Source organism: Crotalus tigris, unplaced genomic scaffold (genome assembly GCF_016545835.1).
Source record: "Crotalus tigris isolate CLP2741 ecotype Arizona unplaced genomic scaffold, ASM1654583v1 scf7180000018122.1127207, whole genome shotgun sequence".
Taxonomy (NCBI): domain Eukaryota; kingdom Metazoa; phylum Chordata; class Lepidosauria; order Squamata; family Viperidae; genus Crotalus; species Crotalus tigris.
Window position 1 is genome coordinate 489363 of NW_024096835.1, and position 245725 is coordinate 735087.

General features: G+C 37.3%; 6 protein-coding genes and 1 long non-coding RNA gene across 13 annotated transcripts; 4 read left to right on the forward strand and 3 right to left on the reverse strand.

Moving 5' to 3' along the window:
* Positions 1-12018: 12018 nt before the first annotated feature.
* On the forward strand, positions 12019-23825 carry ARF4 (ADP ribosylation factor 4). Its single transcript, XM_039348126.1, has 6 exons — positions 12019-12387; positions 17750-17830; positions 18427-18536; positions 19825-19896; positions 21416-21541; positions 22923-23825. Exons 1-6 carry the CDS (start codon positions 12321-12323, stop codon positions 23007-23009), a joined length of 543 nt encoding a protein of 180 aa, XP_039204060.1. The 5' UTR covers positions 12019-12320; the 3' UTR covers positions 23010-23825.
* PDE12 (phosphodiesterase 12) lies at positions 23645-37089 on the reverse strand. Its single transcript, XM_039348124.1, has 3 exons — positions 34756-37089; positions 33244-33322; positions 23645-27463 (listed from the first exon to the last, which is right to left on the reverse strand). The coding sequence occupies exons 1-3, from the start codon at positions 36052-36054 to the stop codon at positions 27021-27023; spliced, it is 1821 nt and encodes a 606-aa protein (XP_039204058.1). The 5' UTR covers positions 36055-37089; the 3' UTR covers positions 23645-27020.
* A 2291-nt stretch (positions 37090-39380) lies between these two features.
* On the forward strand, positions 39381-172259 carry DNAH12 (dynein axonemal heavy chain 12). Of its 4 annotated transcripts, none has more exons than XM_039348127.1 (75): positions 39381-39517; positions 41412-41584; positions 43279-43369; positions 50211-50237; positions 51616-51805; positions 59531-59606; positions 59813-59971; positions 60617-60812; positions 61277-61465; positions 63395-63551; positions 63799-63890; positions 66714-66892; positions 67579-67714; positions 68162-68287; positions 68517-68651; positions 69358-69551; positions 81886-82126; positions 84699-84884; positions 84972-85172; positions 86571-86765; positions 88002-88123; positions 88230-88512; positions 89000-89119; positions 89918-90074; positions 90302-90474; positions 91047-91199; positions 93614-93853; positions 95660-95905; positions 96021-96140; positions 97454-97563; positions 100522-100705; positions 102168-102308; positions 103063-103146; positions 103236-103424; positions 104820-104939; positions 105203-105391; positions 106238-106389; positions 108427-108565; positions 111445-111611; positions 113279-113534; positions 114577-114876; positions 116776-116954; positions 117604-117796; positions 124222-124383; positions 125340-125534; positions 126483-126616; positions 127760-127922; positions 129004-129084; positions 130856-131032; positions 131259-131390; positions 132343-132432; positions 133363-133503; positions 135192-135433; positions 145633-145780; positions 146309-146454; positions 147175-147389; positions 147503-147514; positions 149031-149223; positions 149853-150045; positions 151794-151966; positions 152386-152526; positions 153850-154008; positions 157230-157374; positions 158320-158470; positions 160876-161129; positions 161637-161777; positions 162387-162524; positions 162938-163171; positions 163495-163683; positions 165353-165456; positions 165701-165905; positions 166038-166175; positions 168444-168535; positions 169234-169301; positions 170139-172259. In XM_039348127.1, exons 2-75 carry the CDS (start codon positions 41412-41414, stop codon positions 170327-170329), a joined length of 11907 nt encoding a protein of 3968 aa, XP_039204061.1. In that variant the 5' UTR covers positions 39381-39517; the 3' UTR covers positions 170330-172259. The 4 variants fall into 4 exon arrangements, 3 of the variants coding, with proteins under 3 accessions (XP_039204061.1, XP_039204062.1, XP_039204063.1); XM_039348128.1 differs by having other exon boundaries at positions 147509-147514; XR_005557266.1 differs by lacking the exon at positions 168444-168535 and having other exon boundaries at positions 170139-170274.
* Positions 147731-163588, reverse strand: LOC120310102. Its single transcript, XR_005557267.1, has 3 exons — positions 163491-163588; positions 161628-161789; positions 147731-148623 (listed from the first exon to the last, which is right to left on the reverse strand). It is a non-coding gene; the product is annotated as an uncharacterized LOC120310102 (long non-coding RNA).
* Positions 172260-172407: 148 nt separating the features above from the next.
* On the forward strand, positions 172408-187378 carry ASB14 (ankyrin repeat and SOCS box containing 14). 3 transcript variants are annotated; one of them, XM_039348132.1, is made up of 10 exons: positions 172408-172851; positions 174070-174178; positions 174822-174877; positions 175095-175226; positions 175300-175458; positions 178576-178821; positions 179752-179923; positions 180753-181296; positions 181626-181779; positions 182979-187378. In XM_039348132.1, exons 1-10 carry the CDS (start codon positions 172839-172841, stop codon positions 183155-183157), a joined length of 1764 nt encoding a protein of 587 aa, XP_039204066.1. In that variant the 5' UTR covers positions 172408-172838; the 3' UTR covers positions 183158-187378. The 3 variants fall into 3 exon arrangements, with proteins under 3 accessions (XP_039204066.1, XP_039204067.1, XP_039204069.1); XM_039348133.1 differs by lacking the exon at positions 172408-172851 and adding an exon at positions 172873-173615; XM_039348135.1 differs by lacking the exons at positions 172408-172851; positions 174070-174178 and having other exon boundaries at positions 174858-174876.
* APPL1 (adaptor protein, phosphotyrosine interacting with PH domain and leucine zipper 1) lies at positions 184460-224997 on the reverse strand. 2 transcript variants are annotated; one of them, XM_039348130.1, is made up of 22 exons: positions 224944-224997; positions 220624-220722; positions 219135-219194; positions 218092-218163; positions 214000-214087; positions 212307-212348; positions 211810-211868; positions 211168-211314; positions 210703-210785; positions 210445-210603; positions 209126-209314; positions 208276-208318; positions 206599-206655; positions 204280-204371; positions 202847-203029; positions 198810-198859; positions 196174-196348; positions 196032-196068; positions 195435-195581; positions 194692-194742; positions 193189-193278; positions 184460-187657 (listed from the first exon to the last, which is right to left on the reverse strand). In XM_039348130.1, exons 1-22 carry the CDS (start codon positions 224995-224997, stop codon positions 187508-187510), a joined length of 2127 nt encoding a protein of 708 aa, XP_039204064.1. In that variant the 3' UTR covers positions 184460-187507. The 2 variants fall into 2 exon arrangements, with proteins under 2 accessions (XP_039204064.1, XP_039204065.1); XM_039348131.1 differs by lacking the exon at positions 184460-187657 and adding an exon at positions 191701-192775.
* Positions 224998-231535: 6538 nt separating this feature from the next.
* Positions 231536-233874, forward strand: HESX1 (HESX homeobox 1). Its single transcript, XM_039348079.1, has 4 exons — positions 231536-231861; positions 232064-232263; positions 232595-232696; positions 233611-233874. The coding sequence occupies exons 1-4, from the start codon at positions 231675-231677 to the stop codon at positions 233707-233709; spliced, it is 588 nt and encodes a 195-aa protein (XP_039204013.1). The 5' UTR covers positions 231536-231674; the 3' UTR covers positions 233710-233874.
* Positions 233875-245725: the final 11851 nt, after the last annotated feature.

The following is a 245725-nucleotide window of genomic DNA, read 5'->3' on the forward strand; positions in this document are numbered from 1 at the left end:
AAATCTTGTCCTTAAATCTCCATATAATTGTTGGTGAAACTTTTTTTTTGGTTATGGCTTCCAAACTGCCTCAGTAAATATATACAGTATTCTCAATTATTTGATTTTCCTTTTGAATTTCTAAAGGATTTCTAATCCTCTCTGGGAGGGAAAGCCTGATAATTGTAGGTTTTTATCATCTACAACAGTGGTTCTTAACCTTTTTGAACGAATCGCCCCCTTGAGCCAATGAGGAAGTTGTCATCACCCCCCTCCCCCAACATAACCTCTCAATCATAACATAGGAAATAATTCTTCAATTTATGCAAACACTTTTTTTGTTTTCTTTAAAATTGTCATCAGGACACATCGATGCAAATAATTTATTTCCAGTCTTTTTCCCATATCTCCCATATTCTGGCCAATAGCGCGCCACTGTATGGGTAGAGGCTGCTGCACAACGCGCATGAAGATGCGTATTCACATATGTATGGCATTCTGTACTGAAGCTAGCTGGAGGAACATTTGAAAACACAATTCAATCCGTTAATAGCGAGTGATCTGATGTTTTTGTACGACAGATATGCAGCGATTCACTGTACGAAAAGTCTCAAAAGTGTCCCCAAAACTTCTCGCTCCATCGCCCCATATTGCCCCCTTTTCGTTCCTTCACCCCCGCATCGCCCCTTTTTGTTCCATCGCCCCCCTGAAAAATGAAATCGCCCCCTGAGGGGCAATATCACCCAGGTTAAGAACCACTGATCTACAATAATCAGGTTAATAAGTTCCAAAATGAAAGCTGTTTTAAGATTTCATCACTGGCTTGGTAAAGTCAGCAGGCAGCAAGTCATGATACAAAAACTTATGGTACATGTGGCAACATGATACAAATCCTTGCCTTGGGCATCTAGTGCAAGTACATTTGTCCTGGATTTTGTGTAATTTTACATCTTTCATCACTTCTTCCCTTCCTCTGTAGATGCCCATATTGGTTGTGTTTGTGCTACATTTTAAAGTATTTAACCACAGCATGAGGTAGCTAATAAATTGGAAACTTAAAAGAGCCATGTGAGGGAATGGGGCCACATGTTCTCTCGCTAAGGTGTCTTGCTAACATGTATGATGGATATGGCAACTTGGTTAGGATCCTTCACCCATTATTGATAATCCTGCCACAAGGATATTATATATACTGGATATTGTGTTAATATGTGTGTGTGTGTGCGTGCACTCACCTTTGAGTTCTGTTGCCTCCTTCTGTAGTAGCCCCCACAGCTTTCTTTGCAAGATTTTGTAGAAGTGATTTGCCATTGCCTCTTTCCTAGGGCTGAGATAGAGAGACTGGCACAAGGTCACACTGCTAGCTTCATGCCCAAAATGGGACTAGCCTGATGCTTAACCTCTACACCAAGCTGGCTCTCAAATTTCAGTCAAAAAATATAACCCATACTCAATAGTAATATGGAGTAGCTGAGGTTTAAAAGCTTTTTTTTTCAAATTTAGTCTCATGTTAACATTTATCAAATACAGTAAAAGTATTAGCTGGGCTCCATAACCTGCCAAACCAAAAATGGCCGCAGATGAAGCCTTTGGATTGCCTGGGCAAAGAAGTAAAGGATAAAATCTGTTTGTCTTTTGTGCTGATAGCATTACATCTGCTTTCCACCATCCCCACCCCAAATTTGATAACGTATGAATGTGAATATTTTTATTTTTTATGTATATAAATTGAGTGTGAATGTGTATTGAGTGTTTGGGGTATGAGAATGGTGGAGTCGGGGGTGGAGCCTGGTACCCCCTCTGCTGAGTGCAATAGCAAAAGTAGGGGTGGGCAGGACTTACCCTTGGGCTTGGTCTGTATGGAAAGCAAGTCCGGTCAGGAAGGGAGAAGGCTGGTGAGGGTGGGGGTACTCCGGGGAGGGGAGAAGGTCGGAGCATCCCGGTCATGACTGGGATGGGCAGATATGGCGGGAGCCGAGGGGCAGGCCATCTTTGGGGAACGAGGACTCGCTATGTTAGAGCGATTCCTTGTTCCGGCCCCTCAAAAGGCTCATCCTGTAGTACTGGTGACAGGGGAGTACAGGGCCCTAATTGTAGGCTGCTGTTGCTTAATGCCAGGTCCGTTGTCAGCAAAGCCCCCCTTGTCCGTGATTTAATATTGGACAGCGGGGCGGACCTGGCATGTATAACCGAAACCTGGCTGGGCCCTGAGGGGGGTGTTTCCCTCTCGGAGATGTGCCCGGATCGGTTTGTGGTGCTTCATCAGCCTCGACATCAGGGCAGGGGTAGGGGAGTGGCAGTCATCGCTCGGAAGTCCTTGAGCCCTCGTGGGATTCCTGCCCCGGAGGTTGTTGGGTGTGAGTCCCTCCTATTGAAGTTGGGTTCACGGGTTCAGTTGGGCTTGCTGCTGACGTACCTACCTCCCAGCTGTGTTGCAACAGCCCTGCCTGCGTTGCTGGAGTCAGTAGCCGGGTTGGCGGTGGAGTTCCCCAGACTTATAGTACTGGGGGACTTTAATCTACCATCACTCAGCGATCGCTCAGAGGCGGCGCAGGAGTTCATGGCTTCCATGGCAACCATGGACCTGACCCAGGTAATTCAGGATCCAACTCATAGGGGTGGTCACACACTCGACCTTGTGTTTCTCTCGGGGCAATGGAGACATGATCTGGAATTAAGGGGAATAGAGATCTCGCCCTTGTCATGGACAAATCATTTCCTATTGAGGCTGGACTTCAGAGAGCCACTCCCCCATCGCAGGGAGAGGGAGCCGACTAGGTGGTTCCGCCCCAGGCGCCTAATGGACCCAGATCGGTTCCAGGAGGAGCTTGGGGAAATACCTGACTCCCTTGTCCACAACTCGTCCGGGTCCCTGGTTGCGGCCTGGAATGAGGCGGCGTCCGGGGCCCTGGATCGAATTGCGCCTTTGCGACCTCTCTGTGGTGGTGGTCCCCGGAGGGTGCCTTGGTTTACTGAGGAGCTACGGGAAATGAAGCGCCACAAGAGATGTCTAGAGCGACGTTGGAGGGCCAGTAACTCTGAATCTGACCGATCACTAATAAGAGCCTATCTTAGGACTTATTTAGTGGCGATAAGGGCGGCAAAGCGTGTTCACTTTTCCGCACTTATTGCATCTGCAGAATCTCGCCCGGCCGCCTTGTTTAGGGTGACCCGCTCCCTTCTTAAGGTGGAGGAGGTGGAGGAACTCTTGCAGGGGAGAGCTGAGGAGTTTGTTCAGTTTCTTTCGGACAAAATCGCTCAGATTCAGAGAGACCTGGACTCCGACTGGGCAGTGCCAGCCGAGTTGCCAGAGGCTGGTCTTAGTCATGTTATCTGGAGCGAGTTTGAGCCTGTGACCCCTGATGAAGTGGACAAGGCCATGAGGGCAATGAATGCCGCCACCTGTTTATTGGACCCGTGCCCCTCCTGGCTGGTTTCTGCCAGTAGGGAGGTGACACGAGGCTGGCTCCAGGCGATAATCAATGCCTCCTTGATGGAGGGGTCTTTCCCGCAACCTTTAAAGGAAGCGGTGGTGAGGCCCCTCCTCAAGAAGCCTTCCCTGGACCCAGCTGTTTTGAAGAACTTTCGTCCTGTCTACAACCTCCCCTTTGTGGGGAAGGTTGTAGAGAAGGTGGTGGCGTTTCAACTCTTGCCATCCTTGGATGAAACCAATTATCTGGACCCTTTTCAATCTGGTTTCAGACCCGGCTACAGCACTGAGACTGCTTTGGTCGCACTGACCGATGACCTCTGGCGAGCCCGGGATAGGGGTTATTCCTCTATCCTGGTGCTTCTTGACTTCTCAGCAGCTTTCGATACCATCGACCATGGTATCCTTCTGCGTCATCTCGGAGAGGTGGGGGTGGGCGGCACCGTATTGCGGTGGTTCTCCTCCTACCTCTCTGACAGGTCCCAGTTGGTGTTGGCGGGCGGACAGAGATCGACCCCTAGGCGCCTCGATCATGGGGTGCCTCAGGGCTCGGTCCTGTCCCCCCTCCTTTTTAACATCTACATGAAACCGCTGGGTGAGATCATTCGGCGACACGGGGTGAGGTATCATCAGTACGCGGATGATACCCAATTATACATCTCCACCCCGTGTCCTTTCAGTGAAGCGGTCGACGTGATGTGCCGGTGCCTGGAAGATGTGAGGGTCTGGATTGGGGTGAACAGGCTTAGACTCAACCCTGACAAGACCGAGTGGCTCTGGGTCTTGCCTCCCAAAGGCCAACTGGATGGTCCATCTTTAGTCCTGGGGGGGGGCAAATTTACCTCCCTCAGTGCAGGCACGCAACTTGGGTGTCCTCCTGGACTCACAGCTAAATCTGGAACAACATCTATCGGCTGTGGCCAGGGGGACCTTTGCACAGGTTTGCCTAGTGCACCAGTTGCGGCCTTATTTGGACCGGGAGGCTTTACTCACAGTCACTCATGCCCTTGTCACCTCAAGACTGGATTACTGTAACGCGCTCTACATGGGGCTACCCTTGAAGGGCGTTCGGAGGCTGCAGTTGGTTCAGAACGCAGCCGCGAGAGCGATTGTGGGCGCGCCAAGGTACGCCCACGTGTCAGCTATCCTCCGCGAGCTGCACTGGCTTCCTGTGGGTCTCCGGATGCAATTCAAGGTGTTGGTTATCACCTTCAAAGCCCTTCATGGCATAGGGCCAGGTTACTTACAGGACCGCATTCTGCCGCACAGCTCCCAGAGACCGGTGAGGTCCCATAGATTGGGCCTCCTTCAGGTCCCGTCGGCCAGACAATGTTGGCCGGCGGGCCCTCGGGGAAGGGCCTTTTCTGTGGCTCCGACCTGGTGGAATCAACTTCCCACCGAGGTTCGAACTACTCCCACCCTGTCGGCCTTAAGAAAGCCGTTAAAACTCTCCTGTTCCGGCAGGCCTGGGGCTGATGTCCCCGGGGGGCCGGGATATGATCGGACTCGCGGTGTGACTGTATTATTTTATTGTTTTATGATTGTTTTAACTTTGTACGCCGCCCTGAGTCCTTTGGGATTGGGCGGCATATAAATATTTGAAAAATAAATAAATAAATAAATAGACAGGTTCAAGATCTGGCAGAGCTATTGTGGATCTATTCAGTAATCCCAATTGCCTTTTTTCTTTGACTGTAATACAAGCAAAGTAATGAGAGCTCTGGCTTCAGTTCAACTTGCGTATTCATTTCAGCTAGATGTTTTCAATTTAAACACAAAGCAAGAAACTATTGGCAGGAAATTCCTGATGTTTGGAAGTATGGTTTGTTTTTATTGCTGCAACATTTCCAAAGAATGGAAATTTAATTTTGTTCACGCTTCACACATTGGGCTGAGCCATGCTCTGCTAACCACAATATATTTGATTTTGGCTTAAAATGTGTGAACTGATACATCCCACATCATGGCTTATTGCAAAGCATAAATTCAACCACTGACTGGGTTCACATTACAGGCAAAGCATGATGTGTTAACATGGACAAGGATATTGATTGAATAAAAGTGAGGCAAACAGCTGGTCACAGTAGTAAAAACAAAGTTATAGCAGTGGAGGGAGGCTACTGCCAAAGCAGTAGGGGCAGCATTGTAGGCAACATAGCCATCTGGTATAAGCCATATCATGTGCTTTGTGACAGCATCAGGTAAATTAAGTATTAGAGTCATAAGGCAATGTCCATCCTCACGAGTGAGAAATATCGGTTTGCCATGTTCAGAATCAAATTACCCCCTCTCTTTAGGTTATTTTAAAGGAAAGGTAGAAGACTGTGCAGAGAGGCTAAGTAAAGATTACAGATCCCATCTTCCCCAGCAGCCTTCATTTAACATTTGAAATCTTCAAGGAGATAGACAAGACAAGAATTTGAAGAAGACGGTTGTTTGCTTCAGGACTACAGAAATGGGTATAATGTATAGTCAGAAATTTGCATTAGGTTTTGCATTTTTGTTTTCTTTATTGTGCTAAGTCTCATTTTTACTTTGTTTTAGTCCCTCTGTTCATAAAGTTCATTTATTTTATACCATCTTACAATCTGCTTGGAAGACCGCATTTTCTTTCTTTTTTTCTTAACTAATTTGGAAACTGCTGAATTACTACTGTCTGGAAAGCTCTGTAATGATCTTCTTTCACACTGCATGTCTAACTGTTAATAATGTTTTAAAGAGGGTTATTTTTAAATTTGATTTTGTTTATCTCCTTTGAGATTGGTTTTTCTCCCAATGAAAGAAGGAAGGGATGGATCCTCTAGACCCCCCAATCCGTGGATCAGTACCGGACTGCAGCATGCTAGCAAAGCCCCATCCGTGAGATGGAGGCAGCAAACAAAATCACGCACCCTCTGGTCCCCGGAAAAAACTGTCTCTATGGAACCAGTCCCTGGTGCCCCAAAGGTTGGAGATCTCTGCTCTAGACACTATGTTAAATGGTTCAGAGGAGGCACTATTTGATTGATTTCAATTATTTGAATGTTATTTACTTGAACAACTTTAGGAAGCTTGCAATAATACTTTAAAAACTTCCATTAAATCTGAAATTCCAAAATAATGTTCAGTCTTATTCTGAAGCTGTCTTTCCAACTCATTCCTCAAAGCCCTGCAGAAGTACAAAGTCTTTGCTTGGTTCTTGACAGATAACATCACAGGGCTCTGTGTAATCAACTATTTCACTCTGAGAGTTCAGATCCCCACCTCCCTGATTTCTCTAAGAGTGGGCATTTAGAAGGGGTCTAGGTCAACTCACCACGGCCATCTTGCCATGGACAATTCCACGGGGGGTTAACAAAATAAATGTTACCTGCCACTGTTTCTTCATTATTTCCATTTTTGTCAATGGAAACAATGTGAAAGAAACAATGGCAGATAACATTTATTGTGTTGAGCTATCCTGCATGGAACTGTCTGCGGCGAGTTGTCCCACAGCGGGAGGGCCATAACAAGATAGCCGTGGTAAGTTGGTCATGGCGAACTGTGCCATTCAGCATTCAGAGAACCTTCTTTCTGCCAGATGATGCAGGGCAAGAAGATAGTCCTGAAGACAACAAGGATCCAAGCCATATACAGCTTCATAGGTAGCATCCAATACACTGAATTGGGCCCAGGAGCTTGTCCACAATTTGTGTTGTTTTTGCAAAAGAGGCATTACTCTGCTGAACTAGATAGATTTTTTTTCAGCTTTCAAATGTTGATCAGAAAGGCAACACAGGGCATGAGAACCCAATCTCTTTTGCGTGCTAAGTTTAGGCAGGAGACAAGTGGTAGATGCCGGAATGTACCAATAGCTACTATAAACAGGATGCAGCTTATTGTAGTATGAAGCCTCAAGGGCTTGTGGGAGAGATATTAATTGAATTAACTGAAAACTACACATTTTAAAAATCTCATCATTTTAACAAACTCTAATAGATAGTCTTTGAGTGTACAAATATATTCTGGGTACATCCCAAATTTTAATTATTTTTTCCTTTGTACTTAATGGCCTTTTTGTTTCTTCAGTAAAAAACAAGCTTTTTGGCTTAGCAAAGCTGTATAGATAGGGCCATAACATAATTCATTTCACTTTGGTTAGCACAGTTTATGACTCAAGTCACACATGGCAAGTGTGAACGTCCTCTTGGTAGCAAGAGTCACACTTAACACTTTAAAAGTGATGAAAACTCTAAAGCTACATTTCACATAAATGCTGGTTGCATGGGTAGCCAGAGATTTAGATGATTTGGCATTATTATCCATTATCGAGTCCTTCCCTAGGACCTGAGATAGGCAGATGGTGTTTGATGGTGTTAAAGGTACCATTGCAAGATATAAGCTTTTCCAGATAAAACTGCCTTTTGTAGTTGACTGATAAGGATTTTGTTATTGCTGATGGTGATTCAAGTAGTGCTTCAGATATTTTAGAACTGCACCCAAAGTGTATTATTATTATCACCATCATTATCATTATCATTATTATTTACACAAAAATGTGAAATTATAACTGCTAGTTTGTTAGCTGGTTTTGGCCTTTGTATGCCAAAATGTACATTCTTTCCAAGATCCTAGGATGTCATAATTAATTGGCATAGTATATGTGTGGCCTTTTGTAACTGTAAGGTGACTAACCGTCCTCCTTTAGGGAGGACAGTCCTCCTTTTGTGAGTTCTGTCCTCCCTCGAAAAGTGTCCACCTACATATCCTCCTTTTCGATATTTGAAGACTAATCTGCAGGGCTTTTTTTTCTCATAGAACGCTCAGAACGGCGTTCCCGCACCTTTTTTTGATGTTTTTTTTTCAACTTTTGCATGAGCTGTGCTACTCCCCCTATTGGCTTTCGAAAGCCAATAGGAATTGCTGCTGAGTGTGCCAAAACACCCAGCTGGCAAACTTTGCACATGTAAGTTGTCTGCAGCGAAGGCAAATTGGCAGGAACTTTGTACCCCTCCCTGCTTCCCAACTACACCATCTCCTAGTTAGTCCTGAAGATACCTGGAGGAGACTGGAGCAGCGACGCCACGGTAACTTTCTCTTGATCTTCGGCCCTGCTAGGGAAATAATGGCTGCAGGCGCAAGAGGCAGGGGCAATGGGGCTGCTGCGGGCGGGGGGTGCGAGGGGCAGCAGTGGCCGGCTGCCCCCCATGCTGTGGGAACCGCGGGGCCTGCTCTACATGGGACTGCGCAGGGTGGGCGGTGGTGCTGGTGGGGCAGCTGCAGGCAGGGTGTGTTGACGGCGGGCTGCCCCCTGGGGCCGGAGCCAGTGCAGCTGGTGCTTTGGGAGCCGCGGGGCCCGCTCTACACAGCGGGGCAGCAGTGCCGGTGGGGCGGCTGTGGGCGGGGGTGCGGCATGTAAGCATAATTACAATATAAAATGTTATTGTTACAAATGTTTTTATTATGCATTTATCATATTATAGTGTATTCTGTATTATTGTTGCAATGAATAAAATGTTTCTTTTATTTACGATATTTTTTTCTTCAATTTATTTGTGTCCTCTTTTTCATTGTAAAAATGTTGGTCACCTTAGTAACTGAGCAGGGTTGAACCTAGTTAATTCTTACATGAGAGATCATCAAGAATTTCAGGACTATATACTAACCTAGGACATTGAAAAATTGCCTAGAGGGCAAAATGTACAATTTCCATATCTATAATCAATAGCCAAGCTTAACCTAAACATATTTTATCATTTTATAACAGAGGATGGCCCATAGTATTTGTTGAAAATACCATGATTAAATTCAACATGTTAAACCTGATGCCTGAACCAGTAGGAGTGTGAAGTAATTCCTAAGTCATTTTTTGAGAGTACAAGTCATTCATGAACTCAAGTCAAGGTATACCAACAGAGCATAAACACAAGCTTCCAGTTATCTATCTGCTTAGATCTACTGAGAAATATTTTTAAAATGTCTATAGGGAAAAAGGAAATGAATAAAACATATGATTTCAAAAATTGGACTGACAACAGGTAGACCTTGATTTACAACAGTTCATTTAATCATCATTCGAAGTTACAACGGCACTAAAAAAATAACTAATGACTGTTACTATTTTTGAGAGCTGAATGCAATGAAATTTAATTTTAATGTATGCTGATTAGTGTACATTTAAAGTGACAATAAAGTTTTTATTCTACTCTATTCTACAGCATCCCCATGGTCATATGATCAAAATTCAGACACTTGGCAACTGACACATATTTTGATAGTCACAGTATCCCAGGTTCATGTGATCATTTTGTGATCTTCTGACAAGTAAAGTCAATGGGAATACCAGTTGTTAGTAATTTAACAACTGCAGTGATTCACTTGACAACTGTGGTAATAAAGTTATTTAATCAGGCAAAGTTCACTTAACAAATGTCTCACTTAGCAACAGAAATTTTGGGCTCAGTTGTGGTTGTAAGTCGAGGATTACCAGTATTGAGAGAGAGAGAGAAAATAGTAACCGGAGGACAGATAAATGAAAAACCCATCATGCAAGCTTCATTATAATTTGAGGTAATGTTGAAGTAGAACTGATTTGCTCTTTTCTTTCCTGCTACAACAGCAATACAACTTGAACATCCATTATAGGAGGAAACAGATTTGCATTCTCAGCCACCACTAAAAGGAGAACTATTTGCCTCTGATGAGTTTACTGTTTAAAGCAGAAAGCAGATTTTGCTAATTTGTTCAGCTGTTTTCCAGATCACATACTGTTTATTCTGTCCTTCACATTGAATTAACATTCAAAGATACCTATTGAGAAATCTGCCACTGCATGAATTTGTCTCCTTCTTAAAACTAGGGCTGGTTTAAGTCAATTGAACTGCAGGGATGAAGTAACCTCAGGTAAGTGTGAATATTTGTATATATTTTATTGTTATAGTTGATATACAGTAATTTTTAGAGAGATAATGAAAACTTTGTAATTATGAACAATCACTGCAATTCAAAGACACATATGAATGCTTGTATTTGATCAGTTAGATGATGAATTATTTTGATTAACACCTTAGACTGGGTTTGTGGACTTTGGTAGTTTATATGTCTTATATTGCAACTCTAAATACATGTGCTAGGTATTCTGCAAAACTCATCAGGACTTGCAATAAGTTCAATATGTTTGTTTTTGGCTGAAGTTTTCTTTTTAGAGTAAAGAATCATTATTAAACAAATAGACTTCTCAAAAAATAATTCTCAATAAACTTTATATCAGTACAAATCATGTTGCATAATAGTGTCGAGTAATGATTTTTTGGGAAAGATTGACAATATTTCAGAGACATCATAGCCCTTTAAGAATTGGTTTGCTTCCAGCATCTGTGGAAGAAGAGTACACATATTAGACTAGCTCTGGATATTATTATTGAAGAAAACAAAGGACAATACAGCATTCTCTTATGTATATTGATCATCAAAGCATCTATCACCAGATGGGGGTAACAGTGTGGGGTGAACAGCTCTGAATCACCTGAAGCAGTTGGTTCATTCTGTCCTAATGGTAGTTTACCCTTGTGGTCTAATTTCTTCCCTAGTGAATCTCAATTACTAGTGAATAGCTGAATAATTAATGTATATAAAGGTAAGGAAAGCCAGTTTGACATAGTTGTTAACAGGGCTTTTTTTTTGTCATAGAACGCCCAGAACAGAGTTCCGGCACCTTTTTGGGTTGGAACCTTGTAGGGTAGGCAAGGCGGGTTGTATAACGTGTGAGTTCTGGCACTTTTTTTTTTTTAATAAAAAAAGCACTGGTTAACATGCCAAGATAGAAACCAGGAGACATTTGAGTTCTAGTTCTGCCTTAGGTACAGCCTTGGCCCACTCACTCTCAGTCCTGGGAAGGAGGCAATGGCAAACTGCTTCCAAAAAAACTTGACAAGAAAATTGGAGAGACTAGTCCAAACAGTTGTCAGAAGTTGTCAGATTCAAAAGCAAAGAACAACAGCAACAAAAAAACCCGAATATAAAAGTAAAGGGACCATAGGGGACAAGTTCACTCCAGGAATTTCAGTATCAGAACTGTGTGCACCCATTCTTTGATAGATAGGCTTCTATTTTTTTCTCAAAGTTTTCTTGATTTAAAGCATTTTTGTTACTGTTGTTGTTAGTCCAATGGAGGTGAGAACCTTTGCTGGTCTACAATGAATCACTCTCAGATAACTTCCCTCCATCATATGAGACTCGGACTAGCTGGAATCTAGAGCGTCGTCATCCAGTTTCCTCACTTGCAGGAATTAAATCTGTGACAACTGAAACTACACTATTTTTGTTCAAGCCTCTACCAACCGGAAGTAGGCCTCGAGCTTGACTAGGAAGACTATGCCTCCCAGTACACATTGCAGCAGAAAAAAACGGAAGAGCAGTTCAGAAAGAGTTTTAAGAAAGGAACTACTACAGTCCCCAGCATGCTCCGCGCCACATTCCATTTAGAAAGGCTAAACCTCCGGGTTTCTCGAGAACTATTTTTCCCGTCGTGCCGCATAAGCACAAGACTAAAGCTTTCAAGGCTGCTGCGAGCCAGGGGCACCCCGGGAGTCGTAGTCTTCTTGCCCTTCGTGAGCCTGGTTCCAAGGTTCGTGGGGGCGGTGCCGCGGTGAGGATGTGGCGGGCGTGACGCCATTCTGTCCGCGTTGGAGCCGGGGCGGTCGTGACGTGGCAGAGAGCGAGCGAAGAAGAGCGAACTAGGCTCCCCGGACGCAGACAGAGCAGCCTCGGTGAGCGGACGCCGCCAGCTCCTTTCAGCGCCCTGCGGCAGCTCAGCGCCATCCGGAGAGGAAGCGAAGCGAAATAAAGCGAGCAGCAGGGACCGGCGTTCGGCTCGCTGCTCCTGTTTTCCCCTTCGACGCGGCCAGCACCATCCCGCTCGCTCTTTGCGCCGCAGCCCCAGCCGGGAGCCGCCATGGGCCTCACCATCTCCTCGCTCTTCTCGCGCCTCTTCGGCAAGAAGCAGATGCGCATCCTCATGGGTGAGAGGCCGCGTCACCGATTCCGCTCCCCGCGCAGCCTTTCCTCCTGGGCGCAGATCCGGGCAGCCTGCGGTGACCCCACCCCGGTTGTAACCGGCGGCCCAGCACGTTGCTCGGGAGACTGGGCTGCTCTTCACCGCTCTCGAGTCCCCCACGTAGCGGGGGTTGTCTGCTGCCTGGCGGGGCTTCGAACGCCTTGTCTAGGCGGCAGGGGCGCAACTGAGGCCGGAGGCAGAGGAAGCGGCCGCCGTGTCTTTCGGGGAGGCCTGAGCCGCCAAAAGAGAAAGGAAAAAGGGACAGAGAAGCGGGGCGGGGTGGAGGTTCGAGGTGGTGAGAGCCGGGATCTCAAGGATCTCATCAGGATCTTCCCGAGGAATCCACCTTGGAAGAAGGTTTAGGTCAAGGCGATTTCTCTCCAGCCCCCCCGGAGGCCCTGGCCAGGATGTGGTTTGTTTTCCGTGCGATGGAGCTTCCTGTGTTTCAAAATAAGTCTTAGGTCCGGTCCTTTGCAAAGCCCTCGTGGTTGCTAGGGTTCCTTTTAAAAACATTATTTTTTGTTTTATTTTTGTTCAATCCAAATGTTCTTCCGCACCAGGAAGAGGGTTGGAATAAAAGTAAGAGAAGAGAGGTACCCTAATGCTTATTAATAGGCATTCGAATCAAGATCGCCTACAGGTTTCTTCTTTTTTTTCTGACCTCTTCTCACATCGTTTCTAATTGCAAAGGCTTAAGTTGAAATGTTAACTGTACAAATGAATCTGTGTATGAGGCTGGACCTTTAGCACATATATTTTTAGTATTTTCTGTTGGGAGATAGGCTTTAAATTGAGATACTAAAAATACTTTTAGGTATTGACCTGAATAACAAGGAAAAAAAAACAGATGTTCGCAGAAAAGATGTATAAAAGCATTGGGTATATGTGCTGATAGCCTACAATATTAGTTTGAAAATTTGTCCTAAATATATAGTTGCTGTTCTAAAATAGCCATGGTTTTGAAGTCAGGTTAAATGAGTAAGTATGTGTATTTGAAATTGTGCAACTGATAAGATTTTATTTTGAATTATAGAGTTGTGCTTTCTCTTAGCATTTTTTGTTTTGTAGCTAAGGATAATATTTTGATAGTTTCTTCATCTAAGCTTAATTTTTTTTTAAAAAAATATTTCAGCTGCCTGAAGATGTTCTATTTATTCAGAAACCCCAGCATATGTTCTGAATCTTGTTTAATATATATCTTGAATTCTAATTTGAAAAATGAAAAACATGGTCTAGTTTGACTTATGTGTCTTCTCACACTACTAAAAGCCAGAAGAGAATATTGGAAACTTCAAGTTTTAGATTTAAACTAGTTTCAGTTTATAACTGAAACAGCAGTATTATAGGACAAATTTAAATAAGACGTTTCTGGCTACATATCTTTCAGTACTAAAAGTGCTGTCTTCCTTGGCTAGTTGTTATGCCAACTAGAGTTGAAAACATAGTTTAAAGTATGGCTTGTTGTACCAAATTAAACTATGCAGATCCAATGTTGGACACAGTAACAGATTTCTATTTATTCATTCAATGAAGAATGTATCAGACTTGTGCATACAGTACAGAAAAATAAGAGAGTACTGAGAGCATGCTCTTTCATGGATATTGTAGGTGTATCAGTTTGACTTTCATTTGCTGATGAAACAATATCCCAGTTTTTTACATTTCATATTAATTCTGCATGATTTCAAAACTTGTATTCACCAGGGAAATACTCTGAAAGCATAAAAAAAATATATGCAGTAGTTATAAAGAGAGTTAAAAGCATTTTAGGGTTGGGTTCTCTCCCCCCCCCCAAAAAAAAATTCTCTTCCACCAAAGTTTGGAATGCTATACACAAAACTCAAGAAAACTATTTCTTCTGTCAATAAAGAATGGGATATTTTAAAAATTGGGTTAAGCATTTTAGTGCCTATCTGAATTTTGCAGTACAATTGGGTATGTTGGAATTGTCTCACAGGGCTCTCCAGTACACGTGCAAACCCCCCACCCCCCACCCCCCCAAAAAACCCCAGAGCTCATGCAACCAAACTTTCTTTTCTCTGTCTCCCCTCAGGTAGCTTCAGAGGGTTGAGTGGTCCCTTTGAACAGAGCAAGCTGTATTATATAGAGAGGCATAGTTGGAAAAACTCTTCTATACTGCAATCATTGGATATTACCAATGCTTGGCTTCATTATAGCACATTATTATTACAGCTATTATAATCATTGACTTTATTACTAAACTAGGTGCCAGTCTTTAGGAAATAATATTGATCTGTTTTAATATTTTTTAAAAATCATGTAAAAATGCTCAGCCGTAATTTTTCTTATACAGCTTCAGCTTAACTGTTCAAGATATTCTCAATAATGACAAAGTTGTTCCTGTTAATCATCTGTTTTAAATATATTTTAAAGTATTTCAGTCAGTGACAGTACCCTAGATAAGAACCTTCATTTTAGTCCAAAGTATATTTTTCACTTTGGTAAGAAAGAACGCTACTTAAGGTGTAGTTTCAGAAGCTTAGGTGCCATGAAAAAAAACATACATAGTTTTTTTATTTATGGTGACATCTCTAAAGGCCTTTTCCCTTTTTTTTTCTTGAGAATGCTGTATATCTGATTTCTGGATGTGGGATAGTGTTATCACACCATTTTCAATTTTCCTGCAGAGCTGTTCACTTCTCTACCAAATTCTAACCTCCCCCCCCCTTTATATATTATTTGCTTATTCCAGCCCTACCTTATTTTTCACTCTGAAATATATTCTTCCAAATTAAAAACCCCATGCATTACATTTTTATAAACGAGGAAGGCTTGCTTTAAATATTCTTAACTCATCAAAAAGTAGAGTGTAACATCCCATTTCTATTCCCATGTACCTCTCTCTAGTCCTCTTGTAAGAGCATCTCTCAGTTTACACATCAAAAATGGTACTGTGAGAGGGGGGAAAATAATGAACTTTATTTTGTGAGACTAAATGCATCAAATAATAGAAGACTTCTGTGTGAAGAGTTGCCACTGTAAGGAAGAAAGAAAAATCTGGGAAAGATTTCTTTGAAGGAAAGATGGGCATTTTTGCAAGATATGCTGAGCCATAAAAGTTAAGTTTGCTTCAGCTCAGTTCTGCGATTCTTCCTTATTTTAATAACAAGCTATAGTTTCAGACTTTGATTCTGTACTTCAGCCATGGCTCAATTTGAAAGTTAAGTAAACTATATGAGAATTAACTAGATGATTGGATTGCATGCAAATCAAAAACATACCTTCATGGGCATATGGTTGATGTTATAAAGTAAAAAGGGCTGTGGCAAGAATTTGACTGCCTAGTGCCTATGTAGAACAATAATAGTTTTTCAATTGTTGTTTTTCTTTGTATAGGGAAGTCCTAAAATTAATGCAGTATTCTGGACATTTTTATTTTTGACCATGCTACATCATTGTCTTGAAAATCAGGAAAGTCCATCAAATGCCATATTTAGATTTTTATAAATTTTATACATTTTGTTCATATGCAAGAACTGCTTTTCACATGTTTTCACAAACTATATATGAAATTCTAAGAAACATTTCTTTAAAAAAAAAAGCATAAGAAAATGTGAAGGCCCAGCATCTAATTTTGTTTGGTGAGAAAGATTGAGAAGGCTTTCTGTTGAGCATAATATAGCCTTATTTTTTTCTTATTTCCAGTTGAAATTCACATTCCTTCATCAAATAGAAAGAAGGGAATAAAAATATTCTGATTTCTGGTGTCAGCCTACCTTAGCATATGCAAGTATTTTATCCGAGTTAGGAATGATTAAGCCTGACGTTTGTATCCCCAAAATATAAAATTTCATATGAAACCTTGGTTTAGATCTTAAAACTTGTAACTTTCACCTTGCAATTGCATGTAGCGTTCACATTTGGGAGGTTAATACAGAATCTGCTTGAATTGTTTATGACAATCCTGTGCTTTATACTACGTACTTCTCATACTAAGCATTTGTGGATGCATAAGTCTGCAGGGGAAAGGGGACAATATACACCAGGGGTGTCAAACTGCTGGCCTGCATGCCGGATGCGTCATGCCAAAACCGCGCCCATCCCATTGCAATGGAAAAAAAGTTGCAATACGCCGCAACACGACATGTGACGTTGCGCGTTTGACCCCCCTGGTATACAGCCTTTTTTAATTACAGTTATCAGGATCCCCAGCATGCTTACTAAATAATTATTAAAAGCTATGTGTAAAAGAAACATAATTTCCAAGCTAATTCTTAGCATTCTGTTGTATTACAAAATATCTCACATCTCTCAAGGATAGCAACATGTAATGCAAAATTTTGTGAGTTCTTGGAGCTTAATTTCTTTATGCAAAATTGTCATGTTTTATGTATTTTAATATCTAATATAATTCAGCCTCGGGCTGAAACTGCATTATTACAGTATTTATTGTATTTATAAGTATTTATAAGATATTTGTTTAGCATTACTGCATTTTTCTAAATAAGGCTCAGAATGCAAATTTGCTTTTATCTAGACAACCTATGTAAAAATATAGTATGTCTTTATTTTTTTAAAAAGGTTAATTGAAAAACTCTTAAGGCTAACATATTATGGTTACTCAGCATGGAATGCAACTCATATGAATTTGAACTTTATAATAACATGCATTTCAATAATACATATTTGTTTTTAGGGGGGAAACACAATTTTAGTATACTTCTGCAAATCTTGCATTTTTCTACAAGTATGCTAATATTTCGTCCCTCCTCTTCCCCCATGACCCTATTTCAAAGATGTTAGCAATTTTTTTAATACTGATGTTGCAGGGAGAGCTATGGAGAGGTTTTTTTTCCTATAATAAATCAAATTTTATCAGTGTTGACTGGCACATATTGTTGTCCATTTTTATTCAGACTTGCCAATTGCCAGTTCATAGTTAATTCAGTCTTGTGTTGAAGAAACTGGCAATCTTCTATTTGGGAACTAAAAGGATACAAAGCTGTATCAGATGACCTAGAGACAAAAAATAATATTGTAAGCTATATTGAATACCAGATCTAGTGAACCAGAATTAATGTTCAGAATTCTTGCTTTTGATATTTAAGTCTTTCGGTTAAGCAGCAGGTCCAGAAGTGAGACCAGTTACAAATCTCAAAATAAGAAAAGAAATTGCAAAATGAAGAGGGAAAATAAATTGTATTTTCATCATATGATTTAGAGTACAATTATGATATAATCCACCCTAGGAGATGGACAAGGAACATTTACAGGATACAAAATCTATTTTGAAAAAACACATGGCTGAACTTGTTGTAAAAAGTGTGAAGAGTGAAAATTGGCTTTATTGTTTTTTTCCCCCCTAGTTGGCTTGGATGCAGCTGGAAAAACCACAATTCTCTATAAACTCAAGTTAGGAGAGATTGTCACTACAATTCCAACAATTGGTAAGAATTTAGGAATATATTAATTTGTTAATATTATTGATAATAATGTTAATTAAGTTTAGGTTTTTAGGGGAATTTCAGTTTGTCACAGTATATGCTTGAATGAAATTTCTAGAATATTACACTCTTTATGGTACATTATTATTGAGCTCATAAATTTTATGACTAAAGATAATCCCAACAAAGAGAAATTCTAGAGCCAGAGATGAAAATGTCAATGGCCAGAATACCATTTTTCCTGCTACTCGTTTGCTTCCAAGATCAACTTTATTCATAATAATTCAATAAAAGAAGCCCAAAGAAACAACATTGAAAAATGTTCTACAAGCCAAGATAAAAAGAAGAAATCTTTGTTGTATTTCTTTTGTGTTCTAGCACAATAATTTTTAAAAAACAGTTAAACAAATTATGTTGGGTTTTTTTAGCTCTTTGTGAATATATTTTGTTTTTGTCAGGTTTATATAATACCATCCCCACCCCTACATCAATCAGCTCTTTAAGCATTGAAATGCCCTTAAAATTAGCTAGTTTGTATAATACTGCAGTTTGATATCATTGATATTTCTGATAATTATAACTTTCTTATTTTTGTTTAGGCTTTAATGTGGAAACAGTAGAATATAAAAATATTTGTTTCACTGTTTGGGATGTTGGTGGTCAAGATAAAATTAGACCACTCTGGAGGCATTATTTTCAGAATACACAGGTAAGTCCTAGCAAGTTATTTATTTTTAAACACTCATTGAATTAACTCAATAACTCTCAGTTATTTAGGATTCAAATAATATCCTTAATTTTGCTTTATTTCATGGTGCTATGTAAGTCAGTGTTTCCCAAACTTGACAATTTTAAGGCATGAGGACTTCAACTCCCAGAATTCCACTGCCAGCGTTGCTGGCTGTGGAATTCTGGGAGTTGAAGTCCACATGCCTTAAAATTGTCAAGTTTGGGAAACACTGATGTAAGTTAACGCATTTAATTAACTGAATTATTTTATGTTTGTTTTTATTATTTCATTTACCTGTACTTGTTTATTGTTCGGGACGGGATCCTATAGTTAAAACCAGTACAAAAAGTGTCTTGAAGATTATGATGTTTCTCCAGATGCCAGCAAGATAGGTCAAGGTTTAAGGATTTTATCTGTGATGTCCTCATCGCAAACATAGGTTCCTTGGGCTTATGATTCTGCAAGGCTGAAGAATTAACTACAACAATGTGGACGTATAGATATTTGGTTCCCAGCATTTCTCAAATGATTGGGAAGGGAAACTGCAGGATATAGTAGCTGTCTCATGTCACTTACATAGTTGTTCTCGTGAGCTGTGCTCCTCTTCCAGTCTTGTGAGCTGAGGCATTGGACATTGTTTCCATTCTTTTCCATCAGAGGGCAGACTATTAGATATAGTCCTCTATGCTACTATCCCCTCAGAATAGAATTGTTTTGCTATATACCTTAATGAAGAACTTCAGTCATGATGGGCAAAACTATATTTGGAGCAAAAATGGCTGAAAGCATAAGTGAAACTTCACAAAAGACAGCAAGGGCCATTTGGTCCAGCGCTCAGTGCAGGAATGGAAACTAATTAGTCCAAAAATGTAACCGTTTGAAAGCTTAAACTAAAAAAGAAACCTTATGGTATCATTTAGTAGGATTGTTTGATAGAAATAGTAGTCTGGAGATGCATTCTTTATAGTCGGCTAGAGCAAGTTGCATCATTTTGCAAATACTGTTAATTCATTTGTAGCTGAAGAGATGGTTTTTCATTGAAAGCTATAATATATTGCTAAAGTTTGGATATACTTCATTTGCTTTCCTGGCTCTTTTGAGGTATTGGCACCTAGGAACAGATGGCATGTTAAGAAAAAAGCTTGATACTTTGCATGGTTTCATATTTGAAACTGTTTTGGTGGTAAAGATATATGAAATCAAGACAGAATTGACTTGTGTCTTTTTATTTATTATCGTCTCACTATATTAATATTTTTCCCCCCAGGGTCTCATTTTTGTGGTAGATAGCAATGACAGAGAGAGAATTCAAGAAGCAGCAGAAGAACTGCAGAAAATGGTAACTTTTAATCAGAATGTAAACATCTTGCATTCCTTTTGTCAATTGCATCCAGCCAGGTTGGATGGCCATGTTCTTGCTCCTCATATTCAGTTCATTCCTCCATCCATAGTTCATTTATTTTGACATTTAGTTGTAATCATTCACAATAAGGACCAAACTACTATTTTTTTTACTATTGGCTATATTTTATTATATTCAGTCACAATCATTCAGCGGTGATTCATTCTTGACTCTTTTTCTCTTGTTTTATTGCACACATTTCTTAAGTGATCCAGTCCCACAGCATTCGGCCTACTTTTATGCTTCTCCTGGTGTAAAAAATAGATGCAAACATGCATTTATATAAAGCAGTTTTCACTTTTAGAGAAACATTTTGTGCAGTAGTGCACATATAGCCCCATTATGTTTCTACCAGCATTTGTACATCTTGAGATTTCTTCATCCATTTTTCCATTTTTAGTAGACATTCTACCAAGGTACCCAAACTCATTTAGTTGCTCCTACTTGTCACCATTTATGTATAACTTGGATTTATTCATACCGCTTTCTGTTGTTTTTTGATGTTGCATTTATTCATCAAATGTAAAGCTGCTTGACTTCCTAAAAATTCTAGGAGGCGTACAACATTAAAAATAGCAATATTAGTTTTCAGATTCATTCTCTTTGTTATATATTACTTATCTAATACTTTCTGCAAATCATTTAGATTTTTCAGCCAGCAACATGGCATCTGAATACAAAAGTACATGCTCATTCATATTCCTACATGCCATGCATCTAACAGCTCTATCATTACTCTTTAGAAATGTATCCATAAATGCCTAAAACAGTCAAGAGAGCTTCAGGGTTGAGCATTTGAAATATGGTTCATTTAATACTCATACTTTATTTCTATGATATATAGGTCTTACAACATTCAATAACTTAACTTCCCAATCAGACATTCACATAACATGCTCTCTATGAATGTCCAATAAACTTTCATTCTCACCTGAGTACCTTTTTCAGTGAATGCATTTCCTAATGTAGAAAACTAGTCTGCATGTCTGCATTTGGCTCACTGTCACCTTTGGCACCATTTCAGTCAGAATTCTGCCAAGCATCTTCCCAGGGACACTTAACCAACTAATTCTCCCTGTAGTTTTTGCATTCATGCTTGCTCCCTTTTCCTTTTGCAAAGAGAAACAATAATAGATTCTCCCAAATTTGAGATAGAGATGAAGCCTTTATACATATGGAAAATTAGTTCCGCAGTCATTCTACATCAATATTTCAACATTTATCTAGTTATACTACTTATACCTGCAACTGCTATTTTTTCAAGCTGGTTGTTGTATTTTGTTACTTTTCATCAATTTTTTCTTGGACAATGCGGTAATTTGGTGATATTTGTGACTGAACACCATTTGGCGAAATAAAGGAAAAATACAGCCTCTGCTGTTGTCTTCTTCCTTTGCAGGTTTGTTTGTAAGAAACTTAAAAGAGGGAAGTTATAATGTTTTTTTTCCCCTTTCAGCTTCAAGAAGACGAGTTGAGAGATGCGGTGCTCCTTATCTTTGCAAACAAACAAGACTTGCCAAATGCCATGGCAATCAGTGAAATGACAGATAAACTAGGCCTTCAGTCCCTGCGTAATAGAACTGTAAGTACTGAAATTTTGTACATTCAGTGAAACTTCTGAATAAAAACCTGGCATTTGGTATAAGTTTTTGGGTTATTGAGTGGGGCAGTGTTTTCCTATTTTCTTCAGAAAACAATACCCAAATGTCTGTAAGTGGCACTTAATACTGCAAAGGGAGATTGGCATAGTGTTTTAGTCAACCCATTTTCCTGCTAATGCGTATATGTCTATCCACTCAGATTCAGACCTTTGGTTGCAGCCCATCAGAGGTTTCTGAATTTCAGTTTCAGCTATCAGCACTAGCTGTTCTAAGAGGAGTTGATACTTTAACGAGTGAAATATAACAATAAACTGCTGAGCTGAATTATAATTCTATTTTTAGAGAAAGATTGTATTTTTTATGTTAAGAAATAAATCATTGATACGATCATAATTAAGATAATTCTGATAGCATAATTGTAATTACATTTAGCAGTATTTGAATTGGTGTTTGTTTTAGGACTGTTTTTGTTGATATTTCCATGTTTCCATGAAAATAAGACCCGGTCTTTTTTTTTTTCCCTCCAAAAGAGGCACCAGGTCTTATTTTGGAAGGGGGGATCTTTTCCACTTACCTTGCGGCAGTGCCACCGACAGCCCCGCCCAGCCAGCCCACTTCTGCAGCCGAAGGAGCAGCTTTATTCTGCAGCTGAGAATGGAGCTCAGGCTGCATTTCACTGTCAGAAGCCTTTCCGGAAGGCCTGTGCAGCTGAGACCCGAGCTATGGATTGAATCTGTAGCTCGGTTATCGGCTGCCCAGGCCTTCCAGAAAGGCCTGTGACTGCGAAGTGCAGGCCTGAGCATCATTCTCAGCTGCAGAATGAAGCTGCTCCTTCGGCTGCAGAAGAAGTGGGCCGGCAAGGCAAGTGTTGATCCGTGGGAGGCCTGGCTGCAATGGTATGCTCCACCCCCTTCCCCCCCAGCTTGATTTTTAAGCATGCGCCTCGCCTCAAAACTAGGGCTTATTTTCAGGGTAAGTCTTTTGGGGAAGCACAGTATAATAATTTTAACAAGGGCTATGTTTATATTCATCTATAATCATTTTGGCCTACTGTGGAAAGAAGAGTACTATGAAAATGAAGTAAGTCATTTGATTCATTCAAGTTAAAACTCATGCTATCTTTGACTATAATTCTACATAAAATATTTCTTTAGAAATTAGTAATTGCTGGAGATGATAGCAGTACAGAGGCTGATTGCATTTGCCTTCTTCCAGGATGTTTTTTGACATTCCTGCCTGTGTTCTGGTTTATTATTGCTTACTATAGTGAGAGACATGGGAATTTGCCCTTTATTTCAGAACTGAAATGTATTCTCAAGAACAGTACCGAATATTAAAATATCACTTCTTTCTGTTCTACAGTGGTATGTTCAGGCTACCTGTGCTACACAAGGTACTGGTTTATACGAGGGACTTGATTGGCTGTCAAACGAGCTATCAAAGCGTTAACTGCAACTGGATGACTTTCGCACCAAGGACACGTTTGATATAAGTGGTCTAGGCTTGTTACATCAAAATTAGCTGCATCTTGGTTAATATACAGTATCTGGAACTGATTTGGGCAGGATATTACAGCATTTTTACTTATTTTGTTGCCAATTATTGTTCTCCAAGCTATATGTTGCCAAGGTAACAATAGGCTTGGATTAAAAAGAGAAACTCCTTAATTTGGAAAAAGTGTATCTTCTGATTTTTCCTTTTCTTGTTAGCCTAAATGCCTGACTATAGTTGTGACTTTGAAATCTATTGAATGCTTATTGAGCCCCAATTCAATTTAAGTATATTTAAGACCCCCTCTTATCTCTTAAGTTACCAATACCTTGTTTCATTCCATAAGACAGTCTGCTGACTTAATCTACCATTCCATTTATATTTATTTCTCTCCCTTATAAAAACACTTCCTGATGTTGCCAAGAATTCTCTAAAACACTATTCAAATCTTCTGCACTGAGGAACATTTTATTAACTTCCCTCCCAATTGACCCACTTTTGCCTTTGTGTGAACTCAGCCTAATACTTACTATGCTGGTTGCAACAAGCTCATTGGAGTTTTTAAATATTCAGCAGATTGTCTCTTTTTTTTCTTTTTGCATGTTGCTTTCAGTATCAGCCTGTTTTGCCCAGTGTATAATAGTTCTGCTAAAGTTTTACTGTTTATTGGTGAACATATCTTCATGAAGAGATTTTGAAAATTCTTCAGACTTGATGGATTAATTTCTTTATAACCTATTCAGAATTATTCCTAATTAAAATGATACAAATGTATAGCTTTGTGTATGCTCCTTGAATTTTACGTTTGTGGAACTGATAATATGAATGTGTGACAGATTCTTTTTCAATAAACGGAGTTTTTTCTGTACCTTGAACACAAACAGATCTGAATAGATTTTGAATTGTTTTCAATTTGGCAAAAAAATTAAGATGGGCAGTTAAAGTTGTGTACAACATAACTGATTAATTATCAAAGGTAAATCCTGTAAAAGTGTTTTGAAGCTGTAAATCTAAATCCTTTTAAGATGTCCAGATATGAGAGTACTTAGAGTTCAGAATGGTAATAAAGTTCAAACTGCCCAAAGAGTCTGTTTCATTAATGATTGACAGAACACTTTGGTTTGCTAGTAATTGTCCTGCGAGTTCCTTCCACGTGGTCAATTATCTGATGCTTAGATAGCGCTTAATTTGGAAACCTTTGTATATCTCTGCTCAAAAATCTGAATTTTTAAATTTCTTTTAATCTCAGTTATAACTGGCACCACAAAAATGATGCATTTAAAACTGAAATTTTAATTTATTGAATTACTTTATATCATTCAAATAATTCTCAAAACTGCTAAATTGACATAATAATACATTAGCTGCATACTTCATATTAAGCTATATCTTCTCAGGCTTGTTATACTTTTGACAAAATATGGTATTTAAGAAATTAGCACAATTGGGGAACTGCCATCAGTACTTCGCAAAAATGTTGAGATGTAATAGCGGTATGTAGTGTCGACAGAATCCATATTTCCATCTACCTCTTCATCCTAGTCATTAATAAAAATGTTAAGGAACATTGGTCTCCTGACTGCATGTTTGGCAATCCATTTGATGCCTTTTCCAGTTTTTTTTACTTTTGATTATAAATGTCCAGACATGTATGTATACATTTAATAATCATTCTATCTACCCAAAGGTTGTAAGATATTTTGGCAAATACTTTACTTTTACAACATTCCTCTATCTACTCAGAAAATTATTGGTTCAAAAAAATAAGACGTATTATTTAATAGGGCTTGCACAGATCAGCATTATTTCTTTGGCTCATGTTCTCATTCCAATCTTAATCAAGCAGGAACACTGATTATTGCTACACTATTCAAATGAGGAAAAACTAAATCTGGTGCTCAAACCCCAAAATAATTTTTTAAAAAACAAATAGCTCATACTGCATTCTTTCCAGTTTGTATATCTGAGAATATCAGTATGCTTGAATATCCTTACAAGAAACAAAAGAGATTTAATTTTTTTTAAAAGATGCTGTTCTGAAGGGATAAATTTGCATTTATATCATGGCTTATGGCTGAAATACTACTTCTTGCCACTCAAAATGATCAATGTTGATTATTGCAGCTTATTATATCATTATGTTAAATTGTTTTATCTTCTAAGCACAAAATGTAGGGGGTTCAGGATAGTGTTTTTTTTTTTAAATTGCTATATGCTTCCAAGCTGCATCTCATGATTTTCCAAAGGATTCTTGGATTCAACCATTTTAAAGATGCAGTTGATAACGGCAGAGCTTTGGATGTACTGCCTTAACTCGAAAAGCTGAGATACATGCAGAAATGTATCATCCTTGAAAATACTCCATGTTGAACTCTATAGCAGAGCCAACATCAGACTAGGAAATAGGTTTTGACGTTTGTATTATGTCATAAATTTGTTTTATGATGTTTATATCATAAAACATTTATAGAATTTGCCGAATTACAATTTCGCAAGAGTCATGGGTCCCAGTTTTTGGACGCATTCTGTAAATTAGCCCATTTGAGCTACCTTGATTCAAAATATTTAGCACTTTGTTGCATTGTTTTGCCCAGTTAAATGTTATAGGAATCAGAGCTTTAGTAGTATATAACACGACAAAATGAATATACTGTAGTAATCTGGTTAGGCAAATAAAGGATCTAGAAACTACATAAATTAACAGGTCTGACAAACAAAAATGAGCTACACTGTATTCATATGGGATACTAAAACATGGTTAATCAGATATTCATTAAATTTATCTAGTTTAACGATCTATGCAAACTGATATAAAAAAAGCCGTAACTATGGTTGCATGACCTTTTGCCATAATGCAGCTCGCGATAACATAGTCTATCTTACACAAATTAGGGCAATGAAATGGGGTGCCCCATTATTAGTCACAGTTAACATAAGTTGCGAGAAGTAGACCTAGCACTCATATGATCAGGGACACATATCAAACAGTTAAATAATCATTTTAGCTAGTTTATGTATTTATTTGTTTTATATGGCCACCTATCTCAAATTCGTAACTTTGGGCAGCTAACAAAGATTCAGGATTTAATGGTTCAGGATGCAAAACATGTTTAACCAGGTTACTAGCAATACCAGTATCTTGATCACATCTTTAGATAATAAAGGAGACAGTTTACCCTTGTACACAGGATTAACAGTTGAGTATCTTCTTAACTAGGTCTTGTGAACTGGTCTGGAAGAGAGTTAACTGGAGCTTAATTACTTTTTCTAGCCTCCATCAGACACAAGACACTAGAGAGGCTTCTCAAAGATGAGGCTGCTGCAGCTACAGCATCTCTTTTATTACTTCCCTTTGCTTAAAATGAAATACAGAAGTGGGAGAGGAGGCAGTTGTCTTCCACCCAGTCTTTGTTGCTTAGACGTTGCTCAAACCATGAAAATTCTTTTTTAAAAAGCTTTCCAACACAGAAGGAAGCAATAGTCCTTAAGCTCCCCTAAAGGTGGATTACAATTAACCAAAATCACCACTCCCTAACAAAGTCAGTCTCTGCCCAAGCATACCACAATATTACCACTATTATTTAAACCCAAATTATTTTGGTTTCTTTGAATAAGATCTTTCCCAATAGTGGGAATTGCCAGAATATTTTTTGAATCTTTAATACAGTCTTATAAAGACAAGAGTGGATATTCCCTCAACATGTCAGTAGTGACTGATAGATAAATATTAGTTTAAACAAACCAGTCTTACTCCTTATTTTAAAAGTCATCTAAAAATGAAGTAGGACAATGATAGTTTCAAAATGTATTGATTCTGTTCATTAACAGAAGAATAATACAGCACTAGTACATAAGAACGCTGTTATAAAAAGTATGACCACTTACAAAGAATTAAAAATGAGATATAATTGTGATCAAAGAAGCATTTCAACTGAACTTTTCACAAGTAGCAGACATTTCAGAAAATAATTATTTCCACTTTATATCACATATTAGTGCTATATGATCTGATGGGTGTGAAACACTTGGTAAGGCCTGGTGGGTAGTTACTTCTTCGTGGCTTGGCAGTGGAATTACCTGTTCAACCTCCAAAACATTTGCATCAATGAAAACATAGTCCAAACATCCATGAAAGCCTCCAACGTAATTAGTGTAGGCTGGTTCTCCACAAGCACTTTTAAGACTGAACTGGTGGGCTAGAGACATAGCAAACCGTTGCTCTTTAACTTCTGAATCCCAGCTCTCATGATCTTCGGTAATACTACCGCTATTGACAAAAGTATATGTTCCAGTTGATGGCGTGGCATTAAAATCCCCACAGAGTATGAGAGGTGTAGCAGGATACATGTCATTGATCACATGCTTAATATGGGATAATGCTATTGCAACTTGAATTAGACGGATATTTTCACCTAAAAACAAAAGAAAGCAAGGACCGTTATGTTTAGTCAATGGCTCTTAAGGTTTCAAATCATTTCATACCCAGTCTTAAGATTTTTTTTTTTTTTTAAAGTAAAGCCCCCAATTTGAGTTTGACTCCCGACTATAACATGGAAATGGTTTGCCATTGCCTTCTGTTAGGACAGGGCTTTCAAATTTGTAACTTTCCATGTCATATTGGTTAAAGCATGCCATGCTGATGTACAGTTGCATGGTGGAAGCCAAAATAGGTCAGCAGCTTGCAAGTCTTAGTCGGGCATTATGTTTTCTCCTCTGGATAGAGGATGGCTCTGCACCTAGGATGGAGAGGCTGACACATATACGGAGATATTGTCACAGCTCAGCCTGGAGCTTGTCACCTTGCCAGCAATAGCAAGAAGCTGCAGGGATGACAGGAGCAGGGGGTGCTGACCCTTGCTGTTGTCCATGAGAAATGGCACAGGTCCATTTTGGGAGACGGTGACAGAACCAGGCGAGAGGCCAAACAATTCCCTTCAGAAGAGATTTCTCTATAAATAATTTTGACTAATGATTTTGCTTTTAGTGATTTTTTGGTTATTTTGTTTTTAACTTTGTATGCAGTTCAGAGTCATATATGTAAGACAACAGCTATACAAATTTACCAAACAAATAAAAATCTCATTCCTGGAAATTATTCTTTGTTCTGTTGTATCCTAGTCTCATTCCAATTCTACAATCAATCACCTGGCACTTTACTATTCCAAATTCTAAGACCTTTTAATTTTATTTACATACACACATGCAGTCTTAAAACCCTGATCCTCTTTGGGCTGAATCAAATCTGGATTGAATTCTTTCTAAATCTTTAGACTTCCTTCACTCCTTCATAACCCACGATGCTGCAGTCACTTGTGCTGTGTCCATCAACAGGATGCTGGGTAGAAGACATCGGCTGTCTATTTTCCTTTTGGGAAGGCTGCAGCTCAAAGGCACTTAGCCTCTACCAATGGTTGGGTAGTACAACTGTCACTCAGTACAGCTTACCGGCACCCAGATTTTCCGGCTTCTTGGACTTTTCTATTCTGCCATCATCTAACACAGTGGTTCTCAACCTTTTTAATGCCACGACCCCCAACCGGTCGTAAGTCGAGGACTACTCAACCGGTCGTAAGTCGAGGACTACTCAACTGGTGCAGCACCGTTTGCAGAATGGGACTTTTGGCGGGCTCAGCAGGGCAGAGACAGCCTGGACAATTCCTATTGGCTTTTGAAAGCCAATAGAATTAGACTCTATTCAAGAGAGTCTATTCTATTGGCTTTCAAAAGCCAATAGAATAAAAGGGAGTAGCACAGCTAAGGAAAAGGGGGAAAAAATGGCGGACTGCGTTGTTTGGCGACCCCCGTGAAATGGTCGTTCGACCCCAAATGGGGTCCCGACCCACAGGTTGAGAACCACTGAATTCTAACACCTTCCTGCAGGGTTATCAGAGCTAGTTTCAGTGCTAATGATGTTCTTGCAGCCATTGCTGGTCCCTGCATCTGCTGATGATCTGGCTGACATTCTACTCTGCTTCCCCTGGCAGCTGGCACTTGTCAACTGCTTCCACTGCTATTGCTTTGCTGATTTTGCCGGTTTTGCAAATTGTGGCCCACAATTAGTTATTCCTCTTGGCTCAGCTCCCGTGCTCCCAATTCTTTCTTTACAGTACTCTTTTCCTGTACTTTCTTCAACTTTTTGCTATCTTTCTCTTTGTTTCTTCCAACTTCCTTCTTCAATGTTCCTTTTCTCTGACTCCTTCAGTTTTCCATGCTTTCTCTTCCTTTCTTCGCAGCAATTTCCTTTTCAAATAAGTATAGTCAAGGAGAAGGAGGAAGTGTCAGCGTTCTTTTGCTTTACATCCCTCCTCATACTACAGAATGTATTTAATAAATTTTAGCCTGCCTAATAATACTCTAAAATTGAGCTACATTTGCAGAATTATATATAATACTTAAGAGGAAGTGAAACATGCAAAACTAAAGACAAATATGTTTTTTTTTCTTATAAAGAGAATTACCGGGATACATTGTAGCAATTGCCTCTGTTAAGCAGATAAATCATCCTAAATTTCAGATGTCCAAACACAAGGGTTATATGTTGTGATTCAACAATTACCAAACTAGATATTCATGTTCTAGTTAATGAAAAATATGCCAGGCTGTGGCAAAAATGAAATGGTGAGAAAAATAGCTGTTTTGCAATAACATTTCTGATTTAATAAACTTATGAAAAGCTCACTTGCACTCATTAGAGCAGACATGTCAAACACAAGGCCCACAGGACAAATCCAGCCTGCCATGTGGTTGCGTCTGCCCCGCGGAGCTGCACTGGAAACAGTGAAGGACTGGCCTGCGACACCTCGGCCCAGCCCAAGCCAATCGCTCGCTGATCTACAACCTAGTGCCAGCCATCAAAGCCAGAACGCTCTCAGACTTAGATCCATGAGGCAGCCCTGGAACCAGTGACGGGTATCTCTGCCCCGCGCCCTGGGCACGTGTCCAGGAGGTGGCGAGCACGCAGAGTCCGGTGTCCCTGCTGGCTGACTTCACCCAGGATGCCTCCTGTGCGCACACCCAAGGGGCGGGGCAGCCCCTCACTGGTTCCAGGGCTGCCCGGTGGATCTAAGGCTGAGCACAAGAGAGCAAGGAAGGAAAAAGAAGGAAAGAGGGACAGGAACAAGGAAAGGAGAATGAAGAGGGAAGGAAAAAGAAGAAAAAGGAGGAAGGAAGGAAGGAAGGAAGGAAGGAAGGAAGGAAGGAAAGGAAGGAAGGAAGGAAGGAAGGAAGGAAGGAAGGAAGGAAGGAAGGAAGGAAGGAAGGAAGGAAGGTTATAATGAGAGGGAGGGAGGGTCTGAGGGAAGTCCTGCCTTAGCACATGGCCACAAGCAGCCCAGCTGCCCTTTCACCATCCCTTGTCCCCTCCTCCTGATCTCTCCTGGTGGTCTCCCATCCTATCGATGAGGATGCTTTGGTTACAAAGCCAGGTTTCCTCGCAGGGAGAGGGAGTGGGCCTCCCTCTGATCCACACATTTTGTCCTCCAGCACACACCATGAGCAACTTGGCCAAGGAGAGTGAGCCAATCAGCATCAGCCTTCAGGAGGTAAGTGCAGCCGGCTGTCCCCTTGGGAAAGGCTGGACTGGGTGCTTGCCCTCCACTGCCCAGGGCTCCAGGCAGCCTGCATCACTGGGGATCCTCCGCATGGCCTGAGAGGGACAGCAAGGCTCCTCTGGTGGCGAAGGATATGGTGCTCGCCCTGGTCTCACCTTCCTCCTGGGATCCCCCCCCCCGTCTCATCTGGACCACCACAGGTGCCCCCTTACACAAGCAATGTTGAGCTGATCTCCCCCACCCCGAGGTCAAACACAACTCTGATGCGCCCCTCAATGAAATTGAGGTTGAATCCCTGCATTAGAGACCTTTTTTATTCCTCTCTGAGAACACTTGCAGCCTCTAGTTAACACTTCTCAAGGATTCTTGTGATAATTTCAGTTTGAGACCCCATTCTAGACAGTTCTTTGAATTTCTACTCTACCTGGAATTTCCTGATGGTTTCTTTCCCAACTAATCTGGTCTTAGTCTTTTTTTTTTTTTTTAACAAATTTCACTGGTTTTCCAGTTTTACATTTAAGTATTCGGAAAGCAGCATGGTGACTGGGTAATCAGTGACTGTGCTTAGTCTTTCAATGTCAGGCGAGTGCTGCCCCCGGCTTGAAGTTGACATTAAACATTCCCTGAATTAATCCAAGCATTTATTCTTTCCTACTGCAATACACATCCCAAAGGAGTCAAGTAATTATTCTACAGGTAATCCCTGAGTTACGAGTGTTCACTTAGTACAGGGGTCTACAACCTTAAGCCACTTGGACCCATTTCCCAGAGAAAAGAAAACACTGGGAGCTGCAAAACTTGCATGCGCATGTGCGCACGAGGGGGAGAAGCTTGATTGAAGAGTTTAATTAAAAATAGAGGCTGCTGTGCATGAGTTCGTTCTCTCTCTCTCTCTCACTCTCACTCTCTCTCCCCTCTCCCTCTTTCTCCCCCCCCTCCCTCTATCCGATCTTCTGCTCACCTGACAAGCTGGCTTCAAGCTGTTCTCCAACAGACTGGCTCTCTCCTGCCCTTCCTGTTTCCTGCAGAGACGCAGCCTAGGCAGAGCCCGCCCAATAAGCTTGTCAGCTCGTCAGAGAACAGGGTGAAGCCACTCTCTTTTTTATACACACACAGAGAGAGAGAGAGAGAGAGAGAGGTAGAGGAAAGAGAGAGAGAGAAAGCAAGCGCAAGTGTTTCTCTCTGTCTCTGCAAATGGCAGAGGAGGCTAGGAGCTGCAGGAGAAGGCTCAAAGGGCCGCATGCGGCTCCGGAGCCACAGGTTGCCAATGCGTGACTTAGTACCTGTTCAAAGTTACGCAATAAGTGCCCCCTAGTGTTTATGAGCAAGTCCCGAAATTAAGAATGTTGCAGCACCACGGCACCTTACAAATGACTGCAGAGGCTCTGTAACATTCACCCTATTCCCCCCACTCCCCACAACTGCTTCTCCCTCCCTTCCTGCTATGCCAGACTCACTTATATTGCAAAGATCTGCCTCCTCTCTGCCACAGTTTCTTTGCCTTTGAAGGAGAGGAGTCGATGGAAGCTCCTGGGTGCTGTAATATCGCACGAGTTCAGGCACCCATCCTCTTGCAGAGAACGGGTCCCTGAAGTCTTGTGAGATCCCGGACTCCAGAAACTTTCATTCTCCCCACTCCAATGTTTAACCAGTCTCCCTCTGGGTGAAAAGTGTTTGGGCATCTATGAGGCACTTGGAAACAGAGTGATTCGCTCCATTTCCAAGTGCCCCATAGATGCTCAAACACTTTTTGCCTGGCCAGAGAACTGACAGAGACTGGAAGCTTCGTCTGCTTTCAAATGGGGCGCTTGGAAATGGAGCAATTCACTCTGTTTCCAAGTGCTCCATCTGCATGCAGATGAAGCTTCCAGTCTCCAGCAGGTCTCCATCCAGGAAAAAAGTGTTCCAGTGGTGGTGGAAAGGAGTTGGGGGGGGGGGGAGCAGGAGACAGGCATCACACTTTTCACACCCAGGAACTTTCATCGACTCTCCCTCAAAGGCAAAGAAACAGCGGCAGAGAGCAGACAGATCTTTGCAAGATAAATGAGTCTGGCACGGCAGGAAGGGAGGGGGAAGCATGAGGTATCTTACTTAGTGGGTCAGCGAGGCCTTGGGGGCCTGTTCCATCACCAGGCCCTCCCATGATCCTCCCCACCCTGAGATACTTCATATGCACTTAATGAATCCCACATTCAATTACTGAATGCGTGGGTGAAAGCAGGAAGTGATCTCATTCAAGGTACAAGATTCATTCCTATGAATCCTCGAGTTACAAATGGAATGGGCAGGCTACATTACATTCGTAACTCGAGGACTACCTGTATTTGCTGTTCAGTGGTGACATCATTTTAAAACACTTTATTCCATAGTATTCAAGTATGCTCCTATTAGCAATAGATCTTGTGCATCATCCACCTATGAACAATACAAGAATAGACTTCCTTGGAAACCACTGCTGTTCTTGCTTTAGTTTAATAAGAATGTTTCTGCACATGGAAAGAACCTCATCTTATCCCTGTGGCAAAAACCAGCACCACAGAGGCTTCCATTCTGCAGTTTACCAATTCTCAATTTATATCCAACTCCAGAATCCAAAATACAAGATAATAACCTGCTTAAAAAATATCAGAAACAGAAATTACCTTTTGGGTGCCAAAACAAGTGAGTGTTGGCTACACAAATCTTTCTCGAAGAATCATTTTGAGACTGAAGGACAGAAACCTGTAAGAAAAATGTTCATGAATTCTGATACCTCACAATACTGTATATAGTATCTAAGTTAGGGAAATGATAAAGAGCATAGTGGTTGGAATTCTTTCCAACCTCTCAAAAATAGTTTTGTCGTAAGACACAAGTCTGGTAATAAAGATGAAAGGGGTGTCTTTAAGTGAGATGTCATGTTTGCTTTGTTCAATAATCACATTCTTGGCACTCCTGATTGTGAATAGAACGGTTATCTGCCAGAGGGTTTCCACAATATGTGAAGCTGAATATTTTTAAGAGCAAAAAGAGTTGTTTATTGGAGGGATTCAGTTTGGTGCAGGGCTTAAAGTCTCAGGCAGGCAGCCCCTATGTTCTCCAAAAGACTCAATTCCATATAGAGCTGAAATCCTCCAGCAGTCAGCCTTTTTGCTCTCAGAACTACTTCCCTGAGGGGTTCAGCTCTATGTGGACACTGACAGCACGTTCTTTCAGCCAGTTCCAGAGACCAAAAGGAGTCCTCTCTGTAGGGGACAGCAGCTTGCAATCTTCTCTACTGCCTTCTTGATTTTCTGAGAAAGTTGACAGAGAAGACTGCAAATGGCCATCATTGTGGGGCGTTTGGCAACCAGTCCTAAGTGTGAACAGGTTGTCAAGCACCCAAATAATAATCACATGATTAGAGTGTGTGTGCATGTGTATGAGTATGTGACATTTTGTAATGGCCATAAGTGCCACCCTTTTTAAACAGTCATTGAACAAATAGTTGTAAGTCAAAAACTATCTGTAGAGAACTCTGCAACATTCCAAACTACTGCCCACCTTTTTCTTCCATAGTAATATATTAGGATATTTTTTCTCCATAAACCCGGTTGGCTCCAATTCATTTCATACACAAAATCTTTTCTTCACACACCAAATTTGGGCCCATTCTATTTTATTTTTAGGGAATTATCCTGCTGATGGACAAAATCCAGGCCCCTTTACATAATTGATTTCCAACATTTGATTGGGTTGAAAAGAATAACATGATATCTGAAGGCACGCAGCATATGGCTTTTGAAGTTGCTTGCAATCCTTACTTGCATCATCCCCATTGCATGACCATGAAGGGGGTAGATTTACAAATGGAGCAGTCAGCAACATTTCAAGCCACAGTACAGCTGCCCCTCTGGGAAAGGCACCTCAGATGAATGCTGTCTGGATCTGTTTTTCTCTGCATCTCCCAGCCAGATTTTTGCACTCAATATAATCTTTTCCAACTTCTGTCCCATTTTTTTTTTCTGTTTTCAGAGAGTTAAACTGCTTTAAGATACCAAAAGATGGGGAATTGAGATAGTTTTGGCTTTGAATGTCTTAATGAAAGTCCATTTAACTTAACTGGCCATGCATTTTCTTATCTTCCTCTAGTTATCCCACCATTCCCCTTAGACAAAGGAACTAATAAGGCATACCTGGAGAGCTGATGATCGCTTAAGCAGGCTTTCCTCAACCTGCGGGCAGGTAGCTACCTTGTCCCGCAATTCTCTGTGCAAGGGATCTTCAAGCAGAGCCTGATTGAAGGCAATGTCGTGCTGACTAAGGAGACTGAATTTGTCCCTTCGGTAGAAAGTGGCCAGGCCCTCGTGCTGTCTCTCTTTGATCCGAAATAGCCCCTCCAGGCCGAAGGCATCAAGCGCAGGCCCCAGGCTATCCACAAAGACCGACTTGTCTACCTCCTGTAGGCAAATAATGTCGGCGTTGTAGCCGGCCAGTTCTTTTTTGAGCAGGTTTTGCCGGTAGTCGAGCTCCAGCGAGTAAGGAGCACAATACGGATAAAGCACGGTCCGCGAGAGCTCAGTCCTGGCGTAGATGTCGGCCAGGATATTATAGGAAACCATGCGGATAAGTCCGGGCACCGTGACTTTCTTGGTGTAGAGATGCCGCGCCTCGAAAGTGCAGGCACCCGGGCCAGCCTCCACGGGGCCTACACTTTCCAACTCGCGGGGCAGCCCGTAGCGCCGCTCGCCGTTGCCCGGGATGCACACGAGCTTCAGGCGGCGCCCAATATGCTCGTTGGTCGGCATGAAGACGCGCTCGGAGCCGGCTGGGGCTTCCACCCAGCTGTTGCTCGCGGCGGTCGACGCAGTCTCAACCGGGTCGATCTTCTCCTCGTGATACCAACGGAAGAGGCAGTCCTGGGCAGAGCCGAACTCGACTCGGAGCTTGGGGCACACAGGGAAGCCAGCCATGAGCGAGCGCGGAAGCTGCAGCTCGGTCAGAGTGGGCGGATTGCGCTCCACGCGGTAGCTGGTCTCGCCAATTTGCAGCACCGCCCCGTCCTTCCAGGCCTCCTCGTTGGGCACATCCTCGGCCACGGCTTCCCCATCCTGGGAGAAAAGACGAACCGGGAGGAGCTCAGAAGACGGCACCGGCGTCCCCGGGTCTGCCTCGGCCTGCGTCTTTTTGCTCTTCTTGGCCTTCTTGGCCTGGCCTTTGCTGACGTTGTTGGCGATGCGAGCCAGCGCCTGGCCGAGAGGCTCCGTTTGGTCTCGGCGCAGATGCCGGGTCTTACCGTCTTGCAGCACGATAGAAACGCTGAGCTTAGGCTCCGCCGGGACGCAACGCACCACAGCCCGCTCCATGGCGGGAAACGTCCCGGTGATGGTGGGCAACCACCAGTTCAGCCGCTGTTTTTTCTGACGCCTGAACAGGGGAAGGACCTTCAAAGTGCCGAGCAGACGCCGCAAGAACCCGTGGCTGACACCATTCATTTGCTCGTCTCCTCGTTCGCCCCGCAGCACAGAACCACTTGGACTACCCTGCCCAGCTCCGCGAGGGCCAATGAGAAAACTCGCAGGCAGGGAATAGGAAGGAGGAAGCGCGACCCGGGAAAGGAAACGAGCGATTGCCGGAAATTGCGCCCCGCCCCTAAGGGCTGATTCAAACTAGGTAGAGTGACAAAAGTCAGGGGAGGAGAATGAAGGACCCGGAAGATGGCGAAGGTGAAGATTCTCTTTAGGCGTAGCCCTGAAAGTATGAAAGACCACTGACCGGAAATAGTCTTTCTTCGTCAGCGGTTTGCCGTGTGCTAGCAAATGAGCCTTGTGGATTTGTTCTTTTCTCTATCCCAGAACTGGATGAGTGTTTGGCGCTTGGGAATTTGGTGTTTTAATAGAGGATAAAACTATTAAGTAAGGCCAGGTGCAAAAACAATGGATAGATACAAAAACTCTGCTGTCTTGACTGAAGCTTAGAAGCAACATGCCTACTCTACTGTTATCTATTTATGCAATAAAATCTGAATCTGTTATGCCTGTCAGGAGCTCTAAAGAACTAATATAAAGAGGCAATGGAAATGCTCTTTATTGTTAATGTTAAACAGTGGCAAAACACTTAAGCATATGTTTTTAACAATTTACTGCAAATTAAAAAATTAGGGGCAAAGAAACTGAAGAGGGACTACTTTTTTAATTATTTGGTAGAAGTAGAAATTATTAACTCTATTTTACTTGGAAAGTTAGTTTACTTTAGATATTGCTGCAAATTAATTAAGTCTAGTAATAGTTTTAAATTAACTTGAGTCCTAGTAACCAGGTTAGAAAACAGGAGACTGGGAATTCTAGTCTCACTTTAGGCATGAAAGCCGCAGCTGGATGTCTTTGGGCCAGTCTCAGCCCAATCCACCTCACAGAGTTGTTGGGAAAATAGGATGGAGTATTATGTATGTTTGCTGCCTTCAGTTATCTATAAAAATGAGGGATAAAAATTAAAAATAACTTTAAAGACCTGTCTATGAAAGTTTTCTTAATGCTGCAATTTTCTGAATCTGCACACATATGTAAATTAGATACACATTTTATACAATGTGCACCTTTAATCTGCATAAATAATGGTGGACAAATTTTTTTGACCCAAAGGGTACAAAGGGCACTGAATAGTTGTCAGATATGATGGAATAGAGCAACTATGATAAATTAATACTAATTGATCATTTATTCAGTCTGTATTCGCCAAGAGTCAGATTTATCCATTATATTTGTTATGCTCAACTTCTACATCTGAAACAAATTCAGAATGCCAGTCATTGAAGTTCAACTATAGATGACAGCTGTTGTCTTCCTATTCAGCTTCTGAGCTTTCCAGAGATTCATTGTAGGTAATAATGGACATACCTCTGACCTGTGCTGATAGAGCTCTTACATTCATGTCAAGGCATTTCACAAAAAAAATCCTTATGTACTGTATACAAAGATGCCAATGTAATTAGTTGAGATTCAGATGGATAAATTTAAATTTCAAAAATAGAGATGAGGTAGCTTTCATTCCAACCAGTTGTTTCATTTGTTTCAGTATTTGTATCTAATATTTCTATACTTGGGTCATGAACAATAAACATTAGGAAATGTATAATAAAACAAAACAAAGTAAAATACAAATAAAAAACACATCAACAGCATTTTATGAATATATTCTAGGAAACAAGTCATAGAAAAAATATTTGCACTGATAAAGTAATTTTATTTGCATATTTAGAGAGCAAAGAAATAGTTAACATTCTTAGAAGACTGATAAAAAAATTCTCATTTATTCAAGTTATATTTCTATTGGCAATAAAATATCTATATTTGGTTTAATCACATAATAGTTTCTATATTGTAATATGTATTTGCACAATATAGCTTAACCATGATTACTCAATCCAATTTGGGGGTTTGCACAATATTGTTGTTACAAATACAAAAACCATTTTGTGATTTAGTATATTAGATGAACATTGTCAGACTTAAACCAGAAGGTACAAACAGCACACATTAAGAAAAAAGTTAATCAAACCAAAATAGAATAGAGATGGAAGGGACCTTGGAGGTCTTCTAGTCCAGCCCCCCCACTCAATACCATCTCAGACAAGTGATTGTCCAGTTTCTTCTTAAAAACCTCCAGTGATGGAACACCCACGATTTCTGGAGGCAAGCTGTTTCACTGGTTAATTGTCCTCACTGTTAGGAACTTTCTCCTTAATTCCATGTTGCTTCTCTCTTTGATCAGTTTCCAACCTGCTTCTTGTCCTGCTCTGTGGTGCTTTGAAGAATAACTTGACCCCCTCTTCTTTGTGGCAGCCTCTCAAATACTGGAACACTGCTATCATGTCTCCCCTATTTTTTCTTTTCTTTAGATTAGCCAAACCCAAGTCATGCAGCTGTTCTTTGTATGTTTTAGTCTCCAGGCCTTGGATCATCTTAGTTGCTCTTCTCTGAACTTTTTCCAAGGTCTCAACATCTTTTTTGTAGTATGGTGACCAACATTGGTTGCAGTGAAGCTCCCTTCCAGATTCTATTCTATTCTATTCTATTCTATTCTATTCTATTCTATTCTATTCTATTCTATTCTATTCTATTCTATTCTATTCTATTCTATCCCATCCCAATCCCATTCTATTCTACTGTACTCTACTCTACTCTACTCTACTCTACTCTACTCTACTCTCTACTCTACTCTACTCTACTCTATTCTGCTGAATTTGAGTTGCCCTAGTCTTAATACATCTGAACCACCACAGCACACTGGCTTTTACATATTCTTAATACACAGGGATCATCTGAATAGCACTATTTTATGGGTTCAATATTTTAAAAAGAAACCCGAGTCATCTCGTTGAAGTGATATTTCGTGTCACCCATATTTTTAACGACAATATAATTGACATTTTCCACGGTGGTCAAAATGCTCATAGCACTCCTCTTTAGAGTTCAGCTGCTAACTTAAGTGGCAGCCAAGTGTCTCTGAGCCGAGGTTAGGACACCTTTTCCTCACGGCGTTCGTCTTTAAGATGCTACAACCACCCTCCGGAAAGGCAGGAATTCAAAGATAAAGAGGCGCATTTGGCACTGGCCCAACGATGCGTCCCTTTTGGAGAAATTAAGCAAAGTCAACGCCCGTAAGAGTGCCTCCACCTCCCCGTTTAGCAAGGAAACCTCCTTCCCCCAGCTAAGCCTCGGGCATCGCGAGCCCTCCTCGCGCGGCGAGTGAATTTAAAGCGGAGGGCGGGACCGTCCGCCAAACAGACTGGGGGGTGGGTGGGGCTCTACCTCGTGCCCATAGCAACCAACGCCTTGTTGATGATCCAGTGCAGGAGCTGGTGGAGTTGGACGCCGGGCCTTCTTGCCGTCGTCGGTCCCCTTTTCTCGGCCAACCCTAACAGATCCCACCTAACTTGGAGTACCATCACTGAGAGAGGTGAGGGGCCCAGAAGGTAGCAGACGACTGGCCTCGGCCGGATGCCTCCCAAACGTGGCTGCAGACCGAGAGAGAGCGAGATATATTTCAAACAAGGGAGCGTTTTATGGCTCCAGGAGTTTAGCTAGCATTCCTTTTGCTGCCTGCTTGAAGATTTACTGTATTTTCCGAGATAGGGCAAGGCAGCTGTTGCTGCAAATGAAGTTACCTTGCTTTTTCTGCAAAACCAACCCGCTGTTGAATTCACGGCAACTTTTCCTTCCTGTGCAGATGCTGCTGTTCTCGGGGAGGTGCTTGAAAAATTAACTGAACTTACCTATATTCGCCTTGCAAATTTGGAGGGATAAGAATAAAAACACCTGTTTTGCTCTGTGAACTCATGGTGATTTTTTTTCCTTGGGGAGCCTTTTCTCTGGAATGAGAAGAGCTTGTATTCCGTTTGTGACGGGATATAAATGTGTATAAATAGATTGTGTATCTCAGTGTTTCTTAAGCCCTTTCCTTTGAGGACCCCGTTCTATTTTTTAAATGGAGGTCCTCAAATGAGATTTAGCTTGTATGTGATTTACGTTGACCATATTAAAAAAAACCACTAATGCTTCTCACAATTGCTTGATGGGATTTCATTACTGAATTATTTTTTTCAACATAAGCCGGCAAATGATTTTGAGTTTGTGGAATCTGAGAGGGTCTTCAGGGACCTCAAGGGTTCACACTTTGAGAAACACTGTATATCTCAATTGCTGGAAATGGAAATGGACGCAAAAATCCTCTCTTATTGTTATTCCCTATTCGTGGTATCGGTACCATAATGACTAGATAGGTATCTGAATGGTTTGTTGCACAGTCAGCCAGATATTCAGACTGGATTTGGCATTTTTATCTACCTATCGAGTCCTTTACAAGGACCTGGAATAGGCGGATGATGCTTAGTTTATGGTGTTAGAGGTATCATTGCAGAATGTATTAGATATTGCTATTATTAGTAACTGCTAGGTTATTTTCTTATATATTTCTCTAATTCTTCCCTTACAAATGTTTTTTAAATGATTGGCCCTGTTCTCGCATAATACTGCAGCTTACAAATATTGAGCATATCAGCAAGCTGCACAAAGTAGATGAAAAATTTCTCCTCTCATCCAATCAAGGGAAAGAACAATCTGTATTGTATTTTTTATTTAATAGATTCCTGATTTGACTTTACATATTTTATCCTAGCTGGTAAAGTTGAACCAGCAAAACAATCCAGCTACTTGGTTTAGATACATCAGTAAGTTTCTTAAAGCGAAGTTCCTGATGCATGTGTTCAAACTGATTTTGCAAAATACTATTTCGGAGCAATAGGAAAGTAAGGAATTTGTCTATGAATCATATTTTATACCACAGCACAATATTTTTATTTTCTGTCCCTTTCTTAGTTCCCCTAAAATGGAGTTCACATTTTTGCATCATTTTTGTGTATTTCAGTCAACAGTTCAGTTTTTCTTATATGGCAATTGTAAGAACTGCAGGGTATATACTTTCAATTTACTAATGGAGCCACTGAAAACTAAGTGTATGTGTCCGTGTAGTTCTACTCTAGGTTCTGTATCTTGATCCATATCAAGAGTGAGGAATATTAGAAACACTTTTTTTATACATGTATATATGCCTTCATACAAAAATAATCACAAGTTCTTTCTTAAAATGAGGGTCATATTCAGGAATCCAAATATGATATATTAAGTTTTGACTTCCAACCATCTCTGCATAATCAGTAAATTAACACCTTTATCTACATTAAAATGATTTTTTCATTGAAAAAAATCATATTGGCGTAATCTAATCTTTATGAAAATTACTTTAATAATCTTACTGTTTTTCTCTCTGTCAAAAATATTTGCTTTTATTTTAGATGTCGGCTCCAAGTAAATCAACAAACTCTCCTGATGAAGATGAAGATGTATGGAACCTTCAGTTACCACCTATAGCTCTTCCTTCCACATCTAAGGAGCCGACTGAAAAACAGAAGAAATTGATGAAATACCGAAGAGTAACAGAACAGCAGAAGTTGCTTAACAAAATCATGTAACATCTCTCTTTCTATACAGCAATTATTATGGAGTGGTAGTAGTTGTGTTTGCCTTATTCTCTGCTCCAGGGCTCAAAAGGCAGTTTGTAGATTCCTACCTGACATACAGGTGTTTTTATTCTTTCAAAGTTATTTATTTGTTAGGATTTTGATGCTTTAATTCTGGAAGCTGCCCAGAGTCAATTTATTATGAGATGGGCAGCAAATAAATTCAACAAATAAATAAATATTATTCAGTTATTAACTACATTGTACTAAGTGATCTTAACTTCATTCTTTAATTGATTTGTCTGTTATGTTCCACCGATAGATGGGCATTTATACAAATTAATTAAGTGTACATGTATAATCTTTGCTACGAGTTTCCTAAATATGAAAATGACATAAATTCTCCTTTGTTGTTTTTTTATTATCTGAGTACTAACTTCTTTTGACTATAAAATCCAATTCCAATCTATATCAGTTACCTGATCCTAAGATGACAATGTCTACTTGATACATTTCATCTTTCACTAAATTCAGATTTTCTACATTCTCATCATCTTTGCAACTTTGGATTTTCTTTTCCTGCATGGCAATATTTGCAATCAGATATTCTGAAGGTATTAAATTAACCTTCATAATGTTAAAATACCATTATTACTTCAAAAATCCTCAGCTTTTTCTCAGTAGTATGTTAAGTACCATCCAACCTGAAGGGCCATCATCTGGTACTATATCACTGATCACTTTGTATTGTCTATCCATGTAGTTTTCTTTTTAAAATACAGGGCTGGTTTACGAATGACTTTTCCCATGCAATATGAAATCATGCCTTTGGTGTTGTCACTAAGGTGATCATCTGTTTCCAGCAACAACTTAAATTGCTACTATCTGTTGTTTTAACTGGGCAGCTGGGTTGACTTCCACCCCTTGGATGACTCTACTGAGAATATATATTTTTGGCATACATTACTGGTCTTCCTTTATCTTTCCCTGGAATATACCACCACTACTGTCATCGTGATGCTATATAAGAGAAGAGGAGCTAAATTTAAAGTAGGAATAAAATAGATGTTGAGACTCTAGAAAGAATGCAGAGAAGAGCAACAAAGATGATTAGAGAACTGGAGGCTAAAACATACAAAGAACAGTTGTGGGAATTGGGTATGTCTAATTTAATGAAAAGTAGGACTAAGGATAACATGATAGCAGTGTTCCAATATCTCAGGGGCTGCCACAAAGAAGAGGGAGTCAAGCTATTCTCCTAAGCACCTGAAGGGAGGACAAGAAGCAATGTATGAAAACTAATCCAGGAGAGAGCCAACCGAGAACTAAGGAGAATTTTCCTGACGGAACTATTAATCAATGCGACAGCTTGCCTCCAGAGGTTGAGGGTACTCTCACACTGGAGGTTTTTAAGAAGAGATTGGACAATCATTTGTCTGAAATGGTATAGGGTTTCTTGCTTAAGCAGGAGGTTGGACTAGAAGATCTCCAAGGTCGCTTTCCATTCTGTTATTCTGCCAATAAATTATAAATAATTAAATGGCTAATCCTTCTCAAATCTATGTGATGTAATTTGATTATGTCTGAATGTTAGCCAGTTTGCTGTTCAGTATCAACTTGGTAAGAAATAGATACAAATCTGAGACACGTACAGAAATATAAAAGAAATTTATATTGCTCACTCTTTTTTGTTGTACTTCAGAATTAATATTGCCACAAAAGATTATGCAATGTCCATGGAGGAATTTGTTAACAGAGAGCCTGAGCCTGTTGCTCCACAACTGCCATATACTGTAAGCTTTTATTTCAATATATATATGGATAATAATAGTTGATTTTTAATTTTTTTTCTTTACAGCATTGTCATTTCAGTCTGTGTTGTATTTAATCATGATGAATTGCTAGTTATTAATCTGAATTCAAACCAGTTTGCATCCATCTTCCTTTACCTTACTGAATATGATTTATTCTTTGAAAAACCTTTGTGAAAAATCCTGGAGACACAGGCCCATGCTTTTTCAAGTAGGTACATATAAACCCTGCAGTAAAGAAAAATTCTGTCATCACGTTTCAACAAAATATTGAACAAACTGAGGAGCAGTTTCAGAGAAATAATAAATATTGTTGTGAGGGAACCAGCAACTCTCTGCTTTTTGGAAGAGAGAAAAAAAATGACACCGGACTCTTGAGCGATTCATAAATAACTACACCATTGTATAATATGTTTGGTTTTCACTTATTATTGTGGTTCATTCAACAAACTATAGGTCAAGAAATCATAGGTTACTAATGTATAAATCCTATTATTGGATCTATTTCAATCCTAACTGTTGAGTCCTCGAGTCAACGGTGAAAGAAGAGCACACATTCTGCTAATTCCAACAGCCTTTTATTCACAGCAGCTCTCTCCGACACAGAGGCTCGCAGGCCTCTCTGTCTCCTTTAATAGAATCCCCGGACAAAAAGGTAACAATCTGGCGCGCTTCTGCGCCTCGCGCATGTGCACAAGGCCAGCGCCACTTAGTCTGGTCCCGGGCAGCTTGCAGCAGCCCGGGACCATTGCAACGTCCCGAGCCTGCCTTTGCAGGCTCAGGACACAACACCCCTTCCCCCCCGGATGAAACTTATTAAACTATATGGGTAGATATACGCGACCTCAACACGAGCGTGGTGTGCTATCTACTGGCACCTGCACATCTGTTGCAGCTACTTACTAGCCACACTATAGTATGGTACCAGGCTATTGTTTTGGAATTAAGTGCCCAACACCCACATTTTCAAGTTCCCTCAACAGCAGGCACCCTCTTCACCTCCCTTGCTTTGACAGCAATGTTACAAAATCTTCAAGGTATTTGGGAGATCTTTTTTCTCTCTGTGACCTCCTCAGATTTTGGGAACTCCCTAAATCATCCTGTGCAGAGATTGTAGTGGAGTTGCCCTCTCTTTTAAACCCTGTGGTCCCCGTGAACTGGGTCCTGTTGCCTGGTCTGCTTGCTTGCCCACCGGGCTCGTCAGACCAGGACTTTGCTCCCCACTGTACCTGGTTGACCTGCTTAACTTCAGGCTCTCAGGCCCCACTATGTGCCCGCCAGTATTTGGCATTTCTGTGGTACTCTCCAAGTCCACAATGGACTTATCAAGGGAACGCATCCCTTCACTCCCAAGTCCCGTAACGGGATTGTCTGGGGCCTGCCTAACTGCAGGCTCTCAGGACCCACTATGTGCCCGCCAGTATTTGGCATTTCTGTGGTACTCTCCAAGTCCATAATGGACCTATCAAGGTAATGCATCCCTTCACTCCCAAGCCCCGTAACGGGATTGTCTGGGGTTTCTGCAGTGCCCCAATACTCAGTTGCCCCCCATTCTATGCCGGAGGTACCAGAATCAGGATTTGCCTCTCTGACTACCTCCCTGTGTGTAGACTTCCTTCTGGAAGCAGTAGCAGCATTGGGCCAGCTTATTTGTTTGTGTCCCAGTTCTCTTGTGTTATTTGGGTTGTTTGGATGCTCCCGGTTATTCTCCCTGCTTGGAGTGCTGAATTGGGGTTGTGAATAATGAGTATGCCCCCTGGGTGACTCCCTGGCTGGAGTAAACACTGGTGCCTGTATTGTTTCTTGTTCCCCTGAATTCCTGTTAGGGACACTTGCGGAACCTTGGAATAGGCCTTCTTCAGCCTCTCCGTTTGTCCCCGGCTGCTGCCAACACCCTTCCCTTTGCCCACAGTGGTCCCGCTCCCCCCCTGGAGAAAACCCAGGAGTTGCAGAGGGTGAGTCCAGTCTCATACGCAGCTGATCGATATGCTGCCGAAGGACATGACCGTCGTCCAGGGAAACCTCGTAGGACAATGGACCATTGACCTTGCATACTACCGCCGGAACCCACAGGTGACCGGGCCCATAGTTCCGGGCCCATACTGGGGCACCCACTTGCAGACACCGCAGTACCCTGGGTTGGGTGACCCTAGGAGCCAGTCTATCCGGATGCAACCTGTCAAGTTTGGTGATCAGTTTGCTCCCCCAGCGAAGTTCAGCCGGGCTTTTCCCAGTGGAAGTGGAAGGTATGGTGGGGTAAGCAAGAAGGAAGTCTGCCAACCTGTGGTGCCAGTCCCCGTAGGTCAGTTTCTTTAAAGCATCCTTGGTGATGCGAACCATCCGTTCAGCCATACCGTTGGTGGAAGGGTGGAATGGGGCCAAAGTTGCATGACAAATCATGTTGGCCTGCAAGAAAGCCTGAAACTCGAAAGAAGTTAATTGAGGACCATTGTCAGAAACCAGAACATCTGGAAGGCCATGTGCAGCAAAAATCCCTCTCAGTATTTGAATGGTCTTGGCAGCAGTAGTGGAAGAGACAGGAACAACCTCAAGCCACTTTGAATGGCTGTCAACAAGGACCAAGAAGAATTGTCCCTGAAAGGGCCCAGCGTAATCTACATGCACCCTAGACCAAGGTGACTGTGTCTCCTCCCATCTATGCACAGGACCCTGAAGCATTTCAGGGCGTGAACGCTGGCACAAGTGGCATCCATGCACTTGGGCCTCTATTTCCCTGTCTAATCCTGGCCACCATAAATGGCTACGCGCAAGCGCTTTCATCCTGACAATGCCAGGATGACCCTCATGGAGGGAAGCTAAGACTCTAGGTCTCAATGAGGTAGGAATAACTACTCTGCTGCCCCACAACAGGCAACCCTGGAAAGTGGATAACTCATGCTTCTTGAGCCAGAAACTCTGGAACTCAGTACCTGGACAACTCTCCGGCCATCCAGACAAAACCCATGACAGCACACGAGTGAGTGTGAGATCCATGGCTGATTCAGCAGCCACATCCCTGGCATTTAGGAGAGACTCAGGCAATACCTGAATGGAAAGAATGTTGATGGCAGGGGCAGGGTCAGCCTCTACCATTTGTAAAGGTAATCTACTTAGGCCATCAGCGTGGCCCATTTCCTTGCCAGGTTTGTGAATCAATGAAAAATCATAGGTTGACAAGAAGATAGACCATCTCAGCATTCTAGGGGAGATGATATGGGGAGTTTGTTTGTTTGTGGTAAACAACCCCAACAGAGGCTTATGGTCAGTATAGACCATGAAATATCTGCCCTATAGAAAATCATGGAATTTTTTAATTCCAGTGACAATGGCCAAGGCTTCTCTATCTATCTGGGCGTAGTTTCGCTCAGCAGAGGACAAGGTTCTGGAATAATATGCAACAGGAACCTGAGTTCCATCAGCTCTTAAGTGGCTAAGAACAGCCCCCACCCCATAAGGGGAAGCATCACAAGTGATGCAAACAGGAAGAGTTTCATTAAAATGTGCAAGCACATCATTTGATGTAAGTAAGGCCTTGACCTCATTGAAACTTTTTTCATGTGCTTGGGACCACTGCCACACTGCCTGCTTGTCTAAAAGTCTATGAAGTGGCTCTGCTACATTAGCTTTGTTAGGTATGAAAGCATTGTAAAAATTCAAGAGGCCTAGGAAAGCTTGTAACTCAGCTTTAGACTTAGGCCTAGGAGCTTGCTGTGTGGCCTTCAATTTAGACTCAGCAGGGTGAATACCCCTGGCATCTATTCTGAATCCCAGGAAATCTGTAGAAGAAACTCCAATTTTGCATTTGTCTTTTTTAAGTTTTAGGCCTGTTTTTCTGAAGCGCAGCAGAACAGCCCTCAATCTCTCAGCTAAACAGGACATCATCAAAATAGGGGCAAACCCCTGGTATACCTCTCAGAGTGTTTTCCATAACACTTTGGAAGATTCCAGGAGCTACATTTACTCCAAATTGTAGTCTCTTGACTTTGAATGCCCCCCTATGAGTTACAATGGTCTGTGCTTCAGCAGTAGCTTCATCAACAGGTAACTGTTGATAAGCCTGTGCCAAATCTAGCTTTGCAAAAACATGCCCCCCTTTGAGGGAAGCCAAAATATGGCTGACTACAGGTACAGGATATGCATGCTGTTGCAATGCCTTATTTAGTGTGCATTTGTAGTCTGCACAGATGCGAATGTCCCCATTAGCCTTGGGAGGTGTGACTATGGGGGTTTCTCATGGACTTGAATCAACAGGTTCTAAAACACCTTGCTGGATCAATTTGTCCAATTCAGCATCAATTTTCCCTTTAAGAGCAAAGGGTACTCTTCTTGCTTTCACCCTAATGGGAGTGACAGTGGGATCCAGTTTCAAAGAAACCGGGGGGCCTTTGTAAGCTCCCAGCTGGGGGCTGAAGACATCTGCAAACTCTTTGCAGACTTCTGCTAGGCCTAGCATTTGCAAATTGTGTAGCCCTGTAACTTGGATTCCCAAGGCCTCAAACCAATCGAGTCCAATGAGACTCGTTTGTTCACCCCCAACTACCAATACATCTAATGGACCTTCAAAATCCTTGTACTGTACTGTAAGGGTGGCCTCCCCCTTTACACACACCTTGGAATTTTAGAAATCTGTTAAGACTATATTGGATGGCCTAAGTTTGGCCTGGAACTCACTGCTAGAGCAAATCTTCCTGAAAGTGTGGATAGAAATGATTGAAAGGGCAGACCCAGTGTCCAGCTCCATGACCAATGGAACTCCTTGCAACCTCACCTTAAGTGACAGTTTCTTTTTAAGTGGCCTGTGTGTGCCTGTTCTATAGATGCTTCTACGTGTTGCACAGAAACCCACCCTATTTTGGTTGGGGACCCTTTCAGGCGCAATTCTTCTCGAGGTTGTGCCTTCTGATGGCCCAGACAAACAGCTGCTATGTGGCCTTGCTTGCCACATGCTCTACAGATTGCAGAACGGAACCTGCAGTCTGTCCTCTTGTGGCGACCTCCACACCCGAAGCACTTGGGCACAGCTGGAGATTTTTCTTTGCCTTCCTTCTGCTTCCTTTCTTTGGATGAGTAGAGATGATCCACCTCATCTTCAGGATCTTCCTCCGAGCTCTCTTGGACTCCCTCATAGTGCACGGAAACTACTTCTGGGTTGTTCCGGATAGGCCTCATATTCTTGACCGCCCCACCTGCTGCCTCTTCTGCAGTGACCTCTCTCAAGGCATCTTGGAAGGAAATGTCTTCTTTTGCAAAGAGTCTCTGTTGCAAGTCTCTGTTCCTAAGCCCGCATACAAATTGGTCTCTCAGCCTTTCTTCTAAATCTTTAAAGTCACAAGGCTTAGCTGCTCCCCTGTCAAGGCTGCAATTCACTAGCTCTTTTGATCCCTCAATTCACCAGCTCTTTGATCCCTCTGTTCAAACGTGTGTCTCCACGCAATAACAGACAACTTGGGCTGGAAATGTTCCTTCAATAACTTCTTTAAATCTGTGTAAGTGACAGATTCAAGAGGAGCAAGGGCTGCCAAATTTTCTGCAATTTCAAATGCATCTTGACCACAGACACACAGCAAAGTAGCGGCCTTCAAGCCATCTTCTCTTACTTGATTCACTCTAAAGTAATTTTCTACTCTAGCAACATAAGACTCCCATGTTTCTGGGTGAGTAACATCGAATTCAGACAATCTCCCTATCTTCGCCATCCTTGCTTCTTACTCTAGGAAGGGGTCTATCAGCCAGCTTACCTCCAGCGATGCTGTACTGGCAGGCCAGATGCTGAGTTTAACGCTGTCTTCCTCTCTCCAGGACTCTTGGGGTAAGCTTACAAGTTTTCTTCCTTGATCTTGCAAGCGATCCCATCCTCGTTGCCAGTGTTGAGTCCTCGAGTCAACAGCGAAAGAAGAGCACACATTCTGCTAATTCCAACAGCCTTTTATTCACAGCAGCTCTCTCCAACACAACTCAGAGGCTCGCAGGTCTCTCTGTCTCCTTTAATAGAATCCCCGGGCAAAAAGGTAACAATCTGGCGCGCTTCCACGTCTTGCGCATGTGCGCAAGGCCGGCGCCACTCAGTCTGGTCCCGGGCAGCTTGCAGCAGCCCGGGACCATTGCAACGTCCCAAGCCTGCCTTTGCAGGCTCAGGACACAACACTAACCAAAGAGATTTGATCCTCATTTATAAAAGTCCCATAGCCTTAGATAGCAGATAATTTCAGTTAAGCTGAAGAGGAACCTATGAAGTTTTTTATTACTATAAGCAATACAATCACTGTTGATGCTATCACTATGAGCACTTTAGCTACTAAGAATTTATGATTCTCTGGGAAGGTATTAACAAAGTTCCTTGTTTTTGAATTTTTCACTTTTACTGCATAAATGGTTACACTGAACTCTGGAAATAACTAAGATCTATTTTGTGGAAATCATATTAACCATTTTGAGGGCCTTATGGATAGAAAGGTGGAATAGATAGAAAATATAATAATTTCTAGGTCAGGAACTAATTGATTACTTTGAAGTCTAGTTCTTTCATCCAAAGTCAGGTTGCAGTAAATATCTGTATGTTTCCTTACCTGCTGGTTTTTTTTTTTCTCAGCATGAATACTCTGCTTAGTTCCCTTTCTTAATGCAGATCTTTACTAGCTGGGTGAGCTGTAATGTTGCAGATATCAGCAATAGTACAAAACAGGAGGAGTTTTCATTTACTGCATAGCTGTTAAAAGTTATAGTTTAGCCTGATTGAATTTTGGACAGAAGTATTTTTTTCATTCACTCTATCAAGAATTTCTCATTCAATTTTGTGATCTTTTCTTACTTTTTTTTTCAACAGATGAACAGTGAACAGAAACAAATTAGGGTAAGTGATTTAAGGATTTTTAAAAGGCTTATGATTGTAACATGTTGCATAAACTTTATAAGTTTATGAGATATGGAAATATAGCTAATATTCATAGGGTTTGTTGTTCCTTATCTGTAGAACTACAAATGATGAAGATGCTCTATACTATTTATTAATGTAATTTGAAGATCATATTTGTTAGGATATCCTAAAGTTGCAAATTATTAATTTAACTTGACAACCATGTTCATGGTTTTGGTAGCCTTGTCAAATCAAAATTATAAAGATTTTGATTAAAATATTGATAACATGAATTTCTGATTTTTAAAATAGTATTCATATTTACACATTAAGAATTCTAATTAAGATATGTAAGATTTTTTTAAAAAGTTTATGTATACATTTAATAGAAATATAGCATATATCCCTCCTTTACCATATGTAATACTTTTTTGTGTTAGATTATGCTTGTAGAGTGTAAAGATAAAAAATACCGAACATCAGTCAGCAAACAATGCTAAACATATTCTCTCCTGCATGGGAACATAAAAATAAGCTAGAGTCTGTTTATTCCTGGGAGACTGGGCAGGGAAAGTTATTGTTCTTCCCAGGCCATCTTTTTTAGGGTTGTAATATTTTATCTCATTGACACAACTTGGAAAACTTTCCCTTAAAACTGAAAGAACTGTAATAAGGCTGGAGGCAACAAAAAAGACACAAAGCCAACACTATTTGTCTTTTAACAACAGCTAGCAAGACATGCTCATACTATAGAGCAGTGGTTCTCAACCTTTTTAATGCCACGACCCCCAACCAGTCGTAAGTCAAGGATTACTCAACCGGTCATAAGTCGAGGACTACTCAACTGGTGCAGCACCGTTTGCAGAATGGGACTTTTGGTGGGTTCAGCAGGGCAGAGACAGCCTGGACAATTCCTATTGGCTTTTGAAAGCCAATAGAATTAGACTCTGTTCAAGAAAGTCTATTCTATTGGCTTTCAAAAACCAATAGAATAAAAGGGAGTAGCACAGCTAAGGAAAAGGGGGGAAAAATGGCGGACTGCATTGTTTGGCGACCCCCGTGAAATGGTCGTTCGACCCCAAATGGGGTCCCAACCCACAGGTTGAGAACCACTGCTGTAGAGTAAGGGTGTCAAAATGCCAGCCCGGGGGCTGGATGTGTCACGCGGAAGCCGCGCCCACCCCATTGCCAGCAATGGCAAAACAGTCCTGATATGTCGCATAACATCACGTGATGTCACGGGTTTGACATGTCTGCTGTAGAGTATGGAACATAAGGATAAGCTCTCAGAGTAATATTACAATTTATACTTTCAAATCACAAACAGTAAAAATCATTAGTTTTATTTCATTACATAATGATGGTTTCATTTCAGAATAATTATCTCTTTATGAAGAAATGTGTTGAAAGTAATCCAGTGGTACCTATTCAGCAGGAATGGTTAATCTCCATGCTCACATTGGTACCTCAATCTCTCATGGAAGGCAAGGATAGAGAGAAACTGGTTGAAGAACTCTTAAATGAGATAACAAATGATTATGAAATGAGTATGAAAAGATATATGGGTAAGTTCCACTAACAGTATCATGTTACAATAATACTCTTTTTCTCATACATTTTTCTATATATTTCTTTGTATAACATAAAACATGTAATTCTTGCCTAGATAGCAAAAACTATATTGATACCTGATTCTATCAGAGATATTATCAGAGATATTTTTCTCAAAACATGCTAATATGTTACTTACCTACAGTATATGTTAACAATAGTTATCATTTATATATAGGACTACTGTAGTTATTTAGTCACCTTTCAGTGTTACAAAGGCACTGACAAAACTGACTTGCAACAATTTTTCGCACTTAATGACCATTGCAGCATCCCCACAGTCATGGAAATTTTGAATGCTTGGCAAATGATTCATATTTATGACGGTTGCAGTGTCCGAGGGTCATGTGATCATCTTTTGTGATCTTCTAACAAGCAACATCAATGGAGAAGCCAGATTCCCTAAACAATCATGTTACTACCTTAACAGTCCAGGAATAAATTTGTAAGGACCCACCCCACTTTGCATCTTAAGAAGACAGAACTCTTGGAATAATTCTTCCAACAGGAATCCTTTATTAAGAGAAGTGGTTGCAGGCATGCTAGACAGGACTTGGGGTTCAAGCTCTTCCATTCAAGGTTTTAAGGGGTTCCCCAGTAGTCCCACCCAATCAACCCCCCTTCCAGTGATAGTTTCAAGTATCACAATTCCACCCCTTTTCTTCTTTCTTCCGTCTGGATGGAGACTTCAGATAACTACATGAAAGGCAAATACTCTCCTTTGGTATGCTAACACTTCGAGGTTACAATAAACACACATTCAACATTCAGCCCTTTGAAGTGTACTGAAGGAAGTGAGGGCCATAAAGCCCCTTTGTTCTCCCCCTTCTCTCCCTCTTATGGCAGAATCCAGAGATGGCAGAATTGGGAGTTTCTATATTTGATAATTAAAGATGAAATATAATTGGATTCTGACATCCGGCCCCTCTTAACAATAAGAGAGATCCACCTGAAAGAAAACACAAGTATAAAATTTAGTCAGGCTTGTTAGGATACTCTGTGTGAAACTTCTTCAATAGCTTCGGGGCTCTGACATGACGTTTATGGACCCACTCATTTTGTGAGGCAGGGAGGTGTTTCCAGGCAACTAGGTACTGAGTTGCCCCATGATATCTCCTAGAATCCAGGACTTCCTTTATTTCGAAGTGTTGTTCACCCTCCACCATGAGTGGAGGTGGTGGTGGGGGGATTTTTGGCCGTAGATGTGACTGATGCTCTCTTTTCAGCAAGCTGCAATGAAAAATTGGGTGTATTTGCCTGAGGTTTTTGGGTAATTCTAATTCTACTGTTACTGGATTTATGATTCTTTTAATTGGAAAAGGTCCTATATATTTTGGTCCAAGTTTTTTACAGGGCTGTAGGGACTTTAGGTATTTTGTAGATAAGTACACCATTTCTCCTATAATGAATGGTGTAGGCTCAACCCTTTTTTTATCGGCTTGTGCTTTGTATGCCCGCCTAGCTTCATCTAGTGATTTTCTGACTATTGGCCAGGTGTTTTGTAGGTTTTCCATCCATTCTTTCAGTGAAGGGATCGTTGGTTCTTTTGGGGTTAACTCTGGCATAGGGTTGAAACTTTGACCGTTGGCTATTTGAAAAGGAGTGTAGCCTGTGCTGGAGTGGACTGCATTATTGTAGGCAACTTCTGCAAAAGGAAGTAAGTCCGTCCAATCACTCTGTTGGAAATTTAAAAAACATCTCAAATATTGCTCAAGTACCGACTGGCAGCGTTCCGCTTGTCCATCTCCTTGAGGGTGGTGGCTAGATGTCAATCCCTGAGTGGTCCCTAAGAGGGATAAAAATTCCTTCCAAAATGCAGACGTAAATTGCACTCCCCTATCAGAGATGATGCGTTGGGGTGCCCCGTGCAATCTGTAAATGTGCTGGATGAAAAGTTTTGCTAAGGCCTTTGCAGTGGGAATTTTTTGGCAAGGGATAAAGTGCACCTGTTTGGAAAATAGGTCCGTGACTGTCCAGATAACAGTATTCCCATTGCTTTCTGGCAATTCCACTATAAAATCCATGGCTATTTCCCTCCAGGGGGCTGAGGGACTTGCCACTGGTTGTAATAGCCCTGGCGATTTCCCTTGCAACCTCTTTGCTGATGCACAGGTTGGGCAGCTGGCAACATAACTTTCTATGTCCTTTTTTATTGATGGCCACCAAAATTGCCGTTTAATTAAGTGTAAAGTTTTTACAAATCCAAAATGCCCTGCTGATTTTGTGTCATGGCAAAGGTGCATGAAAGTTAGTCTTTGAGTTGTTGGTATATATAACTTTTCCCCTACCCAAGGCAACCCGTCTCTCATTGTGCACACATTTTTGTTTTTCTGGAACCAGTCATCTGTTTCCAAACTTTTTCTGAATTCAATCCCAGTTTGGCTGTCCAGTTGTGGTTTTATTTTGGCTTGGGTTCTTGTGGTTACTGGTGCTGCCAGTTGTGACTCTGCCATTATTGGTCTAGAGTCTGTGGTTCGTGCGCTGTTATATTGAGGCATGCGAGATAGTGCATCTGCCAGGAAGTTCTTTCTTCCTGGTAAATGTTTGAGCTTAAATTGGAATTGGTGAAAATGCTGGGACCAGCGGACTTGTTTGGGATTGAGTTTCCTGGAAGTTTTCAGGGCTTCTAAATTTTTGTGATCAGTCCACACCTGGAAGGGGATTTTGTTGCCTTCCAGGAACTGTCGCCACGTGAGTAATGCCCAACGTATCCCATAAGCCTCCTTCTCCCATATGGGCCAGCGCTGTTCTGTTTCCGTGAGTTTCTTGGATGTATATGCACAGGGTTGCAATACTGTATCATCATTTTCTTGTAATAGCACAGCCCCCACTGCCACATCACTTGCATCTGCCTGTATTACGAAGGGCTTGTCCATGTCTGGGTGCCTTAGTACTGGTTCGGCAGAAAAAAGTCTCTTTAGTCTCTCAAACGCTGCTTGGCACTCCATTGTCCATGTTAGTGGCTGGCTAGGTTTTACTGAGGATGTTCCCTTCGTTTTTAGTAAGTTAGTGAGGGGCAAGGCTATCTGTGCAAATGAGGGGATGAATTGGCGGTAAAAATTTGCAAAGCCCAGGAAACTTTGTAGTTGCTTTCTTGTGCGGGGTGGTGCCCAATTTAGTACTGCTTTGACCTTCTCCGGGTCCATTTCAATACCCTGTGGGGATATGCGATAGCCTAGGTAGTCTATCCTTTCCTGGTGGAATTCGCATTTTGAGAGTTTGGCATATAGGTGAGCGGCTCGCAGCTTCTTTAAAACCGCTCTGACAAGTTTGACGTGTTCTTCTTTTGTTTCAGTAAAGATAAGAATGTCGTCCAAGTAAACAAGGACCCCCTTAAATAGGTGCTCCCTTAGAACGTCATTGATTAATTGCATAAAGACTGCAGGGCCCCCTTGTAATCCAAATGGCAAGACTTTGAATTGATAGCACCCCATGGGGCAGTTAAATGCAGTCTTCCATTCGTCCCCTTCCTTGATTCTCATGCGATAGTAAGCTTCCCTTAGGTCTAGTTTAGAAAAATTTTTCCCTTTCGATAGGTGTGACAGCATGTCTTTCATGAGGGGCAGCGGGTATAGGTTGCTTTCACTGATTGTATTCAGGGCCCTATAATCCACGCATAAACGTAAAGAGCCATCCTTCTTCTCTCTAAAAAGGACCGGGGCAGCCACTTTAGGCTTGGCTGGCTCAATGAAACCTCTCTCCAGGTTTTTTTTTATAAATCTTTCCATTTCCTCCTTCTCCTTTGGGCTCATGGAGTATAATCTGGGCTTCGGGAGTTTTGCCCCAGGCTTGAATTCAATGGTACAGTCTGTGGGTCGGTGGGGGGGAAGCTCATTCGCCCTCTCCTCACTGAAGACTTCAGCAAGGTCCCTATATTCCTCTGGTATTTCTGTTAATCTTTTTTCCTCTCCTATGGATGCTTTTTCTATTCTTGATTCTGGTAGCCTCCCTTGGGGTTTTAAGTCCATAGGGTCCCCCTTCGGGAATTTGATTTCTGTCGTCCTCCAATTTACCCAGGGGTTCCATTTTTTCAACCATTCCATCCCTAGAATCATTGGGCATTCCATACCTGGGGTCACCACAAACGTTAAGTCCTCTTCATGGTTGCCCAGGGAGAGGTGTATTGGCAGAGTGGCTAGGGTAGCTGGCATCCCCCCTGCTATGGATCCATCTAGCTGGCCAAATGAGATTGGTTGTTCCAGTCTCCTGGATGGGATGCCCAGATTCCCCACTAGTGTTGGGCTAATAAGGCAGCGGGTGCAGCCAGAGTCTATTAAGGCTTTCACCTTCACAGCTTCGGGCATGGGGGGGATTAATATAGTCACTGTTTTGAAGATGGGTGTGATGCATCCACTTACCAGGGGTTCGCCCTCCGAGCTGTCATCTGAGGCATCCACCGTCCCTGTGGTGTAGGCTGGAGTTCTTTCCCCTTGGTGAGCAGAGGTGGGGGTTTCTGCAATTTCCATCATTCTCATGGCTGTTTCTTTTGGCTTAGCTGAATACTCTCTGGGTTTGTTGATTGGGGATCTGTCTGGGTTGTGCTGGGGGGCCTTTGAGCGGCATTCTACAGCTCGATGCCCTTCTCTTCCGCACTTGAAACACCCCATTTGCTTCTTGGCTGTATCCGATGATTTCACCGGTTGGTGTGTCAGCTCAGGCGGGGGGCGGCTCCATTGTTTTCTTCGGCGGTGCCTCTTCAATATGTCGATCTCTGCTTCCTCTGCCAAGACGTACCATTCCTCAAGTCGATGTGGGTCCCCTCGGGGCAGGCAAGCATCATATAGATCATAGTTTAGTCCGTCTTTGAAATGGCCAAGGAGGATGTCTTCTGGCCAATTCAGTTTGCTGGCAATGGCCCGGAATTCTTGTGTATACTCGGCCACTGGGCGTTTGCCTTGCCTCATCGTTGTTATTCTTTCACGGGCTTTGCGATCAGCCAGGGGGTCTTCAAATCGTCTTCTCAAAGAGGACATGAAACGGTTGAAGTTACTGAGTTCTGGGGCATTGGAGTCATGCAAGTTCACTACCCAATCCGCAGCTGGTCCATCCAGGGCAGATTGCACGATCCGGATGCGGGCTTTGTCGCTGGGAATGTCCTGCCCATATTCCTCCATGTAGCTGAGGACTTGGGTTAGGAAAAACCCCAAGCGTGTTGGCTCCCCTTTGAATTTCACCTCCAACGGTGGACGTCTTGGAATGGATCGGTGCCTCCGTTGTGGGTGGTAGTGTCTTCCGTCCAGATTGCCATCTGTGGTCCGGTAGGGGGTGGGGGCTCCTGGATCAGTAGATGTCCCTGGGGTTGCAGGTTCCACGTCCCCCTCGGTGTCTCTCCCTTTGTGGCTCCAGGAACTGGGGCGGCCGTAGGGCTCAGTATTCTCCTCTCCTAGGGAGCTGAGAGTTCTCTTCATCAGGTCAATAGCTTTCTCTAGGATCCAGTCTGAGTACGGTGCCCAGCTTCCTCCCTCTTCACTTGCGTGCAGGGATTTCTCCATCTCCTGCTTCCATTCTGGTTGCTTGGTCCCCCGTCTCAGGGTCACCTTTCTTGATTCCTTTCCCCACTCACTTTTTTTTCCAACGCCCATCGACCAGCGAGGCTTGTGGTCCTGTGTCTCCACCACTTCTTCTCCTGAGGAATCTGGCCTCTCGGATTCCAACATCTGGCAAGGTTCCAACTGGGTCAGTGGCTCTCTTTCCAGGGAGTTTTCCCCCTCTCTTGCTTCGTTGTCTGACATGGTAAATTTTTGCAAAATCCCCCGGCAAGGGTCTCCCTTCCAGGTGGATTAATTTTGCAAGTCCTGTCTAATGTAAGGACCCACCCCACTTTGCATCTTAAGAAGACAGAACTCTTGGAATAATTCTTCCAACAGGAATCCTTTATTAAGAGAAGTGGTTGCAGGCATGCTAGACAGGACTTGGGGTTCAAGCTCTCCATTCAAGGTTTTAAGGGGTTCCCCAGTAGTCCCACCCAATCAACCCCCCTTCCAGTGATAGTTTCAAGTATCACAATTCCACCCCTTTTCTTCTTTCTTCCGTCTGGATGGAGACTTCAGATAACTACATGAAAGGCAAATACTCTCCTTTGGTATGCTAACACTTCGAGGTTACAATAAACACACATTCAACATTCAGCCCTTTGAAGTGTACTGAAGGAAGTGAGGGCCATAAAGCCCCTTTGTTCTCCCCCTTCTCTCCCTCTTATGGCAGAATCCAGAGATGGCAGAATTGGGAGTTTCTATATTTGATAATTAAAGATGAAATATAATTGGATTCTGACAAAATTTAGAATTTGATATCCCTAAAGTATGCTGTAGCTTCTATGTAGTTTTTACATGTTTTTAAAAGCCAAATCAGTATCAATTATTTTGTTGAAAATAAAACATTTTAAACATTATTTTATGAGTAATATGCTAAAATAGTATGCATAGGCTATTTCTCAAAATATCAGCATATCTCTGTAATATGTCATGGTTCCGACAGACAGAGACAAATAAAGCAGAACTCCGAAGCTTGGAAATTCCTCAAAGAACATGTTTATTAGTTACAAAGTATTTGCATGTCAAATAGTAGTAACTGTGAGAGGGACCTCGGAGTCCTAGTAGACAATCACCTAAATATGAGCCAGCAGTGTGCTGCGGCTGCCAAAAAGGCCAACACAGTGCTAGGCTGCATTAACAGAGGGATAGAATCAAGATCATGTGAAGTGTTAATACCACTTTACAATGCCTTGGTAAGGCCACACTTGGAATACTGCATCCAGTTTTGGTCACCACGATGTAAAAAAGATGTTGAGACTCTAGAAAGAGTACAGAGAAGAGAAACAAAAATGATTAGGGGACTGGAGGCTAAAACATATAAGGAACGGTTGCTAGAACTGGGTATGTCTAGTTTAATGAAGAGAAGGACAAGGGGAGACATGATAGCAGTATTCCAATATCTCAGGGGCTGCCATAAAGAAGAGGGAATCAAGCTATTTTCCAAAGCACCTGAAGGCAGGACAAGAAGTAACGGGTGGAAACTAATCAAGGAAAGAAGCAACCTAGAACTAAGGAGAAACTTCCTGACAGTGAGAACAATTAATCAGTGGAACAGCCTGCCTCCAGAAGTAGTAAATGCTCCAACACTGGAAGTTTTTAAGAAGAGACTGGACAGCCATTTGTCCGAAATGGTGTAGGGTTTCCGGCCTGAGCAGGGGGTTGGACTAGATGACCTCCAAGGTCCCTTCCAACTTTACTACTACTACTACTACTACTACTATTATTATTATTATTATTATTATTATTATTATTATTATTATTATTATGTGAAACCAAGTCTGAAGACGCATGTAACAATTCCCCAATACAAAGTTAAGAAATCCCACCTCTAAAGCTATGCAAGCAACTATGTTCTCCAATATATCTTCTTGGTGGGCTTTGCACAAAACGCCCAGCCAGAAGTCTTGGGAGCAGCCGATGACCTTGGTTCCCACAGGATAAAAGATTATTTTGACTAGCAAAGCACCTGGCAATCCCCCCTCCCCCCTTCAATGTGTCAACCGAAAATGAATAGGGAAAATGGCCATAACCATGCTCATTTTCAAAGCTGACATAATGTTTTGAATAGTCTTTGAAGTTAAATATAATTTGTAAAATATTACTTTTAAATAGCATTTCCTAACACATATTTCCGATATATCACAGTACGAAGCGTTCTTGTCAAGCCTGAAGTAAAATTACTTGAATATGAAAAAGAAGGACCTTTGCCAGTTGAACCTGAGTGAGTAAATTATATTAATAAAGCTATATTCTAGATGTTTTTCTGAAGCCAAAGTGGAAATTTTTTTCTTATTTCTGATAAGTCTGAGTTTGACTTTTAAAGAGATTAAAATTGAAAAATGTTTCCCTGTTGTCTGTTAATCAGAGTAATACTGTTTCTTTTTTTTCTCCCATGTATTTAGTATTGTCGTTTTGTTTATTTTGTAGAGGATTAGACTTTTCTAGACCATGGCATAAAAGTTTCATACAAGCAAGAAAGCAGATTTTTGAAAATTTACATATTCTCCATCCAACTTTAAGAATTCTCCTTGAAATTGGTTACAGAATGTTTTCCAAGTTACTTATAGTAGATGTATCTGGTTTCAGGTAACATTTATAGTTCTGGATTTAATTTTCTAAATACAGAATATATGCATAATTCTAATTAGGCACACTGCTTATTAATTGTTATTTTCTTTTGGTAAAATATATCACTAATAACATAGTTTTTACAATTCACTTTGAATGTTTTAGTATTTGGCAATTAATTTGCAGGATTCTTAAGATGATATAAGATACCCACCACATACTTCTCCACATTAATTATGAATTTATTCTCCAGAGGGATTGTATATAACCAGAGCAATGCATGTATAGACAAGAAGGAATATGAACAAGCTTGGAAAAACATCCTTATTAGCAATCAGGAAAAAATAAATTCCATTTTATGAAAAGAAAATTTAAAAAGAATCCTAATGAAGAGTGAATGTGACTGCATAGCGGAAAATATGAAAAAAACTGAGAAGTGGAAGTGGAATAACATAACTGTAGTTCCCCAGAATTCTGACACTCCACATCATAATACTTTATTGCAGATTTCACTTATTTTTTATGTGAATTTTAAATCAGGACCAAAAATACACAAATAATATAAGGACTCTGGTTTTTTTAAATAACTGTTAACATGTACATTTGTTTTGTATTTGTTGTCCATTGATTTTGCCTAACGTTTCATTTCTTAAATTGATACAGGTCAAGAGGCCCAATAGAATGTGAATCCCTTCAAAATGATGTCTCTATAAAATGCTTAAAAACAGAAGAAAAGATATTAAATACATGGTATCCAAGGGTTATCAATCTCTTTACCAGAAAAGAAGCACTGGAGGGTGTGAAACCTGATCAAATGGATTCTTTCTATAACTGTGTGTCTACACTTATGTCTAATCAGGTCTCTTTTTCATGACTTTTCAGATCTCTGTAGAGCAGGGGTCCTCAACCTTGGCAACTTTAAGACTTGTGGACTTCAACTCCCAGAATTCCTCAGCCAGCTTTGCTGGCTGAGGAATTTTGGGAGTTGAAGTCTACAAGTCTTAAAGTTGCCAAGGTTGAGACCCCCTGCTGTAGAGTATTATGTATGCATCTTAAGAATTTTTGTTTTCCATCACCTTAGCAAAAGAAGATTTCAAATCATTCCTAAAAAATCTTTCTTTCAAAAAACCTTTGTGAAAGGTTTATGAATCTGAATATATGAGAGATTATTGCAAGAGTTATGTGAATGTTCCTGTTTTATTTGAATTTCAAAATATACATATTTATATTATGGAAGTTGTGAATAAACAAGTCAATATAGAGGATCTGCTTAAGATTGCTTTAATTGTGTGTACTGAAATCTTTTTTAAACCTTACTTTTAGCTGAAGGAGTTATTAAAAAGAACTATTGAAGCTTATGTGAAGTTGTTTGACTTAGAAGATCAGAGATGGCTGCCTTTGTTCAGAATGGAATTGACATTTGATGATGAGAAAATGGACTTTTATCCTAGCTTTCCGGATCTGGAAGATACCATCTTATGTATTATTACTTTAATTTCACAAACTTTGCAGGTTCTGTTTTATCTATTTTACAATAATCTCATAAAATATGTAAATTTTATATTGCTTAATATACACGTCAGCTCTAATTTAAATTCCCATATATTTCAGATATTTTCAGGTAATGCACAGATGATTGTAACCCTCACATCCAATGCTAAATGATTTTCTTGCACTTAATAGTTAAAACACAAATATTGTTTGAATTGTGAATCTGCTCCAGAAATTATCTGGTGAAACATAAGCATTACTATCTGCACAGGATTCAGAGCAAAACAGTTTTTTCAGTTTATTGAGAAGCAACTAGGTACAGAATTGATTGGCTAGCTCTTGGGATATCAAAACCTCTCTTCTCTGAAGCAGTCTTGAGCAACATGTTTTTTTTAAGCGAATGAGAAATTAAATGAATTTATATATAGGCACTCATAACAACTCATAGTCTATAGTAACCAGAAGTGAAGAAAACTAAATAAATGTTTCATTTCCTATTAAATGGAATACTAGAGATATTGCCATTGGAAGGAGAAACTAGGCCTGTGTGAGAGAAAAAAAAATGTCAATTTTAAGATACTTTATTCCTCAATGTCAAGTCTAGTTTTAGATGTTACAAATAGAAAATATGTGAATGGATTTATTGTGTTGTTTTATGAATAAGGCTGCTCTAAATATGAAAAGAAGTATACACTATATGCAGTGTCTATGGAGATTCTCAGTCATCCAGATCACAGTTATTCCAAAGATGCTGTTTCACAAGGCAACTGGACTTTCTTGTTTTTCTTTGAAGACATTTCACTTCTCACCCAAGAAGCTTCTTCAGCTCTGACTAGATGGTGGGGAATGAAAAGATTTATACTCCTTGCAGACAGCTGGTCATTTTCATTCTTTTAGTGTGGAACCTTCTTGGAACTGTTAAAAGGACTGGATTGTAGAGGGGGAGGGATGTGACATCATCTATCCCCAGTCTACAACACAGTCCTTTCAACAGTTCCAAGAAGTTCCACACACATTTGCACACACTCAGATAAGCCTCAAGGTAGCACTAATGACTCGCTAAAAGAATGCAAATGACCACTTATCTGCAGTGTATGAATCTTTCCATTCCCCACCATCTAGCCAGAGCTGAAGAAACTTCTTGGGTGAGAAGTGAAATGTCTTCAAAGAAAAACAAGGAAGTCCAGTTGCCTTGTGAAAAAGCATCTTTGGGATACCACATGCAGAGCACCACTAGGAAAAAAAGGGAAATATTTCAGAATAGTATTCCATGAAAACCTGGATGCTACTAGTGGCAGTAGTTAGTATTGCAGGCAATTTCCAGGGCTCAAAGTTGACTCAGTTTCCAACTTCGAGGTGGGTAAAATGAGGACTCAAATTGTTGGGGCAATATTGCAAAATGTTGACATTGTAAATTGCCCAGAGAGTGCTGTAAAGCACTTTGGGGCTATATATAAGTCTAAGTGTTATTGTTACTGCTAGAACAAAAGGTGCATTTCTGAGTGCATATTGATGATACAAAAAAGAATTTAAATTTTTTCTCAGATTCTTGATTTGTAAAGACTAGAGATGTATAAATAGCCCATTTCATACAGTTGGATGTTCCACAGAACTGCTGTGGTGATCTCTTTTTGAAAATATTCACTTGTTTCTGGAATGAAAGTAAAAGGTGATAAGATTAGTGAAGAAGCAGATTGATATGTAATATGTTCATGTGTATGTTTATTCAGAAGTCATTCTCTTTGGTCAAAAGCAATTCAAGTGTGTTCATTCAGTTTTACTCTGAAAGCATATTCAGAAATATTCAGTTACTGTAAAGCTGATAAGTACATTAATGTTTACAGTAATTTTTATGAGTTTGTGTTGAACAAGGTGGTATGTAAATAGTATTACATATTATGAAATGATTTCTTAAAAGCCATAAATAATACTTGAATTTCTTTTGAATAGAATGTCCAGACAATACATTCATGGTTAGGAGGCACAAACATAGTAACAACTATTGACACTGAACTTCCTGACCATGTTATAGCATGGGCTTCGTCTGTACTGAAGAGAGCAATCAATGAGAATTTGAAAGGTGCAAAAGCACATTTTAATTCTTATGGTGAGTGGTTTACAATGATTCTTTTCAAAGTCATTTTCCAAACTTAATAAAATTGCTGTTCATTTGTGGTGACTGTTATTACAGGAGAATTCTAAGACCATTTAGGATTAAAGACCAGCACACAATCCACTGATGCACAAATTGGCTTATTACAGTGCCAGAAGCAATAGACAAGCCAAAAAATAGGGGGGAAAGCACATTTTGCTTGCTTTATTTTTGTCAAATTCTCGTCTTCATTTTCTTACAGTGGAAAAATATGGCTGGCTTGTAGATGGTGCTGCAGATGACCGTATTACAAAATTTATAGCTGAGGAACACAGTTTTGATGAATATGCAGAGGTAATTTGTATAATTGTATAATTTATAAGTACACCTGGCTTTTGTTCTGTAATATACATCAAATAAAATGCCATGACTCTTATTTGAATTATGTCAGCTCAGTTGAAAAACAATGATATTTTTTCTCAACGAATCATGACTTCCATCTGAGTTTTAGGGGATTATCTATGAGACAAAATTTGTGTTTTAATCTTTGCAGAAACGTATGGTTCTAATTTTGTCCTTAAACTTCTAACTTCTAACTGGGAAAATTGGCCTCTTTTTTCCCCCCAAGATTTTTAAGTGTTATGGTGCTTTAAATCTTTGTAAGGCTTAAACTTTTCATTTTTTTCCCCTTAAAATACCTCCTCAATCTCTGATAGCTCTAAGACAGACATGTCAAACTCACGACGTCATGTGACGTCACGCAACGTATTGGAGCTTTTTTGCCATTGCCGGCAATGGGGTGGGCACAGCTCCAGTATGATGAAACTGGACCATGGGCCGGCAGTTTGACACCCCTGCTCTAAGGGAAACAAGTACCATTATGATGCCCACCATAGATGATTGATTGCTTTTCCCTGGTATATTTTTCTCAAATCAACCCTGACAGCCAGATTTCACATTTCTAGCTATTATGAGAGTACCATAGACATTTTGACAAAAAAATTAAGTAACCCAATTTGAAGAAATTGTATTTAGATATCTCCTTTAGTTTGTTTTCGGTTTTGTTTTTACAGCTCTATACTGCTCTAACTTCTTTTGATTCAAGATATTTTGTATTGAAAATAAACATCAGTACATTAAAAAAATTACACAAATTTTACAAAAATTACACCAGCAATCCTGATTCATCTCTGCACCAAACTCCCAATAGAACAGGATAACTTTTCTTAATAGAAGCAAAGTGGGACTCCTATTATCTATTTTATAATGGTGAAATTGTCATTAAGAATGGACCCCCTCTTAATCTCACATGAGATGGGTACCCAGAACAGTATTTCTTGGGAAGAATCCACGTTGTAGGCTAATTCTGGTTGGGAGAGACAGTCCTACAGGTACCTTGGTGTCAATCCATGTGGCATTTTAAAGGTCAAAACTGGGATTTTCAATCAGGTCCAGAAGCCTATTGGTAATCAATGCTGCGATTTTAGGCTATATAGATGTCACATAGTTGAACCTATATGCTGTTTACCACATGATTGTAGTAATTATGATACCTTGAACTATATGTATGCCAAGTTATAGGCATTTAGATGTGAGTTTAATATTACTTTAATGCCTATATACTATGACCAAACAAATTGAACTGCCCAGTCAAACCACAGAACAGCAAGCTTGTATATAATTTACAAAAAAGAAAAAAGAAATGAAGACTGTTCATCATCTATAGCTTGGTAAGCTAGGAATGAATATGCTGTGCTAATAGAGTAATAGTTTGGTTTGTGATTATGTTCCAGGCGCTCAGGTTCAGTTTTTTTCCTCAAACAAAAGACAAAATGTCCCCTCAAAATGCCCACCTTTAATTCCATAACCTGATTGTATAATAGTGCCTGGAATCACAATTGAATTTCCCTTTAATGTTGATGACAGATGTGCATCCTTCACTGTATCACTGCAGCTAGTTCATCTAGTGCAAATGTGGGCAACTGATGGCCCATGAGTTGTGTGGAAACTTCAGCACCCTTTTTATGGTTCCCAGGATCTTTTTGTTGCTTCCAGAGCACTTCCATTATATGTGATATGATTTGAATTTTGGATGTGAATAAAACAATTCTTAAAGAAAAAATATTTTTGAGTTTTGATGATGTATACATAATCAGTAAGAGGCTGGTATTTTAGAATAGTGTTTTTTGCAAGTAATTGTATAATGAAAATAGTACTTTATTTACATAATCTAGACCAGGACTTTTCAACCAGAGGTACGGGTACCACCGGTGGTACATTGGCACCTGGCAGGTGGTACGCGACCATCCCAGAAAAGTGGTAGTGGGGAAGGGGAATGAGCTGAACCAGTGGCAGCAGCACACAAGCCTGAGAGAGAGATGGCTGGAGCTGCAGGGCTCTCAAGTCTCAGCGGAAGTGCCAGGATCAGCATTTCTTCAGGGCTCAGTGAAAGCACCAGGATCAGTGCCAGGCTCCAGCTGGAGCTCGGCGCTGATCCTGGTGCTTCTGCTGAGCCTTGAAGAAGTACCAATTAACTGGAAAGCAGCACTGATTCTGGCGCTTCGTTTGAGCCCAGAAGAAGCGCCGATCAGCTGGAATGTTGCAGCATCTCCAGGGTCTTGTGATTTACATTCAAATGCTTGGCAACTGATTCATATTTATGACGGTCACAATGTCCCAGGGTCACGTGAAGTGACCAAAACCTGCTGCAACCACCCAGCAGACGGGGAGAATAAAAACCAAACACCCCCACCCTACCCCTGCTGCCAATCCTCAACAGAAATGCTCACAACAATGAAAACCTCAGACAGGAGGAAGAGTGCCACTGGATGAGCAGGCAGGTGTCTTGCTCAGCTGTGGCTTGGGGGGCACTTTTTTCAGTGCCACTCTAACTTCGAACAGTCACTAAGCGAACTGTTGTAAGTACTTCATCACTTTTTTCCTTTTTTGGGGGGGTCATCAAGTTTTTGACACCTTGCTAGGCGACTGATGGTACTTGGATATTGCCATATCCTAAAAGTGGTACAACGAGTGAAAAGATTGAAAAGCCCTAATCTAGACTAAACTGATCATAAAAGGTTCTAATAGGTTCAGTGGAACTTTCTTCCAAATATTTGTTTCAACTGTATTCAGTTATGCATCTGTACGTAAAATAACAAATATAATTATGTTTTGAAGCTTATAGATGAATTTTTAAACCTTTCAACGGAAATAATGAGCTTGCCAATGATAGCTCACTTTCCTATGGTGCGTTTAGATTGTGATGACTTGAAGCAAGGGTTATGTGAAAAAGCAAAAAGCTTTGCATATAAATTATTGGATTTATTAGCTTGCAATCATAGAGAAGAAAATAACATGTGAGTAACTTTTTATTACAAATTATCTCTTACTTAGAAAAATATTCCCACATATTGTATATAGCACTGTTAATTTTTCATTTTGTATTTAGGTACCCTTTCACTTCTGATCAGTTGCTTAGCCACCATTTGAAGTTATAACAGATCTCTCCAAGTTCCAATGCCCCCCCACCCTTTCCACCTGCATTTTGGGTGTTTGGCAACCAACTTGCATTTATGGCTGTTTGCAGCAATCCTCAGACATAGGATCATATTTTATAAAAATTTTCTGAAAAGTAGCATTTACTTCCAAATTGCAAGGAAACTGACCCATAGCGAACAATGACTTCACTTAATGACTGTGGCATTCACTTAAGGAATGTGACGTAAAAGTTGTAAAATCTGGTTGGTCACCTGCTTTATGACCATCATGACTTATGACCATAATGGGCAGACGTCATTATTGTTGTAAGTTGAGGATTACCTATATTGTTTCTGACAGATTGATTTTTCATTGTTGCACTTAAAAATTAAGTACTATGTTTAGGTCTGTGTAATATGCATTTCGATGTAATGATCACCAATCGTTATTTTTACATAAAAGTTATATTGTAGCAACTACAGTACTGAAGGTACTAGAGATAGAAATGTACAGAATTGTGTTACAAATCTAAAATGTGTAAAACTCACATCAAAATTATTTTTAGGATATGTAATGAATTTGAAACCATTAAAGAACGTGCATTAAAAGTTCCTGAAACAACAGAGGAAATGATGGAAAGTATAGCCTTTATAGACAAGGCTAAAACCATAGGTATCCAGAAGTTGTATGAAAGGATTAAGGTAACTATTTTACCAGACTTGTTTTTAAGTGGCAGATAAGTGTGTTAATTTAATTTCAGCTAATCTTGATTTTTCTCCTATATTGTAATATATAAGTATTAACATCTAGTCATTGCAGCATAATTTCAAACACGACCATTTTAATATGAACTTTTGGTTTGTTTACACATAATGACTTTTTAATGTTTTAATTAGAGTTGGTGGTTTTGGGGTTGAGCTTGAGTCCATTGTATATGAAGGGTGGGTAGAATTATTTGCTGCTTATAGTCATGTTGAGAAGATTGAAATATATTATTTTGAGCTTTTCTTCCCTAACTGGGAAAAAGTAATAAGTGTTGGAATGATATATCCAATCCAATCCAATCCAATATATCCAATTGAGCCCAATCTCTCTTCAAATTTACATCTTGTTTAAAGCAGAAGTAAACTACTTAATTTATTTTATAGGAATGCCAGCGACGAATGAATTATCTTTTGGATATTTATTTATTTGAACCAGAAGACTTGACACTGAATGCAACTGTTTTGTTGTGGCCTCAAAATATTAACCCTATCTTTGATGAAAACGATGAAGTAAATATACATTTTTTAACCATTTTACATGCTACATTGTCTGAGAAAAAAAATACAGTTTTGTAAGTACCTCAGCTTCCAACTCTTAAGTTTGAAGATTGCTGTTAAACAAATTTAGTATTACAGACCAAATAACTCACAAATGGTACGTTTGAACTGATTCAGTGTGATTTAATGAAGTTAGATAATGCTATCTATAAATGCACTCCAATTCTTCTTTGTCTCATAGATTATAGAAATGTCTAAACGGAAGGGAGAAAATGAATTATTAGCCAAACGTGAGAAATTGATAATGGAAGTAGAAAAGCAGATTCGTCGTATGCATGAATTCACAGAGTACTGTGATTTGGACCGCATGCAACAGGTCTGTGACATTTGGAATAATTTTTGCTTGGACTTAAGATACACAGTGTAAAATAGTAGCAAAAAAGAACTATCTATATTGTCAGAGGACAAAAAATTATACTGATGAATCTTGATGTTCTCTAATGCTTAGTAAATTAAATTCTATTCCTGACAATTCCATTAAAACATTGCTGCTTCTACTATAAACATAAATGTATTTCATTATTGGAATGGTAACATTAAGATGTTAGCCTCAAAGTAGAAAGTCCTGAGGCAGACATAATTGATGAGATAAAAGTTTAATATTCTTTGGATGTATATGTGGGATAGTACCATGTTTGCATCTTGATGATGCTACAAGATGATTTAATGGGCTGATGACATTTGTATACCTACGTTTCATGCAGGAGTTGCAATAGAAATTAATGTTAAGTATTTATAAGAAATTTACTGACAAAATAAAATTTGAACATCAGGAATATGCTGTATATCTCTTCAAAAGAAGTACTGAGGTGGTAATAAATGTAAACCAAAATGATTTCTTGCTTTGTTCTGGTTTTTATACAAGAATCTGAACATGAGTGAACAAATCTGTTTATTTCAGCTTGTTTGATTTTTTTAAAAAAACATTTATATTTATAAGTACTTGTATCCCTTAATCTTAAATATGATCAATTTATTTTTTGGAATTTGAAATTTCTAATGATAGATAAATCTATTTTCAGTACGTGACTGACATGAGAACACTGCAAAAACGCATACAAGATGCTGATGAAGCAGTTACTTTTATTAATAAAGAAGAGAAGCTTTTAAATTGGGAGCTGACTGAATATCCAGAGTTGGAGACCTTAAAGGTTAACACTGAGCCATATCAGAAACTTTTTGTTTTTATTCTGAAGTGGCAGCGGACTGAGAAACGGTAAGTTATACAAATATTTTAAGGGAGTAGCAACTAGTATCTAGATAGTTTTTAAATCTGAATTCCATAGCAGTTGTATGATTTTTGCTAAAAAAATGTCTGTGATTTTCATTGTTTTATAATTTACATGTTGATTTTAATTATCATTTCGGTTAGTGTAAGTATAATTAAGATGAATGTAATTAAGTTGTAGTCATTGAAAGTGATGGCAATGTTTCTGGATTTTTACAGTGCTACATTCACATTGCCTCTAATTTACAAAATAAATTGATACTTAGTGCAAAAACCAGCGATTAGAAGGTGCGCATCCAGAAATTATCAACTGTTGTTCGTTACATGAGAAATAGCTGTGTTTTTCCCATTGCACTCAGTGTTCAATCTGGGGATGAAAAATGGTCTTCTTCATCAATAATATCAAACCCCTTTTTTCTCAGACCCAGACAACAGTACAGAATGATTAGAACATTTACTCTGGCCTTCAATGTAGTCATTATCAGAAAATTGAGGAGAAATATAGTAAATAATTTTTTTAAAGTTCAATTTACCTCCCCTAAAATTACAGTGATTTTGCCAGCTGTGCAGAGAAAGTTAATAATTATTTACAATCATTTTAAAATAGATTTTTTGAGGGCAAAACCTACCAATTTATTCTCACTGTACAACCAATTGCTACTACTCAAGAAAGATGTACAGAACCTCCTAGACAAAAGAATAATAGAACTGCCTTTCAATATTCAGGTCTACATCAGTTTCATCCATAGTGTCTCATTATTTAAGGAGGACATTGAGATAGGCTTTACTCTAGTCTTGGGGACCTCAATGACTTCATAAATTGCAAATTTTTCATACAAACATAAAACATAGGCCTTCCAATTTTTTGAAATTATGCTATTTTTTTCCTTCCAAAGGTTGAGGAAAACAAAAGATCAGCTGTCCTTGTTTTGATATACAGTAATTATGGGAAAGATTTAGTTGAGGAAGTGGAAGTGACAGAAAATTGGGAAAAATAATCAATATAGTACTTGAGATCTTGGTTTTAAAAGAAACTAAAACAATGTAGTCAAATGTGAATTTTTATTAAAATTCTAAATGGGTTTTATTTAAAAGGATTTTAATCAATTCAGAGCATTGATAAGATCCAATGGCAGGAGAAACTAGTTGTAAATATTGCTCCAGGTGAAGACATTAAAGGTATAATTATGAGCAACTGTAATGAGGAAAATGAAAAAGAAGTCAACAGGAAAAGCCAATATGACTACACAAAAAGCAAAGTGATGTTCTAAAAAGAGTTTCTTTAAATATGTTCAAACGGAAAGAAAAGAAGTCAGCTATAACTTCCTCAATGAAGACTGGAAATTACTATCAGCAAAGAAAAGGCAGAGCTATTCAATACTTATTTTGATTGATTTTTTTCTGGCAAAGATGTATATGTTCCATCAGGATACTTTGAAGAGCAAGATGAATGAATCAGGGTGAAGACTGATAACAATATATCATGGAGTACTCCTTCATTTTGAATAATAAATCTCCAAAATCAGATTAATTGTACTTTAGTGAATTAAAGGAACTAACTTGTGGTTTGGCTGAACTTTTATATAGCATCTTTGTGAGTTCCTGGAAAATTAATCAAGTACCAGATGATTGGAAGCAAACAGATATCTTCAAAAAGGTGAAAAAGGAAGATTCATCCAATTTTATAGAAGTCAGTTTGATACTTAGCCAAATTCTTAAACAGATTAAAAAAGAAATGTATCTGTAATCATCATGAAAACAATACATCCATTACCAGATATCATTATGGATTAGTCAAGAAGAAGTCTTCCCAGACAATCAACAACTGACAGTTAGTAGTAGTAGTAGTAGTAGTAGTAGTAGTAGTAGTAGTAGTAGCAGCAGCAATAATAATAATAATAATAATAATAATAATAATAATATCAACTCCTAATAGACAAAATGATCTTGGAAAACTGCAAGAAAAGGAAGACCAACCTGAATGTGGCATGGATTGACTACAAAAAGGCATTTGATTCTCTGCCACATGACTGGATAATCAAGTGCCTAGAAATAACAGGAGTCAGTAGAAACATCACAAAATTTGTGCAAAGATCAATGGCACAATGGAAGACACAGTTGCAGATCAATGATGAGAGACTGGAGAGGTTAATATCAAGAGAAGAATATTTCAAAGAGATTCATTGTCACCATTACTATTTGTTATTGCACTGTTAACAATACTGAATAACTCAGGACATGGCTATCAAACATCAAAAACATCTACCAGACTATCCCATCTCCTTTACATGGATGATCTGAAGCTGTATGGAAAAACATCTTCTGAAATAGAATCGCTGCTCAACACTGTCCGTATATATAGCCAAGATATTGTTATGGAGTTTGGCTTGGACAAATGTGCCACACTTACTATCAAACAAGGAAAAGTAGTGAAAACTGAAGGAATCAAGATGCCCCATGAAAATAACATTAAGAGTCTGGATGAGGAAGAGTACTACAAATACTTGGGTATCCTTCAAGCTGACAACATCAAGCACACTGAAGTCAAGAAAAAGATTAGAGGTGAATACATCAAGAGAGTGAAGAAGATCTTAAAATCCAAACTCAATGGATGAAATACCATAAAGGCAATCAACACTTGGGCAATCCCAGTCATTAGGTACACAGCTGGAATAGTGGACTGGACTCAAGCAGAACTAAAAGCAATGGATAGGCAGACCAGAAAAATAATGACAATGAATCATGCCCTTCATCCACGCAGTGACATTGATATACTTTATCTACCAAGGCAAATAGGTGGGCGTGGAATGCTACAAGTACATCAGATGGTTGAAGAAGAAAAAATGGCTTTGGAAGAATATCTGAAGAACAATGATGAAGATGCACTGAAATTAGTATATCAGGAAGGCTTACTGACTACTGGAGAGACCAAGCTGGCCTACAAGAAAGACCAAATGAAGAACAGAATAGAGGCATGGGAAGACAAAGCACTACATGGCCAATACATAAAAAAATAGCTGGGAAAGCAGATATTAACAAGACCTGGCAATGGCTAAGAGCAGGAAAATTGAAGAAAGAGACCGAGGGACTAATTCTGGCTGCACAAGACCAAGCCTTAAGGACAAATGCATATAAAATCAAAATTGAGAAGACAGCAACAGACAGTAAGTGCCGCCTATGCAAAGAAGCTGAAGAAACAGTGGACCACTTGGTAAGCTGTTGCAAGAAGATTGCACAAACTGATTACAAGCAGCGGCATGACAAAGTAGCAACAATGGTGCATTGGAAGATCTGCAAAAAATATCATTTGCCTGTAAGCAAAAACTGGTGGGATCATAAATAGAGAAAGTCATAGAAAATGATAAAATTAAACTGCTCTGGGACTTCAGAATTCAAACAGACAAGCACCTGCAACATAACACCCCAGACTTAACAATTGTCGATAAGAAAGACAAAAAAGTCTGGATAGTGGACGTGGCAGTGCCTGGAGACAGCAGAATAGACGAGAAAGAACTGGAGAAGATAACAAAATACAAAGACCTACAAATAGAAATAGAAAGACTGTGGCAAAAGCAAGCAAGGGTAGTACCAATAGTCATAGGCTCCTTGGGTGCAATCCCAAAACAACTGGAGCACCACTTGAACACCATTGGCATTGACAAATTCGCTATTAGTCAATTGCAAAAGGCGGCCTTACTAGGAACTGCTTCCATCCTCCGACGATATCTGTAATACCATCAAACATCCACATCTGCCTATCCCAGGTCCTGGGTAAGGACTCGATAGGTAGACAAAATGCCAAATCCAGTCTGAACATCTGGCTGACTGTGCGATGATCCATAATAATAATAATAATAATAATAATAATAATAATAATAATAATAATAATAATAAAGTTGGAATGGACCTTGGAGGTCATCTAGTCCAACCCCCTGCTCAGGCAGGAAACCCTATACCATTTCGGACAAATGGCTGTCCAGTCTCTTCTTAAAACTTCCGGTGTTGGAGCATTCACCACTTCTGGAGGCAGGTTGTTCCACTGGTTAATTGTTCTAAATGTCAGGAAATTTCTCCTTAGTTCTAGGTTGCTTCTCTCCTTGATTAGTTTCCATCTGTTGCTTCTTGTCCTGCCTTCAGGTGCTTTGGAAAATAGCTTGATTCCCTCTTCTTTGTGGCAGCCCCTGAGATATTGGAACACATTTGTCCCCCTCGTCCTTCTCTTCATTAAACTTTGTTGTTGTTAATTGTGAAGTCATGTCCGACTCATTGCGACCCCAGGTCTTCCTGTCCTCTATCATCTTCTGGAGTCCATTTAAGTTCACACCTACTGCTTCAGTGACTCCATCCAGCCATCTCATTCTCTGTCATCCCCTTCTTCTATTGCCCTCAATCTTTCCCAGCATTAGGCCCTTCTCCAGTGAGTCCTTCCTTCTCATTAGGTGGCCAATGTATTTGAGTTTCAACTTCAGGATCTGGCCGTCTAAAGAGCAGTCAGGGTTGATCTCTTCTAGGACTGACCGGTTTGAACGCCTTGCAGTCCAAGGGACTCGCAGGAGTCTTCTCCATCCCCAATTCCAGCAGCCATTCCTTAAATGCTTTAGCTTCCAGTCCCCTAATCATCTTTGTTGCTCTACTCTGTATTCTTTCTAGAGTCTCAACATCTTTTTTACGTCGCGATGACCAAAACTGGATGCAGTATTCCAAGTGTGGCCTTACCAAGGCATTGTAAAGTTGTATTAACACTTCATGTGATCTTGTTTCTATCCCTCTGTTAATGCAGCCTAGCACTGTGTTGGCCTTTTTGGCAGCTGCAGCACACTGTTGGCTCATATTTAAGTGATTGTCCACTAGGACTCCGAGGTCCCTCTAACAGTTACTACTATTGAGAAAGGTACCCCCTATACTCTCTCTGTACATTTGGTTTTTCTTGCCTAAATGTAGAACCTTGCTTTTTTCACCATTGAATTTCATTTTGTTAGATAGTGCCCAGTGTTCAAGTCTGTCCAGATCCTTCTGTATCTAAAACTTTCATAATGAGAATGATGTAGACATCAACATGCTCTTGATTTCAACAAAGCATTTGGCAAAGTCATCCATAACATGCTGATTGACAAAATAATTAAATGTGAGTTGGATTGCATGCCAATTAAATGTATACAAGGCTTATTTGACAACTGTATATAAAGAATTGTCATAAATGCTTCTTCCTCATAATGAGGAGAGGTATGGACCTTGGGAAATCACAAAAATCAGTCTGAGGTTCACTATTTTTTTTATTAAAAGTTTTACAAATTACAATATAAACCCACCCATCCCCTCCCCCCTCCCCCACTTCCCAGAGCTGATTACAGGGTAACAAATAAACAAATATAATCTAGCTAACATAAACCAACTAAACTATCAATGAAAACAATAATACACTTTAACTCCTTTTCAAAACAAATATTAACAAATTAAGACAAAAATAATAATAGAATTAATACTGTTAATAATTATCTAAAATCTATTCAAAAGCAAGGTAATACTTTTCAGTTTCATACTTCTTCTGAATATAATCAATCCATCTTCTCCAAACCATAATATATCTTTCTTGTGAATGATCCTTCAAATAGGCGGAGATTTTCGCCATTTCTGCTAAATTAGACACTTTAAGTATCCATTCTTCCAAAGTAGGCAATAAGTTTTTCTTCCAATATTGCCCCACCAATAATTTTGCAGCAGTTATAAGGTTCAACATCAAATTAGTTTCTTTAACATCCAAATCTACAATAATACCCAACAAAAATAATTGCGGAGTAAACTTTATCTTTTTCTTAAAAATCTTTTGAATATTCCACCAAATCTTAATCCAAAAAGCTTTAATATCTTTACAAGTCCACCAAATATGAAAATAAGTTGCATCTAAATTTCCACATCTCCAACATTTGGGCTGTAAATTCGGATACATGCGGGACAACTTTTGGGAATCCAAATGCCATCTATAAAACATTTTATAAAAATTTTCTCTTAAATTTTGTGCTTGAGTAAATTTTACATTTCTAACCCAGATTGTCTCCCATGTATCCAATAAAATTGGCTCTTGGATATTTTGCGCCCATTTGATCATACAATCTTTAACTAACTCCGTTTCCGAGTCCAATTCTATTAAAGCATTATAAATTCTTTTTATATGAAATCGACTTTGATCTTTAATCTGTTTTATCAAATTCACATCCTCTAAAGTAATACCAACCTTTTTATCTATATTCCACCTCAATAACAATTGATTATAATAAAACCAAGAATATACAATATTTTCTTGCTTCAACTCAGTTAAGTGCTTTAGTTGCCAATGCTGCCCAGCCAAACTAAGTAATTCCTTATAAGAAATCTTATCCAAATTTACTCCCCTAGATACTCCCTCTATCACGTGTCCTGGAACCCCCCAAATTGGAATTTTATAATTTAACCTATAATAACTTTTTCCAGACACGCAACAAGGCACTTCTCAAAATATGGGTTTTAAAAACCTGATCCACTTTTTTATCATAAATTAAATATGCATGCCATCCATATAATAAATCCCATCCCTCAAGAGAAAGGATATTCTTATTTGTTAAGTTGAGCCAATCACTAATCAAGGTTAAAGCCACCGCATCATAATACAATTTTAAATTAGGTGCCTTTAATCCTCCTCTTTCCCGTGTATCCTGCATAATTTTGAATTTAACTCTCGGCTTTTTCCCTGCCCAAATAAATTTATTAATCCCCTTCTGCCATTCTTCCAAATTGGCATCTTTTTTCAAAATAGGTATCATCTGAAATAAAAAAAGAAACTTTAGAAGTATATTCATTTTAACTGCCGAAATTCTCCCCAACAAAGATAATTGTAATTTTTTCCAATCATTTAAATCCTTTTGCACTTTTACCCATAATATCTCATAATTATTTTTATACAATTTAATATTAGAGGACATTAAATAAATTCCTAAATATTTGACCTTTCTCACTATTTCAAAACCTGTTAATTTAACTATAATATCCTTTTCCTTCATAGACATATTTTTCGATAATATTTTAGTCTTATTATTATTTACCTTAAAACCAGAAACCTTCCCATACTGAATTAAAATTTCAACCAAATCCCTAACCAAATCTGTCGGTTGAGATAATGTCACAACCAAGTCATCAGCAAAAGCTCTCAACCTATAATCATTCTTATTTATTTTTATTCCCTTTATTCTAGGTGACTCCCGAATTTTAATAAGTAAAATCTCCATTGTTAAAACAAATAACAATGGGGATAAAGGACATCCCTGTCTTGTATCCTTCTCAATTTTAAATGCTTTTGTTAAATCCCCATTAACTATAATTTGTGCAGATTGCTGTTGATATATTGCCTTAAGGGCAAATAAAAGTTTATCCCCAAAATTCATTTCCTCTACTACTCTGAATAAAAATTGCCAATCTAATTGATCAAAGGCTTTTTCAGCATCTAAAAAAATCAAAGCCGCAGGGATTTGATTGTTCTTGTCCAAATACTCAATTAGATTAACAATTTGTCTAACATTATATTTCATATATCTTCCAGATATAAATCCAGATTGATCACTATGAACCAATTGCTTCAAAACTCGCATTAATCTATTTGCCAATATTTTTGAGAAAATTTTATAATCTGTATTCAAAAGAGATATAGGCCTATAATTTTTGGGCTGGGTCAAATCTTGATCCTCCTTCGGAATCAATGATATAAAAGCCCTTCTCCACGATGGAGGTACCTCTGCTCCCAACAGAATATTATTTAAAAGTTCCTTCAATGGTTCTATCATTTCTTCAGATAACATTTTATAATAAATTGCTGTTAATCCATCTGTACCTGGAGCCTTACCAACTTTCAATTGTTTAATTTCCCAAATAATCTCATCAGAAGTAATTAAACCATTAATCTCATCTCTTTGATCAGAAGTAAGTTTAGGGAAATGTGATTCCTGTAAATACTTTTCTATATCTAAAACTTGTATGTTTTCACTGGCATATAACTTTGAATAAAAATCTAAAAAACTCCTTTTAATCAAATTTTGTTGATAAACTTCTTTACCTTTATAATTATTTATTCTATAATCCTTGATTTCTGTTTCTTTCGTAGTTGGTAAGCCAACCACCTACCAGGTTTATTCGCATTGCAAAATGTATTATGTTTCATATACTTCAAATTAATTGCAATCTGATCAGCTATTAACATATTAAATTGCTCCTTAAGCAAACTAATAGAAGCCTTCAAATTATTATCCAATGGATTTAAGGTAAGAGCCTTTTCCTTAGTTTTAATCTCTAATTCCAACTCTTTACGTTTCTGCATCTGTTTGCGTCTATACGCATTATTCATATGAATCAAGACCCCTCTCATATATGCTTTACTGGCATCCCATACTATTGGCATCGAAGTACCCTTATGCATATTCAAAAGAAAAAAATCCTTTAAATAATCTCTGCATCTCTGTACATTCCCCTCAAATCTAAATAAATTTTCATTCAATCTCCAAGTCCTTCTATTCTCGTCTTCAGTAGATAACTCCATCCATACAGGACTATGATCTGACAATATTCTTGGGAATATGTTAGCATTCTTCATCCTAGAAAAAAGATCATTAATAATTAAAAAAAATCAATTCTGGAATACGACTGATGCCTGTCCGAAAAGAAGGTAAAGTCTTTTTCTTCCATATTCCGTTCACGCCAAATATCTTGAATTTCCAAATCATCCTTCAAGTCAAAAAAAGCTTTAGGTATTTTTGCATGATTAGGAGATTTAAAAGAACCCTTCTTGTCTTTACTTGAATCTAAAACGCCATTCCAATCTCCCATCATAATTACTGATTTGTAATCCAATTGAATTATTTTCTGATGTAACATCTTATAAAAATGTTTTTGTTGCTGATTAGGAGCATATAGTCCAATGACAAGACTTCTCTTGCCATTTAATAATAAGTCAATAATAACATATCTTCCTAGTGGGTCAGAATCAATTAACTTTGGTGATAAATCTTTCCTCACATAAATAACTACACCTGCTTTTTTCTGCTGAGCAGAGACTGTGAAATGTACTCCCAGCCGGGAGTTAATCAAATATTTTTCATCTTTTAAAGCAATATGAGTCTCTTGCATACATATAACATCATTCTTGTGTTGTTTCAAATAGTAAAATACTTTCTTTATTTTCTGTGGTGAATTCAAGCCATTAACATTCCATGTCAGAAACTTTGCCATGTTTCATGGCTTGAAGCCTTTGGAACACTGCATCTAAATCTGCAGTTGAGGACCTCTTCGGTCTTGTTCCTCCCACTGGCTCAGAGGTAGCCACCTGTGTTGTAACTCCAGAATCTATCTTTTGTTGTTGTTTTTCTCTACATTTATGAGCTGCATGAGTCATTCTCTGTTATCTTGGGTCTTCTCTTATCTCCAAGCACTGTTGCATAGATTCAACCAACAACTCTTCTCCTGTTGGTGACCTAGCTCCTGCAGCCAACTGTCCTTCAAACTTACTTTCATTTCTTCTAGATCTTGGAGATGGTGGTGCGCCTGCTTTCAGTACAGAAACATAAAAATCTCTTCTTTTTAAAATTGTATTTAATCTATAACGTGTTCCAACATAATTTACCACTATGCCAACAGGAACATCCCATCTAAATTGAATTTGGCGCTTTTTGAGCTCCTCAGCCAAAAAAGCAAAATCCTTTCTTCTTCTAAGAATTTTTGGAGATATTTCTTTTAAAATTATGACGTCTTGAGCTGCAATTTGAAATCTTTGGTTAGAAAAGGCTTGTATAATTCCATTACGAAGTGATCTTCTAGAACAGTGGTTCTCAACCTGTGGGTCGGGACCCCATTTGGGGTCGAATGAACATTTTATGGGGGTCGCCAAACAACGCAGTCCGCCATTTTTACCCCCTTTTCCTTAGCTGTGCTACTCCCTTTTATTCTATTGGCTTTTGAAAGCCAATAGAATAGACTCTCTTGAATAGAGTCTAATTCTATTGGCTTTCAAAAGCCAATAGGAATTGTCCAGGCTGTCTCTGCCCTGCTGAGCCCGCCAAAAGTCCCATTCTGTAAACGGTGCTTCACCAGTTGAGTAGTCCTCGACTTACAACCAGTTGGGGGGTCGCGGCATTAAAAAGGTTGAGAACTACTGTTCCAGAAAAATAGATAACCATATCTCTTGGTAAATTTCTCTGCTTCGCAATCCACGAATTTACTCTAAAGATTTTTTCAATATCTCTCAACATTTCTTCAATTCCACATCCTAAAATGGATGCCAATTCTGCAGCAATCTCTTCTTTCAAATTCTCTTTCACATTCTCCTTCAACCCTCTTATTCTCAAAGCAAACTCCATGTCTCTATATTGTGACATTACAATTTCATTCTGTGCTGCATCCACATTATTTTCAACTCTTTCAATTCTTCCTTCCAATCTTTCAACATTTCCAATCACTTCATCCACTCTGTCATCCAGCCTTTCTACATGGGCCGCAAGCCCCTTAAGAGCCAACAGAATATCTTCCCTCATCTCATGATTTTTCTCCTCCAAAAGCTCTTCTGTCTCAGATCTAATCTTTTGTATAGCTTTCTCCAAAGAATCCTGAACCACATTCTGTATATCTTTAAGTGTAAATGCTGGAGGTGGGGAGGGTGGTGGAGACTTTGGCTTAGTTTGCTGTGTAGTCTGTGTTACTGGAGAGGAAATTGAAACTTTAGGCAAAGAAGAAATTGCATGACGTTTTGAAGCCATTTAAAAAAAAAGAAAAAAAAGAAATGAAGAATAAAGAAAAGAAAAAAGCCAATTCTTATAACAAGACAAAATAGAGGAATAATAAAAACAATTCCCCCATAAAAAAGGGCAGAGTCAGTTATTTTAGAAACTTTGTTGCCAAGTAAAAGTGAAAGTTCTCAGACAAAGAAGCAAAATTCCTCCACAACAGGATTCCTCCGCCATTTTTTCCTTTCACTCCCTTTGTTAGAATAATTAACTGGAGAAGATATTAATTCTTTCTTGAGTTAAAGTAGAAATTCAAAATCACAATTCAATTCCTCCTGAACAACTCTGTCTGCTTTAAATATTACTCACAATTCTCTTTAAGCAGCAGATGTGGAGGCTGCATCTGGCTGCGTTCTGGAGAACAAAGGCTTCCTGGAATGCGGAGACAATCCAGACTCCGAAATAGCTGTCACCCTTCGTCTCCCCCCCCCCAAAAGCTTTGGGAGACTAGAGGAGCTCAATTTCTATCTGGAAATACTCACCTCCCTCCCTTTGCCCAGGAGGAAGGTTTCAAGCTGCAAAACAGCTGATCAACGCTGTCTTGCCGGCTTTTACACATTTCCAAGACAGGAGGCTAAGAAAAAAGCCTCCATCGGTGCAGCTATCACCACAAGAAGTCTGAGGTTCACTATTAAGGTTGGAATAACTATAACCTTGGAAAACAAATAACTGCACAATGATCTTGAAAGGTTAAAGAAATAGGCTAAAGTAATATGCACAAATGCTAAGTTCTTCGCTTAGGAAAAAAACCCTAAATGTTAATAAAACAAAATTGCAATAGAACTGTCATTATACCTATACTGTACTTGTAAGAAAGTTTTTGGAATACTAAGTGATTAGAAACTGAATATGAGCCACCAGTATGGTGCAAGTGCCAAAAAGGTAAATGCAGTATTGGGCTGCATTAATACAAGGATATTTTGCACATCATAGAAAGTAAAATTCCATTTACTCTGCTTCAGTTGTACCCCACCCTGAAGGGTATGTTCAGTTCTGAGTTATTATTAAGTAAACAACAAAAATAGGATGTACATCTGAAGGTTGGCTGTGAAGAATCTGCTTAGCATCTGACAGAGAAAGCTTTTTGGATTTGTTTGCATTGGACTCTGGCTCAGCCATTCCTATGGAGCCGACAAAAGAGAAGTCTATGAGACGTTTGAGCCTGTGAGAAATTTAAAGCCTGGCTCTTTCAGTAGGATGAGATGATCTATCTGTCTGTCTGTCTGTCTGTCTGTCTGTCTGTCTGTCTATTTATCTATTTATCTATCTATCTATCTATCTATCTATCTATCTATCTATCTATCTATCCCTGATAGTGTATTTTGTTTTTATAACAGAGATGGAGTTTGATTTATCCTTCTTCAGTGTGTTGCACATATTACATTCGTCTTGGTTATTGCTTTTATTTTGCTGTTTTTAAACCATAATAAGTAAGCTTCCTGGAATTAACTCTGGTGATAGGTGTGGCCTGCAAGTAAAGAAATAAATCCCTATCTAAAATACATTTTTATTTTTTTATTTTTTAGATGGATGGATGGTTCTTTTCTAGATCTCAATGGAGAAAAGATGGAAGGTGAAGTAGATGAATTTTTTCGAGACATTTATAAGACATTAAGATTTTTTCAACAACAGCTAAAGAAAGCTGAAATAGAAAGAAAAAAGTCACTGCGAAGAGCAGTAGTTGAAGAGAGAGTAGAGGAAGAAAAGAAGGACAGTCCAACTATTTCAATGTGTAATGCTGTAATGCAGCAGATTAAAGATTTCAAAGTAAGTAATTTAAAGCAAAGTTTTAAAAAGTACATGCTGAGATACACTCAGAATTTTTTAACAATGGTGATATTTCCATGATATGCTGAATTGCATCATGGGCAAAACTAATGTGCTATACCATAGGTCGGCAACCTGCGGCTCCGGAGCCGCATGCGGCTCTTTGAGCCTTCCCCTGTGGCTCCCAGCCTCCTCTGCCTTTGCAGAGAGAGACAGAGACAGAGAGAGGCAATTGCGCTTCTCTCTCTCTCTCTCTCTCTGTGTGTGTGTGTGTGTCTCTCTCTCTCTCTCTCTCTCTCTCTCTCTCTCTCTCTCTCTGTGTGTGTGTGTGTGTGTGTGTGTATAAAAGAGAGTGCAGTCACAGTGTTCTCCGAGGAGCTGAAAAGCTTACTGGGCGGAGCTCCTCCCTTTGCTGCGTCTCTGCAGGAAGCAGGATGGGCAGGAGAGAGCTAGCTAGCCCAGCTAGGCTGACTCAGGAATTCTGGGAGTTGAAGTCCATGAGTCATAAAAGAGACGAGGTTTTCTACCCCTGAGCTTGTTGGACAACAGCTTGAAGCTTGCCAGGTGAGCAGCAGATAGGAGGGGGGGAAGAAAGAGAGAGAGAGAAAGAGAGAGGGAGGGAGAGAGAGAGAAAGAGAGAGGGAGGGAGGGAGGGAGAGAGAGAGAGTGGGAAGAGGAGTGGCAGACCAAGGGCAGATAGAGAGGGAGGGATGGAGAGAGACAGAGAGAGAGAGACCCTTTTGACATCTAAAATGAAGATAACACTGCATATATCCTTTTTTTAACCTTTGTGTGTATGTAATTTTATTCTCTTAAAGCATTCTCTTGGTGATCATTGTTTTAATAGTATGGATATTCCCAAGAGTCATATTTTTACTTTTATTTTTAATGTGTGTGTGTGTGTGTGTGTGTGTATACACATACATACATACACACACACACATGCGCACACACACACACCTATAATAAAGGTAAAAAAGGATATATGCAGTGTTATCTTCATTTTAGATATCAAAAGGGTTTTGCGGCTCCCGGTGTTTTGTTTTTGGTGGGAAACGGGCCCAAGTGGCTCTTTGAGTGTTTTGGGTTGCCTACCCCTGTCCTATACAAACTGTTACATCCAGTGAATGAAGAAGTTATAGAAGAGCAGATTTAATTCAAGTAAGGTTTAGATTTAAACGCTCTTCTCTGATCGGCTGAGCCACGATAATAATATTAACTCAGTCAAAAGTGGAACAACAGCCTAGCCTATGTAGTCAGTCTCAAAGAGGAAGAATTGAGACGATAGAGTGGTTAGAAATGCACAGTGTCTAGTATAAAATATATTACTGGCTACATAAATCAATCAAGCATAATACCCCAAAACTGTGTTCTTTTATCCTTTCCCTTGGGTTAATCTACTAAATCAATGAAAGATAAGTATTGAAATGAGATTTCTCCCCCCCCCCCAAAAAAAAGAAAATAAATTGAAAGTTTATTATTCATAGCAGACTGGTATAAAAATGATAAAAACATGTTATAAAATGGTCCATAAATTCAAAACAGAATAAATGAAGTAGTTGCACTGCAATTGTTTAAAATCATTAAATTGTGGAAATGGTATATTAGGGACCAAAGAAGGCATAACTGATGGAAAAATGTACTAGTTCAAATTAGCAGAAAATATATTAAATTCAAAACCTTTTCCAATGTAAGCATGTATAAATATTTTAAATATTTAATCTTAACATTATTTATATGAAGATTCAAGATTCTTAGGTAGTTTGCAGGTTTGGATGATAGTAGAAAAAGTACATAGAAAGTTAATAAAGGAAAAGAGTTCTGAAGAAGACACATTTTCACCTCATTTCCAAATGGCCTGTTTCTGCATCTTGAGAGGAAGGGTTAAAAGCATAGAATTATACCATAGTACTCAATAAAAAGCTCTTGTTTTGTCTGGGGCATGAGATTCTATGATTTGATTGATCACTGTGCTTTAGATATCACCACAAATTGCATTGGTCACTAGTTTTCATTCTTATTGGTTTCTGCTTATGGCCTAGAACCTATCACCTAAAACCCAAAATATGTCAACAGATAGTTAAGCTAAAACATTATACATTCTTACATTTTACACTTTTTAACATTCTTTCTAACTTACATCTGGATTGTCCTGCTAGTAACCACATTATAGTTTAATCATTCCAAAGGTGTTATTAGCATCTGTCAAGAAGGCACTGGTGATTTCTTCTCAGTACTGTTCTGTGTGAAGGATCATGGGACATCAGGCAATTCCTGAAGAAGGTGTAAGTGGATTCTCCATTGCCAAAATGTTGAGATTTGACCCATTTAAATGAGATGTGAGCTGCCAGGATCACTATTAAGGAGAGATGACTGGCTGGACTGGTATTATGCAATTAGGGCCAATGTCTTCTGAAAATTATAAGCAATTTGCATTAGAAATGTATGTGTGAGAGAGAGTATGTGCACAAGTATGTATGCAGAAATAAATATGTGCTTTCAGTTAACCTGCCAAAATTCCTAAATAAATTTCAGATTTTAGGTAACATTTTAATTTTTTTCTCTTAACTAGGAAAATATCCCCTTAGTGACTATCCTTTGTAATCCAGGCATAAAAGCTCGTCATTGGAACCAAATGTCAGAAATTGTTGGATATGATTTAACTCCAGATTCGGGAACTACCTTAAGAAAAGTGTTAAAGCAGAATCTAACTCCTTACTTAGAGCAATTTGAAGTCATAAGTATGGGAGCAAGTAAGGTATGATAAAACACTAATTATTAAACTCAACATCTCAAGATACAAGGGAATTAAATAATAAAACAATGTATTTCTTCTATGGTATAGGAATTTTCACTAGAAAAAGCAATGCACAATATGATGGAGACCTGGGATTCAATTTTCTTTCAAACTAGCTTATATCGTGAGACTGGAGTTAACATTCTGTCTGCTGTTGATGAAATCCAGACAATTCTAGATGATCAGATTGTAAAAACACAAACAATGAGGGGATCACCGTTCATTAAGCCATTTGAAAAACAAATGAAGGTATTTGCTTTATCTATTCTCTTTTAATTCTGGATGTGTGTATATCTTTAAACTGTTGACCCACATTTCTTGATAAATTTGCTCTGGACTTAATCTTTAATCAAAGGTAATCAAAATATAATTTATAAAACCGTTGTATACATTTATATATATGTGTGTGTGTGTGTGTGTGTGTGTGTGTGTGTAGGTCTTTGGTTGTTCGGGTTTTCTCCCGCGTAAAATTGGAAGTGTCTTGGCGACGTTTCGACGAAGTCCCATTCGTCATCTTCAGGCTGGTGTTTTCAGCTTCGTGCCATTGCTCCTCGAAGCAATGTCGTCGAAACGTCGCCAAGACACTTCCAATTTTACGCGGGAGAAAACCCGAACAACCAAAGACCTACATACAAACACCCGCGAAAACCTCAGAAAACACACACACACACACACACACACACACACATATATATATATATATATATATATATATATATATATATATATGTATTTATACATACATACATACATATACATATTTCATACATTAAAAGGTGCAAATCTTTAAATCTTAAACATTACAATTTTTCTTAAATATTAGGTCAACAGAAAGTTTTGAAGGGGTGCTGATAAAAGTATGAATAAGGAGGCTATTTTCTTTTACTTCTTTTCACTCTAAGCCCTTATTCATCCATCTTATTCTTAGTAATCAAAATAGAAGTCTGCAGAGACATAGTTATACTCACAAAAGTAGTTCCTGGAGCTCCTGCTAAAACTTCAGAGCAAGATGAAGTGACAAAATAGATTTCATTTCCTATGTGGTTGAAAACACTCTGTCAAGATGAAACATTGTTCCCTCATACATTCTGTTTAGTATTTGATTAATTGATTGATTGAGGGTCCTGCCCTTCCACTGGATTGAATGAGAATGGGAAATGATACTCCAAATGATACAAAAGTAAGATAAAGTAGAACAATGAAGACAGAATTAAGATGATCAAGTAATTATTAAAACAATCATAATTTTCAAAATTTGGGTTCAAGAATTACATTTTAATCCTTTTCTAAAACTAGAGAAAGTGAGAATCACACCCAGTTCTTGGGTACATTGTGTCCCATCTTTCAGTTATTTGCAGATAAAACCTCTCTGTGGTAATGCCTGCATTCTAGGAATGCTGTTCTTAAAATATAAGATTTGCCTACTACTGTATCTTTTATTTAGATTTCCCTCGAAGACTATTTCTTTACTCAGAATTGCCCGCTCTCATTTATAGATGAAACATAAGGAATTTCTAAAGTAGCCCAATTTAAATGAATGGAAGAGAGTTTTCAATTTAAGTTGACCATTATTCTGGTTTTGACTTTGTTTTTCATAATATATGATATATTGAGATACTCTGTGCTAAAAGTTTAATGAATTTTTAGGAATGGGAAGAACGCTTAATCAGAATTCAAGATACTATTGATGAATGGTTAAAAGTGCAAGCTCAGTGGCTTTACTTGGAACCAATTTTTTCTTCAGAAGACATTATGCAACAAATGCCAGAGGAAGGGCGTCAGTTCCAGACTGTGGATAGGTATTGGAGAGATATTATGAAATACTGTGTCAAAGATCCGAAGGTAAAGTAGTAGTGAAGAGTCTACTCTGATTAGGTGAAATAAGTATACCACATATTTGTAAGCTGTGCACAAAACCTTTAAGTGACTTTTCTTTTATGATGTAGCCTGGTATTGTAGTTGCAAAAAGCCATTACCGAAAGTCTTATCATACTGTGTGAAACAGCAGAATGGCAGAAATGTATTTTTTTAAAAAAATCTGAATATATTGCAAAAAATATACCAGCTTTCTTTATATGACAGGTGGCTACTTAATAATTGAGAAATCTACATAAATAAAAAAATTCTATTTCCAAATCTAAAAGTCAGATTTCACATGAAACAAAAAATAGTGCGCAATTGATAAAAAATGACTTTGCACAATGGAATGTTTAATTATTTTTATCATTATTTCAAAATTATTAAAGGACGTTTAATGAAATAAGCTTTATAATCTATAATTATGATTCACTCACCAAAATTTCAAAACTAGAAATATTTTAATGTTAAATAATACAATAAAATTGGCACTCTTAATCAATTCCTAAGTTTGATAATAGGCTGGGATGAAAGTTAACAAACCAAAACAGTCATCAGATAATACTGCTGTTAGTAGGAAACAAAGGTCTGACTTTGCGGCTTATTCAGTTCAGAATGGGATCATACTCTGATGTAAGGAGCAACTAACTGATGAATTATCACAGTTGGTTTAGGGTTAGGATGCACAGCTGGTAATTGTGCAAATCTATTCCTTGACTGCTTGACTACTGCAAGGCAATGTCCAGAAACTTACTGTAGCAAAATATGGCAATTAGGTCATGCATGTAGAGAGGTGGCTGTAAATATCAATATAATAATTATCGATTTCCCCTCACAGTCCATTTTTTAATTAATTTTTAAGTACTTGATCCATGTTTAAACATTAATATTTGTCAGATGCCTGGCAAAATTTCTGAATCTAGAATCGTTTATAAATACTGCACGTATAACATTTTTGGTAGACATATGGAAGAACATTACTTTAATCTTCAACTGTGTAGTGCTTTCAGCCACATGAAATTAATGAAAAAAATGTTTAGAAACTTAAACAGGTTGAGGCTCTATGAAGAGCATGTTGGTGTATGTATTTTTGCCACTTTTTAACATATGAAATTACTAATAGGTTTTTCCAAGCCCTTGTTGCAAATGTACTTAGCAATGTAATTGTTGGACAAGAAATTCTAGTCTAGAGTTTAGTTTTGTTTTCTCTTCTTTTTTTAGGTTCTTGCTGCCACTTCATTGACAGGATTGTTGGAAAAACTTCAGAACTGTAATGATCTTCTTGACAAAATCATGAAAGGATTGAATGCATATCTTGAGAAGAAGCGTCTCTTCTTTCCACGGTATGCTTCTGTTCTTTAATAAAGCTGGAATCGATTATATATTAAATTCATGTTTTATGCAAACATACTTAACTGTAGTAATTGATGCATTATTAATTTATTTTAGCTTTTTTTTCTTGTCTAATGATGAGATGCTGGAGATACTATCAGAGACTAAAGACCCTCTCCGTGTCCAGCCTCACTTGAAAAAGTGTTTTGAGGGCATTGCTAAACTTGAATTTCGGCCAAATCTGGATATTAAGGCAATGTATAGCACTGAAGGTGAACGTGTGGAATTTATTTCAACTATTTCAACTTCTGAAGCTCGGGGAGCTGTTGAAAAATGGCTAATACAAGTTGAAGATATTATGTTGAGGAGTATTCATGATGTTATTACAAGATCAAGACTGGTATATTTTCTGTTAAATATTTAGAATCTTATTCAGTTGATATGCACCATTATTAGATCTGACTAAATTGGATGTGTTCCCTCAGTCATTTTGAGGGCAACTAAAGCTGAATAGATGGGAGGGTGAATAGATTTAGATAAGTCAACAGGGAGGAGCTTGAAAGTTTTTTCTTCCACGTAGATTAAACTCAACTAGTAATGTCATCAATATCGAGATAGATTACAGTTAATCTTAGCTAACTGTAGTAAATACTGTAGAACAAATTTCAGTAACCTCACTCAAAACTACTTATTATTTATAGCTAATGTTTATTAAAATGGAAGTGATTTTCACCTATTAGCCATTCCAAAAATGGAGGAAAAACTGGCTTAGCGTTGATATTGTAATGCTAATCTTTGGTTTTGCATTTTGTGAAATTAGTGGCTGGGTTCAATTTAATATATTATTAATCATGATTACTCCTAAGTAACACTGATAATTACCTTAGGCATATCCAGAAAGCCCAAGAAAGGATTGGGTGAGAGAATGGCCTGGGCAGGTAGTTCTATGCGTCTCACAAATGTTCTGGACAAGTGAAGTTCATGAAGCCATAGCTAGTGGCCCAGAGGTACTATTATGACTCATAATTTTTCTGATATTATTTTTGTATTATCTTTTTAGCCATGTTATATTTATTCTACGATGCTTATGATATTAAGTCTCTATTGAATTAATGATGCCAATTATATATGTAAATGAATACAAATATAAAAGTCAACACTCCATGAAGCAGAATTTTACTTTTGGTGACTATATATATATATATATATACAATTTTGTTTTTGTTCTGCCAGATAATTTGCAATTGTTTTCTTCCTGAACTTTTTCTCAACTTTCCAATCTAATTTATCCATATATAGAAAAGTTTATGTCTCAAGGCTTTATTAATACTGGAGAGTCTTACAGTACTAAATTCTCTAGTTATTTATCTCAGTAGTTTTAGAACTGTAACATCAATCCAACATTTGTTTTCTGGATATTGTAGTAGGGTTATACAGCTACTCTGATCCAAAATAGAAAAGGTGCTTTAAAGAGGAAATATATCTGCTTGCATGTCAACTCTAGAGCATCTTTTCTGACACCTTTTCTGTTTAGATTTAAATGCAGATTCCTACAATTTAGTCATTAAGTAATAAGATTCATAAAAATTAATTCCCGGTTAATTTTGGGGGGGTACAGAAAATTATGTGCATAGATGAAAGGAAAGTCAGAAATGTACATGACCAGCATTTGATTATTAAAGTTATCATAGCAAAACTTGATGTTTGATTAAATTGGGAATAAATAACAGAATAACACTGAGAAACTCTTAGCTATTCACAGGAAAGTGTGTGTTATAGTTGAATTTTCCATTTTCATTGTTCAGGGTTTGAAGAATTATTATCAGGCTCTTCAACATCAGTTAAATGATATAGTAGAGCTGGTAAGAGGAAAGTTGTCTAAACAAACAAGGACTACATTGGGTGCTTTGGTCACTATTGATGTGCATGCTAGAGATGTCGTCATGGAAATGATTGAAAGTGGTATGTAACATAATTTTTATTCATCACCATAAAATAATACATACTGTTGTGTGCTTGATTTTTGCCTGCTTATTTAAGAAATTATTTTTTAAATTAATTATCTTTATTAAAATAATAATTCTGTCATTTTAGATATGTCTCAATTATTTTTGGATTTTTTTCCTTTTCTGTTTTCTTACTAAAAAAATATTAAACCTAAAACATATTCCTTCTTTATATTCCACTAGGTGTGTTAAAGGAGACAGATTTTCAATGGCTTGCTCAGTTGCGATATTACTGGGAATATGATAATGTACGTGTGCGCATCATCAATTGCAATGTAAAATATGCTTATGAATATCTTGGCAATTCTCCTCGACTCGTTATTACTCCTCTCACAGACAGATGTTATCGTACTCTGGTAAGGTTTTAAAAATTCAGTTTCTAATAAGGATTCTAAAAAGTCAATTACTTACAATAAATCCTGTATTGTTCTCAGAATTTCTGCTATTAAAGAGTGAGATTGTAATACTCTACACTTGTTCTTAAATTTATTAATTTAATAGTAGTATTGAATTCTCCTTTGCTGGATATTTTCATCTATAGTTGAATGGATGCTTTAATTTGAATTCTTACATTGAGCAGAGAGTTGGAATCAAAGGCCTAATGTTCTGTTTCAGCCCTATGATTCTAAGAAATGAAATTTATGTATAAGTAGTGTTCTCTAGATGTAGAGCAATTCCTTAAGTTATCTAATCCTGATGAAATACAATATCTGATTTGGATTAACTTCAAATAACATTGTGAAAAATGGTAAATATAAATGAGTTTGTTCTGAATTAGGAATTTGTTCTTGGAATAGCAAAAAAGCTACGTACTGTATTATTGATTCGAAGGAAATGACAGGTCTGCTTTGAAGTTAGCTATGCGATTACTTATAGTTTCATTAGTTCTCAACATTTTGAAATATTACCATTAATGTCTTTCTTTTAGATTGGAGCATTTTATTTAAATCTTGGTGGTGCTCCAGAAGGCCCAGCTGGGACAGGTAAAACAGAGACCACCAAAGATTTGGCTAAAGCTGTTGCGGTACAATGTGTGGTCTTCAACTGCTCTGATGGCCTTGATTACCTAGCCATGGGGAAGGTAAATTGAAATTGCATTTTTAAAACTGTGATTTTAATTTTTAAAATATTCCCAGGTTTTATAAAAAGAAGAAATGCTTGTAGGTAATCCAACGTCATAGTTTGTTAGTAATTTTTTCAGTCTCACAGGGCTGAATGCAAAATTTAGTAAATTCTATTTGTTTTTTAATTGGTTATATTAGATGCAACTATTTATTTATCTATTTAAAACTTGTATAACTGCCCATCTTAAAACCAAACTGTGGGAAGCTTACAATCCAAAAATAAAACAAAGTACAACAAAAGAAACAATAAAACCAAAACCAGAAAAACCTGGCACCACAGCCACACTTTTCTAATGCAAGCTGCAATATTCTCATGTCTCTCTAACCTCACAATATCCCAATGCTTGGGGGAATAACCAGGTTTTAAATATTATTTCATGATCCCCGTTCATTTACAAAATTAGACATCCTTTTAACACAACCAACAGATATTGTGGTATCTAAGACATATGGTCCCAACTAAATAACCAATTTCCCCAGTTTAACGCCTTATTGATTTGGAAGGTTTAGCTTGATAGCTATATAGCTTGGTTGTTGTCACAAGGATTATCAACATTCTCTTTTTTGATAATGTCAGGCCTGTGCTTCCCTCATTTTGCACTCTTCCTTATGGATACTTCATTTTGCTATAGTGATTTGGAGCAGTAGCTACACAGTCATATGATGGGTGTGACTTCTGGTCTTAGAATAACCCATATATAGAGTTTGGACAGTATATTGTACTTCTTAAAGAGAGGATGCTGTAGATAGGTTGTGTCACAGTAATGTATCTCTATTTTATTTAAAAAGGAAATAGCCACAAGGATTTTTATTTTTTTTGATAAACAAGCTCCTGAACTAGTAACAAGGTAGTATGAATTATGCCTGGCCTTGATAGGATGGGTTATTCAAGAAGCTTGGATCCAGCCCAAAAGACAAGTTTAATAGTTTTTCACAGTTCTAATATTCGTATACCCAATCATTAAATATAAAAAAGTTTAGCCTGAACTGATTTAATCAGTTTCACAACTGATACAGTATCATAAAGCTTGGTTAGGATAAATAAGTGCAATTAAGGCTTGAAAAACAAGTAAAGGAAGACAATATATTGTATTCACATAATGTGCTATCCCATGGTTAACAGTAACATTATTTACTCACTGAATCATGAATTAATCAAACTGTCTGGTTGTGCTTAATATAATACACATTCTAGATCAGTGGTTCTCAACCTGTGAGTCGGGACCCCATTTGGGGTCGAATGAACATTTCATGGGGGTCGCCAAACAACGCAGTCCGCCATTTTTTTCCCCTTTTCCTTAGCTGTGTTACTCCCTTTTATTCTATTGGCTTTTGAAAGCCAATAGAATAGACTCTCTTGAATAGAGTCTAATTCTATTGGCTTTCAAAAGCCAATAGGAATTGTCCAGGCTGTCTTTGCCCTGCTGAGCCCACCAAAAGTCCCATTCTGCAAACGGTGCTGCACCAGTTGAGTAGTCCTCGACTTACGACCTGTTGAGTAGTCCTCAACTTACAACCGGTTGGGGGTCGCGGCATTAAAAAGGTTGAGAACCACTGTTTTAAATTAATAAGTTGTGGAAATGCTGCCAGCTTCCCATGAGTATCTGTAGCAATGTCCCGTTCAAATGATGAAATATGCATTCTGACATTGCTGCACAAGCTTTCCCTATACACGCTTGTGGTGTGATACCATGATGAAAATACTAAAGGGGCGAAGTTGTTCCCCCTGTTACTTGTTAAGAAAAATGTACAGTGCTGTTTTAATTTTGGGGCCTTTTTCAAGCTGCTACTCTTCACTAAGGATTACTCCTTCATGTTTCTTTATGTAAAATTACAAATAATAATTTTACAGATGCTTTTCAATATCACTTCTTCCCCTAATATAATGTTGTTGTTTCCCTAATGAAACCAAATTTAATTAATATAGAAATGAACATGTGTTAGGGGTTAATAGGGAACATGTCTTGGAATTAATTGTTAATTGAGTTAATAAGTTCATTAACTGACTCCAAGATTAACATCAGACCAACAATCAAGTCGACAATACCTCAATCAAGAACTGCCAAACAAGCCAATGGCAAACAGCCATCCAAAGAACCTCTAAGACCACCCCAGGGCAAGCCTCTGACATATAAACTGAGAGCAAACATCACTCCTTACTAAGACTGATGATGTTATCTAGTTTGGGTAATGAAACATCTACAACAAAACAACCAAGCTTTGAGAGTACCAAGGATCCCTCATTTCAACCCTGAGCTACAAATAGTCTCCTTTATTGGTGTGCTAGTTCTGAGGATCCTGACTCAGAAGGTTAACTTATGTCAGCATGTTAAATTATATATTATTGCTGTGTCTGCTCTTTTGTCTTTAGTTTTTTAAGGGTTTAGCTTCTTCGGGAGCTTGGGCCTGCTTTGATGAATTCAATCGCATTGAACTGGAGGTTCTGTCTGTGGTAGCCCAGCAGATTCTTTGCATCCAGAGAGCTATACAACAGAAGCTGGAAATATTTAATTTTGAAGGAACTGAACTGAGGCTTAATCCCAATTGTTTTGTTGCTATTACTATGAATCCAGGTTATGCAGGTCGCTCTGAACTACCAGATAATCTGAAGGTAAAATAGCAAAATAAATAGATTAATAGGGTAATTCAGATATACTTTTAAATGGCCATGTATTAAGACTGTGAGTGCTTCACCTAGAAAGGCACATATATTTCATATGCATAAAATAGGTAGTCATATAAACATCATGTGCCAATATATTACTTGTATACCACTTAACTTTTCTAATGATAGATATGTATATAAATTAGTGAAAGTGGCAGTTGTCTTGAATGAATTAATAAACTAATAAATTGAAGATGGATATGATTTTCTGAGAATGGAAGAATTAGAGAGCCTAAAAATCTGCGTTTCCCCGAAAGTAAGACCTGGTCTTTCTTTCTTTTGGGCTCTGAAGTAAGCACTAGGACTTACTTTTGGGTAGTGCTTACTTTTTACCGGTACCAGCAGGCTGTGAGCACGCCCTGTCTTGTTTCTCCTTCACGCTCCTCTGCTGCCATGTGCAAGGAAACAAAAAAAGTTTGTGGGGGAAAAAAAGGTCAATCAATTCTAACTTCTCACGAAAAAAAAAAATAGATCTTGCGAAGTTGGAATTCATTGATTGACCTTTTTATTTCCTCAAAAACTTCTTTTGTTTCCTTGCATGCAGCAGCAGAGGAGCGTGAAGGAGAAATGGGACAGGGCTGGAAGTCAGGTAAACAAAGACATGCAATTCCTGGGGGAAGTGAGGGCATCTGGGCAGTGGTGTGCAAGCTCTCCAGCTCCACTGGGAAGGGGCAGCCAGCATGGGCACTGATGGCAGGACACCCGCTCGCTTCAGCACCCTCCCTCCCCAAGCTCTGGTGCTCCCACCTGCCACTTTGGTGGTTCTGTGGCAGAGCTGTGAAGAGGGCCACGTGACCAAAAGTGCCAGCAATCTGGCTTGGAAGTGAAAGGGAACAGGCTGGGCAGGTGAGGGGGAATCTGCCCACTTGCTGTGTGGCTGCTTTCGGCCGAGCCTCATTGCGCTCGCCAATGGCACAGCCATGAGGCCGTGGAACAAGCCGGCCGGCGGTAAGGAACCGGTATACCAGCACATGGGTTAGTGGGACCAAGCCTCATGGCAGTAGCATTGGGCACGACACATGAGGTGGCAAATGGCCGTGGTCGGCGATAAATGGCCATGGCCGGCAGCAAATGGCCACTGCCAATGGCAAACGTCCGTTTGCTGGTTCGTGCGTCACGCCCAATGCCGCTGCCATGAGACTGTGGAACAAACCAGGTGGTGGTAAAGAACCAGTATACCAGCACGTGGGTCAGACGGGGATCCGCCAAGCCTCATGGCAGTGGCAATGGGCGCAACGCGTGAGGTAGCAAATGGCTGCAGCTGGCTGAAATCAGCTGCAGAACAAGCCGGGCAGCAGTAAGCAACTGGCATACCATTGGTCAGATCACCCCTCCCCCACTGGCTTTGCCTTGTCGCAGAAGTCTGCACAGGCTCTTAAATAGGGCTTACTTCTGGGGGGAGGGCTTATATTAGGCCCACCCCCTGAAAATCAGCTGGGGCTTACTTTTGGGGGAGGGCTTACTTTCAGGGAAATACAGTAATATAAATTTTCTTTCTAGGACCAAGCTTGAAAACATTGCTCTATAGGCTTTTGAAATGATTCAATCTGAAGTGAGAACTATTGCTTTAATAAAAGAATACTTACTGGTCACGCACACAGTATCTAAAATAAACCTTACTGCAGAGCAATTTTACTAAATGGCTTTTTATTATGAAAGATTATAGATATTGCTCATACAAGCTACAGTAATTTTGTGATACTAGTTTTCTGAGATAATAGCAATACATAAATTTTTATTCTATTTTTTTAGGTTCTTTTCCGAACAGTTGCCATGATGGTTCCTAATTATGCCCTCATTGCTGAAATCTCTCTGTATTCTTATGGATTTCTGAATGCTAAGCCATTGTCTGTGAAGATAGTGATGACCTATAGATTGTGCTCAGAACAACTTTCATCTCAGTTTCATTATGACTATGGAATGCGTGCAGTCAAAGCAGTACTAATAGCTGCTGGTAACTTAAAACTAAAATTTCCAACAGAGAATGAAGATATACTGGTAAGAACTGTCTTGCAGTGTACAAATTTGAAATCAATGCATTCAGGTTAAGTGGACAGTTTTGCAATTAACCATAAATTAATTTTGTTTAATTAAGTTGTTTTTGTTTTGTCAGCTTCTTCGATCAATCAAAGATGTAAATGAGCCTAAATTTTTGTCTCATGACATACCTCTATTTATGGGAATTACAAGTGATTTATTTCCTGGCATTAAGCTTCCTGAAGCTGACTACAGTGTGAGTATATTTGTAGAATTTTGTTTGCCAGTAATATTTTTATTTTCCCTAATTAATAATTATTTCCTATATATGCAGAATGAAGACAATGTTTTGAGTTGTAATTATGGTAAGAAAGTTTAGACCATTTCTGTGAAACAAAAATTCATTCAAATTCAATGTATTTGTAGAAGTTCTTTAACTTTGAATAATTAATGAAACACATTTCATTCTTTCAAAATGTGGCTTAATTTTGACATTTATGTCTTTGCTTCTAGAATGGTCTTTCTAGACTTTTGATAATCTAGCCCAGCTTTCTTGATAAATATCTTTTTCAATGTCTTCAGAATTTAAAAAGTCCAACTCCATTAGCAAACAACCAGAATAGCTGACCGATAGTATAATTCTATGCATGTCCACTCAAAAGTCACTCAAAAGTCAACTGCAAAGGATTGCAGCTGAACACAATTAAACTCTTGTTTAATATATTTAGGATTATTCAGTACATTATAAAGGATTGTGCAGTATGTTCACAGTCACTCATGCTTTGATCAGTTCCTGATTAGATGATTGCAATACACTCTACATATGGCTCCTTTTGAAGAGGACACTGAAGTCAATGGTGTGGGTAGTTATAAGTACTCCATGGCACACTCAGTTTGTAGCAATACTTCACAAGCTGCACTGGCTTCAAATACACTATTGGATGCAATTCATGATGCTGATTACATTTGTAAAACCCTTCATGGCACAAAGGCAGACTGTTTTCAGGACTGCATATCTCTGAACATTTCTGCCCATTCCACAAGACCCAACAGATTAGAATTACTTTGGGCTTCTATCTGAAACAAGCCATCTGATGTGACGTAGAAACCCTGTTTCTGTCATGGTGCCTACCCTATCAGAGATTCAAAAGGCTCTGACCCTGTGGCCTCCTATAAGATTTTGAAAATTTGTTTCTTGTCCTGGCCAATTGACGATGGTATTAGCTGAGCCATTTTTTTAAGGATTAGATGACTAACTGTGTTCCCTCTCAGATACATTGTGTTTTATTTCTATTTTGGGTTTTGCTTTTAGTTATTCTTTGTTTTTAATCCAATATTAGCTACCTTCTGGAGTTGTAATAAGTAGGATGAGAGGCCATTACAAATTGAATAAATAAATATAATAAATTGATTAAATAAATAAATGTGATTTACCTCAGTGTTAATTTTCTTTCCAGGGCCATTCTTAATATATTCCTGACACTGAGCAATGTTATATTTTGAATTTTATTATTCAGTTATATTCAAGAAAAAGAAATATAGAATTTATTTTTTTAAACTGTATTTCAGGATTTTCTGGAATGCGCAAATGAATGTTGTAAAGAGCATAATGTCCAGCCTGTTAAAGTTTTTCTAGAAAAGATGATACAGACTTATGAAATGATGATAGTTAGACATGGGTAAGTAAATTTATGATAAGTAACCTTCATAACTATTTCTTATGGTTTCACCAATATAATAGTTGGTTTACAGGAGAAAATGTTAACTGCAGTACAACTAAGAATAATGTAAGGTTATCCCATTGAGGAGAAGATAAAAGTGATATGACTGGGATGGATAGGAGAAAGATGATGCCATACCATGTGTATGCTGTGGTTAGATGCAAGGGTCATAGAAAACAAGAGGCCCAAATGTTGGATATGTGGCAATAATGATGTGACATACTTTCATATTTTATGGAATTGTAAAAAAGTAAAGGCTTTTTGGATTATGATTTGGTGGAACATTCAACTATTTTTACTTGGTATTTTTGTTGACTTAAATGAAAAAGAAACTACTTTGATGTTGAATTTATTAACTGCAGCAAGGTTACTAGTAGGTTTATATTGGAAGAAAGATTCTTTGCCTACTTTAGAAGAATGGATATTTAAAGTATCTAGTTTTGCAGAAATGGCAAAAATTTCTGCTTATTTAAAGGATCATACACAAGAAAGATATATTACTGTATGGGGAAGGTGGATAGATTATATTCAGAAAAAGTATGGAATTAAAAAGTTTCATTTATTTTATGAATGAATATCAAATATTATAGAGAATTGTTTTATAGGTTATGGAGTTAAAGGTTAATTATGATATTTTTTTCTCTTTTTTTTCTTTTTTCTTAATTATTATAATTTTCTTTTTTTTAACCCTGTATTCTGCTCTGGGAAGTGAAGGGAGGGGGGTTGGGGGTGGGAGGGAGGGTAAGGGGGGGTTCTCTATTTTAAAATTTTATTGTATTTTTATAAATGATTGTATGTTTTAAAAAATAAAAATTTTCAATTAAAAAAAAAAAAGAAAAGAAAACAAGAGGCTTAACTTTTCCATTATATAATGGCAATAGAAGATTTAACCATGCTAATATAGGTGATGAATGTGTACTCAGGGTTACTTCATAACTTCAATATAATGATGATGATGATGATGATGATGATGATGATAATAATGTTGGAAGGGACCTTGGAGGTCATCTAATCCAACCCCTTGCTCAGGCAGGAAACCCTAGATTTCAGACAAATGGCTGTCCAATCTTTTCTTAAAGACTTCAAGTGTTGGAGCATTCACAGCTTCTGGAGGCAGGTTGTTCCACTGATTAATTGTTCCATTATATAATGGCAATAGAAGATTTAACCATGCTAGTATAGGTGATGAATGTGTACTCAGGGTTACTTCATAACTTCAATATAATAATGATGATGATAATGATAATAATAATAATAATAATGTTGGAAGGGACCTTGGAGGTCATCTAGTCCAACCCCCTGCTCAGGCAGGAAACTCTAGACGATTTCAGACAAATGGCTGTCCAGTCTCTTCTTAAAGACTTCAAGTGTTGGAGCATTCACAGCTTCTGGAGGCAGGTTGTTCCACTGATTAATTGTTCTAACTGTCAGGAAGTTTCTCCTTAGTTCTAGGTTGCTTCTCTCTTTGGTTAGTTCCATCCATTGCTTCTTGTCTTGCCTTCAGGTGTTTTGGAGAATAGCTTGACTCTAATTTCATTTTTTTCTCATTTTCTACTTTCTCACATTCTTTTTTAAATATAAAGCAACCAGACAATCCATTACATTCCATTACATGATCACAGTTGTATGAACTTGCATTATTCTGTTGTAATTCACTCCTGGACATTAGCCAGGTTTTAAGAGTATTCTGTTTAGAGAAATGAGTCAGTCCAGATTTTGGAACAAAGCAGATAGAGGAGTCAATGGTAAGAATAAAACAGTAATACAATACAATTTCTTTTGGTATTAATAACATTTATTACAAAATTATTTGGGTTTTGGTATATTTTTTTATCATCTTCAAGAGACCCAATGGAGTAAACCTAATGAGATTGGTCCATACAGTGAGTTAGCTATCAAAGTGACACTACTATGTGAAAAACTCAGAACTCTGGATTATAATGTATTTGTTTAAGCTAATTCAAGTTTGTATTAAAAGTGAAAAAGACATATTTAACAATTATCTGTGATACTATTTGTCTAAAAGTGATTCTCCTAAACAATCTTGCCATGTTGTCAGAGACAGAGTAAAGAAGATGAATGATTTAAAAGAGGAGCAGTTGGAAACTATGGCTGATTTTATAAATGTATGCTGTTGTAGGGGGCCTCATATTTTATTGATGTAAAGAGTTCAACATAGGGAGTCTATTATTGGATTCACATAGTATTCCAAAGCAATGCAAAATCTGGCACATTATGACTTTAGTGCAATATGTAATAAGTCAGATATAGCTCTATAACTGTACCTAATGTATGATCACCTTGCATTTTTGGAGAAAAAGTGTGAAAGAGATCTTCCAATTGAAAAGTGAATGGATATATGCAGCTTGCATACATGCAAGAGAGTACTGTAAAACACTCTGAGGCTGTATATAAGGCTAAGTGCTATTGCTATTGGTATGACTGAACTGTTGGAATTGGGATTCATTATTTATTTGATTAATTTGATCACCTGGTGATAAACATATGTCCATAAAATACATTAAATGTATATAGTGTAAATATAAAAGAAACAAACAATAAAATAACCACAGTGATACATTAAACAAACTCTTGACAAGCAATAGTATTCCTTCACACCCTAAAAGGCTGTCTGAAATAATTGGGATTTTTAATAAGTTATGGAAAACCAATAGAGGCTGACTGATGTTCTGGAGGAACACTATTCTGCTTGAAAAATTCAGCTGGTTTTCCTTATTGTAACTTCATAAAAACTCAGTGTGCTCCTGCTCTCTCATTCGTTCCTTTTCTATAATTCCATTTTCACTTTTATGGCAATAAATGGGTATAGATATCTTCAGGATTAATTATGTGAATAATCCCTTTGCTTTTCTGGGCTGAAAAAAAAATGCTGAAAAACAACTTTTATTTTATCAGGTTTATGCTTGTAGGAGAGCCTTTTTCTGGCAAGACCAAAGTTCTGCATGTATTAGCAGATACACTTACCCTAATGAACCAGCGTGAGTATGGAGAAGAAGAAAAGGTAATACACAGAACTGTCAATCCAAAAGCTATTACTATGGGACAACTCTTTGGACGATTTGATCCAGTATCTCATGAGGTAAGCATTATACATTCCTTAGATTACAAAAATGTACCTTATAGTTTTGATCAATCTAAATCTTCAGGTAGGGTAGCTCCATTAAATTGCTAATGTGTACTTGTATATTTTTGTGCATGTTTCAGAAAATGTTCCAAATACAAATTAAAGTGAAGAAGATCAGTCCTTTTTTATTTGATTAGTTAAGGCTACCCATCTCCACAAAGACTCTAGAAAGCTTACAAAATATCAATTGTATAATTAAAACATGACATAGCAAAACATAACTGTCCACGCTGTCCATACCCTAACCTACCAGCACAGGCAGATATTAAGGGGCTGCCAGGACACTTGGAGAGTGGGAGTCATACATATCTCCATGGGAATGCTATTCTAGAGCAGGGCTTTTCAACCTTTTCACCCATTGTACCACTTTTAGGATATGGCAATATCTGAGTACCACCAGTTGCCTAGCAAGGTGTCAAAAACTTGATGACCCCCCCAAAAAAGGAAAAAAGTGATAAAGTACAGGTAGTCCTCGACTTACAGCAGCTTGCTTAGTGACTGTTTGAAGTTACAATGGCACTGAAAAAAGTGCCACCCAAGCCACAGCCGAGCAAGACACCTGCCTGCTCATCCAGTGGCAATCTTCCTCCTATCCGAGGTTTTCATTGTTGTAAGCATTTCTGTTGAGGATTGGCAGCAGGGGTGGGGTGGGGGTGTTTGGTTTTTATTCCCCCCGTCTGCTGGGTGGTTGCAGCAGGTTTTGGTCACTTCACATGACCCTGGGACACTGTGACCGTCCTAAATATGAATCAATTGCCATGCATCTGAATGTAAATCACAAGACCCTGGAGATGCTGCAACATTTCAGCTGATCGGCGCTTCTTCTGGGCTCAGCAGAAGTACCAGGATCAGTGCTGCTTTCCAGTTGATTGGTGCTTCTTCAGGGCTCAGCTGGAGCCTGGCACTGATCCTGATGCTTCCACTGCACCCTGACAGCCCCAAAGAAGCACCGATCAGCTGGAAAGCGGCAGTGATCCTGGCACTTCCGCTGAGCCCTGACAGCCCTGCAGCTCCAGCCATCTCTCACTCAGGCTTGTGCAGTGCTACCACCGGTTCAGCTCATTCCCCTCCCCCGCTACCACTTTTCTAGCATGGTCGCATACCACCTGCCAGGTGCCAATGTACCACAGGTGGTACCGGTACCACTGGTTGTAAAGCCCTATTCTAGAGGCTAGAAGTGTTTTAATGAAATTTATCAAGTCACTGCACAATTGTCAGCAATCATGGAGAAAAATTCTTAATCTTAGTTTGATCATTCAGTAGTATATGTAGTTTGCTAACTGTCAATTTAATATGGCATGTGTTTGAAACACGACTAGTTGCGTGTATATACATATGTATATACATATATTCACACATCAGTACACATGTTAGGTCAATATAAGCAGTTTCCTTGTGTCTCTCTTCTTCATTCCAGTGGACAGATGGCATAGTTGCCAATACTTTTCGAGAATTTGCTTTAACTGAAACACCTGACCGCAAATGGGTTGTTTTTGATGGTCCTATTGATACTCTTTGGATAGAAAGTATGAACACTGTGTTGGATGACAACAAAAAGGTAATGCTGTTAATTACCTTGGATTGCTGGGTGGGAGCGGGGATTGCATTAGCTTCCAAATTACCTGCTTCTTCCAATTATTGCATACATGTATTGTACTTAATTTTCAGTTAAACAGAATTTAGGGAGTTTATTTATTTTTTCTATTATTCATGTTTTAATTAGTTACATAATATATCATAAAAAGAAAAGTTCAATTATATTTCAACAACAATTGAAATAAGGCTTAGCAGTACAATATGTATTATAACTCACATTTTAAAAATATGTTAAAGAAAAGGGGATGCATGATTAAAAAAATAAGAAAGGATTGAATGCGAACAACTGCAGAAAAGGAAATGAAAACAATTAGTTCATGTGTTGAGCAAGAATGTAACAACCAAATGTTTTGTAAAAGCTTTCTAATATAAACCCTATCTTTTAAAAATATTTATAAAGCTTGTCCTTAAATAATATATTAAGATTTACCGTTTCTACTAGTAAAAGCAACAGAATTGCTGTCATGGGCTGCAATAAACAGCAAACCTGTTTATTCTCTGTACATTATTGTATTCTTCCTCGGGACAACTTTCAAGGCCTGAAAAATCTTATAGAAACTATGGTGATTTTTATGTTCAGCTATGCTGAATGCATCTACTAGGTTGGCCTTAGCTTGAGACACTTTCTTTCTCAACCCAAGGTTGGTAGAATCCTTTATAAAAGGATTGCATACATATAATTTAGATATTTTTTTGGTATCTGTTTTTGTTTGCAGCTATGTTTGATGAGTGGAGAAATTATTCAAATGTCACCTCAGATGAGCCTCATCTTTGAGGCTATGGATCTATCTCAGGCTTCAGTAAGTTAAAATCAAGTTAAAATAGTTTTCTGAATCTGAAATTGGAACCAGAATGAGATTCTAAAAACACATTTATTACTCTGCTGTAGCCAGCTACAGTCAGTCGATGTGGAATGATTTATTTAGAGCCTTCGCAGTTGGGATGGAAGCCACTTGTTACTTCATGGTTGAGCACACTTCCCGAACCTCTGGATGAAAAGGAATTCCAAGACCTGTTTGAAGAACTTTTTGATTGGTTAGTACCTCCTGCTTTGCGAGTTCGTCGGAAACAGTGCAAGGTAATTTGGCATTCTCTCAGGAAAATGATTTAATCAGCCTATTTTTGTTGACAGAATCATATGTCGGTGAAGGCAGGTTTCTATTTGGAATTGTAGATATTTTTAAGTTTGTATAGTTCAAAGATATGAATAAACTGCTTGAGCATTTAGCAACCACAATAAGGACCAGTACCTTAGTATGTTGTTAAGCAAAGCAGTCGTTATGTGCTCAATGATCTCAGTTTAGCTTTCCTTTGCTTTACAGACCTGTGAAGATAATAAATGCAAGGACTGGTCATAAAGTTACTTTTTCATTACTATCATAACTTCAGTTACTAAACAAGGCAACTGCTAAATGAGGACTACTTATACTAAGACTGTTTTTTTGAATCTTGCTCCTAGTTCCGCTAGAACTCTCAAAGTTTGTTTGCTATTATCTATAATAACTGTTGTAGATTATTTCTTGGGTTGGAAGGTTCTGGCTTTACTTACCTGGAAGAATGAGTTCAAATGACGGTGACTTCTGTTTCACCCTATGTCTGCTAGGCTCTATCCATGCCCTCAACCCTCATTTTTTTAAACATCTGCATGAAATTGCTGGAGGAAGTACAGTAATCTAAAAATTGGAACTATCCAATGATATGGATAGTTCAACCTCTGTTCCATTATCTCTTATGCAAATGTAACCTACATCGTCAAATTAAGCTGGGAAGGGATAATGTGTTGATATGAATGAACCTTGGAAATGAATGGATAGAAAACTCGCAAAGAATTAGTTACTCTCGCATCAATTTGCATGCTACCCATCTCAACAAGTGAGTCTACATGGAGAACACAATTAAAATAAAAATCACAATCAGCCATATAAAAATTAAAATTAACAGCTGATGAAGGTATAAAAACTAAGAGACACCAACCCAGACAGGAGACTTGTCTCTTCACACACTTGGGGCCTCAGGCCTTGGACACATAACCAGTTCTTTTGTGCCTGGTTACAAAGACCATCAAGATTGGGGCCATTCTAATCTCCCCAGGCAAAATATTTCATAGGACAGGTGTTACATCAGAAAAGGCATGTCTCCTGGTCTGACCAACCAGCATTTCTTAGCTGTGCATAATTTTAATTTGTATGACTTAAGGTTTTCCGTACATTCACTATGATGCTCCGTTACAAAATATAATAAAAGTTATTTGTTGAGTAAGTTTTACGAATAATTAAGGAAGAAACATGAAACAAAAACAATTATAAACTTTTAATAAAATATTACAATAATATCACTTGACTCATATCTGTAGCTGTTCAAATTTGCACTCTTAAAACATAAAATATGGTCAAACCTAATAGTACAATAATTATGATAGAAATCTCTATATCTGTTCTGCATAAGTACTCTTCTTACTCTTCTTCTCTTACAGGAGTTAGTTCCCACCAGCAATATCAATAATGTGGTATCTCTCACACGGCTGTTGGAAATACTGTTGTGTCACAAAGCGAAAAAAGATCCAAGCAATAAAAATATCCATAAATGGGTTACGGTTGGTCTTATAATTTAATATATATTTTAACCTTAAAAATTGGTTATAATTTTTTTGTTAAATTTCACCCTTTGAGTTAATATAAGGGAAAGTATAAAACATTGTGTTACTATAGATAAATAATGCGCACTTCAAATCTTCTATCTGAAAATGTGCTATAACTGTAGCAAATGTATTGAAGTTAGAATAATTATACTTAGCTACTAATTTCTCCATGATCGTATTTTATGAAAATACAAATTATTTATTTATTCTTTTGGAAGGGTTGTTTTGCTTTTGCTATGATTTGGTCTATTGGAGCAACCTGTGATAGTGATGGTCGGATTATATTTGATAACTTTATGAGAGATATTGTCATAGGAAAGTTGGATGAACATCCAATACCAGCAACCATAGGAAAATGGGAACATCCATTTGAAGAAAAAGGATTGGTGTATGATTATATGTTTGAGGTATGGAATCTGCTCTAGACTAATTGATAGTTGTTTTAATTTGTTACATTTGTTCTCATATTTGCTATATGAGAAAGAAACAAATCGTCACTAATATTAACTTTCATTAAACATTAGTATATGTCTCAGGATAATCTGTGCATATGGTCAGGTGTTGGAAAACTCATGAAAGATGTAATATACGTTTTTTAAGTAATTGTCTTTAGGATAAGCCTCTTTAATATTATCCCTTTCTGTACTAATAGAAGAGAAAATGGGTAAAATCTTCCTTTCCATCTAGCTTTTATATGAAGTAGTAGTGAGAAGCTATTGATATGGGGGACATGGGGTGGAGGAATGTTTGCAAAAGTTTAGTTTGAAGTCAATAAAATACGTTTCTTCATTTTTTCTAGAGCAGGTTTTCCCAAACTATGAGGCATACCTACCTCTCTTGAGGAGGTACAGAGTCCAGGGAAAGTGTGAAGAATTTCTTTATTGTACATTGTTACAATAAATTTACCTTTCCCAAAGTTACATTGTATTGCTTTTATTGTTGTGTTGATTTATATTTGTATTTTTAAGGGAACTATTATATTAAAATGAGTTGTGATGGCGAAAAGTTTAGGAATCCTTGTTCTAGAGAGTAGAGTTTACAGAAAATAAATGCTTTATTATTAGTATGACTTCTAATGGAAACACATAAGTGCCTACCATGTATGGAAGGGCCTCCATTATTGGTATAGAAGGAGAAAATGTGCTTAAGTTACATAGTGTTTTATCTTTTACATGTTTCATTGTTTTAACTTAATTGCTTTGATACCTATAAAGTTCTAATGAAGCAAAAATTATTTCTGCATTTTTTCGTAGTTAAAAGGGAAAGGCCGTTGGGCACATTGGAATGAAGCTGTTAAAAACATCAATTATAGTGATAAAAGTATTAAAGTTCAAGACGTTATAGTTCCAACAATGGACACAGTCAGATATACCTATTTGATGGAATTATGCATTAAATATGGAAAGTAAGAAAGCGTGTTTCTTTTAATTATACAAATGTTTCATTTTCCACATGAACTCTTTATGTAAAGCATCCAGAAATTGTTTTACATTCTAATTAACAAAAAATAATCTAGTATTACTGTGTTTCTAATATTAAGCTCCCCAAAATATTCTTTAAAACAATATGTTCTTGTATGCATCTGATTTAATGAGTATTAACTTTTATCTTAAATTTTTGCATAATGGCTCATGGTGTATTATTATTGTATCATAAAATATTTAGAATTGTAGAACTTTCTCTAAGAAAGTAGAATGCTCACTTTCTTTAAAATTCATTTAATTTCATTGCCCTTTCTAGCACCATTTCACCGCATACATATTTCAAGCCAATATGCAATAGGATGTATCTGCAAAGCAGGCCACCATAAAATAGAAGGAGAGGAAATTATGTGGAGAGGAGTTCCATTTTCATATTAGAGCTTACTATGTTCTCAGAAAAATGCTGAAGTGAATTCAGTGTTAAATAGCTGTATAAACAGAAACTCCACTGGACTTAAATGCATGGATTCATCTCAATAAACCCTGATAAGCTATAAAAGATTGGTTTCTATTAATTTACATAGGCTAACATATTGGACTGTTGATCCAATATATTGATCCACTGCTCTATGCAGAAGGTATTCAATTTCTATTTCCATTCCAATTGGACTTCACCTTGTTTCTAATAACAGTAATAAAATAATTGACTAAGTTTGAATGCTGTAATAGTAAAATACTTTAGTACAATAAGACAGCTCACTTAGGAGCTGTATAAATAGCTGTGTAAATATTAAAAGGTATAATAGTAGTGCCCTGGGCCATGAATAATATTAAAAAGTTCCTCATGACCAGGGGTTTTAAATCCAGTTCAGTTGTAGTTTTTGTCAAGGTTTTGACTAATAAAATCAAATCAGAACTCTGAGGCTTGAAGTTTCCTCAAAGAATATATTTATTGGATACATAATGTCAGCACGATCAAAAGTGAAACCAACTCTAAAATTCCCCTTAGGGATTCAATGTAATTAAATGTAACAATTCCCTCCCCTTTGCTATGCGATTGATTGTCTAACCAATGAAAGCAATTGGCGAACTCCATGAAATTTCTTCTGGCACCTTCCAGCTCCTTTGGGAATGACCTTGGTTCCCATGGACTGCTCCGTGTTTAGTCTAGCAATGCTGTTGTTTTCTTCCCTCCCCCCCCCAGCCTTGGCAACTCAGAACAACAAAGATGGCTTCAGCCAGGTTTGTTTCAGAAGTTGACAGTTTTATTTATTTATTTCATGTATTAATTTTTAAACTGCCTGATAGCCAAAACTCTCTGTGCAGTGCACAATATAACTCACTAAAATATATTCTCAGTTAAAACTCCATATGATAACATAAAATACATTGCAAAATAAAAACATTATATAAACCAGGCAATAACATAGCAGCCATTTAAAACTAAGAATTACAATAAAGTTAAAATAGAATTAAAAGTCAACCAAATGCTTGGGAAAACAGAAAGGTCTTCACAAATGCTAATGATGCTGATGTTGTTGTCAGTTGTGCTACTCAGAAGAGATGATTTTAAATCCACAACAGACAGATGATGTTTGAAAGTAGCTCAGATGGACACCTTCCAAGTTCAGTGAAATATAGGAAGGGGGAGATATAGCACAATTAAACTTGCAAGTCTGTTATTATAGCCAGTCTCAATAAATATAGTTTAAATTTTCCTGTGGAATTGACTCCTTGTGATCTAGTCCATTCAGTGGGACTAACATCAATCTTGCACATATGATTGCCTGAATTTTCTAGTTAACATATTGGCCTTCTACATACATTTCAATTGTATTTATTTTTTTATTTCTCTATGATTCCATTAATAGGTAACTAAAATTATAAAGCAGTCATATGATTCTCAAGCAATAAAAAAAATGTCAGAATCAATTGCTGTTGTTTAATAGTACTAACTATCTAGTTTAGCCTAGATAGTTAGTACTATGAAAACCTAATGTCTGTCTGAATTTCTTACCAAGGCCTCTGCTTTTTGTGGGACCTACTGGTACTGGGAAGTCTGTATACGTAAAAGACAAGCTAATGCACCACTTACAAAAGGATCTCTACTTCCCATTCTTCCTTAACTTTTCAGCTCGAACCAGTGCCAATCAAACCCAGGTTAGTGAGATAGTTCTCTTTGGGGAATTTGGAATCTTTTATTAAAATTTGAATTTTTAAAATTTATTTTTGCTGGAACCCTACTTTGTTTTAGGCCTGCAGTTTACATTTAGATTCATTTGACATGAATGTTCATTTACTTCAATAATAATAATAATAATAATAGTAGTAGTAGTAGTAGTAGTAGTAGTAGTAGTAGTAGTAGTAGTAGTAGTAGTAAAGTTGGAAAGGACCTTGGAGGTCATCTAGTCCAACCCCCTGCTCAGGCAGGAAATCCTATACCATCTCGGACAAATGGCTGTCCAGTCTCTTTTTAAAAACTTCCAGTGTTGGAGCATTCACCGCTTCTGGAGGCAGGTTGTTCCACTGGTTAATTGTTCTAACTGTCAAGAAGTTTCTCCTTAGTTCTAGGTTGCTTCTCTCTTTGGCTAGTTTCCATCTGTTGTTTCTTGTCCTGCCTTCAGGCGCCTTGGAAAATAGCTTGACTCCCTCTTCTTTGTGGCAGCCCCTGAGATATTGGGACACTGCTATCATGTCCCCCCTCGTCCTTCTCTTCATTAAACTAGACATACCCAATTCCAGCAGCCGTTCCTTATATGCTTTAGCCTCCAGTCCCCTAATCATCTTTGTTGCTCTTCTCTGTACTCTGTCTAGAGTCTCAACATCTTTTTTACATTGTGGTGACCAAAACTGGATGCAATATTCCAAGTGTGGCCTTACCAAGGCATTGAAGAGTGGTATTAATACTTCACGTGATCTTGATTCTATCCCTCTGTTAATGCAGCCTAGCACTGTGTTGGCCTTTTTGGCAGCTGCAGCACACTGCTGGCTCATATTTAGGTGATTTTCTACTAGGACTCCGAGGTCCCTCTCACAGTTACTACTATTGAGCATGGTACCCCTATGCTATACTGTGCATTTGGTTTTTCTTGCCTAAATGTAGAACCTTGCTTTTTTCACCATTGAATTTCATTTTGTTAGTTAGTGCCCAGTGTTCAAGTCTGTCCAGATCCTTCTGTATCTTAAGCCTGTCTTCTGGAGTGTTGGCTATTCCTGCCAGCTTCGTGTCGTCTGCAAATTTGATGAGTTCCCCATCTATCCCCTCGTCCAAATCGTTGATGAAGATGTTGAAGAGCACTGGGCCCAGAACAGAGCCCTGGGGCACCCCACTATCATTTACTTAGATAAATGATATAATTAACAATAAAACCAGTAGTGGGATTCAGCCAGTTCGACCACTTCGGCAGAACCGGTAGCTAATTTTTTGTTGCCCAGGCCCAGAATGGACTTCTGGAACCAGTATCTACACAGAGAACCGGTTGTTCACATATTTGAATCCCACCATTGAATAAAACATATTATATTTAAGCATAGGCAATCTTGTAGGGACATTGATGTGACCTCTCTCACATCAATGTTATTGTGGGCAAAAGTAGGAGAATGGTTCAAGAACTCCTATGTAAAAATATGTGTCTATATATCTATATCTATATATCTATATCTCTATAAAAATACATATTTTTGTTCAAAAATTAAGTGGATTTTATTTAAGATTCACGATCAGCTGTTTTACTTACTCAAAAACCTTTTATAAACCATTTATAAATCATTTTTAAATTACAAGTTAGATTAACATTTGTTTGCATCTGCTTTATTTGCATTTTGTGTGCTAGAAATATGTCATACTGCAATATACTCTGCAGCACAATGTGGCTTGCATCTCTGTTTAGTTTTACATACTTTCAATCATCTGGGTCAATATCTGATTAAATCAGGAAGGATATTGCCACAGAGGCATCCCTGTTAGAGATGAATTGATATGTTCGTCAGCATATGTTTGCCGTAAGTGGCAATCTGCATTTATTATGGATGCATGTGGAGAAAGCTATTTGAGACTTATTATGTGGATGAGTTCTTTTAATTTTCTTCATAATAATTATACAAGATAGCCCTTTTATCTTTAGAGTAGAAAAATTGAAACTTCTCTTAGGTTCAGAGGATGGTGAAACAAATGATTGATTCAAAAGAGCTTCAAAAATAACAATAATGCATATGTTTGAGTTTTATAATGTTCCTACTAGTACCACAAGTTTTTTTTATTTCATCCATCTCATAAATAGTTACTTTTAGGAGTATACAGAGTAATAGAGCTGCCCGTATATCACCTTTCAGCCCCATTTGTTGATATGCATGTATATGACCTGCTTTGCTTGTTCACATTTCTGCTTTTTTCAGCTCCACTAGCTAGACCAAACCAGGAAATCAACTCTATAATAAGACTAAAACTACTTTATTGAGATTGATTATCATAATAGAATCTTGCAAAACTGATTTTACTTAGTTCTTCTTATACTTCGGTAAATTAGAGAGGTTTCCACCTAAGTCACTTCTGAATATTATCTTATTGTTCTGGACGTACAAAATATTTCAGCTCCTTTTGCCCCTAGTAATGGTTCCTGCATATTTCTATCAAGGACATGTTCCTTACTTTCTACAGTTTTTGTGCTACTGTGATGACGGTTTTGAAATTGGTTCTGCTACAAATTTCTGATTTAGGATTCTTTGAACAAGATCTTTAGTAATAAACTCTTTATTATTTGTTCTATTTCTTGAAGCTTCTGTTTCCAGTTTGCTTAGGTTCCACATTTTGCAGCTGTAGTTCATCAGCATGGTGATAAATGTGATCTCTCTTGCATTGGTGTTGTTGTTGAGGGTTGGTTTTATGCAGTTAAAGTTGAACCATGTCACTCACTGTTCTTTTTGTGCATTGTATGTGAGGCACATATTAACCTTTATTTTAAAAAAGAATGCAATAATTTGATGTGTTATTTCTCATAAGTTATTTTTAGTGAATGGAAACATGTTCTTTTTTATTGTAGAATATTATCATGGCCAGGTTGGACAAAAGGCGGAAAGGAATATATGGGCCACCTTTGGGAAAGAAGTGTGTAATCTTTGTAGATGATATGAATATGCCTGCACTGGAGCAATATGGAGCTCAGCCTCCAGTTGAACTTTTAAGACAGTTTTTTGATCATGGAATCTGGTAACTTTTTTATTTTGTATAATAAGTAAATCTTTGAATGTTATCAAACTATCAGTGATTCAAAATATCTGTCTGTTTCAGATGTAAGAATATACCACTGTGTGTGTGTGGGGGGGGTGTTTCTGCCTTTTTGGGGAGGGACTGCTTCATTATTAGTAGCAGTAATATAAACTAGTTTCCCCTTCATACTCAACCTGAGGGGTCCTTCTTCAGAGCAAGATATTTTGAAGCAGGTAGACCTGAATATTTTTGTGCCATAGCAGCACATACCCTCCAGGATTACATCCATAATTTTTCACTTTTTTAAAAAAGACATATCATTTAATCATTTGATGGCTCTGGAGAGCAACACTAGACATTTTCCTGAAGCAAACACTGGCCCAGTAATGAGCTCCTTAGAACATTGATCCTCCATGTAATGCAAGTTATTCTAGAGCAGTGATGGCGAGCTTTTTAGACACCGAATGCCCAAAAATCACCCCACCCACCCCTGGCCTGTCCCAACTCCTCCCCCCACTCTGCCTGCCCACAGGGCCACCTACTGCCTTCATGGCCTGCCGCAGATCGCCTAGGCAGCCCTGCAGCACCATGGCGGCCATGCCCTCCACCCGTGCCCCGTATCATCATCTGCGCATGATGTGGCGCGAGGGCAGAGTCTTATCCCTGCTGCCCAGCTCCCATGTCCTTGGCTGTGCTGCTCCGCGTGGGCTGTGCCCGGGAGCAACTCTCCTCCGGGGGGGCTGCTGGGGAGGCGAGGCTGGGGGCGACGGCACACATGCCCACAGAGGAGGCTCTGCATGCTGCCTCTGGCACACATGCCATAGGTTCGCCACTACTGCTCTAGAGAGTTATAACATTATTTTTTGTCACAGTGAGTTGTTGGGTTGCCAACTACTCTAGAGAAGTAGATGTTCCCCCCCCCCATGGCTATTCTGAAGATGCAACCAATAACCAGTACAATTCTCCTGAGCAACCAACATGCTCAGTGTCTTGTTTCTTCCTCATTAAAAGGCATGACCATAACTGGTAGATTCAGCAGTTTAAACCTGAGAGCCAGCAATCACTGCTGTAGCTAGCCAGAGAAGCATCCTGTTAGTCTTCCTGGTTGGGGATAAAAAGAAAAACCATAAAACTCTGCCCTGTCCAGTCCATAATCTGAAAAAGTCAGTTATCTATCCCACATATTTAATTCTAAGGTGGATTTTTTTAGGAGATAATTTTAGATATGTATATATTATTAAAAGGAAGCTGCATTTCTCATAAAAGTTTTAATGAATAATGAGGATTAAGTGTACATTTATAAACATATACCCTTCTTAAACATCCATATACAATAACGCTTTATTTTCTTAGTGAGTGTTTCATTACTCATAATAGTATATAACAATGCAAGTGTGACTTCATATGGAATCCCCTTTCATGTGATCATTTCTGCAGTACTAAAAAATTGTGATATTGTACCAAATTTTGTCCTGTTGCCAGTGGAATTCTTTTCCACTGGAACAGATTTGGAGGTTTGCAGGATGATGTAAAGATGAGGATTGGAAAGGGAAAAACTATAAAATGACTATATATTAGCTAGTGGAATATTAAGGTATTTTTATACTATTGCACTAAACTTTCATATATCACCGTGATTGTCTGAATATCACATATTTCTTTTAAAGGTATGATTTAAAAGACACAAATAAAATAACACTAGTTGATATTCAGTTGATGGCTGCCATGGGTCCACCAGGTGGTGGAAGAAATCCTGTAACACCTCGTTTCCTGAGACATTTCAATATTTGCACCATTAATTCCTTCAGTGATGAAACAATGGTCCGGATTTTTTCTACTGTTGTTTCTTTTTATCTCAGAGTAAATGAATTTATTCCAGAATATTTCACAATTGGAAACCAGATTGTCAGTGGCACTATGGAGGTAGGTCATATTCTCTGCTTAGTTATTTGTGTTAAAACGTAAACTAAGAGATTTTCAAGATGACTCAGATAGCCTCATGAGTGTATCATTTGGGGGAAAAGTGCAACTAATTTTTCTAACGGACAAATACTTTTATGAAATAGTATTGAGGAAAGTGTGTGCAGGGGATTGATGAGAGAAATTATGAAATGAGCATTGCATTATTGCAGTGTAATCACTGCCTCTTTTACATGCCCAGGACTGGTTCAAAATACAGTGGCACGAGCAGTAATGGGCATGTCTTGCTATGCCCATGTATCTTTGCTGCTTCACTAGCAGAACAGATTCTGGCTTCTGGTTGCAATTAAAAGTGCTGCTTATCACCTTTAATGGCATAAGGTTCAGATATTTGAGAGCGCATCCATCACCAAATCTTCTGGCCATCTAGTACAATGATGCAGAGTTGGTATGCTCTGGTCCCTTCTGTTAAAAGTCATCTTGCAGGAATGAGGAAGCATGCCTTCTCTACTTCCCATGGCATCTGTCCTCTGGAACAGCATCCCCCAGAGATACATACAACTCCCATCCAAACAGAACCAGTTTCTTGTTTAATGAAAAGAAGGATTAGGGGTGACATGATAGCAGTGTTCCAATATCTCAGTAGTTGCCACAAAGAAGAGGGAGTCAAGCTATTCTCCAAAGCACCTGAAGGCACGATAAGAAGCAGTGGATGGAAACTAATCAAGGAGAGAAGCAACCTAGAACTAAGGAGAAATTTTCTGACAGTTAGAACAGTTAGCCAGTGGAACAACCTGCCTCCAGAAGTTGTGAATGCTCCAACACTGGAAGTTTTTAAGAAGAGATTGGACAACCATTTGTCTGAAATGGTGTAGTGTTTCTTGCCTGAGCAGGGGGTTGAAGACCTCCAAGGTCCCTTCCAACTCTGTTATGGATTTGGGCAACCTTGAAATCCAATACAGATGTAAATACATGTTTGGTGATCTAAGTTAATGAAGTTCGTAATTCTAAAAGTCTATGCTTTTTTTTCTTTCCAATAATTAAGGTATACAAGAAAGCCATGGCAAACCTATTACCAACACCAGCCAAATCCCATTATACATTCAATTTGCGTGATTTTTCACGAGTTATCCTAGGCTGCTTGCTTATTAAGAAGGATTCAGTTGTCAACAAGCATACAATGATTCGTCTCTTTGTACATGAAGTATTTCGAGTGTTTTATGACCGGCTTGTGGATGATGCTGATAGGGCTTGGCTGTTCAAACTCATGAAAGAAATTGTAAAAGAACATTTCAAAGAAGCATTTGATGCAGTATTTTCACACCTGAGACAAGGAAATGCACCTGTAAGTACTCACAGTATTTATTACAAAAGTATCTCTTATTCATTACTGCCTGACCAGCTTTACTAGAACTAGAACAAAATCTTACAATTGTATGTCATTGCATATGGCAAAGCAAGATGTTTCTTTGCTGGATGTTGATTTCAGAGTAGCCATATTTTCTTTACTTGTCTTTTTTAAAACAAAAAACCAAAAACCAAGGATATATGAAGACATTGTAGCCCATGACTCCTCATACATCTTTTGGCTCTTTTGAGAGGTTACAGAATATGACTGTTGGGATATATTGCAGTGGCTATGCAATTTGAGTGAGTTGTGGTTGGGAAGATACCTAATTGAGGTATCTGGGTGGCGATATTCTCTGAAATAGAAAGGAAGTACAAGAGAGACCCAGTTGATTTCTTGCTGCGTGACAGTTTCAAAAGCTCTCATTTTTCTTTACAGCAAAAGTATGAAACGGTAACAGTATCTATTTCAAAGAGAGGGAAAAATCTCCCATTTTTAAAAAAAACACTCTGTCTATGGTTTGCTGCCTTTGGAGGAATATTTTCACTTCATTTTTTTTCTCTTCATGGTTTTTTTTAAGCATCTCCAAAGCTAAACATGCACATAAAAATAGAAAAAGATATCAGGGACAGAAGGGAAAGAGTGACTTCTGTCTCTTTCCCCACATTATTTTTGGCACTAAAAATAGAACCTCACTCTTTGGGAAGATAGAGGGAAGCAACAGCTCATGAACCTGCTTTAGCAGGACCCCTCAAATATATATACTGTAGCCATTAGCCTCAACTGCCCTGAAGGAAAGATCCTTGGAGGAACGCTCACAATGATCATCCTAGAGACCAGCTTCTGTTGCAGTCTTGTTGCCACAGTACTACCAAGTGTATGAAGCTGGATCCTAGGCATTCCTATTCTATTGTTGAAATATTATTTATTTTATCTTATTCATAATTGTTAATATTGCCAATTAGGTATGATTTGTATTTTGGAAGTAAGAAATTGTAAATTAGACAGTTTATAGGATTGCACGATCTCTGCTGAACTGATTAATAATCTGGGTGTCTACCTAGACTCATAAGTTCCTGTTTAAAGAGCAGATGATAACTGTGGCTAGAAGGACCTTCATACAGCTCCATCTTGTATGCTAAGTTACAACCATTTCTGGATTAGGAGGTACTTTTCATAGTAATTCATGCCTTCATCATGTCTTGATTCAACAATTGCAATACATGGAGCTGCCCTTGAAGATCATTCAAAATATATATGTGATCTAAAATGCTATATATCAATTTAAGATATTGGTGCTACTTATTTTGATGAAGTAGTACACTAGTGCAACACCTGAAATAGTTATCAGTTGGCTTCTGGGTGCAATTCAAGTTGATGCTTGTCAACTTTAAAATTCTGTCTGGTTCAGGACCAGTTTATCTGTCAAACCATGTATTCCCATTAGAATATGACAATCTGATAAGATATGGAAGCTCTGAGAAATCCACTAAACCAGAGGTCCCCAACCTTTTGGGCACCAGGAACTGGTTCTGTGGAGAGAGGTTTTTCCGCAGATCGGAGAGGCGTGGTTTTGTGTGCTGCCTGCATCCTGCAGATGGGGCTTTGCTTGTTTGTGCGGACTGGTTGTGGCATGCCACGGACCGGTACTGGTCCACAGACTGGGGGTTGGGGACCCCTGCATTAAATTGTTGTAATCTGAATATTTCTTGCATTGCCTTCCATGATTTTTGATAATGTATTTGAGGCGTTGAGGCTTAAAATGGCACATTCAAATCTTTATCACTAACCTTTTATTACAATTGTCAGTACAAGTATCATAACCTAATTTCTGTGTTCTTAATTGCATGTAATGGTGTTAAAATAGACTGAATGTCATTTCTTTTCCACCAATAGATAAGTGAAGAAGATATGAGAAATCTCCTGTTTGGAGACTACATGAATCCTGACCTTGAAGGAGATGAAAGAATTTATTATGAAATTCCAAGTATACAAATGTTCAATGATGTTGTGGATCTATGTTTGGATGAATATAATCAAACTCATAAAACAAGAATGAATCTAGTAATTTTTAGGTGCAATAGCTTTGTATATTACTTTTGCCGACAATTATTCACAGAATACTTTTAGTCTTATGTAGTTTATTTCTATTTAGAAAAATACAAAGTATAATTTAACTTAGGAGCTTGCCAGGCCAAGTCTGGTAGCAGTAGTTACCTTATATAGAACTCCTGAATCATACTGACTTTTTTTCCCCAAAGTCAACAGATTGTATTTTTTATATACTGTATGGATTTTGGAAATAAATTAGACAAATTTTACAAGTCACAATCAAAACATATTTTAAATAGTGTTATTCCCTTAACATGAGCATCAGGTTTTCCCCCCAAGTCCTCATTGTTTCTTTAATTTTCCAGAATTTTCAATTTAAGTAAAAGATAAGGAATGATGTGTTTCAGTATATAGAATGAGAAATAATTCTTTATAAATATTTAGTTAATTAACATTCAGCCAAACTATTTTTTCTTCATGTTGGGGGGCAGGCAGAATCTGACATTTCCCTTTTGTAAAATTATGTTAAATTTATATTACAGCTTATTCCACTGTTTTTAAGTTTTCCACTTCAAAATGATGGAAAATATTGTTAATTTCCATCTTTATATAAAAATGATTTGATTTTAATTGTAATGTTGTTTGCTGAAATTGATATTTTTTGAATCAAAGGTATGTACTGGAACATTTATCTCGTATATGCCGTGTGCTCAAGCAATCTGGGGGTAATGCTTTACTTGTTGGAATGGGAGGAAGTGGACGACAATCCCTGACCCGATTGGCTACATCCATGGCAAAAATGAATATTTTCCAACCTGAAATTTCCAAGAGCTATGGAATGAATGAGTGGAGGGAAGACCTAAAGGTAAAAACATATACAGTTAAATTTATATTGCTCAAAGTCTTCTTAATAGTTTTAGAAAGATCTGAAGGACCAGGCTTGGGACCAGTGATTCTGGAAAAAATCTATTTTGTGGTGGCTAAGAGTTGATATCTCCTTGGTAGAACATAATTAACTAACTGGTTTTTTAGAATTGTGCTCTTCAAACCACTCTGGAATAATTTATACAACCAGATGCCATGCAGGATTTTACCTATTAAACTTATATAGTTTAAAAGGTCAGTCAGAAATGAAATTTTCTGGACTTCCGGTTCTGGTTCGCGGCATCTCTAGGCGTACGCGGAGACTACCTCCTCATCGGCTAGCTTTCCCTCCGCCTGCAGACCCTTATGCGGGTCCAAAGTCGCCCTGGAGAGTGCAACTTCTGTTGAGGAGGCTCTGCTCAGCTGCTGAGGAGCGGTGGCTCCTTTAGTAGTCCAAGCTGTCTCTGAGGGCTGATGGAGAAGAAGATCGGCCAGTAAAATAGCCAATCACTCTGCTGCTTCAAACTGCAAGTCAAAGAACATCTAAGCTGTAAGAACCCCCGTGGTGAATCTGGGTGAGAGCTTTCTTTGCTATTCTCTCTATTCTATTTTGTATTTGGTATGTCAATGCTGCAAATATTGTATATTCTTGCTTTTGACAATATGCAGAATTGTCTGGTAAATATGGGGTTAATAAAGAGCAGAAGGGGTGTTGGGGGTAAAGCCCGGGAAAGAAAAAGGAAGAAAACATTTGACCTTCACACTAATTGGCTAATGTGAGATATGATGGCTAATTTAGGGAGGGAACATGCTGATAATTTAACTGCTCAGAGGAAGAGAACTTAGATCCTAGCATCCCTCCGTTGTGCCTGTGCCGACATTTTGTAACAATAAAAGACTTTTAGGAAAATAAATGCCTGGAAGTTCTTTGGAATGTTTCATTAGCCGGAACCACACCATGGTACCTGAAAGAGCCTTGTTGGAATTACTTCCCTGCCTTGAAAAGTCACCTTCTACATTTTTTGGAAGAAAGGCGTTCTATAAAAATAGAACAAAATTTTAAAAACTATATTTACTTTTATATTTTTGGGGGTACAGAAAAAAAAATTCTTTTCTTTTCCTCTTTTTCTAAGAACTGTACTATCATCCTATGCTGGAAGATTATTTCTTTTTCACATTATACTTTAAAAGATAGAAAAAGGGAAATGGTGTTTGGAAAAGACCTTTTTTAACTTACTGAGGACATCTAGTGGCGAACATTTAATACTGCAACTTCTGGTTACTTGGTTTGAAGATAGCTGACCTTCAAAACACTTTGGAAGAGGAAAGATAAGCTGGGTAATTGTGGGAACTGTGGGGGTGGATATTGCCTAAATTATATTAAATATAGCCTCCACAAAAAAGAAAAAAGAGACTTTTTTTTAATCACTATCAAAATGGAGAACCTCAGTCACAATTAAATTGTACACTTATATTAGAAAAGATTTATGAGGCTACTGCAGAAATATGTGCTACAATGAAGAAGTTTACTACAGAACTAAGATCCAGAAATTTCACTTCAAATGTTCAAATGGATGTCCAGGCTACATCTGACTATGGTATAAATCAAAATATATTAGAAGAGGAATCAACAGAGATAAAAGATGAACTTATTCTATCTTACAAACCTTCCATCTGCAACTTTGAGGAACAGAAGAAGCAAAGACTGAGATTTCAAACTACAAAGCAACGACGCTTCAAGGAGGAGAGAAATAGACATTTAATGCAGAGGATGGGATTTCTATTATTTCAAAGGCTACTGCAAGCAACAAAGATAGATACACTGGCTGAAAGGGAAGCGTCTTTATGGAAACCTTCTTGGCACAGGAAAAAAGCCAGAATTAGACTGAAAAGAGAAATTTAAAATTGTGTAATGGATTAAAAGGCAATGTTGGATTTATGGTTGGTTTTAAGGATTATGATTTTAGAGTTAGAAGCAAGAAAAAATATAAACATATATACATGAAGGTGATTTTTAGAATGGATATTTTAAATAGATTAAGAATATTTTTTGGAATAATAGATATATTTTGACGAAAATTATGTATTGGAATTGAAAAAATATTGATTTTTTTAGATTGGGATGGTTTTAATAATTAATGGAGTATTTTAACTTAGATGATTTTTTTGTACAATAACATAGATGTGATAAGGTATGACAATCAATTGGATGAAATTTGAAGTTTGTGTAATGAATTGAAGTGAATTAAGGTTTAACATTATTTTTTTGCTAAGATAGCTATTGTGTAATGGAAGAAGAAATAAATGAGATTGGTGATAAAAAGAGGGATGAGAGAAATTAAGAACTAGAATACATCTGGAAGGGATATCTGAATTGATAACTTGTTGATTTAAAGTTAAATTTGATTTTGGTAATTGTAAACTGATAAAGTTTTAAAACAGGTTTAGTAGTAATAGAAATTTAATTTAGAAATGGAATATTTTAAACATATTATGTTATTTGAGGGAAATAGAGAGGAGACAGTGAATGTATTAAGTTGAGTTGTTTATTTATGTTTTTACTTTTGAATGTCTGATTACTCAAACACCACGGTGTATCCTGAGTACTTTTTCTTAAAAATTAAAAAAAACATATAAAATATTTTTTTAGAAAAAAATTAATGAAATTTTCTGCATGCTGAAATACTGTACTTATTCCATGAGGTATTTGAGTTGAATGCTCTGTACTCTGGCAGTGGAAGATTTGGAGGGTGGATTTGAAATGAGTAATACATGAATTATCCTAATGTGATTGTTGTTCTTGTTAATTGTGAAGTCGTGTCCGACCCATTGCGACCCCATGGACAAATTCCTCCAGGTCTTCCTGTCCTCTACCATCTTCTGGAGTCCATTTAAGCTAACACCTACTGCTTCAGTGACTCCATCCAGCCACTTCATTCTCTGTCGTCCCCTTCTTCTATTGCCCTCAATCTTTCCCAGCATTAGGCCCTTCTCCAGTGAGTCCTTCCTTCTCATTAAGTGGCCAAAGTACTTGAGTTTCAACTTCAGGATCTGGCCTTCTAAAGAGCAGTCGGGGTTGATCTCTTCTAGGACTGACCGATTTGAATGCCTTGCAGTCCAGGGGACTCGCAGGAGTCTTCTCCAGACCATAGTTCAAAGGCCTCAATTCTTTGTCACCCAGCCTTTCTTATGGTCCAACTTTCACAGCCATACATTGCAACTGGGAAAACCATGGCCTTGACTATACGCGCTTTTGTTGGCAGGGTGATGTCTCTGCTTTTTAGTATGCTGTCTAGATTTTCCATAGCTTTCCTCCCCAGGAGCAAGCGTCTTTTAATTTCTTGGCTGCAGTCCCCATCTGAGGTGATCTTAGAGCCAGGAAAATAAAATCTGTCACTACCTCCATTTCTTCCCCATCTATTTACCAGGAATTGAGAGGGCTGGATGCCATGATTTTGGTTTTCTTAATGTTGAGTTTCAAGCCAACTTTTGCACTCTCCTTCTTCACACATGTCAAGAGGCTCTTTAGTTCCTCTTCACTTTCTGCCATTAGAGTGGTATTATCTGCATATCTTAGGTTGTTGATATTTCTCCCGGCAATCTTAATTCCAACTTTTGATTCATCTAGCCCTGCTTTTCTCATAATGTGCTCTGCATATAAGTTAAATAGGCAGGGCGACAGTATACAGCCTTGCCGGACTCCTTTCCCAATTTTGAACCAATCAGTGGTTCCATGTCCAGTTCTCACTGTTGCTTCTTGATCCACATATAGGTTTCTCAAGAGACAAATAAGATGATCTGGTACTCCCATCTTTTTAAGAACTTGCCATAATTTGTTGTGATACCACACAATCAAAGGCTTTAGCATAATCAATGAAGTAAAAGTAGATGTTTTTCTGGAACTCCCTAGCTTTCTCCATGATCCAGCATACGTTGGCAATTTGATCTCTAGTTCCTCTGCCTCTTCGAAATCCTGCCTGTACTTCTGGTAGTTCTCAGTCCACATATTGCTGGAGTCTAGCTTGTAGGATTTTAAGCATAACTTTACTAGCATGTTAAATGAGTGCAATGGTGCAATAGTTTGAACATTCTTTGGCATTGCTTTTCTTTGGAATTGGAATGTAAACTGACCTTTTCTAATCCTGTGGCCACTGTTGAGTTTTCCAAATTTGCTGGCAAATTGAGTGTAGCACTTTTACTGCATCGTCTTTTAAGATTTTGAATAGCTCAGCTGGAATACTGTCACCTCCATTAGCTTTGTTGTTGCTCAGATTTCCTAAGGCCCATTTCACTTCACATTCTAGGATGTCTGGCTCGAGATCAGTGATCACCCTATCGTGGTTATCTGGGATATTAAGCTCATTCTTGTATAGTTCTTCTGTGTAGTTTTGCCAGCTCTTCTTAATCTCTTCTGCCTCTGTTAGGTCCCTGCCATTTTGGTCCTTTATCATGCCCATCTTTGCATGAAACGTTCCCTTCATATCTCCAATTTTCTTAAAGAGATCTCTGGTCCTCCCTCTTCTGTTGTTTTCTTCTATTTCTTTGCACTGTTCATTTAAGAAGGTATTCTTATCTCTTCTAGCTATTCTCTGGAATTCTGCATTCAATTGGTTGTATCTTTCTCTTTCTCCTTTGCCTTTCGCTTCCATTCTTTCCTCAGCTATTTGCAATAGACAGCCATTTTGCTTTCTTGCATTTCTTTTTCTTTGGGATGGTTTTAGTTGCCACGTATTGTACAATGTTGTGAACCTCCATCCATAGTTCTTCAGGCACTCTGTCTATCAGATCTATTTCCTTAAATCTATTTATCACCTCTACTGTATATTCCTTAGGAATATGATTTAGTTCATACCTGAGTGGCCTAGTGCTTTTCCCTACTTTCTTCAATTTAAGCCTAAATTTTGCAACAAGAAGCTCATGATCTGAGCCACAGTCACTCCTGGTCTTGTTTTTACTGACTGTATAGAGCTTCTCCATCTTTGGCTGCAGAGCACATAGTCAATCTGATTTCTGTCTGGTGATGTCCATGTGTAGAGCTGTCTCTTGGGTTGTTGGAAAAGAGTGTTTGTTATGACCATCGTATTCTCTTGACAAAATTCTATCAGCCTGTGCCCTGCTTCATTTTGTACTCCAAGACCAAACTTGCCTGTTATTCCGATTATCTTTTGGCTTCCTACTTTAGCATTCCAATCCCCCATGATGATAAGGACATCATTTTTGGGTGTTAATTCTATAAGGTGCTGTAGGGCTTCACAGAACCGGTCAGTTTCATCCTCTTCAGCACCAGTGGTTGGGACATAGATTTGGACTACTGTGATATTGAATGGTTTGCCTTGGATTCGAACTGAGATCATTCTGTCATTTGGGGGATTGTATCCCAGTATTGCTTTTCCTATTCTTTTATTGACTATGAAGGCTACTCCATTTCTTCTGAGGGATTTTTGCCCACAATGGTATACCTGATGGTCCTCTGAATTAAATTCACCCATTCCTGTCCATTTTAGTCGCTGATTTTTAAGATGTCGATGTTCAGTCTTGTCATCTCTTTTTTGACTACGTCTAGCTTGCCTTGATTCATGGATCTTACATTCCAGTTTCCTATGGAGAAAAGATCATTACAGCATCGGATTTTCCTTTCACCACCAGATATATCCACAGCTGAGCGTCCTTTCGGTTTTGTTAAATTCTTCAGTCGCTTCATTCTTTCTGGCGCTACTAGTACTAGCCCTTTGCTATTCCCCAGTAGCATATTGGACACCTTCCGACCTGAGGGGCTCATCTTCCAGCGTCATATCTTTTTTCCTTTTAGTACTGTCCATGGGATTTTCATGGCAAAGATACTGGAGTGGTTTGCCATTTCCTTCTCCAGTGGATCACATTTTATCAGAACTCTCTGCTCTGACCTGTCCATCTTGGGTGGCCCTGCACGGCATAGCTCATAGCTTCATTGAGTTACACAAGCCCCCTTTGCCACGACAAGGCAGTAATCCATAAAGGAGCCTAATGTGATAGATAATGATATTATACATATAATACGTATACAGATACACATGCACACATACTGTATATGTATATACATATACATACATACATATATATGTATATACACACACATACACACACAAATTTTATATATATATAAAAATTTATTAAATTTTTAAAAGAATAAAAAAATACAGATTTTAGAAATAAAAAGTAAAAAAACTAATAAATGAAAGAAGTGCATAGAAAGAACTAGGGAGAGGAGAGTCTTCATAACAGCAATTATAACTACTGTGAGGTTCTTGGTGCTCTCTGAGCCTGGATGTTTTCTTGCAGACATTTCATTACACAAGTAGGTAACAGTGTTGATAGTCATGGTAGTTCCTTAATGGGGTTGTTGTCTCTATTGCTCTGAATGCTTAATAATGTTTGTGTTACTTCTAGAACCTTCTGAGGAACGCAGGTATGAAGGGTTTGAAGACTGTGTTTTTGATCACAGACACACAAATCAAAGAAGAAGGATTTTTAGAAGATGTTGACAGTGTGCTTAATACAGGAGAAGTGCCCAATCTTTTTGCAGCTGATGAGAAACAGGAAGTTATGGAGGTATTCCCATATAATATTTCTCTTAAATATTATAATTACTTATTAGAATTATTTTTTAAAAAAATATTAAGATTAGAATTTAAAATATTACCATGCATGGCCACAACTAAGACTGCAGTTTAATTCTGCTTTATTTAAAAGGAAAATAACTTGTAAGCTGCTTAACCTCAGTTGAACCATGTCCCTAGTTGATAAATTAAAACCTATCTGTATATTATACTGTATGGATAATAATGCACCACTAATAGACTAATAGAAGGCCTTGTAATGGTAATGCAAGCTCTCATCACTTCTTGGGTTTACTGCTGCAAATGTACTTTATATAGGACTGTTATTAGAGACTACCTGAATCCTACTGTTGCTGAAGAATGAAGTGCTCCCTGTCTAGTGGCAAGTGAGAATCAGCATAACTATATACAGCATTGGTTTTGCAATGGCTTTGTTGGCTTCAAAACACTTCTGGGGACAGTTCAAAGTCTGGTTTTAAAATACATAGTCCTTTACGGATTGGCACTCAGATATCTTCAGGATTGCCTCCTTCAGATAGAACCAATCTCTCAGATATGCTCCTCCAGATATATCCCACATATATGAAGTTGGGGATGAGGAAGCAGAAGAAAATGTTTTTTGATTTTGACTCCATCTCTTGAAAATGATCTCCCCCAAGATATTTGAATGTCACTCTTACTGATGGTTACTTGAAGGTAGTTAAGATAAAACTTACTATCAGAGCCTTTAATTCTTAGGAAATTACTGGGTTGTAGATACCAGAATGGGATGATGATTTTGTTTTATGTCTTTATATATGTATTTATATATTTATTTCTCAATCAGACATATATTTTTTACAAGTTAATTACTTTTGATGAATACATTACACTTCCTATTAGTAGTCAGATTGCTTTTCAAAACTAGACTTGGAACTGGGTGATTTACTTCTGTGCTTTATTTTCTAGGGAGTTCGTGCTGTAGCCCAGGCAGGCCATAAGCATGAAGAGCTTAGTCCGTTGGCCTTATTTGCTTTCTTTGTGAACCGTTGCAAAGACAATCTCCATGTTGTAGTAGCTTTCAGTCCAATTGGAGATGCTTTTCGCAATCGACTGAGACAATTTCCATCTCTCATCAACTGTTGTACTATTGACTGGTTCCAGGTTTGTAGAAATACTTAGAGTGATGTCAGTATATTTACCAGGCTCATAAAAACTTGCCTTTTACGCTCTTTGATGTTGATAATGGTTTTTTTTAGATCTTAAAAAGATTCTGTCCTACAGAGAATAATCCAACTTTGAATTATTAGTAACTTTTTGCAGTCACTGGGAATGGATGCTTGTATACTACATAGATTTTTTTTAAAAGTCTCTTAAAGCATCTCAGTGTCATTCAAAAATATATTCTTTTATACTATTGAATGATATAGTGGAATTCCACTATAAACTACATATTCTAGGATTATATATTTTTTACTCCAATATGATCATAGTGGGGAATGGTTCTTGCTTGACCTATTTTGTTGTGTATAGTGATGTATAGTGTAAAACAACACCTTATTGTTTTACCTTGTCTATGTAGTGAATAGAGTGGATTAATCACTTCTCTTTCATTTACTGTCATTCATTATATTCTATGTAGAATATGGGATGGGGGGATCCAACTCTCATCTACTTACTACTCCAAACATGGTTAGAGAACTTAACATATTGGTATCAGTATGGAGATATTTTATGGGATCCAAAAAATCCCTGGGTGTGGTCCTATGGTGCCTGAGGTAGATTGTTAATATGTAAAACAAAGGAATACATATGGAGTAAAATAAATACAGTAAAATGAATGTGTGAGAGGAAAATTCATCTGTTGACTAAAAAAAATTAAATGGTTTTTTTTCCCATTATTTGTCGAGATGGTCATTATATTGCTTAAGACCTTATGTGAAATGCAAGGAAAAGGAATATCTTTAGAATGAGGTAATGTGAATCTTTTTCCAATTTCTTTGCTCATCTGCAATTGACAAATTTCATGACAAACTGTTAATGGAATGGAGTAGCAAATACAATGTATAATAAGACACATTATAAGAAAACTTTATATCCTTGTGCTTACAGCCATGGCCTGAAGATGCTCTTGAGCGTGTGGCTATTAAATTCTTGGAAAAGCTTGAGCTCACAGAAAATGAACGTCAAGAAGTGGTTCCCATTTGTAAACATTTCCATACATCTGTGTTATCACTTTCTGAAAGGTTAGCTTTCTATATAGGTTTATGCTCTTAATATAAATGCAAAAGAAGGAATTCCAGCATATAAAACAATATTGCTAAAACCCCCTAATATTTTAAGTACACTATAACTGTTATAAGTTGGGAGGATGGATCATTTGAAATTTCTCTGGCCTCTACAGGAAATTCTTCTAAGCGTGTCCAGTAAAAGATAATTTACAATAGGCTACTATTGGACATCTTACTTTTCCAGCTGGGAAGCCCTTGACTCTTCTATCCAGAACTTCTTCATTCACCTCGGCTCTAGGAGAATAGAAAGGAAAGTGTTTTGAATCTTCTTGGTTAAAGCCTAGAACCATAGAATTTAACAAACCATGTGCCAGCACAGAAATGCAAGAGGCAAATGCAAGAGGCATTGCCATTGGGAAGATGTTATTGAAAAATTCCCTTAGAAAATGAGTGAAGATTCATCTCTTGATATAAAAGGGAATATATTTGGGGAAAGGGAAATACTCGATGTGTGTGTGTGAAAGGAGGCAATGATCCCCTTTGCAAAATTCCAAATAAAATCAATATAATAAGGTTAGATTACATAGTGTTTATGTGTTACCTTCTTAAATAAACTCTGGCTTGGGCTCTGGCTTTCACTGCAAAGGGATGGTTAAAGCAAGAACATCTGGATCTCTTCTTGGATTTTTATTCTTTTATTGCCTCTTCTCTCAGCATTTACCAGATTTTCAGAATGTGGGGGATAAGTAAAAGTGAGCCTCTTTGAGGATATTGACTAAATAATAAGAATGTCTGTTTTGATATTTGGCTCTAACCAGCATCCTACTATCCTACTTCCATAATGCACTTTGAAGGAAGTATATAGGAATAGTCTGGTTTTAGCCATATTATTCCATTATATAAATAGGATTATATCAGAAGCAAAAGCTGAATTACACCTATTCAGGCCTTTCAATGTGGAGTCGATTTATCAAATGCTTTAGGGGTCACTAGTTTTATTACAATAGCCATTCCAATTATAATTTCCTAATTTAAATGTCTTGCTTATTCTGCTACATATACATAGGGAAAGGAACAAGCATGTATATTTATTATCAAACAAAATAGATCTTTTTCTTTGAATCCTGGTTAATTAATGCATTATTTTTATTGATGCAGATTTTTGAACGAGTTGGGACGACATAACTATGTTACACCTACTTCCTACCTTGAACTTATTGGATCCTTCCAACTTCTTTTGACGCAGAATCGTGATACTATCATGAAGGCAAAAAAAAGATATACTAATGGATTAGACAAATTAGCTTTTGCTGAATCTCAGGTGAATCAATAAAAAGTACACTTTTATCTTGTGAGAGTAGCTTCAAAATTTCAAAACCCGACTATCTTAGCTTTTTCCTTTATTTTAATTTGGTTGTTTCTAGTGCTATTTGTTTTAAATAAAAAGTTTTTGTTACTATTTGCATTTATTTCAAGAAATATAATTACATTTGCATATGATTTGATTTGTTGTTGTTAGTTGCGAAGTCATGTCCAACCCTTCACAACCCTATGGACAACGTTCCTCCAGGCCTTCCTGTCCTCTACCATCTTCTGGAGTCCATTTAAGCTAATGCCTACTCCTTCAGGGACTCCATCCAGCAACCTCATTCTGTGTCGTCCCCTTCTTCTATTGCCCTCAATCTTTTCCAGCATTAGGCCCTTCTCCAGTGAGTCCTTCCTTCTCATTAAGTGGCCAAAGTACTTGAGTTTCAACTTTAGGATCTGGCCTTCTAAAGAGCAGTTGGGGTTGATCTCCTCTAGGACTGACCGGTTTGATTGCCTTGCAGTCCAGGGGACTTGCAGGAGTCTTCTCCAGCACCATAGTTCAAAAACCTCAATTCTTTGTCACTCAGACTTTCTTATGGTCCAACTTTCACAGCCATACATTACAAATGGGAAAACCATGGCCTTGACTATACGCGCTTTTGTTGCAAGGTGATGTCTCTGCTTTTTAGTATGCTGTCTAGATTTTCCATAGCTTTCCTCCCCAGGAGCAAGCGTATTTTAATTTCTTGACTGCAGTCCCCATCTGTGGTGATCTTGGAGCCCAGGAAGATAAAATCTGTCACTACCTCCATTTCTTCCCCATCTATTTGCCAGGAATTAATAGGGCTGGATGCCATGATCTTGGTTTTCTTAATGTTGAGTTTCAAGCCAACTTTTGCACTCTCCTTGATTTGTACAGCAGGCTAGAAATTCCTAACATGTTTACCCATAAATAAATATCATTGGTTCAGAGGATCTTCTCCAAAATCAATGAGTTTAAGATTGTAATCCCAATAGTACATAATAAATGTTTTATTTCTTCTTTCTAGTTTGTGAATATTAAACAATTCATGTTCAACTACTATTGGTTTCAGGTGGGTGAAATGAAGAAAGAACTTGTGAATTTGCAACCTAAATTGGAGCAAGCAAAAGTGGATAATGCAGCCATGATGAAGGTAAAATTTCTGATGCTCAGGATAATGTGGTTATTGTAGTATACAATCAAATGATTATACTAATTATAATATTTTAATGATATGGTGATTTTATAGCTTTGTGTTAGAAATTTGTATTTTTAATGACTTTTAGGCTAAACTATTCATACTGAAATGTCAATTACCAATAAAACATGAACACCAGGAATATAATAAACTATAAAAGTTTAATACCATCACCGATCACCAAGCTTTCGTCAGATACTTCTGACATCGTCAGGGTTAATGCTGGTCTGTGGGAGAGTGCCTTTATAGGTGAGCCGTCATTTGCACACGGCTCTTAGATCTTGTCGTAGGTCCTAATTGATTTAACTGCTTTTTAATTATGGCTTTTACTGCAAGAAAAGAGGAGTCATCAGTATGGAAGCCATAATTAAAAAGCAGTTAAATCAATTAGGACCTACGACAAGATCTAAGAGCCATGTGCAAATGACGGCTCACCTATAAAGGCACTCTCCCACAGACCAGCATTAACCCTGACGATGTCAGAAGTATCTGACGAAAGCTTGGTGATCGGTGATGGTATTAAACTTTTATAGTTTATTATATTCCTGGTGTTCATGTTTTATTGGTAATTGATATGGATTCACCCAGGAATCACATTTTTATTTTCACTATTCTTATTAATACTGAAATGTTGATAAATATTCATCATTCTAATATCATTTTGTGGGGGTCAATCACAAAAATAAAGATTTTGCTTTGCTGTGCTATACATGGCAAGCTAGTGATGTAAATGATAGTGGTTAGCTTACATTAGTGTTAAATAAAAGTCAGATGGCAAACTACAACCTCTAATGCTTCAGATCAGTTTCAAAACTATTAAGAATTATAGTAATTATTAATTAATAAATAATGTTTTGGTTTTTCTCCTCTCAGATTTTTGTAATGTTAGCTGTCCCAATTGCCATGACAACTATCCATTGTCAAGTATTTGACAATGGTGATTTTTCCCAAGTGGAATCTGTCTTTTAAAACTGTTTTTTTTAAATCACACTTAACACGCAAACACAAATATGTACAAATACACACAGAACATAATTAGCTTGTCCCAGTCAAAGTGGGATTAAGGGTAATCCTCAATTTACAACTGAAATTTAATCCAAAATTATAAATCATAAATCATAAGTAAAACCATCATATGATTGGACCTATTTTTTGACATTTTTTTGGTGAGTGTTAAGCAAATACTGTGTTTGCTAAACAAATCAATTTTTCCCAAATGAGTATGTTTTGCTGGAAACCAAAAGTAAACACCAGAAACTGGCAAAAAATATCACAAATTGCAGTACGTGACCACAGGATGCTGCAAATGTCCGTAAAAGTGACACAGTTGCCAAGTATCAAAATCTGATAATGTGAATCTGGGAAAACCTCAGATTCAGCATAAGCTACTTCCATAAACACCTAAACTTCAATATACTCTTGGCAAAAACAAATGGCCAAGAGTCTTTCTTTGCTAGATGACTGAGTGGGACAGTTGACATAGATGTTCATATATTTGGCAGAAACGTGCTTTCAAAAACATCAATACAAGAAGTCACAGACAATAATTCTAGTGGCAATCATTAATTTTATGCAGAGCTTAATTTTTTTATACTTTTTATACAGCTCCAAATATAAACTCAGAAGTTCAGAACAGTTGGTCTTACTAATTGAATGCATGACTCTAATGGATTGTGTACCTGTTTCATTATAATTGTTTATTTATTACTTTACCTTCCCTCTCTAGATCATTGAGAAGGAATCTGCTGAGGTTGAAGCAAAAAGCAAAACTGTAAAAGTAGATGAGGAGCTTGCTACAGAAAAGGCAGCCGAAGCTCAGGCACTGAAAAATGAATGCGAGAGTGACCTTGCCGAAGCAATTCCAGCACTAGAGGCAGCATTGGCTGCACTTGACACCCTGAAGGCAAGTTAATGACAGTATAAGCGTTTATGAAAGAAACCTAAATAGAGAGACTTGGTTGGAATAGCATTCTTTTGATCATTGTTTGATTGAAGGAGCATTCCATCACTTACTCCATCCAGAAGATCCAAGTTCAGTCCTTGATCTTTTTCAAATAAGAACAGGTAGCAGATCTGTTTAAATATGCAACATTTTGGAAACTACAACTTGACAATATATAATATTTTAGCCTGCAGATATTACAATTGTAAAATCAATGAAGAATCCACCTTCTGGAGTTAAACTGGTTATGGCTGCCATTTGTGTAATGAAGGATATCAAACCAGAAAAAATTGCTGATCCTTCTGGAATTGGAGGCAAGGTAAAGTAATTGAAGCAAAGCAAAATGCTTTTAGTGGCAAAACCCATTTTAATAAACAGGAAACATATACCTAGAGCTAAATAAAATAAAACTGCAGGCATGGTAAAGTTGCTTTATCAATACTTCATCTTCATGAAAATCGTCTTAGTTTTCATCATGAAATGAGAAAGTGCAGAGAACAATAAATTGGATTATTGGTTCCATAAATACACTGTTAGCAAAGCATTTCTATCTTGATAGGAAGAATGGCTAGGAATGTGGAAGTGGAGTTTATAAGAAGACTTAGAAAATAAGATTATCATTTGCTTCACTGTTGAAATTTATATAACAGACTAATGGATTTTTCAGTTTTTTAATTCAATATTTTGGTTCCCTGTGTTTCACTAAAATGTGGATTTTTCCTTTATCTATTTTTTACACCGCTATTAGAAACAAACTACCACTTTATTTCATATGTTAATAGTTTACATGGGAGGATTATAATGATGAAGCTCAATATTTTTCAAACATGTAAGACGGATTCATTTTCATACATATAGTGTGCAGAGAGTTGGATTGTGTAGAGCTTTGGAGTTAAAGACATATATCTTCAGATCCATAAGATGCCTCTTATGTAGCATCTCTCAGCAATCCTTAAAGCAGCACTGTTGTTTCCTAGAAACCACAGCTGCCACAAACATGAGAAAGTCATGTTTGCTTAAGGAATTACCCACAGGTGTTAGCTGTGTGCCCATGTACGCTAAAGAACCTTTTTGTCTTTGAGTCTGAAGTGCAAATTCATAGTCTTTGCTATATATAGTCAGTGATAGTTGTTTTATTCTATACAAATTATTTTCTGCGTTCTCTTGTTGAATATCCTTCAAATTATACATTCATTAGAAAACCCTCTGCATTTTCCCACCTTCTCATTACCTTTAAAACTATTTAATATAATTCTTTAACTGTCTTTTAGATTTTAGACTACTGGGGACCTAGCAAAAAACTTTTAGGTGAAATGAATTTCCTTAAAGACTTGAGAGAATATGACAAAGATAACATTCCAGTAAGTCTTTGTTTATTTCAAAAATAATAAATTGTGATTCAATTAGAGTGAGCACAAAAGACTCTGTCTCTTGTCTCGTCTTTAAAAGCCAGCATTTTTTTAAATGGAAGAATGACATTTACATATCAGTCATGTGAGAATAATAATTGTAAGCCCTTTCTTATTTCCATCTAGCTAGGGCACAAACAAGCTCCAGCCACTTTTTTTTAAACCACAGGCTCACAATTTTGCCTTGTTTTCACGCCTGGTTCATATCTGGGGGTAGCTTAAAGTCATTGCTACATGTTCTACCCTTTAAGTAATGTGTTCTCATTTAAGCAGGCAACAAGCTATTATAATTTTTCTGTGGCTGCAGTGATTCTTCACTGACCATTTAGTCTCTGGTGCAGACAGATGACTCCTAGGGATGGATTAGCCCAGCATCTATTGGCCACTTTAAACTGATGTTGGCCTCTGTCCTTCCATTCAGTTCTTGGGCATTGTTTCCAACATACATTATGGTTTGGGGAGCAAATGAGGCTAGTTCTTTCTGAACTGATCTGTTGATATTAGCAGATTGTTAGACTTCTTTTGAGCATGGTTGAGCACAATTTCAGAATAAGGCCAAAACACTGCCCAGAAATTGATAGTCTCCTATTGAACACATCTGTGCAAATTATCTTATGCCAAACCAGAGCCATCTAGCATCTGTCAGAACTTGTTTTCCTATCAGCTAATGACAGGAGAGGAGAGAAACAAACCAGGGAAATCCATCAATGTCTGTCATAAACATGCTCAGGGCAAGATAGGGATCACAAGCAGAGGGAGCAAATTGTAGCTTGATTATAAAAGCTACCCAATAATACATGATTAATAATAGTCAAATGATTTAGAGAATTATTAACTGCTGAATCCTGTATTTCAGATGTAAGTAATGTGTGTTTCATGTAGGTATCAGTGATGCAGAAGATTCGTTCGGAATATCTAACTAATCCTGAATTTGATCCTCCCAAAGTGGCTAAAGCATCTTCTGCAGCAGAAGGGTTATGTAAATGGATTATGGCAATGGAGGTTTATGACCGAGTAGCAAAGGTATTATTAAGTTTTTTTTTCTTTTTATATTGAAAATATGATTGCTCCCAGTCAGATCCCCTTGCATCACAAATACAATTTTTGGATGTACACTGCTTTTGAATATGGAAGTTCAGTATATCATACTATAATTACTATAATTATTACATTAGTTTAGCATAAGATATGTAGTATAAACCTCTAGTCCATAATTCTGCCAATCGTTTTAGTCATAGACTAGTAACACTGTAATAGAGTGAAGATCCCTTAAAAAAATCTGTGTGTACGAATCAGCAGTAAGAAATCTCATGATAATGTCTTAACAGGAGAATAGTCTTCTGCAGCAATCTGTCCGAACAATACAGTGTTAGAAAATAATTCTACGTTGCAAATAAGATCTAGAAGGAAGTTCTTAATTTTAATCAGAATAGAACTGGAAGGGACCTTGGAGGTCTTCTAGTCCAACCCCCCTACTCAAGCTGGAGACCCTATACCATTTCAGACACATGGCTGTCCAGTCTTTTCTTAAAAATCTCCAGTGATAAAGCATCTACAACTTTTAAAAGCAAGCTGTTCCACTGATTAATTGTTCTCATTATTAGGAAGTTTCTCCTTAATTCCAGGTTGCTTCTCTGTTTGATTAGTTTCCATCCATTGTTTCTTGTCTTGCCTTCTGGTGCTTTGGAAAATAAGTTGATCCCCTCTGGCAGCCCGTCAAATACGGGAAAACTGCTATCATGTCACCCCAGTCCTTCTTTTCTCTAGATTAGCCATACCCAATTCCTGCAACCATTCTTCATATATGTTTTAGTCTCCAGGCCCTTAATCATCTTAGTTGTTCTTCTTTGTACTTTTTCCAAAATCTCAACATATTTTTTATAACTTGGTGACCAAAACTGGATGCAGTATTCCAGGTGTGGTCTTGCTAAGGATTTATAAAGCTGTACTAATACTTCACATGATTTTGATTCTATGCCTCTATTTATAGAACCAAGAATTGTATTACCTTTTTTGGCTGCTGCCACACACTGTTGGCTCATGTTTAAGTGATCATCTACTAGGACTCCAAGGTTCCTCTCACAGTTAAGGTTTTTGAGCCATGTTTCGCCTAATTTGGACTTGTACCTTTGGTTAATTTCTGCCTAGGCGTAAAACCTTGCTTTTCTTCACATTAAATTTCATGTTGTTGGATAGGACATTTTTGGATTCTGAGCTTGTCTTCTGGGTGTTGGCTATTCCCGCCAGCTTAGTGTCATCTGCAAATTTGATGAGTTCCCCTTCTATTCCCTCATCTAAGTCATTTATGAAGTTATTGAAGAGTACTGGGCCTATGATGGAACCTTGTGGTACCCCACTGCTTACTTCCCTCCATGTAGATATATGTATGTGAATCAACATATATATGTGAACCAACAGCTAAGTTGCCAAACACATTTGATTCCAAGTGTCTATTGTGTTAAGTCATTTGTATTCCATTTAGCTATTGCTAGAACTGTGGCAATGACATTTTGCTTTAATTGAAAGTTCTCAGTCATTTTCAAGATCAACTCAAGATCCAAATAGGAGGTTGCTGAAGAATGGAACAATTTGGCCTAAGTGTACTGAAGAATAGGCAATCTTGTCATATTTAATCATTTTAAAAGTTATTCTGTTTTTGTTTTTGAAATCATAATTATTATAGAATATAACAATCTAAATTTATTAAATAGGTGGTTGCTCCAAAGAAAGCCCGCTTAGCAGAAGCCCAGCAGTCATTAGCACATACTATGGCATTATTAAATCAGAAGAGAGCTGAACTTAAAGCTGTTGAAGATCGTTTGGAAGCATTGCAAGAAACCTTCGTTGAGAAAACTGAAGAAAAAGCCCGCTTAGAATTCCAAGTGGATCTGTGCGCTAAAAAGCTAGAAAGAGCAGAAAAGCTGATTGGAGGACTTGGCGGAGAAAAATCAAGGTCAGAGAAAATACTTTGTATTCATTTTAGCAAAACCATTATAAAGAAGAGAATACACACTTTTCAGCGATACTTAAGTGTAAACAACATTAAAGAGTTTGCATACTATTTACTATTTTTAAAAACTTTTTTACAACCTGAAAATGATAAAATTACAAGTTATTGATAAATCGTTTGTTTTAAATTGATTTTGTCCTGCTATATGGGGCTATTTTCATATCTTGTGATATCTTCCCTATTTTCCAGCGTATAAGACGACTCGGCATATAAGACGACCCCCAACTTTGGAGAAGATTTGCATGGTTAGAAAGTCATCTTATACGCTGGAAAATATGGTATTTTCCAGTGTATAAGACGACTCGGCATATAAGACGACCCCCGACTTTGGAGAAGATTTGCATGGTTTAGAAAGTCGTCTTATACACCGGAAAATGCAGTACATAATAAAAGGTTTATTTTGAGCTCTAGTTGTTTTATTTATTGTTTGTATATTCCAGACAGACTCTCATTGGTTAACATATAAAATCTATAAAATAATAACATTTCTTCTGCAAAGGAAATATAACATGTCCTTTTCCTTTGTTTTTTTGTAATATATTTTATTGATTTTTTAAAAATATAAATCACTTAATAATTGATGAACAGTGTGTTGTCTGGGTTAATTTGTAAATCACTAACAATTGATTTCTATAATCCATAATCCACATAATAGTTTTAGTTGATTTCCTCTTTTCCCAAAATATCCTCTTTTGCAAACATTGAGTTAATACAATTCTTTTTACTGTTTCAAGTTTTTTATTAATTTTACAATATTACATTTACATATTTGAAAAGTAGCATGGCGGCTGAGCATAGTAATTCCGTTACATTTGAATATCATCAATACAAATCTCAAATTATTACAACAAACTAATTCCCTCTCTTCCCCCCATGATATCTACTGTCATGTTCAAACCAATACAGTTCTTATTCTATTAATCAAACAAAAAATACCTTTCTAATATTCATCAATAATCTTCAGTCTATACATATCTTAATTAATTTGACATTCCACCTTTTAGACAATAACCTAGTAAGTTTTTCTTAACTTTAATTTGCCATTGATATTTAAGTTTAACCTTTAATCTTTATCATTTCCAGGTTTTAAATGATCCCAATTTCTAAGTCTCCTATCTCACATTTGGCGCTAATAATTTTTTTTTCCTTTTCTTCCTTTTACTTCCTTCCTTTCTTCCTTTCCAGAAAGAGAAAAAAAAATTAAAAATAAGCCACCAACATTTATACCACAAACCCATATACAAATTTAATTATTAGTACTTATACTTTTAAGTTTTACTTAACCTTTGTCTCAACTCATAACAATATCTTAAATTCAAATCTTAATTATTTGTAGATATTCAGATTACATTTAATATTTAATTTTTCAAAATTTTTAATTAAACACAATTCCTTTATCCCAATTGCTCATACATTCTAATATTTAAAATATGCACCTTATATATAACTTCTACCATCTATCTCACCCATCTAATGACAATATAATATTCTTATTTCAACATATTTCTAGATTTTATATGACCAAAATTTTCTTTATCTCAAATCATTACAATGTCTTGTGTTCAGAATACATATACTATCTATTTAGATATATTCTATTTTAGATCTCATATATAGATCAGAACCCCAATCTTTTTCAATCTTATTCTAGCTTTTTTCCTCTGCCAGGTCATGTTTTCGTATTTTTGCCTTTAAATCATCAAAAAAAATCTCCTTGTATTGTTGTGGCTATTGTTTGATGTTGATAAGAACGTCCAGTTGATGTTTTCTTAAAAGGACTAGTTGATTTAGCCGATAGTCTCTTTATTTTTCCAGTTCAATGCAGTTGTCCCAAAGTATTTATCTTCTCTTTCATCTGTTTTTCTTGTTTATCTTCAAATTCCTTCTGGTTTATAAGAAACGCCCTTTCCTTGTTCTGTATTATCAATTTTTTGTGTGTGTTTTCTATTGTCTGTATTTGTTGAGTATCTAAGTCTTCTGTCATAACATTTGGTTGTTTCACTTTCTCTAAAGAATTCTGTATAGATAATTCTTTGATTGAAGTCATAGTTTGAGTTTGTATATCCAGAGCTTGCATACGTAGAGTTTGGATCATCGCTTTTAACATACAAAGAATTTGTTCCTGTACTTCCTCTGTAGAAGAAATCCTTTCCTATACTCCTTCCATTGTAATATATTAAACTCAAGAGAAAAAAACTGACAGTCAGAAAGTCCACCAAATGGAGAGCTGAGCTGAATTTTGCAGATCATGTTTCAAGGTTATTTTTTATCTTGTCTATTTTCAAAGCTGTCAACAAGTCTCTTAGAGAATAGCAGGTTACGTCTTAGAGTTAGTTGAATCTTTTTAGGTTTTTTTCCCCACTCTATTTTAAGTGGGGGAAAACCCCAAATCTTCAATAGTAATTGGAATAAAACTCAAGGAAGAAATATATATAGAGAGAGCAGAAAGTTGCAAATCTTATAATCCACCAATTTTAGGAAATAGGATTCCAATTAAGATCTCAGTATTTTTCCAACGTTTTAAACTCCCACGTGGTTGATAGCTGCTGTTTTTGGAGGGAGGGCTAAAATCCCCCTTCCCTCACCACAGGGGGAAAAGTACTTTAGCAGCTTATGCAGGTAATTAAGTAGTTAGGATGTAAGAGAGGCAAACCTCACCCAGTCCTGTCCAGGCTGCTTTGAAGTTGCCAGATGGTAGTGTGACTTCAGCTGTTTGCAACCTAGGGATGAACCATATTTCTATGGCCAGTCCTTTCATTCGCCGGTTTGGAGAAATCGCCTGGTCTGACGGAAGAGTTGCTGCTCTCCCGGGATCCAGTGAAAGCCCCTCCTTGCTGGTTGCCTCTTCAAGGTGACTTTCGGTCCTTTTCAAGGCCCCCCAGCGATGCGACACTGAACAGGAGAGAGAGAGCAAGTCTCTCAACCATCCATGGCGGCTTGTGATGAACCGGAAGTCCCAAGTTAATACAATTCTTATTGTTTTGATAGATAACAACTATATATATATGTTAACAATTACACTAAAAATATGATCCCTGGGTATATCCATATTTAAAACCAAACTAAATGTGAGCACCAGGGAGTGCTAAAAATTTTTAATAAAATTTAGTAAAATGTCAATAAAATTACAATAAAACCAATAAAACACCTAGCTTTCCTCAGCAACTGCTGACATCATCAGGGCTCAAAATGCCGGTCAGTAGGAGAGTCCTCTTTATAGATTGGCCAGAGTCTGCACCCGGATCCTAGATCTTGTCATTGGGCCTGATGGAATAGGCTGTTTCCCGGTTGCCGGTTTCTTATTAGCAATAATTGCTTTCTTGCATTTCTTGCTTGTGTAACTGTCATTGGGTGTTTTCTCTTTGCCAAATTCGGGGTTTGATGGAACGTCCCCCCTCTTTTTTTGCTTTATTGCCACACCCACTTTGTTTAGTTGCACACCTCCATCCCCCTTTTTTCACTCCGTTCTGATTGCCCCGTTGCAATGCACTGTCTCTTATTATCTTTGTGTTTTCCCCAATCATGGTCTCCGCAGATGTTATTCAAGTTAATTGCCATCACACCCCCTGTTTCCTCCTTGCTCCTTGCTTGCACGGTGCCGCCTTGAGGGTTCTTCCGTGTTGCCTGTTGATACGGGCAGATCGGCATTGCGAGGTGGGGTGGGCGGGTCATATTCACCAAACATGCTAATGAGGCTGTTTCTCCCCTTTTCGAGTACGATCTGGTAGTTGTTGCTCCCAGGCGTCTCCTCTCTTTATCTCCGATCTTTATACATTCCATCCTAGTTTTAAATAACTCACCCTGGATGTTCTCTATATGGCAATCAGGAGCATCAGTCTTCACTACCCTCTCCCCCCCACTCTTGGTATTCCTCCCCTGTGCATCTTCATCGGGGTCACCCCACACTTCTCGTTGGCGCATTTGGGTTGGTACTGCTAAACGGGGTGATTGAGTTGTTACAGGCAGTGGGGCTGGAGAGGCTACCCTTTCCCCTCCCAAATAGGGCAGGCAATTCAATGCCCCCACCAAGGGTATTTTAATTATGGATCTCTTATCAGGTGATGCTCTCCCCTCCAGATGCCCCGGGGGGTATGTGCAAACCCCCAGTCCACACGTTAATGCTCCTGCGTCTCTCAACGCTCCTTCAGATGCTCGGAGATGTCTGACCATTTTGGGGGGGGGGGAGTCTCAATCGTTGTTTGCGTTCCATCTGAATACTCCCGGGCTGTGGATGGTAAGAGGGGGAAGTCTTCTCTACAATCCTCTCCGTTGATATATTCAGTGTTTCCTTAGGCTGTCTCCAGTGGGGTGGGAGATTACCCATGCTCCAAGCTCTCAACGTTAAGTGGGCTGGGCAAAGATCAATATGCCGATTAATTGAGTCCTTATTGGATAGCCATGCCTCTTTAAGCAAGCGGCCCCCTTTTGTATTATCACTGGCCAAGACACGTACGTTTTCAAAGTTAAATCAGTGGCCTGATTCAGTCATATGTGCTGCAATCTGAGAGTATTGTTCGCCCCTTTTTACCGCTAATTTGTGTTCATGGACCCTGGTTCTTACTCTCTTGGCGGTCTCCCCAACATAGTTACTGGGGCAGTCCTCACAGTCAATTCTGTAGACGACTGCTGATTTATCCATGGTGGGGAGTGGGTCCTTGGGGTGCATGATTGCGGCACATATGACTGAATCAGGCCACCGATTTAACTTTGAAAACGTACTGCTGCATCATTAGCCACTTTAAACCCCTCCAATCCATACATGAAGCAAACTGACACGCTCCATGAAGATGAGGCACGACCACGAACACGAAGCCAAAAAATAGCAAGGCAGCCCAAAATCTTAAACCCCCCTGCAACTCAGACTAACCTGAGCACAACCAAACAGAACACTCCCCCAGCCAATTAGAGCACAGCCAACCCCCCAGCCAATCAGAGCACAGCCAACCCCCCAGCCAATCAGAGCACAGCCAAGCCCCTAACCAATCAGAACACACCTCCACCCAATCAGAACACAGCCAAGCTCCCACCCAATCAGTTCATACCCCCACTGGCAGTTAAAAGGAAGAAACAGCTAAGACCACACATTGCTGCTCGAAGCACGAAGCTGAAAACACCAGCCTGAAGATGACGAATGGGACTTCGTCGAAACGTCGCCAAGACACTTCCAATTTTACGTGGGAGAAAACCCGAACAACCAAAGACCTACATACAAACACCCGCGAAAACCTCAGAAAACAAACATCGAACCTCTACGGGGAGAAAATCCACCATCTGACCAGGACCTATGAAAACCTTGAAGTCCAAAGAGCTTCCATTTTATGCGACCTCACATTCCTATGCAACTGCCGAGATCAAAATCTAATCCCCACATGTTTCCAACTGAAATTCCACTCCAACTCTGCAGCCACCAAACGGATCCTGAAAAGAACAGAATTGGCCCTAATCAGAAATGAACTTCACACAAAAAGATTCCTCCTAGACCGAATTAACAAAGATCTCCTCACACTCCACCTCAAACTCAGCAACAAGATCCACCCCGCACTTTGGGACAAATCCAAACAACTCGCCGTCTGGAGAGCCGAAACACAGACCACCCTCAAGACAGATACACACACCAACAAACTCCGAAGACTACAAGAACGCCAGAAACAAACCCCTCCTCCCTCACAGCCACACATGAAACAAACAGTGCATAACATCTCAGATAGGATCCTCACCAAAGCCAAAACCAATGTCCTTTCCAAAGGATTCAACTTTGCAGTCGCTCCCAAACACATCCCCACTGAAACCATTATATGTGGAGTTGAAACCAGCCTGACCAAAATCAACCCTGACGACGCTAACAGAATCAGACTCGAAATCACCAACATCCTCTGCACCAGCAAGCCACCCAAAAGCAACTTACCCAAAGAGGAACAGACAGCACTACGTAACCTGAAAGAAGACACCAGCATAATAATCCTACCAGCAGACAAGGGCAACGCCACAGTGGTTATGAACACATCTGACTACCAAACCAAATTAACCAACCTACTCCAAGACTCCACATACAAACCCCTAAATACAGATCCCACCACCTACCTGGAAAAAACCACCAGATCCAAAATAAAAGCCTCCCCCATTAGCGAAGAGATCCAGCAAAGAATCATTCCCAGAGAGAAATCATCCAGATGCCCCAAACTCTATGGTCTCCCCAAGATACACAAAGAAGGAACCCCACTCAGACCTATAGTCAGCTCCATAGGCTCACCTCTACAAAACCTAGCCAAATTTCTTGCCAAACAACTATAGCCCTATGCAGAATCCATCACCTCACACGTAAAAAACTCATTCCAGTTTATAGAGATCATAAAGAAACAAAACTTACAGCCCAGCGACCTACTCGTGAGCTTCGATGTCATATCCCTCTTCACCCAAGTGCCTATCAAAGAAGCCTTGACAGCTATCCAAAACAAATATAACCCCCCCAAACACATCTTAGATCTGACCAACCACTGCCTATCCAACACGTACTTCATCTATAATGGACAAAAATACAAACAAACAGAAGGAGCACCCATGGGATCACCCCTCTCACCGTCATTGCAAACCTCTACATGGAACATTTTGAAACCCAAGCTCTAGAAAAATCGGATCACAAACCCAAACTCTGGCTCAGATACGTAGACGACACCTTCATAATCTGGACAAACCAACAGAAGAATAAGTGCACGCATTGAAGAACATAAGAACTCAGTCAAAAAAGAGGAACCAACATCTTCCCTGGTCCAACACCTTAAAGCCACAGGACATGAAATTGACTTTAAAAATACCAGAACCATTGCCAAAAGTGAACATTTTAATAACAGAATAATCAGAGAAGCCATCGAGATAGAAAAACGCCCACACAGCATGAACAAGCGAGATGATACCTCCCGCCTACCAGCCATTTGGAAACCCGCCCTTATTGACAAACGACTCCCTAACACAAAAAATGATACCAGACCCACACTCACAAAAACCACACAGGATGTCACCACCACACATCCACGCAAAAAGCAAACCCAAAGCCACACCGATGATGAGGCACGACCACAAACCAGAAGCCAGACCACAGCTGCATCATTAGCCACTTTAAACCCCTCCAATCCATACATGAAGCAAACTGACACCCTCCATGAAGATGAGGCACGACCACGAACGCGAAGCCAAAAAATAGCAAGGCAGCCCAAAATCTTAAACCCCCCTGCAACTCAGACTAACCTGAGCACAACCAAACAGAACACTCCCCCAGCCAATCAGAGCACAGCCAAGCCCCTAACCAATCAGAACACACCTCCACCCAATCAGAACACAGCCAAGCTCCCACCCAATCAGTTCATACCCCCACTGGCAGTTAAAAGGAAGAAACAGCTAAGACCACACATTGCTGCTCGAAGCACGAAGCTGAAAACACCAGCCTGAAGATGACGAAATGGGACTTCGTCGAAACGTCGCCAAGACACTTCCAATTTTACGCGGGAGAAAACCCGAACAACCAAAGACCTACATACATACATATATATATATATATAATATATATATATATATATATATATATGTCTTTGGTTATTTGGGTTTTCTCCCGCGTCAAATTGGAAGTGTCTTGGCGACGTTTCGACGAAGTCCCATTTTGTCATCTTCAGGCTGGTGTTTTCAGCTTCGTGCTTCGAGCACGAAGTTTTCAGCTTCATGCTTCATGCTTGATCCTCGAAGCACGAAGCTGAAAACACCAGCCTGAAGATGACGAATGGGACTTCGTCGAAACGTCGCCAAGACACTTCCAATTTGACGCGGGAGAGAATATATATATATATATATATATATCCCAATAGTCTTAAAAATAATAATCACATCAATATAATATCATAGATCTTGTTACAGTCCTTATTTTAATTTGTTTCCCCCACCAAATTCTAGATATTCTTACAGGTTAAGATTTTCTCAAAAATTAATTACATTTAAAAATTTAATTTTATTTTTCCATATGAACCATCTCATACTTAAGGTACATTTTTTAAGGAACAGATAAAACAGTAGAAAAAAAGAAAGAAAAGCAAGAATAAAGAAGCATAAAAAATAATATACTACTTAAAATATATATCCCTCCTGAGCTAGTATGTATTTATTTCCTAAATTTCTTATTCTTTTTAACCATAATTAAAAATATGTTTAATCTTCAAACATTCCATTTAATACATCTAGTCATCTAGTCCTTTAACTCTTATTCAAAACACTTTTTATCCATAATAATTTTCTTAAATTCAATCACATTTAAATATCTAAACCATTTCCTTTATCTAAGTCATTTCAACTTTTTTATATTACTCATATCAAGAAAGAGAACAAAAAAGGGAAAAAAGCATACTATATTATATTTAGATAATTCATCCCTATTAGAGTGACATATATATTCCAAAACTTTTCTATTTCTTTAACCATTTTCAAACAAATGTTTCTTTTTTAAGTATTCTCTCTGGTAAGTCCCATCATCTATTTTCTTATTTTCCACTTTAGTCTTTTTCTCTTGCCCAGTATCTTTCTTAATCAGTGTATTTTGCTGAATCAAAAAGTTTTCCCGTATGTTCATAAATGTTGCTGTAGATATAAAAAGTAAATCAAGAGAAGTGTCTTTGTACAGGACTTTTGCTTTTCCAAGTTTGTTGACAATCTTTTTCTTTCTCTCCGCTTCTCTTATCATTTCCTTTCTTCTCTCCGATGTTCCTGACATCTCTACAGTCCATTTTATCCAATCTCTTTTCTTGTCATCAGATTTATTTTGTAGTCTTAAGGGATAAGTTGTTTTTTCCAATTCTTGTGATTAAATCATGTTTCCTTGTTTTGTTAATTTCCATCTTTAAGTCTCTATTCTCAATTCTATATCCATTTATCTGTTTTATCTGCTCCTTCTCTGTTGTTGTTTTCTGGGAATTTTTTTGTTGCAGAGTTAACTTGGAAAAATATTGATTTATATTTTCAAAGTTGTTTTGGATTTCTTTGTGGTTTAAAGTCATTGTTGTTTGAATTAGTTGCAGTATACTATATATCTCCTCCTGTGAAGTATTTATGTTTTCTTGATACATTCTTTCTACATGTCTCTGATCCATGATAGCCAAGAATTTGAGTTTTCCTCTTCCTTTTTTTCTCTGCAAATAGCTTTAGAGTGCCAATTAGACAGATATTTGTAAGCCAAATAGTTCAAAAAAGATTTTTTTTTCCTGAAATTTATAATTCTCTCTTTGTCTACAGTCCAGATTATTGTCTTTTTTTTTGTCACAACTTTTCTTTGTGGTTAAAGCTTTGAAGGCCACAGACACAGATTAGCTTTTCCCAGATTTTGCCAAGTCTTATATTAAAGTCATAGCTGTCATAGTCTTCATCTGCCACGAGGTGTCAGCAACTATTTGTTTTTCAATTTCCAAAATGAACAATTATCTTTAAAATGAGAGTCTTAACTATTCAAACAATTTTAGATTTATTCAAATTTAAGTTTTATTTCAGGTTTTATATTTATTTCACTTTCATATATTTTGATCCTCCATAAAAAGATTAATTCTCTGCTTCCGTTAGTATAAGGGTGGGGCGGAAATCCCCCTCCTTCCCTTTTGGACGTATTTGCTTCTTGGAGATCTTTTCCAGGAAATTAAATGTAAAATAGAAAAGAGAAGATCGAATTCCTCACCCAGTTTCAAGCACACTGTTCACAGTTATGGTGGTTAGTGCTTTTGAACTTCAGTTCCTAGTAGCTTGGGGTGGTCGATGCAATATGGCCAGCCTTTCTCCTGTTGGGTTAGAAGGCTTTCCCCAAGTTGAACGGAATGGCCACCGCTGTTCCAGAATCGCTGGAGCACTCTTCTTTCTTCGTCGCTTCTCTAAGGTGACTTAGACCCATTTAGGATCCCCTGGAAGGATGAAATTAGCCGTGGGGATGTGGAGAATCCGCAAGCCCGTGACCTGTCACTACTGCGCAAAACTGGATGTCTCCAACATGTCCTTTTCCTGATAGCTCTTTCTCAGACACATAATTAATTTTAACAACTCTGATATAACAGGAAATAAAAATAAACCTTGGTAAACTATTCAATATGTCACTTTGGTTAATCTGCTTATCTTTTCTGCCTTAGATGGTCTCATGCTGCAGATGATCTTCAGAATACTTACGATAATTTGACAGGAGATGTTCTGGTATCAGCAGGGGTGATAGCTTACCTTGGTGCTTTTACTGCTGGATTTCGACAAGAATGTACTAAAGAGTGGAGCAAACTCTGTCAGGTATTATTAGTTTACTGCTCTATTTCTAGAATACACATGGTCTTCTTCTAACAATGACTCTGTCAAAATAGATCATATATATCTTGTTATTAGCATGATGGAAATAATTTTAACATGCATTATGATTTTTAATACTATACATCATAATGGAAACAATAGTTAAATCCAGTGTGGGATTAAAATATGTGAACAACCGGTTCTCTGTGTGAATGCCGCTTCCAGAAGTCCATTCTGGGCCTGGGCAACAAAAAATTAGCTACCGGTTCTGCCGAAGTGGTGTGAACTGGCTGAATCCCACCATTGGTTAAATCTGTATTTAAAATAGTATAGAAGAGTCTAAAAGTGAAATGCTTTTCTAAATCTTGCTTTAAGTATAGGAACTTTTCCTGGTATTGCCTATTAACCTTTCCTATGTAATTTCTCTTGACTCTTAAAAATGAGAGTAATTCAATATGACCTATTTTAATACTATATGTACACATGTTTAATAATAATGAATATCAATACAAGCTTTATTTGTGCCTACAGGTAAAAAATATTCCTTGTTCTGAAAGCTTCTCCCTAAGCAAGACCCTTGGTGATCCAATAAAAATTAGAGCCTGGAATATTGCCGGTCTTCCAACAGATCAGTTTTCCATAGATAACGGTGTGATTGTTGACAATTCTAGACGTTGGTAGGTAACTAGCATTATTTAAAATTAAGCTATTGAAGCATTCATATTGATAGTTTTAAACCTCTGGTTATGTTTTTTTTGTTTTCTATATGTATTGTTGAATATATATAGTTACATTCAAATACATATTTATCTATATAAAATTTTAACTATTCCTTCAGGATAGGGAGGAATCTGATTTTTTTTTCTTGGATGTAAAAAGATAAATGAGAGCTAGTTTGGTGTCGAGGTTAAGTCACTAGCTGGAAATCAGGAGACTAGTTCTAGTCTTCTCTTAGGCATGAAGCCACTTGGTAACTTTGGACCAGTCATTCTCTCTGAACTACAGGGACTCATGTAAGCAGTTGCCAGGAGTCAAGACTGACTTGAAGGCATATTTACATATTCAAAACAATAGCTGCCTGAAGCAATAAATCTGCAGTACTAAGTAAATTTTTTAACTGTAATGAAACTGTTCTATACTATTTAATATTATTTAAGTATATATAATAGATAAAGTATAATTCTTGATTATTGATTCAGTGATATCAGAATCCATTATTTTGTGAAATTCATTGATTGTTGTTGACACCTTTCTATCGATTTTCAAAGTCATCTCCTAGGACAAATGTTTATTTGTTTATTTGTTATTTAAACATTTTTAAAAAATAGTACTAAAACCATTTTTGAGTATTTAAACTGAAATTATTAGAATTATTAATATTTGGTGCTATTTTGTAGGCCATTAATGATTGATCCCCAAGGTCAAGCAAATAAATGGATAAAACATTCCGAGAAAGAGAACAGACTGAGTGTCATAAAATTTACTGACTCAGACTACATGAGAACTCTAGAAAACTGCATTCAGTTTGGAACTCCTCTTCTGCTTGAAAATGTTGGAGAAGAGATAGATCCTTCCTTGGAACCTTTGCTACTTAGGCAAACTTTTAAACAAGGTACAAGAAATAATAAAAGTTATTAAAATTCAAAGGAAATGTTTACTGTTTTTTAAATAGTCCATTACACTGTTTAATGTGTTTCTTTTTATTCCTCAAATATTGCTGCCTAGTAACAGATGAAGGTAATGCAGTTTTTTAGTACTGTTATTTTTATTTTATAATCAAATTTGCATGCATTGCAGATTTAAATCCAAGAACCTTAATCTGCTGTTATTTAATAAGAGCCATGTTGCACGTATAATATTGATTAATAATTTCTTGTCTGTTTTTGCTTTCCAACATTCAGGCAAAGGGAGTTGGAAAATAAAAGCAGACGATATGTTTCCTTGTAAGGAAGATAGAATGTCCATTATAAGTAGGACTTTGATAGGTGCAATTGTTCTGGCTTCTATACAATTCTTCCCTTCCATTCAGCTTTTATTGTTTCTTCAATTTGTTCAGTTTTTGTATCAGGTTACAGAAAAGTCTGTGCTAAAAAGATATGAAATTATGGGCTAAGCATAGACTAGTAAGTATATAATCTATTGGTTCCAAAGAGGCAGAAGAGCAGAGTCACTTCAATCAGAATAGCTCAGGATGCTTTTTCTCCCCTGTATGTAGACATAAACTTTGAAAGAAATTGTATGTATACTAGCTAAAGAGATGAAACCATTGGGTTTCTATACTAGGCTTCAACATTATTCAAAAGGCAGTAAAGTGAGTTTTAATAATGTGTGAATAAAAAAAAAGAAATTGGTGTTAAAATAACATTAACAGACATCTCTGATAACTCTAATTCCTAGCTTTAATGGTCCCCAACATTTGCCCTCTGAAATTTGAACACATGGGGATTGCATGTGTTGCAATGTGTTGCAATATCTTCAATGCAGATATTCCCATGGTGTGAGTAGAAGGCAATTAAATCCAAGAAGGGACCAATAGTGTTAGCAAGACAAATCTAAATAAGTACAAAGGTTTATTTTATTTGGATGGAGGTAAGACAAGGCAAAGATGTGCCAGGGATTAATTGAATGGAAGAGGAATTGTCACGAGGTACAAGATCGTCACAGAAGCAGGAGATGACATACTTGACCAAAATGCAAAAACAAAGGTTTATCAGAGTAAGTGTTACAAATTATAAACCTAATGTAGAGGTTCCCAAATTTTCCTGATTCACAGGGCTTCTAGCAGTTCTCACACTATGTGCTGTGATGCGCTAGGACCCATGGCCCACAGTTTGGGATTTGCAGACCTAAGAAATAAAATCAAGGGGGACAAGAAAAAAAAACACAACATGAATTTCTTATTAACTTTCAGTTTGTAACATTTTGCTGACTTGAGCAAGCACAAATCTATCTATATTTGGGGTCTTTATGGATGTCTCTATTAGCAACCTTGGGACTTCAATACTATTCTTTTATTTTCTTTTGTTTTATTTTAAAATGCTATTTTAAGACTAGTTGTGCAGGAGAGAAATGGAACCAGTGTTACATGAATCCAGGGTATCCCTAACTATCACTGAACGTGATATCTGAATAGAGTTATAGTCTCTTTAACTATCATATGTGTAATTTATTTTACATTATTAAACTGCTAAGCTTGCTGCCAGTTAAAGGCTGTTGCTGTAAAAAACAAATACTTTTTTTTCTTTAACACCAGGGGGCATGGATTGCATTCGACTTGGTGAAACAATAATTGAATATTCTTTTGATTTCAAATTTTATATTACCACCAAATTAAGGAATCCACATTATTTACCTGAATTAGCAACAAAGGTTTCTTTGCTAAATTTCATGATTACTCCAGAAGGACTAGAAGATCAACTTTTAGGCATTGTTGTTGCCAAGGAAAGGTAAGTGTTTGAGCTTTCCTCAGGAGATTTAATTCATAAATCAAATTCAATTTCATTCTAATTCAGGAAAGAATTATTGAACATGCATGCATACATATAAGCATATACATGAACATATGCACATGCATGGATAATTAAATAATAGGTACAGACTTTTCAGAGAGACCAAATTTAATTTTTTAAATTAAAAAATAAGGGAAGTGGGTATTAACTTGTGAGCTGAAGTGTGCATTCTTCTTGTACAATAATAAGTATGAGGTAATAGAAGAAATCTTTGTCAATGTTCTGTATTTGGAATACTAAGGTGATTGGAAACAGCAGACTGCAATGTATTGAAGCTATGATAATATGTCCCTTGCAATTGCCTGTATGCCAGTATGGAGCCTGTCCTAACTTTGATAGCTTGATTGAACTAAATGGCATATGAAAGAACATGCACGAGTCTACTAATAGTTTTATAGACTCATTTAATCCAATAATAAAGATCAAAAGAGAATATTTTACATTGTATAAATGTTTAAAAGAAATATTTAAACATAATTGTGGCCAACAAACTTGACATAAAAAGAACAAAAGAATCTAAAAAAACAAAACAACCCACTAACAAAAAAGGGTATTTGTCATTTTAGGCCAGAATTAGAGGAAGAACGAAATGCTCTTATCCTTCAGTCAGCTGCCAATAAGAAACAACTAAAAGATATAGAAAATAAAATTTTAGAAACACTGCAGTCTTCTGAAGGTAATATTTTAGAAGATGAAAGTGCAATTACTATCTTGGACTCGGCAAAAATAATGTCTAATGAAATTACAAAGAAGCAGCAGGTAAGCAACTTCAGATTTTGCAATAATAGCTATAAATAATGATTAATGTGTTGATCCCAAAGCCAAACACACCCCTAGTGGTGCATAGCAATGCTGCAACAGTAGCATTCTGTGTGCAATTAAGCCAGCCAGTCATTTAAAATTATGGCATATTTTTTCAAAACAATTGCACTTTGATCACTTGCACCAGCTGGCCAATTTATATTTTGTTTATCTTAATCTACTCTATTTCTCTGTCCTTTCCCACAGGGTTATAATATATGGGCTGCAAAATCAGATGACCAGTAAATATTCCCAAGACTTTCTGTAGTTCAGATATGATAATTAGCCTCTTGCTATCTCATAGCAAGAATAGATGCAAGAAAATATGACTTTGTTGGTCTCCAAGGAGTCTGCATAGTAGCCAGGAATATTGCTCTGGTGGGAAGAAAGTGGGAAGGGTCAAAGAAATGATGACAACAGAAGCAAACTTTCAAGCCTGTTTTCTTTTTCTTGGTGGCCAAACTCTGTGTGTGTCTGTCTGTGTGTGTCTGTGTGCGCATGTGTGCTCACTCTCGCATGTGCGTAGGAGATATGGAGGTGAGCAACAGAAAATAAATTTGTGTATACAGAAAATAAATGTGTGTGATGAGGAGAATGCTGTCTTTTCTTTTGTTATTTTTGCCCTCACATTGAGTCACTGGGTCCCTTGTTTAGGGTATTTCAATTATCACTCTATCTGCAATAATTAGGGAAGTATTTTGTGGCACACTGATTATAATTTGAAATTATATATGCTGGTAATTTTTTTCCCTGGAGACCCAGTCTGGTGTAGTGGTTAAGGCACCAGGCTAGAAATTGTGAGATCATGAGTTCTAGTTCTGCCGTAGGTCAACTGGGTGACCTTGGGCCAGTCAGGCTCTCTTAACCTTGGTCAGGATACAAAGCCAAACCACTTCTGAAAAATCTTGCCAAGAAAAATGCAGTGACTAGTCCAGACAGTCTTTAAGAATCAGATATGTAAGGGGGGGAAAACATCAATGCTTAGAATCAAGCATAAGGGACTTAATATGAATCAAAAGTTTCCCTCCAACATGTCTCTTCTCTATGCCTACTTATTGAACTGGACTCTATCCTTAATGTTAATATCGGCATTTCAACTAATAGGGTGGTTGTGGAGAATTGTATTGGAATTGTCATTCTAAAAATTTGCAATGTGCTGTCACATTATCAACTTGGATAACGGAAGGAAAGAAAAGATGGAAAGATGAAAAAAAAAACATTTTGTTTTGAATCTCCTGTCACTGCCACCCTTTCCCAATTACAAGCACCTACTAAAAGGAAGTGCTTTTAGGAGTCAGGGAAGCTGCTTTTCTGAAAAGAATATCTAAGTGGTTGTCCATCTCTATTTAAATAGTTTCCCTCTTTGATTGAACTGTTTTTTATCTTTGAACTATCTCTTTGGCTTTTAGCTTTAAGCGTCAAAAGATACCGATGTAGTCAGATTTACAAATATGCTAGCATAAAATAGTCTAGAACATTTGTAATATACTGGAAAGTTCTCAGCTTTCTCTGATTTCTGACCCTTTGTGGGTATTCATGTTTTATACAAACACACAAATCTAATCATAGGACTCGCTTCCCCAGCTAATAAACAGGGCACTGGTGATTGTGATGGTATAATATAATGCAAGAAACACTGTGGTAAGAAAAGGCTTTGTTCGATGCTTAGAATTTATGTCAATAACTAAGAAATGTATTTTCTTTAGATTGCAGAAAAAACTGAAATTAAAATAGCACAGTCTCGAGAAGGCTACAGACCCATTGCAAAGCATTCATCTGTATTGTTTTTTAGTATTGCTGATCTGGCTAATATAGACCCAATGTACCAATATTCTCTCAGTTGGTTTGTAAACCTTTATATCAACTCTATTCATGACAGGTGAGCGGTAATTGTGTTCGAGTATTTAGTTTTTCAAAATATGCCTGTTTTAAACCTATTTACAGTTTTAAGTACATTTTTTTCTGAAAATGGTGGTTTTTCTCTTTGTTTGTATATAAACATTTATAATCTGTAAGCCACCGAGATTTGTTTTATGGGGGAAATGGGCAGTATAAAAAATTAATTAAAAATCATTTCAAGTTGTAGATAGATATTTAGTAGCCCCAGAAGTTCATAACAAATCGAGAATTTTTTTCTCCCTCTTTTTCTGTTTTTCTTTTATTTTATAATTACATAAGCCTAGTCAGGTGTACATATTGTCGATATTGCAATGTGTTCAAGTTAAATCAATATATAAATATGTATCTTTTTATTTATTGGGTATGCACTTTCTAAATATGTTTTTCTATTTTTAATAGCAACAAGTCTAAAATTTTGGAAAAAAGGCTACGATATCTAAACGACCATTTCACATACAACTTGTATTGCAATGTTTGTCGCTCCCTGTTTGAAAAGGATAAGTTGCTGTTTTCATTTTTACTCTGCTGTAATCTTCTGATGTAAGAGGCTCTAGAATTTTTAATATATTAAGAGAATGTTGATTATTTATCTCATAGCATCTTAAATATTAGGAAATGTTGTATTTCTAGTAGTAGCATGTTTGCACTTGCAAATCACAGATGCAAAGAAGGTGTTAAAATGCTTCTGCATACCAGAACAAATTGAATTGGAATTCAATTAAGCTGGGGTTTAATAATTCAGTCCCATTAAATATTTTTTGAAATATACCATTTATCCAAATATTTTTTGTTTGCTCTACTTTCTTCTACCTTCTATAGCTCATGTAGATTTTCAGTGTTGCCTCATTAGTTTTTCTCTTAAGAATCTTTGCTGGGATTCTTGGGTTTTCCAGCCCACTATTGCTATTGCAGGATCACACTCAAACCCTGCAAACACATTGACCTAAATATGCCATGCAGTTCTTGCACAAGTCAGTCTTGTCACATAGAGGACTCCAGCACGGTATTTGGATGTGTTTTCCATGAAGTCTTCATTAATAAAGGATCTCTAATCACTTAAGATAATGGTAAAATGTCTGTGGGGTTCTCTGTCATCCAGATCATGGTTGTCCCAAAGGTGTTTTTTTTTTTTTTTTTGAATGGCAACTGGACTTTCTTGATTTTTCTTGAAGACCTTTTGCTTCTCCTCCAAGAAGTGTCTTCAATTCTAATTAACTGGTGGGAAAGGAAGGATTTATACTCTTTTCAGTTATCCAGTCATTAGCACTTTGGCAGTCATTGAAGCCACCTGGGAATTAATGATACAAATAGTCCTCAACTTACAACCACAATTGAGCCCAAAATTTCTGTTGCTAAGTGAAACATTGTTAAGTGAATTTGCCCCATTTTATGACCTTCCTTGCCACAGTTGTTAAGTGAATCACTGCAGTTGTTAAATTAGTAACAGTTGTTAAGTAAATCTGGCTACCCCATTGACTTTGCTTGTCAGAAGGTTGCAAAGGGTGATCACGTGACCCTGGGACAGTGTGACCTTCATAAATATGAACCAATTGCTAAGCATCCAAATTTTGATCATGTGGCCATGGGGATAGATACTACAACAGTTATGTGTGAAAAACAGTCATAAGTCATTTTTTTCAGTGCTGTTGTAATTTTGATTGGTCATAAATGAATGGTTGTAAGTTGAGGACTACCTATAGTGAAGATTAGACAATTATGGGTAGTGAATTCTGGCATACTTAGTAATTTCTAGATAATATATACATAGATATATACAAAAAGTTTGTTTTAAAGCCTCAATTGCATTTTAAGCTAAAATAGTAGTGTGTTTCTTAAATTGTACTTGGTTGTTTTTTAAAACAGGGCTAGGAAAGAAATTGAACATCAGGAGTTTATGTTTTTATTAACTGGAGGGGTTGGTCTCAAGAGTAAATTCAAGAACCCTGATCCATCTTGGTTACAAGACAAAAGTTGGGACGAAATATGTCGTGCAAGTGATATGTCTGCTTTTAAAGGATTACGGTACAACAGCAACTCTTTTATAATTGTTTTTGGGGGAGGGATAAGCATTTTCTAATATAGAAGTTATGGTATGTTTTGTGCAAATCAACATGCAGAGAGTGTAGCTTTGCTTTTTTATCTCACCCAAATTCATCTCTGAGATTTCAATAAAACAATTGTTATTCACTGTCTTTGCTGAAAAAAATGTAAAATGGATTTGAGGCCTTCACAAAATGTCAGTTTTCCCAGAAACCACTTGAGAACTTCTCTTTAATCTTATTATATCCTTTTTTACTTTTTAATTCTCTCATCTGCCTCTCTGTAATTTCTCAAAGCTTTCTGCCTCTTCTTTTCCAGACAGTGTACAGTTTACTCTTTACTTCCATGCTCCCAATTCAGCAACGTGGTATTTCTTCACAAAAAAAGGTGGGCAATCTGTGGCCTTGCATGCCACTTGAAGGCCTCAATTCCATTTCAGGAGCTCCTGAAATATAACTAACTTACATATGATACAGAATGTTATTATTAAATACAGTTTTTTATAAATAATTAGTCCACTGAGCAGAAAGCGAAAAACAGACTAGAATAACCCCTCTCCAATGCCAATGACACTACTCTACCAGGAAAAAACCCAATAAAAAAATAAAGTGCTAATGGAAGAACTCAGTCATTTGGGAAGCATGGTGGCAAAGAGATTTTAAATTATACTATTCTCAAAATAAACTTAGACGATATTATGCCGTTACTTGCCAAATGAACTGGGCCTCCCCACTATTACTCTAGAACAGCGGTTCTCAACCTTTTTTCTTCGTAATATTGGGAGTTGAAAATAGTGACTCTACACAAATGCATACACAAACAAGCAGGCAGGCACGCCCCCTCTCCTCATTTAGTTCCTTTCCTTGGCTCGTCCACTGCGTGTTCCTGAGGTGGCGGCGGTAGCTTTAGCAGTGTCTCAGTTCCTAAGACCATCGGAAATATGTGTTTTCCGATGGTCTTAGGCGACCCCTGTGAAAGGATCGTTCGACCCCCAAAGGGGTCATGACCCACAGGTTGAGAACCGCTGGTGTCACTATTTTCAACTCCCAATATTACGAAGAAAAAAAAAGATTGACGTGAATAAAATGTGGAAGACAAGTGCTGTGTGTGTGTATGTGTGTGTGCGTGCGTGGTGTTACTCATATTCTTTCCCTCGTCACGCCAATAACCATCTGCTCTCAGTTCGTGACAAGCAGGGCTCTTCTCTCTTTTTCCATCCCTGCTTCAAGCGAAACGTTGAAAACTGTATGACACCGAGAGGCACGTGTCCCGCTGGCAAGGCTCAGGGGAAGCACCAGGATCATCTCCCCTTTCTGCCTGTTTGGAGCTTCTTCCGGAGCTGATCCTGGTGCTTCTCCTGAGCCCCGAAGAAGCACCAATCTCCTGGAAAGCGGCTTTGATCCCGGTGCATCTGCTGAGCCCTGAAGAAGCACCTATCACCTGGAAAGCAACATTGATCCGGGCCAGTGCACTCACACGCACACACAAACAAGTGCGAGCAGTTACAGTTGAAGGCATTTCAGCCTTCAACTATGGCTTCCAGTCCTCTGGCACCTCATTGGTTCAGGCCAGCCATCCATCAGAATCTATGTTCCGTGATTGGCTGGCTCCCTCAATGCGTCCCTCCCTTGCAGAAAGGGTTTGGCTCTTCATGCCAGCTTGCCCCCTCGCGGGGCTTCTGATACTGTAGGCCCTGCTAGCTGGGAAGATGCACTGGAGTCCCGGCTGCTGGTAAGGTGATCGACCCACTCCTCTCCCATTGCCCACTCTGCCCGGCTTGAGCCTGGCTGGAGCAGCCTTGGTGCTTTCAAAGGTGGCCACTTCAAAGTCACACGGGCAGCCCTTGGCCGTTCCCCTCCCCTCCGCATCTCCAAATCGATTCCCAATTGGAGAGAGAGAGGAAGGGAGGGAGGGAGAAAGGGAAGGAGGAAAAGAGGGAGGGAGAAAGAGAGAGAAAGGGAGAAAGAGAGGGAGAGAGAGAAAGGGAGAGAGGAAGGGAGAGAAAGACAAAGGGAAAAAGAAAGAAAGAGAGGAAGAGAGGGAGAGAGAAACACAGAGAGGGAGAGAGAAAGAGGGAAAGCGAGAGAGAAAGAGGGAGAGAAGGAGGGAGAGAAAGAGAGGGAGGGAGAGGGAGAGAGAAAGGGAGAGAGGGAGAGAGAAAAAGAAAGGGAAATAGAGGAAGAGAGAAAGAGGGAGAGAGAAAGGGAGGGAAAGAGGGAGAGAGAAAGGGGGAGAGAGAAAAAGAAGGAGAGAGAGAGAAAGAGAAATAGAAGGGGAGAGAGAGGGAGAGAGAAAGAGAGGAATAGAGAGAAAGAAAGAGGGAGACAGAGAGGGAGAGAGAAAGAGGAAGAGAGATTAAATTAGTAACATGGTTGCTAAATGAATCTGGTTTCCCAATTAATTTTGCTTATCAGAAGGTTGCAAAAGGCAATCACATGACCCTGGAACAATGTGACCATCATAAATATGAATCGGTTGCCAAGCATCGAAATGTAAATCGCATGACCTGGGGATGTTGCAACAGTCATAAGTGTGAAAAATGGTCATAAGTCACTTTTTTCAGTGCCGTTATAACTTTGAACAGTCACTAAGCAAATTGTTATAAGTCAAGGACTACCTGTACTTTATCACTTTTTTCCAATTTTTTTGGGGGGGGGTCAAGTTTTTGACACCTCGCTAGGTGACTGGTGGTACTCGAATGTTGCCATATTCTAAAAGTGGTACAATCGGTGAAAAGGTTGAAAAGCCCTGATCTAAATAATATTATCAGTAGGAGTGAATCCACTGTTTTTCCAACAAGATTGGAAATACTTTTATTTTTAATGTGATGGTGTAATAAATTCTAATCCCGGAACTCTCAGTTTCATTGCTTAATTTTCTTTCCATCTTACTGCTTATCTTCAAACCCAGTTTGTTTTTGTGATTAATCACTATGCTTTAATTATGTTCAATTTGTAACAATGAAAATACATCCTGCATATCAGATATTTACATTACGATTCGTAACAGTAGCAAAATCACAGTTATGAAGTAGCAACAAAAATAATTTTATGGTTGGGGGTCACCACAACAAGAAGAACTGTATTAAAGGGTCACGGCATTAGGAAGGTTGAGAATCACTGCTCTAGAAGAACATCTAGAAGAGTTTTTATTCTTATATAAAATTGCAGTCTAAATCTTTCAGGTTTATTTTATTGTTGTAGGAATCACGTGACTTCACAACCTAATGAATGGCGTAATATTTATGATAGTAAAGAACCACAGAATGTTCCTTTACCCACCCCATGGAATACGGACTTAAACGAAATAAAGAAAATGATTATTCTCCGATGCTTGAGACCTGACAAGGTAAAGATGATTTATGTAACATAATTTCTATTGGCAGTTAATTAAGTAGCTGTCGTTTGCGTTCCTAAATATAATTCCATTTATTTTATGTCTATCTTGCATTTTCTAAATGTAAGCATTCAAAACAGCTAACAATACAAATACAAAATGCAAAAAATAATCCTCTAGCCAATGTAAAATCTCAGAAGCACCAATAGCATTTCAACAAATGCACTGAATAAGAAAATGCTTTAGCTGACTAAGCTACCAAGAAGCCATCTTTTTTGACTGATTTTCAAATTCTGCAATAGGTTTTAGCAGAATTTCTTCAGAATTGAATTGCTCCAGTGTTGTTAAAGACTATTCAAAATCAGATTTAGTTTTGAAACTGATAGCTGCCCAAAAAGGGATCCCATTAATTTGCAGAGTCAAAGAATCATTTTCAAGTTGAATTCAAAGAGAAACTGAATTTCCTTATTATACCCAATGATAAAAGTTAATTACAAAAATATTAGATTGTCATGCATCACAGGTAAGCAAATATGAAATCAACTATACATTTTCTTTCTAAACACTGAAGCATTAAGCGAATGTATTAGCACACCTGTTTCCTTCCAACATTACATGCAGTATATATTGAAAGAAAATCTTCTGGTTTTAGTTATTTAATTTTTTAATTCAAGACTGTTCAAATCACATTTCATTTTAAAATAAGAAAGAAAGAAAATAGTATTACTGCTTATAAAACTAACAGTTTCAAATACATTCCTCAAAATATGTAGAAAAAAACCCCTGCCAACATGTAAGCTTTTGGATCATTGCAACAATTTTTCACAGTATTTAGATTTGTTTTAATTATTACATATTTTAAATTATTAAATATTTACCAATTAAGCTGCCTTGAAATAAAAACTGTATAATTTACAGCAAATCCTATATTATGCTCACCATTTAATTTGAAAACAGATTACACCGGCTATAACAACCTTTGTGACTGATAAACTTGGAAAGAAATTTGTTGAGCCACCTCCTTTTGATCTAACAAAAAGTTACTTAGATTCAAATTCTTCAATCCCTTTAATCTTTGTGCTGTCTCCTGGAGCAGATCCTATGGCAAGTAAGTTCACTCATTATACTTGGTTTTTTTTCTTTACAAAAGCTTCTGTTAGTTTGGGTTTTTGAAGTTTCTGAATATCTTTCAAACATGGCATTTTGTAATGCAACTTTTGGTTTATTGTTCATAAAACTGAGTTTGTGTTGTATGTTAATATAAAACCGGTCATGGTTCCGATAGATGAGACCAGAAGAAAATAATAACTCTGAGGCAATTGCATTCCTCAAAGAATACTTTTAATGGCTACATTGTATCGGCACACTCAAAGGTGAAACCAAGACTGAAGGTCCCTCCCCCCAAGGCTACAAAATAACAAGTTGAATTTCCCACCCCCTATAATATATCATAAATCACAATCCCCAATTATCTACTTTGGTGGGCTTTCTAATGGAAATTCGAGCCCACCAAAATTTAGATAGCTTGACCTTGGTTCCCACAAGAAAGTATTTGTTATGGCTAAACTAAGAGAACACATCCTCCTCCCATTGCTGTGGCAACCAAAAACGAGCAGGTTTGACAAAACCATTAAAAGATACTATAAAGAGAAAATATATTTTCAAAACATTCCTAGGAATGGGGAAATTGAGAGTTGGGGAGACAAATGCTCTTTATTTTGCTATCCTGTTTGCTTTATTTGCAACCTTCATTTATTTTTGTTTGTGACTCTTCTAAAATAAATAGCCAACACAAAACATAATTTAGATCTATTATGTATTACTGATGCTTTAGCCAGAGCAAGAGAGGAGGAAGGCAGTAATCCTCTGGAAACACTTGATGATGATCAGATGTCCTGCTCTATAAATAGATATTTGTTAGGACATATATGTTAAGTTGGGCAGATAAGTGGTTTTGGGGTCCTCCTGAATTTGCAGCTTCTGCTGAAATAGGAAACAGAAGTTATGGCCAAGAAATTTTTTTTCACAGCTTTAGTATAGTTGAAACCTTCCTGAACCAGAATCTGAGCAAGGATAACTCAAACTTTTATCACTTCTCATTTGGATTACTTCAATTTGTTGCACATCTGGCTGCCTTAAAGTTAGTTTGAAACTACAACTGATGGAGGATGCAGTTGCTGACCAACAGACCAGTAAAGTCTGCTATAGCAAAATAATATTCAACTTGCATGAACTGCATTGGCTATCAGTGGGTCTCTAGCCTCAATTTAAGATGCTGTTTTTCAGCTGTAATGCTCTTTATGACTTGGGTATTCTACATCAGCGTTCCACAATCTTTTTGGCATCAGAGAACTGTTTCATAGAACAGGTCCCTAAGCCCCAGGCTATAGACCAGTACTGGGCCGTGGCATGCCAGCAATCTGTCTGCATAAACAAACAAAGCCCCATCTGCAGGATGTAGGCTGCACACAAAACCACGCACTCTTCGGTCCGCAGAAAAACCTCCCCACGGAACCAGTCCCTGGTGCCCAAAAGGTTGGGGACCTCTGTCATAGAAGACAATTTTTCCATGGACCCAGGGGAGGGGGGATGGTTTCGGTTTAATTCGCTTGCCCACTGCTCATCTCCATCTGTGTGACCCAGTTCCTAACAGGCTGCAGGCCAGTATCGGTCTGTGGCCTAGGGGTTGGGGACTCCTGGTTTACATCTTTGGGGCTGCTTGCTTCAAGTTGAATCTGCAAGCCAAGAGAAAGGCTGCAGATTCTTCCCCAGAAAATGTTGAAGGGGCAGGAATCCAAAAGTAGAGTTTCTCGATTCTTTACTCTTCACTCTGGAATTGCTTTTTCTCAGATGTTGGCATTTTCCTCATTATCTTGAAAAATAATAAAAACAGTGCTTTTCCAAAGAAGTTTTAGAAGGGATTGTGGACTGATAGTAGTTTACTCAGGAGATCTGTGGGCTGAAAGATCAGAAATACTGTAATCTAGTATTTATTGTACAAATTCATGATGCCTCTATGTTTTGGTTTTTATGTTGAATATTTTCTTGTAAGCCACCTGGAATTGTTTGATGAGATGGCATGCATATATGCACAAATAAATAAATGTTATTTTGTAAATGTCACTATTCACTATTATCTTTTCATGAGCTAAAAATATGAGATGTGACTCAGCCTCAGAAGTTTCAGATATTATGAGCAGAAGTAGCACTAGGAGATATTACATATAATACACTAATAATGTAACTAGCTTTTCTGATGGTGTAAACATCCCCATTAAACATATTTCCAAATTATGAACATGCAGTTATTTGTGTCTTGGTGTATGTAAATTGCCCCATATTAATCAATTCATTTGCCACCTGAAACCTATAAATGAAATGTAGATATTTATCAAATCTGATTTTGAATACAGCGCCTAGATAAACTAAAAGGCATGACTTACAAATAGTTTTAGATGTGCGCTTTATAATTAACTTCAGACAAATATTAATGTATTACTGTTTTCATGCCAGGTCTTTTAAAATTTGCAAATGACAAAAATATGATTGGAAGTAAATTTCAGTCCATCTCTTTGGGACAAGGGCAAGGACCAATAGCAACAAAAATGATTAGAGAAGGAATGGAGGAAGGGACCTGGATTTGTTTACAAAACTGCCATCTTGCTGTTTCCTGGATGCCAATGCTGGAGAAAATCTGTGAAGAGTTTAACAGTGAAACTTGCCATTCCTCTTTCAGACTCTGGCTGACTAGTTATCCATCACCCAAGGTATTCCAAATATGAAATGTATCTGAGTATTTATAAAAATTTTGTATTCTATAATAAATAAATCTTTCATGGCTATCATCAGATAGTCCCAAAGATGTTCTCTGCAACTCATCATGGCTTTACTAAAGCTTTCATATTTAATATTTACTTATTATTAAATTTATTAGTTGCCCATCCTGGGATTCGAGGTGACACTAAGCTGCTTAAATGTGATAACATGTGCAAATAAAAATATATATAAATATAATGCTGCTTTTTACTTAGAGAAGGGAAGATTAGATGAGGTTTTTTGCCTTAGTGGTATCCATGCTATGTGCAGCATTTCCTGCTAATTGTCTTGACAGTGCTGGAACCTCATAGTTTGATTGATTAGTTGATTCATTGCTTGATGTAGAGACACAAAAAACACCACAGACAATATTTTAAAAAGGTAGTGTATGCTGAATAATTTAAAAGAATGTTAGCAAACTTGACTGTTAGTAAAGTTACCATGCTCACTTTGCCTAGTTTCCAGTCACCATTCTTCAGAACGGTGTGAAGATGACAAATGAACCTCCTACTGGCCTCCGGCTGAATTTACTTCAGTCTTTCGTCTCTGATCCGCTTTCTGATCCCGACTTTTTTGCTGGGTGTCCTGGAAAGGAGCAGGTAACTTTCTTCCTAAAAATTGGTAAAGAGATAATTAATTAACAAAATTACACAGTTTTGCTTGCCAAATATTAAAGTGTAGCTTTGGTATGGACCTCTATAAAAAAGATTTTTGTATAAAGTTTGTATTCCCTGGCCTTTTTTTATAAAATCTCTACTCTACATACTTGCTGATATCTCCCTGTTTTGTTATCTTTTTCCTCTGCCACAATTTCAAACCTTTTGTATCCATCAGTACCATAATCCTACAAAATTGTTAACTTCAAGGGAGGCTAAGTTCTCCATCCTTGTATAATACCTTTAAGGAAGAGTCTCTCATCCAATCAATATATTAAAATAAATGCTCTGTGTGGGCTGCCTAGCAAAACAGCAATTAGGCAAGTGGCAAACCTCTGAAAGGATGCAGAGTAATGTAAGATTTTGACCCTGAATAAAATGTACTGATAGGAAAAGGCAACTCATTTGGAGTTAGTGACAATATCACTTTATGGCCAAAACAACTTTTGAATGTTATTATCAGCCACGAGTTTTCTAGATACAGAATTTTTCAGTTGTGTTTGCCTTGTTTTATTTCCATCTGGGTTGACTGAGTGTTTTTCCCCTTAAAAGAGATGGGAGAAGCTGCTGTTTGGAGTTTGCTTTTTTCATGCCCTAGTACAGGAGAGAAAAAAATTTGGACCTCTGGGATGGAATATTCCCTACGGATTTAATGAATCAGACTTGCGAATCAGTGTCAGACAATTGCAGGTACGCCTCTTCATTGTTTCTTCCAATATCTACCCAAGGTTGTAGCAAAATGTTCATAAGCTGATTCCATTCTAAATTCATGTTTGAGTAGACCCTACTACTGAGAAACTCAGATATGCACCCAGCTTAACCATCTGTATTTCATGCCTAATATTTCCTTACTAAAGGAAGCTAAAAAAACTAGTAAACTTGCTTGAAACATGAGCTGTTCTGTTAAATATATTAATATTAATGTGTCCTTTTCCATGTTTCTTTGATGTTCTTTGAAGTGGCCATTCCAGAACCCTGCTGGGAAAAATAGGCCAGTCTTGAAATATTGATACTCTTTTAACAGATAAAAACCTATAGGGAAGTTTAGAGAACACTTGAATATTGTTGTTGTCCTCTGCTGAGTATTTTGTTTACAATTTCAGTTGTTTATAAATGAGTATGAACACATCCCATTTGAAGCAATAACTTACCTTACGGGTGAGTGCAACTATGGAGGAAGAGTCACAGATGACTGGGACAGACGTCTACTACTGACTATGCTTGCTGACTTTTACAACTCAGATATAGTGGAGAATTCACATTATAAGTTTTCTCCTAGTGGCAACTATTATGCTCCCTCAAGGGGCACTTATGATGATTACATTGAATTTATTAAGGTATGATTTTATGTACAGGGTTCATATTTTTAAAAAGATTTAGCAAGCTAAATACATCTTGAGCACATATCTGTATATAGAAAACTGTAATATATTATCTTTATAGAAAATAGTGCCAAATGAAATCCAAATAAAAAAATATCAATGTTCCGCATGATGAATGTTAGTATAGTATTGGTTTGAGTGTAGATTTTTTTTTAGCTAGAAGAAAGATCCCTGCTGATTATCTGCAAAGCTATTCAATTCTCAGATGATCTGCTAAACTAATTGATTAGATTAATATTTCCTCAGTCCTAAATAATTAATTCTGTCTTATTACCTAGAATCTTCCTGTTAGTCAGCAACCAGAAGTGTTTGGGCTCCATGATAATGTAGATATATCAAAGGATCTCCAGCAAACAAAAATCACTTTTGAATCCCTTCTTCTGACACAAGGAGGAACCAATCAAGGAGGGTCTAAAAGTGGTGGAGACAGCACTTTATATGAAATTGCAGATGATATCCTTAGCAAGGTAATATGAACTGAAATAAAATATACTATAACTGCTTCAGAATTATTTTTCTGCTGTTAGTCTAATCTAGTTAATCTAATCTATATTGTTTAAAGTTCTCAATTATTAAAGTGTAAAAACTTCATACTGACAAAAGAAGATACATATTGTGAAAGCTATAATTTTGCCAGTTGCAACATGTTCTGAACATTGAATGATCAGAAAGAATAAATGAAGAAAAAATGCTTTTGAATTAAAGTGCTGCAGAAAATTGTTAAGAACACCATGAACTGATCATTCAATAGATAAAGCAAAGCCAGATTGTTCCCTTGAAGCCCAAGTAATGAAGCTAGAAGATTTGTACACATGATGTAAAAGCAAAAATCAATAGAGCAGACCGTGATGCTTGAAAAAATCAAAAGCAGGCAAAAAAGAAGCTGTCAGAAGGTAAATTGATTGGCATTATCTCTAACGCCAGAATGAGCTTACAAAAACTCAGCAAAATTACTGACATGCAATCAAGGAGAGGGAATATTTTTCCAGATCACAAAAAATGTCAGAAGCAACTGAACAAACAAAAGGCAGATTTTACACAGGAGGAGGAGATCCAAAGCCCAGAATGATAGAATTTAGTGCAACTTTATGAGCATGCTGAAAGAAACAAATACATTGGCTCCACACCCATTTGCACTACTCAGATGACCCTGACGACACAGATAAACCTCCAGGTGGCCTCAGCAACTCTCTGAAAGAATGCAAATGATCAGCTGTCTGCAAGGAATATAAATCCTTCCATTCCCCCACCATCCAGTCAGAGCTGAAGAAGCATTTAATCATAAATGTTATTGCAGTTGGAACATATTTGCTGTAACTCAAAATACAAACAGTTGAATTTCAATGCCAAATTCCATCATATTCAAATAAATAAAACACAACAACCCAAACAGAAAAAAATCAATAATCTCTTTTTATGAGACAAAGAGCTAACATAGCAGTGTTCCAATATCTCAGGGATTGCCACAAAGAAGACAGGGTCAAGCTATTCTCCAAAGCACCTAAGGGCAGGACAAGAAGCAACGGATGGAAACTAAGCAAAGAGAGAAGCAACCTAGAACCAAGGAGAAACTTCCTGACAGTTAGAGCAATTAACCAGTGGAACAACCTGCCTCCAGAAGCGGTGAATGCTCCAACACTGGAGGTTTTTAAGAAGAGACTGGACAGCCATTTGTCTGAAATGGTATAGGTTTTCCTGCCAGAGCAGGGGGTTGGACTAGATGACCTCCAACATCCCTTCCAACTTTATTATTATTATTATTATTGTTGTTGTTGTCGTTGTTGATATTGGAGATGTGAATTAGGAATCTGTAATCTGGCTTGTAGACTCCATCCACAACAATGTTGTTAAAAAAAATACTGATTTCCCTAATTTTAATTTAATGGGGGGGGGGAGAAAGAAAATAATTTCATGTGATTTTGTTGAAAGATATTCACTTCCTTAATTGATCTTCACATGCTCTCACTGGAATAATAATTGTGCTATATAGAATTTGTGTGATAGCAATTGGAATTTTTCAATAGAAATTTGAATTCTTTTTATTTGCCATATCTTGATTTATTATGGTCATATAAATACAGTCATAAAACAAATTTACATTTATCAGAATTAAAATAAGTATATCAACCTTTCTAGCTTCCGAACGATTATGATATTGAGGCAGCCCTTATTAAATATCCTGTGAGATATGAAGAAAGTATGAATACGGTTCTGGTGCAAGAAATGGAACGTTTTAACAAGTAAGGTCTTTGTTTTCTTCATATTTTTATATGTGCACATGGATTATATATATTATATTAAATCTCCTAATCCTACAGTAAAAACTGTTATGTTACAAATAAGTTTTAAAGCTGTCATAAAATAACAGTATCATTTTTATTAGAGAATAGAGAAGTACAGTACAATCATTTGTACATGTAATTATTTGTAGCATATATAAAAATTGCAACTTGAATTATGTGTCTACATTTTTTGTACATTTAGTTTAATAAGAACCATACGCACAACTTTGGTAAATTTGAAGAAAGCGATTAAAGGATTGGTTGTGATGGATTCTGAATTAGAGGCCCTTTGCGCCAGTCTTCTTATTGGAAAAGTTGCAGAAAACTGGGCTAAACGTTCATACCCAAGTCTAAAACCACTGGGAAGCTATATTCTAGACTTTCTAGCTAGATTGAAATTCTTACAGGTAAAGCAACAAGCATATAATTGATTATTTTATTATTGTGAAATAATTTGCTATGGTTATTAATAATTTGCCAATAGGTTTTATATAAAATATGGTTCTAAACCAAGATTATTCTTCTATTTCTTTTCCAAGGATTGGTATGATTCTGGAAAACCATGTGTGTTTTGGCTCTCAGGATTCTTTTTCACACAAGCATTTTTAACTGGAGGAATGCAGAATTATGCTAGGAAGTACACTATTCCTATTGATCTCCTGGGATATGAGTTTCAGGTAAAATTAAGTGGCAAAGGCTGAATTTTACAGATTACTGTCATGGTTCCAATAGATGAAACTGTTAAAAGAACTTCAAGGCAAGAATTCTTCCTTAAAGAACATTTTATTAGGAAACAAAATATTGGCACTTACATAGTTGGACCCAAAACTGGGATTCCCTTCCCCCAGATACAAAGTAACAAGTTGCAATTCCCACCCTAAAGATGCTGTTATAAATCACATTCCCCAATTAACCGCAAAAACTTGGGCTTTTCTCACTGACTCCTCAGCCTACCAAAACCTTATCAGACCATGTCCTTGAGTTCCCACATTTCTACAAACTAAACTCTGAAGCATTTACCCCATCCTCCCCATCTGAACTCTAAAAGAAGAGAAAAGGCACATTAGAAGCAAAAGTAAAAGTGGCTGCTGATTCTCAGTTGTCATAGCAATGACATCCATTGTCATAGCATTGACAATTACATAAGAATTTGCAAAATCTGCAAAGTGTATTGGTACATAACTGTTAATTCATATGTGTACCTATTTTGATTCCTCAGTGTTTCAAAGTAGATGAAAGCAGAAACAGATACTACAGTATATACTGGCATCCTACTTTATCGTCATCATAATGGAATATAAAGCTAAGAGGAAGAAGGCAGGCCGATCTTAATTGCCTTTTACTCCATCCTGTCTTTCCAGAGCAATCTAATTTTTTTTGTAATACCTGCTGCATATTGTATTTAAATACAGAGATAGCCTTAGAGAAGGTACACAACATCTATTAGGAAAACATAAATGGAGCTTGGAAAAACAGGAAGAAGTGAGGAAAAAATATGCAGGAAATCATACAGCTCAGTTCCTCTTAAAGGAATGGCTATAGTTAAAGTTGCAGTCAGGTGGGCCATAAACACACAAGCAAGCAGATGCCAAGGTTGTGGTGGAGAACTTGATGTAGCTTTTTATCTTCTGCTCAGTCATTCAAAAAATTTGAAGATTATTGTTTCCTTCCCAGATACTGGTAGTTCTTGCTTAAAGATCCTAACTGAGATCAGAATTTTGGTAATTAAACAAAGTAGTCATTAGGTGAAATATCAAGTGACTGAATTGTTTAGCAATGGCAGTTCCAGTAATCCTAGTGATTGTCATTAAGCCAGGATCACACCATTGTTAGGCCAGGAGCTCGTGCTTCTGTTGCCCTGCTGTGCTCACCTCAGCTCCCCCACTATCACTGCCTTTCTGGTTGCCTTGCATTCTGTCATCCCTGCCACTCTGTCTTCTGCTAGCTGGAGCCCAAGTAGGTATCTCTCATGTTCTTCTTGATTGGAGCTTTCGTTAGGTGGTGTTGACTGCCATGTATCAGCTTTTGCCATTTTGTACTGCTTCAGAGACATCTAGTTTGCCATTTTCCTCACCTGGAACTCTCCCATTTTAATAGCAATCTAACTTAATTAGTGAAGACCTAGGAGCAATTAAGACACTATTCATTGTTATATATGTGCAGTTGCTTTGATCCAAAGTGGGAATGAAGTTTAGAACCCAACAACAGCATGCTTGCTGTATGTGTTAGAAGCTTGTTAAAGGAGCCATGAATTTTCCTACAATTGGATAGTAATCACTTAGGATGCACTTCATCCAAGGCACTGTTTCTTTAGGGAGCTGGTGACAAGCAAAATAAGAATACCTGTGCCATGTCAAAAGAAACACTTTTCCTGCTTTGGATCCAAGTAGCTGCATATCCCTATTCATTATTAATTTAGCCACACTCAACAGAAATCAAGGTCTGGATGGAACAAAGAAGAAATTTAAAAGAGTAATCTCTAAATCAGTGGTTCTCAACCTTTTTAATGCCGTGACCCCCAACCGGTCGTAAGTCGAGGACTACTCAACGGGTCGTAAGTCGAGGACTACTCAACTGGTGCAGCACCGTTTGCAGAATGGGACTTTTGGCGGGCTCAGCAGGGCAGAGACAGCCTGGACAACTCCTATTGGCTTTTGAAAGCCAATAGAATAAAAGGGAGTAGCACAGCTAAGGAAAAGGGGAAAAAATGGCGGAAAAAATGGCGGACTGCGTTGTTTGGCGACCCCCGTGAAATGGTCGTTCGACCCCAAATGGGGTCCCGACCCACAGGTTGAGAACCACTGCTCTAAATACAGTACTTCCTCTGTTCATATTGGAAAAGCTAGTGCTAAAATTATATTTCATTGCCAAAAAGGTCACCATATTTCCAATGAACAAATGATTGTAACATGAAAGCAATAATTTATTGTTTTCATTTTGTTCAGGTTATTCCAAGGGATACTTCAAATACTGCTCCAGAAGATGGTGTTTACATCAATGGGCTATTTTTAGATGGAGCTCGCTGGGATAGAGCAAAGTTAGTAGTAAATGTGTATGGCATATACAGTGTTAAAATTGCTTCTCCACCTTTTCTTGAATACTAATTTTCAATGTATTTTTGCAACTTGACATCTTACATTCCCTTTTCCTAGCAAAATCAATAGGAGTAAAAACAGGGCCATCACACTGAGATGCAAAGTGCTAGACAACCACCAACTGGCATGATGCAGAAAACCTGAACTATTTGTTGCCAAACTATTTGTTTGGGGTGACCTGGATGTTTGCAACAGAGATATGGCAATGCATTAAATTGTTTTATAAAAATTGTGAGATTATAATATATACTATAGGTTTAAAAGCAAATTTATCTTTAAAATATGGGAATAGTAGTAAATTTTCCCAATAATAGTACACTTTTTACCTCTTCACAACTAATAGGAAGACATTCTTCTGCACTCCCATCTTCTAACATCTGGATGATCTGTCTATTAATATTTGCTCAGATCATTGCCCTTCACTGAATTGAATAGAAAATGGCATTCACAAGTAACTTCACAAACATAACCACTCTGTGCTGAAGCACTAATTCTTAATTTATGGTGAAAGATTAGATTTATGACTGGAGTAGCTATATTTTTCTTCTTTTTCCTAAATACGTTATATTACATAAAATTTCATTTTTAAAAACTGAATTATTGTAGTTTTCCACAGTTGTTTTTTTTTTTTTTTCACCAGAGGGCTCCTAGGTGAACAACATCCCAAAATCCTCTTTGACACGATGCCTATTATTTGGATAAAACCAGGTAAGTGAATCTTTGTCAAATAGTTATTTGGAAATGTTCAGTCGGACGCAATTAGGCAGTGGAAACCTTTATCTTTATTTTTAATATATTGCATATAAGGTCATTGACTATTGCAAGAAATCTACTTTGTAACATTACATCAAGATTCTACACAAGGATTCATTGATCTGAATATTTATCATTATTTTAAAAAACAAACCTTAAATGTCGGCATGATTGACATTTATTTCTAGGTACTAGTTTAATGTATTACTTTGACTTCTAAAGCCCTAAATCACTTTGGACCAGATATTTCCTCCCATAAAAACCTATCCAATCTCAGATGTTCTTCAGAAGGCATTATATTTATTTAAAGCATTTAACAATTAAAATTCATCCTTTTGGGTGGCTCCAGTTAATTCAGTCTGTATCTCTGGAAGTGCTCACATAGCATTGCTACTGAACTTTAGCCACTAAATCAAGGCATTTTCCTATTCCCCTTTTTATGTTAGTATTTGTCTGTTAGAACTTAACCATTTTTAATTATAATTTTATTTTATTCTCAAACTGCTATTGTCAAAGTGGGATGTTTTAAACATGAAAATAAAGGAATCCCATCATACTCAATATAAGATGTCAGAGAGAAGGATAAGTAAGAAGTTAATCCCTAATATTTCACTTATATTCCTATGTTTAATTGCCCACCTCAAGAGATGCGATGTGTGTGGTTGTTTCCCTCCAGTTTTACTCCATCTTGCTGCAATGCAGTTTGTAAACTGTTTGTAGGCATTCAGTATTTTTGTTTAGTGGTATGCATTATTCTCAGTTATTTCACCTTACATAATTTTTCCCTTGCAGCCAAAAAATCAGAGATTAAGAAATCAAATGCATATGTGTGTCCATTGTATAAGACAAGTGAACGCAAAGGAGTCCTTTCAACAACTGGGCATTCAACTAACTTTGTCATTGCAATGAAGTTGCTAACTGACCAGCCAGTCCAGCATTGGATCAAGCGAGGAGTTGCTCTACTTTGTCAGCTGGATGACTAATTATATAGAACTCAACCAGAGGAGACTAAATACTCCATGTTCATATCTTTGCCTAGAACAAAGGACTTGCTAAATATTTTGATCATTCAGACTTTGAAACTGGTTACAATCTTTTACCATGTTTATTGATGTTTTTTCTTCTGTTCTTTTGTAAGAAAAGTGTTCAGTATGAAAAATGTCTTATTTGGTCCATCATAATTCATTTAGAAGTTGTTGAATAATAACTTCCCTTTTGCTCAAAAATGTTGTTGCTTCCTTTCAACTCTTAACATTTGAATATCTAAAACATTTGATTGAGTCTGTGTTGATTTCTATTTCCTGGACAACTTTTCCACTTTTTTTGAGAGAGACTCTGGAAGGTGGGTTAGATTAAAATTGTTAACCCTCATCTCCTGCTGGAAAGAATATCCTCGGTGGACTATTCTTTCTGCATTCTTTGTGTGTATGTTTTTTAAAAAATATAAAAGCATTTCACTTTACTACTAATATGTGGATGGCACATATCTTTAACCCAGAGTAGCTGGAATTAGTTCTTGATCATATTGTGGAAAGTGTTGCTGTGATAGCATAATTGATAATATGTGTTATGCCATGGTTCCAATAGATGAGACCGGTAAAACAGAACTCCAAGACAAAAGGTTTCCTTAAAGAACATATTTATTTGGCTAGGTAGTATTGGCACAATCAAAAGTGAAACCAAGACTGAAGTTCCCTCCCAAAGGTTACAATGTTACAAAGGTGAACTTCCCATCCCAGTAATATGTCATAAATCACATTCCCCAATTAACTATTTGAGCGGCCTTTCTAATGGAAGCTTCAGCCAGTCAAAATGCAATCAGCAATGACCTTGGTTCCCACAGAACAATTTATTATTTTGACTAAGCTAAAAAATACTCATCCCCCCTCCCAATTCCATGGCAACCAAAAATGAAGGGAAAATGGTTTGCAGTGTTGACATGTTGTGTGTTATGGTATCATTACAATCTAAAAATAACAGAAAAAGCAAGAAGTCAATTTTTATTTATGAATTGATTTAGCACAGTAGCCTTGTTTTTGCAACATGCATAACTGGAGTGCAGGGACAGAGTAGAATTATTTAATGGAAAATAAACTTGCCCTTTCAAGTTCTGTGATTGAGAGAATATCCCAGGTTCCCTGAAAAATTGCTGCTTTCTTAACACTTCTTCTCTGATTCAAGTGCACCTCCTATTTATAAAGTAATGGCTTCTAGTACCAGAGATGTATATCTGGTTTGCATAGTTTTGGTCAATACCTGGATTCTGTTGTTGCAAATAGGCTATTTGGTTTCTGATACGATGTGTATGATATCTGCTAACATTAGAACTGAACTCTCTCCCCAAAATAAGTTCATATGCAGCTCTAACAAATTGTTACAGGGTATTTGGTAGGTTACTATATGTATAACAAGAATGGAAAATAGCTCTTTTCTTTGGGATTGAATCGAATCCACTATCTCATACAGTGGGGTGAATGAAGTTCTTCTGTTAAAATTCTTAACTTCCTAACCTGACATCTCTACCAGAAGACACTCAGAGTAAAAAATATAGTTGTCCTTGATACAAAAGGACAATAATTAGTGATGAAATAACTATTGTCAAGAGCCAGCTATTGAAGACAAAAGACTAGAAGAAAAGCTCCAGCTAACATATCTTCTCCCAGGAATTAGAGAAATTATGCTAAGAAAATGAAGATTTTTTTTTTAAAAAACCCCATTGTTTTATCATAAAAGGCAATGAAAAGTAATTTTAATACTATTCTATCCAAGACTCTATATGCTCAATCTGATACATACATTGAGACAATGGTATATGTTCTTCTAAGAATTCTACTATAGTGTATATAATACAAAGTTAATGTTTTTCATATGATGGATTTCAATGACAGAATTAAATAAAGTTGAGCATTTTAACTAGCATTGTTTTCAGATTTTCCAAATTAAAATCAATTATATTGAGATATATTTTCATCTGGCTGCATCATATCCTTCAGTGGACTGTTGAATACCCCAAAGCCCAGGATACTGGCAGATTGTCATGGAGAAAATTAATCTGTATGGTTGCTAAGAGAGTAAACATTGATTTCATGACTCATAATGAATGAATCAATCGATCGATCGACATTCTTCATGTTTTTCTACATATGACTAGTTATCTGCTATTAAATAATTTCTCAGGTTCTTGCTGCTGCTTTAATTATATGCCATGCATTTAGGAATTTTCTGAAACAATTAAATTTTGCTAACAGTTATTACAAACTGATTTTAAAATGCCTGTTCTAAGGATATTTTTTGTTATTATACAGGTGGTTCATTTTCTGACCCTCATTTACTCCATATGTCTTGTCTGCAAGAGAAAACGTCTTATGGTGAGATATTTATAGTGAGTTATTAATGGTTGCAATGATGCAACAAGCCCAGGATCATTTTTCAATACATCAAACATCACATTTGGTTTTGATACTTACTCAGAGTGAGTGATCTGTGTTTCAAATGTTGGAGAAAGGTGAGGAAAATGTGTCTTGTCATTATAAAAAGTCAGTTCTCCCAATAGCTTAACTTCCTAAGCTGTTTTTAAATAATAAAAGTTAAGTGTTGGCATTCCTGGAATGTTGTTTTTGATTATTCCAGGAGTAACACAAATCTGTGTGCGTGTTTACATGTTTTGCTTTTTATGTGTTAGCATTCCAAAGAGAAAAAGGATTTTGTGATTTTCCTGTATCCTGTAAACTTTACTTAATAATTTTAACACTTTTTCAATATTTATGCATTTATTTTGAAACAGCCAAATGAAAATATATCTCAATACGATTGATTTTAATGGGGAAAATAACTGAAAACAATGCTAGTTAAAATGCTCAGCTTTGACTTAATTCTATCATTAATTCTGTTATTATGGTGCAAGCCATTTTTAATGTACAACAGAGAGTGTTTCCTGAACAGTAATAGACTATTAAATCAAATGCTAGTGATTTTTTACAAGGAAACATCTGCATTGCAGATGATATTCCTTGTTTGTTAATAAAGTCCAGATGTTCTGCATCTCTTTCCATTCAGTCTGAACAGCTTTCAGCTGAACTGTTTTGCTTTTTAATGTACATGACCCAGCAGTTTCTTGACACATGCAGCAAATCTGAGCAGAGTGAGGAAGGGCATTGCAAAAGAAATCTGTAGGAAAATGTTGAGCTTAGCAAGGCTGGGGGCAGTAAAGATAGGAGAACAAAGCATGAGGAAGATTTGAGCCCTCAAATGCTGGGTTCCTTGGCACAGGTATGTGCTTAGAAAGAGGAGCAAAAACAAGTTAAACTGATAACCTGATCTGCTCAGTGTGAACCTGATGGTCCTGCTGTCTGTCAAGTTAATGCTCAAAAACAGATTGAGACAGAACGTTATTTCGTTTATCATTACATATTTCTATATCTCTGGCTTCTGATATTTCTAGAAGATGCAACATAGCATTTAACCCCACCTCATTTGGAAATTTAAGATACCGTATTTTCCGGGGTATAAGATGACTTTCTAAAGCGTGGAAATCGGTGCCGAAGTCAGGGGTTGTCTTATACGCTGAATTGTCTTATACGCCGGAAATTACGGTAGTTTCCGGCGTATAAGACGACTTTCTAGGCATAGAAATCGGTGCCGAAGTCGGGGATCATCTTATACGCCGAGTCGCCTTATACGCTGAAAAATACGGTATGTAGTTTTAACCTGTATGATACTACAGAAATGCCTGATGAGGAAGCTGAGGATGATATCCCTATGCAGCTTGTCATTCAGCAAAGCCTGCATGACATACTCGGGAGCAAGACGGTGACAACCCCAAAGAGTGACAGGTATGCACTGCCTTTGATATATTGTTTCTAGGATCTGTTAAAATATTTCTTGCAACAGAATCTATATAATTTTGAAACACAGTTTCACAGAATGCTGTGCAATTGTTCATAGAATATTGTTACAAGCATGGGGATTTCCATATGTTGTGTGTTTATGTGATAAATTTTGTATCTTTAGGACGAGGCATGTTTTTATTTATAAATGTGGCTAGTATCCATTTAATATGAAAAATCTCTCCCCCCCCAAAAAAAGATTGTATATAAAGAGATAAATGTATAAATTATAAAGTAACTATTTTATTTTATTTTTCAATATAATGCCAATTACAATGTTTTTAACTTTGCATGTTCTGTTTTTGCTTTTAATGTTTTATTAAAGTAGACTATTAATCTTCTTCTGCCTCCCTCTAAAGAAGGATAGGCAGCAGCTTACAATTGGGGATAAACTTCCTACTCAATTGCAGAATACCCCAGGAGCTTACTCACCAGGTGTATAGGACCTGGTTTTTCCTGTATGAAACACCAATATATTAAATATACAAATTAAACATTTTCTCTTTTTTTTCACCATTTTTGCAGTCTGAAATTCAGTATGATATGAGAATATTTGACTTTTTTTAATGCTATTGCATTCTGTTTGCAGCTTTTGTTTCGCAACAAGTCCAGATTACAGAAAGATCATCGCTGCCATTCGGACAGTTAAGTAATCAGTTCAATTTTCTTGAGAATTACTAAAAATACACAAATGATCTCAGTTAGTTGATCTCAACCCTCATGTATGTAGGAATTAAAAGTAGCACTTGCAGGTGTAAGGCAGCCTTTTATTATTTTAACAAGAATTTGTTATTTATTACTAAAACAAAGTGGTCTTTGAGTTCAAAGAACATAAATTGTAGATCTTTCATACTCATCATAGGTGAAGAAGAGTCTTTACTTAAGTTGATGAGGAATGGATCTGCTTTTCAGGAAGTAGACTCCCAAGGTTGGCTTCCTCTTCATGAAGCAGCAGTCCAACCAAACAAGACTATTCTAGAAATTACTCTGAAAGGTAATGTTCCTTTGAGGACTATGTGTCAATTTATATATTAACTTATGAATTCAAACAAAGCTCTCTCTTTCAGCTTCACATCCTACTGTCTGGCAACAGACCAGCCTGAAAGGAGAAACTCCTCTGTTTCTGGCTGTGGACAAATGTCTTGTGAAAAATGTCAATGTTCTGCTAATCAATGGGTTTGATCCAGATACCAGGAATGAAGAAGGAGATTCTGCTTTAATTATTGGTAAACCAAATTATATTATTTGTCTGATAATATTTAAACATTCCCAGTTATAAAATAATGATAGCTTGTATTGATTGAAAGGGATTTTTCATGCCAAATTTAAGTATATAGTTGCCTATTTCTATGACATGCAGGTGGCAAGAATAAATTTTCATTTTTCTCCATTGTTTTCATTTGCTACTTCCACCCCAAGCTTTATTTAGGTCCTAGACTCAAATCGTATCTGGTCAATCTAGCTTTGAGTTCTAGAAAAATTCGTATACATTTATAATGTCCAGCATGGTTGGAACTTTTCTCGCTCCTCATATTCCTTCAATCCCCCACCTCACCCCCTATCTGAGTACTATTGCCCACTTCACATGGTAACCGGCTAATATTTTTAGAACCATCCTTTGTTGTATCTTTTTAGAGGTCTGAGGGGTCCTTGATGCTCTCTTAGGTTGGTTGTTTTCTTGTAAATGCTTCATTACCCAAATTAGGTAACATCATCATCATCACTAGTCTATAATGAAATGTCTGTAAGAAAACAACCAAGCTCAGAAAGCACCAAGAGCCCTCATTTCAACTCTGAGCTACAAATATTCTTCTTAGAGGTCTTTATTCTGTTGTTGTTTTACATGTGGCATAATTTCCAAAAATAAACTCTTCTGCCTTTATGGCCTGCATCAAGTTGCCCTCCATCTTTATTCAGCTCCATTCATATTTTCAAACAAATCTTTGTCATACAAATCAACATCTATGATAGTTACATAGTAAGACCAGTAATTATATGGTCACAGTAGTATTAACAGTGCAATTATCTTCTCTTGGGTAGTGCTATGTTTCTAAACCAAATAGGATTTCTAATATTCTCATTAAATCCCATTTATTTTGAATGGGCTTCTCTTCCTACTATGAAAGGCTTTCTCTGTGGCTTTCTTGATGAGGAACCAGGGGCTGCAAAAGAAAATCTTGATAGCCTCTGCAACTTATCTCAAAGATCAGCATTGTAATAAGGCAAGGATGAGAAATTTGTGGACCTCCTGATGAAGTTGGACTACTACCCCTATCATTTCTTAATAATAGTAGTGCTGGCTAGACATCACAGGGTCTTGTCCATCCCTATTTTGTCCCTATTATATGATACCAGGATGTCCAGTTGATGAGTCTGTCCTGTTTGTTGGGACCCAAACACATTGCTTCTCTACTTGAGAAGATTTTTTTGCTTAGGGGTACCACAAGATTCCGTCTTAGGCCCAGTACTCTTCAATATCTTCGTCAATGACTTAGACGAGGGAATTGAAGGGGAACTCATCAAATTTGCAGATGACACTAAACTGGCAGAAGTATCCAACACCCCAGAAGACCAACTCAGGATCCAAAAAGACCTTGACAAACTTGAAGAATGGGCCCTATCCAACAAAATGAGTTTCAATGTGGAAAAAAGCAAAGTTTTATATTTAGGAGGAAAAATGAAAGGTACAAGTACAGATTAGGCAAGACCTGGCTTAAAAACAGCAACTGTGAGAGGGACCTTGGAGTCTTAGTGGACAATCACTTGACTATGAGCCAACAGTGTGCAGCAGCAGCCAAAAAAGCTAATACAATCCTGGGTTGTATAAACAAAGGCATAGAATCAAGATCGCGCGAAGTATTAGTACTTCTTTATAAAACCCTAGTAAGACCACACCTGGAATACTGCAGCCAATTTTGGTCACCATATCACAAAAAAGATCTTGAGAATTTGGAAAAAATTCAGAGAAGAGCAACTAAGATGATCAAAGGCCTGGAGACTAAAACATATGAAGAATGGCTGCAGGACTTGGGTTTGGCTAGTCCAGGGTTCTGCAACCTTAAACATTCAAAGAAACACTTGGACCCGTTTCCCAGAGAAAAGAAAACACTGGGAGCTGCAAAACTTGTGTGCGCATGCGAGGGGTGGAGAGCTTGTTTGAAGAGTTTAATTAAAAAGAAATAGAGGCTGCTGTGCATGAGTTTTCTCTCTCTTTCCTCTCTCCCTCTCTCTTTCTCTCTTTCCTCTCTCTCTCTCTCTTTCCTCTCTCCCTCTCTCTTTCTCTCTTTCCTCTTTCCCTCTCTCTTTCCTCTTTTTCTTTCTCTCTTTCCTCTTTCTCCCTCCCTCTCTCTCTCTCTCTCTTTCCTCTCCCTCCCTCTCCCTCTCTCCGATCTTCTGCTCACCTGGCAAGCTGGCTTCAGGCTGTTCTCCAACAAGCTGACACAAATTCTTATTCGTCTGGCTCTTTCCTGCCCTTCCTGCTTCCTGCAGAGACACAGCAAAGGGAGGAGCCCCGCCCAATAAGTTTGTCAACTCGTCGGAGAATGTGAGGCATTCTCTTTTTTACACACACACACACACACACACACAGAGAGAGAGAGAGAGAGAGAGAGAGAAGGGAAGCGCAAGTGCCTGTCTCTGTCTCTCTTTCTGCAAATGGCAGAGGAGGTTGGGAGCTGCAGGAGAAGGCTCAAAGAGCCACATGCGGCTCCAGAACTGCGGGTTGCCGACCTGTGGGCTAGTCTAAAGAAAAGAAGAAATAGGAATGTTCCAGGATCTGAGGGGCTGCCACAAGGCAGAGGGGGCCAGGTTGTTCACCAAAGCACCAGAGGGAAGGATGAGAAACAATGGTTGGAAACTGAACAAAGAGAGAAGCAACCTGGAATTAAGGAGAAACTTCCTGACAGTGAAGACAGTCAACCAGTGGAACAGCTTGCCTCCAGAAATTGTGGGCACTCCATTACTAGAGATTTTCAAGAGGAGGCTAGACAATCATTTGTCTGAGATGGTATAGGTTCTCCTACTTGAGGGGCTGGGCTAGAAGATCTCCAAGGTCCCTTCCAGTTCTATTCTATTCTATAATCCAAAAAAGACATTTTTTTCTAAATGTGAATGAAGAACAGCATTGTAAAATGTTTATCTCTTCTTTTTTAAAAACTGAAGTTATATTTTAAAGTTTAGCACTTCATTTTACTCTGTCTTTTAATTATACAGTATACAAATGACATGTGAGACTACTAAACAACGGTTTAGTCTCATATGCTCAGTGGAGATTGAATAGTTTAATAACTGAGAGTTAAATGAAATTTTCAAATGCTGCTCTTTCATATTTTAATATTTTACAGCTATTGAACGTGAATCATATGAAATTGCTTCCTTATTGATACAATTTGGTGCCAATACCAATCTACAGTGTATCAACAATAGGACAGCTTTACATGAGGCAGCCAGATTAGGCTTGAAAGACATGGTGGAATTACTACTTTGGTCCAAAGCAGATGCAGATCCACGAAGTTCTTATGGGCTCACCCCTCTAGCGTTGGCAGCACAGAATGGGCATACAGAAATTCTCGAACTCCTACTGTGTAAAGGTGAGAGGTTCTGTATAAAACCTTCTGTGTTAAATACACACTAATTGGGAGGAAGAAGGTAGTTGCTAGAATGCACAGCTTAATGGTTGTTCCAGGATATGAATGGTTGAAACAGCCTTCTATAAAATGTGCTAAATTTATTAATTATGGTGAATAGCTGTTCCAAGTGTATTGATGTATGTTTTCTCTGTTGATTGTGGGGATGCTCAGATGAAAACAGTCACTCTTTGCAGGTCAGGCATCATTTCTGATAGTCCGTATATAGTCAGAGACAGACATTGTAGACATGGTTAACATTTTCAAAACATAATTAGTCAAATAAAATTGTGATAGTTTCAGTATTTGAGACAATAAGATGGCCTGAGTAATCTGACTTGTATATTTTGAAAACTAAATTGAAGATGTTTGGTTGGGGCTCCTGGGATGTGTCCATGCAGATAGGAGTCTTATATGTTTTTAGAAAATTACTTCATTAGAATATACATTTTTCTCTGATATATTGTTTTGGGATCTGAGGAAAGAAGCTAGTAGAGTGTTGGACTGTGGTTTCTCAGCTGCTTTGGTCTATCTTAGTCATGATGTCAACTGTATTTCAGTTTGTATGATTATATGTTAAGGCACATACAATATGCCAACATCTTTATAGCTGACCTACACTTTTTTATTCACACCCCTGAGTCCCCTCTTTTACATGACAGCTATTGACATTTTAATCATCAGGATTTATGGAAGTGAATATCTCATATTCAATCATAATTTCAACTTCCATCCCACCATCAACCTCACCTAGACCTATCTACAGAACAATTCTATTTCCTTGGTATCAACAAACTACACAATGTAGTAATTTTATGTTAATATAAACCAAACACATAAACACCATATTATTTTTGATTGATTATTAAAAGCTTACTGCTGTTTTCCCAATAGGTGCCAATGTCCTTTCCCAAGCATCAGATTCTGCATCTATATTATTTGAGGCTGCTGGAGGAGGAAACCCAGATTCCATCTCTCTCCTACTAGAATATGGTGCTGATGCCAATGTACCAAAGCAGTCTGGTCATCTTCCTATCCATAGAGCTGCTTATAGAGGCCATTTCTTGTGAGTTAGAACATACTAATTCCATTTATGGAACGGGGGGGGGGGAGAGAGGAGGGAAAGTAATCTATTCTACTGTGTGGTTTAACATATCTCTGATGAGAGAAATGTTTCTTTACTATTTGTCAAATCCTGAGTTATTAGGTAGAAAAGATAAGTCTTCTTCATCTTAAAAAAATTATGTAGAAAAAGCCTGTAACTTTCTATGCACTGTTCAGCTGCTGTCATTGTCTTTTCTACACATCTGTGAAAGAAAGTCCATTCTCTTTGGCATTTCACTGTCCTAGTCCTGTGACACAAAAATATTTGCAGAAGTCAGGCCAATCAATAGTTTTTTGGTATCTATTTGACATTATCACAAGTAACATACATTCTTTATGTTTTACGTGAATATGAATATTCTGTTGGTATTAGAACAGTCAACACTTCCACAGCTAAGCTTGTGAGTATAGAAGAATATAGATCTGAATAGACCGGATCAATACTATTTTGTTTCTTTTGGACTGCCCTTACTGTAGCACCTTAAGGAATTTATTCTTCTTTATAAAATTACTTGAAATAATCAGCTTGCATATGTCTTTCTCCCTTTCGTCTCCCATTTTATTATTTGCTGGGGTAGTTTTTTTTAGTTTTTCCCCACTGAAATTGTCATTTTATATGCATTTTATTCAGTGGCTAAAATGTTGATAGTTGATGGAAACTCTTCTATTATAGAAGCTTTACAGTTCATGCCTATTTATGGTGATCTCATTGCCTGCACTGGTAGGAACAATTGAGATAGTATTGAAAGACCTTTTTTTTTAAAGAATGTTTATCCTTATCTTATTGCTAGGGCATTGCAGATTTTGATTCCAGTCACAGATTTCAGTGTCATAAAGGAGAGTGGAATCAGCCCACTTCACTCGGCGGCAGCAGGAAGACATTCTCAGTGTCTTGAATTTCTACTCAGATCTGGATTTGAGGCTAATTTTATGTTGGATCGAAGAATTCAGAAAAGCTACGATGATGAGAGGAAGTCAGCACTGTATTTTGCTGTATCTAATGGGGATATTGAGTCCGCACATTTGCTCCTGGATGCTGGAGCCCTACCAAATCAAGACCCTGTTAATTGCCTCCAAGTGGCCTTGAGAATGGGTAACTATGAACTCATCAGTCTCCTGCTTAGCCATGGAGCCAACGTGAATTACTTTTGTAGAGTCAATACAACCCATTTTCCATCGGCTCTGCAGTACACACTGAAAGATGAAGTCCTGTTAAGGATGTTGTTGAATTATGGATACAATGTTTCCCGCTGTTTTGATTGTCCTCATGGAGACAGCAAGCATTCCAAGTACTTATTTGAAGGGTGGACCTCAACTGTTATCAAAGACACAATGGTAAGTACTTCCTGGGGGAGATTAATCCTTCTTTTATAAGCTGATTAGTACTTAGAAATTGCTTATGTTTTAAGGGATGGTAGGATTTGTTTGGTTTTCCAAACTGAAAATGATCAAAATCTTTAGAAATGCATTGAGTTGAAACACTCTATAGAATAAATGGCAAGCATTTGGTTATTTCAAAGGTGTCTGGTATTTTTGTGAAATTATATTCAATGTATGCTTATTTTGCTTTGTTTTGCTGGTGATGTAGTATCAAAAATGCATCATGCACTTTATAATATAAGGCATTAAATTCTGCATTCTCATGTTCTTGTTTTTTCTCTCAGTTCTGTGAAGTGATTACACTATCATGGCTAAGGCACCTGTCTGGGAAGGTAGTGCGAGTGATGCTAGATTATGTAGATCATATTAGAATATGCTCTAAACTTCAGGATACTCTTCAAGAACAAAAACTGTGGCCAGAAATCCATGCAATTTTGAGTAAGTGTTAAAGTTATCAGAATGTAAAGATGACTGACACAGTGTGCTATAGTTTTTCAAACTGATTGATCTATTCATTATGAGCCATCAAGTCAATTTCAACTCCTAGTGATCACATAGATTTTTCTCCATGACAATCTGTCCCTGATCTGATCTTTCAAGTCTTCCAACCTTTACTTACTGCCAGTATAAGTGAGTCCATCCATCCTGCATAATTTTTGAATTAGTAACTGTATTATTGGTAAATATAATTTAAAATAATTTGAATTATTGGAGGAATAATTTATATGTTGTATTTTGACAATCTCTCCCTATTACTAAATATGACTGATTTTTTTAATATTTCACTTGAAGCAAAGATCACACTAAATATAATCTAATACCCAGCATAAAAAATCTTTACACAGAGCAAGCTCTTTAATTACTAATTATTAGTGATTTAGTAATTAGTACTTTCTTCTATGCCTCAGCATTGAAAGTTCATGTTTTATATCTTCTAGATCTATTTTCCTCATATAATTTTATCATTGCCATTACCACAGTTAAAATGATTTAAAACTTGCCACACTGAATAAAGAACACATTGAACACAAATAGCATCCTATGAGGGAGGGGGAAAAGATCCCATACAGTATGTATTATAACGTCCCAATCAGACTTGTGTCCAATTTCTGGATATAAGTACTTGTGGCAGGAGTTAATTCATGCTTTATTCTAAGGGCCTCCCTTAAATGTTCAGCATTGTACTGATGTCAAAACTCAACTACTTTGGGCTCACAACAAAGAAATTATAATAAAATCAATAAAAGATGAAGATCAAAGATGAGAAGTGCAGTGAAGCAGAGTCTCGTTCTCCTTGCCAAAGACTTATCTGAAGAACCAGACCTTCATGGCTCTGCTAAACAACAGTATATGTGTGTGTGTGTGGGGGGGGGGTGTCAGAGTCCATGTCAGAGCAAATCTGAGCAATTTTATCTACCAGATTGTCTAAATAACCCTCACAATAGCCCAACAGATAATTCTGAAGGGCTCTCCCTAACCAATAGGGAGCAGGTTAATAATCTGAACAGGAAGATGTGATCATTCCTTTTCCGTGATTCCCATTCCTTTTATCTCTTCATCCAGCTCTTCCTTATGAGTTAAAATCAGATGTAGGAGTGGATAATTCATATTTTAAAGACATATTATTTTATTTTCAGCAAACACACGTCCTCTGCAACATCTTTGCCGTCTGAGAATCCGAAAATGCTTAGGACGTTTACGTCTGCGCTGTCCTGTCTTCCTGACATTTCTGCCGTTACCAAACCGTTTGAAAGAATATATCCTCTATAAGGAGTATGATCTCTATGGACAAGGACATCTAAAAGGAATCAACTAAGTCAAATGCATAAAAGTGCATTTGGAAGATATCCTATATATAAATGAACAGAATAAAGATATCAAAGCATGTTTAAAATAGAATTCTAGTTAGTACTAATACGTCTGCTTGCTTTATACTAGAGTACATAAAAAGTACTTGGATGAACAGTTAATGCAATGAAACCTTATCAAGCCTCAGGACAGTTTTGCAGATCTGATTTATGTCATTTGCATAGATAGGTGGAACTTGAAATATCTAACACTGCACAAATGTAACTTATGTAATTCATGTAACAACACTCAAATGAGAATTGGGAGCTGATGTCCCCAAACCCTGCGATGCCCTGTCTTGATTCAATGGACACCTCAATTGGTGTGGGTAAAAGGGGTTCCTTATATTTTCTATCAGTGGAGGGGATTTTCCTTGCAATCCTCCATATGCTCACAAAATCCACTGCAATTATTTTTCCATCTGAGCTGTAAATGTTGAAAGCAATTTTTTTAAATTGGCAACAACATACAACAGTGTGCTCTTTGCTCACAGGTGCCCACATTGTACTGAAATAGCATGCTGCTTTAACACAGAACACGTTTCAAGTAGTACAAGCAGGGCATTTACTTTACTGCCTAGTCTTATTTCTTTACAAATACAGCTGAATATTCTCTTTAGAAGGAAAACAATTTGCATGTGTAAGGAGTGTTAATTGGCACACAAAAAAAGGTCATGCATACACTCATGGAAGGCCTCCTGGTTTGGTACTTGTAGTTTTAAGCAAGACTTCTCGTGTATATCTTAAATATATATATTTAACTTTTAAAATTTGGCTTTCCAAGTGAAGTTTAGTCTTAGATTTTGTTGTGTGTTATTCAGAGATCTCTTAATAGCCTAGGTTTCTGCTGCTCACATCTTTAAGATGCAATTTAAAATCCTATGCCTTTTTATCGCAACAAGCATATTTATTGCAACTTCAAAAACAAAATTGCAATCTTTGTTTTATAATCCCAAAATGTTTTCTTTTAAAAGCAGTATTGTAAATCAAGTATTTCCAAAATAATTGAGGTCTTGCCATGTACCTTTATGTTACAGGTATAATGAAAATTGTATATCCTTGTCTTGTGTATTGCCTACCCTAGCTCCTTTGTATATATTTTGACATTGAAAACAAAGTATTTTGAAATATTTAACAACTATTATGTCACCAGTATTGCTTCACCTTTTGTCTAAGCAACTGCAACTACTAAACACGCAATATTTACAGACTTAATTTTCATATAACATGAATTCTTCTATATTCTAGTCAAATAAAGATAGGACACCAGCTGTTAGTTTTGCTTTATTAAGTACAATAAATGAATCTCTGTTATATGGATATTCTTCCATTACTGACATATTTAAAATGCATTTCACAAAGGTATTTTGAAAGTGTCCAATATATGATGTGCTTTGAAGAACAAATGCTGATAAAATATTTACATATTGTAGAAAAGCATCCTCTAAAATTGACTGGATTTTACTGAAATATTTCTCAAATTGGTTTATTAGTATCAAGATTTCATACTGCAATTGACAATATCGAGCAGACAATCACTAAATATTAATACAATTATGAGAAATTAAGTTTTAATTAGACTTTCAATTTAAAAATCACAGTCACTGATACAAGACTAAATCATTACTTTCTGATTAATTCACTGTATTATAAAGGCCACCCCAAATTTAGTGTACAAATCTCTTGGCTTCTTTACAGATTTCTTTATGGAACATTGTTTTCTCAGATCCCTGATGGTTGATTAGTCCTATACTATGTCATGATCTCTGACTGCCTGACAGTGTTCCTGCATCAATTAGAAAGCCTGTCCCTCCATGCAATTTGCTTTCCCCAGGAGTGTGAAGGACCTTATGCTACAGGGGAGGCAAAAGTCTTGTTCAAGCAGAAGTGTGCTTAATTAGCCCATGTATCTGTAGAAAGAAAGTGATTTCAGTTACAGATGAAAACAAAACAAATAGCAACCCTGTTTTGTTTTTTTTAAATCAATCCTATAAAATTAGTTGAATGCCTCTGGCTTACAATACATGCAAAATGTGTTTCTACAGTTCATCAGGGATGAATATTTTATTCAAAGAAATATAGTAATCTTAATTTGAATGTTGTCCTTAGAAATATGATTTAATACAGAAGGCAACTTAGAAGGTACACTTGTCCAGCAACAGTACACAACTGCCAAGTTAATTTGTCCTTGACTGCATAACCGTATAATTGTGTATGCAAAAGCAAGTCCCACTCAGGTCAGTGGAGTTTACCCTCAGAAGAATGAGAACAGAAATGCTGACTCCAAGGTCTATCTGCTGGCTCCAAGCAGTAAACCAATCAGACAGCCAAATCATACTTTTTTCCTACTCAGAACATTCCCACTAGAAAATCTAATGTGGGAAATAGAGCTACTGAACACAATCCATACAAGTTGGATTTTGTAAGTAACTGCAGATGGGTACATTCGAGGACAGTAGCCTGTGAACTGTTTATTATAATAAAGTTCATTTGGTATTATTCACATTATAATACATCTTTACAGAGAATATATGTGTGTGTGTGTGTATACACACACACATACACATACACACACACACACATGTGTGTGTATATATATATAATATACACATGTATATATATACATATACATATATATACACATATATATATACACATATACATATATACATATACATATATATATATACACACATACACACACACATATATATATACACACACATACATATACATAGAGGTCAGCTGAAGATTAGTCTGAAGCATTAACAAATATTGGTTAAAATGAACTGGTGATTTACTTTAAATTTAAATGTATGATTTTATAGTATTATGTGGCTTAACAGCTATAAACTGGATAAACAATTACAACAGATATTGTCAATTTGAGTGAGGTGGCACAAAATAGAATAAATTGAATATATGATTTTCATTATCTACAATTTTATACTCAAGTTGAAACATTAAGGGAAGTTTTCAAAAACTAGAAGGAGACGGCTCAACGAGCAATCGCACCTCCTCTATTTCTTGGGTCTCCATGTGTCTTTACGCCCTTGCAGTTAGGAACGAAGGACAAACATCCCTACTTGATCTCAAAAGATTTTCCAGCCCAGGTTAATTGGCCTTCAAAGTTTTTCCTCCATAGTCTCTGATCAGCCTTCAATTTCTGTACAATTTCTGCTTGCAGATTGCAATATAAAAGAGGACAAACCTACAGGTCTTTTGTATTTACAGTACGCTTGTACTGGAATGAAAAATCACTTCATGCTTTGTATATTATATTTGTCACAAATTAATAAGCTGAAGCAGAATTACAATTACCTGCCTGATTTTTCTCAGATTTAGCAAATATGTGCAATTTGTATGTATTTCTATTACATGTAGATTTAGGTTAAATATGACAACAGGTGTTAGAAAAATTATCTGACAATTTTTCCATGCAACTAATTCTATCACCAACATAAATCTCAAACTTTTGCTAATGAAAAGACACTTACAAACCTGATTCCAATAATCATAGCAATTCTGTTAGAAGTGTATGCACATTATTCTCATCTAGACAGTTAAAAGTCAATTTGTATAATGTTACAAATTTACACAGTGCATTGACACTCCAAAGTACTTTCCAGTGTTTGGTTGAATGTCTTTGCCACCCTCCACAAAGTGCTTTATGTATATAGAGGAGAAGCCAAGATCACTTCTAGCCAGTACAATTTCAAGTAAAAATGATAATTCTCATATTTCATCTTAAAAAACTCATACACTCTAGACCCAACACTTTCTCAGCAAAAGCATTAATTAAAAGTTATGAGGCTGCTGCCATTATTGACCCCGCCATTTTTAGGAATCAAAATTGGCTTTTTGTTCAGAGGCTTAGGATACTTTGAAGACTAAAATGATTCAATTTTTATCAGATCAAATGTTAGTATTTAAAAGTAGAACAAGACTCTTTATTTTAAGCAGGAGACTAAAACAACTTCTCTGAAAACAGAGAAAAGAAACTGAAGATAAAAGATTTTCTACCAACTTCTTAAGTTACACAAATTACTTTCTAAGTCACCAGAACAGCTAGGTAATTGAAATAGAATAAGTTCTATAATATCCAAATCTGCTACAGTCATGAACATTTCACTACATTTGGTTATGATGAGAACAAAAATCCATATTTACACTGAGCCATTTAAAAAAAATCAACCTTAATGAGTGAGAATACCAAGTTGTATCTAATATAACAAATTTACATGATTTGTTTTGTAAATTTTAAATGATACAATTTATCATTTCAGGCAAGAGGTTTAAAGCCTTGCACTGAAGTTGCTTCATGCATCAGATTCTTGCTTCTTCTTTCCTTCTTCACCCAAATCACTGTCTTCTGATGGGCTATTGCTAAGAACTATAAACTGTCCTTCACCAACACTCTGGATCGATCGACTAGAAGCAGCAATTAATCGACTTTGCTCTTCTAAATCCTGGAAAAAATACATTTACTGATTTATGCATAAGCTATGTGAATATTATTTTAAATAGTAAATAATACAGATATCATTATTGGCAACTATTCACTATGGCCAGTAAGTCACACACTACAAGTAGTCCTTGTTTAGTGACCACAATTAGCTAGGAAAGGATTGCAAGAGAATAGGTACACAATTGGGAATACACATTGAAAGCAATAGCTGGTGCTGGCAGCTATGAGAGTATTGTACAAACAGCCCAGTGTATTCTCCATTGTAAGCCGGGTTACTCTCTTGTAATTCTTTCTTCTCCAACCCATCCACTTTGCAAACACAGGGAAAAAAGAAAAACAACATGTCAGGAACAGGGAGGACTTCCAGTTTTGCACCGTAGTGCATGGCCACGGGATAGCGAAGCTCCACTCCCGCGGCCAGTTTCGTCCTGCAAGGGGGACCCTAAATAGGTCTGAAGTTGCCTCGAAGAGATGGCCGTGAAGGAGGGGCGCTCCGTTGATCATGAAATGACAGTGGTTGTTTTGTTCGATCCAGGGGAAGCCCTATGACAGGAGAAAGGCTAGTGTGGCATCAGTGTCTAGCCCAGGGGTAGGCAACCCAAAACACTCAAAGAGCCACTTGGACCCATTTCCCACCAAAAACAAAACACCGGGAGCCGCAAAACCCTTTTGATATCTAAAATGAAGATAACACTGCATATATCCTTTTTTACCTTTATTATAGGTGTGTGTGTGTGTGTGTGTTTGTGTGTGTGTATGTATACACACACACACACACACACACACATTAAAAATGAAAGTAAAAATATGACTCTTGGGAATATCCATACTATTAAAACAATGATCACCAAGAGACTGCTTTAAGAGAATAAAATTACATACACACAGAGGGAAAAAAAGGATATATGCAGTGTTATCTTCATTTTAGATGTCAAAAGGGTCTCTCTCTCTCTGTCTCTCTCCCTCCCTCCCTCTCTATCTGCCCTTGGTTTACCACTCTTCTTCCCCCACACACACACACTCTCTCTCTCCCTCCCTCCCTCTCTCTCCCTCCCTCTCTCTTTCTCCCCCCCTCCTATCTGCTGCTCACCTGGCAAGCTTCAAGCTGTTGTCCAACAAGCTCAGGGGTAGAAAACCTCGTCTCTTTTATGACTCATGGACTTCAACTCCCAGAATTCCTGAGACAGCCTAGCTGGGCTAGCTAGCTCTCTCCTGCCCTTCCTGCTTCCTGTTTCCTGCAGAGACGCAGGAAAGGAGGAGCTCCGTCCAGAAAGCTTTTCAGCTCCTCGGAGAACACTGTGAGTGCACTCTCTTTTACACACACACACACACAAACATACACACACACACAAACACACACACACACACACACACACAGAGAAAGAGAGAGAGAGAGAGAAGCAGGGAATCGCAATTGCCTCTCTCTGTCTCTGTCTCTCTCTGCAAAGGCAGAGGAGGCTGGGAGCCACATGGGAAGGCTCAAAGAGCCGCATGCGGCTCCGGAGCCGCAGGTTGCCGACCCGTGGTCTAGCCCAAGCCATCTGCAGCCGAAGTCCAAGAGCATGAACAAGAACATCGGTGAACCACATGCTTGGAACTGGTGAGAGTATCCATCTTCTCTCTTCTATTTACTAACTGAATCCTTGGGAAAGACCCCCAAAGCAAGAAAACCTCTGAAAATGAAGGGAGGGGACTATATCCCATTCCCTCATAGACGGAAGTGGTGAATTAATACTAAGGGGGAAAGAAATAGACTGAAATTAAATTTAAAATACTACAGTCTGGACAAATCTAGAAACTAAAAAAAAAACTGTTAAGACTACAGGTGAAACTCGAAAAATTAGAGTATCGTGCAAAAGTTTTTATTTCAGTAATGCAACTTAAAAGGTGAACCTAATATATGAGATAGACTCATTACATGCAAAGCAAGATAGTTCAAGCCATCATGTGTCATAAGTGAGATGATTATGGCTTACAGCTCATGAAAACCCCAAATCCACAATCTCAGAAAATTAGAATATTGTGAAAAGGTTCAATATTCTAGGCTCAAAGTGTCCCACTCTAATCATCTAACATCTTGAAAGGGTTCCTGAGCCTTTAAATGGTCTCTCAGTTAGGTTCTGTAGGAATCACAATCATGGGAAAGACTGCTGACCTGACAGTTGTGCAGAAAACCATCACTGACATCCTCCATAAGGAGGGAAAGCCTCAAAAGGTAATTGCAAAAGAAGTTGGGTGTTCCCAAAGTGCTGTATCAAAGCACATTAATAGAAAGTTATGTGGAATGGAAAAGTGTGGAAGAAAAAGGTGCACAAGCAGCAGGAATGACCACAGCCTGGAGAGGATTGTCAGGAAAAGGCCATTCAAAAGTGTTGGGGACTTTCACAAGGAGTGGACTGAGGCTGGAGTCAGTGCATCAAGAACCACCACACACAGACGGCTCTCCTGGATATGGGCTTCAAATGTCGTATTCCTCTTGTCAAGCCGCTCGTGAACAACAAACAACGTCAGAAGCGTCTTACCTGGGCTAAAGAAAAACAGAACTGGTCTGTTGCTCAGTGGTCCAAAGTCCTTTTTTCTGATGAGAGCAACTTTTGCATCTCATTTGGGAACCAAGGACCCAGAGTCTGGAGGAAGAATGGAGAGGCACACACTGCCAAAAGCACCAAAACCTGGTTTAATGACCGTGGGATTACTGTGCTTGATTGGCCAGCAAACTCGCTTGACCTGAACCCCATAGACAATCTATGGGGCATTGCCAAGAGAAAGATGAGAGACATGAGACCAAACAATGCAGAAGAGCTGAAGGCCGCTATTGAAGCATCCTGGTCTTCCATAACACCTCAGCAGTGTAACAGGCTGATAGCTTCCATGCCACGCCGCATTGAGGCAATAATTGTTGCAAAAGGGGCCCAAACCAAGTACTGAGTACATATGCATGCTTCTACTTTTCAGAGGTCCGATATCGTTCTATGTACAATCCTTGTTTTATTGATTGCATGTAATATTCTAATTTTCTGAGATTGTGGATTTGGGGTTTTCATGAGCTATAAGCCATAATCATCTCACTTATGACACATCACGGCTTGAACTATCTTGCTTTGCATGTAATGAGTCTATCTCATATATTAGGTTCACCTTTTAAGTTGCATTACTGAAATAAATGAACGTTTGCACGATATTCTAATTTTTCGAGTTTCACCTGTACACCTAAAAGGGTTTTAATGAAATTATAAAAAATATATAACAATAATAATTTTTTGTCTGAAAAAACTGGAAAATGAATAATTACTGATACCTAGTGGAGAATTAGAATACAGAACACTAACAATAATGATTCAGAAACTGGCAGGACACCTAGAAACAAAGAATAATCTATTCCCTTAAATTTTAAATAAACTTGAAGACAGCTGGGAACAAAGAAAGAACTGGCCGAGCCATAAGACTAAAAAGTGTCTGAAAGAAAAATACCTGGACTGTTGATTAAATTTAAGAATTGTTTAGAGAAAAAGAAAAACTCTGGCTCTTGGCTAATCTTTTAGAGGAGAATCTACAGGAAGGACTTAATGTGGCTTAACACATTGAATTGCAATTTTGACTGATTGGTAATTAACCCCTGAACTAAAATATTGATTAAAAACTATTTGAACGGGGGAGACAACATGGATATCGTACACCTATCAACAAATGACAGGACACCACACTCAATATTCACTCCTGAAGTACTTAGCCTGGAACATCAAAGAAGCAGAATTTCAAGGCAAGATAAATACTTTCCAAAAGGAAATGTACGCAATGTTATGACAGATACAAATAACAATAGATTTAAAACGCGAGGAAATCCAGAACTTTGACAACATAAATAAGCACATCTCTAATCTAAATCTACAATAAAAAAAACACCCAAAAAATGACGGTAAATGAACAAACAAATCAGATAACAGAACACAAATTAGAAGAACATGATCATATCGACAAAGCTACAAATAAAAAGAATTACAATCCACCACAAACAGGAAAAAAATCTACAAGACTTTGATATAACAATAAAAATGGAGTGGACTATAGAATTCCCAGGAGAATCATTAGAGTTTGGGAGTCAGAAAGTATATATCCTACCTATTCTATCTTCTGCATTACCAACAATACTTGCAAAAACACAGGAACTGCCAGGTAAGTGGAATATATCAACTTGGAAAGCTATTCGGCAAAAGAATAAGGCTAGAAATAGATTCAAGAGATTTGACTTGCCCTACCAGATGGAGTATTAGATGAGGAAACACTTGTTTGGATATGGTTAAAAGAATAGAGAATTTTGAACATAAAGGGACTCTATAACAAGAGGGATAAGAGATTTAAGTAATATAGTATGTTTTATAATATATGAAATGTAAAAATATTGGGATGATGTAACTTTTATAAATATAAGTGAAATTTAAGCTGATCAGAAAGGATGTTATACCCAGATGTTATAAAATAGACAAGAAGCACAGTATTTTTATAATACATGAAATATGAAAATATTGGGATGGTGTACCTAAATGGAAAAATTTGGATATCTAGATGATTAACATTGAGAAAATCATGACTGATAAGAATGGATTGAATAAAAGGGGAAATTAAACAAAAATCACAAAAATAGGATGCATGGTGAACTAATGAGATGATGGTTATAAGAATAATATAAGGTGATTTAAAAATGTTATACATAAATATTATCACTATCTGTATAAATATGAAAAAATGTCTGTATTTAATCATTTATATATTGAAAATATTAAGAATTATATTTAAGGTTGAAGAAGGAGAATACAAATGGGAGAAGGGAACATCAAAGAAATATAGTATTAATATAATTATGGAATTATCAAATTTAATAATTATTGAGTGTTAATTAATATTGCCTTTTTTTTCTTTTCTCAAATATATAAACCAAGACAACACGCTGTACACCAAGCACTGGGGATTGTTATTATTAAAACTAATAAAATATTTTTGAAAAAAACATGTGAGGCATAGCGCAATACATACTGACTATAACGGTGATTGTGTGACTGATGGACAGCACTGTCATTAACTTTGAATGGTTGTTGAACAAGACATGGTAAGCAATGACTACCTGCATTAAAAATGAATTATCAAGATTCATCAACCTGAACACAAAGCTTTACATAGGGCTATAGAGAACTTCAATCATTCAGTAATGTTTAAGAATAAAATTCTGTGAACAATATGATTCATGCTAAAATGATTGCTTTGATGCAGTATTGTCTTTCCAACCACAGGGAGTCACAAGTCTCCTGGCCACACAAAGTAGGCCATTGCTTGTCAGGTTTAAGCAACTAGTAATGTTGTACTACATCCACTGTTATCATATGAACACATCTGTTTTAATCTAAAACCAATCAATATCAGTTTTGTGAGGAGGAGTGATTTTTCATGTTTATTTAAATAAAAAAGTTATTTTGAAAGTTAAAAGTTAACTTTTTTAAAAGTTAAAAAATCCAAGTTAAACCTTGATTAAATCCATACCTTTTCAATTTGTTTTTGTTTATTGAGCTCTTTTTGCTGTTTTTCCTTTTCTCTTTCTATTTCTTTCTGCTTTTCTGATGATCTTCGATCCTGAAATTTTTTAAAAAGAAAATGCCAAATACCAAAATGTAACATTATTTACACAGAATGGATTACTACTTTGTTTTGCCTGAAAAAATATAACCAAATACTCTTACAGCTTTTCAAAGGAAAGTGTTAAAAATCTTGGCTTTCACATCATATCAATCAATATATCACATCAATTATGCAATAGAAAAATGAATTACACAGTAATTTAAGATTAAAAGACCAGGATGCTTACATAATTGTTTCTCCAAATATAATTTGTGTATTCACAAAATACAGCCTCCTTCACTATATGATTCAGCTTCTCAATTATTTCTGATTTGCACCCACCTGTATCTGCTCAAGAAATGAACAAATGCAAAAAAGGAGCAATACTTCCAAGAGATATTAACTCCTGATTTGAACAATAAAGCAACATTCTTTTAAGGATTAAGAAAAATAGAAGATGTAGATATACTACAGATAGTCCTTGACTTACACAATTGAGCCCAAAATTTCTATTGCTAAGTGAGACCGTTGTTAAGTGAGTTTTGCATTTTACGGCCTTTCCTTGACACAGCTGTCAAGTGAATCACTGCAGCTTTTAAGTTAGTAACAAGATTGTTAAGGGAATCTGGCTTTCCTATTGACTTTGCTTGTCAGAAGGTTATAAATGGTGATCACATGACCCCAGGACACTGCCACCATCATAAATATTAACCAGTTGCCAAGCGTCTGAATTTTGATCACGTGATCGTGGGGATGCTGTAACAGTCAAGTAAAAAATGGTCATAAGTCACTTTTTTCAGTGCGACTGTAACTTCGAAGTGTCACTAAATGAACTGCTTTAAGTCAAGGACTGCCTGTATATTCTTAAGGTCAAGACAGATAAATATTTAAGGGTAAAAAAGACCTTTTCTTTTGATCTTGTTTTAAGAGTCCAGGAGATTTGCCTGCTCTCTGGTTTTGCTTTCACTTGCAGAAAGCTTAGCCAAATTATTTGCTTATCAACATCTCTTCGGCACTCCTGGACTGGAACTGCTTGTGACTTGCCAGGCACTGGTTGATAATTTATTTGTGAGAATAGTTATTGGGTGAGAGAGGTCTGCAGTGGAGTGCTTAGTTTTTTCATTTCACTGATTGTCAACAGAGAGAGCAACATTTCCAAGTACTTAATATCATCACACTCTTTTTTTTGAGAGAGAGATGGTGAAGCATCAACAATAATTAAATAATGACTCCAAAAACCAAAAGTTTTTTTTTTTTTTTTTTGTTATTCCAAAGCTGAACTGGATTTGAGGTTGGACACTGAAATTTCATCAATTTGGGCAGATGTCAGGAGATACTGCAAGCGATACTGAACTATATACTCATTTGATATATATATATATATAAATATAAACTACCTCTACATTTTATAACAAGTTAAATTCTTACCAATTCAGCATGTAATGCAATCTGTTTTGCAAGTCCCACGGAATCACAAATCTAAATGAAGAAACAAATAGGTACTATTATAATCACTAAAAAAATGTGTTCATGTTCAAGGACAGTAAATCCTCAATTTAACTAATTGGGGGAGGAATCAAAGATCCGTGAAACAGCAAATGAATTTTTCAAACGTCAGAACTGCCATTAAAGGTGATTCTGACAATTACAGGTGCAGTGTATCTGCACACTGAAGACAAGCAGTGGCCAAGAGTCACCAGAGGTCGAGTATCATCAGAGCTTGTGCTGATCATGGAGCCAGAGGAACTTCCACAGCCAACAAAGGTGAACTGTGAACCAGGGAAATTTGGTGTGTGGAATCTCAAGTCTGCTAAACTAAAGGTTTAACTATACATAATTACAAAGGATGAACAAATTGGTCAAAAGAACTGGAGAGTTCTTGGTGCTCCCTGGTTGTGAGAAGACATTTTATTACCCAACTAGGTAACTGACATTAATGATGTTACCTAGTTGGGTAATGAAATATCTGCAAGCAAATAAGTAGAGAGCATCAAGAACTCCAGAGGTTCTTTGCAAGTTGCTTCCTGCTGACTCCACCTGCATGTTTATATAAAATCATCTGCTTGGGGGGGGGGCGTTCTCCGCAAAGAATTTTTATATCCCTAGTTTTTACAGCTTTGGGATAATTTAAAATACAAGAATATTAACTGAAGCATGATGCATGTACCTACCTTTTCCCCTTCATTATTTGATTCAAATATGTAGCAAACTGAAGTTGGTCTGCCATCTGCTCTTCCTGTTGAAGTATGAAGCACAAATCCAAAAAGACGCTTGTTCTCCTGGTGTGTGGCATACAGAACTATATTTGGCAAAGGAAACTGTCCAGAGAGGAAAAGAATTGTCATTGAATAACAGCAATAAATAAAATTACAGAAAGATACTTTTGGATTATTAAAGTAAAAGCCAAAATAATTCATATTTATGTTTCAGAATAAGGTCATTCTAATTCGTCCTACTGACTTCTCAGCACAGACCTTCTACTCACTATGCTCCATCAACTCTTATGCTAATGCATTCTCAAAAGCTTATAAATTAAGTTAGGCTTTTATAACTATTAGCAGGAATTCCTTACATATTTTTTCTAATTTACAAGTAGAAGCGTATGGCTAGACCACCCACTTTCATAATGTGTAGTTTCAGGATAACTGAAATACTGTTTGGGGAACTGGATAACCTATAATTTCCTGTCAAGAACAATAAATAGAAAATACACTTGGATGAAACTGAACAGTTTCTGATGGTTAAGTACTTTTATTTTAACAACTTACCCGGAGTCTTGTAACTTGTGTTTGTGGATCAATTAACCTAGAAAAGATAATTTCAGAAATGTATGGATAATGGATATTTAAAAAAGACCAAAATGTATAAACTTTTTGACAATCATTTGCTTTAGAAAAAGAATATACTTACTTTAAACAATCGCAGGTAACTAACAAATGTGATTCTGTCATTCTGAAAATGTTATGTATAGCTCGAGCTGCTAATATTTGACGCATTGTTTCATAAACAACATCAGGACTTTCATCTGATTTCACTTCCATAGATCCAAGGAATCTTATAATAAATAACTGATGAAGGATAGAATCTAGAGCAAGAGCATAATAAATATATACTTTGAGTAAAGCTTTAGCTTTGCCCTTATGAAATATTAGCTATATGTATATATATCTTGTATGTGAATATCCAGTAAAATATATTATTTATTTATTATAGCTAACCACTCTAGCTTACAAAATATAATACTAATTTAAAACAACAAAACAAAACAAGGCAGAATCGTCTAATAACAACCATCAGAATAGAACACCACAGTCACACACCCCCAAACACATTAACCTCAGGCCTGGGACTAAAGTCAGTTTTTAAGAACTTTATAAACTACAGAAAAGAGGGCAACATCCATATCTCTGCAGCAATGCTGTTCCAGAGAGTGGGGGCCATGACACAGAAGACACACACTTCCTAAAGTCTTTAATAATTTATTTCTTTAAAAATGCAATGTATATAAGCTCTGCTAGTTCTATCACAACATTTAGTTACCCTTAGTTTTGACTGAGAAGAATTGTTTTGTTCAATCAACATTAAAGTTAACTAAACTGGAAGCATTGTTATGAGATGGTGGTTTGACCAAGATAGTAAGGGAAGGATAATGTATGATTTTACAATATAATTTAAGGGACTTTTACATTAAACAAGCATAACAAATAAAACTTGATAGTTCTTCTTCCATTTCTTCTTAAGCTTATTTTATAATGTAAGTTAAGTTTTGGTTGTATCTTTATTTTCCTAGATTACTGCAAAGTTCTTTCATTGAAGTATTTTCTTGCACTTTTAGCATTACTTCAAATATAGCTCTGAGACAGGAGAAACTAGGAATCAAACAGATATCTATTTTAATTCTATAAAACCTATCCAATGCAGTACTTAAAACTGAATGAATTTTCTCAATATAGCATTAATTTATTAATGTAAATCCATATAGAAAGAAATTTTTGAACTATCATTAGAGGTAATTTAAATAGAATAACAACAACAACTTTATTGTCACTTTGAATGTACACCAATTGGCATACATCAAAAGGAAATTTCATTACATACTGCTCTCAAAGGGTCACCACCTCTGATATACACTCCTTGTTCGTGGCCAGCTCAAGTTTCAGATCATCCATTTTAGTATCTAGGGAGCGAACAATGGCAAACAGGACAGATGGAAACAGAGCTCCCAGTGGATTAGCTCTAAAATTAGCTGGTATTCCTGCACGACAACCTTGCCTTCTTTTCTTTTTCTGATCCTGTCTCTTCTACCTTTTCCTTAAAGACCTCCAAGGTCCCTTCCAACTTTTTTTTAATAATAACAATAATAATAACTTCTTCTTATTATTATTATTATTATTATTATTAATCATCGCACAGTCAGCCAGATGTTCAGACTGGATTTGGCATTTTGTCTACCTATCGAGTCCTTACCCAGGACCTGGGATAGGCAGATGTGGATGTCTGGTGGTATTACAGGTATCGTCGCAGGATGGAAGCAGTTCCTAGTAAGGCCGCCTTTTGCAATTGACTAATAGCGAATTTGTCAATGCCAATGGTGTTCAAGTGGTGCTCCAGTTGTTTTGGGATTGCACCCAAGGCGCCTATCACTACTGATACTACCCTTGCTTGCTTTTGCCACAGTCTTTCTATTTCTATTTGTAGGTCTTTGTATTTTGTTATCTTCTCCAGTTCTTTCTCGTCTATTCTGCTGTCTCCAGGCACTGCCACGTCCACTATCCAGACTTTTTTGTCTTTCTTATCGACAATTGTTAAGTCTGGGTGTTATGTTGCAGGTGCTTGTCTGTTTGAATTCTGAAGTCCCAGAGCAGTTTAATTTTATCATTTTCTATGACTTTCTCTATTTTATGATCCCACCAGTTTTTGCTTACAGGCAAATGATATTTTTTGCAGATTTTCCAATGCACCATTGTTGCTACTTTGTCATGTCGCTGCTTGTAGTCAGTCTGTGCAATCTTCTTGCAACAGCTTACCAGGTGTTGTTGTTGTTGTTATTATCACCACCCCTGGAGCACATTGCCCCCACCACCAACTCCTCCAAAAGCCTCTCTCCCTTCCTCTGGGCCTGCCAACAGCCTCATCCAGTTCCTTCGCTCCATAAGCCCCGGGACCTCTCCTCCTCTGCCTCCTTTGGAAACAGCCCTGATTTGCAACAGAATCCATCGCTGGGCCAGCAGTTACATCTTGCTGCCAGCAGAACAATTTCAAACAGCGCCAACGACTTTTAACGGTCTCACCAAGCAATGAGAAGAATTATTCCCTCTTAATCTGAAGTAAGCAGCCTAAGATATTTAAGATTCATATTCCATCGGACAAGTGCCCTTGTTTATTATACAGAAACATTTTCCTGTGTACCTTCTTTAATTATTTCATTCACCTCAGGCTTCCAGCCAAATTATCAAAATATTATTTAAAATTATCAATCTGTTCTCTTCAACAATATACAATATTACACGATATATTTTACATTTCTTTAAAGCTTTGCTCTCTACCTTCTGTTTCTGATTTGGTTCCACCAGACTCTCCAAAAGGATTTGTACGTCTGTCAAAAAAAAGGTATCAAATCAATGTCTTAACAGAATTGCAAAACAGCAATAAGACTGAATGGTTGCCTAGAAGAACACACAGACACCAGTTAATTTTCATAATTTCAGAAATTTTATATAAAGAGCTATATTTTAACAGAAAACAATTGAAAAAAACTGTAAAACCACTCATTACAAAATAACATGTATTGTAATATTGTTTGGAAAGTTACTTAATTTTATCTGCTTTTGAAAATATAATCGTGTATTACAAACTACAAACTTACTGAAATTCATTAAAAACAAATCGCTTTAACAGAAACTGCATGCTCCCCTAATGTTAATATGTTAAATTTTTTATGTATGAAAAGTTACCATTTCAAATACAGTTTCTGAAAACACTGATGGAATATTAACCATAATCAAGAGAAACACGTCTATGCTTAGCTCTCAGCAGAGCCATTGTTACTCTTTACATTATACTTGTGAAAATTTTCTAGGCTTCCAGTATATAGGCAAAGAAAATCTTTATCAAAACATTTTTCAAATGAAGATGATGATCCTTAAAAATCAAAAGGTCATAACAGTATTTTTCAAAAAATATTCAGTTTGATATTTTCACAATAAAAATCTTTCACATAATCATGGTGTTGCACTAGAACAGGGGTCCTCAAACTACGGCCTGCCGTATCTTTTTATTTGGTCCCTGGGGGAACATTGGTGATATAGTGGTTGCAGCATTACTAATTTCTATGCATCTCTCCCCCTCGGAGATATATCTTAACCTCAGGAACCATGCACTTAAAATGACAACCATCTTTGGTAGAACCTAAGTCTATGAACAGACTTTTTCCCGAATGAAACATCTGAAATCTCCAATCAGATCCAGACTAACTGATGCTCACTTGCATCACTTGTTATGACTAGCAGTGACAAATATGGAACCGGACACTGAATATCTCATAAGCCAAAAGCAGGCCCATACTTCCCCATACTTATGTTAATTAAAAGTATTTATTTTATATATTGTATTGTTTTTTCCTGGTTTTTTGCACTACAAACGGTTGCACTACAAACGTGATATGTGCAGTGTGCATAGGAATTCGTTCGGTGCAGGTAAAAAAAAAAAAGAACAGAAGAAAATATTCAAATATAGACAAATAATTAACTCAAATAGATGTTTTATTAATAAAAACTTATTAACATTATATCATTATTTTTTTTCAAACTATAGTCCGCCCCCCCTCCCAACAGTGTCAGGGACAATGAACTGGCCCCGTTTAAAAAGTTTGAGGACCCCTGCACTAGAAGCTCTCTAAGGGCCTTTACAATTCCCTAAGCTGTAATGCAGGATGCAACAATACCCTTGCAGTGTGCCCATATAATCTAGTCTTAAATGCTTCCAGCAAAAAATGTTCACGTCTCACAAGGCAGCCTGTCCCATTTGCAAACAGGCAATGGGATCCATGTGATCAGAATTATTACAGCTGGCAAATCTCTTGCAGCCTGGCATACTTGCTATTTAGTTCAGTTCATGAGAAATCTGGTGAATATAGCAAGGCTCAGACTTTTATAGACTTCAAATTGAAACAATTTACATTTTTTTTCAGGGTGGCATTCAGTAGTTCTCCTCGCAAGTCTGTATTATGGCTGCTGAATCTTTATACTAGCATTCACAGAAGATCCTGAAAATTGTATGCATGTAAAATTTTACATGCATACAGTATCTATATGAGTAAGGCAATCTAGCACCCTCACCTAATCATTCTGGTTGCCTTCGACACATAGAGGATGATTGTGCAGAAGGATCCCGATTAGCCACAGATGTTCTCCATGTATTTTAGAAATTGACTTTGCAGGGAGTAGGGTTAGATTATTCACTCTAATAATCTGCATTCACATATTGATAAGGTATAGCAGTCATGGTATTTGGAGAGAACATTAATTGGAATACAGAGGAAGAGAATAGGATATGTTGGTGCTTAAAGTGAGGTGAATATTGGTTAGAAATTGGCAAGAGAGTATGGATACAACACAAGAAGAAAGTAAAGATGGAGCATGGCTGGGGAAGTGAAGTTCAAGGAATGCAGAAGAAGAATATAATGCCTGAGAGGAAAGAGATAGATAATAAAATTGGAATAGAAGATTGGGAAGAGAATTTCAAACAACTGTCCACTTAATAAACGGCTGAGCTTTGGAGGACAAGGAGACATGACAGCTTAATGATTGAATAGCTTTGGTTTAACAGAGTGAATGACTGGCAATAACCTTATCACCACAATTGAGAGAAGGTGTGGTATTGCCAGGAGCAGGAGACACAAATTGCCTATTATAGTATACATCTCTTTCTGACTTGGGTTTCAGGACCATCAGACACAAATGGATTTTTCCTGCCCAGAAATAGTTAAAGAAATAGACTTGGAAACAAGCTTTCTGGATAGATGCCTCCTAATTCTGGAATAGCTTGCCCTCCAAGATAAAAATGGCCCCTTCCCTGTTGACATTCCAGAAGGCAATGCAAACTGTACTTTTCCAACAAGCCTTCGGGACAGAGGGAATTATGTGAATGGGATTACTCTTACTGACTGCATCACATGTTGAGCTTTTGTGCTTTGATTTATTCTTAATGTAATCCTCCTGGCATCTTTGGAGCAGCCAGCATAGATATTCATGTGTGAATAAATGAGTATACTTAAAATGCCTGAAGATGACTTTTGTCATTTACATTTTTCCTCAAACACCAATATCAATTTGATTTTTTCCTATGGATATTAGCTTTGAATTAGTTTTTCCTTACAACAAACTTTCAATAGGAGCAACTGGGGTTAATTAATTTCTGTTCTGAAAGAAAAACCAATCATATCTACAAGCAGCTGGTTTCATTCAGCAATCACATGTTCTAAGAGTTTATAAGCTATCAAAGGAATGTATAAGTAGTGAAAGTAATTCCTTTTGTTATTACTCTTTTAACTCTTAATTTTAATATACCTATAAGACTATAAGGCACACAGTTATGAGTGAGATAATTGCTTTGGCTTGGAAAGTTTCTAGTCAAATTTTTCACTATACTATATTAAGACTTGCCTTAATATTATAATTAAGTATTCACTGGTCCCTAATATTTAGGGCCCTCTTACTTCACTGAGTAACAAATATTGTATACTCAATTGCTAAATGATAATTGTAAAATATACTAATGTAAAATGGAAGCTCCAGTGAGATGGAGAAGGGGAATGAAAAGAATTCTGGACAATGAACAATTTATCTTCCTAACAGATATTACTCTAGAAGCCTAGATAATTTTCACTCACCTTTTTTAACTTAGGAAGAAAGCCATCAGAATATGCCTTCACCACCTGGGTTGCCACATTTCTCTTGAGTTTCCAAGAGGAAATACCCAAGTTGCTGGGGCAGGCAAGCAAGCAATAGGAAAGGAAAATATACTTTTTAAAAACAAAACAAAAAAAAAACCTGAAGAATGCTCAACAGGGCAAAATAAGTCTGCTACAAGAAATAAAACATAGAATCTTAAGCAACATAAATTTTTTCCAGTTGGGCAAGATTTCAATTTTTTTGTTTAATGATCAGCTCATTCAGGTCTAAAAATCCTAGCACCTCTAGGGATTAATGTAATAAAACACAGAGAACCTGATGCCACCCAATTCCCTTGTATACATAATTTTCCCCACCAATTTTAACATCAGATAGTGCCAATCAGCTTTCACTCTTAATTAGACATCTGAATAAATTTGAAGTGTTTGGCTGAAATCTCTAGTTAAAAGCAAACTCTGCTTCGGCAAAATCATTCTTAAAATTGGTAAAGGGAATAAAAAACAAGTTAAATTTGTGCAGGGAGAGGATCCTGGATGAAAGTGAGGACACTACCCATAAACAAAGTTAAAACATGATGAGTATTATTCTACATAGGTTTTAAGTATCAACAGAGGTGTTAAATATTGAGTTAAATATTTATTTGCTTGTATTTCATTTTTGTTAATTCTTACCTGCCTGATTGGCCTGGAGTTTTTATTTGACCAGGCTGGTCTTCACTTACTGGAGAAATGATATCAAATTGTATAGGTGTGTCAGGTGCAACAATCGAGTCCAAGGAAAGTGCGGATAGTGATGCCGAATCAGATCCCAAAGATCCAGTGCTACTTGTACGATTTGTGGGAGGCCGAGGCTGTCTGAAAAAGCAAGAAAAGTAGGGAACAGCTCAACCTTCTTAACCATCTCTTTCATTTCAGCAGAAAAGAACTGATCAAATTCAGAAGTCAAACATTTTCTTACAAATAACAAAAGGCAATCTATTATTCAAACAATAGAATAGTCTCAACTAAATAATTTGGAGACAAATATCTCAATGAGAATAAACGTGAAATACATCACGTATTTCAATATATCATGAAATACAAATCAAATATATCATGAAATACATCTAAAAGGAGAAGGGTAACCTTCAGGCTAACAAACTGAATACTTGAGGTCATCAAAATTATCAACTAAATCTAGCAAGAATATTTAATGGCAGCAACAACAAAATTTCTCAAATTAATACAAATGCCCAATAAAACTTCAATTTTATATGGTTGTGACTTGAGAAAAATAAATTCTGTAGGATGAATAAGCTAGCATTTTAATTTTAAATTCTGAATCTTTAATGAGACAATAACTAGGAAAAGCAAACTAGTGCCTAATTAAGGATCAGTGATTCCTCTCAGATTATTAAATGAAATAGTAGGGAAAACTGAGCCAGAAACGTTAGGAATAGAAACTGAATGAAATATAGCAGAAACCAGAGATTAGAAGAGCTGGGTCAAAAGTAAGGTCATGATTACTGTTCTTTCCAACAGTATCTATTAATGATCAAATGATGTGAAAGTATTTTGCCCACAAATATAATAATCAAAGGATCGTATCGTATCACAGATTTCCTATTTAAAATGCTATGGGAGAAAAGAGACATGGTAACAATTATACATTTTAATAGCAACTATAAAATTTTGGGACTTATTAATAGCAGCACTTTGCATATTTAGAAAATAATTTGAAAGAAGTCCAGCAGCTCAACTTTATTCAGGCTTTCACACAAACCTGAAAAGAGATGTTGTTTTAAAATCACATTAACGTCAATGGGTGGATTCTTTAAAGCGGCAACACTTTCTATTTAAGCTTGATTCTGGAAGAATCAATACTAACAGCATATGAATGGTAAAATCTAGATTACTCCTCAGATAAATTTCAGAAGATTTTATTAATTTGTAACTTTCCACAAATTATAGTATATTTTTTTAATAAATAAATTTAAAAGGATATACATTCCAGTTGCAGTTTCATTGCAAAATTTAAATAGTTGTATTTTGCAGTAGCTTTCAATGAATTAAAAAAATATTTTACAAAATATGAAATGTGTCTTTCCTGCTGTTTGGTGACTTACATAATTGGCCTCATGCTTTCATGTCTCTGCTGGAAGGAAGGTGAGGGAGTGACAGCCTCTAAAGCTGACTGATTTACACGGGCAGCAATTTCCTATGTTGTTAGAAGAAAAACAAATATTTTTTTTCATTTAATTAGATCTAAAAATAAATGAATATATGAAGATTTTTAGTAAGCACAGCAACTAATTGAGTAGACATATTGAAATGATTTTTTGTTAGAAACATGAATTTATGAAAACATAGCGGTTAATTATTTTTATTGAGGAACACTGCTAAGCATACAGTGTGGACCCAGAATCAATTATTGTCTTTGGGCAATGTAACTTATTTTTTCTATATTCATCTGCCACTGCAGGTAAAAAAATTAACCCTCCTCTAAGCAAGCCATCATACCCAAAAACATTCTCCATTCAAACTGGAACAAGGCCTTTAATGCCAATGGAAGCTTTCCCAACCAAAAATTAACCATGTAAATAGTGATTTCCATCCAAGAAAGAAAAAGGAAGTAGTGGAAAAAGACAAGAAAGTTGGGAATAAAAGGAAAGTGATATAAAGTCATATGTATGTGTACAAGAAACAAATGAAAGAACATATATACAACTGGATATTTTACATGAGATATAAACTCAAGATTGAAAAGCTAAAATAAAATAATAAAATCCCATCTTCCACCAACCCAATCTTTATTTCTTCTTTCTCTTTCTCAATCACTACACTTTTTGTAGTGTAGTTTCTTTGCTCCATTAAAATGAAATTGCAGAATTGGGCTTCCGGTTTGACATCGTAGCGTAACAGGTGCAGGAAGACGGGCCTCCGTCTTTTGCGTTCGATTTCACCCCACTGGGGACCCTGGAAAGGGTCAAAAGTCACCCCGTATAGGCAACAAGCAAGGAGGGGAATCTCAATGATCACGGGAGGGCGGCAGCCCTTCTGTCTGATCCAAGGAAGCCCTCCAAACCGGCGGGGGAAAGACCGGCTACATTTGTGTAGCCATTCAGAAGCTGCTGACAACGGAAGACAATAAGCACTAACAACATGGATGAAACTGAGTGAGACCCTATCCTCTCTTTATGATTTTAAGACTTCTTCCTGGAAAAAATTGCCCGAAGCGTCCTTCCCGAGAGGGAAGGGGAATTTCCACCCCATTCCATCAGGAAAAGAAAAGCAGCAAACTAATTATTTGAGGGAAACAGGGAAAATTACAAGATTAATTTGGAATTAATACACATATATGGCTTTGAAATTTAGGGACTAAAAGTGCTTTTGAGACTTTTTTTTTTAAGAGAAGGAAGAAGAATTGATTGAATGGAAGATAGAGCTGTTAGGAAAACTGTGGGGAAATGGAGAAGGAGGGAGGCTGTTTAATGAATATCAATGGGTTTGTTCTTCCAAAAATACTTTAACCAAATGGTCTTTCTTATTCCAAATAATATACACAAAAACAGAGAAAAAAATACTGATGATTCAAATGCATTGACTTGGTAAGTTAGTTGGCAAAGGAAGAAAGCTAGAGTAAGACGGAAAATAGAGGTTTTGATCCATTATATGAGATATTATATTATTAACTAGATGTTTGAATATGGTGGAGAATAGACAATTGCTAGAAATAGAAGTATTATCATAACTAGAAAGATAAGCTTTCTAATTAGAATATTAGATTTTGGTATGAGAAGGGAAACAGGAAAATGTTAAGAAGTTTGAATAAGGAAAGCTTTTGATTACCCAAATATAACTTACTTTGAAATTATAAACAATAGATACATTTTGAACACTGAGGGGAAATTAAAAAAAAAAGTGAAAACAGGATACTGATTGAACATATGGATATTAAGTTCAAATGCAATTAAGATATGTTTTGGTTAGAAAAGTTATCTAAAATTGATATTATTGATATTATGAGAAAAATGTAACAAAGATGTTGATATTCAATTGTATATTTATTAATAACAATAAGAATTGTATTTGCCTAGTGTGGGAAAACAGGTACTACCAGAAGAAGAGAGGAAACATTTGATGGTTTAATATTGGATCTAGATTGAAGAAGTTAATACATAATACTGAATTACTAATGGGCCCAGACAACACGTTGTCTATTAAGTATTTGACTGTAAAACTAAAAAAATAATATTTATAAAAAAATGTAACTGCAGAATTAAAACCATTTTTTCTCTCAATCTGCATAAACAACGAATTTTAATCTCAATATTTATTTCAATATTCCAACGTACTCTGGAATCAAATATTTCCTCAAATTTAAATTTAAATTTCCCATCAAACAGTGTTTTGTTTTTTATATTAAAGGAGTACAATCACATTACCTCTGGGTTTTCGCTAAGGTAAATCTGTTTCGAGATATTGTTTATTGTACATATCCACTGGAAAAAAAAGTTTAAAATATAGTTAATTTTCTGCCCATTATATACTTTCCTATTCTAGATTATGGTTAAGAAATTAAAAACATGGTAAATGCTTTAGTCTGATCAAAAGAATAACTTTTATCATTAGAAATTAACAAAAAGAGGTTTTTTTCAGATAAGTAAATCTCACCTTGCCCTTAACCTATTAACTCTCCAATAACAAATAATAAAATACAGTTGACATGTTAACAATCTTTGCACACACAGTCTAAGTTAACAATAAGCCACATACAAGATATTTACAATTAGTTTCCAAACTACAGAGAAGGCAGAGGAAATTTGTGACTCTCCAGATGATGTTAAACTCCATTTGTTTCATGCAATTAGTCATGTTTGGATGAAATATGCAAATTGTGGTTCTACAACTTTTGGGCCTTATAGTTTCTCCAACACTACCACAGAAGCAAAAGAAAAATTCATGTATTTTTTTAAAAAAATCATATTTAAATAAAATTTCCATCTGTCTAGCTGAATTTTTCCTCTTGATTTTTTTTAATGATTTCAATAATGGAAGCGAGAAACCACAGGCTTGCTAAATGTGAAGTAATCCACACAAGATGCAGATTTAATATTAAACCAGCAATGTGGCACATCTGAAATTCTTTTCCCTGCATTGATTACTTAGCACTGAGAGCAGCAAGTTTCAAACCTATTTTAAACTGCCTTGTTATAGCTAAGGAAAAGGTGAGAACTTTCCACTCTGCCTTTCTTTTGGCTTGCAAGCTGGCACAATTCCCAATTTTATGATAAAGTTGATGCCTGAATTGAAATCTACCTAAATATAAGTTTCACCACTGTGTGGTAAATCACAAACTGCTTGTGATCTAAATTCTTTTTAAAAATATGAGGAAAAAAACCCCACCCTTCTTGTGAATGCAAGCCTTTAGGCTACAAACCATACAATGCTTTGGCAGTCTTCACCTTTCCATGTCATCAGCATATAAAATTATTCTGCTCTTTAAAACTGCCCTGATAACTAGCACCAGAAATGTAATTTGGAAACCATTTACAGGTAGTCCTCAACTTACAACAATTCATTTAGTGACTGTTCAGTTACAATGTCACTGAAAAAAGAGATTTATGTCCACTTTTCACACTTATGACCATGGTCACTTCATCAAATTTTGGATGCTGGGCAACTGGTTCATATTTATGGCGAGGTCATGTGATCACCTTTTGCAATCTTCTGACAAGCAAAGTCAATGAGGAAGCCAGATTCACTTAACAACTGTTACTAACTTAACAACTGCAACGATTCACTTAACAAATGTGGCAAGAAAAGTTGTAAAATGGGGTAAAATTCACTTAAGAATTGTTTCATTTAGCAACAGAAATTTTGGACTCACTTGTTGTCATAAGTTGAGGACTATCTGAATAAGCATCATATTTTCTTAATGGCTTTGCATTATGACAATTGCCTTATTTTATTGCAGAATAAAAGAATGGAATCTAGTGGCACATTTAAAAAGTGATCTATTATTGTAAGAAAGGCTTTCATTGTTTAGACAGCTTTGTCAGGTTTGGGCAATTTCACAAAACATTTACTAGTTTCAATAACCATTATGTTAAAAAGCTTACTTCTTCATAATCTTTTTTGCTCTCAGCTTGCAAAATTGAAGACCTGTTGATCAGGAAATAAAAATAAAAAACAAACTGAATATTTCTTAAACGAAGCAGGGGAAAGAAACGTTCATCAAGCTGTTGGCTTCAATTTGTTGATATATGCAATTCTTTATTCACTATAGCATTTATTCCTTGTCAAATCCCAAACAGAAAAACCCTGATGGACATTGCCCATCTATAATATTTATCTTTGGATTTTGGAACTTGGCATATTTCATTTGAGCTATGTTCTAGGGACAATTATCCACTGATATATCTCAGAGAAAATTTATGTTGTCTGAGCTTGTCTTTTGCTAATTTCTCTCAGCAAAAACCAGTAAGATTGCACAGAACAAGAGGAAGGTATCCCTATTACATTTTAGCTGAGGAGAAAACAGGCAGTTGGAAAGAAAAAGCAGGCAGATAACTTTTCCCTCTAACCTGAAAACAAGGATTGAACATACCCCTAACGTTTTAGAAAGAAAACAAGTATACAGCAGACAGCATTACACATGAAAATCTAAATACAGAATCACCTTCGGTGAGATGGACAACATATAAGTTTGACAAAGAAATAAAATGATAAAAAATAAGAAAATATATTTAGATTGCCACCTAGAGAGCAGCATTGAGTTCTGATTAAATAACTTGACTTAAAGTAATAGAGACTTGTCTTATACCTGCCAAATTTTCAATCTGGGAAAGGCAAGGATTTATTCTTCTTTCTTTCCCACCTTTCAAGGAAAAAATTAAAGGTAGCAGGAAATACTTTCTAATTGTTTCTCTATTGCTAAACACATATGTAAGAAGTGGTAAGAATACAAACTTTTTGCCATCAAAAGATGTTATTTGAAAGCAGTATCTTCTGTCTTCACAATCCACAGCCATTACCGAACAATTGTCTATATCCATTACAAGTCCTCCAGCTACTTCACCTCTTCCTTGGCTCATTAGGTTTCCACCCTGTGTGAAGTAAAACTGTCTGTCCCAACTGGAAGACACCAGCCCTGTTTTGCTGAAGGAAGAAAGGAAGAAAACTGGCTTAGTCCAACTTAGCAGCATCAAGTCTCCAATGAAAAAAGAAATAGGTATTATAAGCTTTGGACGGGGGATAGTTTCATATAATTGAATGCAGTTATACATAGATTATTTTGGTACAGCAAGAAATACCAAGAGAATATAAATAGTGCTTAACTAAATTTCTTAACATACTGTTTATCAGCAAAATACTATTGCTGTCACTCTCTCTAGTTATATACAAATATGTGTTTGTGTATGTGCCCACACACACAAACAAAGACTCCTTGTTTAGGGCTTTAAATATAGCTTCAAGATGTTGCCACCTTACATTCTTACTCCACAGCACACCTGTAGTCAAACCACAGGTAACAGTGTCCACGTTCATACAGCAGAAATGTTACTTTCATTCACTTCTTCTCAGACGGTCAAAAATATGATAAATATATTTCCCAGATGGTGAAAATATATTTATAGAAGGCTATTAAAAGTATGGGTAAAAATTATATTATGTCTGCTATTTCCACTAGCAATAATTTAAAGAACAATGAAATGTTGTAATGACAAAATATTTTGAGCCAGGATCCCCCCGAAAAAGTATCACTTGCAAACAAATTTTATTTTGTAGTACTACTTTATATACTATCTCCTGCTGACTTTAAACTCACTGGTGGAATTGTTGTGAGGATGAAATGGGGGAGGTCACTAGTGCTCCTCTGAGCTTTGGGGAGGCAAGAACAAACAAATAAGTTATCATAATCCCGAGAGAGATGCAATCTACTTTTAAAGCTGCACCATAGCCTGCCTCTTTTAAAGAGGAGCTGCTGCAACAAAAATAACAAATGAAGGAGCAGCTGTTCTCCCAGGTGGATATGTCACTTCCAAGGTTTCTGGCCAAACTACCCTGAGACAAATTAAATTATAATATATTGTGGCATAAAACATCGTAAACAAGATCATGACAAATCAGTACAGAATGCTACTTGATACTGGACATATTTTAAATCTTAAAAACTATGAACAACTACTAATTATTTTTACATACAACACAGTTTGCAAGACACCCCCTCCCCAATAATTTATAACCCAGGCTATTGAGACTTATGTGTATCTGAAATTGGTTCTTACTTTCTTGCATTTAGATAACCAGCCTTGCGAGTAAGGTTTCTTTGAACCAAAAATTTTGTAGTATCAGGATCTGGTAAATAAAGCGGATCACTGGCTATTTCCAAATCTTCTATAGTCTGTTGCATTGTCTCCACTTCACGTTCCATTTCCCTGCGAACGCTAAAACCAAAGGTTTTTTTTTTCATTTTATTCATATTAGCTACAAGTAATATTTTAAAATAAACAGCATTACTTTTAAGAGAGAAAAAATGAACTTACTCCTGCACGCTTGTCCCAATATTTGTTAAAAATTCTTCCAGCTGTTCAGAAAGGTTTTCTGAGCCCATTTTAAAGAAGTTTATCTTTTAAAAGAAAATTCAGATACTTATCAATTTACTTGAACTTATAAAAGTACATTTAATCTTAGATCTTTCTTTGGAAGCGAAAAATATAATCCACCTTTGTAGATGCAGATCATAAATCAGTTCAATCACAACATGTTTATAATTACTAAGGTTTTTCTATTAACAAATTACACTTATATGCTTATTTTTCTTCAGAGAGGTTAACAATTTAGTCCTGATTTATTTGGCTCAGGTCAAGCTTATTTATTTATCAAACTAATATAGCCCATCCCACACAAGGTTCATGTTTAAGTTTGCTAGTGTTTTAATATTTTGGATGCTAAAATATTTTAATGTAACATTCCAACATCTCCCCTCCACCACACATTTTGGAATTTACCTGAGCCTGCATATAGCCTAGTAAGGGTTCCAACATAGCAATTTTCTTCTTATACTGCAGTGTATTTAATGCACAGAAGTAATGCATCATAGTCTGATGTTGTTTCTTCCGAGAAGTATATACATCTTCTGTAGCTTCATATTTGACCTTAAAAAAAATTCTAATTCAGAGCAAGCACAATTTACTATTAAAAGGAACAATTTGCAATGACGTGAAAAAATATAAATTCATATATTTTTCTTTCAAAATACATTTTCTCTTCTACTCATTCTCTACTGAAGGGAGGTGTGTGTGTGTGTGTGTGTGTGTGTGAGAGAGAGAGAGAGAGAGAGAGAGGGAGGGAGGGAGGGAGGGAGGGAGAGAGGGAGGGAGGGAGGGAGAGAGAGAGAGAGAGAGAGATGCAGCACTGCTATTGTTGAGATCTCCATTTTGCCAGTTAATGGAGAAGATGTATAGAAGGATATCCCACTGAATAAAGACACTCATAACACTGGACAGGAACATATAGCTATATATATTTCATGAAAGATTAGTTGCATTCACTAGAATTATCACAGAATTTTTAAGATAACTGAAAAGCAACTTAGACTTTTTACATTACCATATCATAAATTCTAAATACTAGATTAAAGTTTAACAAACCTTCTCATTTTCTCTTTTTTTTGACAGTCGACTATATCTGGCAATCGCAGCATCATGATCTGAAAAAACAAGTTCTACAATATTTAAACAGTAGCTACAATCATTATAAATGTTTAAGGCAAAAAGCAACTACACTTCAGTGAAGCAGTAATTCAAGCAATTGAGCTAATTTTGCTTTTTTCAACAAAATGTTTTTATCGTTTCAAGATAAACAATATCTATTATCCTGATGCACTGATTATATCAATACGACATCCTCTTTTTATAATGTCCCATTAGAACAAGAGTTTACTCAACATAATTTTTCCCCAATTACCTTGCATACAGTTATCTAGGATTAGTTTCCCTTTTAATTTTAATTTTTTTAAATAGCAAAGTTAATCTTTGGAGACAGAAATCCCTTCATAAAATGTTAATCTTTACTGTTTATACTATTATAATCATGCAACATCAAATAAAAAATAAACCATGAATTTAATTTCTAAAGCATACTTTACCATTGCTGGAGATCTGAAAAACCTCTTTTAAAGTCAGAATTTCTGAAATGAATTTAAGAAAATGTGCAGTGTTACCGTAGTTCTGCTGTTTTAATATAAGATGAACAAGATTGGGTTTATTTATTATAGGTCTTCAGTTGGCCTGCATTTCAGGGACCACATGAATTGTTTTGTAGTAAAAAAAATAATTCCCTAAAATTATGGGATTATATACAATGACTGAGCTGTTTCTTCCTGTTTTCTCTTACGCTTCTTTGAAAAGCCTTTCCCCCAAAGTCAGAGGTTGTCTTTTAAATGCCATGTCATTTGAGATAGTAAATGTGCTGTGGCAGAACCTAACTATATGATTTTTTGAGGGATTTATAGGGTTTGGGCAGAGAAATACAAAGAATTTTTAACAACTAAATGCATCCCATAGGTCAAAACACAATAGCAGTACAATTCTACTCAAATTTAACCCTATTACTTCAGTAAAACATGCATAAGATTACAGTTTCATATTTCAAGAGGATTAATACACACAGATTACTAATACATAAGTATACAATTCCATTGAACTCAAGGGACTGGAGTACTCCATTCAGCTCAAACATACTGGACAGGCAGAGATAGATTTCCTCCCCCCTTGTTTTCTTCTTTCCATCCATTCATTTTTTGGGGGGGGGGGTGTTATTGTATAGATATATTATCATGTTCTTTTTCATTGTTTACTTTATTGTTCTATTATCTTCTGTTCTGTTTACACTTTTTCATTTCTTCCTTTTTATTGTTGTAAGTCACCTAGAATAGCCTATTATTTGTGAAATAGGCAATAAATAAATTTAACAAATAAAATAAATAATAATTGGAAACAAATAACCAGACCCTATGCTTTATAGGGGGCAACCCTCAAATAACCAGACCCTATGCTTTATAGGGGGCAACCAGCACCTTGAATTGCCCCCAGAAAGCCACTGACCACTGTAGTTTGTGCATCTGGGTGCAACATGAGATTTCTATTACTGTTTGTGTCACTGCATTTTGTACCCACTGTAGTTTCTGGATAGTCTATAAGGGCCACTTCACATAGAGCACACTGCAATAATCCAATCCTGAGGCAACCAGGATATAAATGGCAATCTGAAGGGCCGCCTGGTTGAGGAAGGATGCAAGTGGTACATAAAATAAACCTGTGCAAAGTTTCACCTGGGCATAGCAGATAAGCAGTCGCTGGGAGTTCAGGAGAGTTCCCCCAAATTGAGTACCAGTCTTTCCAAGGAAATACAGTTCTTTCCAAGAGCAATGATGGAAATGCCTCCACCAAAGGGGCCACTTAGTCTATTTTATTTACCCCATTTTTCAGCCCCTAAATGGATGGATAGATGGATGGATATAGGTAGACAGACAGACAGACATGACATAGGGACTGGCAATGTACCCACTCCAGATCTGCTCACTATTTCTCCCAACATCTCTCATTATCAGTCTTGCTGCCTTGAGACTGCTGGAAGTTGTAGTTCAGCAACTTCTGCAGGGCTATCACTTATTCACTCTAACTTTTATCATTCCCTTTTTCCTAAAACTGTTTTCAATGAGACAAATGTTCTTAAATTTGCATTAGATTTCAGGAGGCCACTATAGCTGAAATAAATATTAACTATTCTTATATAAGACTTTGTCCAGCAATCTGTTATCTTTGCGACAATTATTGTACCTTTTAGATCTCTTTCTTTGAACTGTGTGATGGGAAACATCATGGCATCTGCTAATTGAGTTGATAGTACCGCATGACAAGAACTGAGCTAAGAAGAAAAAAACAATTAAGTACACAATGTTGCATAAAAATATAAACATTTCTCATATTTCATTGTTGTTAGATACTTTAACAATGTTAATTGAAGCATGGGGTGAAGAAGCAGCAGAGCCTGACAATTTTATATCTGTTCTTTTTTGCATAAGTAGATAAAAATATTGTTTAGCATTATTTTAGCCTGATGTAATAATTTATTACATTCAAATAAGACCCAAAGAAGCCAATGTGACAAACCATGATACAACTTTCGTTTATAATCCTAATTTTTAGGCAGAATATGTCTGCATTTTGATATCTTCATTGAGAAAGGGTTGGTGCCTGCCATTCAGATTATGCCACTCAAAAAATGGTTTGTTGGGATCACTGTGTATTGTTTGAGAGAAAGAGAGATGATCTTGACAGCAATATGCAAGAATATATAAGCAAATAGGGTTGAACATTCCTTAAATCCTAGGAAGCAAGATTGTATTTGGAAGGAGGTCCAGACAAGCTCTTCCCTGATTCACTGAAGTATAGAAAAAAAGAGGAAGTAAAATATAATCAAGCTTATTAGATTTTATTATTATAGCCTATATCAATAAAATATAATTCTTATTCTCTTGTAGAGTTGATGTTATGGCCTAGTCTACGTAGTGTAACTGACAGTTTCCATGGTGTGAAGGTTGTGGACATCACATGTCATGTGTAGAACCTGCTTGACAATGATGCAAAAGAGGCAGCAATCACAGCCCACGCTGGCAGCAGTAGAATTGGAATGTATAATTAGCCAGTTCTGGAAACCAAATTTAGACTCCTAAATAGAAGATCAAAACCAGGAACACCAAGAGAACAGTCTTAGAAATGCTGTCTGTTCCATGTGTGCAGCCAACCAGATAGGCAGAGCTCAGAGATCTCAATTCAATTATGGCAGGATGGCTCCAGATGGAGATGCTTAGATTTGTTAGTCACTGGGAAACACTTCAAAACAAAACAAACCTGCGTAAAAGGAATCTAGGCTATTGGCATATAAAATCTAAAAGGTGACAGACCAGTTTTTAAATTAATTTATGGAAGGAAATCAACAGGTAGTGTAGAGGTCCCCAACCTTTTGGCCATCAGGGACCAGTTACGTGGAGAGAGGTTTTTCTGTGGACCGGAGGGTGCGTGGTTTTGTGTGCTGCCTGCATCCTGTGAATGGGGCTTTCCTTGTTTGCGCAGACTGGTTGCTGGCATGCTACAGCCTGGTACTGGTCCATGGACCAGGGGTTGGGGACCCCTGGGTAGTGGGTAACAATCAATTCAGAATGGTGTAAACATTTTTTTAAAAAATAGGATGAACATGGATGCTGAGCGGTCATGAAAACCAGAAGATAAAATGAGAATAAGACAGCCATGAAAAAAACTTAAGCCAACAACTCTTCAAAATTAAAAAAAAAAAGGAACAGGATGCATAGTTGTTTCAATTCAATGCTAGAAATCTGCAAAGAATGTTGTAATTCTTCTAATAATGGGGAACTTTGATTACCCTAATATAAACTAGGTATGTTTGTGCTTAGGTTATGACAAGGAGATCATAATAATGATCCTTTAGAACAGCTGATCTTGTACCCAAGTAGAGGGAAGGCAAGCCTAGATTTGATTATAAAGGGTATTATGGTTTAAATATTGTGGAACTGACAGGAAACAATAATCATAATACAAACATACAAACAGAAAGCATACAAACTGCTTTATCTGCAAAATCTAACACCATCCTGTTGATTATAAAAGGGAAAACTTCTAAAAAATGAAGTCTCTTATAAAAATGAAAGGAAAAATCAAGAGGGCCAAGCTTCATAATAATTTAGAAAAGTATGGCGATACTCTTGAAGAAGGAATGCAATAACCATGAAATAAATGTCAACTTAGTCTGGAACTTCCTGGAAAGGAAGAAGGGGGGGGGGAACCCTCAAGATGACCTTTCTGCATTCTGTTTGGTGTAAGAGGAGCAGAATGAAATTCTGACAAGCTTTTAAAAATCTGCTATTATACTCTATAAAGCAGAGTTCCAGCAGTCATACCTCTTTCTCCTCAGTCTGGTCTACCATTGTATATAATGCAATATTTTTTTAAGTATATCACATTTAAATGGGTGAGGGGAAAGAGTGTTGTGCTTACTAGACAATTTATTCTGAAATGGTTAACATTACAGCAAAAAAAAATAAACTTTTAGTTATATTGTAACTCCCTAATTCAGCCAATTATTATAACTCACCCCATGAGTTACCAAAAGGTTCACTATCCTTCCTAATGTCTCTGATCAAGACAAAATCTTAAAGAGGCTTTCAAAAACGGGCCTTCTCTTGGTTATTTGTTTTCAACCTCCATATGGCCCACAAAGACATGAAGAAGAGGCAGAAATAACGGTAGTGTATACAATTTCCTTGAACCTATTGGAGGTGAAACCAATTCCAATCATGCCATTATAGGATTTTCTTTCAAAATTCAAAAGTTCAGGAAGTGGGGAGAAGTGGTAGCCTTCCAGCTTTCTTTCTGACAAGTGGGAAGACTAGAAGCATGATTACAGCATTACCAATCACCATCCAATTAAATTGAACAGAATGGGGTGGCCAAGACATTTGTACTGGGCCAGGTTCACTGTGATTTGTGACAATGATAGCCTAAAAATAAAAAAGCAATGACATGGTTAACATAGAACTATGTTTGTTTGGAACTGATAAAGAATTCTTTTTGTGGAGTTATCTGAATCAGTTTGAGCATGTGGATCCTCAGGAAGTAAACAGAGTCCTCCATGCTGCTAGATCTGCCATCTGTGAATCAAATCCTTGCCCTACCCAATTGGTAAAAGCAGCTGAGACATGATAGAGATGACAGAGAATGGGCATGGGTGATGGCAATTGTATACTTCAGGAAGTAGTGGTGCTCCTGTCTTGAAAGAGGTAGTGGTGTGTCCCTGCCACAAGAAATCATCACTTCACCTAGCAACTGACAAATTTGTCATCCAGTCTCCACATTTCCTTTTTAAGGAAAGTTACTGGACCATGGTTATTGAGAATGAAACAATTATCTAGTTGAGATTTAGGTCTGGGCATCAGACCAAAATCTCATTGAGCATACTCGTTGATTATCTTTGATAATCTACAACGGAAATAGTGCAACTATTCTGTTTCTGTTGGATTTCTCAACAGCTGTGACTATGGTATCATCTTCAACCAACTATAACTGTTGGGATGGAAGGGATGATCTTCCTGAGTGGGCAATTCTAGTTGGTGATGGTAACTGGGGAGAAGTCAAGTCTTTGGCCTCAGAAGTTCCAGAGGTTTAATCCTTTTTCCTACAATTTAATATCTACATGAAGCTGTTGGAAGAAGTCATCCATTAACAAGTAGATTATCTATTTTCTGATGATTTCCAAATATGTATCTTTATTCTGAGCCAGACAAGGCATGTGGTAGTACTTTTGACCAGGTGCCTGAAATCTGCTAGGACCTGGATAGAGAGAAAGAGATTCAGATTGAATCCTATTAAGACAGATTTGGAGCCAGGGCACTTTGATTTGGAAGCTAAGTAAAACTTTGATCCTGTATGGGGCAACATTTCTGCAGATGGAGGTGATATGTAACAAATCTCTCCTCCTAAACTTATGACTTCTGTGTGAACAGCAAATACATTTGCAAAGTTACATCTTTGTACTATCGACAGTTCAGAAGTAGAAGCTTTTACTCATTGTTACTCATTCCACTGTCACTTTGTGGATGGATTATCCCAATGTATACAGAATGGCAACATTTTCTGAGAGCCACAAAAAAGGATCTTCTGAAAAGCATTTGGGAAGTAATGAGATTATATTACCCTAAATAGTGAAGCCTCAGATTGATTGGCTATAATGACATTATTTCTGTTTTTTAGTCTTTGATTTTAATATTCTAAACTGTTCAGTCTTTAGAAATGGAGTGATATAAAAGTTACATCCATGGAAAATAGGCTGGTAGATTTTTAGAAGGGAAGACTTACCTCATCTATCACTTTGGCAAACTGCTGAAGAGTAGAATTCATAACTTCATCATCACCACCCAAAGGAAAGCGCTACCAAAACAAAACCCCATTACTTTTTAAATTCCATATTTATTGATTTTTTCACTCTAAAAAATCACAGTAACATTCCAAAGGCCTAATAAATCTACATATTTAACATTGCTAGAAAATAATAGAGAATCTCAGAGCACTGTAAGTTGCTAATGCCTGTTAAATTTATATATATATCGTGTTGTTATATTTAAAAGGCATAGAAAACACTTGTTGGCCAGGGAAATTGTGCGCATGCACTCACACAGACACATTTGCATATCCACAAAGTCTAGTAAATCATGGTGTTAAATTAAAATATGACCTTTTGATAATAAAAAAAATTGTCTATTTATGGCAGTTTCAACTTATTTTTATCTGCTTTCCCCTTTCTGTGTTTCTATTCGTTATTTTCTGTTTTGTGTTGTTATGGTTAGATAAACCTCTCATGTTTTAATTAGTCCATGCATGTTTTAATGTCTTATTTGTTTGTAAGCTACCAAGAGGTATTTGATTGTTGCAGGATAGATATGTGATAAATGTGTGATCTTAATAATAAGAACTGAGCAGAAATAAAGTGTAAGAGGTCTTGTAAGAATAAGAAAGTGGAAAAATGAATTTAATTTCTATGTGCTAAGCCAGTGTTTCTCAACCTTGACAATTTTAAGGCATGTGGACTTCAACTCCCAGAATTCCACAGCCAGCATTGCTGGCTGTGGAATTCTGGGAGTTGAAGTCCACATGCCTTAAAATTGTCAAGGTTGAGAAACACTGTGCTAAGCTATTGTTAAAACATATAGGAGGAATTTATATAAAATGCTACAAACTAGGCAAAAACAGGTTAGGGTAGTCTGTAATTAATTCTCAATGCTGGAGAATCCAATCACTATCCCAATACGTTGTAAAAATCACATTCAACTTGGATCATTAACCACATTAACCCATTCAACTTGGATCAGAACACAGCATTTTCATTTTATAACTGACTCTACCTGCTTCTCATATTCTTTTAGAAGCTTTGAAGTCAAATGTGTTGCTGCACTGAGTTCATTCTGAAAAAGAGAATTTATTCTGATTTTAAAAAGATTTTTCAAATATAAATGACAACAGAAGTACAATATAAAATAAATTAATTAGAGTTAAACAGTGTTTCTTTAACTAAATGTGTATGCTTTTGTAACGCAATTATAATTTCCCATTTTTAAAATGGAATGATTGCAGACAGAGTCATAGAATACCACACATACTTTTAAAACAGTAAGCATGCATTTATCTAAACAAACAAAAATTAATCAAATTCCCAGAATTCTGAATGACCTATCACTCCTAATAGAAAATAATATCACTCTCTCTAATAGCAAAAATTAAATTGCACTAAAAGATTTGGAAGTAAAGTCAACAAGCAAAAAGAAGAGTGCTGCATATCTGTAGGATCCTTAATCTGTGCAGATTAGATTCAAAATTACTTACAGAAGAGAGAAAGTTTTTAAGAGTACATGCAAATGTAGGTTTTCATGCAGGAAGCTGAAGGGAGGCCACAAATTATCAACATTATCTTAAACTTGCACACAGCTTAATGATAAGCTGTTTTTGTGAGATAAAAAAAGATTTCCTTTTTAATGACATATCTTGGGACATATTTTCAGCATAAATCATCTTATGTTTGGTTTACCTGTTAGGCAATCATAAAGGCTGACTGCTCAGGAGATAAATTAGACTGTTGCAGTTAGGCTTAAAGTGAGGTTTCCAATTTGATGTTAAGATTTATTAAGAATCTGTCCAACATAACTATATTATACAATACATATAACAACTTAAATTATTGCATAAAAATCCTTATACCTATATATATTCTTGTTAGAAACTTCTGAAGAATTTATAAGCTATTTATTCATGTTATTTGTAAACAATTAACATGGAAATATTAAAGGAAAAGTGTATTTCTTTTTTTTCTTTTTCTTTTTTTTTGACATTCACATATATTTCCAACCAGCTACTAAAATCCCAGGAATTAAAATTTGGTTCCAGGTAGTCTTTGATTTACAATCACTCATTTAGTGACTGTTCAAAGTTACATTGGCACTGAAAAAGATGGCTTATGATCATTTTTCACACTTATAACCGTTGCAGCATCCCCGTGGTCACTTTATCAAAATTCAGATGCTTGGGCAATTGGCCTATATGATGGCTGCAGTGTCCCGAGGCCATATGATCACCTTTTACGACTTTCTAAGAAGCAAAGTCAATTGGGAAGCCACATCCACTTAACAACCATGCTACTAATTTAACTGCAGTCATTCACTTAATAACTGTGGCAAGAAATGTCATAAAAAGGGATAAAATTCACTTAACAACTGCCTTGCTTGGCAATGGAACTTTTGGGCTCAAAAGTCAACAACTACCTGTATAATCATATCAGTGATAAAAATGTGGAGAAATGATTTAAGGTTAATTAATTTCTGCATTTTACAGTCAAATTACCTGTGCATCATAAATTCGGTGCATAGCTTTATACAGCTGGTTGATATATCTGGAAATTGCAGCAGCATCTTCTTCAAATACACCCAGCAAAGATCGTGTCTAAAAAGAAGATAACGTAACTTTTATAATATTGCAAGTACACTATTGCAGCTACATTTAGTAAAGTTTTATTTCATGTATGGGTAAGACAGAATCAGAATTCAAAAAATTTCTAAAAGTTACCTGGCAGAAAGCATTTTTAAAGTCTATATGCACTTCATTAAAATAAAGTATGCTGGCATGGTAACAGAATACTCAAGTTCCTTTCAACAAAGTAGTTCATTTACTTTTCTTTTTATGACCAACAATGATAGGGCATAATAATTAAATATTTGAGCTTTACATTTTTGCCAGTTATAAAAATTTAATACTATACAGTTTAAATTTATTTTATATTGAACTTGAAATCTAGATACAAGATAAAATTTCCTTTGAGGCAAGCTCTATACTGCTTACCACATAGATATGTCAGAGTGCTGTTTCTTAGCTAAAATAAATTTAAAAAATAAATATATTCTCTAAATGATAAAGTACAATTCAAGTTAAGCTTTACAATATTAAAATACCATTTAATGCTGGCTTTTCAAACTGCTCCTCACTGACTTTTGTGGAAACTGAACAGTAATAGAATAAGAGTACTGTCCTTTTACAGATGGATAGCTGGTTATAAATACTGTAGAAACAGGAGATAGCTAAAAGCAATCCTTCCAAGAATCTAACAACAGTTTATAGAATTTACATTTGTATGAATAGAATGAATAGACAAGAAATTTTCCTTTTAAATTCTCATTAACCAATTGATAATGATTCAAGATACTAAGTATATTTTGGGAATGAATACATACACTGTGAATTCCTAGTTTTTTAAACCTTAAAAAGTCTTACAGAGAATAGGATCCTCAGGGTTCTATGAAACAGAAAAACTAAAGTGCCTCTCTTCAAAGACAATTTACATTTCCAGTTATAAGACAATCTTCAGGAGGCATTCCTTGTGAAATATTTTATTTGGGCTGACCACTCTAGGACATAGAATGCTGAAGTAGAGGGGGTACACATAATGTAATACAGAGAGCTTTGCTAAATAATGTTGGCTGGTATTTCCAGCGACAAGTGTTGTCCCAATTATGGAAATTACAAACAACTGGACTAATTAGCTAGTTTTAATGCAATTTTAAATTAATTATATTTACAGGATTACAGGAATTTCCACTTTCTTAAAAGCAACAAAACTGGGATGCAAAAATCCACTAACAATAGATTGCATCAAAGAGATAAAGACAACTTTTAAGTTTGCAGCCTAGATCTGAACGCTCTACCTTTCTATCCATACAAGCAATCACATTTAAAGTACATGCTTAAATTTCAATCTTTGCTTTTAATAAATGATTGAAAGAATCAACTTCTTGAATTCCTTTTTCTAATTGAAAACTCATTCTGTGCCTTGTGAAACCAAAATGACATCATTTATAAACATTAACAAAATATCAGTAGGCTTGGGGAGATCCCAAAATTTGCCAAAGTATTAAAAAAGGCATTTTTAAGGAAAACATTTTTTAAAGAGTGGGAGAAAATTAAATAAAGTAATGAACTCAATGACAATATTTTCAATGATCAAAGCCTACTGAAGATCTAAGTGGTGGGGTGCAGAGGAAGAACAGTGAAGAAGCAGATAGAATGGAATATTCCAGAAAAGGACATGACTTGCTGGATTGTATTTTAAGTGGAAGCATCCCATACTGCAATATTCTTGCAGTACTGCAAGTCTTATATTCTGCTTTTCTGTTTATACCGATGCTGAGGAGGTGTTTAGAGATATGGAACATATATAGGGATCAACTTCTGCAGAATCTAACTAGGATTATGAATTGCATGCAGCACCTAGGTATCTTCAGCTGAACAAATAGTATACTCAGAATTCTTGAAGAAATAGAACTTTCCCTGGTGTTCTTGGCACATAAAGAACTGAATCAGTATCATAGTTATTTTAGCAGATAAGACTTGAAGCTGATTACATCAACTTGGAGTTAAAACCTATTTTACCTGTTCCTAACAGGAGGGGAGGCAGGATACTTTATATTATAGCAACCAAATGATACTTAATTGCTTTTTAACATAAAAACAATATGTTTTTGTATAAAAATAGATTAGCAACATTTGCATAACAAAGTAAAGCAAAAACATTAATCTGGATCTAATGCTTGAAAGATTGAGGGCAATAGAAGAAGGGGACGACAGAGAATGAGATGGCTGGATGGAGTCACTGAAGCAGTAGGTGTGAACTTAAATGGACTCCAGAAGATGGTAGAGGACAGGAAGACCTGGAGGAACATTGTCCATGGGGTCGTGATGGGTCGGACACGACTTCGCAATTAACAACAACAACAACAACAATGCTTGAACACGCTAACTAAACTTTTGAACAAGTACAACTAAGGATAAAATGTATTTACTACTGCATTTATTATCTCATATCTGAATATCTGAATTTAAAAGTGATAAATATTAATATAATAAATAAGTCAATAATACGCAACACAAATGTTAAGTATTTTTCTGGAATCCTTCAAGTTCCACTAAAGCAAATAAAAAGGTAAGCAGGGAAAGGTTCCTTCCCTGTAGAGATCCAATTGCTGAATCTGAATTGTTGTAAACAGTGTGTTAACTTTGATCTCAAGGAGTGTTTTAAATGGGCAGCTTTTAAAAAATTGGAGTTGTATGCATATTTACTAAAGTAATGTCTTTAAATGATCACTGGCACTTGCAGAAGAATATGCTACTAAAAACTGGGTTTTAAAGAATTCTCAAAAGTGGGGGAATGTAAAGATTAACAGAAGAAAGATGTAAAGAGCCGAATACCATGTAAATTCAGGGCATTATACCAGTATATTTAAAAACTGAACCCAATCCCACAATAAAGAATATTTTACCAAAGCTGCATCTATCTTGCCTATCAATATAATCGCTATAGCTAAGACCATAAGAAGACTGAAAAGTGATCCTCAGATACAGTGTACAACAGATCATAGGAAGTTTTTAAAATATTTCCCTACTTCATTTTTTGCAGCAATTGATGAGATACTGGTCAATACAGGTGGTCCTAGACTTACAACAGTTCAGTTAGTGATCATTCAAAGTTCTAACAGAACCGAAAAAAGTGAATTATGACCATTTTTCACACTTACACCCATTGTAGCATTCCCATAGTCACATGATCAAAATTCCGATCCTTAGCAACTGGCTCATATTTATGATAGCTGCAGTGTCCTGGGGTCATATGATCACATTTTGCAACCTTCTGACAAACAAAATCAATGGGAAAGCCAGATTCACTTAACAACCGTGTTACTAATAACTGCACTGATTCACTTAGCAACTATGGCAAGAAAGGTTGTAAAATGGAGCAAAATTAATTTAATGAATGTTTCACTTAGTAACAGAAATTTTGGGCTCAATTGTGGTCATAAGTGGAGGACTACCTATACTTCATAGGAGTATGAAGCACTCCTATCCAGGCACAGTACCAACTTTTAATATAGAAACACCACAGAAGAATTTTATACATCTTCACTATTTCTTGGAGAATAAGTACAACAGAAATAATTTCATAATTATTCATAATCGTACCTTACATTCAATCCTAAATATTCAGAGACACTTAAATATGCTAATTACAAATAATTATGCATACAGTACTTGACAAATGCAAACAGGTTTTAGTGGTAGACAAGTTTATTAATTCTTGATACTTCAAAGCTACTGACAAAAATCATCTGACTGAATTCGGGTGAAGGAGGGTGTGCCGGAGAATCTGAAATAATTACACAATGTAATTGTGTACAATCAATGCTCCCTTAACTTCGGCAAAAGTAACAAAAGTGCTAGTGAAGCGCTGCAGCACCACTCCACAGTCTCTCCCACACCGGCCCAACAGAAAACAGCCGCGGCTCCCTGCTGCTGCTCTGCAACATTTTTCAAAGGAACCCGCATCTTTTACAGGCGAGATCAGGTAGCGCAGACCTGCACCGGCCCTGCCGGTTTTTAAGGCGGAGCCCTGACCTCCCCGCGGAGGGACCCGTAGGAAAGACGGGGGTTGCTACGCATCTCCTCCCCTCGCCCGCCCGGCCCGCCCGGATGGCTTGAGCCCTTCTCGGCTGTTTACGGCCTCCAAGCCGCGGCGGGGCGAAGGAAGCCTCCTCCCCCAGGGCTGGAAGGGGCAGAAGGGGCTCGGCCACCCTCCCTCCCTCCCTCCCTCTGCCACCTGCTGCTGCGCGGGCCACTCACCTGAGGACTGTCCTCTAGCGCCTCTTCGATAGGCAGTTTGTCTATCCCAGGCATGTCGGCGGTTGAGTCTTCCCAGGCCAGGCCAAACCCTCACCGCACCCAGCCGACGGACGTGCTCCCGCCTTCCACCGCCTTCCTCAGCGCACCCCGACAGGCCCGCTCGGCTCAGGAAATCCCGCCTCCGCGCTTCCCCGCGACCGCCCGTCCGGACACCCAGCAGACGTCAGTGAGGCTGTGCATTTTCCTATTGGCTGGAAGGGCGGCCAGTCTGGCTGGCGAAAAAGGGGCGGGTGCCTGTCAGCCTCGCGGGGTTTTGGTAGGAGGGGGCGAGGCGGACACTTGTGGGGCTTTGGTCCTGTCGGAGGGCATTTTCTGGAGGGCGTAGAGTCACGCCTGTATATGCTCCATGTGGCACTGCACCCTGGGCTCCGTTTCTGTACGGGTCCTCCCTATTGTTGTGGTTGTCATGTTGCCATGATTCATCTAAAATGCAGAGTGGGAATTGGATCTCACAAATATTAAGATAGCACTGAGCTCATTTAGGGCTGATTGACAAGAGCTTAGTAACCCACTTAGAGCAAATGACTGCTGGGTGAGAATGTTTAACTGGGTATTAATTGACTTCTTCAGAAAGACGAATCTCCGCTTGAGTTTTCCACGCTGGTTATTTTTTCCGGTTTATGGAAGGCGTGAATTGATTCTGAAAAAAGCCATACGTCATTCTCAAAATGCTTACTGAATCTCTGCAGTGATATTTGGGGCCTTGCAACAGTGTTTCAACTATAGACGGTCTCTTTTTAAAAGCAACAGGGACTTACGAAGGAATTATGGAAAATGTCCACTTTATTTGCCTTAGATATAACTGTTGCCCTTAAAATGTCCCAGATGACTATGTTTATTATATTCTTTTGGAATTGGGTTGTGCGAAAGGGACAGAACATAGCACTTTAACAGCTGGCAGCTTTTCAGTGATCTTGGTAGTGGATAGATTGCATGATTTGAAGTACAAACGGAAGCAACAGTTGCATAATTAAACTTTTTTCTACTATTATTGCTATTAAAACTATGGTGTCTACTTCCTTTGTCATATTTTATTTTCCTCTCTTTTATATTAGCAATGACTTTAGGACAATTTTAGTTTAATTTATCTTTATTTGTACAGCTGCCCATCTCACCAAGCAACTCTGGATAAGGAACAAAATTTAAAAAATAGAAGCAATTACAATACAAAAATTAAAATGCATAGCAGCCAAGATTAAATCTCTCACCAAGAAACAGATCTGTAGTTTATGCCAGCCTTTTTTTCTGCTTTATTGCTTCCCTGTCAATCAGGGAATTCTTGTAATACTCTAAAATGGTTGGTTAATGAACACATTAATGAGAGCTTGTTTGGCCCGTGATTAAGACACCAGACTTGAAACTGGGAGACTGTGAGATCTAGGTCTGTATTAAGTCATGAAAGCCAGCTGTATGACTTTGCGCCGGTCATTCTTTCTCTGCCCAGTCCACTTCCCAGGGTTATTATTATGGGGAAAATAGGAGGAGGAAGGAGTATTAGGTATGTTCACTGCCTAGAATAAAAATAAAGGCAGGGGAAAAAATAAAAATAATTACATCTCCTTCCAGTTTATTATCAATTGTGCACAGTGTTTAATCCAGGTTTATTGCTTACTGCATTTTTCAAACCTGAAATGGTTGACATTTTGGGTTTATACAAATGGACTTGTAACTGATGATAATTTTTAAGTATACCTCTTTTGGAAACTGTCAGCCAGGCAAAAGAGTGGGATCAAGCAGGGAGTTACACTGGAGCCTGTGCACAGCTGCAAAAGACCTAGGACTGCCCCCCCCTGCCCCCCCCCCCATCCATGGAACTTTATCTCTTTGTTCTCAAGGAAGGGCAAGCAGTATGGTGAAATTCTTGTATTATAGGCAGAATACACTAAAGTAGTTAAGATGAACCTTTCATGTGTGGATCTTTCATCTTGCTTGCACCTGACAATATTCTAAATTTCTGGAAATCTCAAATGGACAATAAGGAACAGGCAATAAGATAAGCCATAAACTTTGTTTGGCAAACAGCAATTGAGCTGTTCAGCTTCACATGCTGTACGGAGTTTAAAAATACTTCTTGATTTACTTTTATATAATACTATTGAAATATTGATTTCACAAAAAGGTTAAACTTCAGAATTAGAAATGAAACCAGGGATGAAGAAATTGTATTTATCCACATAGATGGTGATTTATCTAAATAACAGCTGAATGGTAATGGTTATCCTTTTGAAAATTACATGGATTGAATACTTTAAGAATATATTGTTTTATAGGTGAACCAAAGTCATAAGACAAAGAATGACTTCAGTATCAAATATTTATTATATATCATATGAAGTAACTTGCAAAGATAAGCCCTTTAAAAAATAAATTATTAACTAAGATGTATTTACTAAGTTTTTATATTTTTTTGTATTCTACTTTTTCCCTGTTTAAATATACCATGATAGCTAGGCTGCCTGATATTTTACTACACTGGCAACGGTCTAACCTTTCTTTTAAAATATATAATATGAGGAAAAGTGAAGCAATAAAGTAGATTACATTCCCAGCATAAAATCTACTATTTGCAGTTTATTCTTAATGCATATCTATCTGGCATTTTTACAGACCAGAGTAAAATTCCTAAACTACTAATGGAACCATGCAAATATGAACAGGAAGGTGTTAGGCTTTATTCAGCCCCCATTAGTTATTTTAGACCTCACTGATTTGACTATCATAGTCTCAGGATAAAGCAAATATGCATTATTGCTAGTATAGTGTCACGATAAACCTATATGTATTAGTATAGCATCTTGGCTTGAAAATTAAAAAGAATTGCAATCAAGAAGCTTAGTTTGATTTCTATCCTGTTTTGCTATATGTTCATGGCCCACATTTATTGTAATGGTAAGAAAATATTTGTGCAGCAACAGCCCAGAGAAGATTAAGAATGTGTATGCCCCATTCAGTTTCTGTATCTATTCATTTCCTTTCAGGCAGAGGCTTCACAACAGAGCTCCCTCATGTCCAACAAGCATTCTTTTTCCAAGTCCACAACTTTTCTCAGATGTTCTGGAGATGAAGCATAAGAATGGAAAATTGGCAGACTCAAAGGGAGAATGTCATGTGGTCTTCAACATTAGTTCAAAATCCCTTTATAAATGTGGTTCGACTTCCAGCAAAAGTATCACTTCTCCGCGTCTGGCTTGGCAGACGGAGAAAGAGTGATGGGGAATAGAAAAATAACCTGATCCCTGGCCAATATCTGGAAAATGTTGACAAAAGGAATTTCCACTCTTGTTTTATTGAAAAAATATTTCCCTTTTTTCCCTTCTATATAATCCATTTGCAAGGCATTCAAATTATCAACTAAACTGTTAACTCAGGGCTCTTCAAACTTGGCAACTTTAGGACTTGTGGACTTCAACTCCCAGAATTCCTCAGCCATCCAGGACTGGCTGAGGAATTCTGGAGTTGAAGTCCACAAGTCTTAAAGTTGCCAAGTTTGAAGACGTGTGTTAACTTTGACCGTTTTACTTATTTTCTTAACTTTCATCTTTTAGACTAGTAACAATTAAGTCCTTTCCAGTTAATTAAGGAAGACTTCATTATTTGCTCTAAAATAGGAGTTCATGAACACTAGATGGCAACATTACAGAGCTGTACTGCAGTTGAATGTATTGTTTCAACAAAATATAGTAATTATTTGTTTATAAAGGAAGACCTGGCAAAAAGGGAACACAACCACTTTATTTTTGCAATATTTGTTTTGCTTCTTACAACATTTCTAACAATACATTTGAAGACTGCCCTTTGAAACAGTGGTTTTACCAAGAATATTACCTGTTCCCAGATAACATAGTAGGTTTCAGATTCATCAGTACACACATGTGCCCTCTCTCTCTCTCTCTCTCTCTCTCTCTCTCACACACACACACACACACACACACACACACACACACACACTTTGTGTCAAACATTGCCCACCACTAGAAACACAGTTAAATTTGAACTACTTTCCATTGATAAAAAATGTTAAGGTCTTTCAACTCTGAAGCACTCATAAGATCGAGGAGATGCTTGAATGTGGAGTAGGTAAAAACTAGGCAAACCCAGGAACAAAAATTGATAAAGAAGAAAAGAGTGTATTTGTCCAAATATAGGATAAGCATTTACAGGAAATAATCTAATAAATATATGTGCACTATCCCTCATAGACACAACAGTGACCAGGGTTTGGAGAATTATGGTATATTTCTGGCCATAGCTTGCTAAGACCCAATGACCTATGTTGCTAGCAGGAAACTAGGTAGACTACTGTTTTAAAGCTTATTTCTGAGTTTACTTCTCAGTTGTTTCTTGATAGAAGGATAGAAAATTGATAATTCTCCAATATGCTTATAAACCAAATCAACATTAATGGTCTTCTCAATTTTTAATGTACAGCTTTAACATACAAAAACAAAAAGACAAATGGGGGAAAAAATCCAAACATGCAATAATAATAATAATAATAAACAGTTGTTTTAAAATATTGTACATTACATTTGACTGCAGAGCATAATTTTGATCAGTTTTTCCATTTTGTCTATGTTTCAAAATTAAAAATATCAAAGATTGTAAATCTGGAGTGATGCAACTGTCCCTTCATTTTGTTGTTGAATTAATCTCTTCTTAAGAACAAAAAAACATACTGAATGCTGTATTTTTTAAAACTTTGGTTTGGAAAAAAAAAAGGAAGTCTTTACTCCAAAGTTCTTGCAATACTTGATGTCTACCTTAAAATATTCAGTCACTCATACCTTGGTCAGTTCCCATTTGAACTATTGGAATGTGCTCTACATGGGGCTGCCCTTGAAGACTGTCCACAAGCTACAACTGGTCCAGAATCCACCAGCAAGCTGCACTAGCTCTCAGTTTCCTTCTAGAACCAATTCTGGGTGCTAGTTATCACATTTAAAGCCCTAAATTAGACATGTCAAACTCGTGACATCACGTGATGTCACACGACGTATCGGGATTGTTTTGCCATTGCCGGCAATGGGGTGGGCGTGGGTTCCGCGTGATGCGTCCGGCCCGGGAGCCGGCAGTTTGACACCCCTGCCCTAAATAGAATGGAATCAGGTTATTTGCAAGACTGCTTTTCCCTGAGAATATCTACTCCCATCCCACCAGATCACATAAGATAGGCATATTTTAGACCCCTTCCCTGAAAGGCTGCCTAGGAGGTGTGGCTTTTCCAGGGCTGCTCCTACCTTGTGGAACATGTTCCCCTCATATAGCACTTGCAGCGTCCCTATGAATTTGTTGTAGCTGAAGCCCATGAAGTTGCAGCCTTATCATGAACTTTTGGTTGTTCTCTACTGAAGGACAAAACCTGACCTTATTTTCCTAAGTTAGCTTGCTGCCTTATCACTATCACAAAATTGTTACATATCAGTTTGGAATTCAGCAAATTGTCATGGGGAAGTCTGGGTGCTGCATTATAGAATATGATTTGTAAAGCACAATGGTTGGATCCAGCAATCATTCTAAATTCAGACCAGACTTTTTCCAGCAAGCATGAAAAAGAATGGAAAAATAAAATAACCCTGAGATAAACAGAGCAAATATCTTTGCTCTTATGTTTGTAAGCTGCCCAGAGTCACTGAGAGTGATTTTGGTGGCCATATAAATTTTAATAAATAAATAAAGTTATTGGTAAAATTCATTATCTCCACTGACCTTTTATAAATTTCATTTGCCATAACAATATATTGCAAATTAGGATGAAAATAACCATATTTAGTCTCACTGAGCATCAGTAAAACAGGTTATGGACTGGCTTTTTCTAAAACCGCATGGTTTCTGGCTTTGATTTTTATGGGATATTTCATACACCATCTGATGGATTCCTCCAAGAATGCTAACATAACACTACCTTTGGCAAGTTGGGTGACATCCAAGTTTGATAAACAAACACAAACAAATGGCATCAAATTAAATTCTGAGCTAAGAAAATAGAGGAGCAGACCTTTTTACAGTATTTCATTCACGTGTTCTCCTGTATAATCTAACCACTTGGAATTACTGAATTCTGACAACACTGACAGCCCATTGCAGTCTTATGCCAAAGACTATTGTCATCTTAGTGAGGATGTTCATCATTACATATGCATATGAAAAAGCAAATACTTTTTCCTCAGGATTACCCTAATAGCATTAAGAGATTATTTTTAAATTTTCATTGGAACAAAATGCACTTAAATGAGATTACTTATTACTTGACTGGTTTCCTATTCTGCTGTTTTGTTTAGGTAAATGAAGTTCATAGGAATATTATTTTAAAAGCAAAACTGTCACCACCCAAGCCCTGATTTTATACATTAATGATTTCAAACAAAAGAGAAGTGTTATACTTGTGCATTGGTGCTTTTGAAAAAGTTAAGTCTGATACTCTGGTAACAGGCGATAACACTTTTTGTTCTTCCTGGTGTCCTCCCTCCTCCATTAGTTGCTAATTACTTGGAAACAAATAAACAATTAACTCCTCTAGCCTCTTGGTGGGAGAATCTTCATTGACATGCTAAAACTTTCTAATAAAAGATTTTAATTAATGACGTGGCAAATCCAACCCCCTTGTTGCCAAAGCTATAAGAAAAGACCTGTAAGTAAAAGCTGAATTATGGCGTGTGGAGGTTGGCAAAAGAATGGCAGGCCGATCGTTTTATGCTCATAATGCAGCTTCTTATAATCATCAGAATAAATTCAGTCTTGGGGAAGGCAAAAACACTTTTTCGTTTTCCATTGAAAATATTTTGGGATTAGAGCGGGAAAAAGATGGCACTCCAGCTGCAAAACCCCACAGGCCATGGGTGGATAAAGGCAGTGATTTAGGTAAGACGGAAGTTAAGATTCATTTCAATATTTTCTTCACCTTTTAACTGTGTTCCTTAGCTTTAAATTATATAAACCACATTTAAAAGTCAAACTGTAAAGAAAATCAGATTGTTGTGTTTCAGCTCTGTCTCTGAATTTAAACTACTGTATAACTAACATGTTGCTAGTTATTGTGTTAAAAATGTTTGTGACTTTTCAGGAAAAGATTGTTTGCCCTGCCTGCATCTCTCTTCAATTTCCTGTGCACTCCCTTTGTATAATACAAGCAACTGCCTAAAAGCTGAAGAAAGAGTTTTGAAATGTGAAAACTATTTCGCAGTCAATGAAAGATTTTCTTACAAAAGGGAATTGAGTTGGTACAGAGGTAGGAGGCCAAGGACTGCATTCACTCAAATCCAGGTAGGGATTTAGCCCATTTAATCTATTCATGCAGCTAAGAATGGCTGTTTTGCTTCCTGCATTCTTTAATAAGGGGGCATTGATTAGAAAGAATCCAGCAATGCCTGTTTCACTAGAATCTGTACAATCATACATTTACTGAATAAAAAGATCCACAAATGTTATATCTAATCAGCATCCTGAGCTCAAAATAGCTTAATTGATTTCTATTGATTTGAAATATTTTAGAATCTTTAGTAAAAGGTTTGGCTTTATCACGAATGCTTAAAATATGTAATTATTTTGGCAATGAAAACAAGTAAATAATAGAGTTTTTGTCTAATCTCTTTAGATAGAAATACTGGAAAATGTTTTCAAAGTGAATTCTTATCCTGGCATTGATGTTAGAGAAGAGCTGGCTGAAAAATTAGATTTAGATGAAGACCGGATCCAGGTGACTTTACGCTGTGCATTTGTGTATTTATGCTTGTATTACTGGAATCTCAATTGTTACATCTGCTTAGCAAGAGTCATAATAGATGGGAACAATAATAACGGCCAATATTCTGACCCTGACTGAAGAAGTTAACAATACTAGTTTGCGTTGAAATGTTGTATTTTTTATTTTTAATAAAAAATAATTCTATTTATGTTTGCAGCAATACCTAGATAATAAGGAAACACATTCCTTGTACGTATCAGAAAAAAACTCTGATGCTAAGACCTAATAAGTAGGATTCATATGGAATAAGTTATATATTTTTTTCTGAAGTACGGTATTTGGTTCACATATCACATTAACAGATGTTCTAAACAAACCACAATGGTTTCTTCTAAGTAACACATTAAGCCACAAATAAGCTACCGGTAACTAAACTTTGGCTTCATGCAGTGTATGAAGCCTAAAACACTGAGTGGGATTTGAGATGAGAGTGTTATAATTCAGCGATGGTTCCCTTCTGATGTCTTAGAGCAGAAGTCCCCAACCTTTTGGGCACCAGGGACTGGTTACATGGAGAGAGGTTTTTCTGCGGACCGGAGGAGTGGTGGTGGTTTGTGTGCTGCCTGCATCCTGTGTATGGGACTTTGCTTGTTTATGCAGGCCGGTTGCTGGCATGCTGCGGCCCAGTACTGGTCCACAGACTGGGGATTGGGGACCCCTGTCTTAGAGTAAGGCTGGAAAGACTCTTCTATATGAGTTAATAGGATCAAGTCTCACTCAGGCAGACAACTTTATTCTTTATAAGCAGCTTCTTGTATTTTTGCCTGTTGGAATATTATTAACATTATAGTTTTAACCTCATTTACCAAAAGCTTCTTTTTAGGGTACTGTATTATTAAACATGTATTTTTTTCTCTCAATTTTAGATCTGGTTCCAAAATCGCAGGGCAAAGCTGAAAAGATCCCATAGAGAATCACAGTTTCTAATGGTGAAAAATACTTTTTCTCAAACAATTATAAAATGAAAAGAAATGTATAGAATGCATCATTTTACTGTAGTACATGAATTCCTCATAAACCACAATGTGTTATCAGAGACTTATCATGTTAAAATAGGTTTCAATGTTATTTTTTAGATGAGTGTAATGATTTTATTGTAAAAGTAAACAATAAATGTTATTGTTTCATGACTCATGTGATGAAAGCAGATTTCTCTAACTAGTTTAATAGGTATTTTCAGAAGGAAAGAAGACAAAACTCTGCTGTTTTTGTAGCTCACTGTCTTGGTGATGTATCATTGAAAAATTATGAAAATTTCACAAACCTCAACACAGCATCATAGGAGGTTCTATATACTGATTTTCTCCATATCCATGCCAGTGACCTCTAAAATGCAATGTATAGGAATCTGGAATGCAATCCAAAAAATTCATATGGAAAACTCATTATCCAAATTTCAGTACCTGCAGGGAATTCTGCCAAGGCAGAATAATTCCTCAGCAGCAGCCATTCAGCTTCTGCAAAGTTTGACCTGGAATTAAGGTTCATTTCCTGCAGAATGCTTTCTATAACTGAAGAATAGTTGTGTTAATTGCATTATATTTTATACATATACACACACACAAATATATGTGGGTGTATATTTAAAATAGCCCACCTGGCATATACATTTTGGAAGTTGGTTAAAAAAAATATGTACACAGCTGATATAGGTGAACAAGTCGCAGAGTAAAATACTTGTTAATTGTTAATTGATTTACTGTAGATTTATAATTTTGCCATATATTACTGAAAAGCTGGTTTCTACTTTCATAGATAGTTTGGGCAAACCACATTGTGGTTTGTTTCTTTTTTGGTAGCATGTGCTAGAACAGTTAATTTAATAAGCCACAATTAAAATGGTTTATTGCAAGGAATAAACCCAGTTTGCTCAGAAATTGTGCCATCAAATCAGTGTCAACTCTTAGTGATGACCGAAGGCAGACCTTCATCAGTATTATCAGTTATCAATTATCCCCAACCTAGTTCTTCAGATCCTCCAAGGCTGCATATTGTTGCTATAATCAAGTCCATTTATCTTGTTGCTGATTATTTTCTTGTTTTCTGCCTCCCATCTTTCCTAGCATTATAGGCTTCTCCAGAGAGGTAGGCTTTCACATAGTGTATTAAAAATATTTGCGCCTTGAATGAGAACACAGGTTTAATTTGTTCAATGAACCATTTGTTTGTTTTGGCTACCCTTGGTATCTTCAAGACTTTTCCAACACCAAAGTTCAAAAATGTCAATACTCTTTCTATCCTCCTCCTTCAAAGTCTAATTTTCACTTCCATAGAGTAAGCATAGGGAAAATCATTGTCTGTATAGTTTTGATAAATACTTCAGAACATCTGAATATCTTTTGCAATCCTTTCATTACTATCCTACCTAATGCTAATCTGTGGTTTATTTTTTGGTTGCTGGTTCCTTGATAGTTGATCCTAAAAGTCAAAAGTTACCCATCATTTGAACATCTTCATTGTCAGTTCTAAGACTAGTTGCTATATCACTGGTTTGGTCTTCTTTATATTTAATTGTAGTTAAATATTTTTTTCACTTTGTCCCTTGACTTTCCAAGAATTGCCACTTTGCTATAATGGTTAAGGTATTGGACTAGAAACCATGAATCTGTGAGTTCTAGTTCTGCATTAGGCATGAAAACTACCCAAGTGATTGTGGGCCAGTTACTCTCCTTCAGCCCAATCCATCTCACAGGGTGGTTAATGTGGAGGAAATGGTAGGAGGAAACATTATGTGCACCACATTCAATTGTACAAAGTGCAGTAAAAGTGGAATATTAATAATAATAAATAACTGAAAGAATGCCCTCAGAGCATTTTGCACTCCTGTGGTTCCCCTCTTTAAACAATTCTGGAAATTTTCCTGCCCAATTACAGTGCAAATCTGCTAGCTAGTATTTAAAGTCACATACCTTAAACTGGAGACCTATTATTTTCATGTGTTTGTTTCCATATTAAATATATATTCAACATCTCCAACCTGGTGTCCTCTGGATCTGGCCACATTGCAACTCCAAGAATTGCACAAGGCTGTAGATACTAGGTGTCATAATTGGGAAAGCTGCTATAAACATTTGGAGTTTCCATTATCAGAAAGTTCATTTTTAGATACATTACCCATAATTTTGCATTTTGGAATGGGCAAGTTAATACTAGAATAAGAAATTATTGGATCAAGGACATTTATAAGTTCAGCATTTAGCAAGGCTTTAATATTTTGCAAATCAGAAAAGTAGTTTCATCAGTCAATCAGAAGCATTTTTAAAACCTTGATTTAAGATTTACATAAACCAGAAACTTATTTAATTCAAAACTCTGATTCGTAAACCTGAGGTGAAAATTCTCTGATTTCGGCTGTTCATTCAAAGCTAATCCCGTTTTTATGAGTTATGGCTTATGGTACCAGAGTGATTAAGTGCATTTGTTTGTTCTGCTAGGCTTATATGCCTAGCAGATGTATGTATATGTATTTACAACACCACAAATTCATCTTAATTGCTTTCTTTCAGGAAAAGAAATTTGCTCAGTTTGCTAATTTTAACATATTTCCTGCTTTATTTTTAATTTCATAATGAGGGACTTTTTCTGCAAGAAGATATTCATATATTTTAAGCATTTGCCTATTTTTCTGTAAAATTACTGGATTTCCAAAAGGATGTCATTGTTTATGATCTGGGAAGAATTAGGCCTTTTCAATAAGTTGATTATTTTGAGCTATATATCTTCTTTCTTTTCAATTTATTTTATTTCACTGAGGATTTGTTTTCCCTCAGCAGTTAACATTACGTTTTATAAATATCCACTAAAAATAGATTCAAGTAACTTCAGTGATGCTTACTCCTAAATATGAATGTATGCTAGCATTGTTTTTATTGTCCTGATAACAATGAAATCAAGGCTGTACCTGAAGCAATTTTTCCACCTTTCCTTTTTATGAGTTGCTTTGCCATTTCCATGCATTTGAATTGTTTATTCAGCACTTTCCTCACTAGATAAAGTATACATCTATCATGCGTGTTGAAATGCAGCCCCACAAAATTCAGATGTTTGTCTCAGGTGATAAAAATAGTAATCTAGGGACTGGGTAGGGCACATATGTTCCATTATCCAGCATGTTGAGATACAGACTAGATAAAAGTAGACAAAATCAGAATAATCGGAAAAAAATAGTTTTACTAGTGAAGTACTACGGTAAGTAATCACTTCAACAAAACTGGTGATGTAAGTTTAACTGAGAGCTAAGTTGGCCTGATAAAGTTTTGTTATAATAGGGAATTTAATTGTAATTATTTTCCTTACTTGCATGGATAATATGGATGCTTTTATTTTAGTCTGAAACTCTCAGTTTATATTATGTGGTTGTTGTCATTTTTATTCTTTTCTTACTGTATTTTAATGGTATATTTGATTAAGAAATATTCATAGAACTTATAAACAATGATCATACAAGCACAGTAACGATACGTTTTAGAAATCCATTGTATGTGGGAACAGAACATCATGAAAAAGGCTTAGCTAGAAATTTTATTCTCACAGTTCCATCTGCAATATGAAGAGGACCTCTATTTATCTATTGCTTATATGAAGTGGGGGTGTGAATCTACATTTTCCAATCTAAGTCAGACATAATAACCAGCAACCACATTTCTTCTTCTATTAAAATTGGGTGGATGCAGGCAGGGTTTCCTGACTGAGAAGGGGGTCGGACTAGAAGACCTCCAAGGTCTCTTCCTATTATTATTATTATTATTATTATTATTATTATTATTATTATTATTATTATTATTATTATTATTATTATTTCCCCCTCTTGTGGCAAAGTATAGACTTGCAGGGTTTACACAAAGTCTTAAATCATGGCTTAATATTATGGAATACAGCAGAATATAATCTTGGTAGTTGGAAAGTTTACCATTTTGAAATGCAGAGTCTTCTCACACTTTCTTTTTGTCCTATCTGGTATAACACAAACACAAAGAGTTGTCCAGCAGTTAGGATTGGATAGGACAGTAGCAAGTTGCCCTGGACCAGGCAATACCATCATCAGCAGGAGAAACATGTTGGCAGCTTTCTCTCCAAGCCCCCAACATTTCACATTTTCCCCTCTAAGTTATTAGGAAGTAGTTCCTGCTACAGAAGCACCTGAATCTTCAATGGAACCAATGAATCGATGAAAACCCCCAAACTGCCAATGTATTTCTGTGGAGGGCACCCTTGGTGCATTTCTATCTCCTTGTCTGGGCCCAGGTGCCAAGACTCCAAGACTCTGCTTTTCTTGCATTTCTCAGCAGAGGCCCTGTCAAATCAGACACACACAAGTGATTGACTCCAAGCTACTCAAATGCAACTGGGCTTCTCATGGTATGATCATGCACTGTTTTAGAAGCTTTTTCACACACTTGTTTTATTTTAGGAGCCTCACTAGGTTGTGTTTCAGTTTATATACTTTCAAATAACATAAAACCTGTGTATCTTAGCAGGCTGACAAAGGAGATGGATTGTGAGGTACAATGTGGGAAGCATCTTAATTCTCCATCAATGGTGCAAGATCACACTTCGAAGAGCATATTGAAATGACCTGTCAACCTCCAGTTGAGTATCCAAATAAAGTCCATGATTTCTTTCATTTCTTAAAATCTTACTGGTTTATTGAATACATGACATGATGTGGGCCAGGAGTCTTCAAACTTGGCCCTTGTATGACTTGTGGACTTCAGTTCCCAGAATTCCTCATCCAGGCACGCTGGCTGGGAGTTGAAGTCCACAAGTCATAAAAGGGCCAAGTTTGAAGACCCCTAAATTAACTCTAAAATCCCAAGACATCTAAACAAAGCATATAACAATGACAACCCACCCAGATGTCCATATAGTTCATGTAAACACCTTCTCGTTGTTTTCAGCACCTTCTGTTATCTTCGTCCCCGTGGTTAGAATGTCCTTGAAAAGTGTCCATACATTGGTGTTTCCACAAACATCTGCAGAACTGGAGAGGTTTCGGTTCTCTCTCCCTAACCCATTTGAAGCCTCATCTCCTCCACCCCTCCTTACTCTAATGACAAGATGAAAATAATATATTTAGAATTGAATAAGTTTAGGATGAGAAAGTAAAAATATTAGTATGGTTTGATGAAAAACTGCCAAATTATGGCTTATGTAGTTATTGAATAGCACAGAAGAGGTAACATAATCACAATATGTAAATCTGGTCCTAATGTAATTTTATACAACTATAAATTGATACAATTAGTGAGCACTAAAAGACATCCCAATACTGAATGGGCAAGCCCAACTGATTCCAAAATGGGCCACAGATAGCAAGACAAAGGAGTCTTCCATCCCTCCCACTTTCCAGACACCCAAATCACAAATTCTCAGACAGGAAGTCAACCTAAATAACATGTTGGCTGGGGAAATGACAAACAGCTCCTTCCTTCTGGCCAGAGAGAACAAACCTTTAATCCCTATAGAATCCCAGGATAAAGAGGGAGGACAGGTGGAGCTTTGCCTGATTAAAACCAAAATTTTCCCCCAGTTTCTTTTTGTTTAAAAAGCTGCCTTGGGATGTAAGAAGGAGAGTGCTAAAAATATATATCTCCTCCCCCCCGGTTTTTTTTTGGGGGGGGGATAAAGAAATTGAGGAGAAAGAACAGAGAAATGACTGGAATATATAGCTGGGGAAAAAGAGAGCAGAAGATGAATGTGAATGAGAAATCTTTGGACTGGGACCCAAAAATCTCCAGGGAAAAATGAAGTTCCTCAGGTCTAAGATCAGTGCTACAAAGAACTGTGCTACAAAGAATTACAAAATAGAAACACAAGTTAAGATAGGCAAGAAAATGGTAAGTGAGCACCTGTCCAGCCTAGATGAGTTCAAATCGCCAGGACCAGATGGATTACACCCCAAGGTTCTCAAGGAACTGATAGATGTGATATCGGAACCACTGAACTATATTTTTCAAAGATCCTGGAACACAGGGGAACTACCAGAGGACTGGAAAAGAGCTGATGTAGTTCCCATCCTCAAAAAAGGAAAAAAAATGGATCCAGGAAATTACAGACCTATCAGCCTGACCTCAATACCTGGGAAGATCCTGGAAAAGATAATCAAACAACGAATCAACGAACACCTAGAGGCAAACAAAGTCATTACTAAAAGCCAACATGGGTTTGTCAAAAATAGATCATGCCAGACAAATCTTATTGCATTCTTTGACCAAGTGACAAAATTAGTGGATCAGAGGAATGCTGTGGACATAATTTACTTGGACTTCAGTAAGGCATTTGATAAAGTAGATCACAACCTACTACTTGATAAGATACAAAAATGTGGGGTAGACAGAATCACCACCAGATGGATCCGTAACTGGCTGACCGGCCGTACTCAGCGAGTGGTCCTCAATGGAACTGCATCTATATGGAGGGAAGTGTGTAGTGGGGTGCCCCAGGGCTCTGTTCTGGGCCCAGTACTCTTCAACATCTTCATCAACGATTTGGATGAAGGGATAGATGGGGAACTCATCAAATTTGCAGACGACACCAAGCTGGCAGGAATAGCCAACACTCCAGAAGACAGGCTTCAGATACAGAAGGATCTGGACAGACTTGAACACTGGGCACTAACTAACAAAATGAAATTCAATGGTGAAAAAAGCAAGGTTCTACATTTAGGCAAGAAAAACCAAATGCACAAGTACAGCATAGGTGGCACTATGCTCAATAGTAGTAACTGTGAGAGGGACCTCGGAGTCCTAGTAGACAATCACCTAAATATGAGCCAGCAGTGTGCTGCAGCTGCCAAAAAGGCCAACACAGTGCTAGGCTGCATTAACAGAGGGATAGAATCAAGATCACGTGAAGTATTAATGCCACTCTACAATGCCTTGGTAAGGCCACACTTGGAATACTGCATCCAGTTTTGGTCACCACGATGTAAAAAAGATGTTGAGACTCTAGAAAGAGCACAGAGAAGAGCAACAAAGATGATTAGGGGACTGGAGGCTAAAACATATAAGGAACGGTTGCTAGAATTGGGTATGTCTAGTTTAACGAAGAGAAGGACAAGGGGGGACATGATAGCAGTATTCCAATATCTCAGGGGCTGCCATAAAGAAGAGGGAATCAAGCTATTTTCCAAAGCACCTGAAGGCAGGACAAGAAGCAATGGGTGGAAACTAATCAAGGAGAGAAGCAACCTAGAACTACGGAGAAACTTCCTGACAGTGAGAACAATTAATCAGTGGAACAACCTGCCTCCTGAAGTAGTAAATGCTCCAACACTGGAAGTTTTTCAGAAGAGACTGGACAGCCATTTGTCCGAAATGGTGTAGGGTTTTCTGCCTGAGCAGGGGGTTGGACCCTTCCAACTTTACTATTATTATTATTATTATTATTAACTAAACTTTTATTCCTGTAGAATAGAATGAAAGGAGAGATTCCAGATCAGGACTCAGAAGTCTTCAGGAAAACAAAGAAATGTGGTTAAATTATATGTAAGTCTCTAATTTATTGACAGGATTAATTAGGTAAGTGTTGTTTCACAGGAATCAATAAGTTAGACTATACAACCGGGATTTTATACTTTATTTTTCTGGGTGGGTGGGTGGAGATCAGGAAGTAAGGCTGAACCTGTACCTGTAGTTTGTACCTGAGCCTGGTTGTGTTGATTTATGATTGATACATTTGCTTTTACCCCAGCTCTGTTTCTATGTGTCTTGTTTTTTGTTGTTGTTATATTTTAACGTTGTCAGGGTCATTAATTTGAGATAGGTGGCCATATAAATGGAAATAAATGAATACATTTCTTGTGATTGTTCTTATAACTATAATACCTAAAGTTTGTTGTATTTTTCCAAACACAGTTGTTTCATTTTTGCTCCCTCTTGAATTCTTTAAGCCTTGGTTCTACCCAGCATGGATCTATGCTCCATGTCCCCATTGTATTTTATGGAAGACTGATTCGTAAGATGCTGTGTGTGATTTCATCAGTGCTTGTTATCTTATTTGTTCGGGATCTTTGATTGCTAAATTCAAGAGGCTGCTTGACCTTTTTCTTATTTTTAATAAAATTGAGTTTTCAATTATATCATGTGCCTTTATTCCTGCACAAAAGGGGACTATTTTTATCTAATTGCATGCCTCCAAGCTATAAGGACCCAGAGATTACACTTCAGAATCCAGTTTTCCTTCATTATTATTCTTGTAAATTGGCAGCTTCTATTGAAATCAATCCTGGATTGAGAACTGAAATTCCCCAGAGATTTCCTAAGCAAAATCTCTTCCAGTTCTCATAGAATTTATTCTCATCAAGCTTGCTGTCAATCATTCCACTCAAAGGGGAACTAAGGTGAGTTCTCCTCCTTAGATCCAATACATTTTCAGTTACAAATCAACCAGATACCTTCACATTCTTGCTTGCTTCATAGACAAAGACTGAAAACAGTCCTATCTTTGCATTAAATAGCAACCATACAACCATCTTTGCATTAAATAGCAACCATACAGCAACCATCTTTGCATTAAATAGCAACCATACAGCAACCATCTTTGCATTAAATAGCAACCATACAGCAACTATCTTTGCATTAAATAGCAACCATACAGCAACCATACAATCAATTTTACAGAGCTACACAAATAACTTTCTACCTTAGGAACTGTTTTACTCAGTGGGAACAACTCTATCACCCTGCAGTTCTGACAGACATGCTTGGGGAATGCAATCTCTTTGTCCTTTCTAAACAGCAAGATAGGCTATTCTTTGAAATCCAGAACCAGTTAAACTCCAACTTATTTATACAATTTAGCAGCTTTAGTTGTCTTACAGGGGTCTCCTGGAGTACTTTCCTATTCTTTTTCTCAGTTCTTGATTCCTCTTGCACTTCCATCCTTCTGTCCTTAATCCCAATCAGGGTGGACTGCTCATCAATTCTTCCAGTCATAATCCACCCTCTTACTGTAGCTGTCCTACACTGTGTGCATGCTTCATGCATTTGGCCTAAATCCTCTCTCCTTGGGTTGAATCCCTTCACAAATAGAAGGTGACCCACCCTCCCCATCTTCTTGTCTGAACTCCAAGTTGTAGACAGGCATACCAGCAGGGAACACAGCAGGAAGAAAGTATTGTGTCATTTCTCCTTTATTCTCAAGGAACCTTTTGGTATCACTATAAATGTCTGATTCTTTTTCAATTCTACAAGTTGCTTCACTTGCTTAACCATTTCCTTTTCTTTTTCATGCTCATTTTCTCTCTCTCTCCCCCCCCCTTTGGATCTGTCAAAAGTCCATAATTCTATGAAAGTGTGATTCCACCTGCACCCCACAACTGCACTCTCTTTTTTTCCAGACTGTTTTTCTTCTCACTTCTTCAGGATGACCTCCTCTTCCAGTCAGATGATCCCAATTCTGAGTTCCTTATAGGCTCTATTTGGTTTATTAAGAACCCTGCATCTCATTCTGACCCAATCACATTATTTCTGCCTTGTTTATGGTTACATTTTTTTTCTCAGTGGCTACAGCTGATTAAAAACTTTGGGCCACCAGATCTCTAGCATCTAATTTATGTTCTTGTTTCTTATGGCAAATTGTTTCTCCTAGCAAACCCCCACTAGTTTGTCCCAATGGTTTCATTTCACCAACTTCATTGCGACCACCTAGGTTTCATCATCATGTTCTTTATCATCATCATCTCTAGTAAGTAAGTACTTAGAATGTCAATCACTCAACCTCTCTCACAAGTCTGGGTTTAGAGTAAGAAAACATTTTCATCTCCCTACAATAGATAGTGACAATAGTAAATAATGAACAAACTGTATCAAAGCAGAAAAGTTAGCCAGAATAGGAAAAAAGATAAGAAAAAAACAAAGAGGACTGAAACCCTCTCATACCTTTAAAGAAATGGCTCAGACTTTGCTGTTACACCATATAAGGAGACTTTTATGCCATCCTTCCCTAGTAAAATCTGAACAATCTTATCTCTATCAATAAACAGTGTAAAGCTGGAGTAGGTATAAGGACATCTGGAGTTCTGGTAAGTCTCTCATTTAGTGTGTTATGAAGACCTCTAAGTAGTTTATGGTGAATTAGCAAAGTCAGATGACTTCTTTCCCTGGTTGTTTAGCATCAGTAGCATCAACATTATGCCTCTCCCATGTTGTGAAAAAGAAAGCTCAGAGTAACCTAAACTGGACTTGTATGTGAAGACTGCAAGCTCCATTTACTTTGGTAGTCAAAACAAATGCTTGGCTTTAAAACTATTTGAGTGTATATATTTTGCACAAAGTTGCATTTGGGGTTTTAAGAAAACTGTGTATCCTGAAATTCTAAAATCTGTCACCTTTTGAAAGCTCCAACCAGCCCATTCCATCAGATTGTATCAGTACTGGGTAGCTCACATTTAATGAGCTCAACAACACTCACATTTCCCAAAATCCAGAAAGCATAACTATTTTGCCTACTTTCTGGGGAAAAAAATGACAAATAGAAGGCAACTCTGCTAAAAGCAGAGAACATGACCACAGTAGAAAGAAGAAACAGAAAATAGACTGGCTTTCCATAATTCCTCTCTGGACAGGGGGAGGACTTGAGATTGCCCACAAATGCTTGAGGCAGATGTTCTTCATGAGGAAACTACAAGACAGCAGTCTCTGGCAGGTTTAGAGGTCTGATGAGAAAGTAGTTATTTTGCTCAAACCAAGGTCATGGTCTTTAAAAGAACACCGGATTTGCATGGTTCCTTTTCTAATTATTTTTCAGAAACTGCTTGTTAATTATTCTTCAGCTATTAGAAATCTTTGGATCTACAAATCTGAAAACAATAGTGATTTTCCTTCAGTTCTTAGAGGAAGAAGCTTTAAATACAAGTTACAAGTTAAAGGACACACACACTTAAATTTATAAACTTAGAGAGGGGGGGGAGGGGGGAGAGAGGGCACTTTGGAAAGTTACAAAAGAACTAAGGGTCCAGTTGGATTTGAAATAAGATTTGGGAATTAATTATAAGAATATTTTATATAGGAAAATGCATTTGTTTTGAATTCTTTTTTTAAAAAAATATTATTGGATGGAATTTTGAAGATTGGACACTAGAGGGAACTAGAAGGAACTAAATATTTCAATTAAAGGAGAATAACAATTAAATTTGACTTACTAATACAGAATGGAGCAAAATATTTTAACATTGGATACATTGAAGGATATTTTTGAACAATGGTTCCAGTTATTTTTAAGTGTGTTTACCTCTATACAGAATATAAAACATCTGATGGAAGAGGAATAATAATAATTTCAAGATGGGTGTTTGTTTGTTTATTTATAGAATGTATATGGCTGCCCAACTCACTCTTAGTGATTTGTCATTTAACCAGAAATTTCCCTTTTCTCTTATTAAAGAAGGTGTAATTTGAAGGGAAATAGTACTAAGTATTTTTTAAAAAAGGATTATTTTTAAATTCTGGGAGCAGGCATGCAGGTAGGAATGAGCAGCATGCACATTTGGTGAAATGTGGTTATTTTCTGATCCAACTAACAGCCCCCCCCCCCGCTTTCTTACTCAAAAGCAAGCGCAATTGATTTCAACAAGAATTACAATGAAATAAGTAGCTTATGATAATAGTCTAAATTCTAAAAACATTTTCATAAAAAATCCCTCTGGAATCATGAAAGTTTATCTTCTGTAAGTGAGATTTAAGGCTGTAGCTTACTTCAAAATCACTTTTACAATCCAGACCCTCCCAGGCACTGGTCCCAGCATGGTGGAATTCATGACATTCTTCACCAGCACCAGACACAGAGGTTTTGGATATGTAGACATCTCTCTCTCTCTCTCTCCCCCCCCCCCTCTCTCTATATATATATACACACACACACATAACCATACACATATATACATACACACATATATACACACACACATATTGATACATATAAACCACATAGATAAAACACACATGTATAGAGTAATGTATTGCTGCATTTTTTTAAAAAATG

What these genes read in the sequence shown, in the direction of transcription:
- DNAH12 (XM_039348127.1), top strand. Translation starts at nt 41,412, where the DNA reads ATGTCGGCTCCAAGTAAATCAACAAACTCTCCTGATGAAGATGAAGAT. An exon ending in TTATTACAAGATCAAGACTG is followed by an intron (nt 88,513 to 88,999) that starts GTATATTTTCTG and finishes TAATTACCTTAG; the next exon opens with GCATATCCAGAAAGCCCAAG. An exon ending in ATCAACTCTATTCATGACAG is followed by an intron (nt 151,967 to 152,385) that starts GTGAGCGGTAAT and finishes TATTTTTAATAG; the next exon opens with CAACAAGTCTAAAATTTTGG.
- APPL1 (XM_039348130.1), bottom strand. Translation starts at nt 224,997, where the DNA reads ATGCCTGGGATAGACAAACTGCCTATCGAAGAGGCGCTAGAGGACAGT. An exon ending in TAAAAGAATATGAGAAGCAG is followed by an intron (nt 218,164 to 219,134) that starts GTAGAGTCAGTT and finishes TTGTTTTGGTAG; the next exon opens with CGCTTTCCTTTGGGTGGTGA. An exon ending in ATTGGGACAAGCGTGCAGGA is followed by an intron (nt 210,604 to 210,702) that starts GTAAGTTCATTT and finishes CTTTGGTTTTAG; the next exon opens with CGTTCGCAGGGAAATGGAAC.
- ARF4 (XM_039348126.1), top strand. Translation starts at nt 12,321, where the DNA reads ATGGGCCTCACCATCTCCTCGCTCTTCTCGCGCCTCTTCGGCAAGAAG. An exon ending in ATTATTTTCAGAATACACAG is followed by an intron (nt 18,537 to 19,824) that starts GTAAGTCCTAGC and finishes TTTTCCCCCCAG; the next exon opens with GGTCTCATTTTTGTGGTAGA. An exon ending in AGTCCCTGCGTAATAGAACT is followed by an intron (nt 21,542 to 22,922) that starts GTAAGTACTGAA and finishes TCTGTTCTACAG; the next exon opens with TGGTATGTTCAGGCTACCTG.
- PDE12 (XM_039348124.1), bottom strand. Translation starts at nt 36,054, where the DNA reads ATGAATGGTGTCAGCCACGGGTTCTTGCGGCGTCTGCTCGGCACTTTG. An exon ending in AGCGATCATCAGCTCTCCAG is followed by an intron (nt 33,323 to 34,755) that starts GTATGCCTTATT and finishes TTTTTCTTACAG; the next exon opens with GTTTCTGTCCTTCAGTCTCA. An exon ending in CTTGTTTTGGCACCCAAAAG is followed by an intron (nt 27,464 to 33,243) that starts GTAATTTCTGTT and finishes TTTTGTTTTTAG; the next exon opens with GTGAAAATATCCGTCTAATT.
- ASB14 (XM_039348132.1), top strand. An exon ending in CGAACTCCTACTGTGTAAAG is followed by an intron (nt 178,822 to 179,751) that starts GTGAGAGGTTCT and finishes TTTTCCCAATAG; the next exon opens with GTGCCAATGTCCTTTCCCAA. An exon ending in AGAAATCCATGCAATTTTGA is followed by an intron (nt 181,780 to 182,978) that starts GTAAGTGTTAAA and finishes TTTTATTTTCAG; the next exon opens with CAAACACACGTCCTCTGCAA.
- HESX1 (XM_039348079.1), top strand. Translation starts at nt 231,675, where the DNA reads ATGGCAGGCCGATCGTTTTATGCTCATAATGCAGCTTCTTATAATCAT. An exon ending in GGATAAAGGCAGTGATTTAG is followed by an intron (nt 231,862 to 232,063) that starts GTAAGACGGAAG and finishes GTGACTTTTCAG; the next exon opens with GAAAAGATTGTTTGCCCTGC. An exon ending in CTGCATTCACTCAAATCCAG is followed by an intron (nt 232,264 to 232,594) that starts GTAGGGATTTAG and finishes TAATCTCTTTAG; the next exon opens with ATAGAAATACTGGAAAATGT.